We start from the raw sequence: 253,940 nt of genomic DNA on the forward strand, positions 1-253,940 counted from the left end.
GCCTCAAGTAAAAATCAATCTTACAAATTTTCATGATCCTTTCTAAAGTATTATCCTTAAAACTTGTTGGGAACAGTTCTGTACAATCAAGTAAATAAACAATCACACAATACTCTGTATACTTTTAAAAGTGGTGAAGTACAAAGACCTAGCTATTGAAATCATAATTAGTATTTTACGGTACTAAACACTAAAACAAATCCATATCAGTTTGAAACCTATCATCTGTAAACCTCAGTGGAGGAACATAAAGACATGCACTAAACTATAGAATTTTGTCTAGGCCATCACATAACAACTGCCACTTTTGATGACAGGGTATGAACATTTAGAATATAAGAATACAGATTTTTCTTTTTTTTTTTTTTTTTGTTTGTTTGTTTTTTGTTTCTTTTTTTGGCAGGAAGAAACCAGGAACACATACATTTGTTTTCCTTATTATAAATTTATTTGGCTCATAATTATATTTTTAACATAAAATAAGAAAAAAGCTAGGCAAAAAACAAAAACAAAAACAAAACAAATAAACTTTTCCACTACTATAAATCCTTTCACTATTCATAAATAAAACAGTGCAAATCTTGAAGAAAAAGAGAAAAAAAAAGACAAAAGAAAATTTCGCCCATCATTTAAAGCATTATAGGGGAAATGAAGATATTTCCCATTGGCTTATGACTTTTATGGTTGATCAAACACTGAGCTTTTTTACAAGATTATTATCAAACCTACATATAGAAAAAACATATTCAAATGACAGATAAACAAATCATTCAAAGTACAAAAAACTACATATTACCTTTAAAGTATCAAAGTTTGAGGTGCATTAAATGTATGACCAAACACATATTACATTTACCAGTAACTTTGTTTTAACGTTGAAATAGTCCGAAATAAAGCTTTTTTTATTTAATCCTACTGTTTCTGAAGGAAACTTTGACATATTGGCATGAAAATAAAGGCGTACCTACTGCAAATCTTTCTAACATGACATGTTCTTTACCTGAAAATGTAATCAAATGTAATGTTATTCATACACGAATGCATTGTGGTGAAGTTGCAATAAAACAAATAAAATACTTTGCAGCTTGACATGTCTTAAGAGGTTGAATCTTGAAAAGTTGATAAAGCTCTTAATTTTGCACTACTTTTCAGTATTTTAAGGCCATAAATGTTGAATAATAATAATAATAATAATAAAATCTTTATTTTTTGTGAGGGTTACACAGTTAGTTTACAAGCTAATCTCCCTTAAGCCCTCGCACACAAAACTATAACTAAAACAAAGTACCACAAACAAATGAAAGCTAATTTGACAACATCAACATACTTTAGATAATACAATACAGAACATTAAGAACTGTAAACAGCAATAATTTTCTCTTTTATGTACAACTGGATGTACAAAATGTATGTGATTTGTGGCCTTTTTTTACTATTTAGTTTTCATATGTTTCTAACATCATGATGTCAAAAGAAAGGCTTACAGCGTTATATTTACAATGATTTCATTAATTCCTTTAGTTATAAGCAAATCAAAAACATAAAGAGCAATTTCAAAACATTGACTTGTTTGTGATTAAAATAAATACAGGTCCATCTGTCACTGGCTGATAAACTGAGCACTTGCTTCAACCAGATATTGTAATGCAGATGGCTTGCGTACCCACCTATAGTGCATAATAGTTTTTATCTAGCCTCATTAAGCGATCAAAATTGAATATTAATTATGGAAACAAATAGTTATTAGTACAAAAATGTACATTTTATGTCAAGAGTTGGAAATACTCACCAGCCCAATAACCTGTGATTATCAATACAAATGAACATTAAGTAACTATAATAATACATGCAAAGTAACAAAAGTAAATGAGCAACTCGGACTCCACCAAAAACTGGGAGCATGGACCAGGTGCGCCGATAGGGTAAGCGTCTGTTTTTCTAGAAACACGCGCCGAGTTGCTCATAGACAGTCAAGTCCGGGGTAGACGAATTGGGATAGAAAACTATGACACGATGAACAAATCAGTTTTCATGGTGCAGATGGATACACCAGAACGCTCCATGAGTTTATGATAGCGACCATAAAACTTCTGTAGTTATGATTTCAATCTTGTAGTAACATAACTATGTTTCAGAATCCTAACTGTAAGAGTCCTAGCGCGACACAAAAAGTTTTGCGTAGTTTCAGAAAGCTCTGGCATAACGTATGAGTTGTGATATGAAAACTCCATACACAGGTGCAGAAGGAATGTTGCCCCACAGATGAAAGTAAAGTTGACAATTCTGAATGAAAAGTCATCACATGTGTCGTTAAGTTTGGTCAATAGTTTTCCTTTACCATCGATCTCTAAGTGTATATCAAGATATGGGCCTGACGTCACAGTGTATGTTGTATCCTTTATCTCAAGTTCTTTGTGGTAGATGCGATGTATCAAGTTCCCGAAACTAGGATTGTTTATTGACTGTACGTCATTATATAGCGGAAACTGAAATTAAAGGATCTAACCAAACGAAGTTCTTTCTTTCGGATCAGATAAGCTATAAAGTCAGCCTCATAAGAGTGTAGGAATAGGTCAAGTAGAGGAGCACTATTTGGTCCCATTGGAATACCGACCGTTTGTTAAAAAACGCGTCCACTACACTGGACAAATATGTTGTCGATAAAAAATTCCAGCATTTTGTAAAAAATGTTCTGTATATTTGAAGAAAGATTTTGAATTATTTTCAACAAAGTATGAGGAATCTCTGCCAAGAAAATTTGACCACAGATAGATCTTGCCATGCTCATCATTTTACCCTTGTCAGAATCTGGCTAAACCTAACGGTTTTGAAGATGCGGAAAATTACTGTCTGACACCTATGTTCTATTTTCAGTAACCGCGGCTATGTTTTTCGACGGATCGAAAATCCCCTTGTCAGTTCTATGCAGGATATCCAATACCAACATCTATTGGTCAAGTAGTGTCAGAGGAAAGGAGTTTTGAAAACTTGCTTACGACGACGACGGACGCCAAATGATGGCAATAGCTCACATGGCCTTCGGCCGGGTGAGTTGAAAATAATACATGTATTGTCAAATAGGAATATATTGAAATATCATGCTTTTAAGATTATATTTGTTTACTTTCCTAGTTACAATATATATCTGCTGGTCCATATAACACCATATCGATATGGAACGGTAGGAAATTATATGGACAGCCTAACTTTCAAATTAAGAACATGACACAGTAATTTAAGAAGTGTATATTTTTTCTTTTCTTTCGCAAGAAGATCTAAAATAACAAGTACAATGTGCATGTACATGTAGCAAATAGTTAATGCTACTTCAGGTTAAATTGCAATATTTGTTGATATAGAAGAATAACCCAAATTGTAGTGTAGTACAGATGTAATTGGAATACATGTATATGGAATGGAAGGTAATTTTAATTCATATTCGAGAGTTCAGTTAAAGAATAGCTCATGGAGATGAATCACCATAACTAACGGTATAAAGCTTCCTCCTGTGCTTTAGGTAGTGAATGTACATGTTCATGAATACAAATACATACGACCAATAAATTACTGGACTTTTTACCACACGTGTATTTACTTCATATTCCGTCCCATCCCCCTTTTCCTATGTTCCCCTACTATTTCGCATAGGCCAACGACTGAATTCTGGCATATTCGTAGGTTGTTGCATAAAAATATGTTGTTTGATTGTACTTCGTATTCTGTTACTTGAAACGCTTAAAATTAGTTGTTTCTATGTCTAACTCTGGTCCACTTTTTTCTTCGAAAACCGGTGATTATAATTTTTTTTTCTAATATAACAATCTCGTCTGCAGAAATAAAAAAAATGATCAAAATATCCATACTTACATATATAAAAACAATTGAATATTACTTAATATTGTTATACATTTTTCTGTATATTTACACTGGTCACGTGACTCTCTTGAAATTAAAAATGGGATGTAGCTGAAGGAAAAACGAATGCATAGTGGATTATTGTTTTAGGCAATATTATTCATGCATGGTGTAAATATGTATAAATAAATTATATTAAATTAATATCAAAATATATCAGAAAACAGAAACGAAATTCAATTTAAAATACTTATTGTTTGTATAGCAGAGCTAGGTGTTTCCCGCTCTCGGCAGGTGCCTCCCGATATTTCATGAAAAATCCAACTTTCTCCCGCTTTCCGTAGCGACAGCTTTAGCACCATTTGCAGGAGTTTTATAAGGTTACAACATTAATGATATACGGATCTATTATAACTAAAGGTTTAAGTTAATTTAATTTTTTTCAGTATATAAAGAATCGTGATAATGTCAAAAAAATATATTTTAACTTACCAGTACTAACACTGAGTGCACGCAGGCACAGCTAGCTTGCTAGTTCGGTAAAATCCCAAAGTCAGCCAAATCATCTGCGTCGTGATGTCATAAAACTGAGGTCAGTACTTGTCTTTTTCGCAACCATTGGCCAGAGAAGACGTCATATCAACGTCAGTTTGCAGCGACTTTCAGACATCTTAAAAAGACGTCTTTTCCAAAATTTAAACTGGTTGTATCACATCACGACGAGAAAAACGACATCTTTGTGACATCGCGTGCCTGCTGTGTTTCAAATTAAAACAAAGTATTGATTTTTTTCTCTATTCAGGAGAATTTTAACTTTATTAAAAAAAACAACAACCAAACGTTGTATTTGTGTGAAATTGTTAAAACAGGCCGTTGTAAAGCTCCGCCTTCTTTTGACAATCGTCAAATAAAATGCTATAATTGCAAATCGATATCAATTCAATGCTTGACACCGAAATATTATCTAGATTTGCCACATTTGTGCAAGTAATTGCTGCACTTTTAAGAATGTGTTTATTTCCGGTGATTTGAGAAACATCACTGCTGTTAGTAATTTGATTCACGTTAACAATAATCATATTAAAGGCCGATCTCCAATCACTGCTCACCTTTTAACTGGATAAACAACTTAGTGACTGGCCAAAAGAATAATTGATGAAGTGAATATTTACTTTCAAAATGTTCACTGATATTGAACATACGAGCAATGTACCATTGTGATTTTTTTTATACATATCTATCGGTGTGTTGTAACCAAACACTGTTTTTGTTTTCGCCAAAATAGTTTTGAGCGTAAAGTTTTAAATTGTTTTTCAGATAATGATATACACTGTTTACAGTAACATGAAACATTATTAAATATCATTGTTTTTTGTTTTTTGTTTTTGTTTTTGTTTTTTGTTTTGCTGCATGAGTAATAGCAACTTAATTCTACATGTATGTTCATGAAGAATCAGACTCCTCTCCCACAATAAAAAATTAAAGATATGATTACAAAATGGCTTTTTCTCAAAGCAATACTTCTGCAATGTTCATGTACATTTGTACATATACATATGTACAATTAAATTGGATACGAGAATTATATTGAATATGTGATTGTAGTTAGATGTTTTGGCATATACATGTATTTCATGAACTGAGGATGGAAGTCAATCAAATAGACCTTAATTGTACTAGTACAAATCACAAAACTGAAATCTAATAATATGCTAGCGAACAGAAGCAGCAAGCAAGAGGCACCTACCCAATTCAGACACATTATTCAAATTTAAAGCCAGCCAGTTGTCCAGTACCTCTTACATTTATAAACAATGCATACATGTACATGTTGCTTACTTAGCAGAAAAGCACAACTACCATTTTAGAGTCTGTTGTGTTATCTGGTCATGATTTAATAAAATGGAGGACCTCCTACAATCAAGGTGGTAGTCCGAGTTTGCTCTGACGTCCAAAAGCTGACTTGCCAGACAAGCTAGGGCAATGTGAAGTCTGAGCTTGTCCCATATCAAAAACTCAGGATTTTGCACACCATTTTTGTGTGTGTTTCAAGGCGATAATTTACTACATCTACTTTATTGTTTCTTGAAAATTTTTAACTAGGTATATAATGCAACTTTATACTTTTAACAATATTATGTGTAGGCTTTTTCTGCAGTAATTGGTGATATGAAAATGAAAATTAAAAAAAAACCAAAATATTGTGATCTTGAACTTTATTAATATAATTTTTTTTAAAAAGTGTACAGATTTCATACATAATGAAAACCATTCAATAGTGTTGTCTGTTGTTCATGCAACAACAAATAACTGTCTTTCTTTGAATTTACATAACTTCAAGTTTCAACCCAAACCCAGTGGTTTTTTATATATATATGAGACAAGCTGTGACATCCCACACTCCCAGTTTGTCTGGCAAACTTAGAGCAATCTCGGACTATCAAGCCAGAGTTGAAATAAGGTAATCAAAACAGGCCCAATATGGAGGATTGGGCACAATACATTGCCTCATTATGGATTTTTTACTTCTGGCGACTATAGCTTTTATGTCTTGGAATAAATTTCCTTATGGCAGTTATTTGAATTAAAAAAATGAAAAATTGAATTCCTAGCATTATATACATGTATATTTTCTTCATTCTACACAACTGGTTAATAAAGGTGTCTTATAATGTGTGTAGTTCACATAGGCCCATGCGATTATATCCTGAGATATTCTATGGGCATTGCATCAGCCCAATACGGCTGTCGTTGGACAAAATACTGAGCCAATATGGAAAAAAAATATATAAACCCTACAATATTGCACTATGTCACAGGCTAGGGAACACATGTACATGTACAATGTATATCAATACAAAGATGGATGTACAAATCAATACAAAGATGGATGTACAAATACTTCTATATTCCCCAAAATATCCAACAGTATTGCAATATAACACCTGTTATTTCAAATTTGAGTTAAAATTTGATTTTTAAAGTGCCATTTTAGTATCAATACGGATTTAAAGTGATGTGCTTATACAATGCAGGGAATGATGTTAAAGGTTTCCTATTGCCTGTGACAAGTAAAACTCCCAATCAGACAAGTAAAAGTAATATTATACTTGCCCCGAAGACATTCAAATTGCTTTAATTTTTTAACATGCATTTACTGAAGGACAACCTAGGTTTGGGCAAGTAGAATTTTTATCAATTTTCCTAATAGGATAAGGTTCATAAAATGGTAATATCATACCCTGCAATACACTTGTATATGCACTGGCTATAAAGTGCATAATTACTGTATGAATTATTTAAACAATACAGATGGATGCTTTTTTTCCTAGAAAGGAAGTTTTGTTCATATTTGTTGTTTGTATACAAACATTCCACAAAGATTTTTTTTATTTTGTAGTGCAAGAATTAAATATGTTGTGACAGATTTCTTATACCTATATTTAATATCCATCTGTGTTTTAAACAAAGACCAATGGTAGATGTGGCCTATGATAATTTCTGACAGAAGGTAACATAAATCAGCAAGAGAAAATTATTAATGACTACATTAACTTTTGTTGTCATGCCTTTCTTGTAGGACTGAAAAAAAAACTGGCAGTAATATAAGGTAATGGTACTCTCATTATTGTGGTTGTCCATGGACATCCGCTTTTTTTTTTGGGGGGGAGGGGGTGGTTATTATGCAATTAACGTAAATATGAGGTAGTTGATCTTTTTCTCAAATTTTACAACAAGGCTCCAAACCACAACAGGAAGATTGGTATTGATTTTGGGGTTTATGCCCCAAACCATTCGGAAATTAGTGGCTGAAAGGGGAACAAAACCTCATGTTCCTAATGTTTGGAAGTAAAATGGTATGGATCTCTGAAATTATACTTCAAGGTGCAATACCCCCAACTGATGGTTTAAAATATTTTGGAGATCGTGACTAAAACAGGTCACGAATTTACGCCCAAAAAAGGGCCAATTGGATTTTGGTCAAATTCTTATCCATATGCTAATATCTAATTACAATTAAATCTCAAGGCTATATCGAGCTAATTTGTGTCCAAAGTGTTCAGGGTTCAGTCTTTGTGGTTGTATCAAGCAGTGCACTGTGAAGAATTTTAGTGAAAATTTAATTAATTGTAATGTATGTAGGGTACTGAATATGCTATTACCATGATAATACACTTTAGATTCTGGCGGTCATTCTTTTTACAATATTTTTCTGAATTTTGTCAAACTTCTGCAGATTTGAATGTGGACTGGTCCATCATTTGTGGCCATTGGACAATTTGACAGAAGAGGATGATCCTACATGTAGCTGTGTTTTAAATATCAATGGCAGTTTAAGAAGTTAGTAGTTAAATTAATGGTTTTAATGTATTATTCAAAGTTTGGGCTGGTGTATTGGAATCTCTCTCTCTCTCTCTCTCTCTCTCTCTCTCTCTCCGTTTATTTACTTGTCAGTCAACATATCCTATAAGCACAACTATATTACTCAATACTTAGGAAATGGTGTGTTTGATTCTCTTCAAACTATACATAGTTGTATTTACAATTGTTTGGAGGTCATTTTGGTTAAATTTAGTATAGTTCGATAATTTTATACAACATTGTCACATAGCACCAAATTAAATCTCAGAATATAAAGATGTAAGCCAGGAGAACTTATAATATATACATGATTTATACAATAACAGAACAGTCAACACTCAGTCAGCCCTTTAACAGATTAGTCTTAAACTGTACATGTATAAAACCAATTTAAGAAATAAATTAATCCAACTTACGGCCAATTATAAGATAACAATCCTCTCGGCATGATATGTATATTCATGCTGTCTTCCTGTTTTAATCCTAGGTCAGGGTAAATGTAGTTTTGCTCAATAGAGTTATGATGTACATGTACTTGAATTTATATGCCTTTTAAAATAAACTGTTGACAAATACTTGAAAAATTTGTTATTTAGCACTATTCAAAACTCTTGATGACAATTATTTTATTTTATGAATCTGCTACACTGCTTTGCAGTGACCTACAAGTTCAGATTAACAATGTTGGCAGTGTATAATGACTATCAGTGAATATTGGTCCAGGACAGACTATTCCATTGTTAAATATTCTTTCTAAATAAAGCTCAAACTTAGTTTGTTACCAAGATATTGTTACATCAGGAATTACAGTACAGTGGATAATTTTCGTTGGTTGCTAATTTTTCTTATTTTAGTGGACTGTCTAAAAACACCAAAATAAATTTTGTCAAATATATATATATTTTTGTTTCAAGATCGCAGAATTTTACACCCGACAAAATAACCCACTATAAGGTATTGCATGTATTCAATATGGTCATACATCAACAGAAGAATATTGAAATGACACACACTTTCTTATTGTCATATACATATCATACTTCTTAGATTTAGCAATTTTAAATAGAATATTAGTATAATTATTGAGATGATATAAAATGAGACCTACAGATTACATATATGTAGTATCCTGATATTTCATAAATGTTCAAGTCAAGTGAATGGATACTTGACTAGCCTTAGCATACATGTCTCGTCTGTTGCACTTACATGAGACCCAGCACCTGTCCTTTTTATAAAGTGTTAATTAGATGCATTTTAGATAAAACATGGATCAAAAGTAGCTTTGAATTCAATCTCGGGATCCGCCACTGAAATCTACATATAATTCATTGTGACGGAATAATTAAACCAGTAGTAGTATTGTACCCCACATTCACAAGAACTATGCGTGAAGACCTTTACATTTAGGGTCTAAAATAAATATCACTAATCCAATATTTGATTTGCCATGGATATATAAGTGCATCCACTTACTTATGACCTGGTGTAATTGCAAAAGCCATTCGTCTATTTGACGGTTGCAGAGAAAATGTTAGAAACTCGGTTTGATTTGAATAAAATTGTTAAGTACTTAATTCATTACACGGGTAGACCCATAAAGAGGGAGTTGGGCTTATGTTTGAAAAGTTTATGCCTGTTGATTATATACCAATCACTGGAGATCACGCCTTTTCTAAACTCCCCGTTTCCAGATTTTGCATTGATGCGGATTGTCTTTCAAGAATCCAGAATTTTGAACAGCGACACAAATAGCGTAAATAGAATTAAAAGTGACGCGAGTCAAGAAAATTTTTGGATGCAGAATTCGTGAAATATCAAGATTCATGCAAGAGATGAGGGTTAAATGGGTATAGAGTATAATATATAGAATTAGATAAATTGTTAGGGATATGAAATATCAAAGAACTTAATGGCCAAGAATGGAGGTCTTATGAGAACATATATGATTTAAAATCTTCAAAGTTTTAAAACCGGTTGACACCTCAAGAAAAATTAAGTTTTATGTTATCATGCGCACCTTAAAAACATCAGTTCAACATGTTTCCAATCTGAAAATTTTAATCAAGAATTCTTTCAAATCACATGCAGGGTCTCTTTAATAGTTTTCTTATTTATGGAGTCTGTGGATTTTTTTATACGCAACATTATTATAGTGCTTAAATTTCTGATATGCTGCATATATTATTCAGTGAAGTGAAGTTGTTACAGGCGTCTCTCATGTCTTGTCTAAGAGCTAATGTGGTACCGGGGGTTTTGTCTGCCAGAACATAATGTGGTCTTGTACCGGGTGTTTTGTCTGCCAGAACATATACAAATAGTTGGCAACTTAAATTACATGTATATAAGAGACAGTTAACCCCAAGTTCTTTTCAATATACACATACAAAGATGCGTATAACTCATAAAACATTTCGTTTGTTCAATTGAAAAATATTCTGGGTACATGTTAATATATTTTCCATATCGATAAGTATTTTAATCTGATGAGCTGTTCAAATTTTCTTTTAGATGAAGTTGTACTATAGTACGTCATTTTTTAACAGATCATGAACAGAGCACGTCCGTATCAAAATCTGAAATTAGAAACTGCTTCACGTTGACGTTATGTTTTTGTTTCATTTTGTAAAATTTGTGTCCCATTCTTTTTTTCATTTTATCATTCCATGTACATTTTATCATCCATTTCATGTTTATCGTCTGAATATAGCTGAAATATTGCTCCTCCTTGTTAAACCCCAACAATCAATCAATCAATCTTTTTTGGCCAAAGTACAGCTATTCTAAGCAACCCCCTCTTTTTCCGCGGCGTCTGCCATGTGTTCACGAGTAATAACAAGAAATTAACAACATTTTCTAAATAAAGTGGAGAACCCCTAATTGAAATTACTTCATAAGTTTTTACAAAATTTCATAACAAAATACTGACAAGTTTTCTAAATTAAGAGGGTTTTTCAATTGGTTACTCCAGTAGGCCTTCTTTCTAATGACTAAAGTTTTGTAAGTGTTTACAAAAATCAAAATGATATTAACCCATTTTATTTAAATAAAGGGGGTTTCCAACTGGTTATCCCAGGAACCTCCTCCCACTGGGCCCATCACTTTGACCCATCATCATTGAAAGAACGTTTTTGCATCAAATTCAATACACTGATTTCAGAAAACTGATCACATAATGTCTTGTCCTTGTTTGGGATCAAATCGTCATCTTTCCTACTTAATTTTCTAGATATTAAATTCATTAGAGCACAAGAATATTTCCGTAAAGTTACGTCTGGTCGTAACAAACATACAAGAAAGTTTTATCAAATATTTCACATTATCAGTAGATTTGATGACATGCTTGTAACATTTAACACAGAAATCTTAAGTTTGATCCTCTTTGGTGGACCGAACAACATACATTTAGATTTTACTAGAAAAGCCAGTCGGAACAACTTTCAAAACCATTCCTTAAATTATTAGATATGTTTTTGGATCTATATGCAAAATTCAAATTGCACTATATCTTAATACAAATTACAGTAGGAGTATAAATATAAAAGTATAAATATTTGATAATTAGAAAATAAATGATAAAACTACAGTGAACGTGTTTATCTCGCTTTTTTGTTTTTTGTTTTTGTTTTTGTTTTTTGCGTTGTCTAGTGTGCCAAGGTAGCGTTTTTTTCTTATTTCTGACGTTTTTATTGAATTGAACCTTCTTATACACAAGTATGTCATACAAACCCTTATGATTGAAATTGACTTGTAAGTGAATGATCCGTATTCCTGAAAAGTATCATAAAATAGTGAATATTTCTCAAGTTAATAAGAATAACACACGCGGGAACTCTATTCAAGTGCAGTTAAAGACTATGAATTATTTGATATTCACAATTAGGTTTAATGTTTTTGTTAGGTCCTTTGTAATCAATGTTGGGATTTTTTTGATTCCATACAATTTTAATACTGATCTTGCCATTTTCCATATATTTTTATCTGATAATACGATTGCTGCAATATAAAGACAGAATACAACGTTATTATAAAAACTGCACAACACCCCACAAATTTGTAAACGGTATATGCTATAATTGGTGCAATCTACAGACAAAATGGACAAACGCCAAACGAATGTGTTAAAACACACAAAACGCTCAGCAACTCATGATAAACGATGCACGAACGCTAAGATTGTAAACGTTAACACTTCAACTAGTGGATACCTATGAAAATTTGGTATGATTGCAGCAGTCTGGAAAAGGAATATTCGTTCGGAAATAATACATGAAAGCAACAGTCTGTGATAACTATACATGATTGCGTCAGTCTATAGAGACTTTGTCCCGAGGATATTACAACTGAAAATATCAACCCTTATTCACCATCGCATATGTTTAAATCTATCCATTAATGGGTCGCATGCCTAGAAGCCTGGTAGGATATTCTATAAACAGATTGCAAGAGAAAAAACAATAATATATATCGCTCTATAAACAGTTAGGTCGACCTTATCATAATTTTAGTATTTGTTCTGATTTCTTTGATTAATTGTTTGGTTTGTTTTTGTTGTAATTTCTCGTTCATGTCATTTGTTAACAAACGAAATGTGTTAAACACAGATATGCATATATGCCTCCTATTTCAATTATTTCTAAGATGAAAGTTACGAATTTTCAAAATTTTACCGTCATTTCATTCTTCAAATTTTGAACATTTTGAACTTTATCGACTGTGTCGTAACAGACAGTCTTATGCCTTATACGTAATGTGCAGCTTTGAATGAGAAATCAATGTGAAGCAAGATTCGAGCACATGTCAAAGAATATAATTCTAATATAAAGACCAGACAGGAAAAATAGTCTCACACAACACGGAACAGAACATAACCAAAGTAACACTTAAAAAGAACCTTAAGCAGGAGCAGTGGTAAAGTAAGCGTTCCTTGCATTTCTACATACACCAGCTGAGTCATAAATAAGGTGAAAGCCATGACACGGTAAACATATCGGTCTCATGGTGCATTGTGAAATGTCATTACGATGTAACCTATCATAAAACCTCCGTGGTGAAGACTTCAACCTTGTAACAATATAAAACTGTTTCAGAAGCATAATTATAAGAAATGTGCATCATACCCTAAATCTGGTGTTATGGCAAATTCTGACGAGTTGTGATATGAAAACTCCATACGCAGGCCCTGGAGGGGTGTTGCTATAGATGAAAGGGAAGCTATTAATATCATCGCGTTGGTTGTAAAGTTTTGTCGTGAGCTAACTGTTACCACGGGTCTCTAAATGTACGTCAAAATATGAGACTGCCTTCAAAGTGTCTGTAGTGTCCTTTATCTCAGATGTGTTGGGGTAGATGCGACGACACTAAGATTGTTTAACGATGATACGTCATCTCTATACCGGAAATTGAGATCAAAAGGTCTGATTAAACGATTTTCCTTCTTTTGGATCAGACCATCTATCAAGTCAGTGCCGTATTAGTGAAAGAAAGATATTGTCCGCAAATAACGGAGTACAATACGTTCCCGTTGGAATGCCGACCGTTGTCGAATAGCGCTTGCGCCACACTATATAGATATGTATTTACTAATTGTTCATTTGTTTATATATAGTAAATCAGACACATGGTTTAAGGTATTTCTGATACTGAAACTGTCTAAACAAGAAAATATTATACAGAATCGTTACTTTGCTACACTAGTCAACGTAATAAAAAAAAAGCGATAAACACGTTCACTGTAGTTTAATCATTTATTTTCTTAAAAACAAATTTGTGTACCCCTTCTATATTTTGTATTCAGATGAAAAGTTAATTTTATTAAGTCATATTTGTCCAAAAGAAATAGCTGAAAAAGTTTTTGGCAGTCGTTCTGATTGGCCTTTCGATAATTAACTCTCGTCTCATCTAGAAAAATCTGAATGTATGCTGTTCGGTCCACCAATGAAGATCAAACTTAATTCCGATTTCTGAGTTAAATGTTACAAATATGTCATAAAATCTACTGATAATGTAAAAAATTTATGTGTATGTGAAGTACCTTAATTGTGATTATATCATTGTAAACATTGTCCAGAAGGTAAACTGTAGAACTTAAATGTCTGTATAGAAATACCAAATTTTTGGTCGTTCTCTCAGCGGGACTCGAACTCGTACCGCTGTGACATCTATGGCAACACCGCCTGCACGAAGTCCAGCGCCCTGGACCAATCGGCCAGCTAGGCTAAATTTGACAGTTCTAACATCGTTGGGAATTTTTCAGACCTTTCTATATATATATATATATATTCTATGTGATTTTCTGGGTCTAATTGAATTAAGGTTATATAGCTTTATGAGTTATCCAATGTCCTAAATGACAATAGTATTTATAATTGTCCTGTCCTTATATGCCTGTAACCATCATTTGTAAAATTAAAACTCATCCAGACGCATGAAATGAAGTGTGTCACGATACATTAAGTTTCTTTTAATAGGGGTGTGCTGTGCGATGAAGGGGTGTGATAAAGATTTGAGTTGCGATATAGGAGCGCGCTACATTGTGTGATCTCGCATTGATTGATTGTATTAAACATTTTAGACTTTATCAGACAATAAAAACAGCTATGTCTACTGCTAAATATATGATAATACATTTAACATACTTATGATAATTATAGGTAAACATTTAACCCCTCCATAAATCTTTAAAGGAAATTGTGTTCTTTTATAAGAATCACAGGGGGCCGCTAAAGGTTCACTTCCGGAATGTTTCGCATGCGTCAATTTATGAAGCTTTATCACAACTTCTATGGGTATTTTCGGAAAAAATAAAAATGCTTACAAACGATAGACAGTCCCCATTCATTTTATTAGATCTTAAATAAAAAATTTTGATGCTACTGTAAATCGGTGTCATCTGGGGCTTTTTGTTCAATTTATTTTGTAATTAATTTTAATGAGTCATTAAAACTGTAATTAATTAGTAAATCAAATAATTGAATTGTGTTGTTCAACTTAATTTAATAATTGCATTTATAAATCATTGTATTAGATTTTACTGGTACTTTAATATTACAAATAATGATAAGTAGCGTACCCATGAATAGTACATTGTCGCGTGACATAAACAAGTTATAAAGTAAAATAATGTACCTAAGGTCATTTCTGAATGTTTTTCTTTCATAGTCTTGCATTCAACACAATGATATTTCATATTGTAGTGGCTAAGTACATGCAAGTAAGAATATATGCACTTAAACATAGTAAAAGTAAAACTTTTAACTTTTCAAACATTATTTACATTGTATTTAGGTCAATGGGAGATAAGGTTATGACATTAGTAGCATTTTTAATTATTTATTAAAATCAATGACAAGTTGAACAACAAGCTAATGTCATGATTAATTTTAATCACTTGATAAGGGTATTTTAATTACTAATTAAGGCTAATTATAAGTATGAAGACGTCATATTATGACAAAACTTTTTCCTATCAACTGACTAATCAGATTACTTGAAATTCAAGATTTGAGAAAAAACACAGGACTTGAGGAAATTCTGAACTTGTGTGGTTTTTTTTAAGAAACCCATGCAGACCAGGACTATGAGAAATGCTGAACATACTGCAGTATCTGTTTGTTTATATGATGGAACAAACCAAAATATCAGACGTAATTAACCATTAATCCAAACGTTTTTATTGTGATAATTTTGTCGACCAGATTATACTCCTAATCCTGGGCAAATGAACTAATACCATAATCAAAAACTGTTAGATAGCACCCTATTTTATTTCGTATTTAATTAAAACATGTAGTCTCTGTCTTCAACATGGCATAGATTATAAGTTCCGTTATCTTAGTCGTTTCTAATTTGATTTTAATTAACGAAATCATCTACACAACTCACGAAACGTTGTTAATTAAACTATTGACCTAAAATAAATTTACCTACACAACCTTAATCGTATTTGGTATCTGTATAAAAAATATAAGATAACATTTGTATTTATTTTTTTATTTTTACTCTGCTGTCAAGACTTTAACTAATTGATACACGGGGTTCTCATATAGATATATCGTCATTTATAGTCATTCGAGTATGACTAATGTTCAAAATTTCATTCTTGATAACCTGGAGACTTTCTGATATGTCATACTGGATAATTTCTTTATACATGCAAAAATAATAAAAAAAAAACTAAAAATCTAAAAAGACACTTAACGTTGGGACAGAGAGACATTTCTAGTGTTTATTATTATCGTTATTTAACAACAAACATGTATTGGTATATGTTAGAAATGTACATCAATACTGGTCAGTACATATTAAGTTTCTGTTAGAATTAATCTTCACCTTTCCAAAGTTATTAAAGTGATGAAAACATTGTTATATAAGCAATCATGTTATTCAGTCATCTAGAATCTTGGTTAAGAATAATAAAGCTTTTTAATGAAAATAGGACTGCAAATAAAAGAAATTGTAATTATGCGTAAACTTACTTAACCATACTAACGAGATCAGAATCAATTTATCGGACATTTATAATAATAATTAAATGATTTGTTTCAGTCTTGTGAATTGTTAAACTTACTGCGTCTTATAATCAAAAGTCTGAAAATGTTATGTACGAGATGATTTCGCCTAAAAATAACTGTGTTCATTCTCCACAACCACAGTTTGCTTTTTTTCGATTGAAACGAACTAAAATATACGTTAGAATGTTCTGCAATGTTCGATCTGTTAGCCAGTTACTCTACCTAGAGTGTAGAGTGTTTCAGAGTTTAGATTTTGAAATCGTTAATCAGATTATCAGAAGTGCATTTCAAAACTGAAATAAGTTACGTAAATCTACAAAAATATATAGACTGTAGAATCTAGAGGTGCTCATTACCTAGGGTGATTAAGAATCAGGAGAGATATTCCCACATCATCTACCTGGAGGTACTAAACCGCTTTCTGAAACCGGTAAAATATGAACCCTACTTGATTTTGTTCCGGCATACAAAGTTTGATAACGTTGTTCAATTTTCTTAATGTGGAAAATATAAATAAATGGATCGACAATCACATTCAATAACAGTAAGTTGTTTTTGACTCTAATAATGTCTTTAGAATTCTCACTAAATCCTGTCATATTTATATAGAGACCATACACACTTCTAGGCAATATGCCAAGCAAGTTAACAACGATTATACTCGTTAGTGTAATCATGTTTCTTTTCAGTTTACGATTTGCATTTCTTCTCTGAGCGTTTTTTTGGATCTCTGTGATGTTTACTATTAGTACCTTATTTCTTTGCCAAGCAATTTTTATCATCGTGTACAAGTAACAGGTCACGAGCACAAAACACATATGATAAGTGGAACGTCGAATGATAACATAAAATAACCCTGCAAAGAGAAATCAGCACTACATCCATTAGGTTCTTCTTCTTGTCTTTTTTGGAATATATCACAAGCAGCTAGTACCAAGGCTATCCCATTCGTAACAGCTAGACAAACAAGAACGCATACATTCCAAGTTATAACGTGGTAGAACTTAAATGGAACAGCAAACGTAGACGTCAATCGCTCCAAGCATATCAAAAACATTTGAAGAGCTGAAAAGTTAATAGTTGCTCCAAGTAGGAATTTTAGAACAAAGCACTGATGCTGGAAATTATTGCTAAAATCATTTCCTGTCATCACAGCTGAATGCCAGATGTACTCTATCAGCATATATGCATCACTCATACTAAGAAATAAAGGCAGACGTATAAACTTGTTGTTGAATAATTTCTCGTAAGGACAAGGATAGCACATAGATGAACTACTAAAAGGATTGCACAAACCGTCGTTGTTAAAACAATCCATTTCATTTCAACTGTTAATTAAATTGAAATACGTTGACAGGATACTTTAACAACTGGTATGAAAAGAAAGCAGTTTTAATACGAGGTATCTTATTCTAAAGTAAACTATTCATTCAGCGTTTATGTATTGGATTTGACAATAATGCTGTTAGTCACATCGCCATACAGATGTATTCAGTCTCACCAATAAATTTACATGAATATGAGAATATTATACATTGTAATTGATCGCCCATAATTGACCACGCCTACTGGAAGTGTCTTCGTTGTACGTAAGAGCCTTTCCACATTTTGTAAGGGTTTATTAATACATGTAAGTTAAGTCACATATTATTTATTTTTTTTATGTTTGTGTGGACGACTGCAGAGTAAATGACTGTTTTGAATGGGAATCCCGTTATTTTTGCATAAGGTTTCGATAGGAATTGTACGTACATTTTCTTCCTAACTTATTCTTAATGTGCGTCGCTGGTACAATTCCGTTTTGATTCCTTTGAAGTGTCATAAAAAAGTCTTGTTATTCATTTTGTCATGTTTGTATAAGTTGCTATTCAAAGCAAACACTATACCTTTGATTTAAACATGAAAGCATGCAAACTTCACTTATAATTTCCATTAAAGCTTTGAAGTGACGTTTATCTGGGGATTTACATGTAAATCAGTATCATGCGCAAATTACTTGCCCAATTCTGCTTAATAAAAAGGAATTTCAAACTTTTTTCTCCACCTCTTTTCTTGTATATTTGTCGCGTGAAACTTCAGCGTGACAATACCCTACAATACATATCCAAAGTTGAGCCATTCATTTCGTATGTTTATTAGAGTAATTTTATACTGATTTTATTATGTGATGGACTGTATAAGCTGAATATCTCCGCAGCTGCTTTGGGCGGAACAAAAACCCATCGATATAACTACTTTTAAAATTAGATAAGCTTTGCCATTTTGCACTTACAAATAAAAAAAGATAAAGGGAGTCTATCCCAATAATTCATTGCACTGGGTTATGTTGTTCAACTTGTCATTAACCTTAATTAGTAATTAAGATATCCTAATCAAGTTATTGAAATTTAATTTTGTAACTAATTTATTGCGCAACTTGTCCTTAATTTCAATGAATCGTTAAAAATGCTCATCATGTGTCTGTTGTTCAACTTGTCATTAAAATTAATGCGTAATTAATTTTAACGAGTCATTAAAACTCGATTGAATGATTAGTAAATCAATTGATCAAATTCTATTGCTCAGCTTTTTTACTCACTGCATTTGTTAATCATCAAATTACTTCTTAATTGAATGATAAAGAAACAGGTACTTCCCATAATACAATATTAACCACAGCCTTCTGCACTTTCTGGTATGTTTTGTTTACAAACAAACATTGATAGTGTTGGATCCTCTCACCCTAAAAAAAAAATACCGCGAATCAGGAAGGCAAAATATTCCGTTGCAGAAGAAAACTTACTACAAGAGTTAGTGGAACAAAACCTAAATTTACTAAGGAACAAGCACAACAATAGTGTCGCAGACAAAATAAAAGAACGGGTTTGGTTACAAAGTACAGAAAAAATGCTTTAGGTAATGCATATCGCATCCCTTCCGAGGTTAGTACAAAATGGAGGAATATGGTATCGGAGGCCAAAAATCGTTCAGTCAAAATAAAAAAAAAGAAATGAGTAAAACTGGTCCGGCACCAAAGCCTGTTCCTTTCCACTTTGAAAACGTCATAGACCTCATGAGAGAGACCGCCAGCTTCAGTGGTGTAACCGGGGGACTTTATTTCAGCCTGTGTGGCCATCAGCAAATGACTCTGTACCTGTAACTTTATTGCATTAAAAAAGTTAGTTTTTATTATTATTTTGATTTGTAGGAGAGTTTATTCTGGATCAACAAGCATCAGTTACCAAAGGCTGCGGTAATACAAGTGTACGGTAAATGTGTTCAGCGGAACGTCATTAAGCATACACGGAGTGTATATAAATTACTTGTGAGTTCTATGGTGTTTGTGACATGACACGAAATAATCTAGACTTTTTCAATATTTTTCATCTGAGAGTGACAAGGATTTGTGACTTTCGTGAAGAAGCTCTTTCGTTTACCTAATATGTAGTGTGTATGTGTTTTATCCGCGTAATATGACATCACATATCTCTGGGCCTGTTATAAGAAAGCATCTGTATTCAGATTTTATCAAAGGATTGAGAATAAATGCATTCTACACTGTATACAAAGCTGTCATGTATATCTAAAAAGCGTGAATTATGTTTGAAGGCAATGAGCGAGGACAAAAAGAAAACTATGTCAGTATGTTGACATAGTTCCATACAAAAAGGTGAAGGTCGGACATATGAATATAGTTAGGAATTCCACTCTAGTAGCAGACGACATATTTATGCTGCAATACTTGAATGGTCGGAGCCGCGGTTTGAAGAAAAAGTTACTGTAATAAAACTAATATGAACTTCTAAACATGATAGTTTCATACCAGTTTCAAAGCCTTCGGTTTCAACTCCGCCGGTAACACCACTGAAGCTGGCGGTCTCTCTCATGAGGTCTATGACCTTTTCAAAGTGGGAAGGAAAAGGCTTTGATGCCGGACCTCCTAGTTTTTCTCATTTCTTTTTTATTTTGGCTGAACGACTTTTTGGTCATTTTGTCCTAACCTCGGAAGGGGTGCGATATGCATTATCTAAAGCATTTATTTTTTTCTGTAATTTGTAACCAAACCCGTCCTTTTATTTCGTCTGTGACACTATTGCTGTGCTTGTCCCTTAGTAAATTCATGTTTTGTTCCACTAACTCCTGTAGTAAGTTTTCTTCCGCAACGGAATATTTTGGCTTTCTGGTTCGCGGTATTTTTTAGGTTGAAGGGATCCAACACTATTCATGTTTGTTTGTAAACAAAACACACCAGGAAGTGCAGAAGGCTGTGTTTAGTATCGCATTATGGGAAGTACCTGTTTCTTAATAATTCAATTAAAATTTAATTTGATGATTAACAAATGCAATGATTAAAAAAGTTGAACAACAAATTTAATCATTTGATTTACTAATTATTCAATCAAGTTTTCATGACTCATTAAAAATAATTACGATTTATTTTTAATGACAAGTTTAACAACAGACCCCAGTTGAACCCATTGGTTTTTAATTTTAATTGTATCAAAGACAAAACAATTCTTTCGCTGGGACACCATATGTAACCATATGTAAAAAGCTCAATTAAACTGTATTTGTTTGATAATCTTATCACTAATATTTGCCGAATTAACTGTTTATTCTTTACAGCTCTGCTACAAAATTTGCTAAGAAAAATTCATTTGTTGTCTCTAAATAGCATCAAGACCTATTATTATTCAACTATTTAAACTGTTTTTCTCGATGCTTATTTGAAATCCCAACTTAAAACCATTATTGTTAATTTATAAGGGATTGTACTTTGTACATACTTATATGTAAAACACGGTTTCAAATTATCTTCTGAATATACCAAGGAAGAGGTTTTGAAAATGCAGGATTTGTTTATCGACAAAATATCTGCCTAGCGTGATGAAAGTTTTTATTTTGTTTGTTTGTTTGTTTGTTTGTTTGTTTTTGTTTTTTTTTTTTTTTTTTGGACAGACAATCGACTTTCCAATAGGCACATTTCTTTTTCTGCTAATATCTAACCTAGTCCTGTAATTTTCTATCAGTAATTATTGATATAAAGGATACAATATAGACTATTAAGTAAGCCTCATTTCTTCACTGCCTCTAAGAGAAAGAAAGAGAGGATTCATAACTAAACAACAAACGCGATGACTTCTTGTTTTGGTTTGTTTTCTATTGTATTGTATTGTCAACTTTGTTTTTATTCCTTCAGCACTTGTGTTTTGAGTATTCATATCATAACTCATACATTATGATAGAACACTATGATTATGTTTCCAGGGCAAAGTTTTGTTGCTGTAACATTTTAGTTTTCACTACAATTTTTTTATTGTTGTCTCCACAATTACGTGGACCATTATGGTGTAATTTGTGCCCTAAGAAGCGAATTGAAGGGGTTGACTCCTTTCCTTTTCGTCTACTTTATCATGCACTTGACATTTAATGAGCAACTTTTAAGAGCAGAAGATGCTTGCCCTAATAAATTCTCCAATTTTTAGTGGATTTATTACTTGTGTTTGTGTTTCACTGTGCATGCTTGAATGAATAATTCATGTTTTCTGTTATATATGTCTATTTTAACATGTTAAAATACCAGTAATTATCAATAACCAAATGTGTAATACTGCTTAAATTCAACAATGAAGCTTCAAAGTAAGTTTACGTATTAATCCATGATGTATATGAATTCAAATGTAATGTGACGCTATCTATCTTGTATGTTGTGAATTAAAACATGCATTTTCACTCTAAAATCGATCGCAATTATAATGATCCATAATCATTTCCATATAAATGTTGTCTTTTTGAGAAATTGCAGAAATGAACCCGTTAACGTGCTGAAAATTATTTGAACATAAATCTCCCTAGAAATGGACAATTTATACTAAAATATATCGGACCGAACAATATTAACATTTTCTTAATAAAATAATCAATATTCAGCATTAATATACCAGGTACAAACAAAATTACTGATCAAATCCATACATGTAGGTTATGTGCACTGACAAGGGTCAAAATACGCAAAAAAATACACATTCACAAAACAATGTATGTGCATACATATTATCAATAACACAAAATCAATTGACCAACCAGATCTAATGACCATGGAGAAAATTTAACAAAAATCTAGCGCATATATCGCTTCGATTATCAACAAAGGATCCATCGGATTAATAAATTTAACACTAAAGTGTCGATTTACTACAAAGACAAAAATACAAATTCGCAAATTTTGGTTGTAACATACCGGCCCCTTAATTGGCTTCATCAGAACACAATTATTTAAACTCCATAAAACCGACTAAAAGTTTCCAAAACTGTGTATATCAATTAAACATCAAACAATAAATCGAAAACATAATTAAGTAACGCAAGACATATCGATAGACAATTTTCGATAAGAATGTGAGCTCAAAATAGTCTGACACTGTAAGTCAATTATCATCAAACAAAAATAAAATTTTAAAATACCAGCAAAGTATCTAGCTTTGAAAATATGGCACGAATAACAAATTCAAACTTATTCATCAATATCAGACTCAGACACCAAGCAAAGCTTCGACACAGAACGCTGAAGTACACTGTTGGCTGTCTAAACTTTAGCTATACGGGCTACGCCAATGTTGTCCTTTATTACCTCCTGTATTCGACCAATTGACCATGAATGCCTTGGAAGAGTAATCAAGGGAACCAAGGTTATAGCGGTAATAAAAAGAATGTAATCCAGGAACAAAGACCAGACATGGAAAACAGACATACACAACAATGAACATAAAGTAACTAAAATCAAACATACAAAGTAACAAAAGCAAATGAGCAACTCGGACTCCACTAAAAACTGGGAGCATGGACCAGGTGCACCGGTAGGGTAAGCGTCCTCTGCTATTCTAGAAAACCCGCCGAGTTGCTAAAAAAAAGTCAAATACGGGGTAGACAAACGAGGAAAGGAAAACTATGACCCGTTGAATAAATCAGTTTTCATGGTGCAAATGGATACACCATTAACGATCCACGAGTTCATGATGACGACCATAAAACTTCTGTAGTGATGTCTTCAATCTTGTAGCAACATAACCCTGTTCCAGAAGCCTATTTGTTAGAGTTCTAGTGCGATACAAAAAGTCTGCGTAGTTTCGGCAAGTTATGGCATAACGTATGAGTTGTGATATGAACACTCCATACGCAGGTGCTGAAGGGATGTGGCCACAGATGAAAGGAAGGTTGACAATGCTGAATGAAAAATCAACACGTTTGTCGTAAAGTTTGGTCAATAGTTTTCCTTTTCCATCGATTTCAAAGTGTAGGTCAAGATATGAGGCTGACTTCACAGTGTCTGTAGTATCCTTTATCTCTAGTTCTTTTGGGTAGATGTGATTGTTTAAAGATAATACGTCATCTATATAGCGGAAACTGAAATTAAAGGATCTAGCCAAAAAATATTCTTTCTTTCGGATCAGAACAGCTATAAAGTCAGCATCATAAGAGTGAAGGAATAGGTCAGCAAGTAAAGGAGCACAATTTGTTCTCACGGTTCAGACGGTTTGTTGAAAAAACATGTACACCACGCTGGACAAATATGTTTAAAAATTAAAAATTCCAGCATTTTGTAAACATCTTCCTTTGTATATTTGGAAGATGATTTGTAATTATTTCTTACAAAGTATGAGGAATCTCTATCAAGAACTAAATATTTGTATCGAGGTGTATCATCTTTTTTTTTGGAAAAACAACGATGTATAATGTTTTTGAGTCGGAATTTTAACTGAGGTTGGGGAATAGAAGTATACAGTGTTGAAAAATCATACGTTTCAATGCCATTATATTCAGATAATAGTCTTGAACTGATTGTCTCCAAAAGATCTGTCGAATTTTTCAGGATCCACATTGCATTAATACCACAGATTTATGGTTTTCCACAATCTCTTCTTTGGAGAGTGTGGTAGCAGTATAGGTCTTATCACTGCTATTATTTTCTACCTCTGATAATAAACATTGGATGTAAAATGTTTTGCAGACAAAAGCAATGTTGTTTTGGGCTTTGTCTGCTGGTATGACAACATATTTGTCATGTATAGTAGACAATCTTTGATACATCGAGGTCTTTGAAAACTAATGTAGCCTTGGCACTCATTGGCCTACTTAAAACTTTCATTCGTTTCAAAATTAAAGACCTCGTTTTCTATAATGATTAAAGCTCCCGTAACGACGTGACGATTGAACGATTGACTGAAAAATACAATATAAAGTACATGTCGCTTCGAGTATCAACAAATCATCTATTTATTTATGTTAAGTAATAAATTTAACATTAAAGTGTCGATTTACAATAAAGACACGAAATATAAATTCGCAAATTTTGGTCGTAACAAATAGCTTTTTTTTCTGATAACCATAACTACATGTAAAATGGTTTAGTGACTGGGTTTTGTTTGTGGTTAGTATGCATGTTGAGCAATGACTTGATATATAATATCTGTATTGTCGTTTAAAACACGACTTTCACACTTATTTTATATAGCATTGACTTCTTTGTACTACCTCTAGACCCTATATGTTTATATAATAAAGTCGATTTTTATTGTCATATTTAGTACTATTGGCGATGCATCTGTCGACCAAAACTGTTTCTAAATGCATTTTTACATACATTGATTATAATTAAGTGTTTATCTCGATATAATTTATATATAAAAGAATGATACTGATGCAGCGAAGTTAGGGTTAGAAAAATTAAAGAGTTGAATATTGTTGTATTTTATCAAAAGCAATGAAGAAGTACATTTGTAATTTATGTTTATAGCGAGATTTTTAAAAGGCTATCCATGTGAAAATCAGGCCGATTTCATGATATGGTTGGCACATGCTCAATATTATCCACTGATTTTTTTTCCTCCAATGTAATGTTTATATCATATGTATGTCAAAAAGTAAACATATTTTAAATGCGACAATGGATGGCTCGGATTACGATTTTAAAGTTCCAAATGTTGCATCAAAATAAAGATTTATCTACTTTTCCAATGAATTTCAGTGCTTTCTAAGTACTTTTTTTACTGTTTTCCTTTTGATCAGAGCAGCTGTAAAGTCAGTTTTGTAAAATTGAAGGAATAGGTCAGCGAGTACAGGTACGCAATGCGTTCCCATTGGAATGCCGACTGTTTGTTGAAAAATGCATCCGACAAGCTGGGCAAATATGTTATCGAAAGAATAATATCCAGCATTTTGAAAACAACATCCTCCATTAAAAAAAAACGTTACCAACAAACTTCCCCCACATTTCAAATAAATAAATACCAATTATTTCATATTCCTATACTTCACCCATTGCATCCAAAATGTTCAATTATAAAAGGCTATTGCAGAACCTCGAGATTGAGGACTTCAAGGCTAAACCACCCGACTGTTCTTGCGAAACCTCTCCATTCAAATATGGTCCTTCTGGTCACGTCGTTACGGGAGATTTATCATCATCGAAAACGAATCTCTGCGTAATATTCTTTCTAAAGGTCCCAAGTACCGTGAACCACGCTCCATAAATTGGAATTATAACTTAAAAGTTCTTATGGATGCCGTCGAGGACTATGCAAGAAAATGGATAAAACGAGAACAAGAAGACATTGATTCTCTGTCAGAGTGGTTAAAGGACGTGAGGTCTTTATTTTTGAAACGAATGACAGTTTTAAGTAGGTTAATCAGTGCCAAGGCTAAATCAATTTTCAAAAACCCCGATGTAGCAAAAACATTGTCTACTACACATGACAAATATGTTGTCTTACCAGCAGACAAAGCCCTAAACAACATTGGTTTTGTCTGCAAAAAGTTCTACATTCAATGTTTACTATCAGAGGTAGACGTAGAAAATAATAGCAGTGATAAGACCTATACTGCTACCACTCTCTCCAAAGAAAGGATTGTGGAAAACCATGAATCTGTGCTATCCTCTTTTGGTCTCTCTACCAAGGACGATGATTGTGATTTACCCTCTATGTACTGGATTCCTAAACTCCACAAGAATCCATACAAACAACGTTTCATAGCTGGATCTGCAAAATGTACAACCAAACCTCTTTCAAAACTTTTAACTTCTATACTCACAACTGTCAAAGAGGGTCTGCAGTCTTACCACAACACTTGTTACTCCTGTAGTGGTATTAATTCAATGTGGATCCTAAAAAATGCGACAGATCTTTTGGAGACAATCAATTTAAGATTATTATCTGAATATAATAGCATTAAAATCTATAAATTTTCAACACTGTATACTTCTATTCCCCATACTCAGTTAAAATCCCGACTTAAAAACATTATACATCGTTAATTTTCCAAAAAAGATGGTACACCTAGATACAAATATATAGTTCTTGGGAGAGATTCCTCATGCTTTGTAAGAAATAATTCCAAATCATCTTCCAAATATACAGAGGAATATATTTACAAAACACTGGAAGTTTTAATCGACAACATATTTGTCCAGTGTGGTGGGCATGTTTTTCAATAAACGGTCGGCATTCCAATGGGAACAAATTGTGCTACTTTACTTGCTGACCTATTCCTTCACTCTTATGAGGCTGACTTTATAGCTGATCTGATCAGAAAGAAAGAATATCGTTTGGCTAGATCCTGCAATCTCAGTTTCCGCTATATAGATGACATATTATCTTTGAACAATCCTAATTTCGGGGATTTGATACATCGCATCTACCCAAAAGAACTTGAGATAAAGGATACTACAGACACTGCGAAGTCAGCCTCATATCTTGGCCTACACTTAGAAATCGAAGGTAAAGGAAAACTATCGACCAAACTTTACGACAAACGTGATGACTTTTCATTCAGAATTGACAACTTTCCTTTCATCTGTGGCAACACCTCTTTGGCACCTGCGTATGAAGTGTTAATATCACAACTCATATTTTATGCCAGAGTTTGCCGAGACTACGCAGACTTTTTGTATCGCGCTAGAACTCTAACAAATAGGCTTCTGGAACAGGGGTATGTTGCTTCAAGATTGAAGTCATCACTACAGAAGTTTTATGGTAGTCATCATGAACTCGTGGATCGTTATGGTGTATCCATCAGCACCATGAAAACTAATGTATTCAACGGGTCATAGTTTTCCTTTCCTCGTTTGTCTACCCCGGACTTGACTTTTTATGAACAACTCGGCGGGTGTTTTTAGAAAAGCAGAGAACGCTTACCCTACCGGTGCACCTGGTCCATGCTCCCAGTTTTCAGTGACGTCCGAGTTGCTCATTTACTTTTGTTACTTTTTTTTAACCTTGGTTCCCTTGATTACTCTTCCCATAGTTTCAGAAAGTTGAATCCGTCTGTCATTTTAAACCGCTTCGTTTTTTTCAGCTATCACAAAGTTGAATAGGTAATCGTTATTCCAAAGAAAGTAAGCTCTATCTTTATTTTCAAAAGAGTATTTCACAACGTCGTAAACATCTGTTTTACGATTATTGATTTTCGAATGAGGCCATACTCAACCCCAACAAATAAAGCATTATTTTCTGCCATTTTCCCTGTTTAAGATATCTATAGTACCAGAAAGATTTTTTATTCCAAAGAGTTTTATTTTGTTATCACAATTTTAAAAAGAGTTACAAAGGCAGAACGTTTCCTTTAACAACCATTCATATTTACATAACAGTTTTACACAGTTTCAAACTTTTAACAATTGATTTTTGACTGAGTCATTTCGAGGGAAAACCTGTCTCTTTATTTCATCTTATTCCTATTGATCTTTTTTTTCTCCTTCTCTCTTAATTTATTTTTCAGTCCAAGCATCAAAAGATACCATTTATATAAACAAAAGGTAAATCTTATTATGCAACCCAATTGTCGCTAAAATACTTCTGTTGAAATTATTTCGAATAACATTCTATAGAAGTCGTAAACTATTTGTTAAATAAAAGCGTTTATAATAAGAAGGAACACTTAATAATTTCAGTAGATTTTAGAATGGTTTCTTTTTTATTTCAGCCCCACTCAGTGATTTAACAGGCCATCTCAGGACTTTTGGACACGTTTAGTATTATCGAGTGACGATGACGCGTGCCAATTACACTCTTGTTTGTAAACAAAAAGGGAGATAAATCTAATTTTCTTTTTCCGGAATGGCTTTCATCTGTGAGATTTGTGGGAAGAGTATTTGTGAAAAGAGAAGCTTGACCCGTCACAAGAAAATTCACTAGGGAGGACAAATGTATTGCTGCAATGTGTGTGTGGAAAAGAACTTAATCTTCCCAAAAATAGAAAATGCCACCAAGAAACCCACGGAGACCGGCGTATGGGAGAACAAGCAGCTCGCGATAGATCCTGAAGTCCCATCCGTCGCCCGTCGGAAACCAGCAGTCGTTCCTCAATACCTAGCCGTCGCACCAACAAAGGAACCGTTCCGTCCCCCCTCCGTATCCGAAGCAACAATTTCACAGCCTGATATTTCACCGGAAGATCCTGAAACCCAAACCTTTTATCTCAGGCAATAGGACTCCATCAGGACCTGTAAACATACTGGGACCCGCGTCCAGGACCGCTTCAATTTCATCCTGAACGACATCACATCGTCAACGTTCGCCGATATAGTCCGGGGTATATTTCATCGATAAACGTCCGCCTTTAGTATAAACCTGTCGTTTGGTTTCATATTACACCACATAGAGACCAGAGATGGCCTTTTTTCAATCCTTGTCAAAACAACGCCGTATTTTTCGACGTTCCCCATCTCATAAGAACAAAAGACGACCTGCAGCATTTTAAAGACCAAATTAGCCGGCACGACCTGTTGGAATAGATTCATTTGTTTACGAACGTCCTTTTTCGTCAACAAATTGGTTAATCGCCCCTACTACCTGTCAAATAACAAAGGTGTCTACGACTTGACCGGTGGATCCCATGGACAATATAGTGACAATTTTTGGTTTTTTCGTTGTCTGGCCTTTCATGGATGAGCTGCGCGGATAAACAGCAACAATCCTGCCGAACTGCATTTAAAGGAATTTCTAGACCACACCGGATTATCTGCCAGGGAGTTCAAGGGACTGTACATGGACGAGTTGTACGTAGTCGAACAATTGTTTAACGTCAATGTCATGGTTTACGAACTGAAGGAAAACGAAGGAAACAACTCATTCGTCGGTCCCCGTTTAAATTCGACACCACCATGAGCCTCAACATAAATATCGACCACTTTAGTTATATATATTGTATGGACAAATATAGTTCTAGCTACGCCTGTCGTAACTGCAACATATTATGGAAATCGTGTCGGTTCATGCATCGTCACGATATAAATTGTAAAGGTGACGTCCGTTACAATTACCCTGGTGGAATATTTCATCCTAAAACTCCGTCTTTAAAGAACTGGAGGACTAAAGAATCGTCTTTTCCACCTAGGGCCATTTCTACCCTTATCAAGCCATTCACGACATCGGAGCCTTACCTCAAACAACCGACCGCAAAAGAATGGAAAAATTCGAATGGACCAACGAACACACGTTATTAAGTATATCCATGTGCAGTAACTTTCCAAGATTCACCGAACCCGTGTTTCGTTTCTGAAGGCAACCCCGACGACGTGGTCAATAATTTCATCCGGCAATTAAATACAGTTAGCGAAAATGCTTAATAGAGATAATCGGATAATTTACATACGTACCTAACGTTCTTACTCAACGACAAAATCTCAAAAGAATCAGTATTTTGGTATCAGTCTTGTATTACATATTCCTGAGCGGGTGTACGTCAAAACATGGAGGCTAAAAAATATAGTGCGCTTCCTTTTTGCCTTTTCCTATTTTTGTTTCTTGGCAAATGGCTATCATCAAGTACAGGGTAAATATCAAGTATGACACAATAAACTTGTTTTTGTGGAAAAACAGTATTTTCATGAAAAATAATGCTTCAGAAAAGAGGTCTATTTTATGAACTCAAAAAAAAGTGAAAGTAGAAAAAGTCTATTTTTTGATTGACCTGTCCTGGTGTACCAAAGTTCGTGCCTTTTTTTTTGTAAAATGGACCTAAAAATTATTTTTGACATTTCCTCAATTGAAAAATATGGTTAAAAATTAGATTGAAACTTCTTGTGTATTTTTTAAAAAATCATAAAAATTTAAGGTATACTGTAGAAACCTGTGGGGCAAAGAATACAAGACTGAGACCTTTTAAATTATGGTTATCTCCCTTACCTCAAGTTTTGTGATACACTGTAACAGTGAAGATTCAAATAAGGAATATTTTGATTGAAAAAGAAAATAGACAATTTGTTGATTGCCATTGTATAGCAAATGGGAGTTCTATGCGTATTTTCGGTCCAGGAAAAGTATCACCTCTGGACCCGCCACTTGTTTGGCTTATTCTGAATCATAAGCACGATCTTTTGTTGGCCTTTGAAAAGTGTTTGTAATCAAAACTATATTCAAATTTGTTTTTGTCATTACGAAATCTATAAACTATGCTTTGAGTAACATGTAGCACGAGTTAAAACTATTCTTTGACATATTTATGTAAAAAGATTTTTTTAATACGCATACATGTGTACTTGTTGCTAAGTGGTTATTTTTTTTATTCCCTATTTTTTCACAAAGTTGTCCTATTTTGTCGGTATATTAAATTAAGACTTTCAATGTAGTTTTCAGCTGAATTTTTATAGATAATCTTTAATGACTTATTATTTTAAACGTATTTACATGTTTTATGAAGACGGGGGAAAATATTGTAACGGCAACATTTTCATTTTTTCTGGTTAAAAGTATCTTCCTTTGCAAATAGAATATCGTCAATATGCTGAATACGAAAATCGGTGTGATTGATTGATTTATTCCATTTCGTCCATGGGTGGACATAGGGCGACTAAAGTTTCTCTCCACTCGCTTCGGTTTTGGGCGATGGTGTTACAATTCTTCCACGTTAGTCCTACTCTCTTCAGTTCAGAGTTCAAACCCCTCCTCCAGGTGTTCTTTGGTCTTCCTCTTTTTCTTTGCCCTTGGGGATTCCAATCTAAAGTTTGCTTTGTAGTGTTTTTATTGTTCTTCCTTAAAGTATGACCAATCCATTTCCAATTTCGGGTTCGAATGGTGTTTTCTATTGGTTGTTGTTTTGTTCTTTGCCAGAGTTTCTTGTTTGTTATTTTTTCTGGCCATCTGATATTCAGTATATTTCTTAGGCACTTGTTAACAAAGACTTGTATAGATTTCATGGTGTTTTCTGTTTCTCTCCAGGTCTCGTAACCATATAACAGAACAGACTTAACATTGCTGTTGAAAATTTTGATCTTAGTAGTCGTTCTCAGTGTTCTACTTTTCCATACTGGTTTTAGAATGGAAAAAGCCTGTAATGCTTTCATCTTTCTGGCTTGTACATCTTCGTCAGTGCCTCCAGTTGTACTCATGACACTTCCAAGGTACGTAAATTTATCTACATTCTCTATCTGTTGGTTATTTACCAATATTGGATCCATCTGGTTTTGTTGGATTCTCATGGCTTTGGTTTTGGCTGTGTTGATATACAATCCTGTTCTTTTAGCTGTTTCTTCGAGATGGTTGACCTGGTGTTGGGAATCTTGAAGACGATGCGATAGTGTGCATATGTCGTCTGCAAATTCGAGGTCTTCTAGACGAGATGTTAATGTCCATTGTATACCATGAGGGTCGTTGTAAGCTGTTGTTGCTATCCAGTCGATGACTATGAGAAAGAGAAGGGGAGAGAGAATGCATCCTTGCCTTATGCCAGTTGTTACAGGGAAAGGATCCGTCAAAGTACCAGCATGTATGACCTGACAAGAGAATTCTTCATACAGTAACTTAATCATGGAAATAATCTTAGGAGGAATCCCATAGTGTCCTAGAATGTTCCACAAGACCTGATGATCTATGCTGTCAAATGCTTTCTGGAAGTCAATAAAGTTTAGATATAGGGATGACTGCCATTCGATCGTTTGCTCAATAATTATTCTGAGTGTTGCAATCTGGTCGACACATGATCGTTCTTGTCTAAATCCAGCTTGTTCATCTCTCAGCTTGCTATCAATCTCTTCTTTCATTCTTTGTAATATTATACTGCATAGGATTTTACTAGGAATGGACAAAAGAGTTATTCCTCTCCAGTTGTTGCAATTGGATTTGTCCCCCTTTTTAGGTAGTTTTACCAAGAGTCCCTTTTGCCAGTCTTTTGGAATTTTTTTTCTTTTTCCCATATCTGGTTTAATAGCCCAAGAAGATATTGAATGGTAGTGTCATTCAGGGACTTGAGGGCTTCTGGTGGTATGCCATCGATTCCCGCTGCTTTCCCATTCTTAAGATGTTTTAGGGCTTTTCTTACTTCATTTTCGGTAATGAAAATCGGTGTGGATCTACAGAATATAATACAAACAGTTGTCTTCAATACTATATTCACGTGCATAATTCTTATGGTTGAAGCACAGGGATTGCTCCTACTATCAAATATGAAGCCCGAATAGTATATAACCTCTGTAAGGGTGATCCCCGATTTTAACATTCTGACTCAATTTCTACAATTGCCTGGACCGTAAAAGAAACTATTGCGACCTTGACATCGCTAGACAGACAATAGAAAGCGCGGGGGAATTTGGGTTCCTGGTGTTAATGCAAATAAGTACTTCTCCGTCTAAGATTCAGGCGAAATGTGAATAAACTGTGACACATGAAGAAAAAACCGAGATTGTATTGCATTATCCAAGTATTTATACCTTATAACCTTCATAAGTGTAAAGTTTGCATTTGTAAGATATCTATAGGCCTATTCAGTTGAAATGCACCATGAAACAGGCAAACAATCCAATTACAGCTGCTTCGTGGTTAGATGTATCGAATATATGTAAATTTAGATAGTTAAATAGACCAAGCTGAGAATAATGATGTAATAATGATGGCCGGTTTATAGGGCTGGCCGGTTTTGTGAAAATAGCAATGCACTCTAAAGAGTTGTTTTAATTAATGTGTTCTATAATGCTATACGTTGTCAGTTTATTGCTTGAGGGTGATTCAAAACTTTTTATTGAATTTCAAGGCTCGCATCGTTTGTAGATGATTTGACGGAACTGACGACAAAATAATGTTCATGCTTTTGAAAGAATATGTATTAAAGATCAAAGGGCTATTGATGGTAACACATCATTTGTATTGCTTTAGTAAAGTACCTGTCAACAAAGTCTAATAATTTCATATCTTTGGCTTAGGTACAGATCACATTATTTCACAATTCAAAGATTGTACTTCTTTCTATTAAATGAGCCCGATTGTCTGATGTATGTACACACCAATTAACACCGAACCACTGACAAAATGTGATGTCTGGATTAATTTGTTGTTTAAACTCCCTTCAATTATCATCTGTCCACTGATGAAATGCAAACCGGTCAGTAAATGAATGATTAATTACGTAATATTACCTGATCATTAACTGTTTTGTTGACACATTTATTACAGGTGAACAGAAACCGGGCGGCCGGAATTGAGATGTTGTTTTTATTTGAAATATGTAACTAAAAATCGGCCGAGGTACAACTTTAAGGGGGTGGCCGGTTTATTAAAGACAAAACACGCAGGTTTTAAGGTATATCGACGGGACGACCGGTTTGAAGAGAAGACCGGTTTTTGTGTTTCATTTTTTCAAAAAAGGAATTTTATTATATTACAAATTAATTTTCTAAAACTACAAATTAGATTCCTTATTTCACAAAACACGTTTTTAATATTAAAAAATAATTTTTAACATCAAAAAGTGTATTGTCTCTCTAACGATATAAAGGTAGCTGTAGTTTCACTTTCGGTCCAAGCGAATGAAGAAATTAATTTAGAATTTTGAAAATTTTTCACCACCAAAAACATCTCCGAACAACATAAGGCGGAAATGGATATATCCCCTGCTTTTACAGTTATATTGGTTTTAAATATTTTGTTATGATTTGTATTGCTTCAATGTCATAATTAAATTAGCTTTGTTAGCTTTACTTTGTTTTATATGATTATAAGTTTGTTTTTTTTTATTTTTGGTATATTGGCGGCGCATGTCACGTTATCACTTCAGTTTATGAATAAATACAGGTTTTTAATGCCATTGAATGCCCAACATGATTTTAATGGAATCCATTAGAAAAGAGAGGCACCAACCAGGTGACAAGCCTAAATCATTGTTTTATGTCTCTGACACAGACAGTCGTTGGACATGTTGAATTACCCCTGTCCGTCCGTCCGAATTACATATGATCATGGCTTGTCCAGCTATCTCATCGTACAGTTGCTGAACTGAATCTAAAATATTTCTCAGGATATTTCTATACATGATAAAGGTGTGCAGGGTCAAAGGATTTGGATTTTTATAAAATATTACTGATATATGGTGATAGTTAAACAGTCCTTGTCATCAGAAATAGGATTACATGGCTTGTCCGGCTATCTACTCCTGTAGTTTTTGAACAATATCTAAAATAATTTTTTCAGGATGTTTCTACACATAATAATGGTGTGCAAGGTCATATGATCTTGATTTTTTTGGAATATTACGGAACTGGGTGATAGTTAGTCCAAAATATAACCTAAGCAACAAAGTTAGGGATTTGTTATTGGGGGTATTAACAATTCTTTATCAGTCCGTCCATTAGTCTTTGTTTTCTAATCGCAAGTATTTTACAGTGCTTAGCCTAAAATACCAAATATTTACTGCATCAACCAACAGTACATAACCTTTCTTAATCTCCAAACCATGTCTTCATAGCTTCTAGTTTTTCTCCTGAACCCTCCCCAATTAAGGAACATTTACAATTTGACCAATTTCTTTTCAAATCGTACCACTACAAATCATTCGTAAGGTTTGTAGTAAAATATTTAGAAATGAATGGAGGCGGTATCAAAGCCTAAATAGTTGGTGTTTCTTTTAATTAGCCCTTCCCCATAAACAGATTTCTGAGAAAAATTAAACTTTATGATCATCGTCATCCGATTATCTCTATTGGCAGTTGAGAGGTTGAGAGTTGGGACACTTTCCGTATGTGTGACTTCCCTGGACAAATTAAAGGCCACCGAACTACCACCACAGGCAGCCTTTTATAGTTTGTTGAAAAATGAATACACTTCCATCGAGGACTACTTATACTGTCAACGAATTTGAACCGAAAAACGCATGACCACCATGAAGGACTTTTAAGTGTGGTATAACAACAAAGACGTGGAACCGAAGTTGGAGGCCGTGGACGAGATGTTTTGCTATTATAAAAAACACCAAAACTTAGATATGTTTAAAGACGGCATCAGCGTACCAAGCCTGACATTAAAATATAAGTTTCAAGATCCCCGAACCATTTTACTCTACCGACCAAATATAGCAAAGATGTGTACCGCTTATTTAAAGAAAATATCGTAAGTGGACCCAGCATTGTTTTCCACCGGTACCACGAGAAAGATTTCACCACTATTCGACCTGCCGAGTACGAACACCCCAAAACGTATAAAAAAATCATCGGATACCATGCCAACTCCTTGTATTTATAGATCATTATGCAGAACATGCCAACCGGACAAAACTGGCTTCAAATTAGAAACGCCAATGCGATTTAAGTGCGTGACCAAAAATTGGTTGGTATGGGAAGCCCAAATCACATACGACACCAAGCCAACGACACCGAGAAATTAAACGGAATGGAGACGGCTATTGCAAGGAAACAAACACAATATATGAATTTTAGGGGTATTTTGCACGGACACCATTGTAGGCAACATGTTTGGCGAAAAAATATTAATCATTACTCCGTTGTTTAAGTGGTAACTGGCCCACGGATTGGTCGTCACCAAAATACACCAATTCCTGGAATATATACCATCTAGAAGTTTCTAAAAATTCCGGAGGAGATCAGTGACGCCAGAAGAGAGGGAGATATTGATCCACATAAAATGATCGTTGCCGAAACCAAGAAACTAATTGGCAACTCTATGTACGGGACCACAGTCACAAACAAAGCAAAGCCTGTTGATATTTTTACACTAAGGGAGATTCAGTTGGACAATATCTTAGAGACCCCTTATTTCGTAAATGCAACAAACTGAATGACAATACTTTTGAAATAGAAATGGCCGCCTAAAGGATCGATTAATCTAGATTTACCGTATAACGGGAAATTTTCGCGAGGTACTAATTTTCACTATATTTGCGAGGTTTGGGGTATTGGGAAAAAATCGCCAAATTTTAGTCCTGATATTTCACAGTTATCTCCCATAGACCGAATCTTTCATCTACTCTCGGTATCTGGTGTCTCAATTTAGTAAATTATAACTTCAGAGCTTTTGGATTATGGACAAGTGAACACTTTTTAAAACTATCTCATATATGTAGTACTCGTTAATATCAGAAATTGTTTGTGGTTCGAACAGTCAACATGTCCTTGTTGAAATTTTTGACAAAAGACTAAGAAAAGAATCCAATTCCTTATGGACCGCAATGCGATCAAACTAGGGAATTGTTAGACAGTTCCAAATCTCCAACGCAATCTTAAAGAGGATCATATAAAACGTATTCTTTGAAACAGAGATTTGATAAAGGGAAATATGCCGCCGAAAATGGCAATTCTAGAGCTGTGACAAAGTTTAGCCCGCTTTTCGAAAAAACGTTGAGTGAGAGCACTGTGAGGGGATTCGAAGCTCAATATCGTAAAGAGACAAAATCGGCTAAACGGAGACTCATAGATTCTGAAAGTTCTTCGAATGACTGTGAAATATCAGAACTTGTACCACGAAAAAGGGATAGAAAACGTTTACTTGGCGACGAGTTGGACAATAAAGTTCAGTTATTTATCACAGCAATTCGTGATTCGGGTGGAGTTATTAACACAGCAATTGTTCGAGCAGCTGCCATTGGACTAGTCATTTCACATGACCGAACAATGTTACTTGAAAATGGTGGTAGTATTGAACTTATTAGGACATGGGCCAAATCAATATCAAATCGAATGGGAATGGTGAAACGTAAGGGCACTATGTCGAAGAAAACTTTTCTCGTTGAAAATTTTGAAGAAGAAAAGTCTAAATATTTGAAAAACATTCAGAATAAAATGAAAATGAAAAACATTCCTCCAGAATTGGTGATCAGTAGGGATCAGACTGGTCTTCACATTGGTCCAGTGAGCCAGTGGACTATGGAAGTAGAGGTGTCGAAAGCTGAGAGGCATACATGATAAAAGGCAAATTACAGGTACTTAATATTTATAAAAATCTCATATCAAATCAAATGTTTATTGTCATAACATTATTATAACCATGTTTGTGACACATTTTCAACTACCCGTAATTGCTGTTCAAACAAACAAACAAATATTTATCTTTTTTCAAATTACATGCGCCCTCTGAGAGCAGAATAAATCAGATATAATCAAAGAGAAAAAAAAACGAAACATAATGTCAATAAATTCTCTCACATAAATAGGTCGTAAAATCAATGAACCGGAATTATAATCTCCTTTATGATTCCCGACATATAGGACAAATTGTTAATTTTGACCACAGGTATTTAATCTATAACCTTAATTAACCCGATAACGATATGATAATTTTTAATTGTTTTTGATTGACACAAATTGAAAACAAATTTAACTTGATTTTTCAGCTACATTCGCCGGACCACTTTCGGGACACTTTCTCCCCCACAACTGATCTATGGTGGAAAAACTTACCTTTGTCACCCCAAGTACAAGTTCCCAGAATCCTATGACATTACCCATTCCGAAAATCACTGGGCAAACGAAGACACTATTATTCATTACATAAAGAACATTATCCGTCCATATGTAGACAGTGTCAAAGACGACCTTGATTTACCTTTAGCTCAACAAGTGCTTGTATTTGACTGTTTCCGAGGACCAATCACTGAAAATTTTTTGTCAACTCTTGAGAGTAACCACTTTGTCTATGCCACAGCACCTCCGAATTGCACAGACAAGTTGCAACCTATGGACCATTCAGTGAACAAGTGCGTTAAGGACTTCCTTCAAAATGAATTCCAAACATGGTATGCAAATGAGGTCGCGTCTAAAGTTGGTCGAGATTTGGAGAACATTAGCAGTGTGAAAGTGGATTTGTCACTCACCAACATGAAGCCTCGTGGAGCTAAATGGATTGTCAAGTTGTGTGACTATTTATCCACAAACCCCGACATCATCAGAAATGAATTTAATGCTGCCGGAATAGAGGGTTAACTTTCTAATGGAGATTTCATTTGTACATTTTAACGTGTTAGTGCTACAATGTAGTTGTGATGAATAAATGTAACGTTTTAATATTTTGTCTTCATTGAATTATAAATATTTTACGACTCATTTATCAAGAAGAAAACAAATACAACGTACAAATACAAAATGCATACATGCAAAATCCGGATATTCTATCATATTCGTTCCACAATCGATTAAAAAATCATAAAACATCCGGGTCATTGACATACTTTACATCAATAAAATACTACGATAAACACGTTTTGCTAGCTACACGCATATCAAGGGAAGGAATGAAGATATATAGGTACAAAATATATTTCCAACTAATTATGAACACGCGAAAATTAAAGATTGCGGAAAAAATAGTACCCCCCTTTATCATGCATAACGCGAAATTTGGCAGCCACGAAAATTACCCGCTATACGGTACCTCTTCACATTGGGTGTTTTGTGTACTTGTATGCCAAGTTTTGCATGTTGCAATTTTTTTATGATTTCATGGATGTATTTGTGGATCGTAGGACACGAATTCTGCTTACATGACCCTTTCCGCAGAGTCCTTCGAAAAGGTGAAACGGCCCCATTTAAAACGAATATTCGAGGGGGCAAAACATCTCTGTATTCCCCGATCTGATTCTGCCGAACATATCGCTTTCGATAAAAGAACTCTTTATTATTGTTTCGGCCATTCTGATAACTTAAGCTGCAAATGAGTTGATAAAAAATTTAATGACATTATTAAATTGACCTACATGGATGTCTTCTTATCGAAAAAGTCTGGATCGGGTGTCAATCGCGGATTCCGATCCGTGGACAACAAAATGTTTAGGTATTTACAATAAAGGGTCAGGTTTTCCTGTTTTTACCTTAAATTAAAAGTTTTTATCGACGGTATGTCCATGGAATCCCTCGATCTTTGGTTGATTGTTTATAAATGATTTACTTGTACTATTTTCTCAATACTTATTGAATGTCAGTTTATTTAAATAGTAAGAGTTTTAAAGTGGTCGTATATGTTTACTTATTGGCTGACTTCCTCAATATTTTGTCATTTTTACAAACTTATTACTTTTACTAAGCGGTCATCGGTGGTTTTACAGGTGGTGTTGTCTAAATGCTTTATAATATTTAACTATTTTGTACTCTTCACTTATCTTCTTAATAGAAGTATTTTTTTACTTAAATGTCTCTGTGCTTTGATAATACTAAGTGGTTCTTGGTGGTTTAATGGGTGGCGTAGGTCTTCATAATAATAGTTTGTATATTTAAGTGTTTTATTTGTCATTTTCTTTTTTATATACTTATTACTTATACTAAGTGGTCCTCAGTGGTCTTCATAATAATAGTTTGAATAATTGTATATTTAACTGGTCATTTTTCTTGGCTTACTTTCTCAATGTTTTATCTTTTTTACATACTTATTACTTATGCTTAGTGGTCCGCGGTGGTTTTAAGGGGTGGTGTGGTCTTAATATTTTATTATAGTTGTATATTTTTACTTTTTATGTATCTTCTTGATTAAATTTTGAATGATTTTGACTCCCAATTGTCTTCAATTTAAATGTCTCGGTGGCTTGATAATACTAAATTGTCCTTGATGGTTTTTGTTCAGTAAATTGGTTGTTAATAGTTTTTACTAGCTCCATATTTTTGAATGTGATTTTAACCTTGCTTCCCTTGATTACTCTTTTAAATTGTCTGTTAATACTAAGCGGTGGTCGAATGGATCAATGGTCCAAATATCTTAGAATGATTTTCTTGAATATGTCTGTATATATTTATGCATGTACCACAATGAAATAAATGTACTTGACAATCGTTTGCATATGACTTGTTTTGTGTATAAATATGTAAAGAATTGTATTTGACTTTGTTCTTTTTTGTGAAACGATGGACCTAATGAAAACAAAAAGTTGTTAAAAAATAGACCCACTACACAAATATAATGAAAGTAAATACCAAACAACCGAATAAAGGAGTGAACATCATGGATATTCTTATAGGAATAGACCAAATGAAAACAAAGAAAGGAAATTATAGAGTAAGACATGCTAAAAAACTTATTACAATGAAGATGGACCGAATGGAAACAAAGCAAAGAGTTGTAAAAAATAAACCCACTACGCAAACGCAATGAATGTGCATACCAAACAAGCAAACATAATGAATATTCTATTGAAAATAGACTAAATGAAAACAAAGAGATACACTAACACTTTAACAGTGATATCGTAAAAATGGCGATAAAAACAATGGAGACAGACCGAATGAAAAATTAGAAAGACTTATTAAAAAAAACACGCTACACAGACACTTAAAACAGTGGAGTTCGAGTTATGGCAATAGAGGATAGCCCAATGAGATAATGAAAGTATAAATGTACACGATAAAAATAGAACAAAAGAAAATCAATATAAATATTATATAATGAACAGGATATAAAAATGGGTATACAACGAAAACACTCAAACATGGACGTCAAAACGTACGAAATGATCATGTCTACTTTTTTCAACGACGGTGTAATCAACTGGAGACGAGTGGTAGTGTTTTTCTGCCTCGCAAAAATAGCCAGTGAACATTACCCAGAACAGGCGGATATAGTATGGAACGTACAAAACCACTCTCCAAGACAAGGTGTTTGATTCCTTTAAACATAGAGGACTCGTCCGTCGAAGCGCAAACGCCAAAAACTGACCAATCAAAACACCAGAAAGCGACTATAAAAAATGACAATTGAAGTCGCGGTGCATCATTATACTACAACCTAAATGGACCGCTGTCTTAGATCGAGTGTAAGCTCGTTGTACAGAAACTATGATTTTCATTTTGATGTCTTGAAAATGACTTGAGTCGTCGTTCTTCTGTCACTCGTGATAGTAACATTCGCCATTGTCAGTCATATCGCGGACACCGGACTGTATGGAACTTGAAACTTCAAAACCTGCACTGAATGACAGTTTATGTTCTTATGCTAAGCAGTTTCCTTTGCCAAAAGACCACTTTGTTACGGTCTCCTCCTATCTAGGCAAAGTGAAGGCTCATACGAGATCCATGGATACTTTTTACATACGACACAGTGGAACCACTTGAAAAGACTCGTTACTCGCATTGACGTCGCCATCACCAAAGCCTAAAAATGAACCAATCGGGGAACAGAATGATCGACCAATCAGAAGCGACGTCTCATAAAGAATACACAAATCAAAAACCAGAAAAGACTTGGCGAATATATAAACTACGTGCGACGCTTCAATACCATAGACGAATGCAACATGTCAGAACTGCGATTTTCGATACACCTTGGACGATGTCAATACGTGGAATTGACAGAAAGGAAAGGAGCCAAAAGAATAGACATTGGATAGAAAACACCCAACCAACAAAAGAAGGTGTCAGTTTACTGTCAGACCAGTGGAATGCCCTTTTTAACCTGACTGGAGTATTGGACGACGTGCTCATCCAAGCTGCGAGCAACGAATTTTAGACTTTAATTACCGCCTTGGAGAAAATATTTTCGTCAGAGTCAAGGCGCCACATTACAGTGTTCGACTGTGCAAGTGTTAGTCTCCGGAACGATAATTGACTTTAGACCGTGGCGAATGGAAATAGATGAAGAAGGCAATGCCCTTCATAGAACAGAAAATACCGTACCAGAAATCAGACAATTAGTTCCTCTGCATAGAACCGATTTATAATACAAATGTAGAATTGACCTCATGTTCGGTATAAATACGCCTTAATCACTCCATACATTACCAGTCTTAAAGCGATCGCCGACGAGACAACATAGAACATACGTGTACCACGTGTAAAAAAAACTTACGTATGAACAATAAACACGACAAAAACGAACCCTGCGAGCAACACTTAGCGTTCGAGCAGTAGCAGATAGAAGCAGGAGGAAAAATGACCCCAAATGCGGCAAGCAGATGGAATACTCCCATATTTGAGCAGCAGCAGATAGAAACACATTTCATATATCCGACAGACGACCCCCTTGCTTTTGACGTACCCAAAGGATACTTTGACGACCATTTCATGCCTTGGTCCATCCCTTTACCAGCGTCATAGCAGGATCCACCGGAAGTGGAAAAACAATGTTTGTACGCCGATTCGTACAAAACGTAAAACACATGTTGATGCCAAGACCCGATCGGATTACGTGGTGTTACAACGTATACCGGACGTTTTATTGAACAATGGAGGATATTGACTTTGTACAAGGACTCCCCGACCTTGACACCTTGGATCTCGGAGAGAAACGCTTGCTTGTGGTAGATGATTAAACCCGACGGAGATTTCCCAGGAGAAAAGTCACAGTCAACATGCTGCCATTTTTTAGTGCAGTCCGAGTTGCTATTTTGCTTTTGTTAATTTGTATGTACGATTTTAGTTACTCTTTGTTCTTTGTTATGTACGTCTGTTTTCCATGTCTGGTATTTTTCCCTGGACTACATTCTTCTGATTACGGCTAGAACCTTGGTTTCCTTGATTGTTCAAATGTGGCAAAATTTGTTTGTTGGGGTTTAACGTCCGAGCAGCAATATTTCAGCTATATTCAGACGATGAACATGAAACAGATGATTAAATGAACATGAAATGAAAAAGAAAAGGATGGGACCCAAGGATAATAGGGTCGACAAATTTTGATAGCCACTGGAAAAAGTGTGGCAAAATTAAGTTCATACAAATAACGTTTCAAGTATCTGTTGACCCTTATAGACGTGTTATCCAGATATGCATGGGTCGTTCCGATGAAAGATAAGACTGAAAAAAGAACACTGAAAGAAGCTTTCAACACTATCTTTAAAGAAGGAAGTTTTCCCATACGACTACAAACAGACAGAGGAGCCAAATTTTGAATAGAGTGTTTCAGAAAATTTAGAAAGAGAATCGAAGTACGTTCACTTTTTCGCAACGTATAACGACGAAACCAAGACCAGTATGGTAGACGTTTCAACTGAACGTTAAAGACCAAGATGTGGAAATATTTTACCCATAGAGAAACTCTTACTTACCTCGACTAGCTTCAATACATGGTTTCTTACAATAGAACGATTCACAGATCCATCGGTATGCCACCAGAAGCCGTCAACTGGGCCAATCAGACCGTCTTAGTCAAACGGTTGTACGGCAAAGGAACACCCAAGAAGTGTAAACTTATTACAGGAGATAGAGTCAGACTCGCAGAGTATAAGCGAACATTTAAGAAGGATACCTCCCAAGCTGGACCCAAGAATTGTTCAAGGGGGTCAAGTGTATCGAGACGAAACCACTCGTGTCCGTAATGAAAGACGATAGCGGTGAAACGTTAGAAGGGACTTTTTACCCCGAGGAATTGAAGAAAGTGATCAAAAACAACGACGTGTACGAGATAGAATTGGTATTGAAAAAAGAGGGAGAAGGGACGGCGAGTACAGTACTTGGTCAAATGGTTGGGTTACCCAGACACTTTCAACAGTTGGATCATTAAAGACGACTGGTTAAAAAATCGATCAGATGAGAGACAAGGCAAAGTTTGAGAAGTATTGTCCATTGATAGAACACAGAGTGGTTGGAGATGCACACATGACACTACATTTCCGAACTGTTGTAAGATGAGAATGAAACACAGGGCAGACGCTAGAGCCTATCACGAATACTATTTGAATCAAGCCGGGAGAGGACCACCAGTATACGGAGGGAGGCGTTTTCAGAGAAGACACGGACTCGGGAGCATAATTGGAAGTTTGTTTAGATCGGCCGTTCCACTAAAACGAGGAGCAAAATCTATAGGAAAAGAAGCTTTAAAGACTGGAGTCTACTATGCGTTCGACGTGATTGAAGGACAGAACGTGAAAAAAAGGCCTTCCAAACCAGGATAAAATCGGCCGGTCGGAATATGGTACAGAAGCATTAAACAGCGTTGGACCACACCGCGAGAGACCTATAAATGCTCAGACCAGACGAAAAATGCCCAGACGACGTCAGACCGGCAAACGGAACGGACCTGGTGATATCTTCACATAAACCATGGCTCTGGTACACCCAGAATCATGCAAATGTGCCAAAATCGAAGTCAGATTTGTTTGCTGTTCCACCTTCGCAGGCCAGTGTGGAACACGGGTATTGGAAGAAAAAGGCATCACTTCGGTCTTGACGGATCAAGGGCCTTACGAATTCGAAATCAGCGGAGCCGCAGACGATTACATCGATCTGGCAAAGACCTATCTCTCCGTAGAAGCACAGAAGGTCAACAAGGACGGAACAGACCAAGACACGGACAAATACGTTGGACCCGTCAGTTTGTGGATGCATTCCCTGTTTTGCGACATTATTGTTAGTTTGGACGAAAAACTGGTGTCGCCACCGACGAGTACTAATCCTTACAGAGCATACATAGAAACGCAATTGGGTGATGGATCCGCGGCAAAGGAATCCCATTTGACGAGTGCCATGTGGTACACGGATAAGGCAGGAATGATGGCTGACAGAACGGCAACCAACAGGGGATTTACCAAAGATGAGACACTGACACAGAGGAAATAGATACAAATGATGGGAAAACTTCACTTGGATCTGTTTTGACAAGACAAATATCTCCTCAACCACGTAGATTTGAAACTGAAATCAAGAACAAGCCCCGACAATTTTTCGTTGTGGCCAGACGCCAACAACTATAAAGTAAAAAAACAAGAATATTTCGCTATTGGTCAGAGAAGTCCATTTGAATAAGAAGGGCCCAGGCCAGTGCACCTAGCCCCGTGCAGGTCCGGGTGTCAAAAGAATAAGCCTGCAGCAGCACTAAGCTTGTCGTAAAAGGCGACTAAATAGTGCCCAGAAACCTAGCCGGGGACTAGGCGCTCTGCCCACAGAGCAACTGGGATGTGTGCCCCAGGTGGTGGAATGGGGTACCCCTGGCGTGTTACATGCTGGGGTTGTCAGGCTATAATAAGGAAAACCTGACCGCAAACCATAGTGGAGCACCGTGCTGGGAAAGATGCACGTTCCTTGCACGTTAAAGAACCCTGCTGTGGTATTCGATAGGAGAAGGATCTTTTGCGCTCCGCCACAGGAGGCTAAATTGCCCGACTCTACCCATCCCTCCCTTTTATCTTGTGGCAATCAAAACTTGTCGACCCTATTATCCTTGTGTCCCATCCCTGATTTTTCATTTCATTAACATCATAATTTCATGTTCATTTTATCATCCATTTCATGTTCATCGTATGCATATAGCTGAAATATTGCTGCTCGGGCGTTAAACCCTAACAATCAATCAATCAAGAACAAAACCAGCGTCAACTACCCAATCAGGAGAGTAGAAGTCAAGATGTACACCGTACCGAGAGGAAATATGAGTTACATACAAGACAGTACATTTCTCGGACAATTCCCAGAAAGGCTCATCGTAGGGTGCATAGACAGCGACGCACTGATCGGCACCATTACAAAGAATGCTTTCGATTTCAAACACAATATCAATTTCGTGGCTCTCAACGTAGACGGACGACAGGTTCCGACCCAGCCACTACAGCCCAGTTTTCCAGCCGGAGGATACATCAAAAGCTACATGGGCCTCTTCACTAGCATTGGAGCACCGGAAAAATGTAACAGGACGAAGGAAACGCCATTACGAGAGCAGACTACGCCAAAAGATACACACTATCAGATTGATTTGACACCGGACATTTCGGAAGTGGGAGCATTCCAGCTGATAAAACAAGGCAACCTGAGAGTAGAGATTCATTTTTCGGAAGCCCTTCAAGCCACCACCAACATCGTATTCTACGCCGAACTTTACAACGTCATCGAAATAAATAGAAACAGACAAGTTTTGTTTGACTACAGTGCATAATGAACACGACAGATGTTGACGCATTACTGAAAAAGCACCCGATCATCAGACACGTATTTCAAGGGGTGTATGCGAGGAACAGATTGCCCAGAGACATAAACGTTCCGTTTGCTTTAGTGGGAAACACGGATCCGGATAATTTTCCCGGCACACAGTGGGTAGCTGTATATGTAGAAGCCAATTTGAGAGGAGAATACTACGACCCAACGGGAAGACCACCCTTTCAACGCGCCTACCTGAATTTGTGAACAAACATTGCAGTAGTTGGACGTACAACGCAGTACGAAAACAAGAAGATTCCATCGTGTGTGGACAATATTGTATATTTTACCTCAAACACAGATGTGTATGACGACCCATTACGCACGTGGCCAAGACCCTTGACGACCCCGAAGAAGCTACAGATATAGTTGTCGATTTTGTCAATAAAGTATCGAAATGTATCATCGCGTTGTTATTCATAAAGCCAGAGACAAAAATAAAACATTTATTCATAACATTGCAACCGGATTACATTTAAAACAACATACGGCATCTTCTACTTTTTGATGCGTCATATAACACGGAAGAGGCTTCTTTAAACCCGGAACTTGGTCCGGAATGACTTTTATCACGTCCAACAATGTATTATATTGTTCGAATGTCAAAATGATTCCAGCTCTTTCCTTTTCAGCCCCATTAAGGTTTGGTAAAACACGTCAAAAGCCTTTGGTCCTCTTCTAGGCGGACTTTCCAAAAAGGCTCTCGCCCTTGCCGCTTTTGTTGGTTGATTCACGATGTATTCGCTCATTTCGTCGGATAAGATACAACTTTCTACGAGATACGGTATCATTTTTTCGGTTGGTGTTTCTTTCACCAGTTTCACGTAGTTTTTTGGGCAGGCTGGGTCTGTTCTTGGAATTCATTCTACAACAGAAAACAAAAACAACAATAAACAAAGAAAAAAGTCAGTACTGAACCTTTCCCACGAGAGCCCCTGGTTGCAAGCTTAATTCGAGGTTTGGGTTCAACACAAACAAACACTACAATGAACCCAACCCCTGGAGAAAACCAGGCGCAAAATAAGCAAAGCTAACTTCGAGGTTAAGGTTCTTACCTTTTCTCTACTGGATGTCCGCAAGAGAATGACGCTTTCGAAAATGTCAGGAGTGTTTTATCCTCCCCGCGACCGCACACAATTGGGTCGCACATGTTTGAATTTCATTGGTCGCAATTAACACATTTAAATCTATAGGACGACGCTAATAAAGGAGCGGCTTTTGTAATTAACGATTCGAATCCATCAGACGACGCTAATGAGGAGGGTCCCGTCTTGTACTCGTTCGCGTCGAAATACACTATAGCGGGGTGGTAAGGGTCAGGGTCAAAAGGATCAGTGGTCAGAAGGGTCAGGGATCAGAAGAGTTAAAAGGGTCATTGGCCAGAATGGTCAGTGGTCAGAAGTGTCAATGGTCAGAATGGTCAATGGTCAGTGATCACTTCCGGTTCATGACCACCTGATGTGATGCCATGGGCATCCGCAATGAGGTGCACCTCCCGAAAAATAATAACCCAAAGGTGCATATATACTACTTATATTCCTGTTATTTTTGCACTGCCTATCTAAGTAGTAGAAAGATTTCCAAAAAAATTCTAAGATTTATCAAGGAAACCTAAGTTTCGGGCGGAAATGAACAGAATACATCCCCAGGATAAAGACAAAACAGTGAAAATCGACACACATTAGATGAGATTTGTATTTTGTGATATATCTAAGGTTTTTGATCGAGTTTGGGATCAGGGACTTTTACTCAAATTACAAAACAATGGGTTTTCTGGGAATTTACTTACTTGGATTACCGATTATCTGAAAGAGAAAGCAGAGAGAGGTATTGGATGGATATAATTCTGGATGGGGAGATATTGCTGCAGGGGTCCCCCAAGGTTCTGCTTCAGGTCCTTTCATCTTTCTTATCTATATTAACGATATTGTAGATGGTGTAGACTGTCCTATAAAACTTTTTGCAGACGATACATCACTATTTATTATTGTTGATAATCAAAATTACATAGATGCTGCAGACAGGTTATCGACAGACTTATCACATATACATAATTGGTCTCGAATTTGGGCTATTAAATTTAATCCGTCCAAGACTTAGTCTTTGCTGTTCTCTCGAAGAAATGTAGAGAACCATCCTGTATATTTGGGGGTCCGGAAAACCAGGCAACGATGTCAATGTACATACACACCTGGGTCTTGACTTTCAGAATAATGCAAAATGGAATAGCCATGTAAATAAGATCTACAAAAAGGCATGTGACAGACAAAAATTGCTTAGAATGTTGAAGTACCAGGTCTCCAGGAAATCTTTGATTGATATATACTTTTCTTTTATTAGACCAGTACTGGAATATGGGGATATTGCTTTGAATAACTGTACACTATTTGAATCGAATTTACTCGAGTAGAATTGTTCCTGGTTTGCGGATCAATTCCTCAAAAACAAAGAAGTATGAAGAATTTGGGTGGGAACTATTATATAAGCGCCGTCGGAAGCATTGGCTAATCTTGATGTACAAGATAGTTAACGGCCTTGCCCCAGAGTATTTATCAAACATTATACAGCCTTATATCTTAAACATACATTATGATAATCTCAGACAACAAGTCAACAGTAATAACATACGTTTGCCTGTTTGTAATACTATATTCTAAGAGCTTTATACCCTCGACTAATCGACTCTGGAATCAACTTCCTACATCAACAAAAAATAGTCCCTCTGTTGATGTTTTCAGAAAAAGGCTGAATTCATCCAACCCTGGAGCTCCTGAATACTTCAACACAGGCAACAGAAAAGAGAATATATGATATTGTCAGTTGAGATTGTTTGTTTGTTGAGGTTTAACGTCCGAGCAGCAATATTTCAGCTATATTCAGACGATGAACATGAAAGGATGATAAAATGAACATGAAATGAAAAAAGGATGGGACACAAGGATAATAGGGTCGACAAATTTTGATTGCCACTGGAAAAAGGGGAGATGGGTAAGGTCGGGCAATTTAGCCTCCTGTGGCTGAGCGCAAAGGTTCCTTCTCCTATCGAATACCACAGCAGGGTTCTTTAATGTGCGAGGAACGTGACATCTTTCCCAACACGGTGCACCACTATGGTTTGCGGTCAGGTTTTCCGTATTATAGCCTGACAACCCCAGTATGTAACACGCCAGGGGTACTCCATTCCACCACCTGGGGCACACATCCCAGTTGCTCTGTGGGCAGAGCGCTTAGCCCCCGGCTAGGTTTCTGAGCATTATTTAGTCGCCTTATACGACAAGCTTAGCGCTGCTGCAGGCCTATTCTTTTAACACCCGGACCTGCACGGGGTATCAGTTGAGATGTGAGGCTACCAATCTGTTTCATCATTTGCAGCTTCATCACCTGACTGTCCACACTGTGGATACATGCTCGGAAGATAATTTTAACTATTTTATGTTTTTTCCATATTATCAAATTCAGAGGTGGTCGCTGCAGAACGTTTTTGCTGAACTACAGATCGATTTTAACTTACATAACATACTTCATGATAATGAACACCCGACATTTAACAATAATGTCAAGGTGATGTTAGCTACTTAAAATTTTACTAAGAATACGAAAAGATTTCAGTAGTGCACAATTGTAATGTATAATTCTTATAGTTCTGTGCAGGTGGTAGTTTTTTTGACAGACTGATGTACATGTATATATTGCATTTTCTATTATGTTTAATTAAAATTATTATTTTTTGTTTCATAATGACATGAAGAAATTTTGATATTCTTTTTCTAAATTATTTCCTTCCTTCTTTTTACATGTATTTAGATGACAATATTTAAAGTTTCAAAGATAAATCAATTGGCATACATATTTTCACTAAATTCTTATTCTTTTAATTTATGCGATAAGCAATTTTAAATTGTAACTTAAAGTAATTAATTTTATTTATTTTAGAAGAATACTAATAGTACTTACCATAACAGATAATAAAATTATTAGCAAACTTTAAAGAGAAACAGAGTTATCTTTCTTTCTATGTATTCTTTTCTAAATGTCTAATACGTTATACATTATACCATCATGTAAATGCCTTGTATGGAGAGGATATATATAGGCCTAGCCTGCTATCCAATCCTATGAAGAGGATATATATAGGCCTAGCCTGCTATCCAATCCAATGGAGAGGATATATATAGGCCTAGCCTGCTATTCAATCCTATTCATAATTTATGAATAAAATATGTTTAAAACAAAATCGACACACACAACATAGGACATGCATAAATCAAAATAACACGTACAAAAATACACAGGTAAATGAGCAACCCAGATTCCACTATCTTGAACTTGAACCATGGGCCAGGTGCACTGGTACGGTGAGCGCCCCCAAATGATCATAAGACAGTATGTTCCGATATTGTTATTATCACGTCAAAAGTTGTTTGACTGACCGATATGGAGTTCCTATCTTACATATGAAACAATGTATATTATAAGTTAAATTTCATATTTTACCGGTTTGGCAGCCCGCCAAACTTTGCGCTTACACGATTTCACCTTTGCAATGTAACAGATACCGCTTGCGGAAATGACAACCTTCTAAGGTGTGATTGTTTTCACAAAATGTCTTTATTGTCAAAGTACTCGTAAAAAATAATATTGCGACATAAAAACCTAAGAACAATTACACATACTTTTTCTTGCAAAATTCACTGCTGATGTCACTCGTTATTATTTGCAAATTTATTAGTTTTTTGTGTTCTGCTTTGTTTTCTTTATCTTCAATTTGTTAGTACTGATGTCTACATTGTGTATGTACATGATTTAGATAGTCTAAGTTTTTCGGTCATGTTTGGATATTGATATTTCTGATTCGGCCTATTTAATGCTATTGTATTTCCTGCAGTTTCTCAAGTGTTTAATGATGTCTACAATAGGGACGAGAATCTATATCACTAGAGCTAATAGAAATAGGGTAAGTGTATTCTTATTATTTCAGCCAAAATTAAAAATAGCGCACTTCCGTAAAATGTTGAAAAACTTTAAAATTAACTATAAGCAGCTAAATTTTCAAAATACGAGGGACACCAAATAAATGGGACTGGAATAAGATAAATCAAAGGACTATGACATGTAATTTGACTTTATTAAATTTAATAAAAACATAGATATAAATTACATTATACTTTTAAGACTTGACAGTCATTGAAACTCCTTTATTGATAGTGTTCTCCATCACCACAAACACAGTATTATGTTCCACAAGTTAGTGATAGAAGTGTATTGTTTCCTATCTCTACATAATTCTTGCACAGTTGAAATAAATAAGTCTTTCCAGTATTTGACACTGTATTACTAACCACGTGTTTGTTGTTTTAAATCTGAATAATTGTAGTAGATATAATGCAAGATAATTCACAAGTATAAATCAATATGTCAAATCAGGAAACAAACACGATCTATATTCACAATATAACAAACTGAATAAAATAAACAAAATAAAAACAAAAAACATATATTCATATTTTTATTTATAATATGCAAAAGAAGTTACTGCTTATCAATACACATGTTTGACGAGAACGTCTTAAAACCTAAATTAACTTAATGATGTATCAATATGAAAATGATAAACGAACAATGAAAGAAAAATCTTCAATAACACCGAAAAAAACGAAATAACTGAAGAACACTTCGAAATGTGTACTATATATATATATATATGATGCCTTAGATAAGATTTCAATACGCATATTAAAAGTACATATCAGATTAGATGTCCTAACAATCACCAATTTTGTAAATATTCTGGAGGAAGACACACATCTGCTGAACCGAAAATAACCACCTGTTAAAATGAACATAAAATTAATTCAAATGTTGGATATCAAATTTAAATTTAACAATCGACTCCCTTGGGTTCTTGTATTATTGTTTTTAAATGTAATTTTATACAAATACTTTGAAGTTGAATAAGAATTGTGCTACCTGCCTCGAATTTGAAATGTCATCACTAACATCTCATTGATGGAATCAGATAATCGTTTAAATATTAGCATAATAAGGTTAAGTCGACATGTTAAACTTCCAATATTCATACCTGCATGTAAATCTTTATATATACAAACCATGTGTCTTCAAATTGTCTATGGATACACAAAGGTCTGTCCATATATTTAGATAGTGAACTAAGTTATATCAAGCTAAAACAGGTAAAAACAAAGGGGTTCAAATTGGTCTAGACTACACTTGTTTGTTCTGATGTTTTTTTTTTATCTATCAAAGGTCTGATTTACATGTTTTACTGAATAACTTGATAAATTCATATTAACAGCATTCTGAGTTGTATACGACATAACTATCATTTCCTTTTCCATTTTTTTCGATTAAAGATTAAAATTGTGAATAAAGCAGAGATCACGTAACACTGCTAACATTAAATTCTAATTACTTTTTTAATAATTTAAAGTCTATTTTTGAATACAAAAAGAAAACAATCTTGCATGCGTCATGAATACACTATCACTACATACACTTTCATAACAATCAATATTAATATTTGGTAATATAAACAAACAATTACTATTTAACTAGTAGAAATACATGACAATTCCTTAAACATCTTTGAGTTGTGTTTATCTAAATACAAAGTAAGATGGCAATAGTCCATACAATTTAGTAGATCACTATCAGATTTAAATTTTGCATGAAACTGTCTATTTACAAAATTTAAAAAAAAATAACTATTATCATTATATTTCATCCTTTGGTTGTTCAATGATTTCTCCCACAACATAAAAAAGATGTTTGGATGATAGTAGTTCACTAACTTGAAACGTTCCAATTTCCCATTTTAGCGTTTGTGCATCATTTATCATGCGTTTACACCATGTACACATGGTTTTGCATTTGTTTAAATGCACAATAGAAGCCATCTTGTAAAGGCAAGTTTGGAGCATTTGTTTAAATACACATTGGGAACTTTATTTTTGTACATTCATTATTTCCTTTTCCAAAAGTTACTCTTGTATTTTTTGCTAATATTATTTTTGTATTTTCATTAATTCTATTCTCATTTTTTCTTTCTTCATTAATATTTGTTAATATAATTATTTTTCATTGTTGGTCTATTGAGCATTTAAACACACATGCTAAGAGCATTCGATTTTCGTGTGTTTAAACACAAAGTGGGAGCATTCGTTTATCTTGCGTTTAAATGCACGATAGAATCGATTGTTTATAATGTGTTTAGGTGTTGTGCGTGTGGGAAACTTAAATGTTTCAAGGAGTGTATCTTTACCAAGGCATAACAAAAAATAAATATAACATAGTATGAAATGTCCTTTTCTAACAATGAAAATCCCGGGATGTTCCATTTTATCCAAAATTCTTCGTCTTTTTTGTACATAACATATTTTACTATTCATTTTAGTGATTAGCAGTAATATTTTCATTAAAAATGAAAATCTCAATTGACATTAACATTTTCATTAACATGGCACTTAAGCCTGATAAAAAAAATGAACAATATCTTATAACTTTGTAATAAACTTCTGATCTTATCTGTAATATCATTGTATATGTCATGAAACAAATATGTAACAGTTATACAATGCTTTAGAAAGAAGGATGCAAATTAATCACTGACAATGATGATTTTATGACCAATATTTATCTGCGAACCACCCACATCTAGAATCTTCAATACTTTGGCCTAAAAAGCCAAGAAAACATCTTAAAAAACATATATCCAAAGACTAATGGGTAAAGAACAAGTTCTCTGGTGGCTCTTCTCTGGTTTTCTGCCTCCATTGTAGCCATTCGTCGTGACAGTTTTGCAACCTGAGTTCGGAGCTGTGTGGTATCATCATCATCATTATGTAATATCGACTCACTCAGTGATGCACCCGGTGTATATGGTTCTAAGACATGTGTATCTCTATAAATATATAAGATATAAATATGATTAGTTTATACTGATTGACTCGCCCCACACCAGGTGAACACAGTTCTAAGACATGTGTATATTCTAGTTCAAAGATCAATCAAGGAAACCAAGATTCTAGAGGAAATCAAAAGAATGTTATCCAGGGACAAACACCAGACTTGGAAAATAGATACACACACAACAAAGAACATAAAATAACCAAAATAGTACATACAAAGTAATAAAAGTAAATGAGCAACTCGGGGCTCCACTAAAACATGGGATCAGGTTAACAGGTGGACTTGCTATTGTGTATGGTGTATGCATGTGTATCTTTGTTAAAGTTACATATGTATATTTATGGGGAAGTCAATGTCCGAGGAAAAAAGACCACTTGAATATGTCAGATTTCATGCTATATAAGGGTGTTGGTTCAAATTTTGGCAGTTGCTTACCGCTATTTAAACTTTATCCAGTGATTCCTTCATAGGACGGGCAATCAATGTCCCATGAACTTTATCATGTGATCCCTTCTGAAGACGGGCTACCAATGTCCCATGAACTTTATCATGTGATCCCTTTTAAGGACAGGCAACCAACGTCCCAGTAATAATCATGGGTAACTTCTAGTTAATATAAAACTAAAGACACCACACAAAAACTCACCTGTCACAATACAACTTAGTATAATTTCATGAGAATCTATGGTGTGTATATGCTTTATGAAAACCTGTTTGAGACCTCTGAAAGTATTTTATATTTTGTATTTATATTATATGCTGGTGCACCACTTTCATGACTTTGGCATGGGAATGTCACAAAGACGTCCCACAAAAAATAACAGAGCATCCAGGGGCAGTTCACACCACAGTATTCTTGTTGATTTAACAATGTTTAATGATGCTAATAAAATATAAGTAGTGCAAAATCCCTATACACAAATAAAAAGTGGTCCTTGTTATTAAACCAATCTTTTGAAATCTTCATTTAATATACACAAATAAAAAGTGGTTCATCTTAACCACTTTCTGAAAAAAAAACTTTCTTCCCTTTACACCAATAACAAGAGGCTCCCAGGAGCCTGAATCACTCACCTGGTTAAATTTTTGCCTTCAAGAGCAATAACTCTAATAAGGAGTCGTCTGACAATTCTGACTCGAGAAGACTTTGGTAGGACTTAATATTATGATCATTTCATCAATTGAAAGTTTCTTTCTATCTAGTATAGTTTTCAAGATACTGGCTGAAAACTGCTAAAAACATCATTTTTTTCACCTTTAATGGGCAATTACTCTAACAAGGAGTTGTGCGACATCTTTGGTCACCACAGACTTGTGTAGGACTTATGATAATGATCATTTCAGCAACTGAAAGTTTCTTTCTGTTTATCAACAGTTTTCAATATATTGGCTGAAAATTGTAAAAAAAGAAGAAGAAATGTCATTGAAAGAATTTGGCATAACCTAATAGTTTTGGACTTAAATTAGAAAAATTTTTGACCGACCCCTCTGTTCTTCTCTACAGTTACCATGTATATATAAGGGTTGGGGTTATATGCATCTATAAAAAAAAACCCTGACATAATATCTACACAGAATACTCTATTGGAATGTTCATACTAAGTTTGGTTCTAATTATTCTGGTAGTTTCTGAGGATTAGAGTTTCCAAAGAAATAACATTACAAATTGAGAAAGAATGTTAGATCTCCAATGTCAGAATTTGGCAAAACCTAAGGGTTTTGGAAATATATGAAAAAAACTGTCTGGCCACAATGTTCTATTTTTAATAACGGTGGTCATGTTTTTCGACAGATCAAATATCCCCAAATCAGTTATATAAAGAATACCCTAAAGAACATTCATACCATGTTTGGTTCTAATTGGTCGAGTAATTTCAGAGGAGAAGTGTTTTGAAAAATTGTTAACGACAACAGATGACAACGACGACGATAGACGCCAAAGATAACAAGAGCTCACTTGGCTTTGGCCAGGTGATCTAACAAGAGAGTCGAAGGTGCCTGTATCGCTTACCTTATAAATTGTTTTAGCTTTCAAGGGCAATAACTCTTAACAAGGAGTTCTCCAATAATTTTGACTCAAATAAGACTTGGGTGTACTTATCATCAGAATCATTTCATTAATTGAGTATATAGTACAGTTTTCAAGACATTAGCTGAAAACTGCTAAAACAGTATTTTTTGCCTTTCAAGGGCAAAAACTCTTAGATAAAATCGTCAGACAACTTTGATCCTTGACTTTGACTTTTGAGGGCCTTATAACAAGGATCATTTCAGCTATTGACAGAATTTGGCTAAACCTAACAGTTTTGGAGATAAATGAGAAAAGCTTCTGATTGACCCCCTTCGTTCTATTTTTAGTAACAGCTGCAATCTTTTTGACAGATCTAAAATGTCCACAACAGCTCTATGCAATATAGCCCAAGGAACATTCATACCAAGTTTGGATTAAATTGGATAAGTAGTGTCAGAGGAGAAGATTTTTGAAAGAAATAACATTAAAAGTAGCAAAACTCTAAGCATGATAATATGGCTTCACAGGCTAAAACGAAAATTTGACCACAGATAGATCTCATCATACAGAACACTTTTAACCATGTCATAATTTGTCTTAACTTTAGAGATGTCTGCGAAAAACTATTCCAATTGGTGGAGTAGTGTCAGAGGAGAGTTTTAAAAAATTGTCAATGACGATGACGGACACCAAATAATGACGATAGCTCATATGGCCTTTGGCAAGGTGAGCTAAAAACTGGTCCCCTTGACTGATTTCTTTGAAAATCGATTCCATTTAAGATAGTAGTGCTACTAACCATATAAAAATTTTAATGAAAATCTGCAAGAAAATGGAAACACTATCTAGGCAACAAGAAGTTGTGATGAACCAACAGATGGACGGATGGAAAGGTGGGTAAAAAACATTATACATGTACCCCTGCAACTTCATTGCATGGATATAATAAACCACTATTTTACCCATATTTGCCCCTTTTTTAGAATGTTGGTGACCAGGAACACCAATTTTAATAACAATAGGCCTCTAGTACAACAGGTAATAATATCAACATTTCATGATATTTTGTTCAACTCAGGCTAACACAAGGAAACAATAAAAGTTTACAATGCCAATGACAACGACGAGAGCATCATAACATGAATGGACCAAACATTTTTGCAGACATCTATAAACAACTTGACTAGAAACAAATCCACGATTGCACGGAACACACTATATAAAAATGGAAATGTTATATTTTCATGTTGTGAACATAGCCTCAAATGTACTAAATATACATTTCTCTTTTACAATATCAGGTACATTGTCTAAGAGCATTACCTGGGCATGAACAAGATCAGGACATCAAAAACAGACAAAGAACAAAACACACAACTCAAAAGGCAAGAACCATACTTAAACCTTCAGATACAGTATCATAAAGACTCATAATCTTATATTTATTATACCAAGTTTTGTAATACACTTGTTGGTGTACAACTTACCCATTAGTCATGATAAGGGAGATTACTAAGCTTGCACACAGACAGACAAGGTAAATAATTTCTGACACCATATACAGTAACAACTTACCATTAGGGAGAATACGGTATGCTTGTCTCTGTCTTTTATACAGACAGACAGGGTAAATAATTTCTGACACCATTAGCAGTAACAACTTACCTATTTGGGACATTACTGTAAGTAGGTCTGTGTCTTGTTATATAGACAGACAGAAGGACAGACAGACAGCCTGACAGGGTGTATAATTTCTTACACCATTAGCAGTAACAACTTACCCATTAGGGAGATTACTGTAAGCTGGTCTATGCTTTGCTTGCTCAGTTTCTTCCTCAATCGCTTGTTGGGAGAAGGCTTCCTCCATTGTTAATGTTCTAGGTGGGGTTACAAGACCTACATAATTCATCTCTCCAGGATTAAAGTCCAACTTCTCTAGACGACTTCTTGGAGAAGAATTCCCAGCTAAAAGTAACAAAAAAACACTTTTTTCTCTGTTCAATATAACAAAATGTACAAGATGATGACTAAATCAAGAACACTTGGAAGCATTTAAATAAAGATGTTCATTCACCTGTTATTATCCACTGTCAGATAGACCATTACAAGATAAACAAAATTCAAGAAACTGGATATTTTTGTATCCTAAATGACAGGAATAGCAAAGAGGTAAAGGTCCTCATTAAGAGTAAATGTTAAGTATGGTAAGTCCAGGACTTACATGTAGGTAAATTAAATTTCAATCCCAGAAATAGGGTAGGTATTTTTTACATTGTAGAGTAGCAAAAAACATGCATATTATTTTTTTTGCCTAATAATTTTATCTCTTTCACGCTGGATGAATTTTCTAATTATCAAATCCGGTAATACATTGAAGATTTTGGCAAAACAAAGTGGACAATTAGAATCTTAGTTACCCTCATGCAGCCATCTTTTATAAATTCAACAATTATGCATGATGTCACAAGGACCTCCTTGTTTTGGAAGAACACTTTGTCACAAAGGGGCAATGGGTTTGATTAATTTGAAAGATATATTAAATAATCCAAAAAATTCAGCAGATTTCTCATTATATGTAAGAGTAATCAAGGGAACCAAGGTTATAGCAGTAATCAAAAGAATGTAATCCAGGGACAAAGACCAGACATGGAAAACAGACATACACAACAAAGAACATAAAGTAACTAAAATCATACATACAATGTAACAAAAGTAAAGGAGCAACTCAAGACTCCACTAAAAACTGGGAGCATGGACCAGGTGCTCCGGTAGGGTAAGCCTCCTCTGCTTTTCTAGAAACACCCGCCGAGTTGTTCATAAAAAATCAAGTCCGGGGTAGACAAACGAGGAAAGGAAAACCATGACCCGTTGAATAAATCAGTTTTCATGGTGCTGATGGATACACCATAACGATCCACGAGTTCATGATGACGACCATAAAACTTCTGTAGTGATGACTTCAGTCTTGTAGCAACATAACCCTGTTCCAGAAGCCTCTTTGTTAGAGTTCTAGCGTGATACAAAAAGTCTGCGTAGTTTCAGCAAGCTCTGGCATAAGGTATGAGTTGTGATATGAACACTCCATATGCAGGAGCTGAAGGGATGTTGCCACAGATGAAAGGAAAGTTGACAACTCTGAATGAAAAGTCATCACGTTTGTCGTAAAATTTGGTCAGTAGTTTTCCTTTACCATCGATTTCTAAGTGTAGGTCAAGATATGAGGCTGACTTCAAAGCGTCTGTAGTATCCTTTATCCCAAGTTCTTTTGGGTAGATGCGATGTATCAAATCCCCGAAATTAGGATTGTTTAAAGATAATATGTCATCTATATAGCGTAAAGAATCTAAATAGATGGCCAAAAGAATGCTGCACGGCAATATGTTGTGAAATTTTCAAAAGAAAACTTTTATGGCTTATGAATTTTAGAAATAATACATAAAACTTCTTTAATTCTTAAGGTTTATTCACAATGGGGCATAACTTAAAATATGGTATAGCTTTGAAAGCAATGGAAGATTTTTTACTGAATTTATTCCTAATATCAAAATTCTGATATGCCATGTTTAATTTGAATTGCCTCCCTTTGCACTTTATCTATTGTACAAATATGAAAAAAATGCAAGCTCCCTTTCTTAATTACCACCATTCTGGCCTAAAATAGAATCTATATGGTAAAACAGGATTCCAACATCTAACAACAGAGCAAAGGTTTGAACTGGCTGTCAACTAAAATAGAATCTATATGGTAAAACAGGATTCCAACATCTAACAACAGAGCAAAGGTTCTAACTGGCTGTCAACTAAAAATAGAATCTATATGGTAAAACAGGATTCCAACATCTAACAACAGAGCAAAGGTTCGAACTTGCTGTCAACTAAAATAGAATCTATATGGTAAAACAGGATTCCAACATCTAACAACAGAGCAAAGGTTCGAACTTGCTGTCAACTAAAATAGAATCTTTATGGTAAAACAGGATTCCAACATCTAACAACAGAGCAAAGGTTCGAACTTGCTGTCAACTAAAATAGAATCTATATGGTAAAACAGGATTCCAACATCTAACAACAGAGAAAAGGAATACCTTAAGATGAAATATTGTTATATCTATTTTTAATGAAACTTCCATATAAAACATTGGTCCTTGTTTAATCCCTAAGTTTTTAACCCTAAAGAAGCACTTGTTTGTAGTATGGAACCCTATGGTACAATATAGATCCATATCTTGTTTGTAGTATGGAACCCTATGGTACAATATAGATCCATATCTTGTTTGTAGTATGGAACCCTATGGTACAATATAGATCCATATCTTGTTTGTAGTATGGAACCCTATGGTACAATATAGATCCATATCTTGTTTGTAGTATGGAACCCTATGGTACAATATAGATCCATATCTTGTTTGTAGTATGGAACCCTATGGTACAATATAGATCCATATCTTGCTATTGATTGGGAAAAAGTTAAACTCTTTTTTAAGATTATTTTCTGCCCTGATACCTAACACCAATCATGACATTTGTGGTCTTGTTACAATACCATTGAAACTTGAATTACACAATTAAGTTCAATGAAATGCTTGCTTTTGGCCAATAAGACAAAAAAATTTGGTCATAATTCCAAAAAAGTATGGGCCATGATACCAAGAAAATCAATACTAAAATTTCTTTCATGGTGTTAAACCTTGATGTAAAAGTTTATCAAGAATCACAAATTAATGTTCAGGTTACATGTATGACAACAAAAATCATGGATATGTTACAATAAATAAGCGTAATTAGGAATTACAGGTAATTACTAAAATTTAGTTATTACGAGTAATTCCTAACTGGTTTACTAAATACATGTATTTCCTGATTATCTTAAGTTATAATGAGTAATTACTGAACAGATCCGACATTTTTACCTTTTATTTACTTAAAACATATAAATAATGACTGGTTTGATTGAAAATAAAAGTATTTAAGTAATGTAATCAGTTGAGCTGATGATTTTTTTGGGTTCAAATTAAAGAAAAAATGCTAGTAGATCAATCATGTACTTAATCTTCACATTTGTGAAAATATTAGAACATGGTTAATTGAGGCATTGTATTTGCAGTTTAATGAGGAATCAGACAGAAACAAAACATGATGACATTAAAGAAAAACTTCAATTTAAAACCTATGATTTTTCAACCCTTTATACTTTTATTCCCCATAGTCAGTTAAAATCCCAACTCGAAAACATTACACATTTTTTACATCATTGTTACCTAAGAAAACACAGTATACCTAGATACAGATACATAGTACTTGGTAGAGGCTGTAATAAAGAATACTACAGACACTTAGAAGTCAGCCCATATCTTGACCTACACTTAGAGATCAATGGTAAAGGTAAACAACTGACCTAACTATATAACAAATGTGTTGAATTTTCATTCCTTATTGTCAACTTTTCTTCCACATGTAGCAACATCCCTTCAGTACCTGCATATTGAGTTTTCATTTCATAACTCATATGTTATACCAGAGCTTGCTAAAACTACATGTATGCAGATGTTTGTGCCATGCTAGATTTATTGCAATTAGTCTTCTGGAACAGGATTATATTGCTACTAGAAAGAAGTCATCACTGATCACTACAGAAGTTTTATAGTCATAATAATGAACTCAATACCGTGTATCCAACTGCACCATGAAAATTGACTTGTTCAACAAATCATAGTTCTCATTTCCTCTTTCATTAACCACAGACTTTAACTTTTATGACCAACTCTCTGTATACTTGTAATGGTTAATTTCTAGAGATGCTTACCTTATTGGTCCACCTGGTACATGCTCCCAGTTTTTAGTATCTTTTGTTTCTATGTACGTATTATTTTGGTTATATTATGTTCTTTATTAAGTTTGTCTGTTTTCCCTGTCTGGTCTTTGTACTTGAATTGCATTCTTGTGATTTCCTCTTGAATATTAGTTCACTTGATTACTCTTTAACATTTAACTAAGATATATTTAAAAATGTGTTTGTTTGTTTTACAGGTGTATTAATAAAAGATTTTTCAGTCAGTAAATAAGCTAAAATTGCATATTTATTTCAGATATTACCTGAAATTACTGGTACACTTAAGAATTACATGTATTTACTAAACACACTAGGAATCACACTTATTACTAAAATGTTCAATAATTACATGTAATAACTGATTACCTTTATTTACTGTAACATATATACACAGACAATTAAGACCACAGAGAAGACGACAGCGCCTTATGGCATTATACAAAAGTAAATGTATGATGGCAATATTCCATGCAGTTCCAAACACTACATGTACATACCATGTAAACTGATTGAATCTGGGACCTGCATCTTGACAGCAGCCATCTCTGCAGTGAAATGAGACATGTTGGTGTTGTATTGCTGTGATTCACCATTGTAGGCATCAATTCTGTCAGGGACCTGCATCTTACTACTGATTTGAGAGATAAACTCTGGGTCATATGATCTGGGCTGGACATCAGCAAAATCTGACGGTAAACTGTTCACATAAATTTGAGAAACACTCTGAAATATCATAAATTAACATGACAATACACTTTACAAGAGCAGTACTTTGTACAGGTACATTTGTATACTTTGCTGTTTTCTACATACAAAATATTTTCTTTTAGTCCCCAAAATGAGGTGAATATAAATCATAGACCACATATGTACAGTACATAATTATTTTGATCACCAACTGAAACATTTTCAAGTTGAGAATGGCAATAAACTTTATGTTCATTCCTCTTGTCTATATTATTTTGGTAAGCAATTAAGGAAATAGACCTGAGACTAATATGTCAAATGTCACAGATGGATTAAAGTTACTCTCTTTTAATTATTATTGTTTAATTGCTTAATTAGAGTGACAAATGTTTTTCATCTTTCATTTAATTAATATCTCATTATTAGCTTTTGGCATATTTCAAACAAATGTTAATATTGCTCAACTACATACCAGTCTTGAGCAATTGTCAGTTTTGGACCATAAATAGACTGAATAAAGTAAAGAATAGAATGATAGGGTAAAATATAGAATAGAGTTAGAAACAGTAACAGTGAAGTTAACAATAGTACAGAAGGAATACAGTAGAACCTACAGAGTCGTCTAGTTCTAGTCACTCCGAATCATCCGTAACCAGCTATCCGCAAAAATTACTGATTCATTAGACTTCCAAGAAGCAGATTCCAGTACTCGCTGGATCAGAATTTAACCTTCTGGACTTTATCAAAATTCATTCAGATTTGGATTTAGTGAATTTGGACATTGTTAAAATTTGAAAATTATCATTATAGAACCAGAAACTGTGACAATCTTAATAGTGCATTTTATATTTTGGTTACTTTTGGCTATTGTTATTATTAAATTGTTGAAACTTTATTTGTAGTTACTTTGCCATAGATCAGTAAAGGAGTCTTAACCTACACACATATCCCGAGTCACTGGAGCCAAGCATACAGAGTTAATTCCTCTAACCTCATGCTCAACTGGCTCTTGGTGACATTCATCTCAAATTTTTTTACTGTTTTGTTTTGGAGACACATTGGTCATTCAGATGTGAGTAGCGCTTGTAAAAACCATTTCGCAGTTAATTCAGCGTAAGCTGAACCAGTCATTTATACCCCATAATCTATACAACAATTGAAAAAAATTCTCAAATATTTTTTCCACAATTGCAAGATTTAAAATGGGGAAGGTTGTGATCACACTGAAGTACTTTAACCCCGCCTGTCCCAAGTCAGGAATTTCTGGCCTCTGTATGTATCATTTAAGAAATAATTCCTGGATCACATGCTGTATGCTTATTTTAACATAGGTGGACATAATATTTGTCATTATGTTTCACTGAGCGATCCCGAAGATATTTGTTATTATTTTTCACTGAGCTGTCCCAAGGATCTTAATTAATTTGTTAATATTTTTCACGGAGTGAAACCTAAATGTTTCCTTGATGAAAGTTTCTGAATTTGTCCCAAAAAAATAATTCCAAACTAGAAAAAATTGCTCACTAACTTGATACCCCCATAATGGCTCCCATTCACCCAATCAATAACATGCACCTTATAACCTCAATATTGATTTGGATCAAACTCTAAAATAGAATATGCATAATGGGAACATATAATACAGATTCTGTGAAAATTTCATTCAATTGGGAGGAGTAACAAATAAGAGATGGATCCCCTACTTTAACAGAAGGAAGGACATCCCTTTCACTATATACAATGTAACCCCACTGTGTAAATGATCATACTTCAGTGTATATTTTCTATAGTAAGTGTAACCAAGTACTCTAAATTGCCTGAACTGTTTACCGGTAGTTTACAATAATTTTTTTTACTATTGACATTAGTGCCACATTCATATTTCACTGGTTCATCCTTTTCAATTCTCATTGGTTTATCAAAGTCACATATATGTATACTTTAACAGCGGTAAAACCCAATACTGTGTGATTACAATGAATCACGGTTGTGCTATTCAATTCTTGATTATGATGGTATCATTATGAATCAGTAAATTAAAACATTTGTCAACTGTTCATTTTGGAAACAGTATTTATAGCTCATTGATACAAACTATTACCTTCAGGGTTGCCTCAGGTAATAGCTGGTATAAAATCTACCCCAGGGTACATTTGTTATAGATATACTATTCCGCTCAAGACCATTCAATAAAATCCCAATCTGTATGGTACACATGTTTCTGATTATTTAATAATGACTTACATATATCTTTTTTTCACATCCTTTTTGAATGAATCATTTTAACTATAAATCCTCTGGTTTTGTTGGTTTTGTACGGTTTAACCCTTAAGAGCCTTAATCACTCTTCTGGCAACAAAATAAAACCACAAAAATTTGGGATATCAAATTTGAAACATAAAAATAAAAAAGTACATAAATATGTATATATATAAATAAGAAGGGTCTGAAAAATTCCAAACGATGTTAGAACTAAATTGACAAAGCAAATTTCTGGTCATTCCCTCAACGAGACTCGACTCGTACCGCTGTGACATCTATGGCAAAACTGCCTTCTAACTCATTTCTTTATTTTATGATAGTTTTAATTTAGATTTTTACATTTTTGATATTTAATTTCCTGTATCTGTATTTGGTGCAAATGATAGTCTATTTTCACGCAGAAAAGGACTACATGAAAAAAAATTCTTTTGGCACAATTTAACTAATATTTTTTATCCAATTGGCGCAAAAGGATGATGCCCTACAACTTAGGATATCATGTTCCCATAATAAACCAAATATAATTGAAATCACAGTGAGTAGAAAAATGGTGGGGAAATGGCCATATCACATAACCCAAAAACAGCTTTCATGTTAAATAATTCTGCCAAAGTTGAAGAAAAAAAAGCAAAAACTACATTTTGACCACTATGTTCTATTTTTATAGTGTAGTAATGGCAGCTTTATATATGTTTGTCACAGATTAGAAACTCCAACCATCATTTTGTGAAGAATACCCTAAAGAACAATCATGCCACCTTTCAATTTATTCTGCCCAGTAGTTTCAGAATGTTAAAGGGAAATAACTCAAAGACCGGTTAACAATTTTAACAAAAGTTTGTACACAGTCAGATCTCACCATGTTGAACATTTTTAATTAGCCAGAAATTGGCTAAACCTAATGGTTTTGAGATGTACGCAAAAAACAGCTTAAAACCCCCATGTTCTAATTTTTAGTAATGAAAGCCATGTTTTTTTCACAGATCAAATAATTAAAATAATCACTTTGTGCAGGATACCCTAAGGAACAATCATGCCAAGTTTCATATAAAATAGTCAAGTAGTTTCTGAGAATAAGATGCTTGAAAAAGTTCATGAATATGACAGACACATAGTGAGGACAATATTTCATACAGCCTTAAAGACCAGGTGATATCAAAATGATGTAAATTTTCCAAATGAAAAAAGGGTGAAGTACTTTTGAAAAAGATCAGCAATATTACTGATAACAAAAAGTAATATAAAAGAATAGTATTGTATGTCAGCATGTACATTCTTACAATTATTTGGTGGATTCCTGTTAATCGCATAACCTACCTATCTGAAAAAAATACAATTACATGTACATGTAACAGAAATTGTCATTTCAAAGGAAAATCAAAAAAAAAATGTACCTGATGTTTTCAATGCTCAAGTGGGGTATATTCTTTCCTCATGTCTAATTGGATTTCTTCTTAAGTGTCTAGTCAAAAATAGGTAGAAAATGTTGTAAAAACAAATTTCTTACAAAACTGAGGTATTTCAAAAATGATGCATTGTTGTTTTACCCATTTTTGAGTAAATTTTGAAAAAAATATTTATGATATAAAAAGAAATTTCTCATTTTTGGCCTAATGTTATGTAAATAAGAGGATGTTTTACATGCACAAGATGGAAAATTTTTTGGCTCTTTGAATTTTTTATGCAATTAACACGTATGCCATTAAGTGGAATCCACTGTATAAAAATAGATGTGGTATGATTGCCAATGAGACAGTCATCCACCAAAATCCAAACAACAAACAATTCAACTTCCTTAGGTCACCACACAGTCTGCAATGATGGGCAAAACCCATATCATAAAGCAGGCTGTAAAAACATGTACATGAAAAGTAAAACATAAAAAACGAAACAAACTAATCAGTAAAATACACATGTATGTTTGGAGAAGCAGTTATCTGGTGTAAGACAGAAGGGATCACTGGTTTACAGGTTAACATGTAAAATCTTTAATTTGGGTTTTCTCCCTTTGGAGTCTGCCAATTGTATTACATGTATATTCCTTCATGCACATCTACATGATAGTAATACTTAACATTCCTATAAAATTTCATCAAAATCCCTTGAGTGGTTAAGGAGCAGTTGTGCTTACAAGGAATGCGGACAGATGTATGGACAGACAGACCGCTTGATTCCTATACCTACAGGTAATAATACCCACCCAATCTTTGTTTTCAGGGGGTATAACAATGTTTACAGTGAAAATAATACATGAACATTGCTAATATCTTTTGGTAATATTTTTTATTAACAGCCTCTCATGCTTCTTTGATGTAGTTCTCTTTTTAATAGTTTGATGATTACATCAAGATCTAAGTATGCAGGGCTTAATATATAAAGTCATGATTCCTTTCAATTTTGTCCACTGAAATAAGTATATGTACTGGGCAATTCAAAAATGGTCTGCAAGGCCCTTTTGGTCATCTTCTTTTTTGTCATTACTGGGTTAAAACAAGTATTAAATAAACAGGACCATCATCCACACATTTGTCAGAATTCATATCTCTAGTCTTTAATCAATAAGGGTATCATTTTAATGAATGTTGTTAAGTAGTGCTAGAAGCTATGAGTTTCAGATTGCACAGATGTGGCAGAAACTTTAACTGCATTTTCATTTTCAGATGCTGACAGGAAGACTTCACTTGCTAAATTATCATCAGTTCCGGTATCATTATAATTTCAACAACTTCCAAAACAATTACATTTTTAAATAGCTTTTCTGAATTAAGTTGATTATGCAGAGGGGTGAATCCAGGATTTAGGTTGGAGGCATAAGTAGAATAAAATGCCAACTGAAGCATGGCAAACAAAAATTCTGAGGCAAAATATGAGAAAAATCAAGATTTCATACTAAGAAATCCCTGATTTTAGAGGGCATATGCCTGGCACAACCTTCCTTTGACTTTAACAGATTCTATCATAGGAATAGAATTTCATGATTCTAAATTGTTAACATTTGATGTTTGAAATAAACCTTATTATGAGAGAAGTCTTGGTGACTAAAATTTGAGTTTCCCTCTGATTGACCCAGCACATCTCAAAGAGCAAAATATTAGAAAGAAAACACTTTTAATTTCATCCTTTAAAATTTTTTTTGCTCATTGACTCCTAATATATTAAATATTAAACTTTTTTTTGACAAATTGAAAATTGGCATTAATCAGAATTGTATTTATTGTACACAGAGTACATAATAATGATGTATATTTGTCAATTAATTTTATGAAATCCGTCAAAATCTGGTTGAATAGCACATTCATCAAAGAAAAGCTATTAAACAACTCTAAGTTGAATAGGTGATGAGATATCTAACCAGGTCAAATAGCTTACATATTATTGATTTCCTATTCAACAATGTAGGGTCAAATAGCCACAGTCATTAAAATATTGCCCCTGCGAATGTCATGATTGATTCTTAGAGTGAGATGGAGGTCTGGGGTGCTCCACCTTCCAGAAGCTAGAGAATTTTTTATTTTTGAAATATGTTGATGCATTTTTTGCTCATTCCCAAGTTCAAAACTAGACCTATCAAAGAAGATATTGTACACTTACAGGTCATTCAAACATTTAGTTGTTAAGAATTATTGGAATGTCTCTTTCATGTCCAGTTTCAATCAGAACAATTCACTCCCACTTGAAGGCATTTCATGAGAAACTGTTTGAAGCTGGTTTTGTTATAAAATACATTGTAGTAGACCCCCAGTTGGGTACATCTGGTTCTGATTTCAAACAGAGAAAACAATCTTCACAAAACATTGATTTTTCTATTTTTGCAGAAAATATATCTGAAAAACTACATTACAATGTAGTATGACATCAAAGATAGTGTGAGAGCATGATTTGGTGGTGCTTGAGAGCATGACTCTAATACTATGATACTTGACAGTGTTTCTCGTTACACAGTGTTGAGAAAATGGCAGAGGAGTACCAAGTGTTTCAAAAGTACTACACAAAGGGCAAGAACTCCAAGGCAGTATGTTTCAATATCCAAATAAATAATAAAAGAAGGACATTGGGATTAGTTAGGGCTAAAATTAAAATTCCTTTGTTTCAATATGACAGCAACTGTATGCAAGGAAATACCTTGCTTTGAAGCAGATCTACATAAAATGTACCAATTGTGATTGTTAAGGGTCCTACGTTTATTGAAATGAACCCAAATCCATTTACATCCACTGTCTTATTAGACATGAACTGTCCATTATTTAAAGAGTATCAACAGAACTTAATGCTCTTGATAATGGTTTTTAAAAGGGTATCTTATACAAATGTAAGAATAATTACAGTGTGATGGAACAATAGATGAATGCTAAAAACAGCCATTCAGTCACTAAATTGTGTCTACCCATTCTGAAAAAAATATCCACCGACTGACCAACTATTTTGATAATGGAGGGTCGGGCGTGGGAAATGAAGATATTGACATATTGTTAAAGGATGGCCTTGTCACTAACTATCCCAAAGAAAAACTCAAGGAAGTGACAGCACAAAACAATACCTAGCCTTACAAGAATAATACATTGTTTTCATCTCTACTTGTAGTAGGTAACAAAATGTTCATTTACTGTATATATGTATAGTTGTTTTTCATATTTTCGGAATGCAAGCCATCTTAGCACCTTATCAAAGACAAAGGGACATAACCCACCATCACCTGACAACCTCAGGTTGAGGGTCTCATTGGGGAAAGGGAAAACAGTAAACATTTTTCTTGAAAATTGAAATTATTTTCAGTTCAGTAAGTACCAGGATGGTTTGAAATAAGTTTTTTAAAAGTATCCAAGTACTAAACGTGGCTCTAATAAATTGAATGTATCCTGATGTCATCGGTTCTCGATAGCATAACAATGTGGTTTACTTTTTTGTTGAACAGAACTACTTATCAAATATTTACAATTTTAAAGTTATCATAACTGATCTTCGTTTTTATTTTCCCAGAAGATTGGCAAGATTGCATGTTTACATTTGACAGTAAACCAGTCTTTCAGATGCCAAATTTGTAGAACGCTACTCCCATTTGCTCAAGCACCATTCTGTATAAGAATCAGGCAATGGGTGGCACATCATATTTCTAAATTTGGTCTTTTTTGCCTCAAATATATTCAATATATCTAGTAGACAACGGAAAAGCTATTTAAATTTATCCTGAAGCATCCATGAAGCAGATATTTTTTACTGCTTATATAAGGAAAAAGTGTGGGAAAATTTTCCTGCCATTTTTCCATTGTGCATTTCAACTAAATTTGACCTATCAATTTCTTAAAAAGGCAAATTTTACAAACACTTTAATGGTCATTAAATGGTAAAAATACTTGGTTAATGCAATAAAATCTCTGTGTTTTTTCCTTCATGTGCCACACCTTATACACATTTTGCCTGATTCTTAGATGGAGAAGTACTTAAAATCTTAAAAAACGAAGAAAAATCGGGAAAATGAAAAAGGACTATTGCGACCTGATCAAATTTAGAAAATGAAAGTCATTCTGACAGTCGGGCGATGAGCGAAATCACCAACAGCTGTGAACTCGCGAGGAATTCTTCACTCTCAAATTAACAACTGGTTAAAATACTCTACCTGCGTGTCTGTCATCTTTGTATTTTGTCGAGTGTTATTACAAAAAGTTAAATTTTAACGAGTTTCCTTTTCGGTGTCTCGTCCTTCCATTGTAAGAATTATAATATCCGTTCGAAATCCGGGATTGATTAATCCGGAACAAAGAACTAAAAATAGCGGCAAAATTTGAACTCTCCAAAAAAAACCATGTGGAAATTGACAAAATATGCGCGTTACGAAGCAGCCAAGACCAGGAGTAAGGACTTTGAGCAGTTTGATTGGAAGGTAAGTCAACAAAGGATTGATGGGGCTGGCGACAACCGTGCTGTATTTATTTTTTGCGATCATCCTGTCCTTATCCTGCAGGCCTTGTATCTGTAAATGACCATCGTCCTAACAGGGTTTTGAATCCACCTTCGCTCCTTCAAGGTGGACTCAAAACCCTGACTTGGGAGGATGGTCAATGACCGGTTACTATCAAATTTATACATATAGATTAGTATTATATTTTCACATGGATTTGCTACAATTGTCAGTTATATTTTTATGGCAAGCCAAAGTGGACAAAAATGCCTATTTATAAATATTTATAATGATGATGATATTTATAAATATTTATGATTCAATTATGAATATTTATAAATGAATTATAAATATTAATAAATGTCTTATATTTATAAATATTTATAATTCATTTATAAATATTTATAAATCCAAGACAATTATAAATGTTTATAATTCAATTACTAATATTTATAATTATTTATAAGTGCTCATAAATAGGCATTTTTGTCCACTATGGATTGAATTATAAAAATTTATAATTGATTTGTAAATATTTATAATTCATTGTTTAATATTTATAATTCATTTATAAATATTCATAATTCATTTATAAATATTCATAATTCATTTATAAATATTTATAATTGCCATATTTATTAATATGTATAATTCAATTATAAATATTGATAAATAATTTATAAATATTTATAATTAAATTATAAATATTTATGAATAATTATAAATATTTATAATTATTTATAAATATTTATAAATAGGTATTTTTGTCCACTATGGATTGATTTATAAATATTTATAATTCATTTATAAATATATATAATTGCCATATTTATTGATATTTATAATTCAATTATAAATATTAATAATTGGTTTATAAATATTTTTAATTCAATTATAAATATTTATAGATGAATCATAAATATTTATAACTATTTATAAATATTAATAAACAGGCATTTTTGTCCACTTTGGCTTGCCATATATTTTGTCATTTTCATGTATAATATTGACCAAAAATGATTAATGTCCCAGCAGCATTTTTTTGTGTAACCCCGGCTTGCACCCCTCCTTTTCAAAGTATCTGGATTCCATTACAAGTAATACTCACCAGAAATTTAAGTCTGCCCCCTACAGGCACTATAATTATCTTTGGTAATGTGATAATACAGATAACGTCATTAATGTATTTTTTTTCAGCAGGGTCTCAAGTTAGATTCTGGAGCAGTGTGTTTTAGCATGGTTTAGAAATTCGCACATCTATGGCAAGCCAAAGACGACAAAAATCAATGTTTTGTAATATTAGAAAATATTTTTTTAGTATTAGAAAATATTTTTAATATTAGAAATTCATTTTGTAATATTTAATATTACTCAGGTTTTTTCTTTCAGTAAATAAATAAAAAAAGGCGTCCAAAATTTGTTTACGGTATGGTATTATGTTCGGATAGGGGTAGATTTTCTGTTTCAACGGTAGAACGGTAGGAAGGTTCTAATTCCGGCAGAATTGAACTACCTCCGGTAGGTTCACATGTATGATGTTATAAATTCATTTTCTAATATTACAATTTAGTAATATTACAAAATATGGCACATTAGTAATATTACAAATTGAATTTGTAATATAAGAAAATGAATTTGTAACATTAAAAATCGCTTTGTAATATTGCAAAATCAATCACATTTTTTTGAATTACAAAATGATTTTCTAATATAAAAAAAATCGCAGTTGAATACAACAAATGCATTTTCTAATATTAGAAAATCGATTTCTAATATTACAAAATTATTTTTTAATATTAGAATTTCATTTGAATTTTTGATATCGCAAAACGATTTTGTAAGTATTAAAAAAGAGTTTTGTAATATTAGAAATCAAATTTGTAATATTAAAAATTCATTTTTGAATATTAGAAAACACTCATTTTGTCCACTTTGGCTTGCCATACACATTAGAAACGTTTTCTTCATTTTGTGTTTACTTTTTTGGTGATTGTAAACAACGGTCTCGGAATATTGTATTTACATGTACAACCGCTATGATTAAAAAATAATGAAAAATAATAATAATTAAGAAATCAAATTTGGCAAGATTACAGTTTTGAACCATGTCCAAGAAAACCAAATTTGGTACAAAAATCGAGCGCCATTTAAAGAAGTTGTACAACATCATACATATTAAGGAATTCAACAGTACAGCCATTTAAAAAAGAAAGTAAATATTCAGAGAAATAAGGGAGAAAATCGTAGACTTATTTTTATACATAAAAATAGGAAATTACAAGGCCATTCAGACGACGTTAACATGGCCGCCGTCGGAAAATGAAAATTATTTATAAAAATAGCCAAATAAAAAATCGTAAAAGATAGGAGAAAGATCGTAAAGACTTGATAAAACATATGTGTAGCGAATAGAACAAGCGCCGTGCAAACCACCTAGGTCATGGGTATAAATTGCAAAATTGTTTCCTTATTTATTGACATACTGATCCATCATATTTTACAGGTATTTGTATTATATAGAATAGTATTCCGAGGTACACGGATTTAAGTCGAGGTTCTATTTATCAACAGACAAATGTCATTTGTAGTTTTTTTTCTTTAATTATTATATTGCCAAAAACGAAATGGGAAAACATATTCTATTTTGTCGGTTTCGTCTTCGTATTATTACAAGTATTCAGTTTCCCAAACATTTCTACGGCCTCTGCAGTGAAGTTTTAGAAAAGTGTGCGTGATTGTTCTGTTGTTTTTTTAACATGGTGTATAACTTCGTTTCAGTACTTTGACACGATATCTAAACCGCTGGAATTAATTTTGGGAAGAAGTGGACATCTTATACTCAGTCATGGAACAACCATTATGGTAATTCATTTTAATATATGGTTCAACAATATTATATATGTAATTCATTTTGTGATAAAATATGAATCATGCATCTTTCGAATCTCTATCAGCATTAACTCTGCAACCGCTTTTACTCCTAAAATGAGCGACTGTACAGTCTTGAACTACACGTCTAAATATGCTTATGTACATGTATATAATATGTATTGACATTTTCATTTTAAATAAGGAAAATTTTCAATGTTCCCTTGATACTTATATTCATCTTTACTTACAGGATGATGAGATGCAGGTACATGTATTTGGTAATTTCGATTATTATTTTTTCATGCCTATAGCAGGCTTCGACACTAACTTCGCTTATTTAGAGGTCAACAGGACTACTTCATAGGTTAAACAAGTAGTCCTTAGATGGTAAGGACGGTTTTGTTCTTAGATCTTATGAAAATAAGGCAAAATTTAGATAGCCCAATGGACTACCGTGACAATTTTTCAAGTACTTCTCCCCAGAATTAAGGGGCACAGGACTACCGGACTACTGTTAGTGTCGATCCTTGCAGTATAGGGATGTAAAGGGATGTATCGCCAGCAGACTTTAGTACACAGGCACTTGTCTAAGAAAAAATCTCTAAACCCTGAATCAAAAGAATATTTTTTTCTGATACAAGTGCCTGTGCCTTGAAATACATTGTAACATTATAGACAATGTTTACATACTTCTATATGTAAGTTTAAGCTTGTAATACAGGTCTATGGTAAAACATACTTCTGTATGTAAGTATAGACTTGTAATACAGGTTTTTTGTAGTGCATTAAGAAAATAGGATTGAAAAGAAAGAAGTATTTCACTGATATAAGCCTCATCAGACTCTCTGCATGACTCACATTGTGGGCTCACCCGATAACTTTGTCGTGAATAAGGCAACGCAAATTGTTCTGTATTTATATGTGAATGTATAGATGTTGTATAAAGATGTTATTGTTTAACCAGGAGTCGTACAACCTCCACACGGTCAAGAAGTGTATGAGAGGACAAAGTAAGGGAGATAGTATGATCATATTATATAACATGCAGGTAATTACATGTATAACTTTTAAGATGGAGTATATGGCTGTTTCGCTTAGTGGTGGATCCGGGGGAGGCCTTTTTTGTTGGAAAATTTTACATCCCTTTTATATACTTCTGGATCGGAACCCCATCCCTTTAAAAATTCCTGGATCCGCCCCTGTCTCAGATTCATTTAAAAGATGCCTTTTTGTCTAAACTAAAAGTTGGGGGCATTTTGTTTTATCCTTATCCGTCTGTCCGTCCCGCTTGTTGTCGCACGATACTCAAAAAGTCTTGCATAATTAAAATTAAAACTGAGAAAGTGTATACATATATAATGTATATCTATAGTGGAAAGCTGCCTTTAAATTTTGTTGTTGAACAATTCCAATTTTTTGTTTTTGAGATATTGAAATTGCTGGTGCTTTCCAGTTTTCGCACAATGACTCAAAAACGCTTTCACCCATTTTAATGAAACTTTGGGAAAGTGTGTATATCTACTGTGAAAAGCTCGAGCTATCCCATTTATTTATTTACAGTGTTAGAAACTGAATTTTTTGTCAACATAGACTCATCATAGACCTGCTTGCTTTTACATAGACTCGGTCTGTAGGTCTACTGCTGATTTCTTTCACTGTATTTATTTATTTATTGGGGTGAATTCATTTTTACGGTTAAACGGTTGATTTTTTGTAATCGTTTACAGTTTGGGTTTTTGTGTGTGTGTTATAGAGCCGTATATGGAGCACATAGATTATATAAAAAAAAGAATGCATGTGGGCTGTATTATAGGCTAAAAACCACTAATTCCACTTCCCATAGGCTTCTATGCTAATTTCACAATATTCAATGGCTTCTCTGGACTTTACCTTAACTTTAACCTGCAGAGGACTATATATCAGCATGATTCTACATATGTCAGCTCACAATCCTCAGAATGGCATGTGGGGTTAGCAGACTTGCAGTGCAGTACTGGTCACCGGAAGTGAAGGGTCTATAAATAGCATGGGAAATCCCAGTGTTTTCACAAGATAGGGGTAAATTTAAAAATCAATATGGAGATTAGGCTTCACATCACAAGAAGCAAAATGCACCTATAAAATGTACAGAAATGTTTTTCCTTTCAGAAACTGTTTAAATTTTTTAAATAAGATGAGAACTTTTTTTCACAGCACTATGAGGAACAGGGGTAATTTCTGCGTAGGACTATTTTTGCGTACGTTCCAAATGCTCATTGGTTGAATTGGTGGTCTGTAACCTAAAGAGTCACTTTTTGTCTTAGAAAAAATAAATAACTATACAGGTATCTTCCTACACACATACTGAATGCATTTGCAAAGTTTCAGTGAAATGTGACAAGCACTTTTTTAAATATTTGATTTTTAAATATAGGGTAACCAAGTTGCGCGAGCAAAAAAGTGACAATATTCTACCATACTTAAATGCATTAAATATTTGCAAAGAACTTTTTCTGACTTTTCAAATAAAAAAAATCAATCACAACTTGTTTTTTAACAATATTAATAAAGAGATAGATTTAAAAGTAATCATTTTCTGAGAAATTGGTCTCTTTTTAAAAATTTATTTCTGACATGCCTCCCCCTTTTTCTTGATCACATGTCAAAAATCCTAAATCTTTAAATTTTCACAAAAGGTGATATATTTGGCTTTAAATTTGTAAATACAGTGTTTTCACATTAAAACATGACCAGTAAAGGGCACCTAAAGCAAAAAAAGTACTCAATAATGGATTTTCCATGTTGCCATAGGGGAATGCTTATTTGGCCTTAACCGCAGTAATGAAAGTGAGTTTTTCCTCATTTCTAACCTAATTTTTGCTCAAATCTACACAAAACTTGATTTCAAGTGCTTATTACCACCATATTTAGGTAAATATAGCCCTCAAAGTTTAATATTTGATATTTTTACTAAATTTTCTACACTTTTTACAAGATAGGACATAAAAATCAGCCAAAAAGACCAATTTTCCATAATTTGGAACTATAACTTAAAAAAATGCATATTTTGAAGGATTTTTGTAGTGTATTCCTCTCATGGCAAAGTTAACAAGATCTTCAAGTAGTTTAAAGCTATTTCAAGAAACTTTTCATTTTGCCATGGCTAAAGAGTCACTTTTTGTCTTAGAAAAAATAAATAACTATACAGGTATCTTCCTACACACATACTGAATGCATTTGCAAAGTTTCAGTGAAATGTGACAAGCACTTTTTTAAATATTTGATTTTTAAATATAGGGTAACCAAGTTGCGCGAGCAAAAAAGTGACAATATTCTACCATACTTAAATGCATTAAATATTTGCAAAGAACTTTTTCTGACTTTTCAAATAAAAAAAAATCAATCACAACTTGTTTTTTTAACAATATAAATAAAGAGATAGATTTAAAAGTAATCATTTTCTGAGAAATTGGTCTATTTTTAAAAATTTATTTCTGACATGCCTCCCCCTTTTTCTTGATCACATGTCAAAAATCCTAAATCTTTAAATTTTCACAAAAGGTGATATATTTGGCTTTAAATTTGTAAATACAGTGTTTTCACATTAAAACATGACCAGTAAAGGGCACCTAAAGCAAAAAAAGTACTCAATAATGGATTTTCCATGTTGCCATAGGGGAATGCTTATTTGGCCTTAACCGCAGTAATGAAAGTGAGTTTTTCCTCATTTCTAACCTAATTTTTGCTCAAATCTACACAAAACTTGATTTCAAGTGCTTATTACCACCATATTTAGGTAAATATAGCCCTCAAAGTTTAATATTTGATATTTTTACTAAATTTTCTACACTTTTTACAAGATAGGACATAAAAATCAGCCAAAAAGACCAATTTTCCATAATTTGGAACTATAACTTAAAAAATGCATATTTTGAAGGATTTTTGTAGTGTATTCCTCTCATGGCAAAGTTAACAAGATCTTCAAGTAGTTTAAAGCTATTTCAAGAAACTTTTCATTTTGCCATGGCTTCAGTTTAAGGCTAAAAACCACTAATTCCACTTCCCATGGGCTTCTATGCTAATTTCACAATATTCAATGGCTTCTCTGGACTTTACCTTAACTTTAACCTGCAGAGGACTATATATCAGCATGATTCTACATATGTCAGCTCACAATCCTCTGAATGGCATGTGGGGTTAGCAGACTTGCAGTGCAGTACTGGTCACCGGAAGTGAAGGGTCTATAAATAGCATGGGAAATCCCAGTGTTTTCACAAGATAGGGGTAAATTTAAAAATCAATATGGAGATTAGGCTTCACATCACAAGAAGCAAAATGCACCTATAAAATGTACAGAAATGTTTTTCCTTTCAGAAACTGTTTAAATTTTTTAAATAAGATGAGAACTTTTTTTCACAGCACTATGAGGAACAGGGGTAATTTCTGCGTAGGACTATTTTTGCGTACGTTCCAAATGCTCATTGGTTGAATTGGTGGTCTGTAACCTAAAGAGTCACTTTTTGTCTTAGAAAAAATAAATAACTATACAGGTATCTTCCTACACACATACTGAATGCATTTGCAAAGTTTCAGTGAAATGTGACAAGCACTTTTTTAAATATTTGATTTTTAAATATAGGGTAACCAAGTTGCGCGAGCAAAAAAGTGACAATATTCTACCATACTTAAATGCATTAAATATTTGCAAAGAACTTTTTCTGACTTTTCAAATAAAAAAAAATCAATCACAACTTGTTTTTTTAACAATATAAATAAAGAGATAGATTTAAAAGTAATCATTTTCTGAGAAATTGGTCTATTTTTAAAAATTTATTTCTGACATGCCTCCCCCTTTTTCTTGATCACATGTCAAAAATCCTAAATCTTTAAATTTTCACAAAAGGTGATATATTTGGCTTTAAATTTGTAAATACAGTGTTTTCACATTAAAACATGACCAGTAAAGGGCACCTAAAGCAAAAAAAGTACTCAATAATGGATTTTCCATGTTGCCATAGGGGAATGCTTATTTGGCCTTAACCGCAGTAATGAAAGTGAGTTTTTCCTCATTTCTAACCTAATTTTTGCTCAAATCTACACAAAACTTGATTTCAAGTGCTTATTACCACCATATTTAGGTAAATATAGCCCTCAAAGTTTAATATTTGATATTTTTACTAAATTTTCTACACTTTTTACAAGATAGGACATAAAAATCAGCCAAAAAGACCAATTTTCCATAATTTGGAACTATAACTTAAAAAATGCATATTTTGAAGGATTTTTGTAGTGTATTCCTCTCATGGCAAAGTTAACAAGATCTTCAAGTAGTTTAAAGCTATTTCAAGAAACTTTTCATTTTGCCATGGCTTCAGTTAAAGAGTCACTTTTTGTCTTAGAAAAAATAAATAACTATACAGGTATCTTCCTACACACATACTGAATGCATTTGCAAAGTTTCAGTGAAATGTGACAAGCACTTTTTTAAATATTTGATTTTTAAATATAGGGTAACCAAGTTGTGCGAGCAAAAAAGTGACAATATTCTACCATACTTAAATGCATTAAATATTTGCAAAGAACTTTTTCTGACTTTTCAAATAAAAAAAAATCAATCACAACTTGTTTTTTTAACAATATAAATAAAGAGATAGATTTGAAAGTAATCATTTTCTGAGAAATTGGTCTATTTTTAAAAATTTATTTCTGACATGCCTCCCCCTTTTTCTTGATCACATGTCAAAAATCCTAAATCTTTAAATTTTCACAAAAGGTGATATATTTGGCTTTAAATTTGTAAATACAGTGTTTTCACATTAAAACATGACCAGTAAAGGGCACCTAAAGCAAAAAAAGTACTCAATAATGGATTTTTCATGTTGCCATAGGGGAATGCTTATTTGGCCTTAACCGCAGTAATGAAAGTGAGTTTTTCCTCATTTCTAACCTAATTTTTGCTCAAATCTACACAAAACTTGATTTCAAGTGCTTATTACCACCATATTTAGGTAAATATAGCCCTCAAAGTTTAATATTTGATATTTTTACTAAATTTTCTACACTTTTTACAAGATAGGACATAAAAATCAGCCAAAAAGACCAATTTTCCATAATTTGGAACTATAACTTAAAAAATGCATATTTTGAAGGATTTTTGTAGTGTATTCCTCTCATGGCAAAGTTAACAAGATCTTCAAGTAGTTTAAAGCTATTTCAAGAAACTTTTCATTTTGCCATGGCTTCAGTTTAAGGCTAAAAACCACTAATTCCACTTCCCATGGGCTTCTATGCTAATTTCACAATATTCAATGGCTTCTCTGGACTTTACCTTAACTTTAACCTGCAGAGGACTATATATCAGCATGATTCTACATATGTCAGCTCACAATCCTCAGAATGGCATGTGGGGTTAGCAGACTTGCAGTGCAGTACTGGTCACCGGAAGTGAAGGGTCTATAAATAGCATGGGAAATCCCAGTGTTTTCACAAGATAGGGGTAAATTTAAAAATCAATATGGAGATTAGGCTTCACATCACAAGAAGCAAAATGCACCTATAAAATGTACAGAAATGTTTTTCCTTTCAGAAACTGTTTAAATTTTTTAAATAAGATGAGAACTTTTTTTCACAGCACTATGAGGAACCGGGGTAATTTTTGCATAGGACTATTTTTGCATACGTTCCAAATGCTCATTGGTTGAATTGGTGGTCTGTAACCTAAAGAGTCACTTTTTGTCTTAGAAAAAATAAATAACTATACAGGTATCTTCCTACACACATACTGAATGCATTTGCAAAGTTTCAGTGAAATGTGACAAGCACTTTTTTAAATATTTGATTTTTAAATATAGGGTAACCAAGTTGCGCGAGCAAAAAAGTGACAATATTCTACCATACTTAAATGCATTAAATATTTGCAAAGAACTTTTTCTGACTTTTCAAATAAAAAAAAATCAATCACAACTTGTTTTTTTAACAATATAAATAAAGAGATAGATTTAAAAGTAATCATTTTCTGAGAAATTGGTCTATTTTTAAAAATTTATTTCTGACATGCCTCCCCCTTTTTCTTGATCACATGTCAAAAATCCTAAATCTTTAAATTTTCACAAAAGGTGATATATTTGGCTTTAAATTTGTAAATACAGTGTTTTCACATTAAAACATGACCAGTAAAGGGCACCTAAAGCAAAAAAAGTACTCAATAATGGATTTTCCATGTTGCCATAGGGGAATGCTTATTTGGCCTTAACCGCAGTAATGAAAGTGAGTTTTTCCTCATTTCTAACCTAATTTTTGCTCAAATCTACACAAAACTTGATTTCAAGTGCTTATTACCACCATATTTAGGTAAATATAGCCCTCAAAGTTTAATATTTGATATTTTTACTAAATTTTCTACACTTTTTACAAGATAGGACATAAAAATCAGCCAAAAAGACCAATTTTCCATAATTTGGAACTATAACTTAAAAAATGCATATTTTGAAGGATTTTTGTAGTGTATTCCTCTCATGGCAAAGTTAACAAGATCTTCAAGTAGTTTAAAGCTATTTCAAGAAACTTTTCATTTTGCCATGGCTTCAGTTTAAGGCTAAAAACCACTAATTCCACTTCCCATGGGCTTCTATGCTAATTTCACAATATTCAATGGCTTCTCTGGACTTTACCTTAACTTTAACCTGCAGAGGACTATATATCAGCATGATTCTACATATGTCAGCTCACAATCCTCAGAATGGCATGTGGGGTTAGCAGACTTGCAGTGCAGTACTGGTCACCGGAAGTGAAGGGTCTATAAATAGCATGGGAAATCCCAGTGTTTTCACAAGATAGGGGTAAATTTAAAAATCAATATGGAGATTAGGCTTCACATCACAAGAAGCAAAATGCACCTATAAAATGTACAGAAATGTTTTTCCTTTCAGAAACTGTTTAAATTTTTTAAATAAGATGAGAACTTTTTTTCACAGCACTATGAGGAACCGGGGTAATTTTTGCGTAGGACTATTTTTGCATACGTTCCAAATGCTCATTGGTTGAATTGGTGGTCTGTAACCTATATACATGAGTTGAATTCGATTTCTCTTCAATTTATTATTTTCCGGAAACAGCATTTTTCCGTCATCCGTTTTGTTAAATAGTTTTTAAGTAGTTTTGTGTCGTCTGTTGCTACTTTTGCTTTTCATTTCTGGGATTTGACAATTAAAGAATATAGATCTAAACATACTTCATACCTGTCGTTCCCCAAACAACAGATGGTAAAATGGTGGAGAATTCAAAGAAGATGGGAGAATTCAGCTGTACAAGTAAAGTTGAAATTTGTTTGCAATTACTTAATTCCAGAAATAACAATCGGGACCTTCCCAAATGACTTGATTATGCAATTTAAGAAAAATTCCAATTGTATTAACGGATAGCACAGGTTTAATTTAGAGAACGTCACAGATCCTACTAGAAATCCAGAAAACAGAAATTCGGCTACTAAGTGACTGTGGCAGCATATAGATCAAGGTCTGAGTGAGATCTTTCTCACTTTAACGACTACGTGCATTCAGGTGCGAAGGGTCTTCCCTACTACAAGACTTTGTATCCTAAAGGTTAAACATGGAATAAAAATAGTATAAGGTCTTTCTCATTGTTTGGGTAGTATTATTCTTATTTATTCAGTATAAAGGTATGTCTGACGTAGAATCCGATCTAAGTCATGCTAGTTCAAGTCTGTTCAACTCTTCTGTTCTCTCTGACACATTTTTTAGCTTGCCGAAACTACGCAAACTTTTTGTATCGCGCTAGAACTGTAACAAATAGGCTTCTGGAACAGGGTTATGTTGCTACAAGATTGAAGTCATCACTACAGAAGTTTTATGGTCGTCATCATGAACTCGTCGATCGTTATGGCGTTTCCATCAGCACCATGAAAACTGATGTATTCAACGGGTCATAGTTTTCCTTTCCTCGTCTGTCTACCCCGGACTTGACTTTTTATGAGCTACTCGGCGGGTGTTTCTAGAAAAGCAGAGGACGCTTACCCTACCGGTGCACCTGGTCCATGCTCCCAGTTTTTAGTGGAGTCCGAGTTCCTCATTTACTTTTGTTACTTTGTATGTATGATTTTAGTTACTTTATGTTCTTTGTTGTGTGTGTCTGTTTTCCATGTCTGGTCTTTGTCCCTGGATTACATTCCTTTGATTACCGCTATAACCTTGGTTCCCTTGATTACTCTTTGATAGAAAACTAATTTAATATTGATGAATTAAGTTCAAGATTAATAGTCCCTTCTGACCTTGAAGAGCTGTCCGTTAGCACAAATACTTCTAGCGTCTCTGACACTTATTTGCTACCTCCAATTTTCGCCCCAAAATATCCATAGAAACAAGATGGTGGATAAACAATACGTTCAGTGCAAAATTCTCGTAGAAAAAATAAATATGGAAATATTTCGGTCTTGGAGGTAAGAACGGGAAATAATTGTATGAAAGATGTAGTACAGAACGACATGAATTAAATGGCATTTTTTTAAAGGAACTTATGAGTAGCTTAAGAGATAATTAAGAATGACTGCAAACAGGCTGAGGTGAATTCCAGTGTAGTTCTATAACATAAAACCACGCATTTTATGTTTATCTTTCATGTTTTCATCGGATATTTTCATTTTTTGTTCAGTCAAAATGCGAGGTTTTACCATTGGACCTTAATTTCAAGGTGTAAAAATCAACTTTAAATTCGGACATTTTAAGAAGATTTTTTTCAACAAAACTATATAATTACAAGTAAAAAGAAGTCAAATTTATCCAAATAAACCTTGTTTGAAAGATAATATTCCCGAATTAAAACACGAAGTGATCTGGCCTAGAAGCTGACATCTTGTTAAGTTACGGTTGACTGCATTTTCGGATTCATATGGTGGAACGAATTTTTATCATTTAAAGGTTAAAAGTTGTTTTTTTTTTTTCATTCCAAAGGCAATGATCACAAAAAATTATGAAAAACCCTCATTTTTTTATTTTATTATACTACTTTCATACTCACCACATAATTTTCAAATATATTTTATCTTTGACAAAATGATGTGTGAAAAAATTTCGTTGCGCCATTAAAAATCCTAAATATTTGCTGATCGCTATTCGGAAATGTGCTTCTTGGGACTTACCGATTCTGGTGTTTATGGAATCTCACATGTGCTGATTTAAAAGCAAATTGGATGTTTTTATTGGCATTTCTGCACCTGGTAATAAATTTATTTTACAGTCACGTCATTTAACTTTGTATTTCAATCATTCTTAAATATTTTTATTTGATATTACTTTATATCTAGACTAAAACATCCCGCAGGTCAATTCGCCTGAACGTTACTCCCGCAAAATAGCGTCCAATGATAAAACCTCGCATTTTGACTATAAACAAAAATTGAAAATATCCGATGAAAACATTAAAGATAAACATAAAATGCGTGGTTTTATGTTATAGAACTAGTGTCGTCTGTTGCTACATGTGCTTTTCATTTCTGGGATTTGACAATTAAAGAATATAGACCTAAACATATACTTCATACCTCTCGTTCCCCAAACAACAGATGGTAAAATGGTGGAGAATTCAACAAATAATTGTATAATTATTTTAATTTGCTAAAATCTTTATCTAGACACTGTTTTTTTTTTCTTTTTAAAGGACGTTAGTCATCGTTTCCGGGTAAAATTTGATGCCACCTCGACAGAAACCAGTTCAGAGGCTTGCATGGATTGTGCAAGAAATCTGTCTAAATTCTTTTCTGTGAAGTTTGTCGTAAATGAGGTAATTTTTGCCGCTATTTGAATTGAGTTATTTTTCTTTGATTCTTACTTCATCGCTGATATAATGCGCCTGTCCATAGTCAGGTCATTAAAATCATTTTTTTTAATTCCATTATGAAGTATCGTCACAGTTCTGTTACCTTTGATTTTATTACTTATGTTGTTGGTGCCTTTCTGAGCTTACACAAAGGCTTGTTACATGTAACACTTGGTGATCTCTGAAGTTATTATGTTGATGTACGCTGACATCAGTGGATTTGTTGCGTTTCATCTGTAAAGGGAGTCTTCTGTATGTACAAGTTTCGCAGTGAAAATGACCAATTAACACTTCGAAATCTGACAAACCAGCAATAACAATCTAATCATAGAAGTAGCGTGGTATTCTTTTAGTAAATGGTGGTAAATGTTCCACTACTAGGACTTTTTAAGGATTGTTGAGGATAATTTTAAAGATTTTCAAGGACCCTTGTTATCAAATCATGCATTCAATCCTCTCTGTAATCAGTCACGATCTGAGTGAATTGGATGAATGGTCCAAAAAGTGGCTGATGTCCTTTAATCCAGGTAAAACCGAAATTATGATATTCTCCAATTATGAAACTCCCAACTTCACATTCTCCTTGAATGGAATAGACATTCCAATCTAAAACCAACATAAACATTTAGGAGTAACATTTAGCAGTAATGCCAAGTGGAACGACCATGTAGAAAATATTATAGCTAGTGTTAAAAACATCTAAATATTCTTCGGATGTTGAAGTATCAACTTACTAGAAACACTTTAGAGAAGTTATATTTAATATATATAAGACCTTTACTTGAATATGCACCTGAAGTTTGGGATAATTGTGGTGTATGTAATATCTGCAAATTAGAAAGACTTCAACTAGAAGCAGCGAGAATTGTCACGGGTTTACCTATTTTTACAAGGATAGAAAAAATATATCAAGAAGTTAATTGGGAACAACTAGATGTTAGACGCAAAAGAAGAAAGTTACAAATGATTTATAACATTGAACATAAAAATGCCCCATCTTATTTGCTTGACATAATACCACCCAAAGTACAATCCCTTACTAATTATCCCCTTAGAAACGGAGATGACATATTACAGCCATTTTGTAGATTATCTGTAACAAGCGAGTCTTTTTTCCCTGCTACTATTAAAGAATGGAATAAATTTGATGTATCCACTCGACAATTAGACACTATTTCCAAATTTAAAATAGAGTTAAAGAATGATACACATAAACCACTAGTTCCTAATTATTATTCTATTGGTGAACGAAAACTGAATATTATTTGGACACAATTAAGATGTTCTGCTTCTTCTTTAAACCATGACTTATGTAGAGTCAATATCGTAAGTAGTTCTTTATGTAGATGCGGAGATGTTAAGGATGCTCATCATTTCTTCCTTAACTGGAAAACACTCGAGTAATCCTTATGAATAACATTAGTTGGCTGCCCGATGATTTACCATTGAATGTAAATCTTTTGACTCATGGAAATCCAAATTTAACTTATGATTAAAATGTTCGTTTAATAAAACATGTCCATAGATATATCAAAGAAACTAAAAGATTTTCTGTTGTTTGATGAAATCGTGATATGCACATGTTTTCTTCACCATCACCACATTCCAACTCTCTTGTTTTTTTTCTTTCCTTTTCTCAAACTCTTCTCTTCTATGTCTTTTTTTTCACTTTATATTTTTATCTAGTGTTTGAAAAATGTAATTGATGCATGCTCGGTTTGACAAAATATTGTATATTGCTATTGTATATGGGAGAGGACCTTGTAAGTATGTTTTACTTTTGTCCAATCCTTTTTGTTTATTACAAATAAAATATGTTTAAACTAAATCAAATCATCAAAGCTTCTAAGGGTATTGCTTGAGACGGCCCTTTCAAACCAGTCACTGTATGCAGGCATTTTAAGCCATCTATTTGAGACCTGGCACCGGCCATGCATGATGAAAACTTCTTCCCTGAAGTTCGAACTACTTTTTTCTCAAACTGGCAAAAACAAATAATCAACATCGTCAGTTCAATTTATTTATGAAACGAACAATCAATCAAAAATGATATTGTTTTCTATAAGTAAAATAAAAGACACTCGATTGGATTGCTTTTATTTACAAAATGCACATTCAAACCGCAAATTATTTCTCGAGGACGACCGCATAACCAAAACCACATCACGTTTATCAAAAAAGTGGAACTAAATTAGTACACGTATGTTTCACGGAAACGGTACTCTTTTTAGAATAGGGAAAATACACGGATAGCCGATATCATAATCTTTGTACGTAATCAAAAAGTTCGATGTCTGGTGGTCAGAAAATTTTCTTTTCTGCAATTAAACAACACTTCTATATTGATTTGAAAGGATATCAGATTCTCAAGGACTTTTAAGGACCTCCTTTGAAATTAAAGTTCTTTCAAGTCCTTAATGTTCGACTTTCCGTTTTCAAGTACTTTCAAGGATTTTAAGCACTGTGCAATCCCTGCACAATTATGCATATGCTGAAATCGAATTTTGCCTATGTTCAATGTATCTTTACAGACAGAACCATCAGTGATTGGTGTAGATACTAATGTTTTAGAAGGGGAAGTTACACTATCACAAGTAGCTAATGTAAGTTAGATTTAATTGTAGTTTCAAACCTAAGTTTGATTATAAAAATAGAACATGTGGTATTATTGCCAATAAGGCAGTTATCTACCAAAATCCAATCAACGAACAAACTTTTACATGTCACCATACGGTCTCTAATATAATCGACTTTCATTAAATGGGTCCATTAGATAAAAAGATAATTGTATACATGCAAATTTCAATGTTAAGTCTGGATGATTGTCTCTGTTGGGTGTTGGGTGTTACATTGTAATTACTTATGTAACTGGTTAGCAGTGGCGGATCCAGGGGGTGGACGGGCCCCCCCTTAGAAAATTGCAATTTTTAAAAATTTTTGAAAAATTTTGTTTGTTAAATCATGAAAGAGTAATCAAGTGAACCAAGGTTATAGCGGTAATCAAAAGAATGTAATCCAGGGACAAAGACCAGACTTGGAAAACAGACATACACAACAAAGAACATAAAGTAACTGAAATCATACATACAAAGTAACAGAAGTAAATGAGCAACTCGGACTCCACTAAAAACTGGGAGCATGGACCAGGTGCACCGGTAGGGTAAGCGTCCTCTGCTTTTCTAGAAACACCCGCCGAGTTGCACATAAAAAGTCAAGTCCGGGGTAGACAAACGAGGAAAGGAAAACTATGACCCGTTGAATAAATCAGTTTTCGTGGTGTTGATGGATACACCATAACGATCCACGAGTTCATGATGACGACCATAAAACTTCTGTAGTGATGACTTCAATCTTGTAGCAACATAACCCTGTTCCCGAAGCCTATTTGTTAGAGTTCTAGCGCGATACAAAAGGTCTGCGTAGTTTCGGCAAACTCTGGCATAACGTATGAGTTGTGATATGAACACTCCATACGCAGGAGCCGAAGGGATTTGCCACAGATGAAAGGAAAGTTGACAATTCTGAATGAAAAGTCATCACGTTTGTCGTAAAGTTTGGTCAATAGTTTTCCTTTACCATCGATTTCTAAGGGTAGGTCAAGATATGAGGTTGACTTCACAGTGTCTGTAGTATCCTTTGTCTCAAGTTCTTTTGGGAAGATGCGATGTATCAAATCCCCGAAATTAGGATTGTTTAAAGATAATACGTCATCTATATAGCGGAAACTGAGATTGAAGGATCTAGCTAAACAATATTCTTTCTTTCTGATCAGATAAGCTAATAGAGTCAGCCTCATAAGAGTGAAGGAATAGGTCAGCTAGTAAAGGGACACAATTTGTTCCCATTGGAATGCCGACCGTTTATTGAAAAACACGTCCACCACACTGGACAAATATGTTGTCGATTAAAAATTTCAGCATTTTGTAAACATCTTCCTCTGTATATTTGGAAGATGATTTGGAATTATCTTACAAAGTATGAGGACTCTCTACCAAGAACTATATATTTGTATCTAGGTGTACCATCTTTTTTGGAAAAACAACGATGTATAATGTTTTTAAGTCGGGATTTTAACTGAGTATGGGGAAAAGAAGTATACTGTGTTGAAAAATCATAGGTTTTAATGCTATTATATTCAGATAATAGTCTTGAACTGATTGTCTCCAAAAGATCTTTCGAATTTTTCAGGATCCACATAGAATTAATACCACTACGGGAGTAACAAGTGTTGTGGTAGGACTGTAGACAGTCTTTGACAGTTGTGAGTATAGAAGTGGAAAGTTTTGAAAGAGGTTTGGTGGTACATTTTGCAGATCCAGCTATGAAACGTTGTTTGTATGGATTCTTGTGAAGTTAAGGAATCCAGTACATAGACGGTAAATCACAATCATCGTCCTTGGTAGAGTGACCAAAAGAGGATAGTACAGATTTATGGTTTTCCACAATCTCTTCTTTGGAAAGAGTGGTAGCAGTGTAGGTCTTATCACTGCTATTATTTTCTACGTCTACCTCTGATAATAAACATTGGATATAAAACGTTTTGCAGACAAACACTCAGAAAGCAAATTCTCTGGATCCGCCACTGGTTAGGTGCAGCTTTCCTAACAACTGTTCGGTTTTTTGTTTTTTTTTTTGTTTTTTTTTGTTTTTTTGTTTGTTTTTTTTTTTTGTTGTATTTGTTTTTTGTTTTTATTTTTGTTTTTTTGTTTTTTGGTTACTGTGTTTAGTTTATTGAAAGCATCGCTATAGCTTTCCTCTATCTGCCTGTCTTTTGATAGACGCGTTTATATTGCTGTCCACCAATCTTTTGACAGTCACACTATATATTGCTGTCCGCCAGTCCTTTGACGGCCTTAAAAAAATCTACCGCGTATTCAGATAGTATTCAATCAATCAAATTTATTTAGGCAACAACAATTTAAAACAGATATCAGCAAATTTAAAAACTGTCTATATGCAATACACATTATCGGATATAAAAATATATACATGTATACATTATTAAGTAACTCTTCAAAAGTACATCGGTTGCTTATTATAACCCATAACGCTATATAAGGTTATTTCTAATGGGATTCCTCTGTTTAAAATGTCAAACAATATAAATATATAGTGGCTTTAGTCATATATAAAAAAACTACTTTTGCCATAATATTTGTGCTTGGAACACGAAAGTTCATATGAGTTGTGCTTCTTGTGTTAGTATGATTCAGATGAAAACGTGGTTAATTCTAAGCTGTTTCTCTCTATTTTCAACAGAAAGCATATTGACACTGTCTAATACATCACAGTTTATGCTAGGCCCCAGACCAAGAGCAAACCTAATAATACTTATAGTTTCCTTGTCATCCCTTTCCCAATACTACTATACGGAACAGGAATTGTCAAAATTGCACTGTATTAATGCAGTTGTGAGTGTCATTCTTGATCCATGGGTATTTCTATCATGACACACGTTTAAGTCTTGAGTTAACCTTCTGGATGATGTTTGTAATGATATAATCACAATGCAGATACTTGTCTTTAGATACACCCTAATATTTACATAATCAGTAGATTTGATGACATGATTAAACATTTAGCACAGATATCTATGATATTCTTTGGTTTTTTTAGTTTTTCCTACATGGAGTGTTCGTTATCGATAAGTCAAAACACCATTTAAAAACATCCCCTAATTTATTATATATGATTTATGAATCTGTATAACTAAATAAAATTGCACTATCATCTGCACACAAAATAAGTGTTCATTCAGTATCAGTACTGATAAGCATATATTTGACATATCATATGTAGTGATAAGTTGAAAATAGTAGGGACCCAATATGCTACCTTTAGGGACACCACAAGATCAGTTAATTTCTTCATTCAACTATCCATTTATTTCATTTTTTTGCACATTATATTATGGTCGACTGTGTCGAAAGCCTTTTGTAGATATAGCATGATCATTCCAGTAAATAAGCCATTGGCATTATTACCTCTAATATGATAAGTAAATATAATAGACACGCATCACTGGAGTATTTACTCCTGACCCAAATTGTAAATTATACAACATATTAATATTTTTTTATGATAAGCACTCCACTCAAGAACATTTGAACCAATGCTTAATATGCTGACAGGTCAATAATTGCCCACTTTTAAAGGGCTATTTTTCTTATGAAGTGATTTTTTGTACATATTTCATGGTTTATGGTGCAACACTTGTTATAGACTGGGGGATAATTGAAGTAATATATTTCTTAATAATATGAGTTCAATCTCTAATAAATTCTTGTGTAAAGATAAAAATAATCACTTCCTCTTTGTATGTATGATTTTAGTTACTTCATGTTCTTCGTTGTGTATGATTTTAGTTACTTTATGTTTTTCGTTGTGTATGTCTGTTTTCCATGTCTTGTCTTTGTCCCTGGATTATTAGTACATTCTTTTGATTACCACTATAACCTTGGTTCCCTTGATTAATAAGATTTAAAATTTGTGATGACATCCATGGTTAAGTTCTTTGGGACCTACCTCGTCTAAGACATCATAAAACAATTCTGTCATTTACACATGAACTCTTACACCTTCCCCAGTCAACTTTAAAATACCGCTTGATCATAGTTTTTAAATTTATTAGAAATATATTTTCCCATAACATGTGCAGATTTTGGTATTTTTCTAATACAAAGTGTTATGAAATGGTCACTTAAACCGATATTTAACACACCTGATTCTGTGATATTTTAATCTCTATTTATAAAAATTGAGTTACCCCTTATTGGTACATCTATCGAACAGTTGCATTGCAGAAGTAAAACTTTTGGCAGTAGTACTGTGTTATTTGATGTTTTATTAAACATGCACAAATTAAATACTCCCAAAAATTGTATGTTCAAGCTGGCTCAGGGTTGACACTTGTCCTTAAATTTCAACCTCTGGCGGTGGTCTGTAAACAGTTCCTGTGAGAATCTGCTCGGACTTAGGCAGAAGCAACTCCATTCAGATGGCTTCAATATCATTAGAAATTAGACCATATCTTGTGTTAAAGGCATTATTATGTAAAATTGTAAATGTAGACTCCTCCTCTAGTCGCTTTCTGTCTTTCCGCAACACCGAAAATCCTTCTTACCGAATTTCTTAGTAACAGTATAGTATGTGGTTTCTGGTGAAGAGATCAGCAATATCTATACTTTGTTCACATTTGTCCACCTGCTCGTCTACACATTCAACATTGTACATTTGTCAGCTATCATAGTAATACGATTTTTTGTTTCCGAGTTATGGAACTTGAAACACCAAAACAAAATTAATATGACTAAAGTACACTTGTTCATTTATCCTTGAAGATTCTGAGATTGACACAACATACATATGCTGCATTGTGTTTTACTCTCTATACTAGGTACTGACAGGCACAGAGAAGTGGAGACTTCCCTTACTGTACAGCACTGTCCCTACCGAAGACATCAGTGTTATACTAAAGCTGTGCTTATCTGATCCAAGTTTTCCTGCTTACGTGGAACAGGTGGAAAGACAAATCAACAACCTGAAAGCTGATTCAAGTCTCTGAAAATAATTATATAAGCCACTGTATATAAGTACAAGCACATGATAACCCATATTTTTTTAGTTATTTTCATTATGCTGAAATCTATGATTAGAATAGAATAGGTCTGTATTAACCCAGTTAACGGCCCTTGAGAGGCATGGTCACAAAGCAGAACGTAATGATTAGATCGACATAAATTCCAAAGGCATTTGTACACAGATAAAGCTAGTAGTTTACTGTATATATCATGTGCAAATGTATCATGTATGTCGAAGTAAGACACAATATTAAATAAGAATTCGATACTGGCGTTTCCTCAGTAAAATGGTGTCGTGTCGTCAGGACAAACGAAACTGTCAGGACATATTAAGAGTCGTGAAGATATTTATTATTGAAAACGAGAAAATGTGTACAATTCAATTGTTATTAATCCAGACCTTTAAAAACCTCTCTACATAATGTTACTGAAAAAAAATGTTGATCAACTTTTAGTTTGCAGATTGTATACAAACTCTTAGATTACAGATAAGAACAGCATTGGCCAGTCATAACGAGTTCGAAGTTTGTAAACGACATTGTTAACATGGTTAAGATAAGTTATACTAGAGGATCCCCGCGAAATTGCGGTGGAATGAGCAAAGTGTGGACACAGAACTAATTTGACGAATTAAAAAAAACGAGTAATTGTTGTAAAGGACCTACGGTCATCTACCATACATCAATGATGTACAGTTTTGTTCAAATTGCTGACCATTTCTGACTCAGATTTTTTTTTTGGCGCGCAACGCGCAAAAATATGTACTTTTCTATTGCGTTGCGTCAATTATGTATTTTTGCAGCAATCGATTAATTCAAGATTAGCTGTCTCTACCTGTAGTCCTGGTGCTATTAGGTGGTTATCCTGAGGCTTCGCCCAAGTTTTGACTCCATGGTCAGTGGTCCGCAAAAGAGTAACCTTGATTTTTATGTTGTCAACAATTCCACTTATATGCGGGTTATAGGGGCATTCTTGGTCTGGTTTCAGGGTGTTTACATTTTTTTTCATTGGTGAAGATCCTCATACAGCATCAAGACGCAGAATAGGCATTAAAGCCCTGTTCTTTGATATATCTGTTATTTTCAATGTATCGTGTGAGTTATTTCAGACGCAGCTTCACTCCGTAACCACCCTTTTATATGCACGTACAAATATGTGATCAACCCCCAAAATGGGACTTCTTAGCTCGTAATTAAATTCTCAAATTACTCAAAACAATAGGTAGGGGGTTTACCAGCCATGGCAGTTTACACATATAAAGAATATGGATCCGAGCTTCGGGTGCAGATGTTTACACACAGGAGGGGAAGGTTTATGTCGACGCGTTCTAAACCTTTCCATGTCTTGACAGTTTTGTACAAAAGAAAAATGGTGGATGTCGTTTATTTAAGCAAAATAATGAACTAACAATAACACATGATCCGGGCAGTACGTCGATTGAGCATGCGCTAAAGCGTATTTATTGTAACACACTGACCAATGATGGTCTTCGAATTTGGATATTTTCCCAAAAATTCGCGTTTTCCGTTTCAAAGACAAATTTAGGAAGTACACACCACTACATTTATACCTCATATCACAAATATAATCGACCTTGTATGGATTCAGAGGAGTTGCGGCTCGAAGAAATCGGCCTCTTACTTAGTAATATAGATTTCAAGCAAAAATCAAAAATAATTGAATGTCCTTCGTTGTCCGATGGCTTGAAACGGACGATTTGGTGCTTTCACAAAAACGTATTGATATTCAGTATTGTGGTCCTATTATAATATGGGCATTTTTTTTCAGCACAAACAATTGGATATTTGTTTTGCAAAGTTTTTCGATTTATAAAAAATATATAATTTATATACATTATAGTTCTTCTCGTTTTGAAAATACTCAGGTCTTCATGGAAATATAAAGAGTTCCTCACAAAATCTTTAGGTTTTCACGAAAATATTCAGGTATTCGCGAAAATATTCAAAGGCCTTCATTGAAATTCTAAAGTCATAATGGAAATATTCAGAATATATGAAACAGAAATATCCGGAGGTCTTAACAGCAATATTCAGAGGTCTTCATAAAGTAATACCATTCATGACCCAAATAAGATTTTCAAGTTCCCGTTTGTCCGTCATGCACCTAATGACCGCAATACCCTTGAAACCAGGGCCGGATCCAGCACTTTGAAAAGGAGGAGTGCCAATCGAGTTTCCTCAGGAAATGGGAAGGGGTGCTATGACATTTGTTTTTTTTTTTTTTTTTTTTTTTTTTTTTTTGGTCAATTTTACACATCAAAATGACAAATTTTACAATAAAAAGGTGGTGCCAATCCCTGACCCTTCTGGATCCGCCACTGTGGAACTGCTGATCAAACTGACTTTATAAAACTTTGAATACAGCAAGTACATTTTATGCAGTTTTGCATTTTAACGGAAATTATTAATGTGCAGAATTTTGTTGGAGGTATGGTCGTTTGAATTATTATATTTCACGAGATCGTAGGTAACGGGAGGGAGACCTAAATTTTTGTCGGGAAATAAAACAAACTTTAATTAATATTTGTAATATGGATTGAGATTATTTATAATTCTTTTTCAAATTGGCAATTCGTTAAAAGCGCAGTCATTTTCGTCAGAGGCAGAGTTGTCCATGTGCAATATTTATGATAATGAGGTTTGATATTGCATGTTTTTTTTTTTTTTTTCAAATTGATTTCTATAGAAACACGTGACCTTTCACGCAATATCATACATGATTTCCAGTAAGAGCATATTTATTTCATCTCATATTTATTTGGAAAAAAGAACAAAGGAAAAATCTCGATTCATGTTACAATGAACTGTACACCCTTGTTTACTTATATAGTACACTTTTTACGTGAACATCGAGTTTGACCTCACATACATACCAACGCTAACCCAACCATACAAGCCGACGTTGGTTTCAACGATGATTTCAGAAAATATTTTAAAAAAAAACATGCGTCATATTATTGCTTAATTGTTTTTCTTGTCAGATAAAAACCGTTTAGGTAATCAGGTAAATTATAACAATGCACCAGTACGTTTGATCAGCGTTGGCTTTCAAACGAAAGCTAAACGCCAATGAATCAACCACAATCCAACATTTGCCCAACGGAGGCATGCTATCTGGGCTGTACCAAGTGATGAATGAAATCTACTTTTGTGGCTCTGCAGTTCATGTTCTCGCTAAAACTGTCTAAGGTTAATACTTGAATAGTGCCTAGTCCGTCTTGTGCAATATAAAGTGTCTGATCGAGAATACCAACTGCACACGGAGACCTTAAACCATCTTCTGATGACATAATAACACGACTGGATTGTCCGCTTCTATCAAAACAGACCATGCTTGAAGAAAGCTTTGAGCATGCGTAAATGTTTCCAAACATGTCGTGGTTCAGATATCTTATTTCTTTGAGATCGGGATGTTTGTATGTTTCTAGAATCTCTCCATCTTTCGACAATTTGTAAATCATGTCACATTTCCCACCAACTGACAAGCAGCCGACAAAAACATGTCCACTGAAAGCGACAATACTAATAGGGTGTTCCCTGAACAGATCCCTTTTCTTTTCGTCCTTTTTAAATGTTTGAATAACTCTGCCGTCACAATCAATTTTTGCTACCTCCGGTGGATTTTTCCACGGGTAAGTCAATAATATTACGTGACCGTCTAGACAGCACACACCCATAGCGCCTGGTCTGATTTCGACATCTCTTTTGTGCATTAACTTATCTCCGACAATATTTAAAAATGTAACTTTGCTTGCAATTTCATTTGTCACAACAATTGTACTTTGATGAAGAAGGCTTAAATCTATCGGAATACCATCTACTGTGTAATGCGACAAATAATTCCCATCAAAATTAAACAGTTTCACTTTACTATTATGGCTATCACAAACAAGTATTCGGCCATCTTCTAGAATTTTGATGCCTGTTATTTTACAGTAAGTAAGATCGCCATTGATTTTGACGCTGAAAGCTCGCAAGTTTAGACCTTCTCGAGGCATAATGAGGTGTTGTCTTTCGCCGATTAATCATACAGTAAAGTACATGTATATTGTGCACACCATCCCGTTGGTATCCAACATTAGTGCCTGGAGTTTGTTTTATCCTGCATTTAAATCTGCAAACACAACACAAATTTATCCACACAAAAAAATACTTCGAGTTTAAATAAAAAGAAACGTTATGCTATGTTTTTGGTCATACCGGAAATACGAGATTACATGTACAAAAATGTAACCCTAGTAATTATTGTTGTGCTGAAAGACGATAATTTGATAATGAAATACTAATGTGTCTACCTGTAAACGGACACGTCGAGTTTATAAAGCTTCAATTTAATATTTCATGGGTATATTTCAACTCGAATCAATTAAATATTTATATAACAATTGTCAGTTCATATCTATACCCAATACACAAAGCAATCAATAAACAATTATTGGTCCATAAAAAACTTGAAACACGATAACAATGTGACAATAGATTTTAATGTCGTTGCTCTGTTCTGACATGAAAGGCAGTCTTTGTGTGTAATATTAGTAAGTTGGAGATTCAAGGCTGTAAAATAATAAAGGTATGCATTGTAGTGACGTGGAGATTCTAAAGGGGGTAGAACTACGCCGTCTGATTAATACAAAACGGTCAGCCTTTATAAATTACTTGTTAAATGAAGATAACTACATGTAATAGATAAGTATACAAGAAAGAAAAGAGACAATGTTTAACATAATTTAAAGTCGATCATACTTAATATTTTAGTAGATAAATGTTCCTAGTTTTTTTCTGAAATATTAAATACATCTAATGAACATACGAAAACATTCTATCCACCAGTTTTTTTTTTTGTTTTTTTTTTTTTTTTTTTTTGGTGTACCAAAAAAACTGGTGGATAGAATTTCTTCTTAATGTAAATCAAAGGAGATGTAACACAATTTTTTTTTCATTTTTTTTTAGTTTATTTGATGTATTACACGTAATATATATATAACCAAAACGCCCCTTGTAGTCACGTCATTTTACTGAAGACGACGATGACCCAAGCCATACAAATTTTAATTAGCCATATGGTCACGTGACCGGATTTCGTCATTGGGTCTCAATTCATAGGTCGGGTGGTTGAAATGCGTGGGGCTTCTGCATTTTTTACATGATTTCTACAATTGAGAGTGAACATATTGAAAGTTTTGGTTTGCCATCGAATTAATACATACAGTTGCATCAGTTAAAACCCCTTCGAGAAGAAAATAATAAACTGTTACATGTATGAAGACTAGAATATCCACAGTTGATCGACACCACTTCTATTTGAAGATTACATTGAAATATTTCATTATGTTTAGTCATGTATGATTGAACTTTTACATAAAGTAAAGTAGATTCATATTCTAAGATTTAAAGAGTAATCAAGGGAACAAGGTTATAGCGGTAATCAAAAGAATGTAATCCAGGGACAAAGACCAGACATGGAAAACAGACATACACAACAAAGGACATGAAGTAACTAAAATCATACATACAAAGTAACAAAAGCAAATGAGTAACTCGGACTCCCCAAAAACTGGGAGCATGGACCAGGTGCACCGGTAGGGTAAGCGTCCTCTGTTTTTCTAGAAACACCCGCCGAATTGCTCATAAAAAGTCAAGTCCGGGGTAGACAAACGAGGAAAGGAAAACTATGACCCGTTGAATAAATCAGTTTTCATGGAACTGATGGATACACCATAACGATCCACGATTTCATGATGACGACCATAAAACTTCTGCAACGATGACTTCAATCTTGTAGCAACATAACCCTGTTCCAGAAGCCTATTTGTTAGAGTTCTAACGATACAAAAAGTATTCGTAGTTTCGGTAAACTCTGGCATAACGTATGAGTTGTGATATGAACACTCCATACGCAGGTGCTGAAGGGATGTTGCCACAGATGAAAGGAAAGTTGACAATTCTGAATGAAAAGTCATCACGTTTGTCGTAAAGTTTGGTCAATAGTTTTCCTTTACCATCGATTTCTAAGGGTAGGTCAAGATATGAGGCTGCCTTCACAGTGTCTGTAGTATTCTTTATCTCAAGTTCTTTGGGGTAGATGCGATGTATCAAATCCCCGAAATTAGAATTGTTTAAAGATAATACGTCATCTATATAGCGGAGATCTAGCTAAACGATATTCTTTCTTTCGGATCAGATCAGCTATAAAGTCAGCCTCATAAGAGTGAAGGAAAAGGTCAGCAAGTAAAGGAGCGCAATTTGTTCCCATTGGAATGCCGACCGTTTATTGAAAAACACGTCCACCACACTGGACAAATATGTTGTCTATTAAAAACTCCAGCATTTTGTAAACATCTTCCTCTGTATATTTGGAAGATGACTTGGAATTATTTCTTACAAAGTATGAGGAATCTCTACCAAGAACTATATATCTGTATCTAGATGTACCATCTTTTTTTGGGAAAACAAACTGTTCCGATCTCGATCGTCAATGAAAATATCGATTTCACCCCTTTTTTTTGACGGAACGTTACTCCTGACACTTTGAAGTGTATCAGTACCAGGGAGTGTAACATGATGTACTTGCAAGTACAGAGGATAATACGAATATGTTTTTTATTGGTTTTTTGGTAATTTTATTTGATAACCTATAAGGGTTTCATGCTAAAGCCACTGTAGCTGAAGCTTCCTCGTGTGCTAAATCTTTTTTGATAAAATTAAATATTTTAGCTGACCTTTCTGTAACCAAGTGGGCTCGATAACAATTAATGGCCCAAAGAAAACATGAACATGGAATTACTTTTAATTCAGATTCAGAAGACATTGAAAAGATCTACAAAATAAGAATAAAGAGACATATACATACGCATACGAAACAATTTAATTACCAAATATATGCAAATTATAGAACATTATTGCAAATATTAAAAAAAAATATCATCAATCAGATTGCATTTGCATGTTCAAAACAGATTGAACACATAAATAGAGCACAACTCAACAATCAAGCAGTTAAATGTAATACCCACAGTTAACTATAATACTACACAAAATGATCATTAAAGTTCGTTATAAGTACTCACTATAACAAGGTACCTTAGCATCAAATCAATTAAACTGACACAATGATATTCAAAATCAAAATAATAAAAAAAATTAAAATGAAACTTGATAAAAGCTCTAACTTGCAAAATGCCAGTACGAAAAATGAAAAGTTTATGGAAAAATGAACATCATATATACCTTATCTGCTGCCTATACTGCTTTCAAATATGTACATCTTGACCTTCTAATTCCACATTGAAATACTGTACAATACTCCGAGTATTTATACCAAAATAAAATACTACTCACGAGTGGAAAATTTAGGACATCCAACCTCTTATACTCGGCGTCACATAAATAACATACTGTTAAAATTTGAATAAAAATATTTTCTACGACTTTATTGACACCAACCGTCGTTTAAATTGTCTTAAATGACTTGCACATTCGTTTATAGTATAAACGCCGACTATAGTATAATTTAAGCAGTAACAGTCAGTGAGCAGATTTTAGGCACAATGTGAAGTAAATGCAAAATGCAAAGAAGGTATAGTAACTCAGACCGAATAATTAGTTGAACAACCTAAGACCGATGTTGCCGAAATTAACAAGCTATATTCGTGAAAATATTTTTGTTCCTTTTAATACATTTTTTACATTGCTATTATATATGTTTATTGAAATTTTTTGTATTCATGAAATTTTGAATAAAAAAAAACACGTTATGATATGAAATACAACCTAAATTAAAAAACGAACAATGCCAATTGAGTGTACTTCTAGAATGGGTTACAGATAACAAGCCGTGTTTTTGTTTACCTGCATGTCGGTATTAGCTTGTGAATTAGGTTTTTGTCTTACGGCTTAATTCACCGAGACGAACGACCAGATAATTCCCTGAGGACAAATGCCCAGTGGCAAAGAAAAAAAACAATACACAGCTAGAGTGTCACTATTTTAGTTGTACCGTCCTGTTCAAGTCCTAAAAATTGTGTGCAAAGTAGTTGTGTATTCACCACGCTGGGATTTATGCCTAACGAAAATGTTAAGCTGACAGAAAACAAGAAGAACCTATTAAGGCTTCTTACTTTCTAAACATGATCATTGCACCACTCTGTATCATATATACAAGTTATTTGCGAAGATTTATTATTTTGTCAGGGATATGTATACATTTTCAATGTACACAAATGGAGATTGAGAACCAATTACCTAGCACTTTCATATATGGTAATTGAGCGTTACTTCCGGCTTTCATTTATGCATATCAATTAGGTCGTCGCGAAAACACAAATAAAGCATTTTATTTTCTACAGTTTTTTTAATAAATATATATGTTTATAAAATGATATTTTTGTGTCACGTCTCCTTTAAGAACACTAAACTAACTGACATTCTTTCATATTTCAAAAAGAAAGTTGGCTGTCACAAAGAGACCTAAAAATTCTCATTACATTTCTAAAGAACATTTTTCTGACAATTTTTTTCCCGTAAAAAGAGCTTTATTCAATTAAGAGACTTTCCACGAAGTTTTTTGTTCCAATGTAAAGTATATAATTATGATATGTATGCAAAATAGTACAAATGTTTGTTCTTTTTTTTTTTAAATTAACAATGGATGGCTCAGAAAATGATTTTAAGGTTCCATAAGAAAACAACCAAATTTAAAGAGTTATCCCCCTTTCCAATGAATTCCAATGCTTTCTTTGTAATTTAATTCTCTTTTATTTTTCCCCTTGCAGTTAATCGAAAATTAATATCCATCTTTGAGGAAGAATGCATTTGCGATATGAAATGGATTAGCATTTTTTTTAAACAAAATTTGTCGTGTGGTATCCACTGCCTGGTATTTTGCACGGACGCCCTTTTTATATTTGTAATTTTACCATACATTTTTCGTCAAAAAAATTCTTTTGAAATAATCTAAACATATTCATTGAAAGTATATATGTCTGTATGATTTTGTAGGATGACAGAAAAAAATGCTATGTTTAATAGCAATGATCTACCTTTAAAAAGAAAACAGTCGACTTGTAAGGAATAAAAAAAATTGTAAGATATCGCGCAAGATTTTGGTACCATGCCTTCACACTTGGAATGCGTAAGGTCCATCAATTTTCCATGAAATATGAAGTGTTATCACAGGGGCTTGCTCCCACTATCAAATATGCACCCCACTTGTATATAACAACGAAAAGGGTGATCCAAGATTTGGGGGTGCCTCTCTTCAATTTAGCTTTATTTCAAATTTAAAATCGAATATATCACTATTTACTGCACATCAATCACTTGACAAATGAAAAATCTAATGAATAAACACAAGTATAACCATCAAATCAATACAACTCCATATTTCTACAATCAGACAATGGTTGGAACATCATTATTCTAAACGTGGTCTTATTTAACCTAAATATATATTCAATACATCTAATCATTAAGCATGTTTGACTTAGAGATGCCAACCACCCCGATCTTGGTGGATTTCCTCCTATTATTCAACCCCTAATCCGCTCTCCGATTTACCTATATCGATCGCTATGTTAAACTCCGATTTTTTTTCAAAATCCGGATTTTTTCCTGGACGGCTCTGTCAACGGACTCTTTCTAGAAAATACTCGGTCGTTTTGACGCTTTAAGCGTTCGGCTGCTTTGATACCAAACGTTCATCCGATTTTGATCAATAAATAGGAAGTATGGCCGCGCCGGCTAAAAAAATATGTGTAATATCGTGCATATTTGGAAACTTCAGCAAAACAAAGAGTATACATCTACTAATACTACTGCTTGAAGTTTGATTAAGTATCAAAATGTATTCACAAGTTACTATTCATGGTATTGCTATTGAGGTGCATTGATTAGCATCAAACTTCAGTTTTGAGTAATGTTTCATGTTAACCAAGAGAAATTTTTATATAAAAACACTCTTTTCAAAAGTAAAAAATATATGCCAGGAGAGCCCTTGAATGCAGGATTTTGCATCATTTTCCTCAGACCCCCGGGCGTAAGGACACGTCGTTTTGCGACTGCGACTTTATTACCCATAATTGACATCAAATGGGGTTGGCATCTCTGCTTAGATTTTTTTTACTGCTCTGAGGGAAAAAGCCAACCATTTTTCCATAGCACATTTCAACTAAATTTGACCTATTAATATCTTACAAAGGCAAAATTCACAAACACTTTGATGGTTATTTTTGGAGGTTATGAGATATAAATACTTGAATATTTTTAATATAATATGTTTTTTTTTCTTCATGAGACACAACTTATTTACATTTTGCCCGATTCTTAGCCTGACAGACAACTTCTTAATTAGCAACACACATTTCTGTTTGTCTGTCTAGCGATATCAAGGTCGGAGTAGTTTCACACCTTTTCGTGATTACAAAAGTGTGGCTGCAAATTTGATTGTGGGAGCAAGCCCCTGTGGTGTTATATATCATATTAAAAAGTGAATCCCATAGATAGTTTTATTCAGTAGGGTTTGAAAGTCTAGTTATGTGACTCCGAGGTTTTACGCGAATGGGTCCTAGTCTACCAGTCAAATGCAGAGATTTGTCATTTTCAGAACGTTGGGTTCAGTATGTAAAAGCAAAACATATATATCGCGTAAAAATACCAATAAAAATGACATCTATTCCCACATGATAAAAGTGAAAAGATAAAGCGTAAAATAGAAGATTTTGCATTATAATGCAGCGTATCGAGATCCCGGAAGTATACAATAATATGCAGACTGGTCTTCGGATATCAATACATTTCTACATCAGAAATTCCGGTAAGAAAAATGAAACTAGAACGAGACTTACAGACCCTATAGCTCCTCAATGAGGAAACGATAAGACGCTAAAACGATATACGCTGTAGACGCGTAACGCGCATATTGACCGGGTTTTCGATATTCCCCCCCCCCAAAAAAAAAAATATAAAGCGCTAAATATATCTAATAATTGCACTGGTGAAAGTATGAAATCAAAGACTATTCAAAGTCTTCAAAGTTGGCAATCGTCAAAAATTCTAAATGCCGCTGATTTTGTCTTGCTTTCAACATCCAGGCGAATTTGACAGTGCTCTACTAAACTTAACTCCCAATTAATCGGTGATTTTCTCATTTTCATCATAAACCCAGGCGTAGATATATGTATAGACTTAGTTCAGAATTTAAAAAAAAACACAAATTGTAGTGATTTGTAACTTGAAGAATTTAGGTCGATTTATAATATACATTCATGTTCTTTTCCATTTCACATCTTCTGACATATCGTACATTTGGACATTACTAGCTAAATAAGTATATTCCTTTTTCGAAAATACTTCTCATTTCAGCTTCCATGCGGGCTGGTATTGACGGCTAGCTTCACGCTGGTCATCTTAAAAGCTCATTAGAGCTTGTGTTGTGATGACTTTTCTTTTGAAGTTTGAACTTCGAACTTTGTTGTGTAAAGCAACAGTTCACCAATCGACTAAGATCGGCAAACTTCAAGCGGAGTTGCGATATATGCTCTATTAAAAATCACTTGACTTTGTTACTGTTTCTCAACCAAAACAATTCGAAGTTTAGGCGTTTCTCAGCTATATTACAGGGAGTTTTATGATAACCGATTATTTCATCTTTTAATGTAAACTTCCCGCTCTCATACAAGTAAAAAAAAAACACGTAGAACGCATGTACAGATATGGTATTTAAAAGGTACATTTTGATCTCGTCCCAGACAGCATGCCTCCATTGGGCCAAGGTTGGCTGATGGTTGGTTCGTTGGCTTTTAGTTGGCGTTGGCAAGACAACGTTGGCCAAATGTAGTAGTCCGTAGTTATGGAAATATTTCTTCTTGATTTATTTTTGACTAAATGGTTCTTACTTGACAAACAAATGTTTAAACACGACATTTTGACATTTTAAATACTTTAATATCATAAAAAGGTTCTACGTTGGCCCAACAATGGTCCATCGTTGGCCATATCATATTCAGAACAACCAGTTCATATTACGTTTCTATTTAATAACTTGTTTAAGAAGCGAATTCTATGTGAGAGTTTGGTTAAATTTTAATTTGTAAATCAAAACCATGATTACATGATTTGCATTATTCTGCATTTGTCCAACCCAGAGCCAACAGTGAGCCAACACTGAACCAATATTGAACCAACTTCGAACGACTTTGGTAACAAACATGTTCAAAAAGACTAAATATTATTCTTGATGCAAAATTGTACGTCGGTCTCAAGAAAAGTAAAACTACAGTAGGAAAGGAAATATTGTATTGCATCTAAACTTGCGACACTAAGTTGGGCCAACGTTAGCCCAACGTTGAAACACAAAAATATATATATTTATTGATATAATTTTAATTCTTTCAAAAGAGTATTGTTGGCTCTTTTTCACGAATTCTGTTAACTGCATGTTTAATATTCATGCAACAAGTATTCACGTTTAATATTTAGAATTTAATAACAAAAAAAATATTAAGAATAACCAAATCTAATTTATGATAACAATAGTGTACATGATTATCTTCCCCTTATTCAGCTTTGTAACTGAGAGCATAATATACCTTTACAAAACAAAAATTGTCTTTCATTTTGAACAAATGTATACATATTTTCAATGTAAATTCATTCTAAACACAAAACTGTGACAGGTATTGCCATATGTCTATTCAATGCAAAAAAAAACTTGCAAATTTTCAATATTTAGTACTCTAATGCTCGTAGTATCTGCTAATGTTATAATAGATTTTCTTGTTTTATTTTTATAAACTACAATCAGCTTGTCATTGGTATATTCTTACTGTAAAGAATTTACATGATAAACTGAGGGAAAATTTTAGCGCTTACTCTGAAGGACTGCTTAGTATCAGCACTGTGCGACATGACCAGAAAAGACATCATAAAATTATTTTCTAATATCTTAAGGAATACAATCGCCTGATCTTATTGTTGGGTTAACATTGGGCTTATGTTGGGCCAACATTGGGGATTTGTTGGGTCAATGTTGGCATTACGTTTGGCCAACGTTGACTCTTTTTGCACTTGCAACGTTGGGTCAACATTGGGTACCCTACGTTGGCCCAACGCAAATGACTCCGTTGAACCAACGTTGGCCCAACGTAGGAATGCTGTCTGGGGTATGATGCTAGAATTGACGGTTCTACGGCACCGATCTGCAGCCAAAGGTAATGTACAGTACTTAAATTACGAGTGCAACCCAGGGTTATTTTGCTACACCTTTGAAGTTATCAACACAGAAGTTTTATGGTCGTCATCAGGAAATCGTGAATCATTACGGTGTATCCATCCGCACCATGAAAACTGATTTGTTCATCGTGTCATAGTTTTCCTTTCCTCTTTCTTCTACCCTGGCTTTCTATAAACAACTTGGGGGTGTTTCTAGAAAAGCAGAGGACGCTTACCCTACAGGTACATCTGGTCCATGCACCCAGTTTTTAGTAGAGTTCGAATCAATATTTTTTTAATCTGCTTTGTTAAGTAATGAGGACAATAATGAAACATTTTTTTTCAATGAATGATACAAAAAAATGTTTTTTTTCCAAAATTTTGGATTTAAATATTTTTTTCAAAAATATCCCAGCCACCCACTCTAATAAATGGTCGGTCCTTTATAATATTTTTATTTTTACACTCATAACATCATTTCCAAAAGCGCAATTAAATAGGAAATCGTTTTACTACAATACACTTGGATGCTTTCTATATTATATTAATACCCTTCATTGTAAAATCTAACAGGAAAATCGAAACATTTTCTCTTCCATTCTTAATTCTCTTTGCCATTTCAATTCATGCTAATTTCGATTAAGTGAAAGGAAACTGTACATGTATATATAATGTTTTCGTGAACTTCTGTAATTATTCATTATTCTTATCAAATGCAGAACTGATTGATTCTCTTAGAAATTACTTTAATTGAAAATGTACTTAATCTTGTGCTTCTTATGGGTGTTCCTGAATCTTAACTTTCAATTTCTGTTTGGAAGTTGGCGCTGTATCTACAAATCATTTACGTTGTAGTGGAGAGTACCTTAAAATAAAAGTAACTACAGGGTTTGATACCTAACAATGGTCGGATAGTCCTGTGCATCTCTTACATGTATTTGAGGGAGAGTCCTGTGCATCTCTTACATGTATTTGAGGGAGGACAACATTGGCATTTAAATTGGTAGTCCTTCAGGTACCCTAAAAAAATTCTTAATTTTTTTAGTCATACGGAAAGGATCCCAAAACAATTTTGAGGGCCATTTAATTTATTTATCAAATAGATTTGTGTGGTTTATCTAATTTATTCTCAGTATTTGTCTGTGCATAAATATAAAATCTATCTGAACAAAATGTTCATTAATTGGCCATAAAATGATTTAATTTTGTCTCATTATTAAATTAAATAAGATTAGTGTAAAAAATATTATGAAGATTTTGAAATCCATGAACTGAGATACCCAATGTCAATATACAAGGTGATATGTATGTTGATTACCTTATACCAAGTACATGGTTGATAGTTACCTGTAGTAGCCAAGTGGACAAATAGCCTTCCCCAAATAACATCCTGTTGTTATTTAAGGTTGTTAATTTAGGAGTATGTTCTCTGGAGTATGTCATGTAAGTTGTATTGTTTTCTAAATTCACTTTGTTCAAACGAACATAAAGTATTTATGAACTCAACCAATGCCCTTTTTTGACCGCTGTATGCATATTTGAGGACATTCAAATATCAATACCTGAAAACTTCTATTGGCATAAATAAAAACAACTAAAGTTTGATACTGAATGGCGCAATGACCACTTCGAGTACAAAGAAAGCATATGTATAGACCGAAAATGCCGATTAAAAACTAAAAATAAAAAAACGACAGAATCATTTTAAACATACTAAAGTCCTAAATTTTTAGACACTGACAAACGACTCTGTATGTCCTCTGAAACATAACCATCTTTGGCATTATCTGATTTCCAACGCCCGTGCATTTTAAATAAACGATCAGAGATATTGTTTTGGGCTGCTGCAGAAGCCCCGCCTGATCTAAAACTGTGTAAACCAAAATCAGAAGTATTGAAACCTAGCTCTGACAAAGCAGAACGAAATATTTCGCGAGCCCTGGTATAAGATAAATTAACATTGCTCTTCCTCAAAACAAAGGAACTGCAGGATTTAAAAAAAGTCATAGCCCTAAATATATACATATCCGAACTAATATCTATTCTAGCTTCTTTTATATAAGTCTGCAAAATATCAACGGGACAATGACAATTATCTAATTTAGCAATACAAACATATTACCTTTTCTATAACAATCAGTCTTACTTTCCTCAATGAAAATTTCGACAAAATTATCGTTAAATGATATATGCTTTACTTTGATATTACACAACTCATTATACCTCAAAAATCCGAAAAAAAGCTAAAGAACACAGTCAAAAACGCAAGTCTTTAAGAATGCGATCATCTTTATTGAAATGCTCAAACAATTTAATCATAATATCTGTAGTGACAGGCTCTTTTTTCTTAATAGGACGGCCTAAAGTCCGCTAGCATCTTCAACAATTGAAGTAACTACTTCTGAATCACATGGATTTGATACCCCTGCTAAAGAATGTGCCCATTTTATACTATAAAATTAGATTCAACTACACTCAAATGATTAGCTGATTGAACGAGCTTTTGTAAATAAAGTGCCACAAAAATTTCATCACAAGGTAATACACACGGTATTTCTATAATTTTTTCGGTCCACACCAAAAACCTCTTGAAACCGCCTTCATATTTCTGAACGCTGTTTTGGCTTTAGAACTTATAACAGTAGTTTTCAGGTTCTCGAATAACAGTCTTAACTCTGGGTGAACCAACTGATCTTTACGATTCCAAAATCCAGATTTAAAAATAACCTAAAAATAATATTTTTTTCTCTAAACGTTAAAATATACACACCAAATCAAACCAAACAGAATAAAGGTCCAGTGACCAAAACAAGTCCAGTGACAGAAATGATGCTCAGTTGGCAGTCCAACTAAATTCAGGATAAATAAGACAGTCCATAACACCCAGTGGCTCGTATCAACAGTCTTTAACTGCGAAATATATAAACAATATCTAATGTCATGCTTATGCAACAGAGGCATCTAATCGAACAGCAAGAATCTTTCCTTTAAAAGCTCCATTAGCAAAAATTGAATTAATGTTTGCTCCTGGGACCAGAATTCTATCTACTTCATAAAATTTTAAAACATCCTTAACGTATGGAAAATACTCTAAATTCTCTCTAAACAATAATGGCCTAAATGCAGAAGATGGTCACTTTGGGGACGATCAGTGTTCACACTGCCTTGCATACAACTAAATGCCTAACGCAGTGAGTGGCTAAAGCAACCGGAGGAACTAACCAATTATTTTCATTCTGCCAACCACAAGAAAAAGCATCTATACCACTAGTTTTAGGATTCCAAAATAAAGAGTTAAATGCTAGGAAGCTTAGTATTGTTCATGTTGGCAAACCTGTCTATGGTAAATGGTCCCCAAATTGAACTAATAAAATTGAAAACTCAAAAGAAATCCCCCAATCATCAATATCCACAATTCTACTCAAAGAATCAGCCTTTTCATTTTCTGATCTTGGAATCCATTGTGCAAAAATTGAAATATTGAAGTGTAAACACGTCTCAAAAATAAACAGGGCTAGAGCCTGAAGCTCTGGTACTTTACTACCTTTCTTAATAATTCTCCGCGCATTTTGATTATCTGTATAAAAAGTTATTGAACTGTCTTGTAATTTATCAGAGAAACTCTCTATACACAACTCAATAGCTTTTACTTCTCTCCAAGTGGAGCTTATTTTAGATTCATCGTTTATCCAGTGATAATGCATAATTAAATCGTAACCTTGCAAAAAAACAGATGCAGCAACATCGCTTGCATCCGCAAAAACTTTAAAGTCTGAAACTCCTTTCATTAAAGAAACAGTTTTCAGTAAACTAAAATTGTTCTTCCAAAATAAAATTTCTTTTATAGAATCTTGAAAATATTCAAGATTTACACACTGATACCTGTCGTCTCTACAAGTAATACAAGAAAAAAGATTTCTTGTCATGATCTGTGAAACATTGCCTATTGCCGGGGTAAACGAAATAATCTTGCCGCACAACTTGGCTAATAATCTCACTTTAATCTTCTTTACTGAATGTAAAATAGTATCAATTAGGTTCAAAAAATTATCTAGTTTATTTTCTGGTAACCTTAACGTACAGTGTATTTAATCCCATGTAAAACCAAGCCATACTCTTGAACTGGCGTCCATATGCATTTATCTTTGTTAAGTACAAAACCAGACAAAATCAAATCTTTCTTAACTCTGGCAGAGTGCTCTTTACACAGAAGTTCATTGTCAGCTGAAGTTAAACCACCATCGAATAAACAGTCACTCGAATGCCATCTTTACGCCAGTGCGTTACTAAAGGGCGTACAACCTTGGTAAATATATAACCAGCTGACGATAACCCAAATTACAAAACAGTAAAAACAAAATATTTTACTTCTTTATCAAAGATCCAAGAAAAGCCCAATTATTTTTGATGATTGGGGAAAATGTCTATATGATGGTACCCTGATTTTAGATCAAATACAAACCCAAAACAATTATTGGTTAAATATTGACGGTTATCTAAAGCAGACTTGTTATTACGTAAAAATACAGATTCAGGTTCACTTAACAATGGAATTTTATAGCCAAACTGAATAGCATCTAAAATAAAAGTCGAAATGTTTATATTTCTCCAAAATTCTAATGAGTTTCTTAAACGACCGTTTACATTTATCGAACAAGTACCAGCTTCATATTCAAAATAAGTTCTTTAAGTGTCATAATCTTGTACCTCAAAAGACTGTGATGAATGTTCATGTAGAGGTCCCTCTAGTATTGGTAAATCTGTTGGTCATTGTGCTCCTACAATCCTTAACCCAGTGTCCATACAATTCGCAGTTGTAGCACAAATCACCAGCGGACTTTTCCTTTCCAGCGGTTTTAGTTGCGGGGCCTGGGGCCCCGGCTCCACGAAAGGGCTGAGTTTGCTGGAAATTACCACCATTATGAGCGACGCCGGCAGTACTACCCGTAGCCTCCGCGGGTCTTTTCCTCGCATTCTGCTTTGCTGTCTTAGCCGACTTCAACTTTTTGACTGCACGACTCTCCGCCTGTCTGATGCGTTTATCGTCCTCTGAATTGCTAACAACTTCGTCGGAAAGATATTTATCAACTGTTTTCCACCCTGCTTCCGATTTATCCGCTATACGAATTAACTTGTTTCGCTTCTTTAACAGAGCCTGAGAATCCTCAATTACCGAAATAGCCTTAGAAATTCGCCTCTAATCAATACAGACCAACGCGGTACTTAAATTCTCAATCAAATCCGAGTTTAGTTCAAACTGCACTTGGTTTCCTTTGAATTTTGTTTCTGATTTCTTTACCTTACGTTCAAGACTTTAAATTGTATCGTCGAAATTATATTTTATACCACAAAGTTCTGTCCTCATATACGTTTTCATCAATGAAAGTAAATCAGCATTAGATATTTCTTCTGCATTATTTGGCTGTAATTTATCTATATCATCCACGTTGTTTAAGGACCCTTCATCATCCGACATAGTCAATTAAATTTCAAATAAATACGTCTCTAGTGGTCACTGCCAAATCCTCGATAATTAAATAACTGTACAATTTCTTTAAAATACCCGGCGCGAAAACCGAATTACCGTTCAAAAAATTCCTCTACATCCGCACATAAATTTATTTCAGTGGCAGGGACATGCATGTATTGAAAGAAAAATGAAAATGACCAATTGACCTTAGCAAAGTTATATTTGTATTTTTTACAATGCAACTTACTTAAAGTACTATGAGATACATATCCAACTACTTCATGTAAGCGATTTTGTAAAAGCAACAAATAAATAACAAAAGCCTTCCGACAAAACGGGCAGAATAGTAGGATTAAAGGAGTAAGTACCTTTATGGGTATAGCCCTCTTCAATGTGAATTTTAAATATTGATTAGAATGTTACTGCGTAATCGTTAAGAATTTCTTGTATTATGTACAATTTATTATGTATAAATTCTGAATTAATACCTCAGAAATGACTAGTGAAAGCGTTTGAAAATCTTCAAATATTTTTTTGTCAAATTTAGCTTATCTTTTTAAGAATGTGAACCCGCTTGTTGTCCTAGGGACTACAAGCCTAGAGTCTGACCTCTGGTAAGATAAAAAAAAAACAACCTAAATTCAGATTCCCCTAAATCCTGAGCTGTGCACTGCATTGACATTGAACGGGTACGTCTAAACACCGCAAAGATCGGTCTTCGTGCACTAAGACCCATAAGATGACATATTTCCGAAGTAAAAGTACCACAGTTGGAGAGGTCATTTAAAAATGCATCTATTGTACTGAATTTAATATAATAATAGTCATTGGATCATTCGCTGTTCAGTCTTTTGTGCAATTCCTTCGGTACGTGCCGCAATCACGCGAGTGACCGACCGTGACAACGGCTCTTTGATGTCCATTGATCGTTAATTAAGGTCAGTGATGCGTACAGTAATAACCAATCAAGCGTGACTCTCGTGATTTTGTTTATTAGTGATAATCTTATTTAAAATGTTAATTGTGTTATTTTTTTGTCCGTCCGTGGGAGACCCGACAGGGTAGTCAACTTGAAGGACGTTAAAAACCTCTTAGTTAATTATTTTTTTTGTACATGGTTTCAAGAATATGTATTGTAACAAGTAGTTACTGTACGTGAAAGTTTATTTATTTATTTATTGTCTAGAGTTGTATGGATTGATAGGATTAAGGGTGATTCTTATGAATGGATTGTGTGTGAAAGAAAAGCCCCCCCCCCTTTTCTTTGTAAAATTGTAACACTCTGGTTTGATATACCTTATTTGTTATTTAGGATTGTATTGTCATGTTCTAGATACGGGACATACATTGCACGCTACCAAACAAACCCCTCGGCCCGTTACAGTATAATAATGTAACATATATAAATATAATCAACTCCTTGGTGGTTTCGTTATTATTCGAAGTTAACAATAAAATGCATGAAAAACGTTTTAAACACATAATAAAGCCTTTCAAAATTTACCCAGTTTCAAGAATAAAAGTAAATGCATATAAAATGCCATAAAATTGGAAACGATGTCTCTACTTATTAACATGGTTTGATATACACGCATCATAGTCTTGTTAGTTCTACTTTAAAAACTGCCAGGTTGGAGACATTGGTTTTTGTTTAGTTACGAAAGCTGCTTGTCTAGACTAGTCTTTTGGTCATTTACATAGAACTTTTCATCTAATTTGAAATTAGAAAATAGTATTGATTTTTTTTTGCTTTTGTTACATATAATACGGACAAGATTTTTTCCCGATATTTTCATTTTTATTTTTTCCATTTATTTTTTCCATTAAATGGATAGAATGAATCTTCTGGATTCATAAATTGTTCGTACTGCATGAATTTATAATCTAACCAAGCAGAATAGTCCACTTTCTTTGTCATTTGATTATAAGATATTGTTCAATTTCATCGGTTCCCAATTCGTACAATGATCGTTTCCATCATTTGTACGATCTGCACTACATAATGTTGTAAGAGTCCCTTTCACTTTTATATAGAATTCTGCTAATGCTGTTTGTTCAAAACGTGGAAAACATGTAGTGCCAACAAGAAACAAAAGTTGCAAAAAAAAAAAAAAGCATTTAAGCCCCTTCGACTTATTCAATCAGCATTTATTTTCTAAAACTAATCGCTCATTAATTCCACTCTTAAAATACTTCTCAAATGTTAACCACGATAATGTTTATTCAGTCGGTATCTATTCAGTCATAGTCTGTTACACATAGGATTGTCGGCACGTGCCGGAAATTTTAACACAAAAGACTACAATTCTAACGAATTATTGACTGTGTTTAAACTAAATTTAGCGCGTTTTATGTAATTTTAAATTACCATTCCAATGGTAGTACTTTTACTTCAGAAAAACGTCATCTTATTATGTCTTAGTGCTACTTTTATGGTCTTAGTGCACTAAGACCGGTCTTTGTGGTGTTTAGGCTAGAAACCACTAATTCCACTTCCCATAGGCTTCTATGCAAATTTCACAATATTCAATGGCTTCTCTGGACTTTACCTTAACTTTAACCTGCAGATGACTATATATCAGCATGATTCTACATATGTCAGCTCACAATCCTCAGAATGGCATGTGGGGTTAGCAGACTTGCAGTGCAGTACTGGTCACCGGAAGTGAAGTGTCTATAAATAGCATGGGAAATCCCAGTGTTTTCACAAGAGAGGGGTATATTTAGAAATCATTATGGAGATTAGGCTTCACATCACAAGAAGCAAAATGCACAGAAATGTTTTTCCTTTCAGAAACTGTTTAAATTTTTTAAATAAGATGAGAACTTTTTTCACAGCACTATGAGGAACAGGGGTAATTTCTGCGTAGGACTATTTTTGCGTACGTTCCAAATGCTCATTGGTTGAATTGGTGGTCTGTAACCTGAATTTAGACGGACCGACGTTGAATGGACCTTTTAACACGCATAGCTTACCACGTTCTCAAGAGCTTTACAAAAAAACAAGCAGTAAAAGTCTAAATCATAAAGTTTTGTTGATAGAAACAGTTACGCGATGTCCATGTTGGCTGGAAGTCATACAGGGATATAGTAAAACGGGGAGTGAAACATAAACGGACCATAGAAATACCCAAGAATACCCCAGAATACCTCAAAATATACATTTGAACCTCTAATTTGATTGAAATATGTTTTATTTGATGAAAGATAATGTTTTTATTCAGTTTTTTTTTCAGGATTTTTTCCCGCCAAACAGCCGGAATTTATCAATATGACCAGTTACGCAATGCTAATTATGCATGATTCCCTGTTTGGCGGGAAAATTTGTTTAGGTTGTCTGATTTTTCTTGCATATTATTAAAGTTTGTGGAGAGAACGGCTAGGTCATCAGCGAAATCGAGGTCTTCAAGGTGTGACATCAGGTCTCATTGTATCCCTGTTGTTTTTCTCATTACCCAGTCAATGGCCAAGAGAAAGAGAATGGGTGAGATGATGCAGCCCTGTCTTACTCCTGACTCGACCTGGAACCAATCAGATGTGCTGTTATTTAGGATGACACTGCACTCAAAGCCATCGTAGAACTTTCTGATGATGGTAATTATCTGTATCCATCTGCACCATGAAAACTGATTTGTTCAACTTGTCATAGTTTTCCTTTCCTCTTTCTTCTACTCCGGACTTGACTTTTATGAGCAAATCGACGAGTGTTTCTAGAAAAGCAGAGGACGCTTAAACTACCGGTGCACCTGGTTCATGCTCCCAGTGTTTAGTGGAGTCGAGTTGCTCATTTACTTTTGTTGCTTTTTATGTATTACTTTAGTTGATTTATATCCTTTGTTGTGTTTGTCTGTTTTCCATGTCTGGTCTCTGTCCCTGGATTACATACTTTTGATTCCGCTAGAATCTTGGTTTCCTTGATTACTCTTTCAGATATGTTTCAATGGATTTATTTCGCGTCATATGTCACACCCACCCCTTGGAATGTTTACGACTACTGAAGCGTGTGTTTCAATACAAGTACATGTACCTTATAAAACAGATACATGCCCAATGTTTAGGTAAAGTATTGTTGATACAAGTGTAGATGGATGAATAGCTGCAAACTAATTGAACTGTGAAGCGACTCATAAGTAATGTAACTTAATACCATCAGCATTATCTTAAATGATACAATGTATAAAAAAGAGACAATTGCTTAGAACATAATGTGAATAAGGAAATAAAGCCGATTTTACATCAAGGCTTTCAATTTTTCGCAACTTGCGAAAAACAAGACTTGTGGTTCTACTAGACGTTTTTAGTTTTAAAAAGAGTCGAGATCGGGCACTTGATTTAGATATTTTAATTCACAACATTCATTCAACCCACTGTACTGGTTTTTTTTTTTTAATTACACAGCGGTATATTCAGAGGCGATGTCCGTGTCCCCATTTTTGTTGTTGTTTTTTATTTTGTTTTTTGATATTTGTTTTTTGCAAAAAATGTATATTTTAGCACGAAATCTAAAGACTTGATATTACCCCCCAAAAAAAATAAATAAATAAATCGTACGCCTTGCTCTGCTCGGCATTATGGCCATCTAACCTGAATTATTCGCTCCGACCTTGTTAAAAATAAAAAAAAGTTCATAAAAAATCTGACATTTGGTCATTTCCCGAAATGAAAATAAGATTTCCATCTTAATACTTCAACTCAACCCTTAATATCATATTTTAACAGTCTGATTTTCTTATTCGTATCATGTAATTTGAAGCGTGATAGATTGATTGATGGTTGTGTTTAAATGCCGTTTCGGGGACCAGGGCCATATCACGGCAAGAACATTTATCAAAATGAAAATATTAAAAGCAACATCAAAGTCTTTTCATAAAATAATGAAATTATAACAAAATGCTTTTTACATAAAAAAAAAAGTACGTAAAAGGTAAATTTAAGATATAAAATACACATAGAAACATTACTTACATTAAAATACTGAAAAATAAAAAAAAGGTATCAAAAATTAGATGTTATCAAATAAACCGATACTATTACATTCTTTATTGGAAGTCCCCCCCCCCCCAAGTCAAATAGAAAGTGACACCGTGTATATGTAAAGTTTTGTCACACTTATCACCTATACATAAATTGGCATTGTCGGCAGCATTATTGCAAAGAGTTCTGTTGTGAACCAGGTTAATATTTCCATATACATGAATTTAAAATATTAAATATACAGGTCTATGAAATTTCTAGCACCAATACTACGTGATTGATCGGCAATTTATGACATTATACAGAGAGTGTACAGTAAAGTAATTATATAAAGTCCCTATCCAGAGACCACAGTCGAGCATGCCACCCGAAAATGTAGTCATAAACGTAAAAAACCTCACAGTTAGTTCGTGGGCCCCTTTTTAAAATTTTCTAAACGTCAGAGGAAGATATGAAAATTCCAAATATTTTGGGAATTGATAGTCCTTAAGTAGGCCTAAAATCTCATCGCAGTCCTAGATGGACTGATGGACCTTGGTCCCAGCCACCGACTTCGAAATTGGTACATAAGTGGTAGGGGGCCCCTTTTTAAAATTTTCTCAACGAAAGGGGAACATGTGGAAATTCCCAATATCTTGGGAATTGATAATCCTCAAGAAGGCCTAAAATCTCATCCCAGTCCTAAGACGGACTAATTGACCTTGGTCCTAGCCAACGACTTCGAAGTTGATAAATAAGTGGTAAGGAACCCCTTTTTATACGACCGCAAAAGAATGAACCGATTCGTTATTTTGATTGCGAGAAAATAAATACAGGTTTGTATCGAAAAAAGCTACACATTATATTTAATTCATCATGCTTAACATTTCAACTAGATACTACAATGAGTTATTTTTGGTAAAAATTTGTATCTTTCGTCAAAATCTTTTCCTCACTATCAATACATGTACAACGGAAAGTTTGAAATGCTATCAGCGCTGGAAAAAATTGAATACATATAGTTTACATTTCTGTATATTCCAATGTATTGAAATAGTTACCATGCAATTTCATATGCCTTGTATTATTGAAATCAAAGATCTGCCTTATATGTAACAAGTACATGTAACTTTTTGTTTCATAAATTTTATTCGTCAGACTATTTTTCTATTCAAATAACACCTAAAACTTTTCACAACGTTGGTACTATTTACCCTTTCTCCTGTTTCAAACCCATGGGGAAAGTTCAAAGAGAAATAGATTTTTAAACCTTGAAAATATGTGCCTACATCTTAAATACGAACTATTTTAAAATCAGCCAAAATTTACTTCCACATCACTTCATGCATTAATTTGTACAACTTTTATTTGAGGATTTATATCTTCGTTAACAGCAATTTTGTTGTGGATCATTTTGAAAAGTGAAGTGCATGAAAACTTTAAATCTTCCAAATGATTCAAAATTCCTGCAAATTTCACGTAGTATACTTTATTTTGAAAAGTAATTATTTCTCTTTTCTCCCATCATAGACTTCATTCACACCGCACGAGCGAGTGATTAAAAATTTGTAATTTCCCGCCACTAAATATAAGTGCCGGGAAATTAAAATGTCGCGTGAAGACTCCCACGCTTATCGCGCTTACCATGTTTACCATGTTTACAGTTATTCATATTGTTGATCAATTAAATACTTGTTGATTTACAAATGTTATTCATATTTTAAAAGATTAGTTGGTAGTGTATCAACTAATCATAATGGTAGTGATTTCGATGACGCAATGACTTGAGCCCCGTGCAGGTCCGGGTGTTAAAAGAATAGGCCTGCAGCAGCGCTAAGCTTGTCGTAAAAGGCGACTAAATAATGCTCAGAACCTTAGCCGGGGGCTAGGGCGCTCTGCCCACAGAGCAACTGGGTTGTCAGGCTATGATACGGAAAACCTGACCGCAAACCTTAGTGGTGCACCGTGTTGGGAAAGATGTCACGTTCCTCGCACGTTAAAGAACCCTGCTGTGGTATTCGATAGGAGTAGGAAACTTTGCGCTCCGCCACAGGAGGCTAAATTGCCCGACCTAACCTATCCCCATTTTTCTAGTGGCAATCAAATTTGTCGACCCTATTATCCTTGTGTCCCATCCTTATTTTCATTTCATCATCATTTCATGTTCATTTTATGATCCACTCCATGTTCATCGTCTGAATATAGCTGAACTGTTGCTGCTCGGACGTTAAACTCCAACAAACAAACAAACAAACAAGCAATGACTTGATGACTGCAGGGGAAGTCATTGATGACGCAGTTGATGTTGGGAGAATTTAGGGTTTTGTTTAATTTATTAAATATTAAGAATAGCGAAATCGATTGCTTATTTCAAATTTATAAAAAATTGTTTGGACGCACCCTAATCTTATGAATATTCATGTATATTATTGATGGCTAGCTTCCATGCGGGCTGGTATTCAGTTTGACGGCTAACTTCACACTGTTTACGGGCATTTTTGTTCTGTGATTTAATAGTCAAATTTTGTCGGAAAAAAGTTCTTTTTTACAGTTTTAAAATTGTATACATGTGATCTTTACATGTTATATGTTTTCCAATACCTACAATGAACGATTCCACTTAAATTACTTATCAAAGTGTATTGGGGTCGATTGATCTTTGACCCCTCCTCCAATTAATGGAAAATAGCAGAAAACTTTGCCGTTTTTCACTTTGATAGGTACGATATTCAAAACCTACATTGATTTATCTTTCCATTGACACATGATACAGCCGTATACCATCTAGGCCCATTAAACTCGAAAACTAAAGCACTTTTTGATACCTGACCGCAGCACTAATAGGTACGTACCTGTGATCAGGGAGTGAATATTGTTGTGATTTGAAATGAATGATTTCAGGTAGCAGAGGCATGAACATTGGGAGGGGAGGGAAGGGGAGAATCGACTCCATGCATTTGTTTTCATTTGAAGAAAAGGAAACTTCATTGCTTCATAATTAGCAATTGTAGGAAGGGCGAACGTCTTGCACGCCCTTCCTTGAATTGTAGCATACCACAAATTTATTAACTTCAGTAAATTTGCACAGGGATGCTAGCAATTTATTATTTTTCATATTAGCAATTTATTTTAAAATATTAGAAATTCAAGGTCTAATTAAAAGAAAAATTGTTTTCTACAAATAGAATTTATTTTAATTTCTGATATAAGAATTTATTTTAATTTTAAATATTATTTGTAATAAGAAATTATTTTTTTAATAATAGAAAATGGATTTTAAATATTAAAAAAATGGCTTTTTATATTAAAAATATTGCTGTGAAAAAAATGTTGAATTTTCAATATTAAAAAAAAAATGAATTTTAAATATTTAAAAAAAATATGATTTGTATTAGAAAACGAATTTCTAATACAAATGAATAAAATTCTTATAATAAAAAAAAATGGTAAAAAATGAATTTTAAAATTTTGAATTTTAAAAAAAGTTCTATCAATAAAACATGATTTTTTTTTTGTATAAAAAAAATTCGTATTTATTATAAAAAAACAGACCTTTGTCCTCTACGTTTGGGAAGGAGTGGAGATAAAAATGAGCGAAAAATTCCGATTTTGGGGCGGGGACCGTCAAGTGTTTTAAAATGGTTTCCGTTTAAGCTTGAATCTCATTTGGCACATTTTTTCAGTATTCTGAATAATAATAAGTTTCACTTAGTCTGTACATGTGTTATGATATTGTTATACAGAGACAGGTCTAAGATTTCATCACTGTTATTGGTACGGCACTCAATCACTAAGATTAAGAAGAATAGAAGAAAAAAAAAGGTTGACTATTATGAAGTGCGAGGATAGTCATTTAGACTGCAGATAGTCCGTTTTCTTCTGACCCTGTAATGCAACCCTACTATTGAAATGTTGGGTTGAGGCCAGAATGATGTGCTATACGGAAAAATGATATTTCTGCAGAGTGCTGGGTTTACTATTTAAAATGAATATGGTATCTGCATACAGGCAAATGATTCTGGAATCCTACTAGATATAAAATATGCACGATCATTAGAAGCACTTGAAGTACTATACTCCCATTAAAATGTAACTTTTTGTATCGCACATCGTTCTGACAAATCAATATCTAAATATGTCGGGCCAGAGGAAACTCTGACATTTCTTCAAATTCATCTTATACCAGCCCATGCTTTTGTCTTGTAAGGCTCACAGGAAGGAAAAATCCCTTAACCTCTGCAATAATTTGGACTAGACATCTTTTCAAATACAAATGCATCTTAAAACAGTGCATCGTTTTATCTTGCAAGGCTCAAATGAAGGAAAACAAATCAGTTCAAAACCTCTCCAATAATTTATTAAATCATATATAATTACTTTGTAATATGAATTTATACTATGCCTATGAGGGATGGAACTACATGTAGTTGTAATGAATCTCATGCTTAAATTGCTTATACAAGAAGGAAGACTAAGTCACATATTCAAATCTGGCTACTCCTCTAGATCTGTTGAATACATGTACATGTATTATATTTTAATGCGTTTGTCATAACAGTTGACCACATATAATACTAATTCACAACTTTGTTGATGTCAGATCTAAACCAAAGGTCATTATTGTAATTATAGTACGGTGTTTGTGCATAAAAGGTGTCTTATGGTAAGCAGGTTTACAGCATGAGCTTTAACTGCTGTGACAGAAAGGAATAATTTAGAATAAACATCACAGCACTTCTGAACACACAGTATTTCTTAAACAAGTTATTACATGTAAAAATAAAAAAAAATTCTTAAAATGATATTGAATGAAATTATAATAAATAACTTTATTTCCATTAGACAGAGGTGTTGGTCAATATTTGCAATTATTGTAATTAGTATTATTATCATGGGAACCAAAGACAAACACAAAAAAAGAAAAAAGAAATAACCAAAATAACACATACAAATCAACAAAAGTAAATGAGCAACTCCACTAAAAACTGGAAGCATGGACCAGGTGAACCGGTAGGGTAAGCATCCTCTTCTTTCGTGGAAACATCCAACCGAGTTCCTCATTAAAATTCAAGTAAGGGGTAGACGAAAGAGGAAAGAAAATCTATGACACGGTGAACAAATCGGTTTTCAATCTTGTAGCAACATAACCAAGGAGCCTAATTGTAAGATGTGTAGCAACGAAAGTCTCTGTATATAATTACGACAAGCTCTGGAATAACGTATGAGTTGTGATAAGAAAACTCCAAACCCAGGTGCCGAAGTAATGTTGCCACAGATGAAAGGAATGTTGACAATTCGGTACGAACAGTCATCGCGTTTGGCTGATGCAGCTGTACTTGCAGCTCAAAGTTCTCTACTGACTGCTATATAAAGAAGCATGTAATTTTGTTGCCGAATAAAAGAGATGGAATTGGAAAATACAAAATATACCAGTTTCATATATTGTAAATTTCGATATGCTGTACAGGTGTTTCAAGCAGTAACCTCTCATCAGCAGCATTAATATCAAATATGTAGAAAGATCATAATCAAAATATTAGTTGTATAAAAGAAGTACTCAAAACCAAACCTATCGAGAAAAGAAGGACTTCAAAAGTTGATAAATACATGTAATGGAAATCTGTTCATCAAACATTTCGATGTGTAATGCCTTGCGCAGAAAAAAAAGATATGAAGAAATGCTTTAAAGCTAGTTAGTCTCCTAAAAAATCACATGCACTTGTACCAGTACGTGTATTTTTTTCTGTATTTATTTTCATTAAAATTTTGTAATTTGAAAATGCAGATTTAGTTTGCACTTCACGACTTATACAGGCTATGCCACGCAAATCATTTTATTTCATAAATATATGACATTAAAGCTATGTTCAGAATCATATACATTCCAATCGGAATTTTTATCTTCAACTTGAGAATTATGTTTTCCAATTGGAGAGTATACGTCCCATAGGGAAAAAAATCTCCCATTGGATTTATTTTCCACAATTGAAAGTAATTTTCTCCAATAGGAATATTTTTTTTTCAATGGGAGCAATTGTTCTCCAATGGGAAAATATGACTTTCCAATGGGAAAATGTGACTTTCCAATTGGAAAAGTGGTTTTCCCAAAGGAAAGTCGATAATCCAATTGGAAATCAAGTTTTCCTATTGGAATACATTTTCCCATTTTTCGTTTTTTTCCTTCAAAATTTAAAGAATATGTTTATTTTCTTCATAATGAAAATATTATATTTGTTTTCCCAATTTTATTCCCTACAGTTTGGTGTATAATATAATATGGTTACTCTAAAAATTGCGATTTGGGGATTTGCAAAAATTGGAATAATTGCAAATTTGAATTAGAAAGAGTTGTATGCATATACAGACAGAACCTGAAATTATGTAGGTCATAGTGATACAGGAGATACAGGTCTGTATAATGTAAATCACGAAAAATTAACTAACATGCAAATTGTGGATTTATCATTTAGGTCACAAACAAATATCTTGCAATACACTTTTATATTGATTTCATCCAAGTAACTTGTGGACTTAACATTATAGTAATGCATGTATTTAATTTACAAACATGCAACTACTAGTTAAATGTTTTGAATAAACAAGTTAGTTTCGCACTGAACATATCATCCTGTAGTAAATAAACTGTTATGTATCAGTCTTTATAAACTGTTGACAGGAAGTCATACATGCAAGAAAAAAACACAAAATTCACTTTTATCTCAAATTCAGAAACAGATACCAGGCAAGTCTCAGTTTTTCATTTGGTGGTTGCTCTTTTGATATGAAAAAAATATATTGTACACGAAACTGTCACTTTATGGGAGTAACTGGTCATGGTGTAGTTGTTATAAGTGTGAGATGAAGGCATGGTTTTCTCCAAAGTACATAAAATGACTGAAATGACTATAGTACCATATAAGAATGGTGTACGTAGATTGAAAAAAAAACATCGTTTGTTTGATGAGCAATGATGTTTTTGATTACTCATGGTTTATTTAATACAAATTATGTGTCCTCACAAGGACAATGACTTCCCTGTTTCACTCATGATTTGTGGGACTTCATTACGGCGATAATTGTGATTTATTGAATATATATTGAGTGCCTTCATAACGACCAATGCCTTCCTCGGTTCACTCATGTATTGTACTGAATACATATCGTGTGCCTCCATCACGGCAATGCCTTCCTCGGTTCACTCTTGGTCTACTGAATAAATATTTTAACAAGAATCGACTTAAGTGAAAAAGATTATAAGTCATTTGTATCTTATCTGTAGATTACATTTAAGCTTTATCGATTTGTCACACCAATGTTTACAAGAGGACATCATCAGATTTCTTTATGTCAATAAGAGGGATGATTTATTTAAATTGTCTAAGAGCAGTCCGAGTTTTATTTCAGATGACTACACTAAAAAACTCAATAAATCAAAGTACTTAGGTACTGAATCAATTTATATCGATCGTTTGAACTTTTTCGCCTCAAATAATCGTCAAATTGCAAAAATTTGGAATAAAAGCAAAGTACGGGGATGGAATTCAAACATATCTAAACATAAACTTATTATTGTAAATAGTTAATGTTGAACTCTTTGATTTATTTTTAAATTTACCATTCTGATAACGAATGACATTACCAAAACAAACAAAAAGACAAAAACACACACAAAAAAAACCACCAATTTCATAATGCATCGTGGCAGTGCGCCAGTTTGCGTAATATTCAGGTTTGATGTCGGTTTGCATGGAACACCTAGATGAATGAGCAAAAAACTCTCCGACATACTGCGTAATTGAACTACAAACTATTAGTTGGTCTTTACCAGTTTCTAAATATTTTCAAGTGGAAATTTAATTATTGACCTCCAGGTCGAAACTGTCTGTCAAATCATTCAAACTTAAGCCGCCACAATCATTGAAATAAATCCTTAGAAACATGCCTTTCTTACCTATCTACATTCCTCAGTTGATATAAGCTTTATAGCTCAAGTTATCGTATAGACACCTCTGTTTCAATTAAAGTGCTTTGTTTCTTGGGCATCTAGTTCCAGACACACGTGCATTAACATAAACGCCAAAGTCTTAGATAACAATTTCAACAATTATGTATGGTGCAGACAACACTAGCCATGCACTTTTAAGGCCCAGGAGTACCTGGAGCATCTGCAGTTCAATTATCATTACACATGACCAAATCAGCCCAATAGAACGATTATTACAAAAAGCAATATCACCAGACCAAAGACTGACACCATTCCCGAGTAATGAATTATCGAAATTCCTATGCCATCATCTCAGCAAAATTTTATTTTAATTCCGATGTCATGAGGAGAAATAAAGATACACGATATAGTGAGTGATACATCGTGTTTTTTTTTTTGTTTTTTTTTTTTGGGGGGGGGGGTGGTTATGATACCCTTTTGTAAAACATTTGGCAAAAAAATGAGTTGCTAATGATAGCATGGAAGTCCTTTCTTTATATAGGTTTCTTGATCAGATACACTGCCCCTTTTTGTAAATATTTGGATCCGTCAGGGCCTGCATGAAATATCATAAGACAGCTTTAGCATTCCAGCAATTTAAACAATAATGATTAGAACGGAAACTAAATCGTGACAAAGAATTATCCTAACAATAATGATTAGAACGGAAACTAAGTCGTGATAAAGAATAATTCTTTGTCACGAGTTTGAGTTTATTCTTCTAAATCGTGACAAAGAATTATCGTAACAGTAATGATTAGAACAGAAACTAAATTGTGACAAAGAATTATCCTAACAGTAATGATTAGAACGGAAACTAAATCACGACAAAGAATTATTCTAACAGTAATGATTAGAACAATAAACTCTAAATCATGACAAAGAATTATCCTAACAGTAATGATTAGAACGGAAACTAAATCCTGACAAAGAATTATCCTAACAATAATGATTAGAATGGAAACTCTAAATCATGACAAAGAATTATCCTAACAAAAACAAAAAAATAAGAACAACCAAAATATACATCTAAAATATTCAATTCTTTGCATTTATAGTTCACTAATACAACTATGAATATACTTTAGTTCATACATGTATTATGTAATGTGTTTTATGTATAATATATTGTGTAAGTTTAAACGTGTTAACAATTGGATACTGACTGAAACTACCTCAATCACGTAGCACTGTATTGTACGCACACGTAATATTAATATATATAATCGTCTAAATAATAGTCAACAATCACTCTTACTGGGTGATGGATCGTTAAAAACGATGCCAAACAACAATGAATTAAATAAACGTCTAAATATGTTTAACATCACCAGAAGATGATAAAATTTAAATTGAATATTTTGGATAACTGATATCCTTCTTCAGCATAAAACTATATGAGCATAAAATTCACAAAACTTCACGAGCATAAAACTCACTGCACACCAAAACGTTTAAAAGCTACTGCACTGGAAAGGAATTTGCCATTTTTTGCGACGTGACATGCAAAACCGAAAATACCATATACTTTCTCCAGTGCCGATGTGGTATGCAGTACGTTGGCGAAACAGAACAACCTTTCAACAGGCGTATGAATGGTCATCGCAGTGACTACAAATGACAACTATACCTCCCTCTAAGTCGCCATCTTAGATCCGCCGGACACACCCAGGAGGATCTCCACAACATTGTTGTTACGATCATAGAACATAATAAAACTGGTCAAAATGTAAAAGAGTATCTCGGGAAAGCTTTTGGATGAAGAAATTACAAACAACTTCTCCAGATGGAATAAACGAGAAAAAATAATTCATTTTTAGGTCTTGGTCTAAGGCTGGTACAGAACTACATGCTATATACCAATACGCCGTACTACTATATTTGGACTTTTTTTTTTGTTTTTGTTTTCCACAGTTAATTTTTACTTAATTTTGATAAAAAAAACCCTTTGTTATTTTCATTCAGGCTCCTTATCAGTTGCTTATGTGAGCCTTTGGTAAAGGTACAATCACCCACAGCGTACGCGATTCAGCTTCTGAATCTGTTTTGATCTTGAACGTTGTGAGTTTAATGCTCGTGAAGTTTTGTGAATTTTATGCTCATATAGTTTTTTGAGTATATGCTGAAGAAGGATATCAGTTATCCGAAATATTCAATTTAAATTTTACCATCTTGTGATGATGTTAAACATATTTATAGATATATATTGTTACAAAATAGGGTTTAGGTCAGTAGGTTTATAATGAAGATATATTTTTGAGTGTCACTCAGGGTCCTTTTTCTTGTTTGTTCGTGTCCGTTTGAGTGAATTCATGCGCGATATGGACAATTTAAACATAGTTGTATGATTGTATTTGTATTATTGTATTGAGATTATGGGAATGTTTTCTAAGGGTCAAGACAGAGTTCGTTCTCATAGTTGCATCCCTCGTGTCCAGTCAGTCCCAGGCTGTCGACCAGTTCCCAGCTTTATTTCGTCTATTTATTTATATTTCTCACCTGGCATTATATTCATATATTCTGCTAAGGAATATGATTGTTATGGGCTTATTTTTCCCGTATTATAAGCTATAGTAGGTCCCGTCCTCCTTCTTTTCCGTCCCGTTATTATATTTCCCCCTCGATGTCAACCATGTTTATATTTGGCAGACCAGAAGTAATTAGTTAGTAATTAGGAGAATATAGACTTCTGTGGGAATGCAGATATTTCTTAACCAATCATATTGTTTGGAGGCCCACAAGGATAAACCAATGATATTAGCCGAATCCCCACATTCCTAAAAGTGGGCCTAAAATTCCAACAAGTGGGGCAGTTATATACAAACTGTGGGCAGGCGTCCTGAAATTAATCCTGGCAGAATTATTCTGAGAGCAGTTAGTACTACTCAGCTCGATTTTGACCACTGAGCGCTACCAGCGCGCCAGGAGTACAACACCCGTGGTATGCCCCTGTAGTTTTAGTACGACCTGACCTTGACATAACCTATAGAACCTAGCAGCCCGTATCATATTTTTGGGGGACCTCCGTTTATACTTTAGCGTTCAGTGGTAGGGTTTTAACATTACATATTGTATGTATTAACTTCACAAGAATCCATACAAACAACGTTTCATAGCTGGATCTGCAAAATGTACCACTAAACCTCTTTCAAAACTTTTAACTTCTATACTCACAACTGTCAAAGAGGGTCTACAGTCTACCACAACACTTGTTACTCCCGTAGTAGTATTAATTCAATGTGGATCCTGAAAAATTCGAAAGATCTTTTAGAGACAATCAGTTAAAGACTATTATCTGCATATAATAGCATTAAAACCTATGATTTTTCAATATTGTATACTTCTATTCCCCATACTCAGTTAAAATCCCGACTTAAAAACATTACGCATCGTTGTTTTTCCAAAAAAGATGGTACACCTAGATACAAATATATAGTTCTTGGTAGAGATTCCTCATACTTTGTAAGAAATAATTCCAAATCATCTTCCAAATACACAGAGGAAGATGTTTACAAAATGCTGGAATTTTTAATCGACAATATATTTGTCCAGTGTGGTTCTCTTGATTACTCTTTCAACAAACGGTCGGCATTCCAATGGGAACAAATTGTGCTCCTTTACTTGCTGACCTATTCCTTCACTCTTATGAGGCTGACTTTATAGCTGATCTGATCAGAAAGAAAGAATATCGTTTGGCTAGATCCTTCAATCTCAGTTTCCGCTATATAGATGACGTATTATCTTTAAACAATTCTAATTTCGGGGATTTGATACATCGCATCTACCGAAAAGAACTTGAGATAAAGGATACTACAGACACTGTGAAGTCAGCCTCATATCTTGACCTACACTTAGAAATCGATGGTAAAGGAAAACTATTGACCAAACTTTACGACAAACGTGATGACTCTTCATTCAGAATTGTCAACTTTCCTTTCATCTGTGGCAACATCCCTTCGGCTCCTGGGTATGGAGTGTTCATATCACAACTCGTACGAAACTACGCACACTTTTTGTATCGCGCTAGAACTCTAACAAAGAGGCTTCTGGAACAGGGTTATGTTGCTACAAGATTGAAGTCATCATAACAGAAGTTTTATGGTCGTCATCATGAACTCGTGGATCGTTACGGTGTATCCATCAGCATCGTGAAAACTGATGTATTCAAAAGGGTCATAGTTTTCTTTTCCTCGTTTGTCTACCCCGGACTTGACTTTTTAAGAGCAACTCGGCGGGTGTTTCTAGAAAAGCAGAGGACGCTTACCCTACCGGTGCACCTGGTCCGTGCTCCCAGTTTTTAGTGGAGTCCGAGTTGCTCATTTTGTTACTTTATATGTATGATTTTGGTTTCTTTATGTTCTTTGTTGTGTATGTCTGTTTTCCATGTCTGGTCTTTGTCCCTGGATTACATTCTTTTGATTACCGCTATAACCTTGGTTCCCTTGATTACTCTTTAACTCATTGACTCCTGAGAGGTTAATAAATGTTATTTATAAGTTCAAATTCTGTTGGGTTATGTATTAAGAACAAGTATATGGAAATACCGTCAAAGGCCACGCTACCAGTGAAATACCACTTTGCTATACACTTGCTTTCGAAATATACCTCCACACCCGTGAGAGCGTAACAATATATATATATATATATATAAACGTCTCAGAATGTGACGACTCTATGCGCTACACTGCTCCATTGGGTCAAATTGATACTGGGAAGATATATAAACGTATAGAAATGTCCCAAAATTTCCAACGATGTTAGAACTGTCAAATTTGCGGCAAATTTTTGGTCTTTCCCTCCGCGGGACTCGAACTCGTACCGCTGTGACATCTGTGGCAACACCGCCTGCACTAAGTCCAGCGCCCTAGAGCACTCGGCCAGCTAAGCCATATAAAATTATAGCTTTCGCTGGCCGGGTCATTCCTTATAGATGTCACAACGGTACGAGTTCGAGTCCCGCGGAGGGAAAGACAAAAAATTTGCATCGCAAATTTGACAGTTCTAACGTCGTTGGGAATTTTTCAGACCGACCTATATATATAATGACTGAAACTACCTCAGTCTAGTAACACTGTAATATACGTACACGTACTATTATCAAATATATATATTGACTGAAACTTCCTCAATCTAGTAACACGGTATTTCACGCACACGTAATATTATTAAACAAATGGCTGAGCTAAACATTGTTTTGCTTACAGATGATTACAAGCATTTCTTCCATAATTATTGGTGGCTAAATTCGATTTATACGGAAGTAATGTGATGTAACAACACTTGACCAATGAATTATTTTAAGTACAAACATTTCTAATACAATGGCAGAAAATGAGACATGAAATAATTATCTGGGTCGATTAAATACATTCGGTTTATTGAATGAGAAAAAAGAATGGGTATCATAAATCGTAACAAAAGCACCAGCGTCTTACTTAAATCCACAATAGTAAATACCTTCACAGATTTATCACAAAAGGTTTTTAATAAGACTTATTATGTAAACACACCTTTGAGCCCTGAAAAGCCCCAATAACAAATGAAACCCTTGGTAATGAATATTAACAACATCAACCTTAATAGTGATATACGGACACAAAGATTCGTTATAGAACTTAACATAAATTGATGATATTACAAATGTATGTACGCATTTTTGATAATAGGCGACAGTCAAAAAAATGAAACAAATGTTGATGAGAAAAGTAATGAAGCTATTCGATCTAGAGGTGTTAAGGGTTACGATACTAAGTGTTTAAGTTTCATTTATGGTCTGAAGGTGTCTAGAGTTACTGTATCTAGTGTTTAAGGTTCATTTATTCCTTAGACTTACAATGGTAAGGATAAATAATATTCGTCATCGTCAAAAGTCATGATTTTGGGACGAGGTCACTTTTAAATTTCTACATTTAAAATATTTATTAAAAATGATTAATTTCACCACATTCATCCACGAACTTTTTATGTTTGTTTGTTTGTTTGTTGGGGTTTAACGTCCGAGCAGCAATATTTCAGCTATATTCAGACAATGAACATGAAATGGATGATAAAATGAACATGAAATGAAAAAAAAAGGATGGGTCACAAGGACAATAGGGTCGACAAATTTTGATTGCCACTGGAAAAAGGGGGATGGGTAAGGTCGGGCAATTTAGCCTCCTGTGGCGGAGCGCAAAGGTTCCTACTCCTATCGAATACCACAGCAGGGTTCTTTAACGTGCGAGGAACGTGGCATCTTTCCCAACACGGTGCACCACTATGGTTTGCGGTCAGGGTTTCCGTATTATAGCCTGACAACCCCAGCATGTAACACGCCAGGGGTACCCCATTCCACCACCTGGGGCACACATCTCAGTTGCTCTGTGGGCAGAGCGCCTAGCCCCCGGCTAGGTTTCTGAGCACTATTTAGTCGCCTTATACGACAAGCTTAGCGCTGCTGCAGGCCTATTCTTTTAACACCCGGACCTGCACGGGTTACGAACTTTTTTAAAGTCCGAGTTTGATACATGTAGATATATGAGATCCCAGTCACATAGAGCCAAAGATACAAATAGTTAAATTAGAAAAACGCATTATTGTCAGAGAATTGAATGATAAATTTGAGCTGACGTTTGCCTTCCGTTGTTGTTTAAGGAAAGTAGTTTTTGCGTGTATTAATGAAGGTTTGGAAATTCAATCTGAAAAAGGAAATGTACTTTTTATGGGATATAATTAAAGGTGACAGATGATCTATACTGTTTCATATCAATTGTTCAAGATAAAAAAGTATTAATATTTAAGGAGTTCCAGAGAAAGAGTAATCAAGGGAACCAAGGTTATAGCGGCAATCAAAAGAAAGAATGTATTCCAGGGACAAAGACTAGACACGGAAAACAGACACACACAACAAAGAACACAAAGTAGCGAAAATCATACATACAAAGTAACAAAAGTAAATGAGCAACTCGGACTCCACTAAAAACTAGGAGCATGGACCAGGTGCACCGGTAGGGTAAGCGCCCTCTGCTTTTCTAGAAAAACCCACCGAGTTACTCATAAAAAGTCAAGTCCGGGGTAGACAAACCAAGAAAGGAAAAATATGACCCGTTGAATACATCAGTTTTCATGGTGCTGATGGATACACCATAACGATCCACGAGTTCATGATGACGACCATAAAACTTCTGTAGTGATGACTTCAATCTTGTAGCAACATAACCCTGTTCCAGAAGCCTATTTGTTAGAGTTCTAGCGCGATACAAAAGGTCTGCGTAGTTTCGGCAAGCTCTGGCATAACGTATGAGTTGTGATATGAACACTCCATACGCAGGAGCCGAAGGGATGTTGCCACAGATGAAAGGAAAGTTGACAATTCTGAATGAAAAGTCATCACGTTTGTCGTAAAGTTTGGTCAATAGTTTTCCTTTACCATCGATTTCTAAGTGTAGGTCAAGAAATGAGGCTGACTTCACAGTGTCTGTAGTATCCTTAATCTCAAGTTCTTTTGGGTAAATGCGATGTATCAAATCCCCGAATTTAGGATTGTTCAAAGATAATACGTCATCTATATAGCGGAAACTGAGATTAAAGGATCTAGCCAAACGATATTCTTTCTTTCTGATCAGATCAGCTATAAAGTCAGCCTCATAAGAGTGAAGGAATAGGTCAGCAAGTAAAGGAGCACAATTTGTTCCCATTGGAATGCCGACCGTTTGTTGAAAAACACGTCCACCACACTGGACAAATATGTTGTCGATTAAAAATTCCAGCATTTTGTAAACATCTTCCTCTGTATATTTGGAAGATGATTTGGAATTATTTCTTACAAAGTACGAGGAATCTCTACCAAGAACTATATATTTATATCTATGTGTACCATCTTCTTTGGAAAAAACGATGTATAATGTTTTTAAGTCGGGATTTTAACTGAGTATAGGGAATAGAAGTATACAGTGTTGAAAAAATCATAGGTTTTAATGCTATTATATTCAGATAACAGTCTTGAACTGATTGTCTCCAAAAGATCTTTCGAATTTTTCAGGATCTGCAGACCCTCTTTGACAGTTGTGAGGACTAACCCGTAGGTCTCATTAAATCCTCTAAACGTAGTTTTCATTATTCTCCTTTTATATAATTGTAGATTATTAATTCAACGTTATAATGGTATACAGCTGTCAAAACCAGACAAAAATGTTATAATGGTATCAAGCTGTTGAAACCAAACTCTGAGATTCTGTAGGAGACGATATAAATGCAAAGATAAGATATAAAATACATTAATTGTCACCAGCATAACTCAATAGACAGGTCGTATAAATTAGGCAACACGAGGAAATACAAATGTACACTGTACACAGTTGAGGAAAGATGAAATACAAACTACACAGGAGGAACTATAACGACGCCATGGACAGTTAAATCGGTAATATGGATGTAAAGTTTGGCGAATTGAACAAGTTAAAGACGCGTCGGTTATATGGATGTTAAGTTTGGCGTATTGAACAAGTTAAAGACGCATCGGTAATATGGATGTTAAGTTTGGCGTATTGAACAAGTTAAAGACCCATCGGTAATATGGATGTTAAGTTTGGCGTATTGAACAAGTTAAAGAGGCATCGGTAATATGGATGTAAAGTTTGGCGTATTGAACAAGTTAAAGACACATCAGTAATATGGATGTTAAGTTTGGCGTATTGAACAAGTTAAAGACGCATCGGTAATATTGATGTAAAGTTTGGCGAATTGAACAAGTTAAAGACGCATCGGTAACGCTTCACCATAAACGCTGACAGCGAGTTTTGCTCAATCTATAGAAATCTTAAGACACTCACTTCTTCATGCAAAAAGAAAACATAACACAAGGCTTTTATGTAGTGTACTTAACACAGTCTTCAGTGATGCGTATACCTGATGATGCTAATCATTAGGTAATGCGACAGGACTGTGGAGGAACAATAGGAATTTCAAAAATAGTAACTGCTTCCTCTTCAATGAAGAGAATGCATTGATGGAAGAAATATTATGTAAGAAGAACTAATATACTATCTTCATAAAAAGTATGACCATGCTAGTGGAAAAGGAGGAAAACAAGAGGAAGAGAACTAAATTTATTTATGAGTACATGTATTCGCCTAAGTTGTATTGCAGAAGATTCCAAATATAATTAATATGGAGCTCTCTGAGCAGCGAGACAAATAAAAAAGTCATGATGTTGGATGGCCAAAACGGAGAAGATCGGTAGTGATGTTTTATAACATATGGGACGAACAATCCCCAGAAAGTTCCAGGTAAATTTTCGAAATGAAAGAGAAAACAGGGTTAACATGGCAGCTGTCCTCTTTAAATCAGTTCATAATCAAAACGAAATTTAACTTTTGGCATGAATGTACTGTTATTCATATTTTCCCGGCGGCTTTTGAAGTAATATTTTGCTGTTCTGTAAAAACACATTGGAAGTCAATAGTCTTAATCAACAGATACAAATTTGAACCCAAACATTTATCATCTATCCACATTGCCCCATTAATTCCTAATTAAGTTTTTCCGTCAGCATGTTCGTTTCATCGATTTGTCACAGACAGTAATTACATGAGATGTCTTTCCGTTAATATGTCATTAGAAGAGGTTTACTTCAAACCGACGAATCCCTTCATGATAGACAATATTCTTTAAAATGTGAATATGAAGATTACCAATGTTGTTTCTGAAATTTTTGATAATTTAGAATTGCAAAATGCAAAAACTAGTAACAACTTTGTGTATTCGTGTTTCAAAGACCCGATCCAATTACAAAAAAAAACATGAGATATATGTTATTACTTTTTATATTCAATTATCAAACCACGTACTTTACACATAAGATCTTATACTATATGTCCTTGCTGAATTAGAGTAATCAAGGGAACGACGATTCTAGTGGAAATTAAAAGAATATAATCATGGACAACTGGAGGAAATAGAGGAAACCTGCTTAGAAAAAAAACTCTTATTTCAAGAATTTGAAGGATAAAACTTGCACTCGGCATATTTTGCTCTCGATTTACTCAATTAAATATTTAGCTGCAAACGTGATGTTTTTTTTTCTTCTTCAGTTGATTATGATTTTGATCATTAAGGAAACAAATCAGAGCAATCAACATCTTTTAGCGAGTTAAACTTTGAGAAAATTTAAGGATTAAGGACTGTCGTGAAACTGATGCCTCGTCAACTAGTAATAAGTTATCAACTCATATTCAATTTTCTTTTTTCCGCCTAGAAATTCTGTTCAAGTCAGGTATTTGTTAACAAGATAAAATAATCTAAACGAAATAAATGAAGGAGTAATCAAGGGAGCCAAGATTCTAGCGGAAATCCTGAGAACGTAATCCAAGGACAAAGACGAGACTTTGAAAACAGACAAAACAACAAAGAACATAAAGTAACTAAAAAAATATATACAAAGTAACAAAAGTAAATGAGCAACTCGGACTCCACTGAAAACTGGGAGCATGGACCAGGTGCACCGGTAGGCTAAGAGTCCTCTACTTTTCATTGAAAACTGTTCCTTTCAGAATTTAAATATCACTCTAGCGTATAATCATCTTAGCTCCCTGGAATGGACAATTGGGTCTTTAGTATCATATCATGAGGTGATCAACGCACACAATTTACAATAATGCTGGTCTCCAATACCTCACAAGTGCTACTGACAAAATTGTATGACGAGAACATAGCTTGACAGCGACTCTTTCAAAAAATATTTTACTCCTAGATTTAAAGCAGCGTAAGATATGAAAAGTTTTTAAAACAAAAATATATATAGGTCTCACTAACCACTTCCGGGTCAAATGGCCACCCCCTATGTAGTACCAAAAACACACTGAACCTAGACATATGCATTGTAAGTGCATTATTTGTGTGTATTATGATTAAAAGTAGTCAATATATGTAATTAACTACAAAAGTGTATGAATATTGTTTACATGTGTGAGAAATTTGCCTCCATGCTGTCAGTTAGCAGAACAGGTAAAAATGTGGATTTTCAGTATTATTTATTCAAGTAAATTTTGTGAAGAATTTCTACTATCATCGTACCATTAGCATAATGATTTTGGAAGCCTTATTTTCCAAGATTCGCAACGGTATGCAACTTTAAGATGTCATTTGTCCTGGGAATTCACAGTGAGACTTTGAAAATTACTTTTTTAACATGTAAAGTAATGGAAACGTTAGAAGTGGTTAGTGAGACCATAACTAATACGTTACACGTTTTTAATGTCAACCTGTGTGTCACCATTGATGAAACAAAAGTAATTTAGTAATTTCTAACTTAGAAATAATATAAATTATATGCTTTTATTAAAATCAGACAGGACGTGGTGTATTGTGTAATATCCAATATTAGAATCAGACAGGACACGATTTTATTTTGTAATATCGAGCCATTTGAGACGTTCTTTTTGTTGATTAATCCGCAGTCTTTAGGAAATTAAGATATGAGGCGATTAATGCATGTCCAAACCCACCAAAATCGCTTTTTCTAATTAGAAAACTGTTACAGACCACACAACCAGTCTTAGTTTGTCTTTTGGTTCTTGACTTGAGCTTTGTTAAGATAAATATTTATGTAATTTAAATTTAACAATAATTGTCTTTTTGGTTTGATTAATTCAAGTGGGAAAAACGTTGACGGTTTTCTCGAAATTACATTATATGTAAATAGAAAGGATTATTCTTATGAAAAATATTGCCTGTACGCAAAAAAACATCGTTTGTTTTGTGGATGTTTTTGCACCATGAATCAACTGTACCATTGGCAGTATTTGTATTTTATATGGATTGGTAAATAAAAACATCAAACAAAACTTTTTCCCCTCAAATGCAACAAAACGATAGTAAAAATACTTCATGGCTTGTAACTTTGTTTAAATATATTATTGTGTGTGTGTGTGTGTGGTGTGATTATCATTTCCTATATTACTAGTCAAATAATGTTTCCATTTACCACGCTATATACTATTTGTGTCATAAATGCCGTTATTATGAGTATTGATCATCAAATGAAATTTCCATATTTGCACATTATATTGTTTTTTGTCTGAATACATATTTTTAAACCAATCACTACTTCCATGCACACATTCGAAGATTGCAATGTAATCGTTTCAGTTTTTACAAGCTATCATTTCCACATTGAATAAATAAAGACTACAATTTGTATATGAAATTCAAAACGCACAACATATCTAAAAAGCATCAGAAATTTCAATGGGTTTATATAAATAAAACATTCAAGCGCAGACTCATAATTAATTACCAAATCATTTATTATTGCTTTCTTATTTGGCAATGGGGAGCAATTTTTCGCAAATACAGGAATAAAGCAACATTGTCAATTTAAAATATGTGTCAAGATTAATTTCCGACTGATTCTGTGTCACATGTCCAATAGATAATAATATTTGCCAGCAATACAGAAAAATATGACTAACGGCGACCAGGGATATATGTTTTAAGACTTACTTTATAATTGTTGGTCAAAGGTAAAAAGTTAAAAAAAAAACAGCCGATGATGTATCTTTTGGGGATACTTTCAGAATAATTGCTGGCGACCGACGGCATACGTTTCAAGGCTAAAGTTAGTTTGATTAAACCAAATGTTCAATATAGGATTCGGTCTACGTTTGAAAGAAATTTTGCTGAATGTATCATTTCTAATATTGATTTTTGACAGAACCATTAGCCGCAGAACAATTATTGGGGATATTGAGATAAAAAAAAAAACATACAGATAGTCACCACAATCTTCTACAATTAATAGAATCTTGTTTTCCTGCTTATCTTAAAAAACCACCTACACAATACCTTATCAAATAAATTAGTGACATAAAACGGAAGCAATAACAACGATAAAACAAAATAAAAATAATCAAGTCTTACAATAATGAAAGCTGATATAAAGAACATAAGTTAAGAAGCCAACATTTCCTTGTTTTTATCGATTTGCTGCTACCGTCGCAGAACTAAGTCGTTATTATAGTTTTCTAGGCCATGATTAATAAAATAAAGAAAACAATGATAAATTGACTGCTACTTAATTTCATTGCGAATTTTACATGATACGCATGTGTTACAAACATTGCTCTTCGTATGGTTACAGAAAATGTCAGAATACCAAATGGTTAAGAAGGAGGAGAAAACCCTCAAGTTATGCAAAGCTTAAAACACAATGTTTAATTTTACTTTGAACAGAAATAACTTATCGTATACGAGATTCCTTTCAAAAACATAAATTCTGTATTTCAGAAAGAATTTACAGTAATCATTTCATAAGAAATATAAAATCTCAAGTTATACTTTAGCAAGCAAACGAGCTACTGTGTTATTCATCTCATTTCTACTGATTTTTATTTCTTAAGCTCAGTGAAGGAAACATAGATTGGCAAAAAATATGCTCTATGTATATTAAATTATAGAATACTTTCAGTGTTCATTCCAGACCGACCCTTGTGCTGATGTCTTATGCATGGCACATAAAAAGTGCGGCATATGGGCCCAACGAGCGCACAGTATTCCGTAGGTCGATCTCTAAATTTCCGTTTTTTGTTCGGTTCCGTGTCCGGACGCTTATCCGTCATTTGATAATACCAATAGCCTTGACCGTTTCGTAGTAAACATGAGAAGAAATTTGGCGTGTCAAAAACGATTTAATGAAATCACAGGCGATGTGCAAGGGACACGATCATTTCCCCTGATCCTATTGACGGGACCCAGCAAATTTCAGAACAGCCAACCTACTGAAAACAAACGGACATGGCGAACGTCGAATTAGAGTCGAGAATTTCGAGGGAAGATGGAACTCTTCATTGTCCGTGGGTCTGGGCCGGGATGGATACGATCCCGATAAGAACAGAAAGATTCTAAGTAGAGCTGTAACATCATATTGAATTGCAATTTGAGTCAACACAGTGCTATAATAAAAAAAACAACATATACTTGTATTTCTTTTCATTCATTTGGAGTTTTATGTACCTCTGTTATCTTTTACCTAAAATGAATCTATGAAGTGTATATAAACCTGAGGTTAATTTATTTGTTGGTTAAATATTTCCTGTTATATAAAAATAAACCCTTATAATAATGCCATATTGATCTCCTTTATTCTGAATATGACCCCCTGTTTCTCTGTCAAGGGGGACACTGGCCTCCTTTGGCAATTTTCTGGAATGAACAATGACTTTAGTACATATGTGTTCGGATGCCTGATGAGGAAATAATTACTAGTCTTTGCAGGAATAAGCAGTGGTTGAAACATATTCTGAACACCACAATGAGGACATTTTCCCCGTAGTTTTTACTTATTAATATATTTAAAAATATGAATAAGTTTATGAGTATATCACTAAGATAAATGGCGATCCATACTCTGTTATATGAAACGGAAAGCGTTTACTTGTATCAGATTTACTAGAAAATTAAGAAAATTTCTGTGCACAAAGCTATGGTTGATTAATGGCTTCTGTGTCTGCATCATCAATAAAACATCAGCATTACTGGCTTAGAAATCTAAACCGTACAATATTGTGCGATTAATCACAGAGCAGCGTCACGAAGACGACAGGAAATAATACATGCTGAGGACATCAAGTTATAATAGGAACACGCCAAACACGACAGAAACAGCAGAAAACTAGTCATCAAATAGGAATAATCCCGTGCAGGTCCCGGAGTTAAAAGAATAGGCCTGCAGCAGCGCTAAGCTTGTCGTAAAAGGCGACTAAATAGTGCCCACAGAGCAACTGGGATGCGTGCCCCAGGTGATGGAATGGGGTACCCCTGGCATGTGACATCCTGGGGTTGCCAGGCTATAATTCGGAAAACCTGACCGCAAACCATAGTGGTTGGGAAAGATGCCACGTTCCTCGCACGTTAAAGAACCCTACTATGGTATTCTCCCGGAGTAGGAACCATAGGGCTCCGCCACAGGAGGCTAAATTGCCGGACCCTACCCACCTCTCCCTATTTCCAGTGGCAATCAAAATTTGTCGACCCCATTGTCCTTGTGTCCCATCCCTTTTTCATTTCATCATCATTTCATGTTCATTTTATCATCAATTCCATGTTCATCGTCTGAATATAGCTGAAATATTACTGCTCGGACGTTAAACCCCAACAAACAAACAAAAAATCAAATAGGAATAGAAAAATCCTCAAAATCCCACATATTCAAACAGTAGAAATCCAATACAAATGTATTTAAACAGCTAAAGTGAAGTCCAAAAAATATACATTCGAACAGCAGTAAACCATTCATTAAATATATATAGAAAAGTCCACAAAAACCCATACATGCAAACAGCAGTAATTCAATCATCTTAAATGTATAGAAAAGTCTACAAAAACCCATACTTTCGAACAGAAGATATCCAATACAAATATAATTAAACAGCTGAAGTGAAGTCCACAAATACCCATAAATTCAAACAGCAGATATCCAACTATTCAAATAAAAACGAGGAAGACCAAGGAAATCCGGATGATGCAAAGATAGAGACGACAGAAACTCATACCGACTGACAGCCACTATCAAAATGATATTTTTAAGGACAGTAGAAACTCAAATTACCTGTATGTGACAGTTCAAGTCTTAACACGACTAAAATATGCTTCAGTGACAATTATCAGGAGTATCACGGGACTAAATACAGTCGGGAACCAAAATGAAAAAGACAATGAACTACTCGAGCGACTAAACGTGACACACGAACAGAGCGGTCCCAACTAAAAAGCGAGTAAAACTCATGCACTCCGGCGTGACATAATCGTAAAGACAGTGTGTTCCGTGAATGTCATGCCCAATGCCAGATAAAGGTCATGAGTCATACCAACAGTCGCATAAAACCTATACAAACTACGGATATCCTGTAGGTAAAGAAATATTCCAATGATGGACGACATGACCTGCTATAAACAGAGCTAATTCAGTCATTCTTGTGATATGATACTGACGATATGCTTCCTTCAAACTGAATCGATTAAGTCATTTTGATAGCAGTCATGACCTTTTTATTAAAGGAGTCGGTTCGAACATTTCGGTGATATGCTACAACGGATATGACCTTCTATTATAAAAGTTGAGTCAGTCTTTTAGGTGTTATGCTAGAGAAGACATGATGTTTTAAATTACTAAAGCAGTTGATTCAGTCATTTAAGTAGTATGCTTCAAACGACAAAAAACAAAAAAAACAAACAAAAAACAAAAAACAAAAACAAAGGATGGATTAAGCCATTTAAACGATATACGTAGGACATGAAATCTTACAAAACATGAAATTCTAATTAACATTAGATAAAGACCATGAAATAGTACCAAACAATACTAAAGACCATGAAAGATAGTACCAAACAATACTAAAGACCATGAAATAGTACCAAACAACACTAAAGACCATGAAAGATAGTACCAAACAATACTAAAGACCATGAAATAGTACCAAACAATACTAAAAACTATGAAATAGTACCAAACAATACTAAAGATCATGAAATAGTACCAAACAATACTAAAGACCATGAAAGATAGTACCAAACAATACTAAAGACCATGAAAGATAGTACCAAACAATACTAAAGACCATGAAATAGTACCAAACAATACTAAAAACCATGAAATAGTACCAAACAATACCAAAGATCATGAAATAGTACCAAACAATACTAAAGACCATGAAAGATAGTACCAAACAATACTAAAGACCATGAAAGACCATGAAAGATAGTACCAAACAATACTAAAGACCATGAAAGATAGTACCAAACAATACTAAAGACCATGAAAGATAGTACCAAACAATACTATAGACCATGAAAAATAGTACCAAACAATACTAAAGACCATGAAATAGTACCAAACAATACTAAAGACCATGAAATAGTACAAAACAATACTAAAGACCATGAAATAGTACCAAACAATACTATACAAAAGTGAAAATTCAGTTTATGCAGCGAAAATTTAAAGATGGCCTTAATTCTATCAACTGAGTTAAATACAATCATAAAAACGGTATGCTGAACACACCATATTAGTGCAATACCCGTAGTACTGAATGAATTACCTATAATAATTATGGATTTACTAACGAAGACATGGTATAGTCTTACCGATCGACGGGAATAGTTATTGTAGGCTAAACATAACTAAGATCTTGTTATTATAGGCTGAACAGAACAGAAAATTATCAAATCTTAACGATAGAAAAGATCTAGTTAGTTTTGGTTTAACTGAATAGACAGTAATAACACAATGCTGATCGAGGAGATCTAGTTACGTCACGCTAAACAGAACAAAAAGCTATCAAATTGTACCGATCGGGTATAACTTTCATTTATTTTAAGCTGAACAGACCAGGAATATCAGGAACTATTATTACAGAACAGCAGGTAATTGAATCTTTCCGATCAAAGAGATCTAGCTATTGTAGGCGGTATTGTCATAGATGTCACAGCGGTACGAGTTCGATTCCTGCGGAGGGCACGATAACAAAGTTGACAGTTCTAACATCGTTGGGAATTTTTCAGACCCTCTTATGCTCACATAACCTTTCCTCTATCAATTGGATGCGATGGAGCAGTGTAGCAAATAGAGTCGTTTCATTCTGAGACGTTTATACATATAAATATATAGCTAGTTACTGTAGGAGTTTATGTGAAAACCAAACTACACCAGACACTACATTTGAGTTCAATTTGTGATGGCATAACTACATATCATTATGCATAAATGACTATCTTCAAAACATGTAATGATACATGAATTGTTTATATTCAAAGAGTCATAAAAAGACTTATATGAATTATCTTTTATGTTAAACTATATTCGCTCTTTGTTTCGTTCTGTTTTATTTCCTTGAACAGTTTACCAGACGGAATAAGAAATTCCGTGCTGGAAGTTTAAAAGTTTTTAAGTAGATATTGGTTTGTAACCAAAATAAAATATCCATTAAATGAATTGTCTGGTTTTGCCGTACATATTTTGTTCCGTGAATTTGTTTGTTTGGTTGTCATGTTTTTGTGTGTTTTTTTTTATTTCACTCTTTATCATTGTTTTGTTTTGGGTTTCTTTTGTGTTAGTTTTTATTATTTACTTTGGTATTGGTCGTTTATAAATGGTCCTGTTAAGTCATGTATTTAAATTTTAAGTAGAAAAATATGATTATTGAAAAGGTTTATTACTTGTCATGACAATTATAATGAAATACTAGCTTACGAATTCAAAACCGCTTCTTTTTGTTTTTTGTTTGTTTGTTTGTTTGTTTGTTTTTGTTTTGTTTTTGTTTTTTGTTTTTTGTTTTGTTTTGTTTTGTTTTGTTTTTATTTTGTTTTGTTTTGACAGTTGATATGATTACCAGGGAATTTAGACAGTATATTTTACTGTTTTGTTAACAAACAATGTTATTACTAAACCTCAAGTGCTTTGGCTGATTGCTCAAATAATCAAGTTTAAATCCAAAATGTCACTTTTTAACAAATTAAATAACGGTGAACACTTTACATTACTTCAAATACTGATGAAATCTATGAACATCTGTAAACCATTTAAACTTTAGTTAATAAAATTATGATTTTTAAGTACAAAACTATTTAAATTGGTTTTTAATCAACTATCATATTTTTTAATGTATAACCTTCTATCGTAAAATTGTCCAAGTTTCGTGGATTTTATACAGCGCATCTATCCAAAGGGATGCTAAAGACAATGTTAAGTGTGCTTCATATCTTGACACACACTAAAGAGTTCGATGGCAAACTATTGACCAAACTATACGACAAACACGATGACTTTTCATACCATATTGTTAACTTTTCTTTCGTCTGTGGCAACATCACCTCAGTCCCTGCGTATGGAGTTTTAATATTACAACTCAATTCATACGTTATGCCAGAGCTTGCAGTAACTTCGAAGACTCTTTGTACCGTGCTTGTCTTCTTATAATAGGCTTCTTGGACAGAGTTATGCTGCTACAAGATTGAAGTCGTCACTACAGAAGTTTTGTGGTCGTCTTCACGAACTCATGGGTCGTTTCACTGTATCCATCTGACCATTAAAACCGATTTGTTCAAAGTCGTAGTTTTTCATTCCCCTTCCGTCACCCACCCCGGAGTTGGCTTTTATGAGCAATTTGGCGGGTGATTCTGAAAAATCAGAGGAGATAACCCTACTATTGCAACTGGTCCATGCTTCCAGTTTAGTGTCAGGAGTACAAGTTGCTCATTTACGTTTGCTTATTTATATTTTGTTGTTGTTGTCATTTTATGTTTTTGTTGTGTCTTTTCAAGTATGGCCTTTGACCCTGGATTGCGTTTTTTGACGCAGGGATCTTGGTTCTCATAATTACTCTTTTGAATATATTTTTTCTAACAAATACAATAAAGAAGATTTTTACTAGACTGGGGGTTTTGTTTTCCTAGAAACATGTTGGTTGAAACCGATTTAAGCGAGTGAAAACCCTTTTTAAAAACAACATGAAACGACACAAATGAATTATTTCAAAGAAAAAAAAAATACTAAGGCTTCAAAATTTTCTTTTGCAAAACAGAAATATGAAAACCTCGGTCAAAATACATTTTCATTTAATATTTCTTAATAAAACAAATCAACTGTCATAGATGAATCTTTTAATCAAGTTTCTGTTCTTTTTATTATTATTATTATTCTATAAAAATTGTTTGTTAGCTATTTGTTTTTAAAGGAAGACGATTGGAAACAATTGATAAAGCACGTGCTTATGGTAAGATCTACTTCATTTGCCAGCAATGGAATAAAAGTGGTATATTGTTAATTGTGGCGTCGCGGTAACCAAAATTCGCAATATTTTTATGATTGATATCTTGCAATTTTACCCTACAAAGCCCGCCGTAAGACATGATATAAAATAAACGAAATTTTATGTTTCCATGAGGGAACAATACGTGTACATACGTCTGAATATACGTTCAGTGTACAGATGGCCGTAACGTTTACAAGATGAATATTTGCAAATGACTCACCGAAATTTCATTTATCACATATCTCTTTAAATTGATCTTATTCAATTAAAATTCAAAATACTATAAAAAGAAAAGTATAAATTTCATATTTATTTATCAAAATAGAAATAAATATCATATATGACACATTTTACGGCCAATACTATATAAGGCATTACAGAAATGAACATTCAAATCAATAATAAATATAAAACATTATCCAGTGCTTACAATCGAATCCACACTAGCATAAAACATTTACCAGTGATAAAAAATGAATCCTCACTGGCATAAACTATTTTAAAGTGATTACAAATTAATCCACACTAGCATTTAGCATTTACCTGTGATTACAAATGAATACTTACTGGCACAAACCATTTACCAGAGATTAAAAATGAATCCTCACTGGCAAAAAATATTTACCAGTGACTTCATATGAATCATTGCCAGTGCTTACAAATGAATCGTCTCTAGCACATAACATTTACCAATAATTACAAAGTGTTAGAGTTAGGGTTATTTTATTTGAACAATTAATAATAAACTCGGAAATTTTCATTATAAGACAAGTCGTACCAACGCACGATCGTACCACTATCTATATAATTTACATCTCATGCGAACAAGGGTTATATGAATAGCCACATGCCATTTTCTTTTTACTTAAGCATCTTAAAAATATCAAACATAAAAATGTGTTGTCTTTCCAATCATAAACCACATTTTGCAAGATTCTTAGATAGAGTGCTACTTGATATGAACACTTCATCGAAATATATCACTTTTACAACGAACAGGAGATATCTATTAAAAAACGTATAGATATTTCAGAAATGCCATATTCCACATCGTATGTTTTTTTTATGTTATGAAAAATCATGTTACTGTAAATAATTAAACTTGATTTGTAACAAGCTTTCTAATTGGCTGGTTCTCTTTGAGCAAACCAAATTATTTTGTATAACCTGGCTTGCTACTATGACGTCATTAGCGCCGATTGTTCCGCATTCCGCGATTCAAATAATCCCAAAAACAACGTATCGTTTTGATTAGGAATCAAATATTAATATTTGGATTGATATTCATTATATTAAAAATTAAATATAAAAAACCTTTTTTAAAACTTTTGTCCAGGTCATACTCAATAATCTGGTATGAGCCAGTTTACGCAAGATATTTAATTTTCAATGAAAACCGAACATTAAGGAACCAACATTCGCTGAAACATGAGTACATGCAATGTAAATCACGTGAACTTTTATAAATCATAAACAGTCACAACATAAAATAAATTAAAATTAATACCTAATTGACATGCATGTATAACAATACGATACAACTCGATATTGACACAATACTTGAGCCAATCCCTGTCTAAAATTTTGAAATAACCTTGCTCGTAAAAAGTAAACTGATACAGACAAAACAATTCCCATATGAGGCGTTCATTTCGTACAGTATATTGATAATGTATAAGAGGTAGAAAGTTTAAAAAGTTTATCTGATCACCCCACAATCTAATTCTGGCCTCCCGCTTACCTCCATTCCTATTTCTCGTGACTTATCGCTTACCCTAGATCCACATTCGGGTAGTATTTTACTACCCACTTACTCTCGGTGAATACTCAAATAATATTAGACCGTTTACTTACCATCAGTCAACATTCAAATAATATCTGACCACCCACTTACCCTCGGTCAACATTTAAATTATACCCACGTACCCTTCTGAATATATTCTATATTTTTCTATATTCCATTCTCATTTACTCTTTTGTCAATGTTTTACAATGCTTTCTGGACTGTTAGAATCAGAATCTCAATTGCTAAGAGTAAGTATGTCATCTTAAACACAAATACTTATTTGCCAAATATAAAATAAAAGAACTTAACACAACTGATTCGACGTACTTAAGAAATATTTTTGAACATAGTTTCTGAACGTCCTGTAATTAATGTGTCATGGTATCTATCCAAACAACACCATACATCTGTTGACATATGTCACAACATAGAACTTTTGGCAAGATCATCACTATAACAACAAATCCTACAAAATACCAGAAAATAACTACATTATAAATCAATGAACGAAGGGTATTTGTTATGTACAGTGTTTTACTAATATTAAGTATCAGTTATCTATAAATATATAGGCTAGTTGGCCGAGTGATCTAGGGCGCTGGCGGTGTTGTCACAGCGGTACGAGTTCCAGTCCCGCAGAGGGAACGGCCAAAAATTTGCATCGCAAATTTGACAGTTTTAACATCGTTGGGAATTTTTCAGACCTTTCTATACGTTTATATATCTTCCCTGTCTTTATATAAATCCGACAGGAGGTGATTCATAAATGTCGAAAACCCACCATATATACCTTTGTTTTTAATTCAGATACAGATACAGACCATGAAAACAGTTTGAGCTTTCTACGTGGAGAGAAATTTAGATTTAGATTGTTAATGAAATTGCTTTTTGCAACAAGAGTTGTCGTTCTCGATTTTTATTGGAGATAGTTTTCTCAAAAATACAGATTTCAACACAGAAAGGACTATCGTTACCTGAAAATATGACATAAGTGGATCAAGAGAGCATCGTTCGTTCGATGGGTTTTCCTACACCATGAATCACTTCTACAATTGGCAATGTCTGGATTTTATATGGACTGGTACGTTAAATTAGACAAAAGGGACAATCATCTGTCATCAACACAAATTAGTATTTCTACTTTGCTGTTAACCAAACAAAATATGTCATAATCTTCATCTTTAGAATGCAATAATACTCCTACATTAATTGTAGCGTACTTATGTTGCTTATATGACAGTGTGAATAGTTTGCGAAATAAATATGAAATTGTTCTACAAAGAATTCCATTTTAATCATTTGCACAAGAAGCGGGTAATGAATTGTCTCTAATCTTTTTTGAAGTTTCGTTTCGCATGATTTGTTTTTATAGAGAATATATTATCATTAGAATATTATCATTATATTATTTATTTAACATTATTTTTGTAATCAGAAGAAACAAAGAACACGAACTAACTGAGAATATGTAATCAGAAAGCTCTGATGACAATTAACGTTGACTTGTACTTACAGCTGATTCATAATTACACCAGTGTTGTCTGTTCACCCGACGGCTGGTGATGTCGATGTCGGTGTCGTCGATGTCGGTCTAAATGTTGTCTTTTTCAGGACACTGATATTGTCTTCATCACCAACTGAAACAAAAACATATTTTAATACCTCTGAAAACTCATTGATATTTAAATGTCGAAAGTTTTACTTGTACATCACTTTCATGCTTCCGTTTAGTATTAACGAAGGAATGAAATATCCAATATCTTGGGTAGAAGGTACATCTTTACACTTTAAGCAGTTGCATGTAGAATTAAGCAAAATTACAAATACTGAATCATGCTAAGAACACACACCAATTTGACAATGTGGGCAAATAGTTAATGGTCTATTGAAGACGAATTGTTGACAATTAGTTCGTCCTAAAAGTATCAAAAGATGCAGACAAGCGAATTCAAATTAACAAAGAAATGACTGCCATTTCTGCATATCAGATAACATTTTAATTAAATTTTATGGACGTGTGTGTTTTTCACCTATAGCCTGATTCTTACTGAGAATAGCAATCAAGATAGAAATGAAACACCGAGTTTAAATGGAGGGAAACTTTTATTGATCCTTAGATGTATCACTTTGCTTCACACATGTACAAGTATGTATTAAGGGCACATTATCTTATTAAAATACAACATAGACACAGCTGTTTTGATTCCTGGGTTCAGCTAGAATCAGTGTTATAGAGTACACCATGTAAGACACTCCTAGTGAAAGTAACTAAGGCGGTTGGTGGGACAATTATTCCAGTGAATGCTCCAATCTATGGAATATTGCTTCATTCCTATCAATATTTAATAAATATATTTCTGCATGATGACATATCGTTATAAGAAGTATTGTACAATAGAACCGTACCTAATACGGATAGATAATCATAGAGACAATACTTCTCCGGCAAATCAGTAATTACACACTGGGAGACAATACTACTCCGGCAAATCAGTAATTACAGACTGGGAGACAATAATCCTCCAGCAAAACAATTTAGTGTAACCTACTCAGGATTCTGACCAAACCATAGACCTTAGATTTAATCAAAGTACTTATTCACTGAGTCAAAATCCAATAAGGAACTTAATTCTTCTATATCAAAACAATATATGAATGATGAATAGATATATGCAAAATGTCAGTAAGGTATCTGTTAGAAATAGGACGACTTGTTATAGTGCCGTCCGAATCAATCATTTCTTTAAATCAGGGATATGGCGTCCTTATTACCACTGCGATATATGAAGAATACAGTAAACTGATTAGTAGGTCAAATAAAAAAATTCAGTATGTACATGTACAAACTGTACAGACTGCACATGTTAGTAGGTATTATAACACGAAGTTACGTGTATGCATTTCTCGTTTAATATATTGAATCCTTATAGTAATCGGACTTAGATAACTCAAACTTGTGAATATTAATAGAACTATTTTCCTCGGAGGTAACTAATAGTTTTTTTTTCACATCTCTCGACTCAAACGACTGTTTTGTCAACCAAGATCTTCGATCAAAAGAGAAACAATATACTTTTACTCCCCAGGCCCTACAAAAAATGTGCCTCCATGAACAAATAATTAAGTGAATCAAGCCATTTATCACAGCGACATGTTCACAAAATTAATAACATAAATGAAAATAAAACAATAATCAATAGAAAAGTTTCATTGCAACAAACTTAATACGTACAGATCTCACTCAGAACCATCGATCAATCCTAGAAATAAGACACTGATAACAAACTTGATACGTACAGATCTCACTTAAAACGATCGATTAATCCTAGAAATAAGATACTGATAACAAACTTGATAGATTTGTACAGATCTCAATCAAACGACCGAACAATCTCAGAAATAAGACACGGATAACAAACTTGATAGATTCGTACAGATCTCACTCAAAACGATCGATCAATCTCCGAAATAAGACACGGATAACAAACTTGATAGATTCGTACAGATCTCACTCAAAACGACCGATCAATCTCCGAAATAAGACACGGATAACAAACTTGATAGATTCGTACAGATCTCACTCAAACGACCGATCAATCTCAGAAATAAGATACGGGTAACAAACTTGATAGATTCGTACAGATCTCACTCAAACGACCGATCAATCTCAGAAATAAGATACGGGTAACAAACTTGATAGATTCGTACAGATCTCACTCAAACGACCGATCAATCTCAGAAATAAGACACGGATAACAAACTTGATAGATTCGTACAGATCTCATTCAAAACGATCGATCAATCCTAGAAATAAGACACGGATAACAAACTTGATAGATTCGTACAGATCTCACTCAAAACGATCGATTAATCCTAGAAATAAGACACGGATAACAAACTTGATAGATTTGTACAGATCTCACTCAAAACGACCGATCAATCTCAGAAATAAGACACGGATAACAAACTTGATAGATTCGTACAGATCTCACTCAAACGACCGATCAATCTCAGAAATAAGATACGGGTAACAAACTTGATAGATTCGTACAGATCTCACTCAAACGACCGATCAATCCTAGAAATAAGACACGGATAACAAACTTGATAGATTCGTACAGATCTCACTCAAAACGATCGGTTAATCCTAGAAATAAGACACGGATAACAAACTTGATAGATTTGTACAGATCTCACTCAAAACGACCGATTAATCTCAGAAATAAGAGTGATCAGCAATCACCAAGGTCAAATGTTTATTTTAGTGCAAACAGTCCCATCCCTCATGGGCAAAGCCAGAAAATTAGATCAAATATGCAAAATTGAAAAAATAAGAATAATAAGAAATAAATAGCTCTTCAATGCATGTACATGTATATCACATTTAACATTCATAGTGTTTGTTTCATTTGCATATGCTGGTATTGAAATAATAGGGGAACTTACGAAAGTCAAGGTAATGCAATTGCTTTATTTTGTGTCACCGGTGTTGACTCTGCTATTATACATTCCTTGCCGACCGATCAATGCTTTAAATCAATGATGATTTTACACTCAACCATTACTGACAAATGTATAACAAGGCTTTGAATATTTCATGAACTTTCCCAAGAGAATATTGTAATTTGTCATGAAATGCTGCTTGAATTAGCATTTGGTTTCATTAGTGCTGTTTTCATTGACAATATAAAAATCGTGGACGTGACCAAATTTGATGTCATGACGCCAATATATAAATCGTGGACGCGACCAAATTGGATGTCGTGAAGCTAATATAAGGTAGTACAATACAGTTAGGTCTTTTCTGAAAATTTGGTTTCATTTTGTTGAAATAAAGCTGTTTTGAGGCAGTCGGCACAGAAATTTCTGGTGTTTTGTCATAAAAAAATGCATATTTTTGAAATCCTTGGTGTTCAAGTCATTTATAAGTAATTTAGTGATTATTGTTACAAAATCCAGTAGCTATGGTAACATACTTAAAAACATATTACTGAGTTTTAGTACAAATCAGGGGTGCATTTCCAAAGCTAACAGCCAATTACTATGTTTTATAAAATATGAGGCACTTAGACACTACCACAGGATGAAAGCATGTATGGAGTAGGTGGAAAAGGGGTAAAAATAATAAGACCCTTTTCGATTCATTCTTTCACAATTGTAGTTCCAAAAGTTCGTGCGAAATAAGGTATTTTGAAAATTAGTCATCTGATGCTGAGGAGAGAACCTAATGCGGCTGGGGACTGAAACGTTCCGAATACCATTCTTCCTTTAAATTACACCTGTTTACCATTACATATATTACATCTGTCTATGTTTAAATGCGTAACTACATTTAAACAATGTATCCACAAAAATTCAACTTTTAATTTTAAGTTTTACAAAATTTGACCGGGGGTAACTTCGTGTGCGAAACAGTGCGCCTTGATGTAACTGTATAGTGCACCCTAAAAAATTATACAAAAGCGTCTCTTTAATTTAATTGCCATTTTCGCTTATGTCAGACGTCAGTCGTAATATGAAAAAAAGGAATATCAGTGGCGAGTGTTTATGTTTATATGTACCATACTTAAATTACTATGAACGCCATGATTATGCAAGTACATGTTTGTCTCTCAACACCACTGACAGTTAAACAACAGCTGTTTTTTTTTACTTGAGTTAAATTAAATAGATTGATAGAAACGTTTTGCATCGAATTGCTTTATCATAGAGTTCAAGACAATAATTTCATTTCAGTTTGCTAAATGTAGACATGTAACTTGATCATTTGACGAATTTAAAGCATGTATAGCGACAGTAAAGCAGGCACAACCAGCGTGACTGGATATCTACAGTTGGCAAACTATAAAACCATTTACTTGAGCTCTGTGAAGTAGTCTTATTTTAACCTGACCCATTTAGAGGCCATTTCTAGTGCCTGTAGTGATATGTAATATAATGTAATGCTTTGTAAGCGATGCAATGTAATGTGATGTGATGTAATTTGCGATGCAATGTAATGAAATGTGATGTAATTTGCGATGCAGTGGAATGTAATGTGATGTAATTTGCGATGCAATGTAATGTAATGTGATGTAAACTGCGATGCAATGGCATGTAATGTGATGCAGTGTAATGTAATGTTTTATGTTATGCATGTAATGTAATGTAGCGTAACCTAAGTGTTGAATAAATCAAACATTGTCAATATCAATGCCCCTATCACAAAAAAATTCTATACATGTACAAACCAAGTACCTGTTTACAATGGACACACCCTTCAGTCCAAAACGGGGGCGGTTAAGACGGGTTAAAATGTACAATAAAAATCAACAAGAAGGGGGCGGTTAAGACGAAGTAAAATGTACAATAAAAGCCATATTTATAGCATAATCGGTTTTTATTTTTACCTTTTAATTATTTTCTTCCTTCGTTATTTTTTTTTTCTTTTTTTTTAATATTTGTTTTTATATCGTTTTATTTTTATTATTTTTATTTGTTTTTTGTTTTGTTTTGTTTTGGTTTTGGTTTTGATTTTGTTTTTTTTTACATTTTTTGCATGAAAACTGATTTATTCAACGGGTCATAGTTTTCCTTCCCTCGTTTGTCTACCCCGGACTTGACTTTTTATGAGCAACTCGGCGGGTGTTTCTAGAAAAGCAGAGGACGCTTACCCTACCGGTGCATCTGGTCCGTGCTCCCAGTTTTTAGTGGAGTCCGAGTTGCTCATTTACTTCTGTTACTTTGTATGTATGATTTTAGTTACTTTATGTTCTTTGTTGTGTATGTCTGTTTTCCATGTCTGGTCTTTGTCCCTGGATTACATTCTTTTGATTACCGCTATAACCTTGGTTCCCTTGATTACTTTTTTGTACTATTTGTTTTGCATAAACCCGACATAATACGATGTACTATGGAGTTTCTACGATGGACAAAGAAATGAGAAGTTTTATTACATTTAGAATAACTTGTAATAGTTTAATTTGATAAAGATGATATGCTTCCTTGTTATCCAGATGATGGACTATCTTATGTCACACAGATGGAAGACTTCCTTATGTTACCCAATGTCTAAGATAAAGATAATGAACTTCCTTATGTAATCCAGATGATGGTCTTCCTTCTGTTATCCAATGTCTAAGATAAAGATGATGGACTTCCTTATGTTATCCAGATGATGGACTTTCTTATGTTACCTAATGTCTAAGATAAAAATGATGGACTTCCTTATGTTATCCAATGTCTATGGACTTCCTTATGTCATCCAATGTCTAAGTTAAAGATGATGGACTTCCTTATGTTATACAGATGATATATTTCCTTATGTAACCCAGATGATGGACATCCTTATGTTATCCAGATGATGGACTTCCTTATGTTATCCAATGTCTAAGATAAAGATGATAGACTCCCTTATGTTATCCAGATGATGGACTATCTTATGTTATCCAATGTCTAAAATAAAAATGATGAACTTCCTTATGTTATCCAATGTCTAAGTTAAAGATGATAGATTTCCGCATGTTATCCAGATGATGGACTTCCTTATGTCATCCAGATGATGGACTTCTTTATGTCATCCAATGTCTAAGATAAAGATGATGGACTTCCTTATTTTATACAGATGATAGACTTCCTTATGTTATCCAGATGATAGACTTCCTTATGTCATCCAATGTCTAAGATAAAGATGATGGACTTCCTTATGTTATACAGATGATAGACTTCCTTATGTTACCCAGATGATGGACATCCTTATGTAATCCAGATGATGGACTTCCTTGTGTTATCCAGATGATAGACTTCCTTATGTTATCCAGGTGATAGACTTCCTTATGTTATTCACATGATGGACTTCCTTATGTTATCCAGATGATGGACTTCCTTATGTAACCCAGATGATGGACATCCTTATGTAATCCAGATGATGGACTTCCTTGTGTTATCCAGATGATAGACTTCCTTATGTTATCCAGGTGATAGACTTCCTTATGTTACCCAGATGATGGACTTCCTTATGTAATCCAGATGATGGACTTCCTTATGTCATCCAATGTCTAAGATTTTGGTGGATAGCAGTGATTTAATAAAATTAAGAGTTAACTAATTTGACGTGTAACACAATGTGCCGCTGACGGGAAAAGACGTCATGTTTCCGGGCGAACAGTTAAAAAAAGGATTTGGAAGCAATATCTCATCTGGGTAATTTTCAAATTTGATAGTGATACAGTGTACATAATCAAAACGGGAATATCTCGAAGTGTTTACAGAATATTTGACGTACTAGTGATTGAACTGTCTCAATGTTTTTTACAGAGCATTTGATGGTAAAACCTAAATTTACAAAAGAAACTTTGCAACAAAAAATACATCCCTAAGACATTCGAAAGAAGAGAAAGTCCTAAAATCTATGATTGATTAGTTTTCATATTTTTCTCCCCTTGTTTACTGCCAGCAGAGTGTACTTCCGCTGCAATGAATATCAAAAGCATTCCAGTCATCTGAACTCTTCTATGGAGCATAATGTACAGCCAGTATTAACTGACTACCGTGTACATCTCATAATTTTGCCTAAGGAAGAAAATATATATTCTCATCCTGAGTTCGTCTGTGCTGTTGATTTTTCTACAACTCATTTCTAAGTGTTTTTTTTCTCTTATCCCTAACGCTTCCGTACATTGTGAGTTTTATTTCTGTAACAAGTGAAACACTACACTTATGTTATCCAAGTATTTTACATAATTACATGTATATATGGCAAAATACACTAAACCATGTAACATAGTTTATCCGATGGACTGAACTCGTGAAATTGACACATTAAATTCCCTCGGTACACAAAGAGATAATGAAGTGTCTCGTTGACTTTATTTTCATCAGGTGAGACACCAAATGCATAGCTTACAAACGATAACATTTCTAAAATACATTTATATATTATTTTCGTCATCAGTAGACCGAGTATGTAACGACTGAGAGACAATGAGTAAATGTCACCAATATAAGTATAGACAATGAGAATATTAGATTATTTAATATTTTTCAACGCGAGGGAGTTTCCAAAGCTTATCTTGTTGAGCGGCTTTTAATTTCAGTTTTCCTAACTTAAATATGTAAGTATTTTAAGCGCTGCAATTATACAATTAGCCACTATGTTCCTGACGTGGTACAGGTATTTCATAGGGAAAAATATACAAATAGCCACTATGTTCCTGTCGGGGTATAGGTATTTCATAGTGAACAATACAATTAGCCACTAAGTTCCTGACGTGGTATAGGTATTTCATAGTGAACAATATGCAATTAGCCATTTTGTTCCTGTCGGGTTATAAGTATTTCATAGTGAAACAATACAATTAGCCACTATGTTCCCGGCGTGGTATAGGTATTTCATAGTGAAACAAGTAGCCACTATGTTCCTGACATGGTACAGGTATTTCATAGTGAAACAATTAGCCACTATGTTCCTGACGTGGTATAGGTATTTCATAGTGAAACAATACAATTAGCCACTATGTTCCCAACATGTTACAGGTATTATGGATTACACCATGTTTTTTTTTTTAGCTTTCAAACCTTCCGTCCATTTTGTGTTGTGTTCACGAAAGTCGAAATTGGTAATACAGACGAGTAGTCAAATCAGTGTAAAACTAAAATAAAAGAGATGTAGTGAAAACACATATGTTATTATCTGTTCCGTTGTTATGGAATTATCTGCAATAAGAAATTGATCAATAAATGAAGCCTAAGTGTTTTATGGATGTTACATTTTGTAATATTGGGAATGTTGGTATGATATTATTCAGGTCAGACAAGTCTGCGGCTATCGGGGACATTTGGTACACATGCCTAGTGTCACATGCACTTTCTTCCATCATTATCTAATGTTGATCCTAGCCGTAAATGCCATATGTATATAAGAATTAAATAATATCGTGGTCTCATAGTAGATGTGACAACTTCTGTTACGGACTCATAGAAGATGTGGTACAGTACAGTGATACCTTCTGTTACGGTCTCATGGAAGATTTGGTACAGTACAGTGACGCCTTCTGTTACGATCTCATGGAACATTTGATACAGTACAGTGATAACTTCCATTGTGGTCTTGTGGATTATTTGGTGCATTACTGTGACAACTTCCTTACGTATACGGTCTCATAGAAGATTTGGTACAGTACAGTGACAACTTTTGTTATAAAATGTACGGTCACATAGAACGTTTGGTGCAGTACTGTGACAACTTTGGTTGTGGTCACATAGTACTGTGACACCTTCTGTTACGTATACGGTCTCATAGAAGATTTTGTACAGTACAGTGACAACTTTTGTTACATAATGTACGGTCACATGGAACATTTGGTAGAGTACAGTGACAACTTTCGTTGTGGTCACATAGTACAGTGACACCTTCTGTTACGGTCTCATGGAAGATTTGAAGCAGTATATTTACACCTTCCAGTTTGATACAGTTTTGATGCTAATAATTACTTAAATTCATCGTTTATGTGTCGACCAAATGAATAAATCGATGTCTTTTTTACTAAATGTCTATCGCAGATGGAAAATCTTTCATTCAAATGGAAGAACAAACCTGATTAAACGGTGTTGATAAATTGCACGTTATTTATCAAACCAGACTACTGGAATAACACAATTTTATATTTGACTAGTTTTAACACCAAAATACAATCTTCTGAATGAAAGTCAACGATTGCACCAGGAAATATACCAATCTATGCAAGCTGTGGGAAAATAGCGACGTTCTATTCACATTCTCCTTTATCATATGGCGAGTTAAATTAGTGCAGTCTTTTATAGATTGTAGGACAACTGTAATAACAATAAAAGTCTCATAGAAAGTGCTCATTGGTAACCAAACATTAACTGGCTCTGGCTTTATTCGTAAAAGTGTCTGAAAATCTCACAAGTATAAAATCTTTAATTTGTTTGAAACACAAGAACAGTAACGGCAAAATAACACAAAGATTAAGTAAAGAAACAAATCCCCGTTCAATAAACGTATACATTTATCTTGACTTTTTATGAGCAACTCGGCGGGTGTTTCTAGAAAAGCAGAGGACGCTTACCCTACCGGTGCACCTGGTCCATCCTCCCAGTTTTTAGTGGAGTCCGAGTTGCTCAATTACTTCTGTTACTTTGTATGTATGATTTTAGTTACTTTATGTTCTTTGTTGTGTATGTCTGTTTTCCATGTCTGGTCTTTGTCCCTGGATTATATTTTTTTGATTACCGCTATAACCTCGGTTCCCTTGATTACTCTTACAGTTCCAGTAACTTCGTCAATTCTCTGTTCCAAATATTGTTATTTTTTGTCATTATCCTTAATTTATGGTAACGCTATTACTCAATACCTGTCCGATTCACTCTCCCATGCATCCGAGTATTGTTGAGCAAGGATCCAATTTTATCTTGCAATCTTTTCTCCGCAGTCTGATATTTTCCTTCGCCACAATTCCAAGCCGTAAAACGCGTTCTTCCGTGATCTTCCTTTTTACATTATGAATCCAAACCATTGAAATTTAGTATCTTACGTAAAAATTACGTAATTAGTATCTAGTATATGTACGTTACCATTACGTGTTTAGTATTATTATCTTACTTAACCATTACGTGGTTAGTATTTATTATCTTACGTAACCATTACGTGTTTATTATTTTTTTTCAATTATTCCAAGCCATTGAGACGTTCTCCTATTATATACACTATGTTCAAAATCTTCCCTATTGCCCTGTAATTATACTGCTACAAGCACATCACGATCCAAATTAATCTTTCAACGGTCTCATGTTATTATTCTTAAAAATTACAATAATTGTAACACCATTTCCTCTCTCCCAAAACTTCTTACAAATTTTGTCCATTTTTTCAAGTTTGCCAATGTAACCCCACTTTTCCTCCTTTTAAAAAAGTTGTCACTTTTACAAACTTAGTCTCTCTCTTCCTACAATTTGAGTTGTTACTGCTCTTCAATTGTTCCTGATCTTTCTGGTTGTTGTTTCCCACTTTGTGCATTGAACCTCGTCCGCTTTAAGTTTCTACATTGTACATGTATTTTGCCCACAATGTGCATTGTTTGCATAAGTTGCTACATGTATATTTGCCCACAATGTACGTTGTTCGCTCAGGTTGCCACATGTATGTTTGCTCACAAAATCCATCATTCGCTCAAGTAGCTACACGTATTTTCCCGCTTTTAACCTCGTCTGATCAAGTTGCTACACGTATTTTTCCCGCTTTTTTATCAGGTCTTTTACAGTTGCTTTATGTATTTATTTGCGTACTTGTAACTCGTCCGCTGAGGTAGCTGCATAATATTTTTACTGTTTTTAACATCGTTCGCTCAGGTTGCTGCACGCGTGATTGCCTTCTTGATACCTTGTTCGCTCAAGATGCTGCATGCGTGCTTGCTAATTTAGAACCTCGCCCATTGAAGTTGATACATGTATTTTTGTCGACTTAGTACTTCGTTTGCTGAGGTTGCTACAAGTATGTCCGTTTTCCACCTCGTCTGCTCAAGTTACTACTAATTTCAAAAATTTAAACTTGTATGGTCAAGTTGATTAATCAAGCATTTTGCCAGCTTTGAATCTCGTTTGTTCTAGTTGTTACATGTATATTACCTCTTTTGTATCTCGTATTTTACAGCTGCTACTGTTGTCCTACCCTATCCACCCCCTCAAAGAATACATTGATTTACCAAGTTAATTGAAATCCTTTGAAATAACAACAAATGTTACAACGTGCTTTTTACGATAAGCGGCAACATCTCGTCGTGTTATATATACTATAAACAAACAAAAGGATGTAATTTATAGAATAAACACTACATCACTGATCGTTATATAGTCTCTCAAACCTCACAGAAATCGGCGTGAAGGTCAGTGTGTACTATAAATAAACAAGGAGGGTAATACCTGGGGGTAATTTACATACGTGTAGGTTTCACTGCCCCTCACAAGCAGGTGGTCGTCAAACATGTAGACTCTCTTTTCTTATAGGTAACCAACACAGAATGGCATGGTTCGTGAGCGTCACCGTATAAAATTTAGAAAACATAGTAGTCCCCGGGATGTAATTTACGAAGGCTTCACTACGTCTATCGTTATAGGCTCTCCTTACATGGTTAGTAAGGGACGTCTGTATAAAGTAAACTTATTACGATTTATAAGGAGGCATGTTTTTGTTACAGTTTATAAGGAGACATGTTTCTTGTTACAGTTTATAAGGAGACGTGTTTCTTGTTACAGTTTATAAGGAGACATGTTTCTTGTTACAGTTTATAAGGAGACACGTTTCAATGTAATGATCCCATTATGTAAGTGAACACATTATTACTACTGGTTGATTGTAACGTAAATGTTTAAATTACACGAATGCACAGTCAGTCTTTGAACAATTATACATGTTTGTACACGTAATTACATGTAATCAAACATCTGCTTTTTGCATTAAATATTAATAGTGGATACTAAAATATATTATCAATATTTAAACCAAGCTGTCATTATAATGCAGATAGACAGTAATCGATAACGAAAAATATTCGCAAACGTCCCATTTACATACATGTACAAACATTCACACCTGTACAGTACTTACATGTATATTCGCAAACGTCTTATTTACATAAACGTATATGTACTCCGGAATATATAACTTATAATTACCAGAAAACAATTCGCCACATACAGCTAACCTGTTTCTGTATATACATGTTTGTATGTGTATGTGAAAAGACACTGAACTTTTTTTTTCAGTTTGTCTACAGACAACAAATAGACTAAAATTGCTTTTTAGTATGAACAGATGGGGAAAAAATAAAAATTGTTGCTAATTACATGTATATAAGAATAAATAAATTTAAAATGTATCAAACACCACGGAAACATACGTAGAATGATTCAACTCGTTTATCTACAAAAGAACCAGTGATTCTCCGAGTCAGGAGAAAATAATTCAAGGCATACATTTCTTTTTATAGAAAAGTTAAAAAAAACAGTTGGTGCTGGGGATCTTTCCAGAGACATAACATTACTGCTACTATTTCAGAAGTGTTGCTTATGCGAGTCATAAAATAACTCGAATAAAGTTAAAAGGTCGGTGCCGGACCAAGAAGTGAATCTGCGACCGAAACAAAAGTTGCACGAATACAATGTAATTTAGGACTATACATTATCTATAACAGTGTGTAATTATTTAAAAATGCCTGGCTGTAAACTAACATGTTTAAGCTGCATTCTCAAAGTTTTTTTTCAGAAGTTTTTTTGCCGACGAAAATATGAGACAAATTTACGCGCGGAGGGTACAAAAATGACAATACTATAATGGGGAAATTTAGAACAAATTGATATATATAATCGCTGACAACAGTGCAGAAATTATTTATTTTGTATGTTTTAGTTTGATCTGTGTTTGTTAAAGTGACCCTCATGTTAAGATAACATTGCTAACTTAGAACCTCGCCCACTGAAGTTGCCATATATATTTTTGTCCACTTAATACCTCGTTTGGTGAGGTTGCTACATGTATTATGTCCGTTTTCTACCTCGTCTATTCATTTTCACTAAACGCGACGCATAATTCCATCATCGGGAATTTTTTTTTAATTGTCTGTCCTTTATGTAATAAGTTTATTACAATCTTTCCTACAAGTTAAACTATAATTCACCAATAATAATAAGTAAACTTACCTATAAAGGCGTAAATAACTACTATAATGACGGAAACAAAGAGAGTAATCCCTACAGTCAAGAAGAGAATATTTAACACTTTCTTCAGAATTCTGTATTCCTCTGGGTGTCTGTTTTCCAACACTATTTGTCCATTACTAGCTTTAACCCGGTCGTCCATTAACACACGGTTAATCTTCCTCCAAATCGAATTTTTGCCTTTAGATTCTTCCGTGTTAAAACTATCCATATTCTTTATTTGTTTTGAGCTGTTATCCGGATCTGTCAAAATAATATCAATTCCACGAGCATCCATAGCTGAATTATCTTCATCAATATCTTTCCGTTTATTCTTAGAATCTGTCACTGTCACGTTATTTATTTTTGAAAATGATGTTTCCATGGTATCCAATTTACCAGAATTTATTTTGCTGATGGTTCCCTCATTATCCAGTTTGTTAATTGTGGAATTAGCAGAGTTCACATTGCGATCACTGGTATCTAGAACGATAAATCGATTTTGAAAATATACCACGCGTTGTTTATTATAAGTTGGCGGTAAATTCCCTGCCATCTGTGACAGTCCGTTTATATGTTTTATTTTTTCCGATTGTAATGTTGTCATTGTAACATTTTTCGATCGCTTTTCTTTTATTTCTTTTGTCTTCTTTTTGTGTCCGTCTGTTGTTTGAAGAAGATTGTCGCGCGAGCTCGAGCGCGAGCTGGATAACTGCACGTGGTCCCTATCAGTGTGTCGTCTGCTTCCTTCGGACATTGTCTTTGACTTCAGTTCTGCATTCCTATTTACAGCCTTCTGGAACAACGACAACATAGTAGGGTCACGACCTTGTTCATCCTCCTTGGGATCCGTCTTCTTTTCCCGATGGACACCTTTTTGTGCCGCCTTTTTTACATGTATGTCGTCACTTTGATACGCTGCGTTATCAGTCCCTTCAGTCTTAAGTTCCTACAAATACAACGAAACGAATTTCTACGTTTGGTCTACAAGCCCATTGGGGGTTTCTTTATTGCTATTAACAATCCGAAAACATATCTATAGAAAATTCGTTAATTATTAAAGTTAGTTTATCCAAAAGTGATGCTTTTGTCTGTTTCAATGAATCATGCAGCGCTTGAGAAGAATGAACTGACCCCAAGTTACCCAGCCGGCACAGAATAATATTTACAAAGCAACAATGTGTGTCACAACCAACTTAAAATGCATATTTTATTACCAGAACTAATAATCTTCAAAGCAAACACGAAAGATTAAAACAATCTACCTGACTCAATACCGGCATAAACAACGAAAAGGAAAATCAATTTTAAAAACGCGACAATAAACTCCTGGAAATTTCATCCTATACAAGAAAAACACTGAATAATTTAGTAGATTTTTCTAGAAACAATATTCCGTAAGAATGTATATGGCTAAAAGTCATTTGCGTAACAAAACTGATCAATCAGTAGTAGGTCGTGTAATACTGGTATCATAGGATTTTTATCCCGCCACACAATGTTGCAAGGTATTATCTGATAACCTCCAAAAAGTTACGTGTCCATCCGTCCGCCCTGGACGATTTCCAGATAATATTTGCAGAAGAAATTGAAGGATCTTTTTCAATTCAATATTTGTACACAGAAGTAATTGAGTGTCATAAAATACAGATAAAGTAAGAATTACAGTTAGATCGGATTACTTACACAGAAGCTATGGCTATTTTAATTTTTTTACCCCTAGGTAATCAACCTTCTATAACTCCGGGGTCAAAACAGATTTACAATCAGGCTTGTTTTTTAAATAAAATTCATCATACTATTTTTAGAAGCTTCATTCCAAATTTCTCTAGTTTCAACAGACGGAAATCAAATATAGGTACAGACGTACACTACAATGAAGTAAGGTGGGACGAACAGCTGATCATAACATAATATACAAAACGGGCGGGCGTAAAAACAACAGTAAAAAAGATCTACATCATAATCTTATAAAACAAAAATAAAAATATATGTGTAACAGTATCAGTGGCCAATCAAGAGATTAAAAAAAGGAGTTTCAGGCTGTTATTTTGCACGATATTAAAATGTATAAATAATCAATCAAAAGAGGGGGATCGACACAATATCCCCTATCCCCGGATCCGCCATGCACTGGGAAAAATTCCGATATAATTGGTTCGCTGGTAAATACATGCATTTAATATTTTTTTTGTTATTACTATAAATTATTCATACCATTGATTTGATGATTTGTCCCTGACTTTATCATTTGATTATGACGGTCATCATAGCTACTTGTTGATAATTAGCATGGAATTCTATTGATACATGGATTAACAAGGGAAATTAAGTATAATCAACCCAACCAATAAAGGATGGCATAGTCTGTGTTTACCTTGTATGCGTACATGCATATCTGAAATTGGATCCAGTGATCACAATTCTACTATTGCCGTCAGTGGAAATGTATTGTTTTGATTTATCGACAGTGTTTTCCGTACATATGTATAATTACATGTGTGTTTAAGCATAAGTATCAATAAAACAAAGGCACAAAACAAAAAAGGATGAGACGTGTTTTAGTACATTTTGTATCCTTCAGATTGGGAGATGGCGTGAACTCGGAAGAAGAAGACTGGTATTTACGGACATTATACGGAAAAGTTTTTGCCCAGACATCCCGATGTGGTCAGAACACGATAAGAAGATGGTAACGTTATGATGTCAAGAAGTCTACCAGAAGAAGACGACGAAGTACATATGTACCAGGAACTTGCTTGCGAGATAATGAACAAAGGTTAGATATGTGGATTTTCGCTGTGGAGAAGGGTTGTAGAGGGTTTCCAACACAATTAATTTGAAACGTTGTGACGTGGATTTACTGGAAACACAAGAAGAACAGCGACACAGACATTGTCAAATACATCTGAAAGTATATTGAAGAAGATCAGAGCCGGAAGCCATCGAAACAGACTGGCAATGATTTGGACTCATCACCAGGTTAGGAGTCTGATTGAGGGACTATGTAAATGTATATCATACTCACAAAATAATGGTCCCATTCGTTTTCTTCCATGTTTACAGGTACATAAATTAGTGTTTATTGTATAGATTTGTCTACTTCATTTAAATACAGTGTCCACCATGAATGACGAGTCGGTGTTTATGTCCATGTCTTATTTATAACTTACCTTGGGAGTTGAAGTCTTTGACATAGCTGATTAAACAATAAATCCTCTCTTAAATATGATGGTTCGGTATTTTCAACGTTTAAATGGACAATATTTACACTTTTGTCAAAAATTTGTTGTGAAAAGGGTTCACAGTTCACGGTCTAGTAAGATTGAATAGGGGTTTAAAATAAAATAATTTGATAGGAAGAATTTTCATTGTTAACTCATGTAGTATATGAAATTACTTCCCTTTTAATACTGTTATGCACCTTCACCAAGAGTGGAGCATATAATACATACTCTGTCCGGGGTATATTAATAGATTATATGAAATATGCAATACACCGTCTAAGCTAATGAGTGACAATATACAATTTTTAAAATTTGGTTAAACGCGTATTGTCTAAGACAGTTCAAGGCAAATATGTGGCGCAATTTTTTTTCATTGTTACAGAGAGATGCAATCATTTATCTGATTGGATTGTACGTCCCGGCTTTAAAATACCAAAAAGATACCAGTTTTAATATTGTAAGAGTAATCAAGGGAACCAAGGTTCTAGGCGGAAATCAATAGAAAGTAATCCAGGGACAAAGACCAAACATAGAAAACAGACATAAACAACAAAGAACATTAAGTAAGTAAAATAATACATACAAAGTAACAAAAGCAAATGAGCAATATCGGACTCCACTAATAACTGGGAGCGTTGACCAGGTGCACTGGTAAGGTAAGTGTCCTCTGCTTTTCTAGAATCAACCACCGAGTTTCGATATGCTGTACACGTGTTTCAAGGAGTAACCTCTCATCAGCAGCATGAAAATCAAATATGTAGGAAGATAATAATCAAAATATTAGCTGTAAAAAGAAATACTCAAAACAAAAACTATCGACAGAGGAAACCAAGGAAACAAATGATGTTGCAGATGTTTAACAGAAATCTATAGAGTTACAGTACCTAAACCGATCCGTGCATTCATCGATCACCGAATAGTATCCGACCAGTCATTGATCCGTCAAACCGGTGATCGCTTCTACTCACACCACCAAAAGTTATTTTAAAAAATCAAAATATTTGAGAGTAATACCAACCTTATATATATATATAATTATAACTTATGACTTCTTTTTAAAAATCTCATATCATGTTCCTGTATTTGTATTCAAATTTCCCATTATTTACATGTATACAAAAATGTTTGTAACTCTCTATTATTTAACTTGTGTCTATCACTACATCAACTAAACTGATACAAGAGAGATAACTCAGACCCGCTCTGGTGGCTCTGACTCGAGACGAACTCGCAATAGTTATGCTGTATTGTGAACGATGAAAATAGGCCCTAGTTTTCTACAATATGTGTATCGTACATCTTCAGAATCTGTTAGCACTTTACTTTGGTACCACCATTTCCCTTCCGTGCGTACTGACTATTATGACAAGGAAAACTATATTAACGTAGTATTTACATAATTATATTCATATTTTGTATTTTGTGTAACTCATGTTTTTCTTACTTATTGATTGATTTGTCATTTGCATTTATTTTTCCTGATGCCAAAATCCGCTGTCCTACATGCAATCTTGTATATTAGAAAAACGCATTAAAACAAAATAAGAATATATTTAAAACATTCTATCATATACTTAGTACTCTTCACAAGGGCTCTGTTTTGAGTATATTACAATTTCTTTTTGTGCACCTGTCTGTACCACAAAAAATCATGAACATTTAACTTTAAAAGTATAATCAAAGTGGCTGATCAAGAGAGACTGCAGGTGTCAAAACACCCCTCCCCTTTTTGTTGGGAAATTGTGTTCTTGTTTTTTGCAAGATCTGGGCAAAAAGAGCAAATGATTGACTGAAAACTCCCTTATCAGGATTTCTGGATCCAACCTCAATTCATGAGAAATCTAAGATTTTGTATCGTAATTTATTAATTGTGATACATCTATGTACACGCTGATGTATATGTAGTTTTAGGATAGCATGGGTTGGTTCATTTATACTTTAATTGAATTTATAGGTTTATTAATTACCTATGTGTTTTACAAGGATTACATAGGGAAATATATTTATTTCTAGAACACTTTTTAAAATTCTCTCATTTTTGGGGTTAAATTTATGAAATAAAAACTTATTTGTCTTTCATAGTAAAATAAAAAGTACCAAACTTGTTTAAACATGTATTGTTATTTAGAAAATGTTAAAATGCCCATTAAATGTCTTGGGAATGTTTTGCTATTAATTATCCCCCCTCCAAAGGAAAGAGATTTTAGGAAAAAAATGTTTCTAAACTTCTCTACGTTTGGTTTTATATCAATATACCTCAAAATAGTTTTTTTCATTTTTAGCTCATTGAAAAAAAATATATAGTAAGATGCTTAAAAAACGATGTCATATGAGTGAAATAGATGGGATCTGTTTTCAAGGAAGGCTGCATGAGTGGGAGGAGGGGTTATATTGTAATTGCAATGTTCGTCTGTCCAAATTTCGTCGCAATGATATCGGCTCTACTGATGAAAATATTGGCCCTGACATCAATCCTATTATGTTTCTCATACTCATCAGCAGTAATGGGAGGTTAAAAGCCCGAATTGATAATTTGTAGTCCCCCTCTCAAAAAATGGGTTATCTTGTTGGATTTCTATAATCCCTCCTTTCATAAAAATGGTTGCCTTTGTTGATTTTTGTGACAAATCAATCACATAAGATATAGTGGAAAAGTAATCAAGGGAACAAAGATTCAAGCGGAAATCAAAAGAATACATGTATAATCCAGGGACAAAGACCAGACATGGAAAACATACACACACAACAAAGAGCATGAAGTAATTTAAATAGTATCAAAAGTAAACGAACATTTTGGACTCCACTAAAACCTGGGAGCACAGACTAGGTGCACCGGTAAGGTAAGCGTCCCGTGCTTTTCTAAAAACACACTCTGACTTGCTCATAAAAAGTCAAGTCCTATGTAGACGAAAGAGGAAAGGAAAGCTATGAATCAATTGAACAAATGAGTTTTCATGATGCAGATGGATACACCGTAACGATCCACGACTTCATGATGACTTCAATCTTGAGGCAACATAACCCTGTTCCAGAAGCCTAATTGTAAGAAATCAAGCGCGATACAAAAAGTCTGCGTAGTCGGCAAGCTCGGGTATAAAGTATGAACTGTGATATGAAAACTCTATACACAGGTGCTGAAGGGATGTTACCACAGGTGAAAGGAAAGTTGATAATTCTGAATGAAAAGTCATGACGTTTGTCGTAAAGTTTGGTCAATAGTTTTCCTTTACCATCAATCTTTAAGTGTAGGTCAAGATATGAGGCTGAATTCACAGTGTCTGTAGTATCCTATATCTCAAATTCATTGGTGTAGATGCGATGTATCAAATCCAGGAAACTAGGATTCTTTAACGATAGTACAGTGTACGTCATCTTTATGGCGGAAACAGAGATTAAAGGATCTAGCTAAACGATGTTTTTTCTTACGGATCAGATCTTCAATAAAGTCAGCCTCATAATAGTGAAGGAATAGGTCAGCAAGTTGAGGAGCACAATTTGTTCCGATTGGAATACCGACTGTTTGTTGAAAAACACGTCCACCATACTTGACAAATATGTTGTCGATCAAATTTGTTTTTAATTCCAGCATTTTGAAAACATCTTCTTCTGCATATTTGGAAGATGATTTGGAATTATTTTTTACAAAGTATGAGGAATCTCTACCAAGAACTATATATTGGTATCTAGGTGTACCTTCTTTTTTGGGGGAGAAACAACGAATCGGTTGTATAATGTTTTTAAGTCGGGATTTTAACCGAGTATGGGCAACAGAATATAGGAAATTATGAAACTGGCATAGCCTAAGCAAGAAATCATTAAACTGGCATAGCCGAGAGCAAGAAATCATTAAACTTGCATAGCCGGGAGCAGGAAATTATTAAACTGACATAGCCGGGAGCAGGAAATCATTAAACTTGCATAGCAGGGAGCAAGAAATCATTAAACTGGCATAGCCGGGAGCAGGAAATCATTAAACTTGCATAGCAGGGAGCAAGAAATCATTAAACTGACATAGCCGGGAGCAGGAAATCATTAAACTTGCATAGCCGGGAGCAGGAAATCATTAAACTAGCATAGCAGGGAGCAGGAAATCATTAAACTTACATAGCCGGGAGCAGGAAATCATTAAACTAGCATAGCAGGGAGCAAGAAATCATTAAACTGACATAGCCGGGAGAAGGAAATTATTATACTGGCATAGCAGGGAGTAAGAAATCATTAAACTGACATAGCCGGGAACAAGAAATTATTAAACTGACATAGCAGGGAGCAGGAAATCATTAAACTGACATAGCCGGGAACAAGAAATTATTAAACTGACATAGCCGGGAGCAAGAAATCATTAACCTGATATAGCAGGGAGCAAGAAATTATTAACTGCTGAATTTACTGAATTGAAAACAGTCAGGCTTCTTATTATTATGTAGACTTATTATTTTGTAGTATCTCATGATAGGCGGACTCGAAATGGGAATCGGTGCGGCCTTGTCCCCTTTAAATGAAAACTCTTTTTAAATTCTCATGTTTAAATATCTCTTAATAATTCATTATCTGTAAATGAAAGTTCATGCAAATACATTATACGTATTATACACTCAAGTGTTTGTGATGTATATTTTACATATGTCTTGATGGAATCCCAATTTGTCGATCTCTGTGTCCACCACGCTCATTTTTATTTATAATCATCATTGTCTCCGGTGTAAGAAATTTCAAGGCGGTCAATGTATTTGTATTTCTGCAGGATAATATTGTGGAACAGCTTCACAGTTAACGTAATTTAGTCTGGTTGATTGAACGCACCTCCAAATCATGGATATTTTTTCTGCAGGATAGCTTCACGCTAATCGTAATTCAGTTAAACATCTAAATTTAACCCAGGATAGGTTCATACGTCATTCACAGGTCATTTAACCGGATATTACCATCTTTTTATAGATTTGCACGAATCTTAAATATTGGTCCTTTAAATGGTATGATTCGAGATGTTTACTCTCAAAGCCTAGGTGAAGTAACAACAAAACTCCTTATGAGAACGTCACACAAGTCACGAAAATTATGGTTTTTAAATACCTATCATATATAAATAAAGGTAAGAGTTGGTTGAACTGCAGAATAATAAGAAAGTAGACTGAGAAAGCTTGATTTAATAATCTTTCCCTTCGAAATGGGACTATATTGGTAAGAACTTGTATAAACATTCAATAGATTACACGTTTAACTGCGGGCTTTTGAAAATTTATATTCTGTGTAAAACTGCGACCGGAGTAAATTACAAGACAAGAAGGAGACACGTGCATTCCTACTGTAGAAACACTTCCATTCACCAGGACAAGAAAAATTACATTAAATAGTGACTAGCTGAGACTAACTTGATAATGGCGTGTGGAGGATGTTGCTGTGATTCTACTCCCATCTCCTGGGTATCATACATTATTACATGGGTGGCCCTTGTCTGTGGACTTGTGGCTATATTTACACCCTATTGGAATGAACAGAGTGACAATGTTAACGTGGACTTTGCCGGACTTTTCACACAGTGTAAAGATGATATTAGTAACTGTTTCTCCATCTCAAACATTCTGAATGCTTATGAAGGAACAGGTATGTCCATATAGCTTCTAGATAATTCTTCTGGCGAAAATACAGCGAAACCTGTATAAAATGGAATAAACCGGTAACTTGTGTAACCAAGACATCTACTGAGGTGTCTCCATATCAATTTTAATATTCTAACCTGGTCTAAACCGGACCTTGAATGAACCGATAACTTGTGTAACCCAGACATCTTTTGAAGTCTCCCCATATCAATTTTGATATTTTAACCTGGTTGAGACCGGACCCTGAAAAAACCGGTAACTTGTATAACTCAGACTTTTTCTGAAGTATCTCCATGTCAGTTTTAAAATTTTAACCTGTGTAATCCGAACACCAACCGTAACCGAACAAATCTCTCGATAGAAGTTTGGTTTAGACAGTTTCCAATGCAGGTTCTGAACTGGTCGTTACATTGTAGTTTAGACAGGTTCCACTGCAGGTTCATAAATGGTCGTTACATTGTAGTTTAGACAGGTTCCACTGCAGGTTCATAAATGGTCGTTACATTGTAGTTTAGACAGGTTCCACTGCAGGTTCATAAATGGTCGTTACATTGTAGTTTAGACAGGTTCCACTGCAGGTTCATAAATGGTCGTTACATTGTAGTTTAGACAGTTTCCACTGCAGGTTCATAAATGGTCGTTACATTGTAGTTTAGACAGGTTCCACTGCAGGTTCTGAACTGGTCGTTACATTGTAGTTTAGACAGGTTCCACTGCAGGTTCTGAACTGGTTGTTACATTGTAGTTTAGACAGGTTCCACTGCAGGTTCTGAACTGGTTGTTACATTGTAGTTTAGACAGGTTCCACTGCAGGTTCATAACTGGCCGTTACATTGTTGTTTGGGCAGGTTCCACTGCAGGTTCTGAACTGGCCGTTACATTGTAGGTTAGACAGGTTCCACTGCAGGTTCTGAACTGGCCGTTACATTGTAGTTTAGACAGGTTCCACAGCAGGTTCTGAACTGGTTGTTACATTGTAGTTTAGACAGGTTCCACTGCAGGTTCTGAACTGGTCGTTGCATTGTAGTTTAGACAGGTTCCACTGCAGGTTCATAACTGGTCGTTGCGTTGTAGTTTAGACATGTTCCACTGCAGGTTCTGAACTGGTCGTTACAATGTAGTTTAGACAGGTTCCACTGCAGGTTCTGAACTGGTCGTTGCATTGTAGTTTAGACAGGTTCCACTGCAGGTTCATAACTGGTCGTTGCATTGTAGTTTAGACATGTTCCACTGCAGGTTCTGAACTGGTCGTTACATTGTAGTTTAGACAGGTTCCACTGCAGGTTCTGAACTGGTCGTTGCATTGTAGTTTAGACAGGTTCCACTGCAGGTTCTGAACTGGTCGTTACATTGTAGTTTAGACAGGTTCCACTGCAGGTTCTGAACTGGTCGTTACATTGTAGTTTAGACAGGTTCCACTGCAGGTTCTGAACTAGCCGTTACATTGTAGTTTAGACAGGTTCCACTGCAGGTTCTGAACTGGTCGTTGCATTGTAGTTTAGACAGGTTCCACTGCAGGTTCATAACTGGTCGTTGCATTGTAGTTTAGACATGTTCCACTGCAGGTTCTGAACTGGCCGTTACATTGTAGTTTAGACAGGTTCCACTGCAGGTTCTGAACTGGTTGTTTCATTGTAGTTTAGACATGTTCCACTGCAGGTTCTGAACTGGTCGTTACATTGTAGTTTACCCAGGTTCCACTGCAGGTTCTGAACTGGTCGTTGCATTGTAGTTTAGACAGGTTCCACTGCAGGTTCATGACTGGTCGTTGCATTGTAGTTTAGACATGTTCCACTGCAGGTTCTGAACTGGTCGTTACATTGTAGTTTAGACAGGTTCCACTGCAGGTTCTGAACTGGTCGTTGCATTGTAGTTTAGACAGGTTCCACTGCAGGTTCATAACTGGTCGTTGCATTGTAGTTTAGACATGTTCCACTGCAGGTTCTGAACTGGTCGTTACATTGTAGTTTAGGCAGGTTCCACTGCAGGTTCATAAATGGTCGTTGCATTGTAGTTTAGACAGGTTCCACTGCAGGTTCATAACTGGTCGTTGCATTGTAGTTTAGACAGGTTCCACTGCAGGTTCATAACTGGTCGTTGAATTGCAGTTTAGACAGGTTCCACTGCAGGTTCATAACTGGTCGTTGCATTGTTGTTTAGACAGGTTCCACTGCAGGTTCTGAACTAGCCGTTACATTGTAGTAGTGAATGTGGACGGATGATCATTTTTTTTTACTGAGACAGAGGAAATCAACTGAATCTGTGTTATGATAATATAAATCTTATATAAGTTATGGGCATGTGAGAGTCTGGAATACTTTACTATACTACTGAGGAGCCAGGGCATGTGAGAGTCTAGAGTACTTTACTATACTACTGAGGAGACAGAATTCATTAAGGGGGGGGGGCTAGAAGTATTAAAATTTTTCATTTTGGAGAAGAATCGGGTTATAGAGATTCAAAGGACTGTACATGGGGGAAGAGTGTGCAGAATAAACATTTTTTCCAAAATTGATCAGAGTAAGTTACCTAGCCATTGCGGTATTTTGTCACTAATAACTAGCCAAAAAAAACCAGCTTGAAAACTATGTCGGTGTATGATCAAGTAATATTTTCCTTTTTTTCAAAAGAAATGTGTATTTATTTGTTATACACATCCCTATATGTCGAAAAACCTTTGATAAAACGTATATTACATAAATGAAGATATTAAACTTATTAATACGACATACATGTACAAATCATATTTAGTTTATAGAGTATGTAATAGATTATTTCTAATGTTTATGTCATTCTAACTCGGTACAAAACAAAGTTGTGATATAAACAATCATTGTCAATCATGTTTATAGTCGCTGCTAGAGTGCAAGTAAACTATTTAAGTAAGCCACCATCCTGTTCAGCATTGCAGTTACCGCTAGCCTGTTAGGTACTAAAGTAAACCACTAGCCTCCAAGGTACTAAAGTAAACAGCTAGCCTGTTAGATACTAAAGGTAAACAGCTAGACTGTTAGTTATTGAAGTAAACCGCTATCCTGTCAGGTATTTAAATAAACCGCTAGCCTGTTAGGTATTGAAGTAAACAGCTATTCTGTCAGGTATTGAAATAAACCACTAGCCTTTTATGTACTAAAGTAAACCGACAGCCTGTTTGGTATTGAATTACACCATTAGCTTGTTAGGTACTAAAGTAAAGCATTAGCCTGTTAAGTATTAAATTAAACCGACAGCCTGTTTGGTATTTAAATAAACCGCTAGCCTGTTAAGTACTAAAGTTAACCGCTAGCCTGTATTAGGTATTGAAGTAAACCGCTATCCTCTCAGGTATTGTAGTAAACCGCTGGCTATATATCTTACTGTCAGACTATCAAGTATTGAAGTAGACCTTAGACTGTTGTGTCTAAGTTAACCTTTGACTGTCGTGTCTATGTTAACCTTTGACTGTCAAGTGCCTAAGTTAACCTTTGACTGTCAAGTGCCTAAGTTAACACTTGAGTGCCAAGACTTGATCAATACTACTTCTAGATGTTTCGTTTTAATAAAAATACATTTAGCCCTGATATTAAACTCTTAAAACTACAGTAAATGTATACTTGACGTTTAGCATTTAACATTTTTTTATTTAGCATGTGTCAATAAAAGACATTTTACAAGGTCACTTGTTGAAAAAAAAACACTTGACAATTTGGCACCAGTTTAAATCTGTTTCAGTTATTTGTTTTTATCTATCCATTTTAACCTGTGGAAGAATGGCTCTACAGTTTATTTGTAGTTGTTTTCAAATTCTTTTATTATTGACAGTAAAAACAGGCTCAGTATAAGAAATGGGAAAATCAATTATCAACTTAGTTCATTCAAATCACTTCGTGCTCAGAGTAAATAAAGCGTTATACCATCTTTTATCGTTCAACCCGGTACAGAGTCTGTTGTGAAAGTGCGAAGTTTCAATGGCCCGTCTTGCACGGTCCACCGAAACAAAAGCACAAATAAACTCTAGTTATAATCTACACTGTAGGCGTAAGAACAGTACTAAATACTCTCCACTTATAGAGCAAAGAAAACTGTAAGCACAAATTATGTTAATGTATTCTTGTTTTGTTACAGCTTTCTACGACGATTTCTTAGTGAACCTGTCCCTACAGTTGGCTGGCTTGGTTTCCCTGATTGTCGCTGTTGTTCTGTTTTCAGTGTACAGTTGTTGTCTCTCCAATAAATATCTTGCTTATGTTATTATCGGATTTCTGTTATTTGCAGGTATGTAATACGAACTTTTACACTGCAAACGTTATGTCGGAATTATTAAAAAATAAATTAAAAATAGTTTAGTAAACTTAATTTATCAGTAAAATTACAATGTGTGTAAATCATATTAAAGTAAAACCTGTTAACCGAATTTTTTTAACGTAAAAATTGCTTCATTTTAAAAAGGAGTCCAGTTAACCAAGGTTAACATTAAAATTGGTATTCGACTATAGAAATTGTCTGGTTTAGATAGGTACATTTTGTGTATTTGGAATATTCACAGTTCGGTTTGGACAGGTTTTCACTGTCGTTGTAATCGGTTAGTTTATGCAGTCAAGAAAAAATGATAGACTAACTTCTGTACTAGAATAATGTACTAAAGGCACCGAAGGATCAAAGAGAGGTAACTTATGGACAGAAGTCTGAAACGTGAAAAAAATACAATATACGGAGAAGTCTTTACAAAACTAACACGTACGCTAAAAAACGAGCTGCGTGAAGCAAAAAGTAAAACCAACTGCAAAACAGAGGGTTTAAAATACAATAATAGGATAATTAATTGGAAGGAGTGAATCACGAGTGCCGAAGAACGCCTTGATTTAACGAGTATGTGGAACTTGTGTTCCGCGCACGAGTTAGATCCTCATGCGTTCTTAGTACAAATGATCAGATTATTGTTATTCACAACACGAATACTTCTCCGATGCTCACTACATTTAAAATCAATGTTGAAAATAGCAAAAAATAATAATATAACAAATAGGACAATCAACTGGTAATTGTGTTTTTTTGTTTGTTTGTTTGTTAAACCCCAACATCTATCTATATAAGTCATTGTATCCATTTTGTAAACACAGGTGGAGCTATTGTAGCAGGAGCAACAGTTTATGGAGTGAAATGGATGGAATATTACGATGCCGCCACCACCCTTAGCTGGTCGTTTGGCCTAGATGTGGCTTGTGGTGGGCTTAGTCTCGTGGCAGGTATTCTCTTGATTATCAATTCCTGTTGTCTTTAGAGCGTAAACACGCCTACAGTGCCTGGAGCAATGTCAGGATCACGTGATAAATTGTGCCAATGCCTATGAAATCTACGCATATGTTTGAGGTCGTCAATATTTTGTCATGAGCATTTCCTTTCCATCATTTTCTAATTGATAGTTAAACATATACATTTGTTATAATGAAAGGTACTCGTTTCTAATTCTGTGTATTATGCGAAGCGAGGTGCTGGATCATCTATTTTGTACAAGAAACCACATGACGTTCAATTATCGAACCGAATTAGTTTCGGATTTACGCCAACACGCTTCAGTTTTCTATAAGATATATATACATACATATGGGTCGACATTATAATGTAAATGGGCATTGTATGGGTACAGTACTGAAGTTGTTTACTTCACAATACATGTACTTCGTATATATTTAATAACATTTTATTTTTTACATGTATTTACCAGTCCTTTGATTTTAATACCTCATTTAGTTATCATTGCCTGAAAATAAAACAGTAAACACGTGCACAGAGGAAGATTAAATGACTTACGAGAACACGTGTCAGAATTATATCTTCTTGCAGTGTAGATGACGAAGTACGTCAATTCACTGGTTACAAACATATTTTAGAGGACTTTGTGTACCAGTCCTAACCATACATGTACACAGGGACTGTAAGGGATAATTTCTCATACATTTTATGATCTTATTGTTAACATAGTCCATTTGATGTTATATTATATATTGTATATTTCATGTTGATTTTTATTTGATACAAATGTATGTAGAATGAAATCATGTTATTGTTTATCATTAAACGTATATACGTGTACTTTTAGTTGATACATGTAGTGTATTTTGAAACCCTTTTCGTTGTTGCAACCAATGTTTGAAAGAAGAGAAATATAACCGACAAACAATCGAAACTTAACCAACAACAAGGAATAATAAACACGAACAAAAGCTTAAAATACACAGAAACAAGTCAAAACAATTTCCTTACCACGTAAATAGATTAAACAATAAGTGGCATAAATTCAGCGCAAAATTTAATTGGCGTGCCGGTGACACGGTGGTATGGCATGAAAGGATTGACAATGATGTCATACTTGTTCGAATTGTTTTGTTTTGTTTTGTTTTGTTTTGTTTTTTTTTGGGGGGGGGGGTGTTTGATTAAACACAATATTCTGACATGCCCGGCAAGGACATATTTGTCGAGTAGTTATGTTGTCATTGATACAGTAATGCATTGAAATCAAGCTATATATCTTATGAATTATTTAATATATTTTATTTTTCCAATTTGTGTAATTAAGACGATGCCTATGGAAGATCCAGACAGCGGGTGGCATATGTAAAATTTTATTTCCAATGAATTTTCATTCGTTAGCCTGACTTTAAGAAATTAACGTTGGTTTGACAATAATATTTCTATTTATCTTAACATTGTATTTACATATCAATTACTTTAAGATTAACACATTACTATGTATATACAAAACATTTATTAAATAAAAATGGCACTACATCACTCAATAATATATTGAAATATTTTTATTTTTTACAGAAGCATGTGAACTTTCAGGCAAGTTTCGAGATATAATATATTTTATATTTTACTGACACGTTGAATTTCCTGGCGTGTTTCCAAATGGAATGTATTTATATTTTACTGACGAGTCTGAATTTATAGGCGTGTTTCCAAATAGAAAATATTTATATTTTACTGACGCGTTGTATTTCAAGGCGTGTTTCCAAATACAATATATTTATATTTTACTGACGCGTTTGAATTTCCAGGCGTGTTTCCAAATATGAGATAAACACACGGTAGAATGAAAAAAATAAAATATCCCAAGCGGCACTGAAATGTGAGTAAAAATTGTCCAGGCAGTGACTCCGTACATTTCAACTTGTTGTGGGTTATGTGCTGGTTTTTGAATTTCAAATGTTGTAATTCCCCATAAAGATATATTGCAAAGCATGAGAAACGTCACAAATTCTCTCCCAGGCTTTGTTTTGACATGCTGTACCATTCTTGCCGACAGACGCATCCCAAAAATTAGAAACATCGTTTGTGTCGTCGCAAGAATAATCATCAAAATGTACACGACGATCGTCAAAATGCCTTTTATTGTGCCGACGTAAAAGAATGCTGCGATCAAATTGAATACGGAAAACATATATAATCCCGTCATCGATACAAGAATTAGTGTCTCTTCCAGCAGGTCGTCAGTTTCCATTGTGAATCTAAGATTACGCATGCGCAATCCACCAACAACATTCGCGCCGATTGCGAGCGTTAGAATTATTATCTCTGTAGTATGGACAATAACGGCAGTAGACTGAGCTTCCAAGTCGTGCTCACTGATGACATAAAACACAATCATAGAACACACCATACCGACAAATAGGAAAATACCGACAAACAGACCACGGCTAGACCCAGAACAGTCAACACTCATCCGATGACTTTGTTTACATTTTTGTTCGAGGTCTTCGAACATGACTCTGTTCTTTAATCCAACATTTTTCCACATGACGTATAGTATACCTAAAATACAGAATGTAAGCGTTTGATTTATCACTAGAAGAGTTAATCATCTGTATTCAGCAACACGTTTAATCAGAAAGAAGTGGCTGCATTTTTTTTATCATGTTACCACGTCAATATAAAACTTGTCACATTAAACCTTTAATAATAATGCAGGAATTAGGGACATCCAACTTAGGTGTCTATAACCCCATACAAATATAAAACAGACAATAGCTCGGACTCCCCAAACACACACACATAGAAGCATGGTTTCCTGGCCTCAGCGCCACAAAACTGAAACTATAAAAATTACTTCAGTCTAAGAAAAATATAGTGTTTATGACGTCATTAATTTTAAAACTTTGATAAGAGTTACCATGGAACATAATATTTTCAGACCTTATGGGACGCTCAGGCCAGGACTCCGCCAATAAAAGTACTGAGATGCGTGGCTGCCAGGTGATAAGCAGTGTAAAAATTACTTGGATTTGTAATAGTTTAATAAAACTAAACATCATCGAGTTGTTCTCGACGTCAAGACCAAAACGAATACAGAATTCAAGCTGCTCAGATAAACAAATTATACTTGTATTGAATTTTCAAGTTTGAAAATGGCAGTAAATTTGACGTATTAAGTTTTTTACCTGCACATATAACGCTGTATTCGATGCAAAATGGGTACAAAAAGTGACTAAAATTCATTAACATTCCTCCAATCATGTTACTGTAGCGACAGGAGAATTCCGGAAGTGAGTAAACTTGCAAAGGGTCTTCCGTTGTAGTCACGTGATCATGGGAAGATGATGTATGGTGCACTATACTGTGTAAAATATACCCAAGGGATGTTGTGTTTTTCCTCTCTGAAATGTCACTTTATTCATATATGTATACGTAAAATTAAAATGTGAGACAGAATTTTTTAAAGAAATGCTTAAAAAAATATCTCTACGACAATCATCCCTTATCAAACAAAGCAGGAGGGTAACATTAATTTTTAGGCATATTTAACAAGTGGGTAGAATTTCTAGATAATCCGACTTTATCACGGTTTTCATCTTGGCACTGTTGACATACATGTAAGTGCTAGATATGACATACATATATATATGAAGAGGGAATCCCAAACTGGTATATGCCATGGCATTAAAAAGACTAAATCCCCGCGTATATTACCCGAGGTAGTATGATCCAAACCATGTGATCTTTCTGCTTGTTCGTGTTGACTTTCGTGCAGTGTCTGTAAAGTCTCCATTACTATAATCCGGAACCAGGCACAAATGTTGGTCGCAGCCATGTGCATGAATCCGAACTTAGCAACTGGTCGATTCTTATAGATAACAATCTGGAAGGTGAAGTTTGGAAAAAATGGTTAATTTATCTAAGATATAATCATGTTTGAAATGTTGTTTGTGTATTTAAAAAGACTAACTGGATAGGGAATCTTGAAAAAAGCAACATGTTATCTGCTAAATGTACTGATAAAACTACGCTAACTAATTTGTAGAAATACTACATCCAGATGCGACCCATACAAAACTGTGGTAATCGCCGAGACAAAAATATATTTAATAGAAAAAGAGACAGATGGTGAAACGCAATAAATGCACCATTGTGTAATCTTAATAAAAAAAATATACTAACAGAGATTGACAAAAGGTCTTCAATAAGTGTAAACACACCTTCAAGTGAGCTCTGAAAGGCCCCAACAAAAATAATAAAACTCACGGTAACAAAACGATGAGACCTCTTCAAAATAAATTAAGTAGAACGTAAAAAAAAACACACGAAGACACATTAATGACCAACATTATCAAACGCTATTGATATAAGGGCGATGACATTTCATTACTAGCAAAATATATAGTGAATTAGAAAATTAATACATCATACAACCGTTCTTGTTTAGGTTTAAGTAGAAGTCGTCATAAAATCCAAACAGGAAGTAATTCATACATGTCAAAAACCCACCGAATTCAGTTTTATTTCTTATTCAGAAACAGTTACTGATCACAAACCCTGTCGTTAATGTTGCGGGAGTATATAGGGCTATTCCGCTGTACATGTGTATATTGTTGTTTTGGGATTAGCTGCAGCCTGCCCTGTGGAGTGAGGGCTTTCTTGTCTTTCATTGAAGACCCACTGGTGGCCTTGAGCTGAGCTGATATTTTTCATCCCGGTGGGGTTGGTTTTACCTTATCTATTCTCGTTATACTTGAAGAAGTTTTTCATTTGGTTGTCGCACTGTATGAAATAGGAACTTCGCAAGAGTTATCCTTCTTGGTTTGGTTCTAGTGGGAGACGAATACATAGAACTCTAACAAAATACAGAACTGAATATGGAAAGGACTAATAATTGTTTCATAAAATTATAGCATATGTAGACCGAAAAAACATCTTGTTTTGTGAGTTTTTCTACATGCACCTCTATCATCGCGGTCTGAATGTTATATGGACTAGTACTTAAATACATGTAATCCCTAATTCTGAAACTATTCAAAGTAAAATTGAAAGAAAATGACGCATGCGGGCCATCCTTCGATTGCTGAATATTTTTACCGACTTTATTTAGATCACTCAAATTTAAAGTGTTTTTGATCTACCGTACGACAGGTGAACAGACGGACAGACAGTAACTGATACATGTAGCATATTTCACTATACCCAGTACTTCTATTGCATGTCGTACAATAAAGGTACTTTACAAGTTCCTAAAAAATCAATGAAACCTTAGAATTCCTGAATATAAAGAGAAGCTGTGAAAAAGTAAAACACGGCTTTAGTATTGGTCGGATCATCATAACAAAGTCTCTACATGGGCCATCCGTGGCGTTCACCATTTCTAAAAACTGTCCAATGTACAGACCCTCCAGTATCATACACCCTATACCAAAGGCTGAAATAAAAATAAATTAAATTGCATAAAACATTTTAAAAAAATGACAAAGTAAACGTCATACAAAAAAATATATACCTTAGCATATCTGTTTTTTAGAATTATATAATAGATTTCAGGAACCAACTATATGTAGAGTCGTGTATCTGGTGTCCTACGGCGAAAGTAATAAGTAATCATGCCTGGGCGGAACAATTTGGGTTTTGATATATTGAATGTGCGTGGACAACCTCAGGACGATTTATTTGCACCATACGGGCCTAGGGTAGGGGTTAGCATGCCTAGGGTAAGGGTTAGCATGAAGCCTTTTGTTGTTTGTTTTGTTAGAACTGGTTTTGTTTTGATAGTGTTGTAGCTTTTGAGGCATTTCTAATGCAACATTCCGTGCCAGGGCAGTAACAGTTTTGTCTATTCCCTACTTGCGGAGCTCGGGATGCAACCATATTTTATCCTGTTTTTGCAGAGTTACCTCCCGTAAGAGCAGGTGTAATTTTTAAATCTCTCTAATCGATGTTCGGATTCGGGTGCAAAAAAAAGAGGTAACTCGAATGAAAATGGCCAGGAATCCCCAGCAGACAAACTCAACGGTGTTTCTATAATTTACCGGGTGTTTCATTTTGTTGGTAGGTTACATAAGGATGACTTTCATTTGTATCCCGGGTAAAGAAAATTTATGGCAGGGTCAGTAGAACGAGAAATTCCCTTTTAACTTTTGAGATTTTCTAAAGTATCGTCGATATCGGATGAAAACCCTTATGTGTTCCGAATAGACACCTGCTCCAAGTCGGGAATAGACAATATTTCACTTACAGTGATTAATGCCAGTTGACCCTGAGGTCCCGTTTTCGTAATGTAACAAATCGTGTCCGAACAGAATACATACCAACGGCTCCAAGTCTAAGATAAAAACTGGCAGCACTTTGTGCCTTTTCGTTGTCGAATGTGATTTTTCTCTTCCGCGTCGGAGATAAACTACAGCTCTCTGATATACAGCTTTCAGTATCAATATTCCCGCTATTGAATGTCTTTTTTCTGAAGCTGCTCCTCTCACTTATAGTCCGTTTCAATTTTTCCACAGCGAATGGAGAGTCGTGAAGTAGGAAAAGATATATATAGATGATAAAACCAATACTTAGTGCGTAGATGTAAATATAAAACGCCTGAAACACAAATCATTGGCAAGAAAAACACCCTTTCCTTTGTATGATGATGCATTGGTTTGTAATATTTTAAGTTTAATTTGAAAATAAAATAATTGTTTTGAGGCATTTCATAAATCAACTGAAAAAATGCACGTCGATTGAAACGCAAAACAAGACGACATCTTCTAAGAAATAAACATTCTAGAATAGAACTTATGTTCATTTTTATGCATCGGTTTCATTTCGCTTCATGTTTGTTTTTTTTTTTTTGTTTTTGTTTATGCTTATATGTAACAAAACAGTAGTGTATTTGAGACGATTGTGACAAATTCTTGGTCAACAAATACCTAAAGGTTTAAGTATATACCTCAAACGGGTAAGGCCTGAATGGATGAACGAAGGTTTCTGCTATGGGTACTACCAATCCAATGACAACTAAAATGATGCCATACAGACCACTGGTGATCAATACAATACTGCCTCTGTTGACAAACAAAACATACGTACATGTATGGACTTGTGTCGTGCTATTCGGTGTACATTGAGCTTAGATTTTGCTAAAACTATTTGATGAAGTGCGTATTGAAGGATGAATGTGAATAATTATTACAAATGATACACGACGATGTTCAATTGAAAATCATTGGACCATATCAGTATGACTGAAAGAATACATTCATGTACACGAAGAACGGAAAGTGGAAACGAGAATTGTGTCAACAACCCTATCAAACTGCTACAGTAGCTTAGACAAATGTACATGTACATGTATGCCCTACCAAACTGTTACAGTAGCTTAGACAAATGTACATGTACGTGTATGCCATACAAAACTGCCAAAGATGTTTAGACAAGCGTATGTGTATGTCCTACTAAACTGTTACAGCAGCTTAGACAAGCGTTCGTGCATGCTCTACCAAACTGCTTAAGTAGCGTAGGCAAGAGTATGTGTTTGCCCTCCCAAACTGCTTAAGTAGCTTAGGCAAGCGTACGTGTATGCCCCTCCCAAACTGCTTATGTAGCTTAGGCAAGCTTGTGTGTATGCCCTCCGAAACTGTTTAAGTAGCTTAGGAAAGCGTGTGTGTATGTCCTACTAAACTGTTACAGTGGCTTAAGCAAGCGTACGTGTATGTCTTACCAAACTGTTACAGTGGCTTAAGTAAGCGTACGTGTATGTCTTAATATGTATAATTACAAAATTTCATTGACATATTTTACCTCAGTTCTCTACTATTTTTGCCTTTGACAGGTTCAGTAGTGAACACGTCATCAGATCTTACAGAGCACGTATCAAAGTCATCTGGTAGTTCTGTTTCAGAAACTAAAAAATCATATTAAGACATTTCATATATCAATTCATAAAACGTGTGCAATTTGTGTTGTTTAGTTTAAAAGATGGAGTTATTAAAATGTACAAATGTTAACTCTTTTCATAATAACAGTATTTAAAGTATTACAACTTCATGTTGCAGGTTTTAGGTGAAAACATTCTATTCATTGCTATATTTTGTTTCTAGTACGCATCGCACTTCAAGCTTTACACAGTCGGTTCTACAGTATATCCATTCAAATGTTTACAATGTATGACACCTCGGCAGTGTTAAATATTTTAAGCTCGTTATAGTTACATATTGGTATGAAACCTCTGACTCGACGGTTAAGTGAATTTAAACTGCTCCCAGTTGCATCATTTGGTTTAAGACATGGTTTCCTTGGTCCCTCTAGATGTGAGAGTTGTCTGACTCTCATAACGTCCCGGTGTTCCAATGGTGTTATTATGGCTATAAATATCATATCAAAGGTCATTGCTATTTACATCAGTAGAAAAATGTGATTGACTTGTTTTGTTTGTTTTTGTTTTTGTTATATTTTTGATTTTGATTTTGTGTTTGTTTTAATAATTTTGTCGTTCCCTGCAAACACACGGTTTGAACATGAAATACATTTTCAGATTCCAAAATCCAACAGGCATAAATGGAAAAAAAATGACAAAAGAAGAAGTGTATAAGTTTTCTTACATTGCTGTTCCGTTAAACATGTTGCGCTACTATATCATCGACAATTAAGGCGTGTAAAGCTTATATGTAAGTTAATTTTCGAAGTGGTTGACAAAGCGGGTAAAATGTCAGTTTACTTACGATGCTTTTCCGATAAACAGATGGCGCTACTACATCGTCGAAGTGGTCTATAATTTGGAATGATTTGATCGGCCTCGGCATCGGACATTGCATCCTTCAAAAGAATCAAACAAATCGTTAATCAGCGGCGGTTGTCGAATCCACGGGTGGTTCCACAAGTTAATATACACTAATCAGTGGCAGTTGTCGGATCCACAAGGGGTTCCTCGAGTTGGTACAATGTAACCTACTAATCAGTGGCGGTTGTCGAATCCACGGGTGGTTCCTCCAGTTAGTAACCCATATTTTATATGACAATTTTGTTTATTTATGCGTTATATGTGTAAAATGTACCAATAAAAGCATGTCGGGAAACTTCCTCTCTGGATCCGCCACTGTCAATGGCTAAAATCTGTGTTTGATTTGGAGTACAGCCAAAGGTGCCACTTATATGAACTATTTACATGTAGCGATTCATTCATCAATGTATCATAACATCGACCGTTATAATTATGTGATACAGATATTTAATTTTACACATGAATCTCGCATGATTTCCATATGTATATAAGTTAATAAAAATGATTCAAGTACATGCATAAAATAGGCTAGCTTTCATAACTACACAATGTAGATATGTAGTAACAATCATGTATATTTACAGTCAACGTGACTTCCGTTTTCTAACTGATGACAATCATATAAAATAGGAACATTGTTTCATTAGAAAGTTAACTATTTATATGTACTGCGTAAAATCTGACAACAAATACATGTTGTACATGTATCAACTAAATCACAGTGTTTTTGGGAACCATAGATTAATTTAAAATATATGTACTTTAGAGCATTTATTTGTACGATGTGGCAACACATTCTTGAAAAAAAATATCCCTTACATGTGTTTGTTATTTACAGTTTTCATTAACAAAATGGAAACAAAAAGACTTACACGTACGGAAAGCCATTTTTATACCTATATAACTACACCGTATTATGCAACTTTAGCTGTAGCCTAGTTTCACAAAAATGTATGCAGTAATTTTTCAATTTTCTTTATAAATATCATTAAATCATTGACATGCTCGGTAGATATTCAAATTCTAGCATTTCCACTTTAGTGAATAGCCAAAAAGGTTTAGAGTAGTTTAAATACAAAATGTAGTAAAACATACGAATTTCAATAACTTTAGGTTTTAATCACAAGAATTTGTATGAGAATAAATTAAGTTTTTTTTTTCATGCGAAAAAGTGTGTGATATCCGCTACGTGAACTTGTACTCCTGACAGTGGACAGGCGCATGTCTGCGGTGGGGTTAAGCATGTTAGACTATTAGAGGCAGTAGTGGCTTTGGTGTGAATACCTTTATCAGTATTAATGTACTATAATAACTATAACTATTCCTTCAGATTGTTATATTACAAAGACGGACAAGTGAATACGAGTGGATGAAAGTGAAAGTTGCGGGGTTGAAACACATAGCATATCCTTTAATTTATATAAAAAAAATATTAATTGCGCAAAATTGTGCAAAAATGAATGAATGATAGGTTGGAAGTTTTAATAAATTTCTGGATCCGATCCTGTGTACATTATATATTGGTGTTGCTATTTAACGAGAAGAGTTGACCACAGACAGATACATTAATCTATATCATTATTGATGCATGGATAACCCTTAGACACTGTTTATATGATGTACGAGAACAACTGTCTACGACGTCCAAATCGTAGTATTGTTTCCCTTAAAATGAGTTGATGCGAACGTTCACTTGTTGATACATGCACCCCTCTCTAGACACCATATGGGAAACTCCAAAAGTCATTCAGATGGAAGGGCACAATGACATCAAGAGATAAAGCATGTGTGAAAGTTTTATTTAATTCGGTTCGGCGTTTTTAGAGGATTAGAAGATAGTTATCTCTTAATCGACAAATAACAAAGTTTTGCCTCAGGATCGAAATCCCCAAAGTAATTCAGATAGAAGAACAAAATTGGAGGTTCACCATGGCATCATGTTATAAAAATATGTGAAAGTTTATCAAATTGCTTTAGCGCTTTTAAAGGCGTTGCTGATTAAAACTCCGGACAGACAGACTGAGGGAAGAACAGACGGACGGACGGAGAGCATAATCACTTTATATCTACCGCTTTTTAAACAAGGTATAAAAAGAAACTTACAATGTACTGCACATAACTACTACGAAGAGATACATGCATATTTGATAATTATGCTTTGTTTATTGTTCAAAGAAAGAGTTTTTTTCATTGATTTTCTTCTCTTAAAAAAGAAAAAAAAATTGCTTCAACACATTCACGTATTTGAAAGAGTAATCAAGGGAACCAAGTGTAAAGAGAAACATATTCCTATGTATTTCTCACCGTTTGTTTTACGATACTGACCCAATAAGTTAACAACTAAACCGTTGAAAATGCTCTTCCGTAAGGGATACAGTTTTGATATTGTTGTCAAATAGTTAAGGATAGCATGTTTTGGGTATTAACATTGATTTGCTCATAGGGTTTTAACACTAAACACTTTATCTAAAACAGTTTTTGGCATGACATTGGTTATGTCCTTACTATATGACTAATGGGGCACTGTTGTTCTCAACCCCGCATGGGAAGAATTGGGATGTTACATACGATGTTAACATATGTAGGTTTAAACCTGGTCTGGAGCTGGCATGTCAGTTAACTGCTACATGTAGTCTTTAGTTTGTACAATTTAGTTTCTTTATTTCCGACGAACAACGGACTCAGAGATCTTTTTGAACTGATTTTTACATGTGGAGTGTTTAATTGTGTAATATTTTTCCACAGTGGCCAGATTTCAAAGGGAGAGGATTGTGATCACAAAGTATTTTAAACCCGCCACATTTTTGTGTCTGTTCCAATTCAGGAATTTCTGCTCTCTGAATGTCTTGTTTCGCTTTCACCTTTAGTTTATTTTTATGTTACTTGAGCATATAGGGGCAACTCTTTCGCTGTACCTATGTATAATAATATATGGGGCCAGCTGCAGTTTGCATTGTGGTGTGAGGGTTTCCTAGTCGTTCATTGAAGACCAATGGGTGGCCTTGGGCTGACATTCCAATCCCGGAGGAGTTGTCTCCTTGACATATTCACTTTACATATTCGCGTTATATCCTAGAGCGAATTTGAAAATTAAACAATTTAACTTTTCCAATCTAATATTCGAAATAGAGGATTAGGTTGGTTTTTGATTGTTTTCAATCTTATCGTAAGTAATCATTTCATAGATTAACAGCTCAAAGACATTGAAATGAAGATAACTATATGCAGCTTATGATAATTTACCTTATTCAATTGAGCCTTCACTCTTTTGGACGCTGGTCCTCCATGATTTTGTTTTACATGCATACAGGTTGCTCAAAGTTTAAATGTTTCCTTAAGCTATATACACAACTGTCCAAAGTGTGAGTTGTAAATCTTTATTTTTCTTTTGACTGCGGACATTATCCGTTTTATATAATAACTAATTACAGTCATTTATTTTAGGTGTGAGATAATTTCTGTTGTAGAACATTTATACATACAAAAATGACCTTGTAATTACCTTTAAAGTTGTATGTTATCCACGTACATTGGAAATGAACAGAGTGGTGGATGCATCACAACGAGATTAAACTGCGTGTCAGGTCTCATATTCCTTAAGTACATGTACGGTAACCGCTTTAACGTGCTCGACTCGAGTGCGAGAGGTTGTAAGTTCGATCACCAACCGAGTCACACCAAAAAACTTTAAAATTGGTAGTCACTGCTTCTCCACAGTATTTGAGGGGATGGATTGACAATTGATTGCTTTGGAGTTCAAACATTCAGTTTATGTAGATACTGTAGCATGATAGCTTTGTACCCGTATTTTATTCAACCCATAAAATGTTTCTCGAAGAAATATAGATTATATCCGGTACATGTACATCGAAGTATCTTAACATCGTTACTTTTACATGTATACTAAATTAAAATTGATTTCCACAGAATTGAGGTTAATCAATGATGCAAAGTGCAATCGAACCAATTTGTAATTATTTACATGTAACCCTTTACAATGGAAATTGATACGTGTACTTTAATATTGCACATCATAATAAGATAATATATGTACATGCACCGTTTTCTTACCTGAGTCCGGTCTCTAGATTCAGATTCGTCTGTTGTCATAGTCAATTTTATTCCGCCGATTTAAGTTTGAAAATGTGAAAAAAAATCCGTAGCAATATCGGTGACCTTAGTATCTTACCTTTTCCATTTTTCAGATGTAATTAATCTTTCTAGCTTAAAGCAAAAGTCACACAGAGCACAACCACGGACCAACAGGTCACTTATTACCAGCATATAACATCTTAGACCCTTAAGTAACAAAATGCACAATTTTACATGCCAAGTATATTAGCCTTGTCACAGCCTCGGGTCAAGTTCAAGGAAACTTAATTAATGCAGACACGTGGTGAAATGTTTTAAGGATAATTAACATTTTAAACAAGCTGTCCCATAAATTAAGTATCAGTCTTGCCGTGAAGTAGATGCTAACAACACATATTTGACCAAATTAAATACTGTATTTTTGTGCATTGTGTGATTTGTCCGAGAATTTTATACATGTACAAATGTAAGTACTTAGGAAATCATAATTGATCGCAGATTACGAAGGATCGATATTTGGTACTTGTATGGTATATGTATCACTGAATATCAAATACGGATTTTAAGTTATTTTATGTACTTTGTATAAAGAATTCTCCAAACAAAATAACATGTAAACCAACGCTATATACTAACAGGAAATGCATATTTATCCATCAAATAACATAGTTACCAGTACGGAACAATTGGGGTATGCATTCACAATAGTATAGAAAACTGATATCTATTACATGTACCTCTTTGTGAAATACTAACGTCTGTTACATGTACCTCTTTGTAAAATAATGACGTCTGTTACATGTATATCATAATCGTAAAATACTGACAACTGTTACATGTACCTCGTAATTGTAAAATACTAATGTCAGCTACATGTACATGTATAATGTACCTCGTAATTGTAAAATACTAATGTCAGCTACATGTACATGTATAATGTACCAGTTTGTATAATACTTAAGTTTGTTACATGTACAATGTACCAGTTTGTATAATACTTACGTCTGTTACATGTACAATGTACCAGTTTGTATAATACTTAAGTTTGTTATATGTACAATGTACATTTGTACCATTTTGTATAATACTTACGTTTGTTACATGTACAATGTACCAGTTTGTATAATACTGAAGTTTGTTACATGTACATGTGCAATGTACCAGTTTGTATAATACTTACGTCTGTTACATGTACAATGTACCAGTTTGTATTATACTTAAGTTTGTTACATGTACAATGTACCAGTTTGTATAATACTTAAGTTTGTTATATGTACAATGTACATTTGTACCATTTTGTATAATACATAAGTTTGTTACATGTACAATGTACCAGTTTGTATAATACTTAAGTTTGTTACATGTACAATGTACCAGTTTGTATAATACTTAAGTTTGTTATATGTACAATGTACATTTGTACCATTTTGTATAATACTTACGTTTGTTACATGTACAATGTACCAGTTTGTATAATACTGAAGTTTGTTACATGTACAATGTACCAGTTTGTATAATATTTACGTCTGTTACATGTACAATGTACCAGTTTGTATAAAACTTAAGTTTGTTATATGTACGATATACATTTGTACCATTTTGTATAATACTTAAGTTTGTTACATGTACATGTACAATGTACCAGTTTGTATAATACTCTTAAGTTTGTTATATGTACAATGTACATTTGTACCATTTTGTATAATACTTAAGTTTGTTACATGTACATGTACAATGTACCAGTTTTTATAATACTTACGTCTGTTACATGTACAATATACCAGTTTGTATAATATTTACGTCTGTTACATGTACAATGCACCAGTTTGTATAATATTTACGTCTGTTACATGTACAATGTACCAGTTTGTTTTATACTTACGTTTGTTACATGTACATATGTAATGTACCAGTTTGCATGATCAACCACTTGTTTTGAAACCTTTTTTGAATTATTTTGAAACATGTTTTATATGTTTGCAACAACTAACAAAACAAATTATTATTGTATGTAAAAGGCAGTAAAAACATGTAGTTTACATGTAAACATGTTAAAACTGAATTCCTGATGTCACAGTTATGTAAAACAGTCTTTTCTCTTGAACGAAAGTACACGTATTTATTACATCAAACTGTCTGCTTAGCATTAAGTTTGTAAGTTTGTAGATAAAGCTACACACATGCATAGGTGCACAGTTCATTTGATAAATCTTAAAAAAATGTCATAAAATTATTTTTGTTCTCCCTTCTGGAGTGTATTCTAACTCTGAGATTATTTTTCAGAATGTTATGTAAACAAGCTTTATAAGTCTTAATGCAATCAAATTTTAAATAATCAAATAACGTTTGGTCTGATTGAATAAAAAGACATCAACAAATGTCAATGTGGATTAAAAGGACTTTTGTGATGGTCACTTGACAGTGATAGATATTAAGACGAGTTGATGTCACATAACTTTTGCTCGTATATGTACTGCTAAAAAGATCTGCAGTAGAAAGTTAAGATATTTTGAAGAAAAAAAATTTATAAGATATTTTTTAGAAAACTCAAATGCTCTATAAAGTAAAATAAAATGTAATTAAAGAAATTTATCACATAGGAACTAAACACTCCATAATTTGCTTCTACATTACATTGTATAGTACCTGAACCGATCCGTGCAACAAAAATTGCGATCGGTCATCGATCACCGATCAGTTTACGATCAATTATCGATCCGTCAAACAGATCCATTAAACCGGTGATCGCATTACATGACCACAGAGCGGTCACTGTATTTTACAGTTTTCGTTGTTTTATTTGTCAATATTACACATATTTACATAATGCCACAGATTTTAACATCAATGTATACTTTTATTTCACATTTCGTTTATTTTATACAGATCGTCCGTCATTTTACATAACAAAACTGCAATCAGATCGATCATCGATCCGTCAGCGGTCATCGATCCATCAAATCGTTGCGCGGATCGGTTCATGGACTGTACATGTAAACAAGAAAATTCCTACTTTCAGCTGCGCGGGATTTTCGTATTTCCTTATTTCACCCACGGGTTGAGACAAAACACATGCAAAAATAGCATAATTAAATAAAGAGTTAACGAACAACTCTATCGTATCAATATCGAATATGTTTTTGCATGAAAACTCAAATAATAATTTTATCGAGAATAACCGATGATTATTTCTTGCAGTATTGACACCTGGTCGTGACGTATCACTGGCCTGAGTTAAATGCAGGACCTAACTTGAAGTGAGAAAATAATCAAACACCTTCTGAGTGGGCAATCTCAGACACCATTGGGTAAGATGTCCTATCTCTACATCCGATTAAATAAATTCACATGACGAACACATCTTGCATTTTTTAAATAATAATTTTGTTTAGTCTTACGTCTGAATCATTCTTATAAATATATATTATAATCAACTCTTGCAAAAACACTGTCTACTATTCATTACAAATATGTTGTCGTACCAGCAGACAAAGCCCAAAATAACATTGTTTTTATGTTTATTATCAGAAGTAGACGTAGAAAATAATAGCAATGATAAGACCTATACTGCCACTACACACTCCAAAGAAGAGATAGTGAATAACCATAAATCTGTGAAATCCTCTTTTGGTCTCTCTACCAAAGACGATGATTGCGATTTACCGTCTGCGCACAAGAATCCATACAAACAATGTTACATAGCTGGACCTGCCAAATGTACCACCAAACCTCTTTCAAACGTTTAACTTCTATACTCACGACTGTCAAAGAGGGTCTCTAGTCTTACCACAACACTTGTTACTCCCGTAGTGATATAAATTCAATGTGGATCCTGAAAAGTTCGAAAGATCTTTTGGAGACCTTCAATTCAAGCCTATTATCAGAATATAATAGCATTAAAACCTATGATTTTTCAACACTGTATACATGTACTTCTATTCCCCATACTCAGTTAAAATTCCGACTTAAAAACATCATACATCGTTGTTTCTCCAAAAAGATGGCACACCTAGATACAAATATATAGTTCTTGGTAAAGACTCTTCATACTTTATAAAAAATAATTCCAAATCATCTTCCAAATATACAGAAGAAAACGTTTTGAAAATGCTGGAATGTTTTATCGACAACATATTTGTCCAGTGTGGTGGACGCGTTTTTCAACAAATGGTCGGCATTCCAATGGGAACAAATTGTGCTTCTCTACCGGCTGACCTATTCCTTCACTCTTACGAGGCTGACTTTATAGTTGATCTGATCCGAAAGAAAGAACATCGTTTATCCAGATCCTTTTATCTCAGTTTCGGTATAAAGATGACGTACTTTGTATTATCGTATATTCCTAGTTTCCGATTTGATACATCGCATCTACTACAAAGAACTTGAGATAGACAGACACTGTGAAGTCAGCCTCATATCTTGACCGACACTTAGAGATCGATGGTAAAGGAAAACTATTGACCAAACTTTACGACAAACGTCATGACTTTCATTCAAAATTGTCAACTTGATTTGTTCAGCGTGTCATAATTTTCCTTTCCTCTTTAGTCTTCATCGGACTTGATTTTTTATGAGCAACTCAGAAGGTGATTTTAGAAAAGCACGGGACGCTTACCTTACCGGTGCACCTGGTCCACGCTCCCAGTTCTTAGTAGAGTCCGAGTCCTCATTTACTTTTGTTTCTTTGTATGTATTATTTTATTTACTTTATGTTCTTTGTCGTGTTTGTCTGTTTTCCATGTCTTGTCTCTGTCCCTGGATTACATTCTTTTGATTTCCGCTAGAATCTTGGTTCCTTTGATTGCTCTTTCAATAATCTTTGTTTCTACCCAATGTTAGTCTCCTTGGTCATTTACAAATTGTAACCTTTTTGTTGACTCCTGAACTTTCTATCCCTTTCTTGACCTTTGTCTATGGGTCTTTCTATCCATTTTGTTGACCGTTGTTGTTTGTCGCTACCAATAACCTTCTAGTTTGGCTTAGAGCGTTGCTGTATTTCTAATATATTTTGTCGATTCAAATCATATGTGTGCATTTTAGAAATATTAACATAAGGGCCATGCGAGCAATTAAGTCGACAACTCCTATCATATGTACACGTACATACCTAATATTGTCAGGAAGTCTTGTACACACTAAACGCTGCCAGGAAGTCTGTACACACTAAACGCTGTATTGAAGTCTGTACACACTAAACGCTGTCAGGAGGTCTGTACGCACTAAATGCTGTATTGAAGTCTTATCTCTACGCACCAAACGCTGTCAGGAAGTCTTATCTGTACATACTAAACGTTGTCGGGAAGTCTGTACAAACTAAACGCTGTCATGAATTCTTACATGTATCTATACACACTAAACGTTGTCAGGAAGTCTTATCTAGTATACATATATAAAACATATTTAAAGAAGATAATATCTTGCAAGAAATTGAAAACTGTAAAAAAAATCTTGTAAAGATCCATATAAAAAGATCTGTAGAAGAGAAATATGGATTACTTACGGAAAATAAATTAAAAAGCTATGATGGAAATAGCAAACTCTCACTATAAAAAATATATAATTAAGCCTTTATAAAAAAAAAATATTCAAACTTTCATGACTTCTACATTATATTATATTTACACGACAATAAAATATTTGAAATTTGAAATTTGAATTTGAAATATCTGTACAAAATATAAGGAGTAGAGTAGTATCTCGGGTGTGGAAAGTAGTTCTGTTTCATTCTGTGGAAATCTATTTCATATAAGTATTAATTCAATGTAAGGAAAAATATTTTTTTCTCTACTTTTCTAACCTTTTTTAACACGTATTCGTTTCCCCTAATAATTGATGGGGTATGCTGGAAACAAGGCGTACAATTTACCTAGGGGACTCCGGGTGAGTTTGGAACTGCTAACCTGTTTGAAATATTTTGTTAACTTCGTGCAAACTTTGGACAAACGTGAGAATATAATAGCCTGGACCCACTTATTTTTGATCCAAGCAATCTCCCCTTTTAAAAAGTTCTTGACCTGTAAAAAAGTTGCACGAGACGAGGTTAAAAGAGTAACAACTCTATCACACCTGACTAAACTACAGGTATTTGTGATCCCTGTCTATTTTACTGATTCTACAGAAACCTGATACCGACGTGTTAAGTCAGTGTATTACTACACTTCATTAACCTCGCTATTGTTGAAGAAAGAAAGTTTAAATGTTAGTGAATTTTATTTCATATTTCAATTTCGTCATTTGAATTTAAGTGAAACTAAATGTTGTGATAATGTTACAACATGTGGCTGAAATATTTTTTGTTGCTTTTATTTCATTACTTTCTACAGAAGCATCACGTAAGTTTCTATAAGAGGCAACCATTTGATTCCGAGGGACTGACAAATTTCGTTGGGGCAAATCTTTTTTCTTAAAAAATATCGAATCAGAAAATGTATGTTGATAAGCCATACGACTATATTATTATTTCATTATTCTGTACAGAGGAATTGGAAGGTCAGATTTTTTAGGCCGCAAAATTTCCGGATCGAGATATATATATTTACAAAACTGCCCACACCCCACCCACTTCAGTATCAAATGGTCGACTTCTAACATCTTCAGTAAGTGACTACTAAAACATAAACAAGGTAATTATTTTATCTTCCTTTATTCTTTATTTAGAAATATTGACTATTGATACGTAAATAAGACTAGTGTGAAGCTAGCTGTCAATACCGGCCCGCGTGGAAGCTACCTGTCAATACCGGCCCGCGTGGAAGCTAGCTGTCAATACCGGCCCGCGTGGAAGCTACCTGTCAAAACCGACCCGCGTGGAAGCTAGCCGTCAATAAAATTCATGAATATTCGTAAGATTGGGGTGCATTCAAACAATTTTAAAAAAAATTAAATACGCGAATCGATTTCACTACTCTTAATATTTTGCGTGCAGAAAATAAGGATAGTGATAGAACATAGTGTAATTTTGTATACTATGGCGTACTTATAAATTTGTAAAGATGTTATGAAATATAAAAAAATAAGTTAAGTGTAATAAAAAAGGGTGTCGAATACGCAATAGGGGTGAATCCATGATTTCAGACACAAAAAAATAATCAAATTTTAGGAGGGGGATGTGGCCCCTATGAATCAGTGCCCGTGCAGTTACCTTTTTCAACATGTACACGAGCATATTACTCCTAAAATTATTTTCTAATCCTAAGAATTATACCGTAAAGTATAATAAACAATATTCAAAATCTTATTAGTTTTGAATGACAATTTAAAAAAATACTTTGACCCTGGGAACTATGATAATTTCGCTTATTGTCTCCCTTGAAAGTCATTTTGCTAATAAAAAAAAACTCTGTCACTAATAATAAACTTTCAAATTTCTTATAAAACTTTAAAAGAGAAATAATGACTTTTTGATAATAAAGTATACTACAGAAAATTTGCCGGAATTTTGAATTATTTGGAAGACTTAAAGTTTTCATGGACTATCTTGTTCAAAATGATTGTATTAATATAGTATTCATTTCTACAACTAAAGTTACATATACGGAGCTGTAAATATAGACATTTCAACTTAATGTATGAAGTTGTATGGAAGTAATTCCTGTCTGACTTCAAATTAGTTCGTATTAAAGAGGTAGGAATATATTTTCAAGGTTGACAAATCTATATCTCTTTGAACTTTCCCCACGAGTTTGAAACAGGGGAAAGGGTAAATAGTACCAACGTTGTGAAAAAAATTGGTGTTATTTGCATAGAAAAAAAGTCTAATGGATAAAACAAAAAGTTACATGTACTTGTTATAGTCCATGGGCTGGGAGGATCCACCGTGCACCCCCACTCATCAACTTCATGGTGATTGTTAGGTACCTTTATACCTCCCATTACCGAATCAATTTGTCGCCAAAGAATAATCTCGGATTTTTTTTTCAGTATAAGCCTATATTTGTAGCCCTTTGGGTCAAAAGGCCCAAAAGATTTTTGTGACTCAATTATTTGATCGTCTTTGCCTTCCTGGGATAGCATGTGTAAACAAACTTAACAAATTTAGATATCATCGTATAGCCCAATGAAATGTCTCAGCTTCACAATAGTTCCAAGAAAGTTGCGGTAAAATAAAAAAAAAATGTACCCCTATCCAGCCGAAAAATCGCTTAAATTGGCATATTTTTCAATGTCAAAACTCCTAGAGTATTTATGTCTCAGTAAAAAAAATGACTAAATTTGTATTTTTTGTTTAGTATTATCACAATTTATACTTCTGGGATGCTTTTGATGAATTTTGGAGATTTTCGTAGTCAGAATTTATAAAAAAAAAAATGCGAAAATGGGATTTTCGATTTTTCGGTCAAAAGTCACATAAATTCAACTCTTCAAATTATCACTCAAATAAAGCGTCTTAAATTTGATATCTTTCAATAGATTATTTAATTTCCTACATAAGTAATTTATGAAAAACTAATTTTCAAGAAAGGATTTTTAAAAAAATGTTAAAAATATTACCCCTACCCCTAGAAAACTGGTCTCAGTATCAAACAGAATTCTCATTCACAGCATACTGACATTCTAGACCTCATATTTTAGGCATTCGTGATTAAGATAATGATGTACCTAACATATCTGATCAATTCAGGCGCTTAGATTTTCCTTTTGGGTGACATTACTATAAGATCGGAAAAAATGGGAATTTTCAGAATTCTAGAATTTTCTACTATATCACCCGATATTATCTTTTTCAGAATACTGTTGTTTAAATATGATTTTGTATAATACGGTTCATTAATATAACGTCTTAGCTTCAAAATGTGCCCAAGTAATAAATATTTGAACTTTTTCAAGTTAAGTACGGTGGAAAATTGCCACCTATACCCATGATAAAAAATGCCTCAACATGTACTAAAATGTTTTTTTTTAATATAAACGGTATACAATAGACCTGTTGGATACTATTGTTTTAATTATCGATGTATTAACCATATTTCTTGAGATAATTGAAAGAGTGCACCTACAGTTTTGTAAAAGGATACTCAATCTCAGACCTTCGACCCCAAACTTCATGGTGTATGGAGAACTTGGACGTCACCCATTACATGTTCGAGCAAATATGAGAATGGTCTCGTTCTGGTGTAGACTTTTAAAGAATGAGACAAAACTTAGTAGCATTCTTTACAAGTTGATGCTAGCTTTAAACATTAACGAAGGCATGAACTTTAGATGGATTGCCCACATCAGATCCTTATTTGACAATACTGGTCTTGGATACATATTTGCAAATCAACTACACATTGAATGGAATACTCTAAAGCCTGTTTTGTATAACCGCTTTAGGGATCAGTTTATTCAGAGTTGGTTTTCGAATATAGTGAATTCATCTAAAGGGGATTTTTATGAAACTTTTAAAACAGATTTTGGCATCGAGAATTACCTCTTACGGCTGCCGGAGTCAAAAAGAAAATATATTACGAAATTAAGAACATGTAATCTAAAACTACCAATCGAAACGGGTAGATGGAATAAGACCCCTCGACATGAGAGGATATGTCCTCTGTGTAGGAATGGTATAGGAGATGAGTACCACTATCTATTTATCTGTGATAATGAATCTATTGTTCAGCTTAGGCAAACATACATACTAAGGTACTATTATGTGAATCCCAGTGTTTATAAGATGAAAGGAATGTTAACTTTTTGTCATGTAAAATTGTTATCTTATATTGCAACTTTTGTAAGCAAACTTAACAAATATTTTCTATGATTATTGTATTACTTTCTGTCAACTTATTCTTCCTGTCATTGTGTATTTATATATTTATTATTGACCTCATGTTACCTTAATTGTGTCTGAGTGTATCAATAAAATCTATCTAAATCTATCATTTCAGTCGCGTATTTTTCAGTTTTAATGTGACAATAATGAGCTTTTCATGAAGGACGGAATTTTCGGAGTTTCATATTTTCTTCAATGTCACCTATAATTGGCAATTTCTTTCAAATACCGCACTTTAAACAAGCTTCTGTATATTCAAATACAAAAACATAGTGTGTTAACTTTCTACTGAGCCTAAGTAGTAATTATTTGAACTTTTTCAAGTCCAAATAGGTTGAAAATTGCCACCCCTACTCATGATAAAAAATGTAGCAACATGAACTAAAATGTCAATTTTTGGCATAAAAACGGTGTACAATAGACATGTTTTGTTTTAGTATTTTAATTATCGATGTATTCATCATACCTGCTCATTACAGGGGCGTATTTTCAATTTCAAGATAACAATAATGAGTTTTAAATTTCATAAAATTGAGGAATTTTTGGATTTTCATATTTTCTTCCATTTCAACGGTAATTGGCATAGTTCCCTACTTCAAACACACTTTTGCATATACAAATATGAAGCATCTAATCTTTCTAATGAGCCAAGGCATCGCATACTTTAACGTATTCTAAGCCATAAAGGCGAAAGAAATGGTACCCTTCACCCACTAAAATTTCCGTGAAAAACCCAGAATTTGTATGTGGTAGATTAGCATTTTTTTTTAAATTATGTTGGATATATGTTTACCAATCATTCATCGTAGTTGCTTCTTTGAAACCTTTATATAAAAATGATGATATAGCAAACAAAATCAAATCATGAAAAAACTGTGATATTTTAAACAAAAATTATACAATTTATGTGCTAAAATGCGTGATAATCTGTTTTATTAAATTTCCCCTTTTTGTAATATTTTGTCGCCATTGGGACTATAAAAACATAATTTTCCTTGACAATGGGATTGATACAAGAAGATCTCCATAATAAATGCCAGACAGACATTGCGTACAGTTTGTGTATGCTATCAACGATAATTTTTTTTCACATGGGGGCAGATGTTAGTGGGTAGGAATACCACTCTTTCGCCCAAATGGCTTGGGATACGTTTAATTGTGCATTGGCTTGGCTCATTAGAAAGGTAAGATGCTACAAAATGTGTTTGAATATACAAAAGCTTGTTTGAAATAGGGTACTTGAAAACATTGCCCATTACAGGCGAAATGGAAGAATATATTAAAATCCGAAAATTCGTAATTTATGAAAAACTCGTTATTGTCAGCTTGAAACTGAAAATAACTCGCCTGAAATGAGATGACATGTTGAATACATTGATAATTAAAACAGCATGTCTTTTTTACATCTATTATGTGCTAAAAATAAAGTCCAGATTTAGGTAGTCTTTTCATGGCTGGGGCTGGCAATTTTTCACCTAATTAGACTTGGAAAGGTTCAAATATTTATTGCTTGGGCTCATTATAAAGCTAAGGCATTATATAATTGTATTTGAATACACAAAAGCTTATTTGAAGTACGGTATTCGAAAAAAAAAAAGACAATTATTGGTGAAATGGAAGGAAATATGAAATTCTGAAAACCCTTCTTTATGAAAAACTCATTATTGTCACATTGAAACTGAAAAATACGCCCCTGAAATGAGAAGGTATGTTGGATACATCGATAATTAAAACAACAGTACCCAACATGTCTATTGTATACCGTTTATATATAAATTATTAACATTTGGGTTCATGTTGAGGCATTTTTTATCATGCGTAGGGGTGGTAATTTTTCACCTTACTTGACTTAAAAAAAGTTCAAATATGTATTACTTGGGCTCATTTTGAAGCTACGACGCTATTTTAATGTACTATGTCGCACAAAAGCTTGATTGAACTACGGTTTTCTGAAAAATGGGAAGTAACAGGTGATACCGAAGAAATTCTGAAATTCTGAAAATTCCTTTTTTTTGCAATTTATAGTAATTGTCACCCCGAAAAGATACTCTAAACATCTAGATTGATCTAATGTGTTGGATACATCATCAACTTAATTATAAATGCCTAAAATAAGAGTTCTACGGTGTCATTATGCTGTGAATGAGAATTCTGTTTGATACTGAGACAAGTTTTCTAGGGGTAAGGGGGGGGGGGGCACGGGTTGTTTATCTCAGCCCACGTACGATTACATATACATGTAAGGCAAATCTTTGATTTCAATAATATAAAGCAAATTAAATTGCATGGTAACTAATTAAATACGTTGGAATATACAGAAACGTAAACTATTCAAGATACTTTCCAGTGCTGATAGCATTTCAAACTTTCCGTTGTACGTGTATTGATAGCAAGGGAGAGATTTTGACAAAAGATACAAATTTGTTACCAAAATAACTCCTTGTAGTATCCATTCTCGAGCAAGACGAAGATAATATGTAGCGTGTTTTTCAATTCCTTTTTCTAATACAAACCTATATATATTTTAAACCATTAAAACTCGAAAAACATAAGACATATCTGAAATTTCTATGCTAAATGCAGGTGAAGATTTTTATGAGGAATCCAATAAAACTTTATTTTTCGAAATCGGTCCAAAAATAAAAAAAAAAAAAGTCGATTTTTTTTTCGGGTGTGACCCCTTTTGCTCCTTATAACTCGAAAACCGTACGAGATTGCTAAAACCTTATTGAAAAATTTAGGCAGGGATTTTTATGAGGGATCCAATAATTTTTTTTGAAATTGGACGAACAATTTTTAAAAAGTGGATTTTTTCGGGTGTGGCCTCTTTGATCCCTTATAACTCGGAAATCGTAAGATATCTTAAATCTGATTGTAAATGCAGGCAGGGGTTTGTATGAGGAATCCAATTAATTTTTTTTTAAATCGGACAAAAAATGAAAAATACGATTTTTCCCGGATATAGCCTCTTTGGTCCCTTATCACTTGAAAACCTTAAGAGATATCTGAAATTCGATTCATAAATGCAGGCAAGATTGTTATAAGGAATCAAATAAAAGGATTTTAAAATCGGATAAAAAATTAAAAAGCTGAATTTTTTGGGCGTTGTCATACTTTGATCCTCTATACCTTGAAAATTCCAAAATACATGAAATCAGCTGAAACATTTGTTTACAATAATTCAATAACACTACAAAAAAGAATGATTAAAATCGGAAAAAAAACAAACATTCGACATGGGTTTTAGTTAAAAATCAATTTTTACTCTTTCTGGTCCCTTTTTTCTAAAACAGAAGGCCACAAAGTCCACATCAAATAGGAACCTTCCTTTTATAGTTAGTAAAATCATATCAAAATTTCAGAACAATCGCTCATACACAAGTAAAAGTATCGCATGGTAACAAAATGTCCAAAGACGACGAGGACGACTACGACAACTGCGCCATAATATACGACTGCAAATTGTTTGTGGTCGTATAAAAGGGGCCCCTTACCACTTATGTACCAACTTTGGTGTCTGTGACTGGGACCAAGGTCCTGACCATTAGTCCATCTTGGGACGGAGATGAGATTTTATGCCTACTTGAGGACTATCAATTCCCTAAATATTGGGAATTTCAATGTCTTTTTCTGTCTTCGAGTAAATTTTAAAAAGGATTCCTATTACCACTTATGTACCAACTTTGGTGTCGGTGTCTTGGACCAATGTCAATTAGACCATCTTGGGACTGAGATAAAATTTTAGGTCTACCTGAAGACTATCAATTTCCTAAAATATTGGGAATTTCCATATCTTTCTCTGTCGTTGAGAAAATTTTAAAAAGGGCCCCCTTACAACTTATGTACCAACTTTGGTGTCGGTGTCTTGGACCAATGTCAATTAGACCATCTTGGGACTGAGATAAAATTTTAGGTCTACCTGAAGACTATCAATTCCTAAAATATTGGGAATTTCCATATCTTTCTCTGTCGTTGAGAAAATTTTAAAATGGGCCCCCTTACAACTTATGTACCAACTTTGGTGTCGGTGGCTGGGACCAACGTCATATTCATTAGTCCATCTTGGGACTGGGATGAGATTTTAGGCCTTCTGAAGAATTATCAATTCCCAAAATATTGGGAATTTCCATGTCTTCCTCTGTTATTGAGTAAATTTTAAAAAGGGAGCCCCATTACCACTTATGTACCAACTTCGACGTCGGTTGCTGGGAACATGGTCGATTAGTCCATCTTGGGACTGGTATAGGATTTTAGGCCCACTTCAACATTATCAATTCGAAAAATATTGGGAATCTCCATATCTTCCTCTGTCGTTGAGAGAATTTGAAAAAGGGGTCCCCTTACCACTTATGTACCAACTTTGGTGTCGGTGGCTGGGACCAAGGTCCATTAGTCCATCTTGGGACTGGGATGAGATTTTAGACTTACTTGAGAATTATCAATTCGCAATATATCGGGAATTTCCATACCTTTACACAGGTAAATATTTTTCACGTGAAATTCATGTGAAATTCACATGAAATTAACATGATTTTCATGTGAAATTCACAAAACACGAATTAAATGTGAACATTTCGTGTGAATTTCACGTGAAGGCTCCATCCACCCGAATTTCGAGTGAACTCTGTCACTTAGTTTATTTGCTCATTTCAGGTGAAAATCATGTGAAATTCGTGTGAAAATCTTGTGAAATAATTTTGCCTGTGTATCTGTCGTTGAGAAAATTTTGAAAAGGGGATAAGTGATAAGGGGCCCCCTTTTTAACATTTTCCCAACGACAGAGTAAGATATGGAAATTCCCAATATTTTGGGAATTGATAGTCCTTAAGTAGACCTAAAATCTCATTCCAGTCCCAGCATTGACGGCGTTTTATTTTGAATATATTTGGTAGTTGTTTTAATCTGATTAATAATAACTTATTTTAGGTTTTCCGAAATAGACTGAAATCATATGGATTTTTTTTAGGTTTTCCTTTTCTTTTTGATACATTCTTTTCTATTCATAATTCTGTTTAGTTTTACGAAATAATTCTGATAAAGCCGAACAACCAATTAGATAGGGTCAACTATATTTTAAAAATGTAGTTTTGAATACTGCGCGGGTAAAGAAAATATCAAACTTCAATTTTCGATTATATATTTAATTAGGATAATGCAGTTACAGATACAATTGTGTAATATTGTGAGTTTGGCTTTGTTTAATATTGATGACCAACTTGAATTCAAATCAGTATTTTATTTCATCATATAAAGACTATGTAGTTGAATGAACGAACTTTTCATTGAAAAAAGTCAGTATCATTGAAATGGTAACTAATAATTGTTTATAAAACTCTTAGATAAGAACACAATCAAGCCTAACCCACTCTTGAAGTTCCAAATATCCACAATAAGTTATTGTAAGGAATTTACATTATCTAAATATCTTTGTTACTTGTAGACATACGTTTGTTATCTTAAATGGACCATCAAATAAATTAATTTACTGTTTTCTATATGGATTTCTAATTTGATGGTGTGCTTCAAAACGAGTTTTCGCTGTGGTCTGATCTAGTTTGATTCTTCAAGTACATTGTGTACAAAAATCGGAAAATTAAGAAATAAAGAACATTTTTTGCGATGTTTTAACTACATTGTACTACATAAGTGATTAAAACATCACTTGCATATTCTCACTCGGACAACACAGTTTTGTATAAAGCACTAATACAAATTACATGTACATTTCATACTTCGAACTTCTAATCTGGAAAATTTATTATACTATCGGAAAGCATGGAAGGATCGATTAAAAAATACTAAAAATTAATTCTGAACAATTTTATCACATACCTGGATATTTGATTCTAAACAAACCTATACTAATGTACTAAATTTGTATTACGGCGAGTTACCATAACAAAGGAAACCAAATCTTATAGTCAGTGGTACATGTAGATCCACGGGGCGGGGTCCGATCCCCCTTTTTGTCGTAGAATTTTGTTAATTCCGTGCAAAATTTGCCAAATATGAGCAAATAGCCTGGATCCCCAATTTTCGGGAAACCATATAGAACCCCCTTTTTTAAAATATTCTGGACCCGGCCCCGCCCTTGATACAAAATGTAATACTACTGAAGATAAAAAATATTAAAAAAATATTTAGAAAAATCTTCTTATTTTATTCCTATTTAACGTTTTTATTATATAAATAACTTAATTAAAATTTTGAACGCACCGCTCATGAATATTATTGACGGCTAAGTTATTGACGGCTAGCTTCCATGCGGGCTGGTATTGACGTCTAGATTCACTTTAATCGTAAATAAGATGTTTTCATATAATGCACATGTATGATTTACCATGATTACATGTGCCGAACAGAGTAATGGTTGCGGTTATATTTATTTACTGTAGATAATATATAACAGCCACATTTTATTACAATTATAAAGTATTGAACAATTGGAAATGGATTTGATTACGGGCAAATGAATTTTAAGTTAGTAATCAATGGGTCTTTTGCTGTTGAGATGCTGACAAACATAAACAAATTTTATTTCATCTGAAGACCACATTACTAAGTGCAGTACAGTTACAAGCATTGGAGAATCAACCTACCCGATAACTAACAACTTGGACACGGGCACTCATGGTAAGTTATGTAATTTACAATGTTGGATGGTAAGTTAAGTAATTTACAATGTTGGATGGTAAGTTATGTAATTTACAATGCTGGATGGTAAGCTATAATTTACAATGTTGGAATGCAAGTTATGTAATTTACAACGCTGGATGGTAAGCTATAATTTACAATAATGGAATGCAAGTTATGTAATTTACAATGTTGGATGGTAAGTTATGTAATTTACAATGTTGGATGGTAAGTTATGTAATTTACAATGCTGAATGGTAAGTTATAATTTACAATGTTGGAATGTAAGTTATGCAATTTACAATGCTGGATGGTAAGTTATGTAATTTACAATGTTTGATGGTAAGTTATGTAATTTACAATGTTTGATGGTAAGTTATAATTTACGATGTTGGATGGTACGTTATGTAATTTACAATGCTGGGTGGTAAGTTATGTAATTTACAATGTTGGATGGTAAGTTATGATTTACAATGTTAGATAGTAAGTTATAATTTACAATGTTGGATAGTAAGTTATGTAATTTACAATGTTGGATGGTAAGTAATGTAATTTACAATGCTGGGTGGTAAGTTATGTAATTTACAATGTTGGATTGCAAGTTATGTAATTTACAATGTTGGATGGTTAGTTATGTAATTTACAATGTTGGATGGTAAGTTATGTAATTTACAATGTTGGATAGTAAGTTATGATTTACAATGTTTGATAGTAAGTTATAATTTACAATGTTGGATAGTAAGTTATAATTTACAATGTTGGATGGTTAGTTATGTTATTTACAATGTTGGATGGTTAGTTTTAATTTACTATGTTGGATGGTTAGTTATGTAATTTACAATGTTGGATAGTAAGTTATAATTTACAATGTTGGATAGTAAGTTATAATTTACAATGTTGGATGGTAAGTTATGTAATTTACAATGTTTGATGGTAAGTTATAATTTACGATGTTGGATGGTACGTTATGTAATTTACAATGTTGGATGGTTAGTTATGTAATTTACAATGTTGGATGGTTAGTTATGATTTACAATGTTGAATGGTTAGTTATGATTTACAATGTTGGATGGTAAGTTATGTAATTTACAATGCTGGGTGGTAAGTTATGTAATTTACAATGTTGGATGGTAAATTATGTAATTTACAATGTTGGGTGGTACGTTATGTAATTTACAATGTTGGATGGTTAGTTATGATTTACAATGTTGGATAGTAAGTTATGTAATTTACAATGTTGGATGGTAAGTTATGTAATTTACAATGCTGGGTGGTAAGTTATGTAATTTACAATGTTGGATGGTAAGTTATGTAATTTACAATGTTGGATGGTAAGCATTGGAGAATCAATCTACCCGATAACTAACAACTTGGACACGGGCACTCATGGTAAGTTATGTAATTTACAATGTTGGATGGTAAGTTATGTAATTTACAATGCTGGATGGTAAGCTATAATTTACAATGTTGGAATGCAAGTTATGTAATTTACAACGCTGGATGGTAAGCTATAATTTACAATAATGGAATGCAAGTTATGTAATTTACAATGTTGGATGGTAAGTTATGTAATTTACAATGTTGGATGGCAAGTTATGTAATTTACAATGCTGAATGGTAAGTTATAATTTACAATGTTGGAATGTAAGTTATGCAATTTACATTGCTGGATGGTAAGTTATGCAATTTACAATGCTTGATGGTAAGTTATGTAATTTACAATGTTTGATGGTAAGTTATGTAATTTACAATGTTTGATGGTAAGTTATAATTTACGATGTTGGATGGTACGTTATGTAATTTACAATGCTGGGTGGTAAGTTATGTAATTTACAATGTTTGATGGTAAGTTATGATTTACAATGTTAGATAGTAAGTTATAATTTACAATGTTGGATTGTAAGTTATAATTTACAATGTTGGATGGTTAGTTATGTTATTTACAATGTTGGATGGTAAGTTATGTAATTTACAATGTTGGATTGTAAAGATTGTCTTTATATCCTGTGTTCACTTTTTGTTTTTAGATTTGACGTATTTGAATTATCCCACTGCTGACGGTTCCATATTTTTTGGCCGATATTAATAAGCCATTTCAATTCGAACCTTAAACATATCATAAATATGTAAATAGCGGATTGAATTATACATAGGACAGTGAATCGTGATATGTTCCTACCATGTCTTTGATGACTTACTTTTACAGTGAACCTGTCTAGACAGAACCCTAAATAATTCGATAACCATTAATTTTTAACCTTTATATACCGAACACCTGTCAATAACCACATCAGTTTTAAATTTCAGGTTTGGTTAAGACAGGTTTCAGTGTATCAATATACACCGCTATTGTACTTCACAACACCGAATAAAAATAACTGCTCTGATGTTCTCGGACAGGATAATGATAGAGATACTGTATGCATGGTGGTACCCTTAAACGACACAATTATTCATATATGTTTTTCCATTATCGTTTAAAAATGAAGCCTATTATATGTTTTAGATGCACTTTTCATTCTGGAAGATCCATACTATCAAATACAATGCTGTGGCGTATTGTCAAAATGGGAACTAAATGTACGTTCTACTGCATCAGTAGATCTTATAGTATGGAGAAAGGATTCCCCCAATGTCTACCGAATCGCCGGTATAAATACCGTCACGCCGACGGAAGGTAAGTAAAACTCACACTGACAGTATCATACCATCGGTAGGTAAGTGAGACTCACATTGACAGTACCGTACCGTCGGTAGGCAAGTGAGACTCACATTGAAAGTATTGTACTGTCGGCAGGTAAGTGAGACTCACATTGACAGTATCGTACCGTTGGTAGAAAAGTGTTACTTGCACTAAGAAAACAGTAGCTTTTTTCGTATGATACGTCTACGTACAAAATTGTTACATACGTACTTAAACAGCAGTTATCATTTTCCAAGTGACAGTTGTAATGAATGGAATGCCGATGATGTCCGGAATACTGCTGACTAATTTTCTGCGGTCTTTCAATGTGTTAAAGAAATTATCAATATATATAAATGTCAGTTTAAATTTAATTTTTGTTCCTGCTTTTTAAGATTAAAGTTGATTGTTCTGAACAGTAATCAGATAATAAAGTCCATTTGTAGCGCGTTCATTGCAGCTCTTTCTATACTTATAGACTATCCTTTACATTACAAGACAAAAAACCAAATTCATTGAACTTGTTAAAACTGACCGATAATCCTACGCCAAACTAAGTGCAGTATAGATATATGTCGACGCATTTCTACCCATGCCATTAAAACAAATTTGTTTTTATCTACATTCATTGCAACACAAGACAATATTTGGGTATGGTAAACAGGTAGTATTTGTATGAGGTTTAGGACCGATGAATGCAATGTTTATTTAATATATCTAAGTTTATTATTTCTTTCAGCAAGTAATCACTTTTATTACAACGTTCCAACTTCCGATAGAATATCTGTGAAAGAGGGCGATTATATAGGATGGTATAGTCACTTATTCAGTTAATCAATATACAAAGTATTCAATAATCTATAATTGGGATAAATCTTTGAATTATATTAAAAATAATTGTCCGTCCGAGACAACCTAGCCATGAAACTTTAGCATTATGAAAATTTATATTTGAAACTAAGGTACATGTGTACATATTTTGCTTATCATACAATGGTTTACAGATACTCCAAAGCTCGCTTGTTTTCTGCCTTGACATATACTATGAATTCTGTCTACCGGTATACCGCAACATCTTTGCGGATTACCCTTTTCGGAAATGAACGCCGATATCTCAAAATATTTCCAAGACCACTTGAGATAACATTAATGTAATATCTTGGCAGGTATGTTCCTGGACAACAGGTTATTTCCTACAACGAGGCTTCAAATTACCCTTTCGTGTCCCGGATGACAACTACTACCACGCCACCAGCAGTTGATGACGTACGCGACTGGTCTGCAGTTTCTTTGCCTGGGATCAACAGACGATATGCGATTGGTGCGGAAACGTCTGTAGGTATGTTATTGTTATAGAGATTGAAAATCAATAGAAGCCGATTTTACCACATGCACGATTCAAACGACAGAAGCATTTTTTTTGTGTGCAATATTTGAATAATTTTGACTGACAATTGACTCTTTCATTAATTAAAGGAGACACACCAACGTTGAACATAGGTGCTAATCACCAACTAACAGTGGATGAGTCGACTGTATCGGGAACAACAGTAGTGTCGCTGTCAGTCGTCGATGACGATCCTTTAGACATGCACACAATAATAATGTTGGACACAGAGAACGGTTACTTTGAATATGATCCTGTTGATTGTAAGTACATGTAACAATACCTTAGGGTTGCTGCTTGGTAACGATGATTTTAGATTACCACATACTGAGGTTAAGAATATCATATGGTTGAAGTAAGAATACTATATAGTTGAGGTAAGGTTGCCGTATGGTTATGATAAGATTAGCACGTGGTTTAGTTAGGTAAGATTATCACATGGTTTGTGATCGATTACCATATTTTTTGATAGATTATTATATGGCTAATGTAAGATTACCCCATGATTTAGGATAGATTACAATATGGATGATGTAAGGTTTCTATATAGATGACGTTCTATTACCATATGGTTTAGGTACATTGTAAGATTACAAAATTGTTAAGGTAAGGTTATCAAAACGGTTAGGTAAGAATACCATATATCCATATATTTGATGTATAATTATCATATGGTTGAGACAAAGTTTACTACATGGATGAGGTAAGATTACCATATGGTTGGTATAATATTACCAAACGAATGATCTAAGATTGCCATATGGGTGATGTAACATTGCCATGTTGTTGAGATAAGTTTACTATATGTTTAATATAAGATTTCTATACGGATGTGGTGAGATTACCACCTGGTTTAAGTAAAATTACTACATGGATGTAAAAAAAAAACATACTGTAAAGGCAAGATTTCCAAATAGATAAGGGAAACGCCTGTTACCTTTGCCGTCAATGAAGTCACGTGCACATATAACTCAACAATATACATAAGCCCCGTAGAGTATTTGACTACGAAAGATTGGCCACAATTGCAAGCTAATACATCGACGCAACTCTCAAGCTACGACGATAGCTGTTGTTATGATTACAAGTTTCCTGATTATTCAGCCAGCCTGCTATCTTATCTCTATCGTCTTGAAGAGCAATATCGCCCATTTGTGTATTGTTGAAGATATTTCAAATAAATAAAAAAGGAATATACAAATTTGAATATTAAGCCAGTGCCTGTTACGGTAGATGTTTCTAGCTTCTTGTTCTCCTCTTCTTTATTTTTCGAATGTTGAATGGTAAATGTATTTATAAATATTTTTCCAGTGGCAATAAAGACAACCCAAGACCTTATACCAGAGGGAACATATATGATAAAGTTACAAGTCATTGATGATTGTGAACTGTCCTCAACATCAACAGTAACACTGACTGTGCAGAATACGGTTAGTATGTCAATTTCCCTCATATCAACAGTAACACTGACTGTGCAGAATACAGTTAATATGTCAACCTCCCTCATATCAACAGTAACACTGACTGTACATAATACGGTTCGTATGGCGACCTGTCCTCAACATCAACAGTAACACTAACTGTGCAGAATACGGTTAGTATGTCAATTTCCCTCATATCAACAGTAACACTGACTGTGCAGAATACGGTTCGTATGTCGACTTTTCCCTCTATTAACGGTAACACTGACTGTACAGAATACGGTTAGTATGTCGCCCTCTCCCTCACATCACCAGTAACTCTGACTGTACAGAATACTGTTCGTATGTCGACTTCTCCCTCTACCATCAGTAACACTAACTACAGAATATGGTTAGTATGTCGACCTCTCCGTCACATCAACAGTAACACTGACTGTACAGAATACGGTTAGTATATCGACTTCTCATCCATATGAACAGAATATTGTAGGTCTCAACATCAAAAGTTACTTTGACACTCCAGAATGTGACAGGTTCGTGTAATACTGACTTCACAGACTTTAATAAGTCTGTAGATCTAGCACTTCATCAGCAGATCTTGAGTCCTCAGAATGCGACAGGGCTGTAGATATAAACCTGCAATAAAATTGACTGCCGAGATTGTGGTATATCTGTAGGTCTAGTCTCTTCATCAACAGTTATTTTGACTTTTTTTCAGAGTGCAGTAAGTCTGTCGATGTCCCCCACTCTAACATGTACAATGACTGTACAGAATACAGTCGGTCAATTTATCAAGCCCCAGTTCATCAGTAACGCTGACTGAACAGAACACTGTTGGTTTCTCGATCTCCCTCTACCACATTAACAGTAAAACTGACTGTACAGAACACGGTTGGTTTCTCCCCTACCACATTAACAATAACGCTGACTGCACAAAGCACAGTTGGTTTCTCGATCTCCCCCTTCCACAGTAACACTGACTGTAGAGAACACGGTTGGTTTCCCCCAAACGGCATTACAGTAAAACTGACTATATGTGTGCTGATTTAGCCCCAACATTCCTGGATGCACAGAATAAGTTACATGTATCTTGTCCCCAACAGTTAAAGTGACTGTATAGTAAACGTATTGTTCTGGCAACCACGAACCTGGACCAATGGATGGTAGGTGGCCTTTTGTGTTTCAGATTGCACAGCCTGAAAGTCATTATCACGAACCTAATTCACAAGTTGGTGAGTGGCAATTTCTGCTCTGGATTACACAACCTGATTGTTATTATTACGAACCTAGATCACTGATTGGTAGGTGGCTTTTTCTGCTTAATATTAAACAGCCTAAATGTCATTATCACGAATCCAGACCACTAGTTGGTAGGTGGCATTTTCTGCTATAGCTTACGTAGCCTGGTGGTCGTTATCACGAACCCAGAACACTGGTTAATAAGTGACTTTGTTCTCTAGATTACAACTCCTGATGTGCATTAAGTATCTTTAAAATCCCGAACAATGAGTCTAAGAAGATATGAATAAATTGGTTCTAAATGATTCTAATGTCTAAGCTATCTCACACTCCCTGCATGTACATTAAAAACTATTTATCATTGGGGCTGGTTATAAACTATTTTAGGGTATTGTAATAACTAACTTACCACACACGTTGTACGTTGATGAAGATGAATTCCAGCAGCAGAAGTTTTATGACCTAGCAATAACAGAAATAACTGATAAATGGTATTGTGATATGGATGACGTCAACAACGCTCCATTTCTGGTGCGACAGGTCGATCCTACATCCGGTCCAGGTACGATAATATAATTTATCCTGCAATGAGGTTATTTGTTAAACGAATAAAGGTATACGGTTATTTTTTTGCTGTATCCGTACATTAGCAGGTTATCGACTTTCTGGCTCCTCCCACTCACGTGATCGGCGGAACTACTTTTTTCTGGTATGCGTAAATTAATCAAGACCGCCATCATAGATACGATATAAACAAATTGCGATTGCGTATCCGATTAATCTTTGTTTTTTGCTGTTTTGTTTCGTTTTCGTTTTTGAATGAAATAAAAGATTTTATGTAAACCAAATAATGATTTTGTATTTTTTTTCACCGTCATATGTACGGCAAATCCCAAATCTCGTTCAGATTTGATTCATTATCAGTTTGAAGACGACTTCCAATATACCAAACAGAAACAAGTCAGCTTCCACCTTCCTCGCGAAATTCAAAACTTTAATGTTCTTTAATCGACTTTACAACATTCAAAATATTTGTATTTATTGTTCATTTTACTTATTTGTCTCTTGGAATTAAATAAATTTTGATGCATTGCTTATTTTCTTCAAACAGCTTTGACGTATTATATGGTGCGGATTTAATTTCAATGTTTACTGAGTCATACGCCATGCGTATTAATGTACCTATATTGTATAATTATGTAACCATTTCTGGTGCAACAGGTCGATTATGACGTGTGACTGCTTATGTTCTGAAACTTACATCTTGGGTATATGTTATAGAATCAGTGTTGTTGTACCCAATACTTATACTGAATGGAAATTATTAAAGATACAAGTTCATTAACCTCCTTATAAATATACATTTATTTTCTCTTCAAGTCAATGCTCAACAACCAGACTTTCTATTTTACTTACTAGTGCACCCAGTAACATAAAAATCTAATTATAAAGTTTTGTTATAAAACTTAGGAAAATAATTGAAGTAACTTTTTAAGAGTGTAAAAAAACTCGTTTGAAGTGCTTGATAAATTAAATGCCCATATGAAAGTTTTAATTTCTCTACTTCCACATAATCTCATAAAATAAAAATTCGCCTATCTTATTAAATGGTCCTTTAATAAATCGGAATGTGAATTTGTTCGAATTCTTTTTGATCATTTCCAGTAACGAAAAACTAGGTTAATTAGACTTCATTTGATATGCTTTCATCACTCAAATTGTATCAGTATTTTCGCTAGCTTTTGCGATACTAGTTATCATCTAGTCATTGGAACCGCCATGGGAGCCAATTGTACATCACTCATTGCGGACCTCGTTTTGTATTGTTACGATCACACTTGATGACTAGAATAAATAAAGATCCTTTTAACAAAATTTAGTAGAAAAAAATAATAACACCTTCAGATAGTGGACGACATTTTGGCTCTGCAACGACGATTTCAATACTTATACTAAAGATATGTATCCTGCCGAAATTTCTTTGAATAATGCAAACATTATATTTTTTTTTCTTAATGTTCATATCAGTGATTTGATTTCTGATAAAAGGGATGATTTTTCATTCCCTATTGTTTACTATCTTTTTTTTAGATTGTGATGTCTCTTGTCACCATCATATGGTGTTTACATATCATAATTTGTTCGATTTACTCGTATAATGTTTCGGATTTGAACCAACGAAGTCTTTATATAGACGAAAAAATTACTTCATGAATGTTTGCAATACTACAAGCTGGTACAACATTCTCAATATGTTTCAACCGATACAAGGAACTCATTGTCAGATCCTGGAAACGAGTAATACGTATCTCCCACACTTTATCTAACGGTGATAATATTCACAAGGAAAGCTCAATACATGTACTCACTGAATAAGTTAATTAAACCGTTGAATTCGTAGACGATATATTTATGATATTGTTGTCAAAGCGTTAAAGACAGCATTTTTTTTTTGGTATGAATATATGATCATGATACTATTACGAACATTCTTGGCATGACACAGGTTGTGTCATTATTGTATGATTAATGTTGCATCTCAAATAATGAGTAATCATGATGTATGATATATTTATGACGAATCATGCCAAACTATTTGACAAATCCGATGACTTTTCATTCCGTATTGTAAACTTTCCTTTCATCTGTGGCATCAGCCCTTCAGCACCTGCGTATGGAGTTTTCATATGTCAACTTATGCATTATGCCAGAGCTTGCCGTAACTACGCAGACTTTTTGTATTGACTTCATACAATTAGGCTTCTGGAACAGGGTTATGTTGCTACAAGATTGAAGTCATCACTACAGAAGTTTGATGGTCGTCACCATGAACTCCTGGATCGTTACAGTATATTCATCTGTAGCACGAAAAGTGATTTGTTCAAGGTTTCTTAGCTTTCCTTTCCTTTTTCGTCATTCCCGGACTTAACTTTTTATGAGCAACTCGGCGGGTGTTTCTAGAAAAGCAGAGGACGCTTACCCTACTGGTGCACCTGGTCCATGCTCCCTGTTTTTAGTGGAGTCCGAGTCTGTTTTCCATGTTTGGTCTTTATCCCTCGATTACATTCTTTTAATTTCCGCTAGAATCTTGGTTCCCTTGATTACTCCTCAACTCCACATGTGAAGAATTGGGATTGACATTATATACGATGAGGGTACAACTTTTTGTATGTGTTTAGCTGGTCTGGAGCCAGTATGTCAGTTAACTGCTAGTAGTCTTGTTGTGTATGTGTGTAAAGTACAATCAGTTTCTTTATTTCTGTTTTAACATGGGACTCTGATATTTTTGAATTGATTTGTGTAATATTTTTCCGCAGTGGCCAGATTTAAAAAGGGAGGGTAGTGATCACACAAAAGTACTTTAACCCCGTCGCATCTTTTGCACCCGTCCAAAGTCTGGAATTCTGGCTTCTGTATCTATTGTTTCGTGCACAATTTCAGTTTATTTTTATGTTGCTGGATTATGCGGGGCAACTATTTTGCCATAACTATGTATAATGTCATTTTGGAGCCAGATGCAGCCTGCGCAGAGGTGTGAGAATTTCATTGTCATTTATTGCAGACAAATGGTTGGCCTTTAGCTAACATTTTTCTCCCCAATCGGTCTGTCGTCTCTTTGACTATTACATTCTCGTTATAAATATATTAAGAATTTACATAATGGATTCAATTACCTTACAAAAAATGTTATTGTTCAGTCTCTAAGAAGGCATATTACATAAATTTTTAAAATTATACTAATGTTCTTATTGATTCCAAAATATTGAACTTTCAACATCATATTCTGGTTTGTAAATTAACAAACATTCACAACACAATTTTTTTTTCAATAAAGGTAACCTTGTTTAATGCTGCTTTTTTTACTGTCAGTAAATATATATATACAAACGTCTCAGAATGTGACGACTCTATTCGCTACACTGCTACATCGGATCAAATTGATACAGGAAAAATATGTCGACGTATAGAAAGGTCTGAAAAGCCTAACTGGCTGGCCGAGTGGTCTAGGGCGCTGCACTTTGTGCAGGCGGTGTTGCCATACATGTCACAGTGGTACGAGTTCGAGTCCTGCGGAGGGAACGACCAAAACTTTGCATTGCAAATTTGAGTTCTAACATCGTTGGGAATTTTTCAGACCTTTTGTGGCACAATTAAGACATCATTAGAATAAACTAATGCAACAAACATAATTTTCCTTGATATTTTTTTATATTGTATAAACATAATTTTCCTTGCTATTTTTTATATTGTATAAAAATAATTTTCCTTGATATTTAGGCAATATTCATAGCCAAATGCCCTACACATTTAGATTTTTTGTATTGTATATTTTGCTAGATGGAAAAAACACTCACGTTATCTCACATTAGCTTATATTTTTAGATTATCCGATGTTATTACTACCTTTTTTGCAGAGTATGCGTTTTACTTAAATGATTGGCCTCAACTGGATTATGACACCAGGTCCAGCTACTTGATGACAGTGCGTTGTCATGACGACGAACACGAAGCCTCGGGGACTGTAACAGTTTCCATCAACAAGAATCATGACCCAGTATTTATGAATCTCGACAGTAATTATCTTTGTTTGAGTTGAACAGTACAAATCAATTTTAAGAATTTTTTTTTATAAAGCATTTAAGTTGGTAATCGGTTCTCACAAGAAACTATACCGAGCATCGCATGCTAGGCTAACAATAGACTTTCAGCCAACCCGGATTAGGTATCAGACAGGCCGACAGCAATGAGTTAAGGAAGTTTTAAATACCTAAACCAACGTAAGTACATGTATAGGCTGTGCCTAATTCATATTATGTTTGATTTTGTCTTTGTATATTGATGGAATCCAATAAAATATCATCAAACATTGAAATATCATATTGCAAACTGGCTTAATCTGCAAGTGTACTTATGACTGAATTTTGTACAAGCAATGAGTTAAAATCTTCTTTTCATTAACAGTATCTATGCTTGTGTATTAAAGATACAACTACGATCGACGCCACGACAGCTGTCAACAGTGACGTCATATTCACGGTGGTGATGAGCGATCCTGAAAATGACCAGATATCTTTTTCCATGACAACAGATCCAACTGGTGGTCCATTTGATGTTCTAGACTGTAAATAGTTTATTATCTTTGATCTTTTGGAAATTTTTACATTTTAAGTTAACTGATAACGCACATCGTAAATTCTTCTGTATACAATAGCATATTAGGATATTAGAACCTAATGCAACAAACTTATGATTGAAGGATTACAATTATGATTCATATTTTTTTATTTAAATTGTATTGTCGGAGGTTTATTTATAATAACGAACTTATAAAGTATTAATTTAAAAATGCATTTAGCAACATGTTTTCTTTAGTGTAAAATATAATGTTTTGTATATGTATAATACATGTACCTGACTGCAATACTGGCCCATACATGTATACTACGATGAGCAATATCGTTCAAAGAAAATATGTTTAATAACTAGTGTTGGCAAACCTGTAAAAAATCATACCGAATGTCTTTGTAGATATTTACAAAAAATAAATAAATAAATAAATAAAATAAAAGGAAACAAACATTAGCATTGTCGATGAGTAACAACAGAATTGAAACCAGTAATTCAAAAGTCGGCTTACCCTTCTCACTTGTGAGAGATTAGTCTTTGAAATACATGTACAGCATACTAACAGTTTCAATACTTACTAAGGATTTGTATTTTTGTATATTCAGAATAATAATGGATAAGAATAGATATTAGAATAATATATTTATAGAGTTTTGAAATGATCAAACATTTTGCAACATTAAAAAAGACCGAAAACATGCTCGACATTCTTTAAAAGGAAAAAATCTTTAAAAGAAAAAAAATGTAAAAACATTTTTCTTGGCTTCACACAAACATCAAAAAAGCAATGTCATATAAAAAAAAACATTTTAACAGCTGGGAAAGTAGTCCTGACGTCAAATGTATTACGTCATCATGCTAGTGCAGCATATGACCTGTCAATCACAGCATCAGATGATTACAACACAGTCGGGCCACGAACGTTGACAGTTAGCATTAACAGTGAGTAACAACTATTATTAGTGAGTTGTAAGCATTAACAGTATAATAAGTAACACACGGGCAAAATTATTTCACGTGATTTTCACACGAATTTCACATGATTTCACCTGAATTGAGCAAATAAACTAAGTGACAGAGTTCACGTGAAATTCGGGTGAAAGGAGCCTTCACGTGAAATTTACACGAAATGTTCATATGAAATTCGTGTTTAGTGAATTTCTCATGAAAATCATGTGAATTTCATGTGAATTTCACATGAATTTCATGTGAAGATCGATTAACATGAATTTCACGTGAAAAATATTTGCCTGTGTAACAGTAAACAGTTAACCTTAACAGAGTAAAAAGTCGGTGAACAGTTACCATTAACAGTATCAGTGAACAGTAAGCATTAGTCGTGAGGAAATAAGTATCAGCATTTAAAAAAATGGTTTCCTATGGTATGTCATCCTTCATTTTTTTTTTTTAAATTTCACTTTGATTTCAACTTCAATCGATGTTCATATGTTTTGACGATGATATTCTCTCTTCGTAAAATAAATATAAAATGCTACGTTAATACTTTTTTTGATTTCTTACCATATAATTTTGAACAGCTAAGATTGTGTTAAGCTTACTTGATGTTCTTATCTGTGCGTGTCTGTTTTCCTTGTCTAGTCATTGAATTATTCTTCAAACGGTTTTAAATTAGAAATACACTCTCAACACTGCATTCAGCTTTATCAGGACTTGAAAGAATGTAGCAATGTTAGAAGAAAATTCGACCTAACTGCACCATTTGATGATTTTATTCCATATTCATTCATTAACCCGTTTCCACGTCTATCTGTCATGTCTTGTATGCGTTTCATTTCCATCTTTCCTGACAATTATTTCTAAACTCTTATCCATCTTTCTTGTTTCTTGTCCACAACCATTTTTCCCGTTCCTTTTCATACATGTACATATTCCGCAGGTATTCTAACATGTTTTTTTTTTATTTTAGTTTCATTTTCATGTTTCGCTAGCCCTTTCTATAATGACTTTTACCGAAACATGTTAACAAATATCTGTTTCTGTTTAATGTTGAATCTGATTGTTACCATACTCATCTTTCCTGATTTTTACCATACTCATCTTTCCTGATTGTTACCATAATCATCTTTCCTGATTGTTACCATACTCATCTTTCCTGATTTTTACCATACTTATCCTTTCTGATTGTTACCATACTTATCTCTCCTGATTGTTACCATACTCATCTTTCCTGATTTTTACCATACTTATCCTTTCTGATTGTTACCATAATCATCTTTCCTGATTTTTACCACACTGATCTTTCCTGATTGTTACCATACTCATCTTTCCTGATTTTTACCATACTTATCCTTTCTGATTGTTACCATAATCATCTTTCCTGATTTTTACCATATTGATCTTTCCTGATTGTTTCCATACTCATCTTTCCTGATTTTTACCATACTTATCCTTTCTAATTTTTACCATACTCGTCTTTCCTGATTTTTACCATAATCATCTTTCCTGATTTTTAGCGTACTTATCTGTCCCGAGTTTTACCTTACTTATTTTTGCGGATATTTATTCAAAAAAGTATTGCCTTACCATTTTTCACACTGATAATTCTTAATATCTTTCTTAATTTGTTTTGTCAGATAACGTTCATTAAATTTCGTTCCGGATAATTTCTTTTCATATATGTATCTTTTTGTCATTCTTTTCAGCTAACGCCTATCCTATACATATTTTATCATCCTCTCCTACATACTTTTTTCCTTATCTTTCCAATTGATTCGCTACGCTGAAGCAAGCACTAACTACTCTGATTTCCTTGAACTCCACAAATATCTGCGTAACAGTTTCCTGAATCTGGTATATTAGGAAATGCGTCTCAAAAGTTCTCAAAACAAATTCTTTTATAGATATGTGACGACTATTCGCTACACTGCTAATGTCCTAATGACCCGGCCAGCGAAAGCAATATTTTTATATAGACTAGCTGGTCGAGTGGTCTAGGGCGCTGGACTTAGTGCAGGCGGTGTTGCCATATATATATATATATATACAAACGTCTCAGAATGTGACGACTCTATTCACTACACTGCTCCATCGGATCAAATTGATACAGGGAAGATATGTAAACGTATAGAAAAGAACTAGCTGGCTGAGTGGTTTAGGGGACTGGACTTTGTGCAGGCGGTGTTGCCATAGATGTCGCAGCGGTACGAGTTCGAGTCCCGCGAAGGAAACGACCAAAAATTTGCATCGCAAATTTGACAGTTCTAACATCGTTGGGAATTTTTCAGACCTTTATTTATATATATATTAGTCCTTGGTTGAAAAAAATACTCAGCTTCTTCTAAAATAATGAGTAATGATTGTTTTTGTGTGTAAATTGTTCTTTGTGACTGCTGATTTACCGATTATGACGCAATAGCATGCAAATACTATTTAATCAACACCGATATATTCACGCCGCAATGGAAGAGGGAGGTAAAGCGCGCTGTAAAATTTACATTTAACCTACCATTTCGTTTGAAATACCTGTATTAAGTCAGGACCATTGCAGTACCAGCTGATCCGGTTGCATGTGTGTATTATCTATTTTACCAGATTTTTTTTTTTGACTTGACTTGATTATGAATCGGGTTAGTGTTCGTAATTTTGTTGATACGCTATTACTATTACTATCGACTCCAGTGATCTTGAAGAAGACAAGTCCAAAGAAAATAAATAAAAAAAATCTTGATTCCGAGTCAAGCGTCAACAAGAAGTTCCGAAATAGAAACTAATACAACATGTGCTGACTAATCATCAACATGAAAATTGTGTATTTTGTTATGCTCTTGCGATGAAATTGAAAATGAATACAAAAAAGCTTTATCGAAAATATTCGACCTTCATCAGGAAATATCAACATGGCAATCTTCTCAACTTACTATCAACTTGTGGTTAGAAGAAATGGATTTTTGTCGGTTTGTTTGTATCCGTTATTATTACTGACATTTGACACATTTTCTCGTATATAAAAATAGTACGCTTTTTGTTTTTGTTATAATAACGCTTTTTCTGATACCACCTGCCCACGACCTTATCTCATTTCTCTACTAAAATACGCCGTTACTGACCTCTTATTTTATGAATCATGGCTATCCTTTAATCTTTTAGATATTACTGGCAATTCTTTCTGATTCCAGCTAGCACATAATTGTTCGTTTTCCTTTCCAGATATTAATGACAAGCCTGAAATTACGAACTTACCGGCTAGCATTAACATAATAGAAAACGCTGCACTGTCAACATCATTGTTTACCGTTACCGTTGAAGACGGTGACGCGGCAGACCCACGTAACTTCTCAGCGACCTTTGATCCTGCTGATGCTGTAAAATACTTTACAATTGACAACAGTAAGAAACTTTATTTTTAATCTTATAAAAGAACGAATATGATGAAAAGTAAGAACCTGTGTATAACTGAGAATAACGTCAGTGGTCACAAAAAGGTCTTTATACCTGAGTATAACTGTGAATAACGTCAGTGGTCACAAAAAGGTCTTTATCACTGTGTAGAAACACCTTTAAGTAAGCTCTGAAAGGTCCCGACAACAGGTGTAACACATCCACGGAAGATCGAACGCAGACTGTCAATAGCTCATAGTATTACAACATTGACTTTGCTATATATTCAAGATATCACATTGTCAAAAATTTCCTAACATACATATATTCAGTAAACTCTAAATTCTATTTTAGATGAAGTTGTTAACATTTCGGCAACACACATAATTGACACTGTTATTCATTTTAACGATGGTTATATCAGTATGTTTTGCTAACTACAAAGCGTTGTTAATATTTAAGCGACATACATCATTGACTCTGATATCAATTTAAGTTGACTGTCCATACTTCAACGACACACATATTTGACTCTAAAATCAATTTACGTTGACCATGTCTATACTTCAACGACACATATTGACTCAGTTGCCTTTCTTTAAGAAGTAACTACTTCGACGATACAGAAAATGGACTGAAATATCTATTTCAGATGACGCTATAAATCCATCAGCGATACACAACACTGACAGTGATATTCATTTTAGATGACGTTGTCAACACTTTAGTAATACACAGCATTGACTGATATTTATTGTAAATTGGGCAGTCAACTCTTCAGGAATACACAGCATTGACTTTGATATCTTTTGTGGATTGAGTTGTCAACACTTCAGCAAAGCATAGCATTGGCTTTGATATCTATTGTAAATTGAGCTGTCAACACGTCGGTGATACACAGCATTGACTTTGATATCTATTATAAATTGAGCTGTCAACTCTTTAGCAATACACATCATTGACTTTGATATTTTTTGTAGATTGAGTTATCAACACTTCGGTGATACACAGCATTGACTTTGATATCTATTGAAGATTGCATTGTCAAAACTTCAGTGATACACAGTATTAACTTTGATATTTATTTCAAAAGGCGTTTGCAACACCACAGCGATACACAGCAATGATTTTGATATATATATTTCAGATGGAGTTGTCAATACTTCAGCGGTACACAACATTGACTTTGATATTTTAACTGATGTCAGTATAGAAATGTATATTATGGTAACAGATGGTAAGGAACATGACGAGGATGTATTGGCCATACAGGTACAGAACCTGAATGAGAGGCCTTCTTTTTCACAGACACATTATTCTATTTCCAGAAACGAAGGAGTGGTATGCATTTTCACTGTCAGTCTTATGTTCACGTATGGTATTATGTGAGTTATTGTCAAAGAGTAATCAAGAGAACCAATATTTTGCGGAAATTAAAAGCAATGTAATACAGGAGCAAAGACCAGACGGGGAAAACACACACACGTAGGAAAAAATATAAAATTACCAAAAAAATAACAGTTTAAAGCAACGAAAGCAAATGAGACTCAACTAAAACATGGGACAATGGATCAGATGCATCGGTAGGGTAAGCGTCCTTTGCTTTTCTAGAAACACTCGACGAGTTGTTCATAAAAAGTCAATATAGATGAAAGAGGAAAGGAAAATTATGACATGTTGAACAAATCGGTTCTCATGGTGCATATGGATAAACTTTAAAAAAATATGTATGGAACTAAATTATACGAGTCATACAATAAAGACATGAACTTAGACAATATGAAAAAAATTAGCATACCAAAGCGTCAAATGACGTTTTTTTTTTTAAATAAAAACAAAGAAGAAAAACCAAAATGAAATACAAAAACAATTCACTAAACATTGATATCTATACTCGGCGTGACATAAATAACATACTGTTAAAATTTGAATAAAAATATTTTCTACGACTTTATTGACACCTACCGTCGTTTAAATTGTCTTAAATGACTTGCTCATTCGTTTAGCCAAACGGCTTCTCCCTAAACATCGAATCATTAAATTCCGGACAGATTTTAATTCTCGGTGCCAATATTTACATTGTAAAAAGTCGGCCATGTTTACAGTGATCGGGTTGCTAGGAGATGTTGTTTACGTTTAAATGGTTTGTCCAAAAACCGAAGAACCCAGAATGCATTTCGGCGTTATTTCGGATATCTCGGATTTATTTTACGCCAACAACGTACAATACCGAGAAGTTGATCAAGCAGACGATTGTCACCGGAGTTCGACGGGAACTTACGAACTTCGTTTGTAAACAAATCGTCCCGTAGAAACCAACATGGCGGATATTAGTATGGGATTTTCCCGTAAGGATTTGTTACGCATGATTTAAGCTAATAAGCGACTCGTTTAGGGAGAAGCCGTTTGGCTAAACGAATGAGCAAGTCATTTAAGACAATTTAAACGACGGTAGGTGTCAATAAAGTCGTAGAAAATATTTTTATTAAAATTTTAACAGTATGTTATTTATGTGAGGCCAAGTATAACCATTACACTCAAAACCTTATATCGAATCATCACACTCAAAACCTTATATCTAACCATCACACTCAAAACCGTATATCTAACTATACACAAAACTAAACACAGAAACACTTATAACTAAAGACAACTCAAAACACTAATAACTAAAACTAAAAACAGCGGAGAAACACGTAGAACTAAGGACTGTACACGGAAAATAACTATCCCTGAATGTATTAATGACGTCGGTCTATTTCTATGTGATCATACTTATTGCAGTATTTTATTTTTGAACAAATCTTTGGTAAGTAAGTATACAGTCATACAAGAAATTTAAAAAACATATACTACAGAATGGTGATCAATTTCCCTTGACACGATACAACACCCGGGACCCTGATGCAGGTGATACACACAGGTACTCGATTGACTGCGGTACGAATACATCACGTATATTAATTGATAGTACCACTGGACGTATCAGCTTCAATGGAGATTATGATCTTGACAGCGTGGGTACTCCGACTGATTTTTCTTGTTCTATAAATGTCACAGATTACGATGGATTATATGATTCTTGCGAGATGGCTGTAAACATACGTTATGTCAATGACTATACACCGTCATTTCCGTTTAATACGTACACTGTGACGATTCATAATTGGCAGGTAATAGGAACAATCGTTCTGACCTTGACGGCTACTGACCTTGACCTTATTAAGTATGGAACATTTCATTACTCGCTTGTACAAACTTACGACAGTGGGGCCGAGCTTTTTGGTGTACTAAAGAATGGAAGTATATATATTAAAGACGATTTAAGTACCTACTATCTTGGAGCTGCATTTGATGTCCTTATGCTAGCCACTGATACAGGTGGTCGTGTTGGAACTGCAACAATCCAGGTAACCATTCCGCAATCCACAACAGGACCTCCAGAGGGCACCACTGAAACTCCCTTCCGGTATCAAGAAAATACAGTTAACACTGCATTGCTTTCAGTAAGCGTGTTAACAGGAATTGTGTTCGTTATTCTGACAGGTTTTCTGTTGATGAAGTATTTTGAACTACCGGAATGCCAAAAACCAAGCTGCAACTGTTGGTAAGGTTTCCGATACATGGTACTTCAGTTTTTATTCTTGTTAAATCTAGTGTAGCATTTTGACTTATGACTTGAAAAGACCTGCTTTACGTTTTCACTAATAGTCGTAAAATAGTCTTACACTCATATTTTTCTGTTTTATTCTCCCATTTTTATTTGATAACAAAGATTATTGAACAAGGTATTTTTTTTATAAAACATGTTCAGACGAAAATAAACAATTTTGGTCATACAACTTACCTTTCTTGAAGAAAATATGACGTATGATTTAGTATAATTAAATGCTTGTTAATTGTTCATTTGGAGAAGATTAAGTCTCAGGCAAATGCAGGTAGCTCGGGGTACTTAATATTCTGTTCCCCTCATGACCATTTAACATATATATAATACAATCAATTCCAAGGCTATTTTTAAATTACTTAAAACATATCAGCTGCCAAAAAAAGACTGAAAGAAAAATCAACAGTATGAATGCAGCTCATTTACAAAGTATATCTTTACGTTTTACCGGTACGAATCGTTAATAATTCTACTTGCGATTCGTTCAGTACATGTACGTCGTCTGAGACAAACGATTGGATAATAGAACATATATATTTGGTTCAGTGGGGAGAAGCACCCATGTTTTTGAAATTGTAACATTGTGTATCAATTGTTTTTTGTTACAGTAAACAAAAACCGCGGCCAAAAAAGCGACACATACCGACTCCACCTAAACCCCAGTCAGAACCTAAAAAACCGACTCCTGAAACTCTGCCACTTCTGAAAGGATTACAACTTGAAGGGATTGGTGAAGAAAGAGGTAAAGTATATATTTATTTTATTTTATCTTTGAAAGATACACATTAAAATACAACATATGTTCTTCATGTGGTCACTGACATTTAAATGTAGAAAAATAAATATAATACATATAAAACAGACTAAGGATGATAGGTTTTATAAAGCTTATCTGACCTTCTTGTATTGAAAACAAATGGCATTACCATAAACTGCATGCCTTGAATGAACTGTGAAAAAAAAATAAAAAGCAACAGTCCATCTTTTAATGAAATATGGTATTGTGTATTTGTTTATTTTGGGTTAGTTAAAATATGTGGTTTATTGCAGCTATTGCATCGCAAACAAAAATTCCAGTTCTACAATTTTTGGAAATATGGTGGAAATGGGGTTTGTTCTACTTTTGATCTATATATATATATACGAATGTATTATTTATGTGTTTCAAGTTGCTATCCAGGACGGTAATCGGTCACTTCAAACAAACAACAGGGAGAGTGGAGAGAGGATAAACACGGCCAACCGGAAGTTGGACAGCCGTGACGTCAATCAGTGGATTACTGATGTAACAAATAGTAACACATACCCGGATGTTTAATAATAACTTTAATCATACTGTAATAATGCCATAACTCGGGAAGTTACGTATGATAAATGAGTAATAAATGATGGAATACGTTTTATCTTTGCTTTGATTTTCTTAAAGAAACAAACACATGTGACATAACACTACACATATATTGACGACGTGTATTGCAAACGACAAAAATACATCTTTATTGGAAACACACAAGGATGTTGTAAATTGTACCAAAAATATGATTTTATGTCCTATATTGTGAGCCGTGAAATTAAAATATGGTACAAAAAGCATCAAACAAGTAGAACAGTTATACGATCCTCAACCATCGGAATATTAATTCTTGATCTTATTTTCTGAGTTGAACTTGAGTTTAGGACATTGCAGATAGTTTGAAGTCTGTCTCTTTCAAATAAACTCGAAATAGGCCATTTAACTACTTTCCATTATAAAGGCAACGATTTTGATTTCAAAGTTCAGTAAATCCTTCTTTTAAGGTAACATTCTAGAGGTTCCAGGGAATTGAATTTTAGTCTCTCTTACACCTTTCTAGAAATTGTCACCAGAATTCACAGTTAGAGAAAACTCAGTGATTCATACATTAACTACCGGGACAGGGATACAAAAACCGTAGATTTAAGACATTTTAAATGCTCAAAGTTAGATGCCATTTGTGAGACAAATCTATAATTTTCATATCCGATATGATCTACAAACTCCAGCTGTCAAAAAACAACGGTATGTTAGCTTAATTTCATTAAATAAAAAAAAACATTGATGGTCTTAAACTTGGCTGAGATCATAGGTACACATGTATAGACAGTTGACACACATTCTACGCACCTGAGGCATTTTGGCCTACGCCGTGCTATCTATAATTAATGACAGTTTTCGCCGGAATTGACATTCAAAGATCAACGTGGCTGGTATTTTGCAACAAGTAGGATCTAGGCAAACTTCCGTTGCACCAAAGTTCACTCCAGTTTAATGAGCTCCGTGCTTTTTATTTCCCTTTGTGTATTTTTTTGGTACTTATGTTTTCTACATTTAGTAACTAATACGCCTTGTGACACACACTAAATAATATTAATGGTAAGTTTTTGTAAGAGTCTGGCAAAATGGGAGAAATCAGAAACATGCATTTCAATATCCCGCCGAACTCACAATATTATTTCACTCAATGATGCTTCCTCTGTTTGAAAAGATCATTACTTGATCTCTGCATCACTGGATTTGCTCAAATTTGCTAGACGACTCCTTGTTAGAGTTATTGAAAAACGAAAAATGACCCAGTTGAGCGATTCAAGCTCCTAGGAGCCTCTTGCTAAGATATTATACAATTGCGATCACTTCTAACGTCTCTTGAATTCTGTCAGAATCTGTCAGGATTTCTGTTCGACGACAGCAGATAGAACAGAAATCCTAATAGGGTGTGACAGAGGATGTCTCGGGGGGTCGGGACACATTTTGCCCTATTCCCTGACAGATCCTGACAGAAACTGTTCTGGGTTGTGACAAAGAAAGAAAGAAGCCTTCGGACTCGTTTCTTTTTTACGAATCAACGGCATTTCATTCTATCTCTATTACATAATTTCAAGACACAGTGAATTATATGTACAATATATATACAACGGAGTGAGCTCAGGAAAATATAAAGTCCATGCATGATCTCAAGCGTATGGCTACACAGTCTTTCAGGCTAGAGTGACAATATTTTTATTTAAACATAATATAAATTTATAGAGTTTCCTCAACAGTGATTGCTTAGTACACGACATCAACTGTGAGAATTTAAGTACTGCATATTTGATAATAATACTTTGGTATGAATTTCTTTCTTTGTTCAAGAAATGCTGGGCATTCAATGATAAAATGGTATTCATCACCAATGTTTCTCGTATTTCAGAAATTACAAGTTCTGTTTTCTCTATCAACATTCGTTCAACGTTTGTAGTTCTGAATTTACAAAACTGATTGCATCTTGTGTTTTCAAAATTCCTAAATAATCTTCCAACTTAGTGTAAACAGTATTTATTCAGAAATATAACATGATAAGTAAAGATGAATACATAAAGAACTGGATGGGATCGGAAAACAAGTGTCGAACACTTTTACAAATTCCTAACTTCCAGCTTAAAGTAGGTTTTCTAAAATTCTATAGCTAATCGCTTTACTCGATTCTAAAATAATTTAGTGCCAATTTTGTATATGTTTGTCTTGCAGTGGCCGTTTTAGAGTACAATTTAGGTTTTGTTGATTGCAAGTTTAGGAGTAACTTACAAAAAATTTTAAATAACTCTTTCAAGGATATCAGATTTTATGTATTCATTTACTATTTGGTCTTGGCCACAAGCTTTATCATTTTTGAATTTCTTATACATTTTAGATTTCATCTTGAAATATATATCAATTGATTTGCTCATTTATGACTAAGGGGATATCATATTCTGAAAAAAAGTACTCGCTTTTCATCAGCACTTGTAAGATTTAGTTCTTTAAAAAAAATTCGTATAAGGTTTCAATCTTGATGTTAGGTTTCAATCTCGATGTTAGGTTTCAATCCCGATGTCACGTTTCAATCTGGATGTTACGTTTCAATCTCGATGTTAGATTTCAATCTCGATGTTAGGTTTCAATCCCGATGTCACGTTTCAATCTGGATATTACGTTTCAATCTCGATGTTAGATTTCAATCTCGATGTTAGGTTTCAATCCCGATGTCACGTTTCAATCTGGATGTTACGTTTCAATCTCGATGTTATGTTTCAATCTCGATGTTACGTTGCTTCTGTTTCTTGTTACGTTTAAAAATCTTCCAAAAATGCTGAAACTCTTTTGTTAAATAACACTATAACAATAAAGTAAATAGCACTCTCCGTATATCCTTTACATCCTTCACTTCATTTCTTTCATTATAAAGCTAGAGCATCGTTGCTTCTAGGAGATAATTCGACTGTCTTAGTGGATATAAACCACTAAAATCCCCCCCCAAAAAAAAATCTTTTGTAACACAGTGTTAGCCAATAATTTGCACGATATGAGTAACATACACTCAGCTGACTGTTCGTATCTTTGGTTTAATTTTCGTTTTCATGCTAACATATATACTCAATACTGACAGACCCGGTTTGCACTCATGTGTGTAATACATGGCGGACTAAATGTTTCTTAACGTCCTTATCATTTGGGGTCTCTTACGGACGGTGTAAAGCATCAAAGCGTCCCCGGGGATAGTCAAACCCGTGAATGTGGGTCATTGTGTATTCAGGGAAATTAGTTGTCATGTGACCACACGTTCATTCATTAAATTACTTAAAATTAATGCCTTATCACGTGATTTAATGTCGATTGGTGACCTGGTGATTCGATTTGTAATATGCAAGCTATATACAGCATTGTATAGCCTACAGCAGCTTTTGCTGAATCTTTGACCCAGAAAATCTTTTTGGGATAAAGTGCATGTAAGACAGATATTGGTGCACGCCAGTCAATTGATGAGAAATTTCCAAGGCCGAAAAAAATAATGTTATGATTCCGAGCACTATTCTAAAATTTTGTAGGGTCGGTAGGTAGGAATTTTTATTTTCATTTAATATATTTGAAATGAAATAAGTCATAAAGATACAATATAAACCAAACATGCAAAGACTAAACATGTAATAGACTTAGTCCACAGCCTAATCACTTTTGGGATTCGGCGCATGAGTATTGTTTAGTTTTGACGGAGGTGTTATCAACAAAAAATATCTCAAGTGCCGAATTCAAAAAAGGGATTATCCACGACCAAGAGCAGACTCATCACATGTGTGTTTTCAATTTTCTTCTTTTTTTCGGAAAGACAATCGGCAGAATTTTACGTTATTTTTTTCTTCAAAATTTCAAATAAAAACTTATGAGTAGGGGTCTGAAGGAGAGTCAGTAGGGTGACCGGAAACATTTTTTAGGCTTAAAATGATGGTCTATAATTTATAACTCCAGTAGTGCTAGAAATTGTCTGGCAAGCTTTTTCCTGACTTTGCTTGGGGTATGACAGAACGGACTTCCAACCTCTTATATCAATTGTCTATATATATATACAAATAAAGATTCTAAAAAAAGTTACTGTTGGGCAGTGCCTCTTGATATTTTTATACAGCTGAAAAAACAAGTAAATAGTTTTTGTCCAACGAAACATTTTTCAGGCTAAAAAATGTATGTGACTATTTAGAATTAAATAAAATTGTTTGATACAAGATTTATTTGAAATATTGATTTTGAAGTGTTAACTGTTGGTCAGTACCGATGGGTTTAGCCTTGAAGTCCTTTATGTACCGGCATTGTATATTTGTTTCATGAGAATTTCGAATGTTTTTCGTTGAGTAATGAGTGTAAGTGGAAATCTTTCCATTAGGCAAATTTTATTCTCCTTTGCTAGAGAACTATTTAACTAGGATTAATGTAAAAACAAAGACATTTAGATGTAAATCCTTAGCAAATCATACACTACTAATTTGGACCTAAGGTTGAAAAATGGTGCTGACAGCGATGTCATCGTCGGCGGCGTCCGTGTCGTCGTCCATATTCATTTGATTTTCGTGCGAAGACTTTATGGTTATGGTTGATCAATTGTTATGAAATTTTGATATGATTTTACTAACTACTAATTAATGATTGCTTCTATGCATAATTCAATTACTGGTTTCAGTAAATGGATGAGTTTTCTGGACAATGCAAACACGTTCACCCTACCGGTGCATCTGGGCCATGCTCTCAGTTTTTAGTGGAGTCAGAGTTTCTCATTTACATTTGTTACTTTGTATGTATTATTTTATTTATTTTCTGTTCATTGTTGTGTTTGTCTGTTTTTCATGACTGGTCTTTGTCCCTGGATTACATTGCTTTGATTTGCGCTAGAATCTTGATTCCATTGGTTACTCTTAATCAAGACAAAACGTATGTATGTTCAAATTTGGTCTTTTGGCAATACCAGTCTGCGTCCATACTTGCCCCACGGGCAATATCAGTCAGTATCCACACTAGTTTACTAAAACAAACTATTTTATAGTCCTTTTCCGCAGCAATGAAATTATTCCTGCTTTCAGTACTTCCAATTTTCTTAAATTTCTTTTCAAAATTTCTAAAGTTTTGACTGGCTTGTTTACAATCTTTATCAAACCAGGGTTTTTCATTATTTTACTTATATATTCTTTTCTGTTATTGAGTTAATTTGTTTTACCATTTAATTAATGTGACATGTTGTTATAAAAGATTAATTGAATAAACAGCGTCTGTTAATTGTATCTGGTGTATTTGTTTGATGTATACCTAAGTAGGACAATACTCACACACATATACACATATAGTCACAACAAACAACTATTTTACAAACCACACTCAATACATTCACAATTTTAACAAATACATAAAATTACATCACAGTAAACTTTAAAATCTTTTTATGAAATGAGCGAGGTCTTTGTATATTTTAGTATGACATAGTTTTAATAAATTAATAATTTTTTCTTCAAATATTGTAAATAATAACTAGACATATATTTTTGCCTAAGTTATAGAATTATTTCTCTTTTCTGACAAATGAACAGGTAATGAAATTCATCGTCTGTTACATTTCTTCATAATTGGCTTGTTCGTTTATCTCGTGGGATTCCTGACCATCTCTCGGTTTCAATTGGGATCTTCAAATTTGAGCAACTAAATTTAGAAATAAACACTCTATGTTGGAAACGTAGCAGGTAATTTTCTAGGCTAAAGTTAGTCCTAATTTTTAATAGAAGTCGCCACGACTTGAGTTAGACTGCCAAACTGATCTTTCAATTGTACTGTATACATTGACTTTAATACTTGCTTTTCTAATGGTATTTGGTCATCCCAGATGAACGATAATCCAGTATCATCAAAAATCGATTTAATAGGGAAAACCACTTGAATTAGTCTGGATCTGAAGAATGTAATTTTAACACTACTTTGTATATGATTGAGGATAGTTTTGTATTGTTGAGCAGAAGGTCGTTCCAAAACATTACCATTCTACATTGGAAACTACAATCAACTGAATTAGATTGTTCATGCATGGCTTTCTGGGATTTTGTCGAGAAGCTGGTGCTTGCATATATGATACATTTGTGCTGATTTGCTTAACATTCAAATTTTCTGTGCGATGACCACTTTTGTTTTTCATTATCAAACATTAGTGCCAGGCAAGTGTCTTGAAAACCCGACATCTGTCAAAACGGGTTTGTTAAAATTGAATGCACATTATTCATGATGTTTGATACTTTTGATCGGTTAGGATTTTTTGTCTGTTTCTTCACGTCCTACCTAAAATACGTTTTGTGTTAAAATGTCTGCCTGGATTTGTTTTGCGTTGAAATCGAGTTTCCTCTTTTTCATACTGTCTGTTATGCTTGTGCGTTTTATTTTCAGAAAAGCATGTGGTAATTCTGGACTGACATCTATACATGTACATGTACGCGTTTCTTTCAGAGTGTCATCTTCCTCGATTGTCTCTATATCAAATTGAAACTTTTTTCTTGGTACTTGAGTAGATTGGCTTGTTTTCTTTCTATTGTTTTTGTTATGTACGTTTGTAGTCGAAGATTGACAACGGTTCTTTTTTTTTCAATCAAGACCTATGCTGATTTTTTTGCTGATAGGACAAGGAAGCACGTTGTTGTAGACGGACATTGACATGATTATTTGGGTTGGGGAATATTGTAACACAACTGTTTTTGTTTTTTTTTAATTACCAAATACAGAAAACAAACCCCATCTAAAATTTCACGTGAACTCTGTCACGTAGTTTATTTGCTCAATTCAGGTGAAAATCATGTGAAATAATTTTGTCTGTAAACCAATTAGTGTTCAATTGTTGCCTAGGAACACTACATACAATATGAGGATACATATTTCGGAGATATGTCTGTTAATACTTGCTTTGACAATAATTTTATTCAGGAAAAACAAAGTATCAACTAATTGTGTTGCAAATTATAGAAAAATTCAGTGCATCTTATTTATACATATTCATTTTTTTAATGTATGAGTAAATTTTACCCAATATATTTGATCTATGTTTGATTTTTGGTATTGCGTTTATTCTACAGTGAGAACGTCTTAAAAAAAAATCAGAAAAAATGAATAAAGACAATTTCCTTCATCAAGTAAAACATATTTCAATCAATTTGGAGGTTTAAATGTATATTTTGAGGTATTATTGGATATTTCTATGGTCCACATCATAGAGTCTATCAAATTGAACCAAAACCCATTTCCCTGCATGATTGATTATGAAGGTGTGAAAGTTTTATAAGCTAGTTCATGGCGATTAGAGATAGTTCATCAAATTATTTTGTTTGTTGGGGTTTAACGTCCGAGCAGCAATATTTCAGCTATATTCAGACAATGAACATGAAATGGATGATAAAATGAACATGAAATGAAAAAAAAAAGGATGGGTCACAAGGATAATAGGGTCGACAAATTTTGATTGCCACTGGAAAAAGGGGGGATGGGTAAGGTAGGGCAATTTAGCCTCCTGTGGCGGAGCGCAAAGGTTCCTACTCCTATCGAATACCACAGCAGGGTTCTTTAACGTGCGAGGAACGTGGCATCTTTCCCAACACGGTGCACCACTATGGTTTGTGGTCAGGTTTTCCGTATTATAGCCTGACAACCCCAGCATGTAACACGCCAGGGGTACCCCATTCCACCACCCGGGGCACACATCCCAGTTGCTCTGTGGGCAGAGCGCCTAGCCCCCGGCTAGGTTTTTGAGCACTATTTAGTCGCCTTATACGACAAGCTTAGCGCTGCTGCAGGCCTATTCTTTTAACACCCGGACCTGCACGGGGCGTTCATCAAATTAAGGTAGATTACAAAGAATATTTATGTAGTTCGACCTGACAAGATGTCTGCTCATAAAACCATTGTTGTAAAGTTCTAAGCCGAACTTTGTCGATTAATGAAGATTTAGTTCATTCTGTCGATTTATCTCTAAATTAATTTCAAATGTCTATAGCAAAAAAAAGTATAAGTTTAAATAATATGATAAATATTTTCGACAGACATTATTATAATAAATAAATTTCAAAATCTTAATGTTTTGTTAACATACCCCCCAATAAAAATGCACAAATCATGTAACAGAAAGAATCTGCCCTGTCAAGATATTCCCCCTTTAACTTCCTCAAAATTGTTTTTTTTTTTTATATCGAAGTGTACCGTTTAATAAGGCTTTAAGAATATGCATATCTTTTTTGACAGACATTTATATCATAGAAATTTTCTTTGCTTCCACACCCGATACCAAATTGAAAATTTCCAGTTGTAAAAAGTTCGTGCGGTCAAGATCTTGAAATTCATTTTTTTAATCGTTGTATAATTCACGTAAAAATTTGTAAAAATATATATATACAACGTCTCAGAATATATAAACGTCTAAATATGTTTAACATCACCAGAAGATGGTAACATTTAAATTGAATATTTCGGATAACAGATATCCTTCCTCAGCATAAAACTCATAAAATTCACGAGCCTAAAACTCACAAAGTTCAAGATCAAAACAGAGTCAGAAGTAGAATCGCGTACGCTGTGGGTGATTGTACCTTTATCAAAGGCTCAAATAAGCAACTGATGAGGAGCCTGAATGAAAATAACAAAGAGGGTCTTTTTATCAAAGTTACAATTAACTGTGGAAAACAATTTAAAAAAAAACCCAAAAAGTCCAAATATAGTAGTACGGCGTATTGATGTATAGCAAGTAGTGCTGTACCAGCCTTAGATCCAAGACTTAAAAATGAATTATTTTTTCTCGTTAATTCCATCTGGAGAAGTTGTTTGCAATTTCTTCATCCAAAAGCTTTCCCGAGATACTCTTTTACATTTTGACCAGTTTTTATTATGTTCTATGATCGTCACAACAATGTTGTGGAGATCCTCCTGGCTGTGTCCGGCAGATCTAAGATGGCGACTTAGAGGGAGGTCTGGTTTGCATTTGTAGTCACTGCGATGACCATTCATACGCCTGTTGAAAGGTTGTTCTGTTTCGCCAATGTACTGCATACCACATCGGCACTGGAGAAGGTATATGGTATTTTCGGTTTTGCAAGTTAGGTCGCAAAAAATGGCAAATTCCTTTCCAATGCAGTAGCTTTTAAATGTTTTGGTGTGCAGCATCTGGGTACAGGTCTTACATCTCTTTTCTCCACATGGTCGACACTGGCCCGTTGTATTTTGTTTGGGCTGAGATGAAATCTCTGCTCTTACTAGGGCATCTCTTAGACTCCTAGGTCTACGGAATGCCAGGACCGGGCCCCCGGAAAAAGTTTGGAGAGCTTGGGATGTTTTTGAATGTCTTTTCAATTTGAATGCAGTAACTGCGAGAGTTTCCCAAAGGCTGGATGGTATGTAAGCACATAAGGGACCCTTTTGTTCTTTTTCTTAGGTTTGTACTCGAGGAGATCTTTACGGATGATTTTGTTAGCACGTTCAAATCCCCGATCTATATCTGTTGATTTATAGCCACGCGATAACAAATGACCACGGAGTTCATCTAGACCTTTGTTGGTGGTATCGTCAGAAGAACAAATACGCCGAATTCGAAGTGCCTGACTGTATGGTATGCTTTTAGTACAATGTTTTGGATGACAACTATTGGGAGATAAGTATTGGTGACTATCAGTTGGTTTGCTGTGAAGATCCATGGACATTTCCCCGTCTTTTACAAACGTAGTAGTATCCAAAAATGTGATTTTAGTGTCAGAAATTTCATGGGTGAATTTGATTGATGGATGAACATTGTTGGCATGTGTGATGAAATTGTCTAAATTTTGTTTCGACTCAGTCCATTTCATGTCAACATAATCGATGAATCGAAACCAAGAGAGGGGTTTCGATAAAGATGTTGAGATTATTTGATTTTCTAATTTACCCATGAAGATGTTAGCATACGAAGGAGCCATTTTCGTTCCCATAGCTGTACCATTGATTTAGAGGTAGTGTTCGTCGTTGAAAGTGAAGTTGTTACACTTCAAAACTAAAGTGAGTAAATTAAGGAGGCAGTCGGTAGGGGGGTCCAAAATATCTCGTGATTCCCAAGTTTCTCTGCAGGCTTCTATACCGTCATCGTGTGGGATATTAGTATAGAGTGAAGTGACATCAAGGGAGACCAGAAGTGTTTCGGGAGGTAAAGGATTCATTGATTCCATTTTCCTCAGAGAGTCCGTGGTGTCTTGTAAATATGACGGGAAAATATAATTCATTTTTTAAGTTTGTTTTGTTTGTTGGGGTTTAACGTCCGAGCAGCAATATTTCAGCTATATTCAGACAATGAACATGAAATGGATGATAAAATGAACATGAAATGAAAATAAAAAGGATGGGTCACAAGGATAATAGGGTCGACAAAATTTGATTGCCACTGGAAAAAGGGGGATGGGTAAGGTCGGGCAATTTAGCCTCCTTTGGCGGAGCGCAAAGGTTCCTACTCCTATCGATTTCCACAGCAGGGTTCTTTAACGTGCGAGGAACGTGGCATCTTTCCCAACACGGTGCACCATTATGGTTTGCGGTCAGGTTTTCCGTATTATAGCCTGACAACCCCAGCATGTGACACGCTAGGGGTACCCCATTCCACCACCTGGGGCACACATCCCAGTTGCTCTGTGGGCAGAGCGCCTAGCCCCCGGCTAGGTTTCTGAGCACTATTTAGTCGCCTTTTACGACAAGCTTAGCGCTGCTGCAGGCCTATTCTTTTAACACCCGGACCTGCACGGGGCTTTTTAAGTCTTGGATCTAAGGCTGGTACAGCACTACTTGCTATACATCAATACGCCGTACTACTATATTTGGACTTTTTATTTTTTTTTAATTGTTTTCCACAGTTAATTGTAACTTTGATAAAAAAAAGACCCTCTTTGTTATTTTCATTCAGGCTCCTCATCAGTTGCTTATGTGAGCCTTTGATAAAGGTACAATCACCCATAGTGTACGCGATTGAGCTTCTCAGTCTGTTTTGATCTTGAACTTTGTGAGTTTTATGCTCGTGAATTTTAACTTTTAGCTTTAAGAATATGTTAAGGATTATTGACAGACATTGAGTTATTTTCAAAATTTTGGTGTTTTTTTACTGTACCTTGTAAAACGACACAAATCACGTAAGAGAAAGTCCGGCCTGTCAAGATTTTTCCACTTTAACTGACTCAAAATGAAATATTTTATATCAAAATGTACGTATTAGTAAAGGCAAGGGTTTATATATTTAACTTCTTGGTATGGGCTTGAAGAATAAGTACATAATATTTGACAGACATGACAAATTTTATCAATAATTAACTTTATTCATCAACATATCCCCTTTTTCATCGCCATTTTCTTGTCACGATTTTCTCTCTATTTTTGTCATTTATAAAAAAAAAATTAAATCAATTAAGAGCACTTTTAGTTTTCTTTAGAAATCATTTTAATTTATGGAATTCCATTAAATAAAATTAAAGTTATAGCCAAAATTGTATCGGAAAATGACCGTCCTGTTTTTTTCTCGTCCTATTTTTAGACCAAAGAAAATGGGCGTACCAACCCGTTACACTCACTTCTGGCTCCGCCACTGGTGTAGCACGGGTGTAGTGGTGTATAGACAGTGTAAGGAAGAAGAAAATATAAAGACTTATTTTGAAAGCTAAAATAAAAAGATGAATACTACTGGTATGAAGCGTAACACAATTGTATAAGTAGTGTGTCTAGAACATTTACGTAGATCCGGACATCGGCTAGAACTATACATGTTAACAGGGGTCAATCTTGCCACTATGTAAAAAAAAATACCACTTGAGAAAAGACTTATAAAAAAAATTGCAAGTAATGTTCTAAATGTTCGGCTTTGGATCGATAATTTACATTTGACGAAGAAATCAAGGCGTTACCAATCAACTGACTACAGTGCATTAGATATATAGACCAAAATAATTTTTCTCAAAACAGAATAAAAAAGCATTTGTATAACGTAAATAAAATCAAAAACATAAATTGGCTCAATCATATAATTTAATATAAGATAACGAGACGGGAATTATGATAAATTCCAGAAAATCCACAGTGATCCATAACCACGACACATCGATAAACAAATGCGCATGCGCACTATCTCAAGTCACTCTCGATATTTTAGTAAAATTCACGAATGATATTTGTGAAAGCATTCTTGGACTTATCCTATCATTAGTCAGATAAATAAAAGGAAGCTGTTCTCTTTGCAGAAACTATGTTGCCTTAATCATAACAATCTATCAAAGAACATTTTTCTTGCGAGACTGTTCTTCTTTTTAAACGAACCGTCAAGAAAATAATTAGGATTTATACCCGATATTATCAATATACTTCACCGTTACAGACTGGAAGGTTATCTCTCTAGCCCCGTGCAGGTCCGGGTATTAAAAGAATAGGCCTGCAGCAGCGCTAAGCTTGTCGTAAAAGGCGACTAAATAATGCTCAGAAACCTAGCCGGGGGCTAGGCGCTCTGCCCACAGAGCAACTGGGATGTGTGCCCCAGGTGGTGGAATGGGGTACCCCTGGCGTGTTACATGCTGGGGTTGTCAGGCTATAATACGGAAAACCTGACCGCAAACCATAGTGGTGCGCCGTGTTGGGAAAGATGCCACGTTCCTCGCACGTTAAAGAACCCTGCTGTGGTATTCGATAGGAGTAGGAACCTTTGCGCTCCGCCACAGGAGGCTAAATTGCCCGACATTACCCATCCCCCTTTTTCAAAATTTGTCGACCCTATTATCCTTGTGACCCATCCCTTTTTTCATTTCATGTTCATTTTATCATCCATTTCATGTTCATTGTCTGAATATAGCTGAAATATTGCTGCTCGGATGTTAAACCCCAACAAACAAACAAACAATTATCTCTCTACCTTTACAAGCGATGGGCATTTTCCACCTAAACAAGTTTGAAAGTTTCAACACATCTCTTCAATTCAAACTGACAATTGGAAATATCGTATAAACAATAATTGTAACTTTTCTAGATTCGGAAATATTCATACATCTGTGACATTTGCGAAATTCTGGTCTGGAGCAAAAACTTACGGCGAAATTCGCACCTCGTATTTTATTACGAAATTATTTTGTGACATTCATATACTTTCAGAGAAATATTGCTCCGTTTGTGGTCGAATATATAGAGATTTGTTCTTGCATGTTTCCTGCAGTTGCCCATGCACAAACGTTTTGCGTGATATCTGATCAGACATGTTAATTGAAAACATTCCTCTGATACTTTACCAGGAACTCTCGTGTTATGATTTGTACACAATTTTATTCGGAAAACGGCCACAAACTAACCTACAAGACTGGGAAATCACGTCGTTTACGAAACTGTAAGTTATTAGAATTTAGTTAAATTTACGAATTTTGTGCAAAAAGGCTTAACAACCCAAAAGGAACACATTTGGACAAAGGATCATATCATTGCGGATCCTTATTAACCATACGACAGTATGAAGATAAAAAATTAAATGTAATATAGAGCAAAAACTATTCGATGTCACCGTGTCACCGGTGACAAAACGCACACCAACTAAATTTTGACCCGAAGTCATGCCACTAATGTTGATTTCTATAAGGGTCTAAAATTAATGACTAAAATGCCACATTTTTCAATATAACTATCATATTGTGGCTTTGACGCATTTAATTGAGTCAAAATTCTTTAAAAATGTCATATTCTTGCAAAATGTATGACTGCGAGCACTTTTGATTTCCATGAGATTCTAAAATTATTGACTAAAATGCTTTTTTTTTTTTGTAATATAACTACCGTGTGGGTGACTGCAACTTATATACAAAATGTATTTTAGTCAAAATTCTTCAAAAACGTCATATTATTTCAAAGTGTATGAGTGTGAACACTGTAAAGTTCCATAAAGGTCTAAACTTTCTGTATAAACTGTTCAAAATCGTCAATATATATAGGTACTCTGTATCATACCAGTGTCTTGATCTGCGACCAAAACAATTCAGTCCAAAAAATCAATACAGAGCTCAGTCGTCACGACAAACTTTTTGTAAACATTCAGAAAAATATGAGTTATTTGCAATCAAAACTTATGCAATCGTATTCAAAGGTCGCTTCTCCAAGCAGAACCCCATGTGATGGCCGTGCGAGTCCTATCCCAATTGTAAATACAAGCTCAAGAGAGTGTAATACACAACAACATGGTAGCACGTCAATTGAATGTGTTAACGGTCCGTCCGAGACAAGTGATCAACATGTGACTGAAAGCACAAAAACAGATAACAGTAAAGTTATGAACTGTAATACAGTCGCTGTCCATACCGCAATGAATAACACAGAAATTACATATGCTATTCCAATGCGAACTAGTGGTGTTGCTGCACAAACAAAACCGGCAGATGATGAATAATTTCATGGTGTGCAAAGAAAACACTGCCAGATTCTATCTTTCCGATATTGGTAGCAGAACTACCCGGAACGGTATCTGAAAAAAGCGGCGTAAATGTAACTTATTTGAAGCTGTTTAATCCAAGAAACGATTATAGCATGTTTATGTCCGCTAAATTAAATGTTGCGCTGAACAGTGAATCTGTTGTAGAAGCCAAAAATTTCTGGCCAAACTGTGTCTTTTGCAGAAGATGGATAAGTAATCGAGAGTGGTACGGTTCAAATGAAAATGAAAGTTACAATAAACATAGCCATGAATAGTAAAATATATTGTACTGTAGTCATTTTGTTAATTTGTTTGTTTGTTTGTTTGTTTTGTTTTGTTTTGTTGCATTTTTAACATTGTCATGTGTGAGCTTACTTTCTTAACGTGGAATGTAAAAGGTATAATGTCATCTACATTGTGTCTCACAAAATTATTAGAGAGTTCTTACTGTGATGTATGTGTTGTAAGTGAGCATAAATTAATAAAAATATAAAAGCATAAAAAATGCCCTCATCTTTAAGTTTTTTCACTACCGTAGATACCAATTATAGTTGTGTAGCTAAAACTGATGAGTTGTCAAATGATTACAAGGCATACCACGGCAAAAGTAGAATAGGGATTTGGGTGCTACACCTTTTTCGGAATTAAGTACATATACTGTATGTAATTCAGTCAGAGAAGTATTCTCGAGCTAATGACTGGCAGAATCTGTCAGGAACTCTTCTAATCCACGTATCTGTTCTACCTAGAACAGTTCCTGACAGGAGGGTGTCAGGACCTATGACAGAATATGACATAGCTTGTCCAAAGCCTTGACAGACCCTGACAAGGTGTGTCGCGTGTCAGAACAGTTCCTGACAGTTTAGAACTGAACTGTTCTATGACAGCGAATCCTGACTGGATCGAACAGAGGTTAGAAGTGATCGCAATTGTATGTACATCTTTTTAATACCTTTCGAAATATTCAACATTCACTGCAGAATTTATAAAAAAAAGGATACCTACATCAATCCTCAATTATCTAGAATTTAATTTCAATGAAATATGCTTTTATATTACAATTTTACACAGAATAATTAACAATTAAAAAATTGCCACATTTAAAATGTAAAGGGAACTAAATACAAATAAAATACAAATAAAACGCATAAAAATAAACTAATAATTGTTCGTTAAATGCAAAAAGTTCTAAATGTGGGGACTGTCGTCACAGACTGTAGAGGCAAGATGACTTTCTGAATGGGTCTTAGGAACAGAAAACTCAATATTGTTCTTTCCGGCAATGCTATTTGATACTTTTAATTTAATTTGTTATTTTATTGTTTTATATATACAAAGCAAATGTAATGTAATAATAGTCGTTGATATGTGTATGTTTCTACGTATACATGTTCAGGTTCCACAAATAAACTGATGATTGGTTACTAAATACGGTACATGTACAGTTTCCACAAATTAACAGAGTACTATAACGTTCAAAAATATTTATAAAAAGCCCTTTTCATATGCATGTTGCTTGAAAAGCAAGTGTAATATTTCTGTCTTGAACCCATAGGACTAAGGTCAAAAATATAAAAATGGCAGCATCCCAACATTTAGTTATTCATTTCAAAGATCAGTCGTTTTGTAAAAGCTAAGGTTTATATTTTAAACTTATCTTATACCAGTAGTTTGTTTCAATTCGTATGTTGAGATAAAGGATACTACAAACACTGTGACGTCAGCCTCATATCTTGACCTACACTAAGAAATCGATGGTAAGGGAAAACTATTGACCAAACTTTACGACAATCGTGATGACTTTTTATTCAGAATTGTCAACTTTCCTTTCATCTGTTGCGACGTCCCTTCAGCACCTGTGTATGGAGTTTTTTTAGTTTTTTTATTAACTAATACGTTATGCCAAAGCTTACCGAAACTACGCAGACTTCTTGTATCGCTCTAGACTTCTAACAATTAGGCTTCTGGAACAGGGTTATGTTGCAACAAGATTAAAGTCATCACTACAGAAGTTTTATGGTCGTCATCATGAACTCGTAGATCGTTACGGTCTATCCATCTGCACCATGAAAACTGATTTGTTCAACGTGTCATAGTTTTTCTTTTCACTTTTGTCTCTCCCGGACTTGACTTTTTATGAGCAACTCGCCGGGTGTTTTTAGAAAAACGGAGGACGCTTACCTTACCGGTGCACCTGGTCCATGCTTCCAGTTTTCAGTGGAGTCCGAGTTAACTTTTGTTGCTTTTATGTATTATTTTAGTTACTTTAAGTTCTTTGTTGTGTTTGTCTCGTTTCAATGTCTGGATTACATTCTTTTGATTTCCGCTAGAATCTTGGTTCCCTTGATAACTCTTTCAAATAATCCCAAACTTTTTTAAAAATGTTGTCTGTCAGACATTAAAAATTAAATTATAGTGTATCTATCTCGTTGTTAAATAGGTTATACTCCATAAGCAAGCTGGTTTTGGCCAGTTTACACATTTTTCATATCACCTGTTCAAAAATTAGAGACATCCTTAAGTACATGTACATGTATAGTAAATAAAAACATTTTTAAAAGTATTTTTAAGGTGGTTTTTAATAGCCTTCAGATAAAGACAAAATTCACTGCTTAGTCTATATAGCTACATGTATGATCTTCCTTAATTTTTTAGCTCTTTACTTTTTGTCAGAAATTCTAAGATTTAAATACTTCCCAAGCAAAATGTATTTAAGATGTGGCACATGATTTATAAACAAAAACAGAGATTTTATTGCATTGACCAAGTAGGTATAGCTCACAACTTCTAGAAATACCTATCAAGATGTTTGAAGTTTGCCTTTTTGAGATCTTGTATTTACATGTCGTTAAAATGCTTTATAGAAAAAATGTCAGGAAATCTTTCCAAAACGTTTTCCTTTTATAAGCAGTAAAATATTTACGTCACAGATGCTTCAGGATATAAATATCTACGTCCCTGATGCTTCCGGATAAAAATATGTACGTCACAGATGCTTCAGGATAATTTAAATAGCTTTTAGTTGTTTTCTAGATGTACTTGAGGCAACAAATATCAGATTGAGAATTCTGATGTGCAACCCATTGCCTAATTCTTACACATAATGGTACTTAAAATAAATAAACTTGAATGGCATGTATGTTGTTTATATATTTTGTCATTCCAAGTAGTTTGTCATACAAGAAATATAAAACATAAATAAGAATAAGAGGATTCGAAAAGATTTGATTTAATTTTCAATCAGTGATTGACCCGATGGAGATATTTAAGCTGTTGAGGATTATCTTATTGGTTACTATTATATTTATTGCATAGAATGAATTTTCTGTGATTTCTACATTTTTTTGGAAATTAATTATATTTAAATGAGGTAGAAACTATAAAAAATGTAACATATCCCTTATTACCATTTGTGTTATTGTTCACCAAAACATATTTGTTTTAAATATGTGGTACAAACAGTTTCTTGTTAACTGCGTATAGTCGATGATTTGTATGACATACATCCGGTAAAGCTTGTTATAGAACAAGATTTGTCCTCAAGAAAATCAGCAAGCAGATTTCTTTTGCTTATAAAATATGAAGTTTTAAACAGTCATTAAAACAATCCCCCTTTATGGATATATAATGATATAGCAAAGTGATAAGCTCAATAACAAAAACAGGAAATATGTCCTTATTTAACAATAAGATAGGAAACAAATTGTAGAAGCAACAAACAAAGGTTTGAATTTGAAATCGGATTTTTTAAATCATAAATACACGCAAAAATGTTTGACTTTACAAAATCAAAATTCATCTCAAAGTTAATTTGATATAAAGATGACAAAATCTTATGAAACATGTTTTTGGCATGGGTACTATATGACAATTTAACTAGTTGAATATCTCATAAAACATCTTTTTGTCATGGGTACTATATGACAATTTATCTAGTTGAATATCTCATGAAACATGTTTTTGGGATGGGTACTATATGACAATTTATCTAGTTGAATATCTTATGAAACATGTTTTTGGTTGTGTATTATATGACAATTTATCTAGTTGAATATCTTAAGAAACATGGTTTTGGGATGGGTACTATATGACAATTTATCTAGTTGAATATCTTATAAAACATGCTTTTGGGATGGGTACTATATGACAATTTATCTACTTAAATATCTTAAGAAACATGTTTTTGGGATGGGTACTATATGACAATTTATCTAGTTGAATATCTTAAGAAACATGGTTTTGGGATGGGTACTATATGACAATTTATCTAGTTGAATATCTTATAAAACATGCTTTTGGGATGGGTACTATACTGTATTTTCAACTTGTACATTACAATTTTTTACAACACAGCAGCCGTACACAAAATTGATATCTAGAGGATGAGAAAACAGTATCATCCCTATTGCATGATCATTTCTTAAGATGGTTAATTCATTCACATTCAAAAATCATCCAGACCTGATTTATACATTTCTACTATCCAGACCTGATTTATACATTCCTACCATACAGACCTGACATACATTCCTACCATCCATACCTGATTTACAGATTCCTTTCAACTCACCAAAACTTTCGTAAATCTTACTGAGTTAAAACTTAATTTACTTTTATATTAGATATGTGTTTATAAGTCGGATAAACAAAATATACAGAACAGCATCTTTTGGTTTATTGAAATCATAACACATTAAAGTAAATGGAAACCGATCAAACTACTATTCCAGTTGACAAATGTCCCTCATATTATCACACAGAGTAGGAATTTGACATTATTTGGTTCTAGTAGATCATGTAATCATATGTACAGAGAGTGAGAATTCAGTCTTCCTGGGTACTGGTATATCATGTAAACATACGTACAGAGAGTGAGAATTCAGTCTTCCTGTGTACTGTTATATCATGTAATCATATGTACAGATAGTGGGATTTCGGTGTCTCTGTACTGGTAGACCGTGTAATCATATGTACATAAAGTGGAAATTCAGTGTCCCTGTGTACTGGTATATCATGTAACCATATGTACAAAGAGTGGGAATTTGGTGCCTCTGTACTGGTAGATCGTGTAATCATATGTACAGAGAGTGGGAATTCAGTGTCCCTGTGTACTGGTATATTGTGTAACTGTATGTACAGAGAGTGGGAATTCTGTGTCTTTGTGTACTGGTAGATCGTGTAATCATATGTACAGAGAGTGGGAATTCAGTGTCCATGTGTACCGGTAGATCGTGTAATCATATGTACAGAGAGTAGGTATTTGACCTCTGTTTGAACTGATAGATCGTATTGTAATAGAGTAATCAAGGGAACCAAGTTTATAGCGGTAATCAAAAGAATGTAATCCAGGGACAAAGACCAGACATGGTAAACAGACATACACAACAAAGAACATAGAGTAACTAAAATCATACATACAAAGTAACAAAAGCAAATGAGCAACTCGGGCTCCACTAATATCTGGGAGCATGGACCAGGTGCCCCGGTAGGGTAAGCGTCCCGTGCTTTTCTAGAAACATGCCGAGTTGCTCATATAAAGTCAAGTCCGGGGTAGACGAAAGAGGATAGGAAAACTATGACTGTTGAACAAATCAGTTTTCATGGTGCAGATGGATACACCGTAACGATCCATGAGTTCATGATGACGGCCAGTAAACTTTTGTAGTGATGACATCAATCTTGTAGCAACATAACTCTGTTCCAGAAGCCTATGTGTTAGAATTCTAGCGCGATACCAAAAGTATGCGTAGTCTCGCAAGCTCTGGCATAACGTATGAGTTGTGATATGAACATTCCATACGCAGGTGCTGAAGGAATGTTGCCACAGATGAAAGGAAAGTTGACAATTTTGAAAGAATAGTCATCACGATTGTCGAAAAATTTGGTCAATAGTTTTCCTTTCCCATCGATTTCTAAGTGTAGGTCAAGATATGAGGCTGACGCCGCAGTGTCTGTAGTATCCTTTATCCCAAGTTCTTTTGGGTAGATGCGATGTACCAAATCTCCAAAATTAGGATTGTTTAAAGATAATACGCCATCTATATAACGGAAACTGAGTTCAAAGGATCTAGCTAAACGATATTCTTTCTTTCGGATCAGATCAGCTATAAAGTCAGCCTCATAAGAGTGAAGGAATAGGTCAGCAAGTAGATGGCACAATTTGTTCCCCTTGGAATGCGGACCATTTGTTGAAAAACGCGTCCACCACACCGGACAAATATGCTATTATATTCTGATAAAAGCCTTAAACTGATTGTCTCTAAAATATCTTTCGAATTTTTTAGGATCCACATTGAATTAATACCACTACGGGAGTAACAAGTGTTGTGGTATGACTGCAAGCCCTCTTTGACAGCTGTGAGTATAGAAGTCAAAACTTTTGAAAGAGGTTTGGTGGTACATTTCGCAGATCCAGATATGTAACGTTGTTTGTATAGATTCTTGTGGAGTTTAGAAATTCAGTACATAGACGGTAAATCACAGTCATCGTCCTTGGCAGAGAGACCAAAAGACGATAGCACAGATTTATGGTTTTCCGAAATTTCTTGTTTGGAAAGTGTGGTAGCAGTATAGGTCTTATCACTGCTATTATTTTCTACGTCTACCTCTGATAATAAACATTGGATGTAAAATGTTTTGCAGACAAAAACAGTGTTGTTTTGGGCTTTGTCTGCTGGTACGACAACATATTTGTCATGTATAGTAGACAATGTTTTTGCTACATAGAATAGCGATTTTAAATCTCTGATTATTGACATTAGGTCATAGAAAAAAAAGAACGGTAAAATGTAATAAATGCACTATCGTATAACTTAAAAACAAAATAATAAATACTTTTTTTTGTAATCACACAGGATGAGGGTTTGACGTTTAATGTTGTTATTGATAGTAGGTGAATGGGGAAAATGGGGATTTTAATCTGTGGGTATTGACATTAGCTCGTGTTATCACAGACAGTATGGATTTGACGAGTCATGTTATTGACTGTAGCTGACGTTATCTTCGAAAAAGGGAATTTGACGGTTCTGGTTACTGGTAGATTATGTTACAACATAAATGGGGATATGACGTCTGTTGGTATTAATATCAAGGAGAATTGGGATTTGATGTTTTCCTGCAAAAACAACATTGGCATAAAATGGTATACGACTGAAATCAAGAACAGCTCTCATCAAGGTTGCCAAAGATAGCTTACAAAATATCTATAAATACACTCCTAATTAGAATAATTTTACAAATTAAAAAAAGTGATCTTAACAAAATATCGGCTACAAATAATAAAGCGTCAGTAGTAGAACAATATTCACAAAACACGACCTAAATGTAAACACATGAAACAGAGACGATCTAGATCCGATGAAAACTGAAAGATATTAATACGATTTGAAAACACCTGTAATAAGATGGTGATATAAAAAACTAATTGTTGAACATACTTCCCTATGATAACCCAAGATCCTCTAAAGTAACAACGAGTACAAAAAATCAAAGGACTTCCACTACAAACCAAACATGAGTCCTTTGTTTAGTACTAACAAAACAATTCTTTTAATAAAAGTCATATGGTAATCAAATGTTTTCCATAGTATTGAAAATATGGTTTTTGAAACTTTTTTGATGTTTTATATATAAAAAAAACATTTGTTTCAATATCAGTCCAGGACATATGAAAATATTTTTAATAGATACATGTATTTTGCATTTTATCCCAAGTATTTCTGCGAATAACGCTTACTGTCATTTTATGTCTTATTACTTGTTAAATGAAATGTAAACAATAATTACATCGCCACATGAATAATTTATGTCTATTGACAAATTTCGAAAAAATCTGCTACGGTGTCTCTGACTAGGTTAGGAAGTATATGCTATAATGCCTCGACAAACTTCCCTATGATAACCAAAACTCGTCTGAAATAACAACGAGTAAAATAAAAGAACCTTCAGTACAAACAAAACACGAATTCTATGTTTAGTACTAGCAAAACAATTCATGGAAATAAATCTTTTAATGAAAGTCACATGGTAAACAAATTTGTTCCATAATATTGAAAATATGGTTTTTGAAACCTTTTTCTGTTTTATATGAAAAAAAAACATTTATTTCAATATCAGTCCTGGGCATATGAAAATATTTGTTTAAAAGATACATGTATGTTACATTTGATTCCTAGTATTTCTGCGAATAACGTTTACTGTCATTTTATGTCTTATTAAATGAAATATAACAATGATTAAAGGTAGAACCAACCCACATGTCAAACCAACCCACATGTCAAACCAACCCACATGTCAAACCAACCCACATGTCAAACCAACCCACATGTCAAACCAAATCCCCTTCATTAAAGGTAGAACCAACCCACATGTCAAACCAAATCCCCTTCATTAAAGGTAGAACCAACCCACATGTCAAACCAAATCCCCTTCATAACTGCACCAAATATATTAGACGGTGTAATTGTATGACCATATATATCGCATTGGAGATAAAATTATCAACGTTTTCTTACCAGATGCTTTAATAGAAAATGTGGTATCTAGCATCTCATGTTTTAATGAGTACAAAAATATAAAAGTTTATCAATATCTGCGAAAACTCGGAAAAAAATATTGTGTGGTGTAGAATGTATCTCATTAATCTAGTCAAAATTCAAGAAACGTGTAGAAATATAATGGTAGAAAATACAACGAGTTAAAGGAGATATGTGGCATTCTATTGGGAATGGAGATGTGCTGTGAACGAATGGGGAAAGTTCAGTTACATAATAGGGACAAGGGATATGGCATATAGTATAAAAAATCATATAAGGCTACACACTCTATAATGAATGTTTTGAGAAAAACAAATCTGGTTAATTAGAAGTGAGGTTACTTTTAATTCTATTTTTTAAGTCTAAACAAACTAGATTCGATCTTTTTACAGTCTCCTTCAACAAAACGATACACATTAACTCGATCCAAACAAGTCCAAACAGAACGAAACCGAATCGAAATATTTGGACAAGATTTGAATGCCATATAACTTTCCGGTTTTTATCCTGATGTTGCCATTCGTTATACAAACTTTTATTGTGACTATATTACTTTTAACTATTGCATAGAATATATCAGTTCTGCAATTGTTAAATTACCCTTCAAAGCCTTGACGAACGGATGTTAATCGTACGCTCTTACTTGGTTTTATCACTTTAACTAAAATATGTTACACTAACATAGCCACGTCCATTTCTTGTTAAAATGTTTGAATATAATGTTTAAGTCCTTATAAAAATCAGACGGGAGGTAATTCATTTATGTTAATTACCTACGGAAATTTCTTTTATTTCTTATTCAGACACAGTTTCAGACCATGTAAACAGTCATAATATTCATTCGGTTGTTGCAATTTTGAGATAAGAATTATAAAATTTGTGTATGAAACTGACTGTCTTGAAAGAGTTATCGTTCTTGATTTGGTTTGATTTGTTGATTTATATTAAGGTAAGGTTTTCTCACAACTACAAATCTGATTACAGACTGTTGTTTAATAAAAATACAGCATATATCGTTTGGTGAACCACATCTACCATTGACAGTGTCTGAATTTTATATGGACAGGTACTTAAAGACTGTGTGCGACAAAACAATGACCGTTTAAGATTTAAATCTGATTACGAACTGGTCACATAAGTTATAATCTCCCAAGCTTAAACAAAAAATAAACGTCATAATTAGTACGCTTTAAATGTACCAATAAAGAGTAATTTCATACTTCAAACGTTTGCATGTGACATCAACTTGTATAAATATAGCGTTTCGTATTTAAGTAATATAAATCCTTTGTTATACAATATTTGTATAGAAAAGTGTTCATTCCATCGATGTACCAGAATAAAAAACCTTTTCACAAATAGAGAAGATATCTGTTATTTTGTTCTAGTCTTCAACTATTGAGTTTGAATTTACCAGTTTGGAAAGATTGCATTTTATATATGTAAAAGAATAATCAAGGGAACCAAGGTTATAGCGGTAATCGAAAGAAGGTAATCAAGGAACAAAATCAGACATGGAAAACAGACACACACAACAAGGAACACGAAGTAACTAAAATCATACATATAAAGTAACAAAAGCAAATGAGCAACTCGGACTCCACTAAAAACTGGGAGCTTGGACCAGGTGCCACGGTAGGATAAGCGTCCTCTGCTTTTCTAGAAACACCCGCGGAGTTGCTCATGAAAAGTCAATTCCGGGATAGACAAACGAGGAAAGGAAAACTATGACCCGTTGAATAGATCAGTTTTCATGGTGCTTATGGATACACCATAACGATCCACGACTTCATGATGACGACCATCCATAAAACTTCTGTAGTGATGACTTCAATCTTGTAGCAACATAACCCAGTTGCACCGGTAGGGTAAGCGTCCTCTGCTTTTCTAGAAACAACCGCCGAGTTGCTCGTAAAAAAATCAAATTTTAATACCTTTTCACACCAAGAGGCTTTCTTTATTTGAAAAGACAATTACATTTTTTTGTATTTGACCTCTGCTTCACTGAATTTGTTAAGAATTTAATCAATAGATTATTAAACAAAAAACTCTCAGAGCCTGAATCGCTCACCTGGTAAACAGTTGATTTGAAAGCATTGATTGATTGATGGTTTTAATGCCCAAGCAGCAATTATATTTCAGCTATATCCAGGCGATGAACATGAATGGGTGATTAAATGTACATGACGACCCCATCACGTAGCATGCCAGGGATACCCCATTCCATCACCTGGGGCACACAACCCAGTTGCTTTGTCCGCCCAGGGTTCTGAGCAATATTTAGTCGCCTATTACGACAAGTGCTGCTCCTGATCTATTTGTTTTACATCCGGACCCACACAGAGTCCTAGAAAACAATGCCCTGTAAACTATATTAATATATTAATGTACTCAAGATGGCGGCAGGGCAGGGGTGCCTGTTTTGGACTCTGGTAACTTTTGTAATGTTCGTGCGTTCAATGCCAAAAGTCGAGAAACAATATGACTTTTCAACTACAAAACCAGAAGACCTTGCATTTTATGCATGTACTAGTGTAAAAACTTTCAACATTTGCGATATTATTCTTAAAAGTACAACACCAGACCCGGACCCTGCCGCGAAAGTAAACAATATGGCTGCAGATAAACATAAACAATCAACAAAAACAACAATAAAAGACTTACAATGCGGCTTTATTTTACTCATCCTACTGAGCGGAGATATATCCATCAATCCTGGTCCTATTGAAATCGACCATAATCCGTGTGGAGTCTGCTCAAAGCCTGTATGGGACAATCAGAGGGCTATCCAATGTGAAGAGACGGTGTGCTCGTTTTGGCATCACATCAAATGCATCAAAATGTCAATAAAAGAATATAATAGACTATCCAAATGCACTGAGAGTTGGTTTTGCAAGAATTGTACACTACCACAATTCACTGATTATTATTTTGATAAATCCATCGAATTAGATCAATCGATTAGTCAACCAGACATAACACTAAATCAGTCAGATATAAACAGTGACCAGCCAGACATAAACAATGAAAACCTGTTTGACATCTTTGAAGAATTAACGGACACTAGAAAACGAAACCCAAACAATTTCATCTGCGGATATTTAAATATAAACAATGTTCGCAATAAACATGAATATATTAAAGACTTATTACAACAAAATCTTGACGGAGGCACCATGGCTTACTTGCGGTCCGATCTTGCAGGTGATAGACAAAAACTGCTCGAATTTAAAACAATTGAATCCATTGGAGTTGAAGTTACAACAGGAGGCGAAAAATGGCTCATAAGTGGTATCTATAAACCCCCTAGCATGTCCAATGATGCGTTCCAGACAGACTTTAGTCAGACAGTTGATAAAATTTTAACAAAACATGATAAATATATTTTTATTGGTGATTTCAATTTTAATATGCTCAGCTGTGATAAAAATGTGATAATTGATGATTTTTGTGATATTTTTAATTTGAAAAATGTTGTTAAAAAAGCCACCTGTTTTACCAAAAATGCCAAGGCAACTCTTTTAGACCTTATTTTATTAAATCAAGATTGTGATTTTAAAAAAGTGTGTAATTTTGGAACTGGAATTAGTGATGTTCATAATTTTATATCTATTCAACTAAATTGTGAACTGCCGAAACAAATTCCTAAAAAGCGGATGTGTAGAAGTTTTAAAAAATTTTGATGTTCTAAATTTTACTCAAAACCTTTCTAGTCAAAAATTTGATTTTAGTAATTTTAGCGATGTAAATGTTGCATATTCTGATTTTAGTAGAAAATTTAATGACGTGGCGAATAAACATGCACCTCTTAAAGAGAGAAAAATTATTACCAAACAAGTTCCGTATATGAACTGTGAATAGAAAAAAGCTGTTTTTAAGAAGAAAATGTTATAAAATAAATTTCAAAGATGTAATAATGACAGAAACTGGGAGAATTATAGGAAACAACGCAACTATGTTACAAAGTTAAAGAAAAAGTCAATTAATCAATATTTTATTGAAAGATGCGCGGGCGGTCCGAAGTCGAAAGACTTTTGGCCAACAGTTAAGCCGTTTTTGACCAATAAAGGCAGCATCAGTCAAAGGGAGATAATAATTTCGGAAAATTCTGCTATAAAAACAGAGCAAAGTGAAATCAGTAAAATTTTTAATGATTACTTTGTAAATGTTGCTAAAACTATTCGAAACAATCAAATGAAGGTTGATGAGGATCACCCCAGTAAAAAAGCCATTCAAGAAAATCACCCTGACTTAATTGATATTCCCTTTTCTTTTGATCATATTACTGAGGATTTTGTTCGTAAGAGAATCGAGAAGATAAATGTTAAAAAAGCTACTGGTATTGACGGCATTTCCCCCAAATTACTTCATCTGGCAAAACCCGTCATTATCAAGCCCATAACAACTTTAGTAAATTTGTCTTTGTCCTCATCTTCCTTTCCTGATTGTCTTAAACAAGCACAAGTTGCTCCAATACATAAGAAAAATAGTATTCTTGAGAAAGGCAATTACAGACCAGTTGGTGTCCTCCCTGCAATATCCAAAATTTTTGAAAATGCTATTCAAATCCAGTTGGTAGAATATTTTGATAAAGTCTTCAATCCGTTTTTGGCCGCTTTTAGATCTGGTTTTGGTTGTCAATCAACTCTTTTGCGTGTGATTGAAGACTGGAAAAAAGCCTTAGATAACAGCGAATATTTAGCTGCAATTTTAATAGACCTTTCTAAGGCCTTTGATTGCCTTCCTCACGATCTACATTTACTTAAACTCAAATACTATGGTTTATCAAAGTCTGCAACAGATTTACTTACTAGTTACCTTTCTAATAGGAAAAAATGTGTCAAAATTGGTAAAAATACTAGTAGTATGATGGATATATTTAAAGGGGTACCTCAGGGATCAATACGTGGTCCTGTTCTCTTTAATGTATTTATAAATGATTCATTTTTCTTTGTGAAAAACTGTTCTCTTTATAACTATGCTGATGACAATACCCTTTCAAAATCTGGTAAATGTTTAAATTATGTTATTTCATCTTTAGAAGAGGACAGTAAATCTTTAATTAAATGGTTTTTAGATAATAAAATGCAAGCCAATCCTGAGAAATTCCAAGCCATCTCGGTTGGCAAGAGAACACATGATAAAAATATTACTTTTGATTTAAATTGTATTAGTATTTCTTGTGATGAAGAAGTAAAATTACTCGGTATTACAATTGACTTCAAATTGAATTTTAATTCACATATATCAAACATTTTTAAGAAGGCTGCAAGGCAATTAAACGTTTTGAGAAGAATTGGAAAACAGACTTGGAAAACTTACCATTTATTATTCATTTATCATGTCAGACTTTAGTTATTGCCCTTTGACCTGGCACTTTTGTAGTGAAAAGAATACTACAAAAATTGAAAAAATTCAGGAACGTGCGCTCCGTTTTATTTATGATGATTATTCCGGCTCATACGATTATCTTTTGGACCTTTCGAAATTACCATCTTTGAAAACCCGTCGGATGCGCACTATTGCCTTGGAGACCTTCAAAATCATTAATAAGGAATGTCCTGTATTTTTGCAAGATCTGGTTATTATTAAAAATAGTAATTATAATTTTAGGTATAAAAATACAGCTGAGGTGCCCCGGCCAAAAACTACATCTTTTGGCAAAAAATCTTTTAGATACGAGGCAGCACAGGTTTGGAACTCTTTACCAAATGAGGCCAGATCACTTACTTCCTTTAACCAGTTTATGACCTATAAGTAGTTGGTGTTGAGGCAAAAAATGTAACTGCACTGCTTGCAAGTTTCAACCTGTGCTGTCTCGTGTCTGATTTCCCAGTTTCTGATCTGATCATGGTTGTATAATTGAATATGATATCTGAATTTTAATTATGTCTATTGGGATGTTG

General features: G+C 34.1%; 8 protein-coding genes, 1 long non-coding RNA gene and 3 pseudogenes across 18 annotated transcripts; 4 read left to right on the plus strand and 8 right to left on the minus strand.

Annotated features, from left to right (window-relative positions):
* Nucleotides 1–20,428: 20,428 nt before the first annotated feature.
* Nucleotides 20,429–25,096, minus strand: LOC148597746 (uncharacterized; annotated as a pseudogene).
* Nucleotides 25,097–46,237: 21,141 nt separating this feature from the next.
* LOC148597747 (uncharacterized protein F54H12.2-like) lies at nt 46,238–46,762 on the plus strand. The gene has a single exon (XM_088562075.1). The coding sequence runs from the start codon at nt 46,238–46,240 to the stop codon at nt 46,760–46,762; it is 525 nt and encodes a 174-aa protein (XP_088418201.1).
* A 5,145-nt stretch (nt 46,763–51,907) lies between these two features.
* Nucleotides 51,908–71,277, minus strand: LOC148597748 (mitochondrial fission factor homolog B-like). Its single transcript, XM_088560369.1, has 4 exons — nt 71,134–71,277; nt 63,068–63,293; nt 58,522–58,705; nt 51,908–54,721 (listed from the first exon to the last, which is right to left on the minus strand). The coding sequence occupies exons 1-4, from the start codon at nt 71,146–71,148 to the stop codon at nt 54,484–54,486; spliced, it is 663 nt and encodes a 220-aa protein (XP_088416495.1). The 5' UTR covers nt 71,149–71,277; the 3' UTR covers nt 51,908–54,483.
* On the plus strand, nt 71,243–93,914 carry LOC148597749 (meiotic recombination protein REC114-like). 2 transcript variants are annotated; one of them, XM_088560370.1, is made up of 7 exons: nt 71,243–71,397; nt 74,194–74,277; nt 74,537–74,551; nt 75,251–75,334; nt 84,937–85,059; nt 87,627–87,698; nt 92,492–93,914. In XM_088560370.1, exons 1-7 carry the CDS (start codon nt 71,320–71,322, stop codon nt 92,657–92,659), a joined length of 624 nt encoding a protein of 207 aa, XP_088416496.1. In that variant the 5' UTR covers nt 71,243–71,319; the 3' UTR covers nt 92,660–93,914. The 2 variants fall into 2 exon arrangements, with proteins under 2 accessions (XP_088416496.1, XP_088416497.1); XM_088560371.1 differs by lacking the exon at nt 74,537–74,551.
* A 1,891-nt stretch (nt 93,915–95,805) lies between these two features.
* On the minus strand, nt 95,806–96,693 carry LOC148597750 (uncharacterized). Its single transcript, XM_088562076.1, has one exon. The coding sequence runs from the start codon at nt 96,691–96,693 to the stop codon at nt 95,806–95,808; it is 888 nt and encodes a 295-aa protein (XP_088418202.1).
* Nucleotides 96,694–108,727: 12,034 nt separating this feature from the next.
* On the minus strand, nt 108,728–109,983 carry LOC148597751 (uncharacterized; annotated as a pseudogene).
* Nucleotides 109,984–110,541: 558 nt separating this feature from the next.
* Nucleotides 110,542–111,377, minus strand: LOC148597752 (uncharacterized; annotated as a pseudogene).
* A 33,015-nt stretch (nt 111,378–144,392) lies between these two features.
* LOC148597753 (uncharacterized) lies at nt 144,393–164,771 on the minus strand. 3 transcript variants are annotated; one of them, XM_088560414.1, is made up of 4 exons: nt 164,684–164,771; nt 160,576–161,521; nt 147,395–147,518; nt 144,393–146,347 (listed from the first exon to the last, which is right to left on the minus strand). In XM_088560414.1, the coding sequence occupies exons 2-3, from the start codon at nt 161,384–161,386 to the stop codon at nt 147,427–147,429; spliced, it is 903 nt and encodes a 300-aa protein (XP_088416540.1). In that variant the 5' UTR covers nt 161,387–161,521; nt 164,684–164,771; the 3' UTR covers nt 144,393–146,347; nt 147,395–147,426. The 3 variants fall into 3 exon arrangements, with proteins under 3 accessions (XP_088416540.1, XP_088416539.1, XP_088416538.1); XM_088560413.1 differs by lacking the exon at nt 164,684–164,771 and adding an exon at nt 163,746–163,904; XM_088560412.1 differs by lacking the exon at nt 164,684–164,771 and adding an exon at nt 163,601–163,732.
* On the minus strand, nt 152,795–160,564 carry LOC148597754 (uncharacterized). Its single transcript, XR_015918373.1, has 2 exons — nt 157,236–160,564; nt 152,795–156,693 (listed from the first exon to the last, which is right to left on the minus strand). It is a non-coding gene; the product is annotated as an uncharacterized LOC148597754 (long non-coding RNA).
* A 4,126-nt stretch (nt 164,772–168,897) lies between the features above and the next one.
* Nucleotides 168,898–175,471, plus strand: LOC148597755 (uncharacterized). The gene is made up of 3 exons (XM_088560063.1): nt 168,898–169,403; nt 173,504–173,653; nt 174,499–175,471. The coding sequence occupies exons 1-3, from the start codon at nt 169,178–169,180 to the stop codon at nt 174,657–174,659; spliced, it is 537 nt and encodes a 178-aa protein (XP_088416189.1). The 5' UTR covers nt 168,898–169,177; the 3' UTR covers nt 174,660–175,471.
* Nucleotides 175,472–176,125: 654 nt separating this feature from the next.
* Nucleotides 176,126–189,461, minus strand: LOC148597756 (proton channel OtopLc-like). Of its 7 annotated transcripts, none has more exons than XM_088560057.1 (10): nt 189,382–189,461; nt 183,349–183,442; nt 182,854–182,991; nt 182,429–182,531; nt 181,578–181,692; nt 180,952–181,228; nt 179,902–180,068; nt 178,349–178,517; nt 177,820–178,035; nt 176,126–177,193 (listed from the first exon to the last, which is right to left on the minus strand). In XM_088560057.1, exons 2-10 carry the CDS (start codon nt 183,434–183,436, stop codon nt 176,409–176,411), a joined length of 2,058 nt encoding a protein of 685 aa, XP_088416183.1. In that variant the 5' UTR covers nt 183,437–183,442; nt 189,382–189,461; the 3' UTR covers nt 176,126–176,408. The 7 variants fall into 7 exon arrangements, with proteins under 7 accessions (XP_088416183.1, XP_088416182.1, XP_088416186.1 ...); XM_088560056.1 differs by having other exon boundaries at nt 182,839–182,991; nt 189,382–189,404; XM_088560060.1 differs by lacking the exon at nt 189,382–189,461 and adding an exon at nt 187,597–187,741 and having other exon boundaries at nt 182,839–182,991.
* A 1,294-nt stretch (nt 189,462–190,755) lies between these two features.
* On the plus strand, nt 190,756–225,151 carry LOC148597757 (cadherin EGF LAG seven-pass G-type receptor 2-like; the record flags this gene model as incomplete). The annotated part of the gene is made up of 16 exons (XM_088562078.1): nt 190,756–190,807; nt 203,803–203,886; nt 206,393–206,563; nt 207,309–207,381; nt 207,736–207,908; nt 208,046–208,219; nt 209,268–209,386; nt 211,004–211,178; nt 215,032–215,190; nt 215,601–215,738; nt 216,560–216,685; nt 219,911–220,090; nt 221,229–221,422; nt 222,940–223,688; nt 224,357–224,490; nt 224,918–225,151. Coding segments are annotated over 16 exons (2,850 nt in total), but the record flags the coding sequence as incomplete, so codon positions are not given.
* Nucleotides 225,152–253,940: the final 28,789 nt, after the last annotated feature.

Source organism: Perna viridis, chromosome 14 (genome assembly GCF_037379345.1).
Source record: "Perna viridis isolate PV_CMFRI_1.1 ecotype Kerala chromosome 14, ASM3737934v1, whole genome shotgun sequence".
NCBI lineage: Eukaryota > Metazoa > Mollusca > Bivalvia > Mytilida > Mytilidae > Perna > Perna viridis.

Bases quoted from the DNA above. Each gene is read 5' to 3' on its own strand.
- LOC148597747 (XM_088562075.1), top strand. From the start codon at position 46,238: ATGTACACCGTACCGAGAGGAAATATGAGTTACATACAAGACAGTACA.
- LOC148597748 (XM_088560369.1), bottom strand. The intron at 58,706-63,067 runs GTATGTACATGT...TGTTACTTTTAG, and splicing joins AGATTCAATCAGTTTACATG to CTGGGAATTCTTCTCCAAGA. The intron at 54,722-58,521 runs GTAAGTTGTTAC...ATATATTTATAG, and splicing joins TACAGTAATCTCCCTAATGG to AGATACACATGTCTTAGAAC.
- LOC148597749 (XM_088560370.1), top strand. From the start codon at position 71,320: ATGTGGAAATTGACAAAATATGCGCGTTACGAAGCAGCCAAGACCAGG. The intron at 71,398-74,193 runs GTAAGTCAACAA...ACTTCGTTTCAG, and splicing joins TTGAGCAGTTTGATTGGAAG to TACTTTGACACGATATCTAA. The intron at 85,060-87,626 runs GTAATTTTTGCC...GTATCTTTACAG, and splicing joins TGAAGTTTGTCGTAAATGAG to ACAGAACCATCAGTGATTGG.
- LOC148597750 (XM_088562076.1), bottom strand. From the start codon at position 96,693: ATGCCTCGAGAAGGTCTAAACTTGCGAGCTTTCAGCGTCAAAATCAAT.
- LOC148597753 (XM_088560412.1), bottom strand. From the start codon at position 163,630: ATGGAAGAAAACGAATGGGACCATTATTTT. The intron at 161,522-163,600 runs GTGAGTATGATA...TTGTATTTGTAG, and splicing joins ACGAATGGGACCATTATTTT to GAACTTAAGACTGAAGGGAC. The intron at 147,519-160,575 runs GTAAGTTTACTT...TTTTTGTTTCAG, and splicing joins AGTTATTTACGCCTTTATAG to TTGGTGATGAAGACAATATC.
- LOC148597755 (XM_088560063.1), top strand. From the start codon at position 169,178: ATGGCGTGTGGAGGATGTTGCTGTGATTCTACTCCCATCTCCTGGGTA. The intron at 169,404-173,503 runs GTATGTCCATAT...GTTTTGTTACAG, and splicing joins GAATGCTTATGAAGGAACAG to CTTTCTACGACGATTTCTTA. The intron at 173,654-174,498 runs GTATGTAATACG...TTGTAAACACAG, and splicing joins CGGATTTCTGTTATTTGCAG to GTGGAGCTATTGTAGCAGGA.
- LOC148597756 (XM_088560058.1), bottom strand. From the start codon at position 186,713: ATGCATGTAAAACAAAATCATGGAGGACCAGCGTCCAAAAGAGTGAAG. The intron at 182,532-182,838 runs GTAACTATAACG...ATGATTTTTTAG, and splicing joins CAGAGGTTTCATACCAATAT to TTTCTGAAACAGAACTACCA. The intron at 181,693-182,428 runs GTAAAATATGTC...GTTTGTCAACAG, and splicing joins AAAAATAGTAGAGAACTGAG to AGGCAGTATTGTATTGATCA.